We start from the raw sequence: 282,738 nt of genomic DNA on the forward strand, positions 1-282,738 counted from the left end.
GGCTGAAAGATGCAGAGTTCCAGGCCAGCTTGGTCTACCTAAAGACCCTATCTCAAAAACAAACAGAAAGGGAAGGACAGAGAGAGAGAGAGAGAGGTAGAGAGGGAGAGAGAGAGGGAGGGAGGGAGGGAGGGAAGGAAGGAAGCAGAGTTGGGGAGGGGAAGGGTGGAGGGAAACTAGATGTCAAGAGTGACTGATGAGCTGCTACTTTATGTGGCATAAGTTTTACATATTGGTTTATCTGCATGACTTTCTTCAAACTACTGAGATGGTTTACTACATAAACTGTGGTGTCATCAGCTTTGACAGTTTAAAGAGTAGAAAAATGATCAACTCATTAGTCTTAAAAGAAATCACCATTTAATCTATACTTGAGTCTTCTTCCATCCACAAGAGGTGTTCCTTCTACAACCTTAAAAGAAAAACAATTTTAAATTAAAAAAGCAAACCCAACCACTGGACTGTACATTTTAAATAAGTGATTGAATGGCATGTTCGCTATATCTCAACACAGCTATCGAATTCTTTCAAAGCACAATATACAATGTCTTCAACTAGCTCTTCAACTTCATCATACCCCATGAAGAGGAGTTTATAGTAGGAAAATAGAGTAATACGTTGCAAAAATCTTAATATCTATCCAGTTCTTCGATGAAGCAATTCCACCTTCAGGAATGTATCTTAAATACAAATCAATCAGAAACTCTCAGAGCACCCAGACCAGTGTGACAGCCACACCCCAGGCCAGAAATAACCACTGTCTTCCCACTGCTTACAATGCCATTTGCTCACTGCCATGAGGTTCTTTCCAAGTGGGTTCTGCCCCACTTACCCAGTCTACCGTAGCCCATATCATACTACTGACGGCACTGCTCACACGTGCGCACTCACTCGGTGCTCATTTACTGTGCACACATGCACGCCTCCCCCCCCCCCCCCCCCCCGTGCGCCTCGGAGCAAGAGAGCACACACTGTGTGGGAACCAGCCAGCTCTTCCCCTGGCAGGGTGCATGGCAGCTCCCATGAGAAGTGCAAGGACAGCCATATTCTAATGCCAAGGCAGCAACGAGTCAATACTAAAATGGCACCATCTGTCAGCACCCTCTCATGAGCTATACAGAGAAGCATGAAGCTGTCTGAGATCACTCGATAGCACCTGGTCATTTCACATGATCCTTATCAGAGGTATCTATTACAGACTGTGAATAGACAAGCACACACACACACAAATAGACACATACATATGCACATATGCAGAGAATCACTGTATTATATGTTTATTTATTTGTAATTATATATTACATGTATACTGAGAATTACCATCCAAACTGCCTCTCTAAATATTATCTGCTTTAAACCAGCCTCATCCTACATTAATTGGAATTTGACTACAAAGCTTTAACAATGACTAAAGTCCATAATTGCAGAAATCTATGATAGAGCCAACTCAGCCGCTGGTGAGATCAGGTGATCCTAAGTCCCACACACTGTTTGCAGCTATAACCTCCTGTCATCGGCACGAACTCCTCTTAACGGAACTGTAACCTCTGCTTTACATCTAGCAAACTTTGTAATGCCCTATGACTATGATCTTTAAACTATTCACTGCTTCGGAATCATGTTCCTTTAAATATATCTAAGAAAAATATTCTACATTAAGAAAACTACACTTGGGACTGGGAAGGTGGCTCAGTGGTAGAGCACTTGCCTTGCATGCATGAGGCCCTGGGTTCAATTCCTCAGCACCACATAAGCAAAAAGAAAAAAGCCGGAAGTGGCGCTGTGGCTCAAGTGGTAGAGTGCTAGCCTTGAGCTGAAGAGCTGATGGACGGCGCCCAGGCCCAGAGTTCAGGCCCCACAACCGGACCCCCCCCCCAAAAAAAAAAGAAAAAAGAAAACTACACTTAGCAATAGAAACAAATTTAAAAACTACCATGAGATTGAAAAGTACACAGAATGTTCTTGACAATGAATTTCTAAAAGGGACAAAAATTAAAGTCATGAAATTTTTACAAAGCCTAAAAGATATACTCTGATGTCCCCTGAGCTCAGAAGACTCTCAGTTAATGGTCTGTCAATCTCGCTACTCAGGAGGCTGAGGTCTGAGGATTGCGGCTCACAGCCAGCCGGGAAGCTCCTTGAGACTCTTATCTCAAAAAGATCAGAAGTGGCGCTGTGGCTCAGATGGCAAAGCACCAGCCTTGAGCACATAACCTAGCGACAGCACTCAGCCACTGAGCTCAAGTCCCAGAACTACGACCCAAAAAAAAGTCTGAATCAGGTTTTTGGGGGTTTGTCAGTTGTAGGGCTTGAAATCAGGGCCTGGGGCTGTCTCTGAGCCTTTTTGTGCTCAAGGCTAGCACTCTATCACCTGAGCCAGAGCCACTTCCAGTTTTTGAGGGGTTAATTGCAGATAAGAGTCTAATGGGGACTTTACTGACCCAGCCAGCTTCAAACAGGGATCCTCAGATCTCAGCCTCCTGAGTAGCTAGAATTACAGGTACGAGCCACTGGCACCCAGCTAAATCAGGTTTTTAAATTTCTACTTAATAACAAGTGTAATAGAGCACAATAGTAAGTTTTGGTAGTTCTGCCCAACAACGACAGATTCTCACCTCAAAATAACTAGACATGGAAAATAAGCTAAGAAAATCTCACAATACCACACATATCCCACTAACAAAAACTTACCTTCCCAACTGGCAGTAGGTAGAACAGGGCTTGAACGAGAAACCAGAGCAAGTAGACTCCACACACTCTGGTCTCCCATACGTCAGCCCAGGCAGGCAGAGGGGGGGGGAAACTCAGCAGGCTGGGGTCCTGCTGCTCACACATGAGCAGCAGCAGGAAGAGGAAGACAGGCAAGCCGAGCGTGATGAGCAGCGCCCCTGCAGGACACCGGTGAACAGTCAGGCACAGGGGAGTCTCAGCCAGGAGTGTTCAGTTATCTAGTTAGTGAACTGCTTTCAGTGAGTCTAAAAGTCACTGTCCACCCGCAATGTCAAACCTCAGGTCTGGCTCCCAATCCAGTACTCACACCCAATCCTAGCTGCTCAAAAGGCTGAGATAGAAAGATCACAGTTCAAAGCAGCCTGGGCAGGAAAGTCCAACAGATTCCATCTCCAGAATAACCAGCAAAATGCTGGACTGGAGGTGTGGCTCAACTGAGCAAGTGTGAGGCCGAGTTCAAACTGTGATACTCACAAAACAACAACAAAACTGAGGTTCAAGGAAGATACAAGGAAATGGAAAGACTTAGAAAACATTACATTTAGTGAAGTAAGCCAGACCTACAGAAACAAAGGTTGCATAGTGTCCCTGGTAGATAGATTGTACCTATAAATATGCAAGTAAACACACTAGGTTGTATGCAAGGGGTTACCAGTAAACGGAATGAACTGTTAACAGCTCTACAGCGAGTGCAGACAGTATAATGCTTCTGCTCGGACCGGCCCTCAGCACTGTGCAGACAGTATAATGACTCTGCTCGGACCGGCCCTCGGGCGCTGTGCAGACAGTATAATGACTCTGCTTGGACCGTCCCTCGGCACTGTGCAGACAGTATAATGACTCTGCTCGGACGGGCCCTCGGGCGCCCCCTCAGCATCCCTCTCACCCCCCCTTCACCAGGTGCAGGTGTCCCAGAGGCATTTGCAAGGCACCCAGGAGCAACCAGACCCACGGCCAGCCTTGCTAACCTACCAGGGACTCCTCCAAACTCCAGGTCTTTCCTCTGTGGATTGGGTGTCACTTTGAAGGTTTTGAGCAAGTCGGGTTCTTTTGGAACAAGCTTTTCTTCCTTAGAACTTGTTTCTTTTGCTTGCACCTCTTCTCTCCTCAGACGAAGGTTATATTGTGAAGATGTACAGCTACTTTCTTGTGACAAAATCAATCTCTCCTAAATAAAAAATAAAAAGCATTAAATATCTATAGTTAAGAATTGTCAGCCAGGCACCATGGCTCACGCCTGTAATCCTAGCTATTCAGGAGGCTGAGATCTAAGGATCACGGTTCAAAGCCAGCCTGGGCAGGAAAGTCCATGAAACTCTTATCTCCAGTGAACCATCAGAAAACTGGAAGTGGCGCTGTGGCTCAGGTGGTAGAGTGCTAGCCTTGGGCTGAAGAGCTGAGGGACAGCACCCAGGCCCAGAGTTTCAAGTCCCATGACCAAAAAAAAAAAAAAAAAAAAAAAAAAAGGATTGTCAGGATTTATTATTGCTTCTGGAGGAAGAATCACTTTAATAAAGAAAGAAAACAGGGGCTGGGAAGGTGGCTCAGTGGTAAAGCACTTGCCTTGCATGCTCGAGGCCCTGGGTTCGATTCCTCAGCACCACAGAAAAAAGCCAGAAGTGGCGCTGTGGCTCAAGTGGTAGAGCACTCGCCTTGAGCTGAAGAGCTGAGGGACAGCGCCCAGGCCCAGAGTTCAGGCCCCATGACCGGACCCCCAAAAAAAAAAAAAGAAAGAAAACAGTGACTCAAGATGAAAGAGCGCTGCTATTTCCTACCTGGGAGTTTTTATGAAGAATGTCATTGCACTCCCCATGTTCCCGCTCTCCATTGTAGATGGTGACACTGTTTCCAAATGGCTTCTAAATTGAACATAGCATTTTAGTCCAAAGAACTATAACTCATTAAAAAGAAACACAACAGTAACAAATTACAACTATGATATCCAACAATAAAGCAAAGCTCAAGACTTTCACAGCCTTAATTCTAACTAATTCCACTAAAGCAAATTTGCACCAGAAAACCAGGGCACTTGGGCTTACCAAGTTACCTTGCTGGTAAGAGATCAACTCAGAGACAAATGTTAAAAGTCTAAGTAACAAGTAAAATGTAAATAAAAACAATGAGCTTTGAAAACCTCCAAACACACTGGCAAAAAAAAGGAAAATAAAATAAAAATGAACATTTATACACTATTGATAATTGGAATAACCTTTCTTTTTTTGTCTGTTGTGGGGCCTGAACTCTGGTCCTTGGTGTTGTCCCTGAGCTCTTCAGCTCAAGGCTAGCGCTCTACCACTTAAGCCACAGCGCCACTTGCGGCTTTTTTCTTATGTGGTGCTGAGGAATCAAACCCAGGGTCTCATGCATGCATGGCAAGCACTATACCACTGAGTCCCCTTTCCAGCCCTGGTAAAAACTTCTTTAACACAATCTGATAATATATAAAAGGCATCTAGTTTGTGCTATACATCTGACCTTGCAATCTCATTTGTGAGAATTTATCCCAAGGAGATAAACAGATTGTATAAAAATACTTCCTTAGAAATACACATATAATGTTGAGGATTTAGAAGGAAAAACACTACAAGAGCTAACTCAATCACTGTACATCTCTATAATTTAGGACATATAGTATATGATACAACAAAACTGTAGAAAAATATACCATATACACTCCCAGTTTTAAAATTAAGTAGTTTGACTACAAAACAGTATACATGCAGTCCATTATTTTTAAGATTATTAAAAGCTGATGATGGATGCCAGTGGCTCATGCCTGTAATCTAACCCATTTAGGAGGCTGAGTGAGATCTAAGGACCACCATTCAAAGCCAACCTGGGCAGAAAAGTCCGTGAGACTCTCATCTCCAATCAACCACTCAAAAAGCTGAAGTGGAGCTATAGCTCAACTGGTAGAGTGCTAGCTTTGAGCAAGAGCTCAGGGACAGCGCTCAGGCCAAGTTCAAGCCCCAGCACATACACCAAAGAAATTATTAAAAGCCACAGATAGCCAACTGCTAGTGGTTCATCCCTGTAATCCTGGCTACTCAAGAGGCTGAGGATTACAATTCAAAACCTGACCAAGAAGAAAAATCCATGAGACTTTTTCTCCAATTAACCACCAAAATGGTGGAAGTGGGGCTATAGCTCAAGTGGTAGAGTGCTGTCCTTGAGCAAAAAAGCTGAGAGACAGGGCTCAGGCCCTGAGTTTAAGCCCAGGTACCAGTACCACCAAAAAAAAAAAAAAAAAGGCAATGTATATTTGTATGCACATTTTATCCATAGAAGAAGAGATACAATTATGTGACCAGAACACAAGGTAATCCTAATTTTTTTTCTTTGGAAAGCGGTCAGTCTAAGAACTCTTGTGTGCTATAACACACCCCCTCATACTTCCCATCATGCTCTTTTAAAGTAATTCCATTAAACTGCCATTTCTAAACGGAGATTCATTGCAAAAACAGAGTTAGTTACATAAGTCAGGCAAAGAATACATTTCCTTTTGGACAATGTCACCTCTTCCCTTGCTCTCTCCCAGTTTTTCCCTCCCATCCCCCCACAAGTTGTAGAGTTCATTTTCAGCATCTTGTCCAGTGAGGACCACGGCTTCATTTGTTCACCCTTTGTCCCTCCATTTCTATGCCTCCCCTTACACTCCCAAAGACAGATAAATGAAAGAACAAGACAAACAACAAAACGAGCAAAAAAGAAAAAAACCTTGTTTCCATTTCCTGGAGATCATTTTGAGAAGTATTATTTTGTATGATCAGATGCACACAGGCATTGTGCCTTTTTTGTTCCTCTCCAGAGACCAATTTTAAGACCACACTATTTAACAGCACGTCAGTAACTTAAGGACATTCTTTTTTTTTTTTTCTTTCTGTTTTTTGGGTTTTTGTCGGTCGTGGGGCTTGAACTCTGGGCCTGGGCGCTGTCCCTCAGCTCTTCAGCTCAAGGCGAGCGCTCTACCACTTGAGCTACAGCGCCACTTCCGGTTTTCTGGTGGTTTATTGGAGATAGGAGTCTCAAGGTCTCTCCTGCCCGGGCTGGCTTTGAACTGCGATCCTCAGATCTCAGCCTCCTGAGTAGCTAGGATTACAGGCGTGAGCCACCAGCGCCCGGCTGGACATTCTTTTTTCTGATGTTGAAAAGAACTATACTTGCTACTCCACTTTTAATATAATCTCCCAAAGTCATTACATATTTAATGTCTGACACGTTAACATAATTAAGTGTAAATGGTTTGAATGAATGTTTATATATAGCAAAGAATGTCTTACACAGATAAAATACCAGATAAGGATACAGTACCAGTACAAGCGGTGTCAATTTAACCTCCAGAATCTGACCCATCGTTTCCTTAAAGTCAGCTTGGTAGGAAGCAGAAGCCGACCTTCTGGAACCTTTGGACGGTCTGCCAGGGGATCTGGAGCGTGACCTGGACCAGCTGCCACGGCTTCGGCCCCGGCCCCCACGGCGTCTGGAGGGTGAGCTGGAAGTTGAGCCACTTTTCCTTTGCTTAAAGGATGTTAAAGGCTGGAAAGGGAGAAAGCACCAAAGAGCTCACCATAAATCACAACACCTGGAGACAAAGTCAAGCTAAACAAGGACAATCTCTAAAACCATCATGGAAACCACAAGGCCTGAGAATAACACAGGCCAATGAGAAATGCTGCCACCGTGATGATCCTTCCTCTGATCAATGCGGCCTTTTGACCCCCATTGTATGAATCAAACTACGACACTTCTAATGACATGTACAAGAAAAGTTAAAACTAATGTTAGTTAAAACAGATACTATTACTAAGGTCGCTTTGTTGAGATTAGACTCTGAATGGGGCACATGATCAAGCACGACAATGCTGACTATAGAATCATTCAGAGGCACATGCAAAGACGGTGACCCACACTTTGCAAGTCTGAGTTACCTGGCTCTATCTGTGCCAGTCCTGTGGATTCCTACCCCTTCATTTCACTGCCTTTAGGGACCCAGTGCTGGGGAAGGCACTGATAAATTGTACCCCAGCCAAACACCACCCACCCATTCTTTTGTGTGTAGCCTCAAGCTCACCACTTTTTTTTTTAACAAACCTTTAAATGACTGCAAACAAAACCAAAACTATCTATCTATCTATCTATTATCTATCTATCTATATTTTTTTTGTCAGTCGTGGGGCCTGAACTCCGGGTCTGGGCGCTGTCCCTCGGCTCTTCAGCTCAAGGTTAGCACTCTACCACTTGAGCCACAGCACCACTTCCAGCTTTTTCTGCTTATGTGGTGCTGAGGAATCAAACCCAGAGCCTCATGCATGCGAGGAAAGCACTCTACCACTGAGCCACCTTCCCAGCCTCCCAAAACAATATTTCTTGACAAAATTACCTGAAATTCAGGCCAGCACTGATGGCTTGCACCTGTAATCTTAGCTACTCAAAAGGCTGAGTTCTGAGGGGCTGGGAAGGTGGCTCAGTGGTAGAGTGCTTGCCTTGCATGCCTGAGGCCCTGGGTTCGATTCCTCAGCACCACATAAGAGAAAAAAAGCCGGAAGTGGCGCTGTGGCTCAAGTGGTAGAGCACTAGCCTTGAGCTGAAGAGCCGAGGGACAGCGCCCAGGCCCAGAGTTCAGGCCCCACGACTGGATCCAAAAAAAAAAAAAAAGGTTCAGTTCTGAGAAAAAGCTGAGATCTGAGGACTGAAGTTCATAGCCAGCCCGGGAAAAAAGTCCCCATGAGACTCATCTCCAATGAACCACCAGAAAACCAGAAGTGGAGCTATGGCTCAAAGTGGTAGAATGTTAGCAGCTCAGGGACAGCACCCAGGCCCTGGATTCAAGACCCACAACCAACAACTCGCCCCTTCCTCCAAAAAAGTTGCCTGAAATTCAAATCTCACTGTTCATGAAGTTTTATTAGAACCTAGCTAGATCCCTTCCCTTCCTGGGGCTGCCCCAGTACCACAGAAGCCACATGGACCACAGAGCTAAAATGTTTACTAGCGTGTACTACATGTGATCCAGGCCTGGGTCCCCAATTATTTGTTGCAGATAAGCAACAGGTACCAAAACCAAAGAATGCTTTGTGAAAGTTTTAAAAAAGGATTGTACACCTGGATCAGAGGTTCTCAAACCCAGAGGTTTGGAGCTGTGGGCGATACTCAGCTCTGCTGTCAGAGTCTGAGTTGAAGTCCAACCTCCTGAGCACAGAGTATCAGCACCAGTCCCAGCGGGCCACCTGCTGGCCCCTCCATCTACTCTGCTGACACTGGCTGTGTTCCCCTCGCCCCAGCCTTAGAAGCTGCCCCTGCATCACCGCCATTTTCCCATCTGCCTTTACCACTTGGCTCCTACATCACCATCTGTGGAAACACCTTAAAACCTGGGTCCTCAGGTAGGGGAGGTGGCTCAGTGGTGGAGCGCTGGCCCAGCATGCATGAGGCCCTGGGTTCCATTCCTCAGTACCACAGAACAGGCCAGAAGTGGTGCTGTGGCTCAAGTAGTAGTGCTAACCTTGAGCAAAAGAAGCTCAGGGACAGTGCCCAGGCCCTGAGTTCAAGCCCCAGGACTGACAAAAAAAAAAACAGGGCCCCCCTTGCTACCCAGCTATGCCAGTACCACCCCCTCAGACCCTTGCTCTTCCTGTGAGTCGCTGTCAACTATACCTCCTGCCCGATTCACACCTTCCCAGAGCAGAAGACAGCATGTACCCACAATGGGAGTGGACCCACCTACACCTCTTAGGGAGTCCAAGCTTAGAAACTGTATCTACAGACCTAGAGTTGTCCTTTGCACTGCGAACACACCCAGCGAACCAAAGGAGCGCTTACTTACCTTGATATCATTCTCTTTCAATTCAAGTTCGGTTCCATCTTTGTATTTTACCGTGTAGAGATGTGACTTTTGGTCGTAGCTCAGAACCTCTACTTCATAATAAAGTGAACTTCCTGGCCACCGACCTCTCACCACTTCACCATCTGCAAATTTCCTACTTGGCATTTTCTAGAGTTAGCCTGAACAATTTTAAAGAAAAAAAAAAAGTTAATACCTACGCTTATGTGTGTTCCAGAGATCAGTCATCAAGAAGCATCTTCCAGATGTGTTAGATGGTCAAAATTTTAGGCCAGGAGGCCTTCCCCAAAAGTGGCATGCAACTTAAAGATGACAACTCCGAAGCCTAAGGTGAGCACTGCGCCCACCTGTGTGACTCAAAGGCACAACACTGATGCCCGAGTGCCGACAACACAGGCAGCTCTTCCAGCACCCAGGGGTCAGCCACTGTGGGACTGAGAATTAACTACAAGGCAGACCAGGCGCCCATTTGTACCATGCAAAATGCAGCCCACCTAAAATGACCAAAAATCAGAATATAATCTCACAAAATAATTTTTCTTGGGCGGGGGGTAGGTTGTGGGGCTTGAACTCTAGGCCTGGGCACTGTCCCTGAGCTCTTTAGCTCAAGGCCACAGCACCAGTTGCAGCTTTTTCTGCTTAGGTGTTGCTGAGGAATTGAACCCAGGGCCTCATGCATGTGAGGCAAGCACTCTACCACTGAGCCACCTTCCCAGCCCACAAAATACATTTTTGAGTTTTTTTTTTTTTTGGAGGGGGAGTCCAATCGTGGGCCTGAACTCTGGGCCTGGGTGCTGTCCCTCAGCTCTTCAGCTCAAGGCTAGCACTCTACAAAATACATTTTTATTTGTAAACTTTTGTGTTGCTTTCTGAGAGATTTACAAATATATTTAAGGGGGTTGGGAAGGTGGCTCAGTGGTAGGGTGCTTCCCTCACATACATGAGGCCCTGGGTTCGATTCCTTAGCACCACATGAACAGAAAAAGCCAGAAGTGGTGCTGTGGCTCAAGTGGTAGAGCGCTAGCCTTGATCTGAAGAGCTGAGAGACAGCGCCCAGGCCCAGAGTTCAGGTCCCACGACCAGCGAAAAAAACAAAAAAAACAAGAAAAAGATCATGTTTACATCTGAAGTGGACACAGCTTTTAGTTTGTACTCTGTGTTTCTACAGTGCCTAAGTTTCACGTGTAAACTGAGGAAACACACCTGTGTGGAAAACATTCTGGCCCTTGGCATCGTTACACTTCTTTAAAAATGTTATTAACTAGTTGTCCAAAAAGGTTATACCTCCCTAAGTCGGGTCAGGAACTTGACCAGTGTCCTCCCTTCCACCCTCTGCTTCGGCTCAGTCCTGTCTCCACAGTCCAGCTTCTACACACAGCACTGCATGTAACGACTGTGTGCTAAGCAAGCAGAAAGCCCAACACCAAAGGAAGCAACAAGTGAGCAGGGCCTGAAACTAGTCTGACCCACCACTGTGGCCCCGACACCCAGCTCCGGGCCTCATGGGCTCGCAGCACGTCAGTCCCACGGGCTCGCAGTCTGTCAGTCCCACGGGCTCGCAGTCTGTCAGTCTCCCGGGCTCGCAGTCTGTCAGTCCCACGGGCTCAGTCTGTCAGTCTCCCGGGCTCGCAGTCTGTCAGTCCCACGGGCTCGCAGTCTGTCAGTCTCCCGGGCTCGCAGTCTGTCAGTCTCCCGGGCTCGCAGTCTGTCAGTCTCCCGGGCTCAGTCTGTCAGTCCCACGGGCTCGCAGTCTGTCAGTCCCACGGGCTCGCAGTCTGTCAGTCCCACGGGCTCGCAGTCTGTCAGTCTCCCGGGCTCAGTCTGTCAGTCCCACGGGCTCGCAGTCTGTCAGTCCCACGGGCTCGCAGTCTGTCAGTCCCACGGGCTCGCAGTCTGTCAGTCCCACGGGCTCGCAGTCTGTCAGTCCCACGGGCTCGCAGTCTGTCAGTCTCCCGGGCTCAGTCTGTCAGTCCCACGGGCTCGCAGTCTGTCAGTCTCCCGGGCTCGCAGTCTGTCAGTCCCACGGGCTCGCAGTCTGTCAGTCCCACGGGCTCGCAGTCTGTCAGTCCCACGGGCTCGCAGTCTGTCAGTCCCACGGGCTCGCAGTCTGTCAGTCCCACGGGCTCGCAGTCTGTCAGTCCCACGGGCTCGCAGTCTGTCAGTCCCACGGGCTCAGTCTGTCAGTCTCCAGGGCTCGCAGTCTGTCAGTCTCCCGGGCTCAGTCTGTCAGTCCCACGGGCTCGCAGTCTGTCAGTCCCACGGGCTCAGTCTGTCAGTCCCACGGGCTCGCAGTCTGTCAGTCCCACGGGCTCGCAGTCTGTCAGTCCCACGGGCTCAGTCTGTCAGTCCCACGGGCTCGCAGTCTGTCAGTCCCACGGGCTCGCAGTCTGTCAGTCCCACGGGCTCGCAGTCTATCAGTCCCACGGGCTCCCAGTCTGTCAGTCCCACGGGCTCGCAGTCTGTCAGTCCCACGGGCTCGCAGTCTGTCAGTCCCACGGGCTCAGTCTGTCAGTCCCACGGGCTCCCAGTCTGTCAGTCTCCAGGGCTCGCAGTCTGTCAGTCTCCCGGGCTCAGTCTGTCAGTCCCACGGGCTCGCAGTCTGTCAGTCCCACGGGCTCGCAGTCTGTCAGTCCCACGGGCTCGCAGTCTATCAGTCCCACGGGCTCCCAGTCTGTCAGTCCCACGGGCTCGCAGTCTGTCAGTCCCACGGGCTCGCAGTCTGTCAGTCCCACGGGCTCAGTCTGTCAGTCCCACGGGCTCCCAGTCTGTCAGTCTCCAGGGCTCGCAGTCTGTCAGTCTCCCGGGCTCAGTCTGTCAGTCCCACGGGCTCGCAGTCTGTCAGTCCCACGGGCTCGCGGGCCGCGCGGGTCCGGCCCGGGCGTAGTGAGACTCGGCAGCGGCGTCGCCGCCCGGCCGCCCCCCCCCCTCCGCAGCAGCCTCCGGCGGGAGCTCGGCCGGCTTCCGGCTTCCGGGTCCCGGCGCCCCGCCCGCCCCGCCCGCCGGCGCCGGCCCCGCCCGGGCGCGCGCACGCGGCCTGCCCGCCGGCGTCCGTGCGCGGCGGGGCCCCGGGCCGCGGCCGTCGCCTCCCGCCCGGGCCCTCGCCCCGCCGCCCCTCGGGGCCGGGCGCCCGCGGCCGGCACAAAGCGCCGCCGCCGGGTCCCCCCGCGACCCCCGCCGGAGCCCGGGCGCCGCGGCCCGTCAGCGGCGCGCCTCCGCGCCCACCCGAGGCCCCGCCGACCCAGGCCGCGCCCGGCCCCGCCCGCCGCCGCCGCGGGGTCGCCGGGAGGCCCGAGCGGGCGAGGGGCCGGGCGCGGGCCGGCGGCGCCCCCCTCACCTGCCGTCCGGCGGGAACGCACGGCGCGGGACAGCGCGAACAGCTCGCTCGGAGAACGCGCCGCGCCCGGCCCCGCCCCCGGGCCCCGCCGCGCCACCCTATTGGCCGGCCGCTCGTTTGAATGCTCGCCGACGCCGGCGATTGGCGCGCGCGGTGGCGCGTCCGCCCCCCGCCCTGGAGGCGGCCGCCGCTCCCGCCTCAACTGCGCCGCCCGGGCGCCGCGCGCGGCCCCGCCCGCCCCGTCCCGTCCCGTGCCCGCCCCGTCCCGTGCCCGCCCGCCCGCCCCGTCCCCTCCCGCCCGCCCCGTCCCCGCCCGCCCCGTCCCGTGCCCGCCCGCCCGCCCCGTCCCATCCCGCCCGCCCCGTCCCGTGCCCGCCCGCCCCGTCCCCTCCCGCCCGCCCCGTCCCCGCCCGCCCCGTCCCGTGCCCGCCCGCCCGCCCGTCCCGTGCCCGCCCGCCCCGTCCCCTCCCGCCCGCCCCGTCCCCGCCCGCCCCGTCCCCTCCCGCCCGCCCCGTCCCGTGCCCGCCCGCCCGCCCGCCCCGTCCCCTCCCGCCCGCCCCGTCCCGTGCCCGCCCGCCCCGTCCCGTGCCCGCCCGCCCCGTCCCCTCCCGCCCGCCCCGTCCCGTGCCCGCCCGCCCCGTCCCGTGCCCGCCCGCCCCGTCCCCTCCCGCCCGCCCCGTCCCGTGCCCGCCCGCCCGTCCCGTCCCGTCCCCTCCCGCCCGTCCCGTCCCGTCCCCGCCCGCCCCGTCCCGTGCCCGCCCGCCCGCCCCGTCCCCTCCCGCCCGCCCCGTCCCGTGCCCGCCCGCCCGCCCGCCCCGTCCCCTCCCGCCCGCCCCGTCCCCTCCCGCCCGCCCGCCCGCCCCGTCCCCTCCCGCCCGTCCCGTCCCGTCCCCGCCCGCCCTGTCCCGTCCACGCCCGCCCGCTTCGGGCGGCCACAGGGACGGCCAAGAACAGAAAGGCCAGGAGTGAGGGGAAGGGAAGGGGAAATGGGGGGGGGCGGGCGCTACGACCCCACTGCGCCCCCCGCGGTGGACGCTGGGCTTCCTGCCGCCGCCCTAGTCCGCCCTCCCCCTGCCCTCCCCCTGCGCCCTTCCCTCCCCCTGCCCTCCCCTCCTCCCTGCCCTCCCCCTGCGCCCTGCCCTCCCCCTCCCGCCCTCCCCCTGCGCCCTGCCCTCCCCCTGCGCCCTGCCCTCCCCCTGCGCCCTGCCCTCCCCCTCCCGCCCTCCCCCTGCGCCCTGCCCTCCCCTCCTCCCTGCCCTCCCCCTGCGCCCTGCCCTCCCCCTCCCGCCCTGCCCCTGCGCCCTGCCCTCCCCCTGCGCCCTGCCCTCCCCCTCCCGCCCTCCCCCTGCGCCCTGCCCTCCCCTCCTCCCTGCCCTCCCCCTGCACCCTGCCCTCCCCCTGCGCCCTGCCCTCCCCCCCTCCCGCCCTCCCCCTGCGCCCTTCCCTCCCCCTGCCCTCCCCTCCTCCCTGCCCTCCCCCTGCGCCCTGCCCTCCCCCTCCCGCCCTGCCCCTGCGCCCTGCCCTCCCCCTGCGCCCTGCCCTCCCCCTCCCGCCCTCCCCCTGCGCCCTGCCCTCCCCTCCTCCCTGCCCTCCCCCTGCACCCTGCCCTCCCCCTGCGCCCTGCCCTCCCCCCTCCCGCCCTCCCCCTGCGCCCTTCCCTCCCCCTGCCCTCCCCTCCTCCCTGCCCTCCCCCTGCGCCCTGCCCTCCCCCTCCCGCCCTCCCCCTGCGCCCTGCCCTCCCCCTGCGCCCTGCCCTCCCCCTGCGCCCTGCCCTCCCCCTCCCGCCCTCCCCCTGCGCCCTGCCCTCCCCTCCTCCCTGCCCTCCCCCTGCACCCTGCCCTCCCCCTGCGCCCTGCCCTCCCCCCTCCCGCCCTCCCCCTGCGCCCTTCCCTCCCCCTGCCCTCCCCTCCTCCCTGCCCTCCCCCTGCGCCCTGCCCTCCCCCTCCCGCCCTGCCCCTGCGCCCTGCCCTCCCCCTGCGCCCTGCCCTCCCCCTCCCGCCCTCCCCCTGCGCCCTGCCCTCCCCCTGCGCCCTGCCCTCCCCCTGCGCCCTGCCCTCCCCCTCCCGCCCTCCCCCTGCGCCCTGCCCTCCCCTCCTCCCTGCCCTCCCCCTGCGCCCTGCCCTCCCCCTCCCGCCCTGCCCCTGCGCCCTGCCCTCCCCCTGCGCCCTGCCCTCCCCCTCCCGCCCTCCCCCTGCGCCCTGCCCTCCCCTCCTCCCTGCCCTCCTCCTGCACCCTGCCCTCCCCCTGCGCCCTGCCCTCCCCTCCTCCCTGCCCTCCCCCTGCGCCCTGCCCTCCCCCTCCCGCCCTCCCCCTGCGCCCTGCCCTCCCCTCCTCCCTGCCCTCCCCCTGCGCCCTGCCCTCCCCCTCCCGCCCTCCCCCTGCGCCCTGCCCTCCCCCCTCCTCCTGTCCTCCCCCCCTCCCCATGCTCTCCTCTCCCCTGCTCTCTCCTCTCTCCCTCCCCTCCCCAAGCTCTCTCCCCTGGTTTCCAACTCTTGCTCAGCCCTGCTGAACCTCTTCTTGGCCACCCCTTCCAGGGCCAGTGGGGCACTGTGCCTCCCGGGCCATTGCTGGCTGGCCTGCCCTCTGCGGGAGGGAGGTGGGCCAGGCCTGCCCGGCTGCCCTGCCCTTCCTGCCCCCCCTGCCCCCCCGCCCTTCCTGCCCCCCCTGCCCCCCCGCCCTTCCTGCCCCCCCTGCCCCCCCGCCCTTCCTGCCCCCCCTGCCCCCCCCCCCCCCCCCGCCCTTCCTGCCCTGCCCACAGCTCCTTTCCTGGGTTATGCCTGGTCAGGCTGTCATTGCCCGCAGCCCTGGGTTGTGAGGGTTGCAGTCAGAGCAGCCCCAGAAGCCACCACCACCAGTACCTGAAGTGGAGCCAGGCCCAGGGCAGGCCCCAGACTCCCAAGAAGATAAAGGGTAGAAAAACTCACTGTCGGTGTCAAGCTTACACAACCCTCCTGCAGCCTGCAGGTACAGTAACAGGACACAAGGTGAAGCCAAGGATGGCAAACCTCATGCCATAAGTCATCAACTAGAAAGACACTTGTTTTAATAGACCCAATTTTGACATTGGAAACTAAACAATTCCTTTTCACTTCTAGTTAGTGGACAGCCACATGTGAAAAACTAGATAAATCCTCAGGTTATTTTGCTCAATGAAGGGAGCTTGGTGTTTTCTTTACTAGACTGAAGGTGTGACTCAAATGGTAATGCACCTGCCCAGCTGGACCAAACCTTTCAATTCAAACTGGCAGAAAAAAGTACTACAAACTGTGCCTTTTCTTTTTCTGGCCAATCCTGAGTCTTGAACTCAGGGACTGGGCGCTGTCCCTGAGCTTCTTTTGTTCAAGGCTAGCACTCTACCACTTGAGCCACAGCCCCACTTCTGGCTTTTTTTGTTTATGTGGTGCTGAGGAATCGAACCCAGGGCTTCATGTAGGCTGGGTGAGCACTGTACCAAGACACAGTCCCAGTCCAAATTGTGCCAATTTTCAAGTGGAATTTTCAGGCTTAATTTTCAGAAACACGTTTATCAACCACATTAGCAGGTGGTAGGTTTTCAGATATATAAAGTGAGTCATGAGATTCATGTTTTGGCACTGCTGTGTCGGCAACACAGACAGTGGAGACACGGGCCGCGCACCGGCCAGGAATGCTTCAAGCATGGTGTGCAAGTGTGCAGCGGGCCCCAAAGAAACCACCTCAGAATATTGGCTGGGTTCCAGCAGCTGGAAGCCATAATCCTACTCAGGGACCAAGGTCTGAGGATCACGTTCAAAGCCAGCCCAGGGTAAGTCCGTAAGAGTTCCATTAGGACAATGACCAAGATGCCAGATGAGCAGCTGTGGCGCCAGGGGTAAAGCACTACTAGCCTTGAGCACAAAAGCTCAGGGTCGGAGCCCAGGCCCTGCACTCAAGCTCCAGGACCAGCCGGTGCACAAAAATACCTCCAAATTGGCAACTGTCCTCTGCGCTTGAGCTGTGGTGTGCGGGAGACCGGGGCGTGGTGAGCCCGCGTCAGGGGCTCCACCCGGAGGCTGCACGGGCCCCTCGGGGCCAGAGCCGGGCGCGTGCGGGGGGGGGGGGGGTCAGGGCGCGGGACCGCCCGCCCCGCCCAGCCGGCAGGTCCGGCCCGGTGCGCGTGCGGGGGGGGGGGGGTCCCCGGGTCAGGGCGCGGGACCGCCCGCCCCGCCCAGCCGGCAGGTCCGGCCCGGTGCGCGTGCGGGGGGGGGGGGTGGTCCCCGGGTCAGGGCGCGGGACCGCCCGCCCAGCAGGTCCGGCCCGGTGCAGGTGCAGGTGCGGGGGGGGGTCCCCGGGGTCAGGGCGCGGGACCGCCCGCCCAGCAGGTCCGGCCCGGTGCAGGTGCGGGGGGGGGGGGGTCCCCGGGGTCAGGGCGCGGGACCGCCCCGCCCAGCCGGCAGGTCCGGCCCGGTGCAGGTGCAGGTGCGGAGGGGGGGGGTCCCCGGGTCAGGGCGCGGGACCGCCCCGCCCAGCCGGCAGGTCCGGCCCGGTGCGCGTGCGGGGGGGGGGGGATTCCCCGGGGTCAGGGCGCGGGACCGCCCGCCCCGCCCCGGCTCCGCAGCTTCCTGTTGAGAGCAGCCTCGTGGTCGGCGGGGCCGGAAGCTCTGCCCTCCGCGCACCTGCAGGGGTCAGAACAAAACAATGCTGGGCCTTCCTTCAAGTTTCCAAACAGGAAGAAAAAGAACAGAAAAACGAGTTTGGTTTCCTCGGGAAGCAGCGGGGCTGGGCGGGCGGGTCGGAGCCCTGGAGGCCGCGCTGGGCGGCCCGGCGGCCCGCGGCACCCACTCTGTGCCCGCACGCATCCAGGAGCACATGGTCGACGGAAAGCGTGGAGAGGCGGCCGGGAGCCGGGGCCCGAGGCCGCCGCCGGCGCGAGCGCGGCTCAGGACGCCTTTTGGGGCACGGCCGTCCAAAAGGTCACCAAGGTGGGGAGCGGAGTCAGCCTTCTCCCCTCCTCCCCGCCCCTGCCCTGCCCGGCCCGGGCCTCAGCCCCTCCCCTCCCCTCCCCTGCCCTCCCCTCCCCTGCCCGGCCCGAGCCTCAGCCCCTCCCCTCCCCTGCCCGGCCCGGGCCTCAGCCCCTCCCCTCCCCTCCCCTCCCCTGCCCGGCCCGGGCCTCAGCCCCTCCCCTCCCCTCCCCTGCCCGGCCCGGGCCTCAGCCCCTCCCCTCCCCTCCCCTCCCCTGCCCGGCCCGGGCCTCAGCCCCTCCCCTCCCCTCCCCTCCCCTGCCCGGCCCGGGCCTCAGCCCCTCCCCTCCCCTCCCCTGCCCGGCCCGGGCCTCAGCCCCTCCCCTCCCCTCCCCTGCCCGGCCCGGGCCTCAGCCCCTCCCCTCCCCTCCCCTGCCCGGCCCGGGCCTCAGACCCTCCCCTGCCCTCCCCTCCCCTGCCCGGCCCGAGCCTCAGCCCCTCCCCTCCCCTCCCCTGCCCGGCCCGGGCCTCAGCCCCTCCCCTCCCCTCCCCTCCCCTGCCCGGCCCGGGCCTCAGCCCCTCCCCTCCCCTCCCCTCCCCTGCCCGGCCCGGGCCTCAGCCCCTCCCCTCCCCTCCCCTGCCCGGCCCGGGCCTCAGCCCCTCCCCTCCCCTCCCCTCCCCTGCCCGGCCCGGGCCTCAGCCCCTCCCCTCCCCTCCCCTCCCCTGCCCGGCCCGGGCCTCAGCCCCTCCCCTCCCCTCCCCTCCCCTCCCCTGCCCAGCCCGGGCCTCAGCTCCTCCCCGGCCCCAGCCGCGCTTCCCCTCCCTCTGACCTTACACACCTCCGCCAGGTCCCGGAACTGGCCCATTGCTGACAGTGCCCACTGGCCCGCGATGGGCTGGAGCTGTATCCATGCCAAACCCCTTGGCTTGAAAAGGATCATGGTTTCTGCAAGGCCAACACCTGGGAGAGGGTGGAGGCCTCATGTGCGTGGCCTGGTGTGCGCGGAGCCCTCGTGTGCCTGGAGGCCTGGTGTGCCTGGAGCCCTCATGTGCGTGGAGGCCTGGTGTGCGTGGAGGCCTCGTGTGCGTGGAGGCCTGGTGTGCCTGGAGGCCTGGTGTGCCTGGAGGTCTCATGTGCGTGGAGGCCTGGTGTGCGTGGAGGCCTCGTGTGCATGGAGCCCTCGTGTGCCTGGAGGCCTGGTGTGCCTGGAGGTCTCATGTGCGTGGAGGCCTGGTGTGCGTGGAGGCCTGGTGTGCGTGGAGGCCTCGTGTGCGTGGAGGCCTGGTGTGCGTGGAGGCCTGGTGTGCGTGGAGGCCTCGTGTGCGTGGAGGCCTGGTGTGCCTGGAGGCCTGGTGTGCCTGGAGGCCTGGTGTGCGTGGAGCCCTGGTGTGCCTGGAGGCCTGGTGTGCGTGGAGGCCTGGTGTGCGTGGAGCCCTCGTGTGCGTGGAGCCCTCGTGTCCCTGGAGGCCTGGTGTGCCTGGAGGTCTCGTGTCCCTGGAGGCCTGGTGTGCCTGGAGGCCTGGTGTGGGTGGAGGCCTGGTGTGGGTGGAGGGCTGGTGTGGGTGGAGGCCTGGTGTGCGTGGAGCCCTCGTGTGCCTGGAGGCCTGGTGTGCCTGGAGGTCTCGTGTCCCTGGAGGCCTGGTGCGTGTGGAGGGCTGGTGTGGGTGGAGGCCTGGTGTGCGTGGAGCCCTCGTGTGCGTGGAGGCCTCGTGTGCGTGGAGGCCTGGTGTGTGTGGGGGAGATCTCGTGTGCGTGGAGGAGGCCTCGTGTGCGAGAAGGCTTCGTGCGCAGAGGGGGCACTGAGGGGCCTCCGACCGGGGTGTCTGGGACGAGTTCACGCTGCCGGCACGTCGGAAGGGGTGGACTGCGCAGAGGCTCTGCGGTACTGCTGGCCTGGGTACATTCCGGGTGGGGGAGGCAGAGGTGGTGTTCAGGGTTAAATTCCCACGTTTCCAAAGCCTTCCCCTCTCCCCTGTATCCTAGATGGGGCCTGGGGGCCGGGAGGCGGGGCCTGTGAGGTGGGGCGGGGTCTGGGAGGCAGGGCGGGGCCTGGGAGCCGGGAGGCGGGGCCAAGGGGCCGGGAGGTGGGGCGGGGTTTGTGAGGCAGGGCGGGGCCTGGGGGCGGGGCCTGGGAGGCGGGGCGGGGCCGGGAGGCAGAGCCGGGGGCGGGGCGGGGAGGCAGAGCCGGGGGGGCGGGGCCTGGGAGCCGGGGCGGGGCCGGGAGGCAGAGCCTGGGGGCGGGGCGGGGGCGGGGCGGGGCCTGGGAGACGGCGGACGGCGGACAGCAGGGCGGCCCTCAGCGCCTCCTCGGAGCCCTGTGAAGCAAAATCTCAGGCCTGCGCCTGCGCGTGGCGAAGGCCGGTGAGATACTGCTCTCCGTTCCTTCAAAGAAGACGGCCGACAGGCCGGGTGGGTGGCGGCCGTGCGCCGCGCCCGCCCAGCCCGGGAGACCCGCCACGCTCCAGGCTCGGGGCCGGGGCCGCCTCGGCCGCGCCACGCGTCGGGGGCTTGCGCGTGGGCCCCGGTCACCCTGTCCCCGCGGCCGCGCCGCCGCCCCCCGCCGACAGCGGCGCCGAGCGCGCAGCGCGCCGGGACGCACTTCCCCGGCCGAGAGCGAGCCTCGGCCCGCGCGAGTCCGCCGCGCCCGGGTCTCGGGGACGCGGCCCACCGGCTTCCCGCGCGCTCGCGACCCGGCTGCGCACGCGCCGCCCAGGGCCGGCGCCGGGTCTCTCGGTGCGCGCGCCCTGACCGCCGCGAGAGCGCGCTCCGCCATGAGCGCGCCCGTCCCGAGAGCGCGCCCCGCCATGAGCGCGCCCGTCCCGAGAGCGCGCCCCGCCATGAGCGCGCCCGTCGCGAGAGCGCGCCCCGCCATGAGCGCGCCCCGCCATGAGCGCGCCCGTCCCGAGAGCGCGCCCCGCCATGAGCGCGCCCGTCCCGAGAGCGCGCCGCCATGAGCGCGCCCCGCCATGAGCGCGCCCCGCCATGAGCGCGCCCCGCCATGAGCGCGCCCGTCCCACCGCCAGGCCGCGCGGGCGCCTTCGGCTGCGGCCTTGGGGGGACTGAAAACAGGTGGATTTGGGCCACCGAAGTGGGCTGCCCTCGTCTAGACAAGGCCCTGGACAAGGTGGAGCGCGCAGCCTCCTCCTCCTCCTCCCCACAGGCTCAGCTGGGAGCACTCAGCCTCCTCCTCCTCCTCCTCCTCCCCACAGGCTCAGCTGGGAGCGCTCAGCCTCCTCCTCCTCCTCCCCCCCACAGGCTCAGCTGGGAGCGCTCAGCCTCCTCCTCCTCCTCCCCACAGGCTCAGCTGGGAGCACTCAGCCTCCTCCTCCTCCTCCCCACAGGCTCAGCTGGGAGCACTCAGCCTCCTCCCCACAGGCTCAGCTGGGAGCACTCAGCCTCCTCCTCCTCCTCCCCACAGGCTCAGCTGGGAGCACTCAGCCTCCTCCTCCTCCCCACAGGCTCAGCTGGGAGCACTCAGCCTCCTCCTCCTCCTCCCCACAGGCTCAGCTGGGAGCACTCAGCCTCCTCCTCCTCCTCCCCACAGGCTCAGCTGGGAGCACTCAGCCTCCTCCTCCTCCTCCCCACAGGCTCAGCTGGGAGCACTCAGCCTCCTCCTCCTCCTCCCCACAGGCTCAGCTGGGAGCACTCAGCCTCCTCCTCCTCCTCCCCACAGGCTCAGCTGGGAGCACTCAGCCTCCTCCTCCTCCCCACAGGCTCAGCTGGGAGCACTCAGCCTCCTCCTCCTCCTCCCCACAGGCTCAGCTGGGAGCACTCAGCCTCTACCGCCCCTCCTCCCCCCAACCAGGCTCAGTTGCTGTGCAGGCCAGACTTCTAGTGTATTCCATGCAAAGAAAAACAAACGCAAAAACATGGAAATACTCCAATTGCACTGTGTCAGAAGACAGACTTCCTAGCTTGCTGTTAGAATCACCTTATTTCCCAGAAAATGAGAACATACATAATGAAAGTGTATCTTATAGCAAATGACTCCCAAACACGTGGGTACACACACACACACACACACACACACGAAAACAACACTGGCCACACAGGACCCATCTGCTGTAGTCCCAATCTTGCCCATCTCTGATCTGCCATCACAGGAATTCACCTGTGGACATGGATAACTGACAGGAAAAACAAGCCATGTGCCCGTCTACACAACACTGATCAGGGCCTCTTGGACATCTGATGCACACAAATAGGTGCTAATATTTAAAATAATTACAAGCGGCTCTTTGGAAAAGGGACACCTTTTGCCCGTGTCCCTTCTCTTGGATCAAAAGAGAATAAATCTAGCCAGGCACCGGTGGCTCATGCATAATCTCAGGAGCCTGAGATCTGAGGATCACAGTTCAAAGCCAAGCCAGGCAGAAAAGTCTGTGAGACTTATCTCCAATTCGCCACCAAAAAATGGGAAGTGGTGCTGTGGCTCAAAGTGGCAAAAGAGCTCAATGTGTGGGCTCTGAGTTCAAGCCCCAGGACTGACAAAAACAAACCAATGAACAAAAAAACTAAAGCATAAAGCCACCGATAGCTGCAGAGACGCTCAGCACTAAATGTGAGCAGAGGGGACATCACGGACAGACAGGCATGGGCTGCTGGCCAGGCTGGGTCCCACACACAGCGATGGAGCAGAGAAGCAGAGCAGTCAAGTCTGACGGAGTGCCCCGAGTCCGTTAGCCACACCTGCCTCCCCTGTCCAGTGTCAGTGACAAACGTCACAGTGAGGCCCAGTGGCTGTGAGGAAGCCGAGTGACTAAATCTTCATCCCTTCATGAGAGGAGGGAGACCTGGCGGGACCCCAGCACTGGGTGTAGGCCTCCATATTGCCTTTCCCAGAGGCGAACCATCCTCCTAGGACATGCTACGCAACAAGGCAGGCGTGCGCAGAGCGGAGCCCTGCCAGCGGCACCCAACATCCGGGCCTGGCCACCACGCTGCTAGCATGCGCCCGCCCAGGACAAACTGAACTCAAGGCAGGAGAATGAGAATCTGGGGGCCCCGGCCCCCACGCTGGTACGCCTCCCACTTCCCAGTCCAGGTCTGCACCTGCATCGAGGCAGGCAGCAACCTGGATTTCTCACGGAGCGTGAACTGAAACTCACTGGGCAAGGCAAGTGGAGCAGGTCTGGGGAGCAAGGCACCCCAAGGACCGAATTCTGCAACTTCTGCAGCACATTTGGTAACCACAAGTTTCTGTTGCTCAGGGCTGGGAACAAACCCTGGACCCAGCACCCCCAGGCACACACAAGCTGAGCCGCACCCCAGCCCCAGGGCATACTTTAAGTATGAACCAAGAACTTTTCTATGAACTTGGACAGAAGCTTTTGTGCCTCACAATTAAATACCTCACTACAATACACACACAGTTCCTCCGAGGGTATTTCTCATGCAACTCACAGTGCCAACGGCATGGCTTGTGTGGATTTCAGGCCTTGCTCAAGGAGTACCCCGGGCCACACAGAACCAAACCACCTCCGTGATTTCACACACAGACAAGTGCTGTCATCTACAAAGGAAAGCTGGGGCTCAAAGGCGGAGTTAAATCAGATTGGTAACATTATAAACCACGAAGTTGTCACTTGTGTACACTTGTTTTCTTGTGGAGTAAGTGCAGTTTAACATATTTAGCTCTAATGAACTATGTAAAGCTTTTATTTTTTTGTTGGCCAGTCTGGGCCTGGGCACTGTCTCTCAGCTCTTCAGCTCAAGGCTAGCGCCACTTCCGGCTTTTTCTGTGGTACTGAAGAATGGAACCCAGGGCCTCAGGCATGCAAGGCAAGCACTCTACCACTGAGCCACCTTCTCAGCCTCTGTGAGACTCTTAACTTCGAAATAAACCACCAGAAAACTGGAAGTGGTCTTGAGCTGAAGAGCTGAGGCCCAGAGTTCAAGCGCCATGACCAACAAAAAAAAGAAAAAAGAAAAAAAACTTTTTGTTCACTAACCCAGCAAATGCCTGCAACAAACAAAAGCACAATGCAGCCGTGTGCTCTGCTCCTCCCGGCCCTCTTCCCTGGCCGGACCCCAGGGGTATTCACAAGTGCCCGAATCCCAGACATGGCTCAGTGATGGAGCCTTCGCTCGCACATGCAGTATCTGCGTGTGCATCTGTGATAGAGGGGAAAAGCCATTCCTTTCCGCCTCCATCTTCACAACAATCCTCTCCAACTCAACAGAAACCATCAGTAAACAGGGCAAATTCTTACAAGGCCCAAAGTCACCACAACCAAGTCATTTTTTTCACCTTTCCAGAAGGACTTAAGATGCGTAGTTATACTTGTGCAGATTTGCAGTTCACCAATTTTCATCTTCTGACTCGATCACTTTGCTATTCCACTAGTAGTAACCATTCTAAATCAACTGTAAACTTTTTATGGCACACGGCTGGCCGGCAGCTCAGCTCTTGGTGGAACGTGTGTGCTCATTGTGCCTGTCTTTATAAAGACACCAAGAGCCACTGTTCGCTTTATCGCTGCCTTCAAAACTCCTTACAAGCATTAAATGATGGCTTCCAGTGACGTGACCTGGCCCTCCCTTCTCCCCCCGCTCTGGGAGGCTCTAACCTCCGTGTGCAGAGCCGAGGGCCACTCCGGCTGGTGTGCGTGCCACATAGGGGTCCCCACCCCGAGTCCACCTTTCTATTTAGAAAAGTGTTACCCAAAAGGCTGAGTTTGGAAGCAAATGCTAGAATAAAACTTTCCTTTGGGAAAGGTGGATCAAAAGCTTCACATATGTAATTTTCTTTGTATGATTGTCAGATTTTGTGCTCGTAACTCATCGAATTTAAGGGGTAACAGGTTAATACTACAGCAGTAGCTCACCTCTGCAATCCACAGAAAAGTTGATTCTTCACTGTGGCTCTCTAAAGTGTATACAAACCCAGAAGACAAAGCTCCAGTCAGGCAAATCTCAAAGGCTAATGTCAGTGGCTCACACCCGTAATCTTCAACTATTCAGGAGGCTGAACGCTAGCAGAGTGTGGCTCAACACCAGCAAGGAAGAAAAGCATGTAAGACTCAACCTCCAAAATCATCAGCAAAGTCAGACTGGAGGCATGGCTCAAGTTGTAGAACAGCAGCTAAGCAAGCTACTGGAGCACAAGGTCTCAATTCAAATGCCAGTGCCAACAAAAGGTTAGCATCTACAGCTTAACTCGTTTTCAAACTGGAAGGGATTTTAGTCTAGACAACACTGTGATTCACATACAGAGAAGTGGAATCTGAACGTGTTTAAAAGCATGTTGAATGGCTGCAAATGCTCATGGGCAGGGGGGCAGCCTATGGGGGGCGGATCTCAGTAGAGGGGAACAAGAATGATGGAAAAACTCCAACCCCCGCCCCAGAAGAATGTTGTTCTTCTAACAAAGACACTGGGATTCTAACACTGAAAACAAAAGTACTGAGGCTCCTATGTATGAATCAAAACTACTCAGTATCTCCTCTACCTTGCAACTATACTAGGAAAAATTCTATACGGGGTGAAAAAAAGCTGTGGGGGACGGACACTCACTCACCGTCTTGACTGGCACAAGACACCCAGTCAAGCTGGCTGAGGGAAGGGGACAAATGCCACCTCCCACGAGGCCCCACTGCCTCCATGTCCCTCAGTGGGGTTGACCTGTACAAGCCCCACAAAACAAGGATGGAAGCCAGGTGCTCTGCTGGCGCGGGAGAAATGATGGGCGATTTCCCAAGACCGCCTGGGCAGTGTGTATATACCGCAACTTTATTTCAATTGCACAAATGAAGTTAGCGTGTAAGAAATTTAAATCAAACAGTTATGATAAAAATAGCCAGGAAATGAGAAACCTAAAAAGGCATGAGTTCAACATTCATCAGTGTTCCACCTTCGGTTTCGGCCGACGCGAGCTGAGCCGGTGAACAATGGAGGCGGCTTCGGCGCCAGCGCTGGGATTTGCACATTCAGTTTGTTTTCCAGAGTGGATGCAGGTCAGATCACAGTGTTGAGAGCAGTGCCCTCCTGCAGAGGGGCCCTAAGCTGTCCTGGGGAGGACGTCGGACACAAGCCACACTGGAGGGAAAACAACACCGGCTTGTGCTTCCCTCCCTACCGGCTGACATCACCAACAGAGAACCACTTGGGTTCAGAAGAAGCCCGCTTTGCATGGCTCCACACTGCTTCTCCAGCTCTACAGACATCATGTTGGGGTTAGACCAAGGCACGGCACGTTAGTAAGCCAGGTTCTCTCAAGATTCAGCATGTGTTTTAGTCTTTGATCTTACTTTGGACCACAAGGCTACGCGATTTAACTAACCCAACAAAATCAAAAAGTCATTTCTGGTCAGATTCGTAGGGGCAATAAACATTTACACTGTCGAGGTATCTGCATGGCCCAAAGCACACCATTAAAGAGAAAACTGCCTATTTCTTTTAGACAACAGTAATTTAAAAGCATACTGCATCTTCAAAGCCTTCACTACTACTGCATGTGATGAATAATAGAAAAAAAAGCTATGTTTGCATCAGAATAGCTCATCCATCACAGTTTAGTCTAAGAAGTACCTTTCTACAGATTTTAACAGTGGAAAACCTTTCTTCCATTCAACGTCTTTGTGTGGTGCTGGCTGTTAACCAGCGGCAGGCTTTCGGGAAACTGTGCTGAGCCAGCTGAGGACACGTGTGCTATCAGGAGAATAGATCAAAACGGGCCGTTTCTTCAACATTTTAGCTAAAGGTCGGCTAAAGCTTTCGAAGCAAATATGGCACGTAACAACTCAAGCGTGTGTTGATGTGGAGAGCCTGGGGGCTTCCGACTCCCTAAATCTGCCAAAAGCTGTTGTGACAACAGGCAGGCCCTCTCTCTCCCTCCCTCCGCGGCAAAGCCGCCCGGCCGTTTCTGTGACCTTAACCGGTGCTGTCACTGTCCCTGGCTGTGCTCAAGGTAGCAGTGTGGAAGTTCAGAAGCAGTCTGCACCCAGGCACGGGTGCCTGCACACCGCAGGCTGCGGGGCCCGGGAGAGCCCCACACAGCCACCCAACCTCGAGTTCCACAGTAAGGTAGAATCCACGTGAAGCTCACAATCATGCTTCAGACCATTGAAATTACCGTTTAAAATACAAACCGCTGAAGACATGACAAAAAGATTAAGTACTTGGTTGTGTTAACGTATTTACCAATCAAAGTCACAAAATACTTTTCATTATTAGTCATGCAGGCAATTGAGAGAAAAAAAAAACAACAATAGTGCAGAAATTAAATAAAAAATTATTCCTTCCCTTCCTCCCTCTCTACACTCTACAAAATGTCTTCCCCGGGACCAGGTCTAGGAGAGGCCTCTACACGAGCATGACATGCTTCACCCTCTGCAATTAAAAAAGCTAACTGCGGTGACTTATTACATTATAAAAATGTCCACATGCAGAAGTCTAAAAAAGGTTGAAAAGCTACAGTAAATCTACAATATATTGTTGTACATTTGACCACTGGTTTTATATAGAAGTCATAGATTTGGTAAAGCATTGTAACAATTTAGGAAGGCATCTAAATCTGTAAATTCTTGGCGAATTTATGTTGTTTAAACTACAAAATTGCATGAAGGCTAACTTGGACTTCCTATCACTCTACAATCCCTCACGACGGACCCGGTCATCTTCAGACACTTTCTTGTAAATGTCATCCTTTGAAAACATATACAATTCCATTTGTTCCTCATCTTAAGATCTAAACCTACACAACGCTGATCTCAATTAGTCATGGAATACCAAAAAAATGATAGGAAGACAAACCTGAGAGAGACATTTGCAATACAAAAGCAGAGCTTGCTAAATTCCTCAGCACCCGGGGAGGAGAGGGGGGACGGGGAGGGGGGAGAACTTCATGAGCCTTTCTCCTCTTTATTTTAGCAGTGGGTTGTGGGAAGTGTGTGGTTTTATTTCAATGTGAAAATATCTCAGTGCATGGCGATCTTGCCTGATGGGTTTATATTTTCTGCATAAATGTTATGGAAACTCATACATAACTCTCTTTTCATCCTGTAGTAAAGGTCAAAGCAGCAGCAAACCGAGAGGAAAACAGATGATCGCCAGAGTCACAACTCAAGAAGGTTTCCGAGGATGCCCACTGCCCCTCGGCTCTGTTTCCACTTTCTTCTGATAGCTCTTAACTGAAGGGGTGATGTTGACAGTTGTTTGTAGGAATTTTTGTTTTTCTCCAGATTCAAGTCTTATCTCTGCTTAATTTGCTTCTCTATGCAGTATTTGACTTGCTCAGCTCCTGCCTGATTGCTACGAGAGGAAACAAACAGCACTGAAAGTTGATTCTTCTTGTGTGTGTGTCCTGGTTCTGGACTTGAACTCAGGGCCTGGACACTGTCTCTGAGCTAGCCACAGTTTCAGTCCCAGCTTTTTGGTGGCTAACTGATGATAAAGAGTCCCATGGACTTTCCTGCCCGGGCTGGCTTAGAACCCCAACCCTCAGATCTCAGCCTCCCAAGCAGCTAGGACTACAGGTGTGAGCCACCTGAGCCCATCCTTTTTTTTTGGTCTGGTCCTGGGGCCTGAACTCTGGGCCTGGGCGCTGTCCCTCAGCTCTTCAGCTCAAGGCAAGCGCTCTACCACTTGAGCCACAGCGCCACTTCCGGCTTTTTCTGCTTCTGTGGTGCTGAGCAATCAAACCCAGGCCTCATGCATGCAAGGCAAGTGCTCTACCACTGAGCCACCTTCCCAGCCCCTCACCTGAGCCCATTCTTAAGAAACCTTACAAGTCATGTTCAAACTCAGTCCTAAGGAAACAGTCTTTAAATCTTTACTGTAGGAAGTGACGCTGTGGCTCATGAGGTAGCATGCTAGCTTCGCGCTGAAGAGCTGAGGGACAGTGCCCAGGCCCAGAGTTCAAGCCCACGACCAACCAAAAAAAAAGGGGGGGGGGGGTCGCCTGCAGGAGCTGGGGAGGAGGACCGTGGGGGGAGTTTTAAGTGCTAAGGACCACTTACCATCAATGAGCTCCTCTTTCAGCTTGGTTAGTTCTTTTCTCATCTCATCTAAAATATCCTAAAATATTAAAGAAACACGTGAAAAAACAAACATACTAAAACCTCTTACTCGTATGTACATTTAAGGAGCGACACAATACCACTTTGTGTTTCAGTAACATCAACCTTGGTACACTTTGTCTGCGTGTTTTCTAACCCAGGCAGACATGCAAGGGGACGCTTTGAGGGACACTCAGTAGCCAAGGTGGCGGCTGTAAGGCTGTGCGTGGGGCAGCACAGACACGTCCGCATGTCCAAGAAGAGGACCCCACTGGACACCAGCCCTGGCAAACTCTCCACCTGTCTCAAGTAAGGCATTTCCCAGGTACCACCGAAATATCCATACTTCAAACTGCATTCCACACACCTACCCTCCTCTGCAAGGCCTGGGAAAGGCCATTCTGGGCTCATTCTGTCCAACACAGCAGGCCCAGCCCGTGACCTGCTGAGCTCCTAATAGAAGATGGAAAACACACCACACCAGATTCCAAATAGTTACTATGAAGAAAGTAGGCCGAAGCAACACACTGGAATTTCATAATGATGACTACGTATTGAAATGATTGTTTGGAATGCATTAGGTTAAATGAAGCACTTAACAAACAGGTCGTCCAGTGTAACTATTAGAATTTTTTTTTGAACTCAGGGCCTGGGCCCTGTCTCGAAGCGTCTCCACTCAAGGCTGACGCTCCACCACTTGAGCTACAGCTCCACTTCTGGCTTTTTTTTGGTGAATTGGAGAGAAGAGTCTCTCAGACTTTCCTGGGCTGGCTGCAAATCCTGATTCTCGGGATTTGGTGTGCTGGTTTTTATTTTTGAGATAAGGTCTTGCTTGCAACGCTGCTATATGATAGCTGGACCATGACCTGTACAGACATTCAAAATATGGACAATAACTTTTTCTCTTAAGAAAAGAGAAAATGCACGCATTTGCATTGTGACTTGTCTCAGCTAACACAGCTAAGTGTTCACAAGTCACCGTGAACTATCTGGGACCCAACTCCACTACCCCTGTGTACGATTCTTCAGTACGTTGCATCCATTTACTTGCAAATATTCCTTGAAATAAAACTGCTGGGGTAAAAGTTTTTTAATTTGTTTCTGTAAACTGATTCTTAGGAGGAAACATACAAGTCTATTTTCCCCAGTTCTTGCCAAAATCAGGTTTGCTGGTCTATGTTTGTCAATATGATTTTGTTGTTGCTTTTTTTAAGCAACTGCACACGCTGTGCTCACATTAAGCTAATAGCCTCCCACTAAGCCCCGCAGCCCTCCTCCCGCACCCCACTGAATGTGCCTCCAGCCAGAATCAAGGCCCCGGAAGGAGCGGCATGCTGGGGGGCTGCTGTTTACCCTTTCACCATCTGGTTGTCGGGGGTCGGGGTCTGGCGAGCACCTACCTGCTTCAGTCTGTCGCAGTCAAGGCTTTCCGTCTGGACCCCGTTGGCACTGGGCTGGGACAAGGGTGTGGACTTAGGTCTGTACAAATGATATTTCCAGGACAGGTAGGTAGGTAACTAGTACTCAGAAGATTGAGTGAGCTCATAAATAGAACCTGAACAACCCGTCTCAAACAAAACCCATAATGTTAAGAAGTTAAAAATTTAAGACTGTTTAGAACAGAAAACTAATATTATAATTTCAGTTATTTATAAATAAACTAGGCAAGACAACAAATGACCAGTAATCACACAACAGGTGGACTTGGACCTCCATCAAGAGGCCAGCTAAAACTTCCAGGGCTACAACAACAGGGTCTCATCTTCTCCTTCTGAAAGCACCCAGAAATCAACAGAAGGAAAGACGAAGACATACTTTATTCTAACATAAATCTGCTTGTGAGTTGTATGTTTGGTTTGCAGAAAGAAAATGTTTCAGTCAACATCACTTCTTTATATATATTTTACTCCATTGCCAGCGTGAATATAAATAAAAATTTGAAAAAGTGATTATTTAACTAGAAGTATCTATAGTCAGCCAGGCACCAGTGGCTCATGCCTTTAACCCTCCTCACTCTACTAATAACAATTATTCCTAGTTATAAAGCTATCCTTGGCAGAAAAGTCTGCAAGACTCCAGTCCAAAACCACCAGCAAAAGCTGAGTCAGAAGGAAGGCTCAAGTGGTAGAGCACCAGGCAAGGAAGCAAACCGCCCAAGTGTGGAGCTGAGCTCAGACCTCAGGCCTGGCTCCATACAAAGCGGCTCTATTTTGTTTTGTTTTAATATGGAACTATCATTTGTTTTAGATTAATTGCCTTCTATAAACTTACTTTGCTTAAAAAAGAAAATGTTAAAAACAGAGTCTCAAGTATTATTCACTTTCAAAAGTTTAGCTTCAGTTAAAAAATTTTACCAAGCTGGGCGTCAGTGGCTCACACCTGTCATCCTAGCTACTCAGGAGGCTGAGATCTGAGGATTGCGGTTCAAAGCCAGCCCGGCCAGGAAAGGCCGTGAGACTCTTATCTCCAAAAACACCACCAGAAAACTGGAAGTGGCGCTGTGGTTCAAGTGGTAGAGCGCTCGCCCTGAGCAGAAGAGCTGAGGGACAGCGCCTAGGCCCAGAGTTCAGGCCCCACGACCAGACCCAAAAATAAAAAATAAATAAAAAAATTTACTTGACAAAACCACACACACACACACACACACACACACACACACACACACACACACACACACACACTCTCTCTCTCTCTCTCTCTCACTCTTACTTTTCTTTCCTTCTTTATGCTGGTCCTGGGGCTTGAACTCAGGGTCTGGGCATTGTCCCTATAGTGCTCTACCACTTGAGCCACAGCTCCACTTCCAGCTTTATTTTTGGTGATTTACTGGCAAATAAAGAGTTTAACAACTTTCTTGCCCGGTCTGGATTCAAACTGGGACCCTGAGATGTCAGTCTCCCAAGTAGCTAGGATTATAGACATGTGCCACTGGCACCCAGTGAACTAGGCCTATTTTAAATACAAGTTTTAACATAAAGCAAGGCGCTCTAGTTCTGCTAGTTAGGAAAATTCTCAGCAGAAAATCTGGAATTTTAACAGGGATACCTTTACATTCTAGCTAAGCACAGTAGAAGGTGACTACTCTTTAAGGTCTACAAGTCAGGGCTGTTTGAAAACATTAGTCAAAGCTCTTATTTTACCACTATTAGAAATGTGAATCAAAACCCAGTAGGCATACTTTTTTGGGGGGAGGGAGAAGGGCAGTCCTGGGGCTTCAACTCAGGGCCTGGGCACTGTCCCTGAGCTTTTTTTGCTCAAGGCTAGCACTCTACCACTTGAGCCACAGCACCACTCCCAGCCTTTTTCTGTGTATGTGATATTGAGGAATTGAACCCAGGGCTTCATGCATGCTAGGCAAGCACTCTGCCACCAAGCCACATTCCCAGCCCACATATAGCTTTTGTTAAGTTCTATTTTATAAATCATGTAAGACACAGCACCTCAAAAACCTATACACATTATTCATGAAGCCGTGGAATACTGAACTAATCTGCTTTAGTAGTGAAAGACACCACTGGTTAAAAGTTTATCATGAGGGGCTGGGAAGGTAGCTCAGTGGTAGAGCACTTGCCTTGCATGCTCGAGGCCCTGGGTTCGATTCCTCAGCACCACATAAGAAAAAAGCCGGAAGTGGCACTGTGGCTCAAGTGGTAGAGTGCTAGCCTTGAGCTGAAGAGCTGAGGGACAGCGCCCAGCCCAGAGTTCAGGCCCCACGAACGGACCAAAAATACAAAAAAGTTTATCATGAGGGGCTGGGAAATTGGCTCAGTGGTCGATTGCTTGCCTTGCATGCATGAGGCCCTGGGTTCAATTCCTCAGCACCACATAAGCAGAAAAAAGCCGGAAGTGGCGCTGTGGCTCAAGTGGTAGAGCGCTAGCCTTGAGCTGAAGAGCTGAGGGACAGCGCCCAGCCCAGAGTTCAGGACCCACAACCAATGGGAAAAAAAAAAAATCAAAGATTATCACGAAGCAAATCAACTAATTTTACTTCATTGAGTGTCTGCTTATAACGGACAAGGGAATAACCTCCAGAAACGCTGTTCACACAGTGCCGCCCAGGCACGGGTGGCTAAGAGGGTGCCGGTGCTCACGGGACGCCCCTCTTCCTCTGCTGAGACCCCCGGGTCCTGGGGTTGGGGTGCAGACCCATCACTCTTCATCGGCTCTTATCTAACCCTGCGCTCCAGAATGCACAGCTTCAAGGGGCCACATAACTGGGCAGTATACTATAGATGTATTCACATTCACTAAAGAGTGTCATGTAATAAACAGTTGTGGAAACATGCAATTTTAAAAAAATTATTTCATGCTAACATGCAATCCTCCACCACCACCACCACCACCACCACCACCGTGAGAGGTAACTCAAAGGGAACTTTTCATACTGAAGGAAAGATGTAATCACCACTTTATTATTTTTTTAAATGTTTTTTCAGCAACCTCATCCTGGGGTATGATGTGTGAAAACAGTAAGATCTCATGGTCAAATACTTTTTTTCTATGTCCTAACAAATTTTCGTAATCTTTTGTTCAGAACAGTTAATCCACCTCAGAAACGCTTTTGCAATATAAGCATTTTGTGGAGATTTATTTAGCTGATAAAATAAACCTGTCAGGTATTTTGATAATTAATGACATGAAAATAGCTTTAGCATGCAAGAGGTTTTACCAGCCCCACACTGAAGAATCACTTCCGGCCTCGGGCGCACACCCTGTACACTATTTAATTCATATTTTCAGTAGGGTTGAAATGTATTTTATCATCCAGCTACCAAAGTAGCCCAGGAGGGCCTCGAACTCTCCATCTTCCTGCTTCATCCTCCCAGGCTCTGGGATTACAGGTGTCAACAACCACATCTGGCTTTCTCAGTTTTTAATCTATGGGTTTCAACACAACTGGTAACAAAATACCAGTTTATCAGAGGTTTTTGTTACTTTAAGAGTGTTGCCTCTAGACACTTGCTTATAACTGTACTACTACAATGTTTAAGTTCCTATTCTGCCAAGTAATTTCTACAAATAGCTGAGAACTATCTGGAGACTTTTAAAATTGTCAACTTCTTTTAATTAAGCAACAGATGATTCATACCAAGTGTCAGCTACTAGAATGCAAGATACTTGACTATAAAGCACCTAGGACACAGAGATCTTTGGTATCCCCAAGGAATGCCCGCAGCAACGGGGCCCCCACGTCCTGTGGCCTGCAGAACTAGCCTGCGCTCTTCCACTCCACTTTTTACAATCTTGTCTCACGGCACAAAGAAAGCTGAATTTAAAGCTACAAACAGCCTAGACAAGCTACTGACCATTCTGCTTTCCATTTACATGGTTGTAATCAACGATTGGTGATAGCATGTAAGTGTTAAAAATAAAGTGAACACCGAAAACCTCAGTGCTCCTAACGCTCTCTTGTGGTGATTACCAATCCAGGTAGAAAAAGCTCGGCCCTGTCCTGTCTCCAACCACAAGGCCACAGCAGGATGATACCTGTATAATGGCTCATAGGACCTGTTGTCAAAAACAATCTGATTTTTCCTTGGAGAATCCCGTCTACGAAGGGGAAAAACCATTTAAAGGGGTTTACATCAGAATTTAAAATAGTCATTCTCATGTTACTGTGTTACAGACTTTGTAGTTATAGCAAACAAAGTAAGAATGAAAGTGTAAGGTCCGCTCCTGGATGGCTAGCAGACTCCACCCTCCTCGCAGCAAAGTCTCCACCCAGTACCTGCGTTACCTAGGCAACTGGGACACCTGGAAGAGGTCACATCTGCATCCGCTGAGGTCACATCTGAATTTGATGTGGCCACACCTTTCCCCGCCCATCCCCTAGATAAGGGCCAGCCCAGGCCCAGACTCTCTTTCTCTCTGTTCGTTTCTAGCTCTCTGCTCTCTCTGTTCTATTCTAGCTCTCTCTGTTCTATTCTAGCTCTCTCTGCTCTTTTCTAGCTCTTTTCTCTCTCTTTACCAGCTCTCTCTCTTTCCCTGCCACGTGGAGTGCCAACCTTGCTAAACCTACCCCTTACCTGAATACCATGTGCATGCTGGTGCTGTTCTTACTCGGCTACCTCTTTTTAAATACCTAACATAAAGGAGCCCATTATTCTTAAATACTGATTTTACGCCGTAAACGAAGAAGCTACATTGAGACTAAGGTGGAGTTCTAGAGGAGGATCCACTCACAGAGCACACCACGGGGAAACCATTCACGGCCAGGTAGGAAGCAGCTCCTGCTGCAGGTGGGAACAGCAGAACCTGCCTGCCTCTCACAGTCTGCTGCAGTCATCAGAGACTAAAAGCCACTACAGCCTCAAGTGCACAAACTCACCATCCTGAGGCTCATGAACAGCCTTTCCCCAATGGTGAACAGAGTAACCTTCTACCGGAAAAACCCAAATACTTTCCAATACTGCATTCTAGCTGGGTCTTAAATGTCTAGACTTCCACCTTATTATTCTTATTATTTGGTGGGGTTTGTACCTGCGAGTAAGATGTTCTGTCTGTGTGAGGCAGGCCTCCAAACCTCTGTGGTTTTAGTTACTTCTCAGGAAGGGCATCTGTTTTTGCCTGCGCTGGTTTGCTGCAGTTCTCCATCACAGGAGCTACACGCCATTTCCTGACTGAAGATGGGGCCCCACCACCTTTTTACCCAAGTTGGCCTTGAACCATGATCCTCCCAATCTCCGCCTCTCAAGTGCACCACCAAGGCCCTTTTCTGTCTGACAGCACTTCACATGTAACATGGCATCCTGTGCGCAGCAGAGGGCAACCGAACCACCTCCATACAGAGGATTCAAAGCAATGCCACAGCATGATCAAACCACGGAACCACTGATGTACTTGCCTTCAGAAGGAACAGAGGCAGTTACTTAGAATAAGAAACTGTTAAGTCTTATCTGGTTAAATCAATTTCACCTCCAAAGGTCTCTGAGTGGTCAGGAAATGCACTGGTACTTCAGCACTTCCCGGAAGCTCCGCCTACCAGATCTGAAGGTAACTGCTAAGAGTCAGCTCCTGTGTGTGTGGGTCCTTTCAGAACGGCAACCTTCTCAGCACTTCAAATTAAACTTCCTCCTTTTTAGAAGGCTGAACAGAGTATTCTGGAGAATTATTTTTTCCTTTAAGTATGGTCAGGCAAACTAAGGAGCGCCTCCCCCGCGCAGCCCAGTGTGGCTGCAGTCTGGCGCCAGGCAGCTCTCTTTGTAACTACCCTAGAGAAGCAGGGCGCCGGGCGCAACTGTCACAACTCGGCTTCAACAGGCACGTGCACATCAGTGTACGCCCAAGCTCTGTTCCATCGCTTTCCTGTTAGCCACATCAGCCTTGATAGTGCACTACTAAAGAAAACAGGTTCCGGGTCACCTTCACTAGGCATCTGAGAAATAGAAATAAACAATTTTCCTGCCCTATGGAGAAAATGTCCACCCAAAAAAGTTCTCTTTTACAGTCAACTATGACTACCTCTGGGTCGCAAAGAAACTAGTAGTTTTTTTTTTAATTTTTTTAATTTAATTTTTTTTGTGCACATACTGTACAGAGGGGTTACAATTACATGGGCAGGATAATGCGTACATTTCTTATCAAGCATTGCAGCCTCCTCCTTTGTTTACCCTTCACATCCCTTCCCTACCTCCCCCCTACCCCCCCACCACCCAATCCTCCTCCCTCCCCCCCGAAACTAGCAGCTTTTATGTATTAAATAATACAAAGAAAGCTTGAACAACTGTGTCTCCACCAGTCTTTGCCAAAGAGGCCAGATCCAATTTTTTTAGTCTAATGCAGAATAAGTATACTTCTATATTAATTTTCTGTAATACAGTCAAGTGTGCTTTACAGAAGGAAAAACTAAGAAAACTATCTTAATTCTCTAAATATATACCTCAAAATTTCCACTGTGAAAGCGCTTTTTAGGATCTCTCACCGACAAGAGTTGAACAAGTGATGACAATGTAGTCGTGGTGATGATGCGCGCTTAGCACGGGGCCCTGCATCTGCCTGACCCTGCCTACTCTAAGGCCTGCCAGGACCCCTCCCACCTCCTGGCTAAGTCTCCACCCAGAACCCGTTACGTAGGTAACTGGCAGACCTGGAAGCTGTCACCTTCCCCTCCTGCCAGGTCACAGCCTGGGCGGGCTCTGGTCACCCTCCCATCTGACCTTACGAGTGTCTAGGCCCTGAGGTCTCACCCAATCCAGCGTGGCCACAATCCCCCCCCACCCCACATCTCTTCCTGAGGTCACACCCAATCCAGCGTGGCCACAATCCCCCCCCACCCCACATCTCTTCCTGAGGTCACACCCAATCCAGTGTGGCCACAATCCCCCCCCACCCCACATCTCTTCCTGAGGTCACACCCAATCCAGCGTGGCCACAATCCCCCCCCACCCCACATCTCTTCCTGAGGTCACACCCAATCCAGTGTGGCCACAATCCCCCCCCACCCCACATCTCTTCCTGAGGTCACACCCAATCCAGCGTGGCCACAATCCCCCCCCACCCCACATCTCTTCCTGAGGTCTCACCCAATCCAGAGTGGCCACACTCCCCCCGCCACATCTCTTCCTCCCCCTGGCCTAAGCCCGGGGTGGGCCTTCCTTTTTGGCCATCTTTCTCCACCATGCATGGTGGGGGCGGGGGACAGGGGGTGGCAGTTCGGTAAATAAACTTCTTTTCCTGCCTGACTAGCACGTGGCTGCTCTCTTCATCAGCTACCTAATAAAACCTACCTAACAAGTTTTGTTTCTGGCACCATCTTTCCTAACTTGATTATAGTTAGCAAATGTTTTTCTTTCTGTTGGTCATGGAGGTTGAACTCAGGGTCTAGGCACTGTCTCTGAGCTCTTTTGCTTCAAGCTAGTGCTCTACCACTTTGAGCCGTAGCTCCACCCCCATGGTTAGCAATTTCAATTGACATAGAACACATTCCACTTCACAAATTCAAAGTGTTATTCTGACACTGCCCCCCATCTCCACCTGATTTTCAGTTTTAAAGTTTAGAAAATTGTGTGTGTGTGTATTTATTATTTTTTTTGCCAGTCTGGGTCTTGAACTCAGGGCCTGGTCACTGTCCCTCAGCTTCTTTTGCTCAAGGCTGGTACTCTACCCCACTTGAGCCACAGCGCCACTTCCGGCTTTATTCTGTGTATGTGGTGCTGAGGAATCAAACTCAGGGCCTCATGCGTGCTAAGTGAGCTCTCTATCACTGAGCCCCAGGAAACTGTACTCATCACATACTCATAGATGTGTACAGTATGTAATTTTCATTGTGTGTGTATTCCCGTGGAGATACTGCGGTAGGATAAGGGGGAGGGAAAAGAACTATGTATGACGGTGACATAAGGTAGGGTTTGGGGTCAGGAGAAAGCTCATGAGAGGCTTATTCTGATTAAAATATAAACCATAAAATGTCTGCAATGCATGGTGAAACCCTTTGGTATTATTTATATACACCCAAAAAGCACCTCAGAGGACAAAGAAATGACAAGAAAGCAAAACAGGCTCTGTTGGGTTTCTGGGTAATATAGGTAGAAAAAAAGGGAGAGGAAAATAGAGATAGTAAATGATGATAAATACGGTTGTAGTACTTGGTTTTCATATATGAAAATAGAACAATGAAACTTGTTGGAACTGTTTTAGAAGTGAGATGAGGGTAAGGGAGAGTGACATAAAATATGAACTTGTATGTATATATGCAAATGTCACAATAAAGCCCCCCCTCCATACAACTAATATATGGCAATAAAAGAATATTTTAAGTGGGCTTGGGATGTGGCTTAGTGGTAGAGTGCTTGCCTAGCCTGCAGGAAGCCCTGGGTTTGATTGCTCAGTACCACATAAACAGAAAAAGCCAGAAGTGGCCCTGTGGCTCAAGTGGTAGAGCACTAGCCTTGAGCAAAAGAAGCTCAGGGACAGCGCCCAGGCCTAGAGTTTAAGGCCCAGGACTGGCCAAAGAAACCAAAAGTCTTTAAGTAAGTAAAGCTATCTTAATTTTTAGTAAAAATGTAATTGGCATCGAGCACTGGTATCTCACACCTATAATCCTAGCTACTCACGAGGCTGAGGTCTGAGGACCATGGTTCAAAGCCAGCTGGATCAGGAAAATCCATGAGAATCTTATCTCCAATAAACTACCAGAAAACTTGAAGTGGTGCTGTGGCTCAAGTGGTAGAGCACTTGCCTTGAGCTGAAGAGCTGAGGGACAGCGCCCAAGCCCAGAGGTCAAGCCCCATGACCACCATCACCACCACCAACAAAAACAGTAATTGACTCAATAGCTATCAAGGAATAGCAGGATGAGGGTCCTTTTGTTCTCCCTGCATAAACTCCCATTCTACAACTTCATTATTCCTATATGCCAAAATGCATTGGTTTATATGTATGTGCGTGTATCTCCATATATACATATATATTTGATTTAAATCATCTGCATGTATTTTGGTACCTGGAGATGACGGGTGATTTGCTGCCGTTCATTGCATTTGTTCTTTCCCAAGGTTTCCTCGTTGGTTCTTTAAAAATGAGAGACAAATTTATTAAGTATCAGTATGTGTTCTAAAAATCACTGTAAAACAAACAATGAAATACTGAAATAATCATACCCCTTTGTATAGTAATACAGACAAGAACATTCAAATTTAAATCCTAAACACCATTCTAATTTCTATAATTTCAGTTCTTAAAATAAGAATAAGCAAACATATAAATTTCCTTAAAAATGCCCTTACAGGGCTGGGAAGGTGGCTCCGTGGTAGAGCACTTGCCTTGCATGCATGAAGCCCTGGGCTCGATTCCTCAGCACCACATACGCAGAAAAAGCCAGCTTAGGCAAACAAATCCTCAAGAATCTCAGTGAAGCTGTGACTCAAGTGGTAAGAGCACCAGCCTTGCCAGGTGCCGGTGGCTCACACTTGTCATCCTAGCTACTCAGGAGGCTGACATTTGAGGATTGCAGTTCAAAGCCAGCCACAGGCAGGAAAGTCCATGAAACTCTTCTAATCTCCAATTAACCACTAGAAAATCCAAAGTGGCGCTGCGCTGTAGGGCACTAGCCTTGACAAAAAAGCTCAGGGACAGCATTTAGGCCCTGAGTTCAAGCTCGCGACTGACAAAAAACCTACAAGCCAACAACAATAACAACAAAGCAACAAACACTTCGAGCTTCGAGTGAAAAAGCTAAGGGATAGCACCAAGGCCCTGAGTTCAAGCCCCAGGAGCAGCACACACAAGAATCTATTTCTAGGTGCCAATGCAATTGTAATGACTCATGAGGCTGAGATCTGAGGTTCTCAGTTCAAGGCCAGTCTCAGTAGGAAAGTCTGTGAGCCTCTTAACTCCAATTAATCACCAAAAAGCTATAAGTGGAGCTATGGCTCAGGTGATCCAATGCAGCTTTGAGCGAAAAAGCTAAGGGACAGCACTCAGATTTCTGAGTTCAAGCTAGCACAAGAGAAAGGAGGGAGGAGGGGGAAGAACTATTTTAATTAGGCCTATTTTGAGTAGATACTTTTTGTTTACCACTTAGCATTAAATGGTAAGCAAGTAAAAAGTGTAATATATCTGTGTACTTCAACACTTCATCTAAAGCCAAGAAAAAATTTCTTTAAACATCTCAAAACGGATTACAGAATCATGTCATTCTGAATCAATTCTTAGGATCTGGCAGACAATTCCAAGCCCTGTCACAAAGAGGCTGGTGGCTGGCCAGCTGGCCGGGGTGGCCAATTCACCGGTGTGGTTGCTGGCCTTCACAGCAGGACTGCGGGAAACTGTGAGTGGAATCTTGTCTTGATGAAAAGCATTTGGGCCAATGGAAATAAATGTATATATGGGCTGTGATTTTGCTGTTTTTTCTTTCTAGTGCTGAGTCTTAAACTCAGGGCCTGGGTGCTGTCCCTGAGCTTTTTTCTTCAAGGCTAGTAATTCTATCACTTGAGCCATAGCTCCACTCTTAATTACAAGTGTCTCAGGCACTTCTCCACTCTGGTACTTTCAAAGCGGGATCCTCAGATCTGGAGGATTACAGAAGTGAGCCACCAGCACCAGGCTCCACTGAGTCGTTTTCACCAAGAATCTGAGCTCTTGCTTCTGAGATGGCTTCTAAGTGGCTTCTGCACATTGCTACTTACAAGCTTGAGTCTCTTTTAAATGCACAGATTCAAAACTAAGTCTCCTACAAAGCTCTTTTTGGTACAGAATTTCTGTTGCATGCAGGTGTCTACATAAGACAGCTTGTCTTGCTTTATTCTTCATCATTTCAATAGTTCCTTCCATTTTTCACTATTTTTTATTCCCCCAACATATAACACTTTCTCTCACTGACCCTCCCCCCGGGCTGGCAAGTTCCAGAACATCAGATAATCAGAGGGCATTTAGGATGGGCAAGTCAGAAACACATTCAACACAGCAAGCAGCCTAGGCAGGCGTGAAGATGAAAGACCTGCTGCAAGCGGTGGAGAGGGAGAAGCACCATCCATCAGACAACGCATCAGAGAGGGGCAGGCAGAAGGTCCAGAGGGGTTAAGACAAAGCAACCCTGTCCAAGGTTTTTTCTCCACTAGGCAAGCTAGACTGGCCCTCAACCCCACAGGCTGGCTCAGTGCGGGCGCGGAAGACCACGGAGCAGCGTGTACCTCAGAAGTGCTGCTGCGGGGCCGAGCCCGGCCTAGGAACGTCCCCCCACATGTTTCTGCCCCACTGACTACACGTCACCTCAATACCTGAATGTTTCACAGTTCTAACTCACCTGCCCAATACCCCAGCAGGACTGACCATTCCAGGCAGCTGAGTCTGTTGATTACTTTTCTAACCTTCTCATGTTGCCTCACCTTTGTCTCAAGGGCTTATTAACCCACTTGACGTGCAAAGTAAAATGCCGTTTTTTCTACAGAGATGACCCCATATATAAGTGTTTTTAGATTCAACACGGGGTCGTAAAGGTTAACTCCCCCTTGTGCATGCCTCACATCGTCAACTGGACTGTGGGGTCAAGGTCTTCATCATTCATTTGTTTTGCCTATTGAAAAAACTTGAACGAAACAGGTAGGAAAGGGCGTCGCAGCCCTTCTGAATGGCGCCACTTCACATGTGTGACACACACAAGGACATGCTAAACACAAACTCACGCTTTAGCTTTGCACATGCAAAACACGGAGAGCTGTACTAGACTTACGCTTTTTTTTTTTTTTTTTTAAAGACAAGATATTCTTAATGTGGAGATCACGGGTGACCATCCGGGAGTTTAGAAGCAGTAGGAGGTCATGAACAGATCTGTATGACCTGGATAAAAACGACTCTCTTCTGGGGAGAGACTTTATGACTGCGACCATATTCTAAAGATTTTTGCTGTCCTCAAGCACAGGGCAGTTCTAAAGCATCTGTAACAGCTGTTTGGGGTTGTTCTTTGGGGGGGTATTGCTAATACTGGAACCTACTTGGGTCTCACACATTCTCTAGGCATTTCCCACTTGTCACTGGTGCACTACCACTTGAATCACACTTGTGTTTAAAGGGTAAAAGTCCCAAGGATTTGTCTGCCCACACTGGCTCTAAACCTCAACTTTCATACCTCAGCTTTCTGAGTATTTAGAATGATAGACATGAGCCTCCAGTGCCCAGCTTAATATAGATAACAGATTTTGGCTCAAAAGGATAAAGCTAGCAGGGTGTCAGTGGCTCAGGTCTGTACCCTTAGCTTGAGAGGATCAGGTTTGGGGGCCAGGGCTTGAAGCCAGCAGGGCAGGAACGTCTGTGAGACAACCAAAGAAGCCAGAGGCAGATCTGTGGCTCAGTGGTAGAGCGCTAGCCTTGAGCAAAAACGCTCAGCAGCAGTGCCCAGGACCCGAGTTCAAGCTCCATGACCGACAAAAAACCAAAAACCAAAGCAACAACAACAAAAATCCCAGATATAGGTCAAGCACTAGTGGCTCATGCCATTATGTAGAAATTCTAGAGGTGGTTAGTAGCCTTTAAATCAAATATGCAGGTAGCAAGACAGATCACTCCCTATAATGGTTCCTATTAGCTATTCTGGATATTCACTCTTCACATTTATCTATGTCACTTCATTCCAAAATAGATCAGAATGAAAACAGACAGCCCAGCTTCTTAAGTACTATGAAGACAGGCATAAAAATACACTGTGGCTATGTACTCCTAATTTTGGAGCTAACACTTCAAATAAACACATCAAGTAAAACATTTTGTTAAAAATGTATTTTATATCCAAGAGTCCTTATGTCAGAAACTTTATTCAATGTTTTCCCAAGTTTTTAAACTTAATTTCAATTTAAACGTAAGACACACAATTTCCTTAGCTGACCAGCAACATCAGCCAAGATGAATGATTAAAATGGTAATAAAAAATTAAAAAATAAAATTAAATGGTAATATACTTTTTTTCTTCTGGTTCTGGTGCTTGAACTCAGGCCTTAAGCTCTTTTGTCAACTTCTTCACTCATACCTGGTATTCTACCACGTGACCTACAACTTCAATTCTGGCTTTTTACTAGTTAATTGGAGGTAAGTTTTTCAGATTTGTGTCTGGGTGGGCTCAGATCTCAGCCTCCTAAGTAGCCAGGATTACAGGCGTGAGCTGCCAGTGCCCGGCACTGTCAACCTTCTTAATCTGAGAATAACTTGAAAGACTGCAGTGATCATCTACTTTTTACCTTTCAGATGAAAAGTATCTCTCTTACCTAATAATGTAATTTCCCTTCTTTTACTGAGCAATTTTAAATCATCAACCATATACATAGCATATGTAAAAAACATTTTTCCCCCCAAGAGAGCCAGGGCAAAATTGCTGAATTTTACGAGCTCTTAAGAGTGCCAGGAAGAGAGCAATGGCAGCTTTTGGTTACTACAGCAGAGACTATCCATGTCAACCAAGAGCACTCTTATTTTTGTGATCAAACAGTCACTTGGTCCAAACACAGGACCATGTTTTAATTGTACAGTGTTAACATTTCAAGAAAGGTTAGGAAAGGTTGTACAGTATTATACCCTCCTGAACTTACCAGGTGTACTTGTTGATGAGACCTTAGAAGTTACAGGTTCTGACTCTTCCTAAATACACAGAAACGCATGTGTAAGTCTCATAGCCACTGGAAAACAGCCACTGTGCACACACGGTGTTTCTCCGTCCCTCCTCCCTTCACCTGCCCCTCTCCCTTGCGTGCCAACCAGCTGTGACCGCTTCCTTCTCTCACCATCCCACTACCCTCCCCAAGACCCTGTTCCCGACCACGCTGCAAAGCCAGGTAAGAGGCAGGAGGAGGCAGCCAAACGGCAGGGAGAAACACTATGTGATATGTTGACCACCAGTGTATAGAACGGGCAAAGCAGTCTGCCAGGCACCAAGGGGGAAGTTCAAACACTATCATTTACAGGATGGAGGGTGCTCCAAAGACTAAAAGTGGTCCCTGACTTCTCTATAGCCCATCATACTACTACTGGGCACATATCTGAAGGAGGAAAAAAACACTCCAGAAAGGTGTCTGCATATAATTGTGCCTATAGCCATGGATGGAATCAGCCAAAGTGGCCAACCACAGACACACATGCATGCGTGTGCACACCGCACACACAGGAATACTACGCAGCAAAACAAAATCATGTCATTTGCAGGAAAACGTATCCAACTGGAGACATAATATACGTATTTTCACTCATATGTGGAAGCCAGACTTAAAAGATAATACATATTCAGTGACATATACACATAACCCTCTACATCACTGTATATATGGATAAATGCAGAACATGAATCTAACTAGGGAGTTACTTAGGAGGACAGGGGAAGGGAAAAAAAGCTTTCCCCACATTCTCACACATTCAAGTCATTTTATAGGAACACCACTGAAATTTCACCAATATCACTCAAACAAGCAATTTTAAATATCTGAATAGTTAAAAACAAGCAAATGCCAGTTCAAACTGAGTCCAAATGAAATCTTGTCTTTTGTGTGGTTTTCTGAGTAAGGCAGGAGACCATCTTTATTCACTTACATTTTCTGCTTCTATTGTTGATCCCTTTTCAGCAATTCTTCTCCTAGAAAGAAGGCAAATTCTATTTTTAAAAATAATTATCTCAGACTGGGTACTGGTGGCTCACGCCTATAAATCCCAGGCACTCAGGAGTCTGAGATGTGAGGATCATGGCTCAAAGCCAGCTTAGCCAGCAAAATCATGAGATTCTACCTCCAATTAATCACCAAAAGGCCGGAAGTAGAGCTGTGCTCAAGTGGCAGGGCACTAGCCTTGAGCACAAAGAACTCAGGGACAGGGCCTACACCCCGAGTTCAAGCCCCATAACCAAAAACGGAACAACAACAAAACCCCTCTAAAACAAAAGTAACCCCCCAAAACAGCCGGTTATCTTGGTATAACAACTTCTCTCAGAAGTTCATCCAAGCTGAAGTTGTATGCAGGGTGAACGTTAACAAACTCCACTCAGTTCTGGGCATGTCCCTGGGAGCAACCTCACCTCCTGGCCAGCAGCGCGCTCATCTCCTCCATTAAGCCGCTACCTGCCAAGGGAACGGGTCCATTCCCACGACCCAAGTCTGTTTTAGCTGAGGCGGGGTTCACACCAGTGGCCGTCCCTCCGCCCGGCAAAGAGGCATCTTCCACCTGAGTGAGGACACAGACAGCAACTTCCTCAAACATGGTCATTTAGCCACCGAGTGGAGAGTAAAGCTCTCTATCACAAGGTGGTGTCAAATCTAACATTACCAATAATGGGATGGTATACACATTTAGGTCATACATGTTACACTGAGAAAGACACAAATCTATGGTACTCCATAGATACCTAGGTACTCCAAAATACAATTTGAATCTAATCTTGAAGAAAACAAATCAGACAAGCTAAACTAAAGAACAATCTGTCATGACACTCCTCAAAAACATCAAAATCATGAAAGCTGAGAATCTTTCACAGGTTCAAGTAGACTAACAAGACATTACTGCTAAATGTGACCCGTGACCCTGGACTAGAAAAAGAAAGCTGTATTGTTGGACAACAGAGTTGTGAGTCACAGGACTGTGCCCGTGTTAACTCCTCCAACTCTAATAATTATACTGGAGTCAGTCAGGCGAATATCCTTATTCTTAGAAAAGATACATTCTTAGAAAAGATACAGGGTGGAATTAGGGAAGTAGGAGCATGTTATTTTTGGCCAACTCTCAAATCATTCAGACAAAAAGTTGTGTGCGTATTTAAGAAAACATACACATAGAAAAGAAAAAGCAAACACTGGTAAAATATTAAGGTGACTCTAGATGCTGAGTTCATAGAAATTCTTTATACTATTCTTGAAACCTTTCTGCAATTTTAGTTAAAGTTGTAATCAATGAAGCAGAGAACATAGAGTTCATAGAATTCAAGCAGAGTCCCTGCTCAGGCACACACAGGAGGCACACACGTGTCTGCAGAGGTGTTCACACGGCTCAGGCACACACAGGAGGCACACACGTGTCTGCAGAGGTGTTCACACGGCTCAGGCACACACAGGAGGCACACACACGTCTGCAGAGGTGCTCACACGGCTCAGGCACACACAGGAGGCACACACACGTCTGCAGAGGTGCTCACACGGCTCAGGCACACACAGGAGGCACACACACGTCTGCAGAGGTGTTCACACGGCTCAGGCACACACAGGAGGCACACACGTCTGCAGAGGTGTTCACACCGCTCAGGCACACACAGGAGGCACACACGTCTGCAGAGGTGTTCACACGGCTCAGGCACACACAGGAGGCACACACACGTCTGCAGAGGTGCTCACACGGCTCAGGCACACACAGGAGGCACACACACGTCTGCAGGTGTTCACACGGCTCAGGCACACACAGGAGGCACACACACGTCTGCAGGTGTTCACACGGCTCAGGCACACACAGGAGGCACACACGTGTCTGCAGAGGTGTTCACACGGCTCAGGCACACACAGGAGGCACACACGTGTCTGCAGGTGTTCACACGGCTCAGGCACACACAGGAGGCACACACACGTCTGCAGGTGTTCACACGGCTCAGGCACACACACGAGGCACACACACGTCTGCAGAGGTGCTCACACGGCTCAGGCACACACACGAGGCACACACACATCTGCAGGTGTTCACACGGCTCAGGCACACACAGGAGGCACACACACGTCTGCAGAGGTGTTCACACCGCTCAGGCACACACAGGAGGCACACACACGTCTGCAGAGGTGTTCACACGGCTCAGGCACACACAGGAGGCACACACACGTCTGCAGAGGTGCTCACACGGCTCAGGCACACACAGGAGGCACACACGTGTCTGCAGGTGTTCACATGGCTCAGGCCCACACAGGAGGCACACACGTCTGCAGGTGTTCACACGGCTCAGGCACACACAGGAGGCACACACGTGTCTGCAGAGGTATTTACCCGTGACACTTTCCTAAGCTTGGCTCCAGCAATCGCAGCTGCAAGTCCAGTTAAAGGACGATTGTCTTCTGATAAGGATCCCGAAAAAAATCCAGATGCAGGAAGGGGAGGGGCAGGAGGTGGTACAGGAGGGGGAGGGGCTTGATTGGGAAGAGGGGGTGGGGGTGGAGGGGGAGGAGGGCCAGAGGATGGCAGTGGGGGTGGAGGAGGCGGTCCTGGGGGAGGAGGGAGTACAGAGGCCTGGGCTGGACCTGGAGGGAGTGGTGGAGGAGGTGGAGGTGCAGGTGGTCCCACAATAACACCTGAGAAGAAGCAGTGTTAACATAAGCCATCAGAAACAGCTAAATGACTGATACGAGCTTACAAAGGCAGGCAGGCAGACTGCCACGGTAAATTAAGCTGACTCAAATAGTACACAGGAGGGCAATTTGTCGTAATGCTTAAAGTCTACTAGATTCATAAACTGCTTCGCTAAATGGCAACGCTTTGTACAACTATTTAAAGATAATAACAAGGAAAAAAGGATACTAAGATTACATATAACTATTTTAATGTTAGTCCTTTAATAACACAACTATACAAAACAAAGATCATATAATTAAATGTTTTATCACAATAATTTGGAAAATAATCTTTAAAATGCTTATAAAATGTGGGAAGCAAGCACTCCTTAACACACACACACACACACACACACCAACTAGTATACGTGGTGCACAGCTAGTGCTGCATGAAATAGCAGGCCCTAAGCAAGAGGCTGAGACCATATATTCTAGGATGAAGGTATGTTTATTATGTACAGATGACCAAAGTACCTGGGTTAAAAATATGGAGGTGGAGTGGGCCTTAGGCTTCAGTATCTTAAAATTAGTTCACATTTAACCTCTCCATGTAACAGGGCCCTTGTGGCTCATTCTTGTGACCTAGCCACTCAGGAGGCTGGCACTAGAGCATCAGGGCTCAATGCCCAGGCAGAAAAGTCCAAGTAGCCAGCAAGACGCCAGAAGTAGGGCTGTGGCTCAGGCAGGAGAGTGCCAACCTTAAGCAGAAGAGTCAAGTGACGGCACAAGGACCTGTGCTCAAGAACCAGCAACAGCACCAAAACATAAGCATAAAAAGAAACGAGTCTAAATCGTGTAAAGTCACAGAAAGCGAACACCAAATTAGTACTCCTTTCTTTTTATTTTGTTGGTTGTAGGGCTTAGATACTGTCTCTGCCCTTTGTTGCTCAAGACTCTAACATTATGAGCCACAGTGCCACTTCTGGCTGGTTCTCTGGTGGTTAAGTGGAGTCTGAGCGTCTCAAGCACCTTCCTGCCCAGCTTGCGTGGGGACCTGGAGGATGGGTGAGACTGGGTGCTGTGTGCACACAGGGTGCTGACGGCCCTCAGCAGTGTCTTGGGCAGTGCACAAGCAGCACACAGAGCAGAGAGTGTCAGGATGCCCGGCACTGTCACGGGGACACAAACTGCCAAGAACCTGACTGCTTTAAAGCACTGGCATGTCAAAAATACTCATCATGTCATTACTTCACACTTTATATTCATGCATTTGGTCTCAGCCATCCTCCTTTACCCTAACACCAAACAACAACAACAAAACCCCAGCCCAGTGCAGCAGCTCCGGGAAGGCAGTCACTGGAAGGACCGCCTTCTAGGCCAGGCCTCATCTCAACAGGCAATGTAGTGCATACCTGGAGTCAGGGAGGCACGAGCCTGCAGATAGGAGGATTTGGGTCCAGGCAGGCCTAGACAAAAATGCACTTCATTCCAAAGTAGTTAAAAAAAACAAGAGCTGAAAGAAGGTGAGGTGCAGGTGGTACAACACACCTGTCTAGGAGGCATGAGCCGGGAGTTCAAACCCCACTGCTTTCAAGAACAAATGTAAACCGCTGGCCAAACGGTTTCTGAAGGAGCCAGGTCCTTGTCTGCCTGCCTAGGTGGAGGCCGCACCCTCTCTCCCGAGTGCCATACCGCGTACTGTGTGCTGGGGGGGTCTGGGTACACCTGCAGTGCATGCCACTGTGTTTCCCTCCACCTTCTGGGCATAGCCAGGCTGGGGGCTGGCGGGGGACGGGACCAATGGCCCAGCCTGAGAAGGGCCCCAAAGCAGAAGGGCTCCAGGGGAAAGGCTAGGGTGGCAACGATGAGGACCACGGAGCACTCAAAGATAAAGCCTTAAGGAACACAGGCCAGGCCCTCATGATGGGCTCACGCCTGTGTCCTAGCTAATCCAGGAGGTGAGATCTGAGGATTGCAGTTCAAAGCTAGTCCAGGCAGGAAAGCCCATGAGACTCTTACCGTCAATAAACTACTCAGAAAAAGCTGGACTAGAGCTGCTGCTCAAGTGATAGAGCGCTAGCCTTGAGCACAAAAGCTCAGGGACAGCACCCAGGCCATGAGTTCAAGCCCCAGTACTGGGGCACAAAACCAAAAAGGAACACACACACACACACACACACACACACGTACGTCACACAACGGGGCCAAGCAGTTTTCCCAGTGCCTTCAGGAGCTGGAGAGCTGTTTAGAATGCTGCAGTACACTCTCAAACCCACTTCCACAAGACACCCTTCAACTGCAATCAAGCAAACAGGACTCACAATGGCTGCTTTTTACCTTTCATCTTTTAACTTTCAAAACCACATGGCTCTATGGTACACAAACGTCCAACCCTCCTCCCAGTCTCCTCGGCAGCTCAGCTGTGACCACTGTCAGGAGCCATGAAGAAACCTTACCCTGCGGGGCTGGAGCCTCGGCCGGCTGAGAGGCTGCCTGCAAGCCTGGCTCTGCAGCAGAGGGGTCTCCCAGCTCAGAGTTTACAGGGCTCTCCACAGAGGCAGGGGTGGCTGCAGAGGGAGAAGGGAGAACACTGGGCTTGGAGGCGGGAGCGGGGGCGGGGGCAGGGCCCGGAGGAGGAGAGGCCTGCGGGCCGCAGTGTGGGAGAGATGCAAGGGCAGGTGGCGGCACTGCTGGCCCCGCGGCGGGCGGTGGAGACCCAGGGCAGGGCGCCGAGTCCAGCAGCCCCTCCGGTGCTGTGGGCGACGGAGGCATTTGGGGCACAGGAGAAGAGACACAGACAGGGAGGACAGGCCTCGGACCAGTAGCTTTGCCAGGGGGACTGCTAATCATTATTGGAGGAGATGGAGGGAGGGGTGAGAAACTGGAAGGAGACCAGGCACAGGGCTTCGAAGCTGGAGGCTGAGGAGAGGGTGTGTTCACAGGAGAAGAAGGTCGAGAAGTTTTGCTCAGGGGACGAGGTGCTGTGGCGTAATGGGGAAGGACGGGGTGGAAGGCTGAACCTAGAGAAGTGGCGAAGCGTGTTGCTGAGTGCCGCAGTGGAGGTGTGGGGGGTGTGGAAGTAGGAGGCAGAGCAGTCACTACAGCGTAATCAGGAGTGGCCTCCGACACCGGAGCAGAGATGACTTTAGCGTATGATGGAGGAGGTGCTGAAGGAGGCTGGCAACTGGAATACTCAGGAAGTGGAGCACTATACAGGGAGCTGTCTGAAGACGGAGCTGGACAGAGGTGGGAAGCAGCAGCAAAAGACGATAAAAAAGAGAGAAAAAGGGAGCTAGTGAAGCCACAGAACCAGCAATCAGACAAAATGTATAAATGTAGACTAGTTAGTAGCAGAGAATTAGACACATGTGCAAATCACTTTCATGCAGTACTTTTAATCTATATACACATTTTAAGATCTAGAAGAGGATGAAATAAACTTTATCTTAATCTAATAAGCAGATAAATTATTCTTATAAGGATAGTGACAGTCTTAATTTTAATTACTGCATCCATTACAGAGACATTAAAAATATGTGCAAAAGCTCATCAACGGAAAATAACTTAGTTGTTTAAAGAAACAACAACAAATAGCCAAACTGGCAAAATGTTCACTACAAGGGGCAAGTGATTTTCTAATTAAATGTTTATTTGTGAGAAAGTTTTGTCTTCTTCCAGAAGATAATTAGGCAGTTAAAAACAAATGAAGCATAACAGACCAACCAACTAATACTTAGTGAACTCACACTGAGGATTCTGATATAGGCAACAAAGAATACAAGTTCTTTAGAGAATGTTAAATGCCTCAGACTTTTAGCCACATCTCAAATCTTTATGTCCTCTAACAAGTGCAATTATGTATTTTTATTTTCACTGGCTTTTCAGAAGACTATAAAGTATATTTAAGCAACCAGTAAATTTGGGAATGTATTTTTTACCTACTATTTTAATTCCTCCTTTGAACACCTTAGACCTTGTCAAGCTAATTTCTTATTGCACAACACTGAGATGGGATGTGAGATGCGGGAAATACCCTCCAGGCTCACTCATCCACACTCTCCGCCTCCTCCAGGGGGTGTGGGAAGACCTGCAGTGCCGGGATAGCTATTCCCAGGAGGTTCGAGGACATAATCGCTGCACGTGGTTCCTATTGTGGCCTGTGTTGCTGAGCCCCGAGCACCTCGCACGTGGCAACCTAGGACACGGCAGAGCGGAGCTCCCTTACCGGCACTCGACACTCTGCGCTCTCGCTCCCATTCCACCTGCTCCCGCTGCTCCAGCCGCTCCCGTTCCAGCTGCTCCAGCCGCTCCCTCTCCAGCCTGTCTCTCTCCAGCCTCTCTCTCTCCAGTCTTTCCCTCTCCATTCTTTCTCTCTCCAGCCTGTCCCTCTCCAGCTCCTTCTGACGTTGCTGTTCTTGCAGTTGCCTGAAATAAAAATTAAAAAATAAAAACATGCACCTACTAAAAAGGAACCCATACTCACAAAGGCACGTGACACCTGTGCTCTCCTCGGGAAGGAAGGCTGCCTTTGCAACGCCTTTCCATCAGTCCCACCCTGGCCCCATGCGGCAGCACATCACACTGAATGAAGCCTTGTTCTGCATTCCCAAGAATAAAGTGTTAGAAACAAACAAACGTTCCATATAATGGAATAGACCACTTTAATGACTGGAAGTCATTATTATAACCATTTAAACCATTTCATTTTTCTTCCTAAAGGTAACAACCAAATTTTAACAGTACAAGAAATAAATGGTCACTCTATAAAGTATCCTGATGGGACAAAGCTGAACAAGCACTTACTGAATTCAAACAAAACACAACAGGGAAACCCAGAATTTGGAGACATGATGGTGTATGCCTGCAACCTCAGCCAATCCTAGCCAGAAGGTGGTAGTAGGAAGATCACAAGATGGAAGCTAGGCCCAGGAAACAAAGGAACCTTCCAGACTGTCTCAAATAGAAACATAAACACAAAAGGGCTGGGAGTGTGGATGAAATGGTAGAGTACTTGCTTTAACTACAAGGACCTGAGTTCAATTCCCAGCACCATAAAACAAAGTAAGACAAAACCACTCCCAAAACATATTTAAGAAGACAGAAATTCTGAATCAAAAGCAGCTGTAACTTTTTGTTTGTTTGTCGGTCGTGGGGCTTGAACTCTGGCCTGGGCGCTGTCCCTCAGCTCTTCAGCTCAAGGCGAGAGCTCTACTACTTGAGCCACAGAGCCACTTCCGGTTTTCTAGTGGTTTATTGGAGATAAGAGTCTCATGGACTTTCCCGCCCAGGCTGGCTTTGAACCTCAATCCTCAGATCTCAGCCTCCTGAGTAGCTAGGATTACAGGCGTGAGCCACCTGTGCCCGGCAGCTGTAACATTTTGATTCTCTGTTTCTCTCTCTTCCTTTCCAGGACTTGCTTCCTATAAAAATACACACACACACACACACACACACACACACAATTTAAAAAACAAACAAATTACAATAATAATGTCGCTATGCTTGCTTTCTTTTCTTCAATACATTGTGACTATTACCCTAAAGCCTGGATTGTGCTTCGTTGTTTTCCGTGAGAATGTAACAGTGCTCGGCTGTCTCCTGTCCAAGGCCTCTGCCTTCATCCCCAAGGCATAGTATAACTGTTTGTACAAGATCAATACCGACACACATTTACTAGTGAAATGGCATACATCCCCAAAGATTCTTAACATATGAGTCCAAATTCCCTTTACGTAATTGTACCAATTAGCCCTCCTTAAAAAACCAAAGTCTCCCCCCCCCCATCCCCTCCCTCCCAATGGAGGGGGTAACAATGTTCAAGAGGAAGTGTACTCATAACCTCACTCATGTAACTGTAACCCTCTGTATAGTAGCTTTACAATAAAAAAAAAAAAAAAACCAAAGTCTCATCTTGTAGCTCTATTTCACATCACTGTAGGGAAGATTAAATGAGCTGATATTTTTTAAAGCTCTTTAAAAAGTAACGAGCATAATGGTTCACGCTGGGCTAATTAACTATTTGGGTTCTATGCAGAGGCAAACTTATAAAAACAAGTGTGCTACTGTTTCTCCCAGCAGTATGAATAAACCAACAAAATCTTTCCAAAAACCTCCCCCCTTAATAGAAAAGAAAAAGACCATCTGACAAAACAGAAACCAAAGAACCCAGTGGCCACCTATGATGGCCGCCCACCTGCTAAGGGTGGCAGTGACGGAAGAAATCAGACGCACGTGGGAAGAATGTTCTAGTGAAAACCAGACAGGTAAGTCCGGCTGTGAAAAATGAAGTCAGTGAGCAACTCAAGTGGAATCTGCATGAAAGAACCAAGATTGTAAGACTTTTCACATGTGTCTCCTTATTAGAATGTTCTTCATTTATATCAAAATAACAGAAAAATACAGTTTTACAAATCCCATCATTTCCCCAGTCTTTCCAGTATTTTTTGTTATTGGCTTTAGATATCTACGTTCTAACGGTGAGATGCTCGCCATCCCTCCTGTACATAGGCTTTCCCCAATGCATACGTAATCACAGGAAAAACCAGCGCATAAGATTCCAGTCTTAGTCAGGCGCCAGTGGCTCATGCCTGTCATCCTAGCTACTCAGGAGGCTGATTTCTGAGGACCACAGTTCAAAGCCAGCCCAGGCAGGAAAGTCCGTGAGACTCTGATCTCCAATAAACCACTAGAAAACCAGAAGTGGCGCTGTGGCTCAAGCGGTAGGCGCTTGCCTTGAGCTGAAGAGCACAGGGACAGCGCCCAGGCCCAGAGTTCAAGCCCTACGACCGACCAAAAAAAAAGATTCCATTCTTGATCCAATGAAAGTATCATAGGCATGGCCCAGCCATGATACTCCAATTCCACTTCATTTCTGACTCTTATTCCTAGTGTGTGGTGTGTTTTAAATGAAGAGCTGTTTCTAAACAATATGAGGCTTTTTTTTCTTTTTGGTATGGGGCTTGAGTGCTATCCCTGAGCTTTTTTGCTACCAGTTGAGCCACAGAGCCACTTCTTTTTTGATTAATTGGTGGTAAGAGTCTCATGGATTTTCCTGTCTGAGCTGGCTTCAAACCTCCATCCCCTGATCTCAGCCTCCTGAGTAGCTAGGATTACAGGTGTGAGCCACCAGTGCCTGACTCTAAAGACATTTTGAAGCATGTGGAATACAAGTCACAAAATCTCAAAATGCCTAACCTAGGTAAATACAGAGGGATTTCAATCTTACCATAATAAAGTAGGAGAGCTAAGGAAAATGCTTTGAGTAGGTAACATTTTGTCACATTGATATTATCATTCATACTTTTCGGAAAAAACCTACAAAGATATAGTTTGCTTCCCTGTTTGAGAACAAAAGAAGTGGATAAAACCTACCAAGATAGTTGAGTTTCAATATCATAAAGCCTAATTAGGAGCTAGCACTTACAACAGAAGACGGTCCACTTTTGGTCCATCCTGCCTCTGCAGGGTCATGAATGGGCTGCACGCTTCCATGGCCCGGCTCCTCCGGTCTGTGTGGTGTCACACCCCTTTATAACTGCCAGACGCGGTGGTGACCAGAAGGCTATTTATAGGTATGAACTGAATTACACTCTATGCTTTGACTAGATAGGACTGACTCATGTTTCTTAGAATGTATGTTCCCATCACTACCAAGGAAGCCAGGTATTAGTAAGGTGAGTAGAATTTAAAATTAACAAATGATAGACAAATGAGTAGAAAATCTTTTTTTTTTAACTATCACGTTACTATAGTAAAAAGTATTAGACTAGTAAAGTTTAACATGTAAACACTTACCAACTCAACTTTACACTTACTAGCTTAAAAAGTCAAACAAGTCAGGTGCCAGTGGCTCACGTCTGTAGTCCTAGCTACTCAGGGGGTTGAGATCTGAGGATCACAGCCAGCCTGGGCAAGAAAATCGGTGACTCTTTTTTTTTTTTTTGGTTCGGCCATGGGTCCTGAACTCTGGGTCTGGACCCTGTCCTTCAGCTCTTCAGCTCAAGGCTAGTGCTCTACTGCTTGAGCCACAACACCACTTCTGGTTTTCTGGTAGTTAACTGGAGTTTTATAAAAGTCTCATGGACTTTTCTGCTGGCTCTGAACCCTGATCCTCATCTCAGCCTCCTCATTAGCTAGTATTACAGGCGTGAGCCACCAGTGCCGGCTCTGTGAGACTCTTATCTCCAATAAACTACCAAAAAACCAGAAGTGGGGCCTTGAGCAAAAGAAGCTCAGAGACAGTGCCCAGACCCTGAGTTCAGACCCTAGGATCAATGAAAAAAAAAAAAGTCAAACTATTAAAAACTTTATGATGGGGCTGGGAAGGTGGCTCAGTGGTAGAGCGCTTGTCTTGCATGCACGAGGCCCTGGGTTCAATTCCTCAGCACCACATAAGCAGGATAAAAAAAAGCCGGAAGTGGCGCTGTGGCTCAAGTGGTAGAGCGCTAGCCTTGAGCTGAAGAGCTGAGGGACAGCGCCCAGGCCCAGAGTTCAGGCCCCACGACTGGACCCCCCCTCCCCAAAAAAACAACTTTATGATAAAACAGTTATGTTAACAACCCTCAGCACTCTTGGAGTCTTCCCAGCAGCAACTGCATTCAATACTCTGATATTTAATCTTATGTTTCTAAACAGCCACTTCTTTAGAACTATCATTTCTTGATATTTCGGAACTATCATTTCTTGATATTTCAGATTCAGATGATGTACACACACACACACACACACACACACACACCTATCTGTATCTGTCTCTATATTTACATACTGACCTCTTCCTTGCCACGTGATTTTATAATTATAATTCTGACCTCACAACCTTTTTCTTTCCCATTACCTCAATACAATTGTAACAGCCCTTTGATTATTGTTAGCAATATTCATATGTCATATTGTTCACCACTCATCACATCAGTTGTCAGAAAAACACTTTTCTTAGTATTTTTTGTTTGTTTTTTGTTGGTCCTGAAATCTGAGCCTGGGTGCTGTCCCTCAGCTCTTCAACTGTAGACTAGCGCTCTACCACTTGAGCCTCAGCCCCACTTCCAGCTTTTTCTGCTTATGTGGTGCTGAGGAATTGAACCGAGGGCCTCATGCATGCAAGGCAAGTGCTCTACCACTGAGCCACCTCCCCAGCCCCTTCTTAGTATATTTTTAACATGACTCCAACTCCCCATCAAACCAGCACCCTCCTGACTGGGCAGGCATGTTGGGGCCTCACACTTTGCTTGTTTTGCTTTTCCTTCCCTCTGACACCACCCTGGCCTCAATGATCTAGTGGAAGAGCTGCCCTTCTACCACCGAATGGCTCCTCTCCCAAACTGCATCCCAAATGTAAGCATGTTCAAAGCATGAGATTAACATCAAAAATCGTCAAACATACACTTAGCTTATGTCTAAAACACTTTTTGAAGCATATACAATATAAATGACAAAATTCCAAAACTATTTTTAACCCAAGAGCTGAGGTCCAGGCCCCTATCCGTGTGTGTGTGTGTGTGTAGACGGTGAGGGGGGCTGAGTATCGAGGCCCCTGCCCAGGTGAGGGTGTGTGTGTGTGTGTGTGTGTGTGTGTGTGTGTGTGTGTGTGTGTGTGTGTGTGTGTGTGTGTGTGTGTGTGTGTAGACGGTGAGGAGGGCTAAGTATCAAGGCCCCTGTCCAGGTGAGGGTGTGTGTGGGAGGGTGTGTGTGTGTGTGCGTGTGTGAGGAGACGGTGAGGGGGGCTGAGTGTCCAGGCCCCTGTCCAGGTGAGGGTGTGTGTGTGGGAGGGGGTGTGTGCATGTGGGAGGAGACGGTGAGGAGGGCTAAGTGTGCAGGCCCCTGTCCAGGTGAGGGTGTGTGTGTGTGTGTGTGTGTGTGTGTGTGTGTAGACGGTGAGGGGGGCTGAGTGTCCAGGCCCCTGTCCAGGTGAGGGTGTGTGTGTGGGAGGGTGTGTGTGTGTGTGTGTGTGTGTGGGAGGGTGTGTGTGTGTGTGTGTGGAGACGGTGAGGAGGGCTAAGTGTGCAGGCCCCTGTCCAGGTGAGGGTGTGTGTGTGGGAGGGGGTGTGTGCGTGTGGGAGGAGACGGTGAGGAGGGCTAAGTGTGCAGGCCCCTGTCCAGGTGAGGGTGTGTGTGTGGGAGGGGTGTGTGTGTTGTCCAGGTGAGGGTGTGTGTGTGGGAGGGGGTGTGTGCGTGTGGGAGGAGACGGTGAGGGGGGGCTGAGTATCGAGGCCCCTGTCCAGGTGAGGGTGTGTGTGTGGGAGGGGGTGTGTGCGTGTGGGAGGAGACGGTGAGGGGGGGCTGAGTATCGAGGCCCCTGTCCAGGTGGGGGTGTGTGTGCGGGAGGGGGTGTGTGTGTTGTCCAGGTGAGGGTGTGTGTGTGGGAGGGGGTGTGTGCGTGTGGGAGGAGACGGTGAGGGGGGGCTGAGTATCGAGGCCCCTGTCCAGGTGGGGGTGTGTGTGTGGGAGGGGTGTGTGTGTTGTCCAGGTGAGGGTGTGTGTGTGGGAGGGGGTGTGTGCGTGTGGGAGGAGACGGTGAGGACTGGGGGCCCAGTCGGGGATCCAAACGCTCTTCGCAAAGACTCTTGAAGTCACCATCTCATGTTAGGATTACTAACTGGCTTGCTATGGACCAGCACCACAGAGCTTCACCCTAGATGATCTTCATTCTAAGCTTTGCTGATGGAGTACAACTAAGTTAGTTACCTCCTGTATTTGTCAATTTTGTGCAAAGCGAACAAAGTGTGTCACTGAATTCAGAAAAGAAATGCATGGTTGAGGAGTGTGGTGCATCGGAGATAGTCCCAGGAGCTGCCCTGGATATGGGAAAAGGGGCCCTAGAAATGCTGAGCAGAGGGGTGAGGGAGCGTCCATCTGGTTGGTAGACTCTGAAGCCCAATGTCCCTCCTCCATCATACAACTCCAGAATCGTACAAGTGTCTATCACACTCATGATAAAGCAGGCCCACAGCAGGAGGAGTATACATTTACCTTTGATATATTCCAACAAAGGCCGGCCTTGCCCCTCGTAGGCCGTCCTACTAGCTCAGCCAGGTAGATCATGCCCCTCCCCGCACACTCCCGCTCCCCCAAGACTTACGATGAGCAGCTCACCAAAGGAGCTTCTCAGCTGGCTCTCCTGCTGTCAGTCAGATGGCTGCTGTGCTCACAGCAAAGTGCTACACAACCCTTCAACAGCACAGGACAGCCTGGCCAATGTCTTTTTTTATCCTTTTTCTCTTTTTCATCTTTCAGTAGCCGCCAGTCAACAATTTAAGAACACAGCAGACCTTGACCCATGCCACTCCTTTCACCGTTCTTTCCCACCCTTCCCATGGCGAAGGCCTCCCTTATTTTTCTTAATTTTGTAGGATATATGCTGAATTGTATGACTGCAATCTACCCACTTCCTCTCTCCATTCATCTATCCTCCCCCTCTTAATCCTGGCCCCCTTTCAAATGCTGTGTCTTGTACCGTGTTGGACTGTAAGTGAACCTTTCTAAGGAATTACACAATTTGAGTTTTCCTCTGAATAAACAAGCAGACCCTAGGAAAAACTACTTGAAGGAAAGCTGAGATGCGTACGCAATGATTTAGGAGGGACATAATTCAAATTAAGAAAAAGAAAGAGACATTGAAGGTAAGAGCCATAAGACAGCACACAAGCACCAAAAGGAAGAGACCACGTGCCCTCCGTGAGGTCCCACAGGCACTGTGGCTCCGGCACACTCTGCATGCAAGTTGTTGTCAGTCTGAAAAAAAATTAGTTTGTTGGCTATGGGGCTTGAACTCAGAACCTGGGCACTGTCCTTGAGCCTCTGTGCTCAAGACTAGCATTGGGCCACTTGAGCCACAGCGCCACCTCTAGTTTTTTATGGTAATTGCAGATAAGAGTCTCACAGGGACTTTTTTTTGGGGGGGGGGGCGGGGGAGGGGGGGTCTGGTCATGGAGCCTGAACTCTGGAACCTAGGCGCTGTCCCTTGAGCTCTTCAGCTCAAAGCTAGCGCTCTACCACTTGAGCCATAGCGCCACTTCCAGCCTTTTTCTTTTTGCTTATGTGGTGCTGGGGAATTGAACCCAGGGCCTCAGGCATGCAAGGCAAGTGCTCTACCACTGAGCCACCTTCCCAGCCCCTCACAGGGACTTTTCTGCCTGGGCTGGCTTTGAACCTGGATCCTTAGATCTCAACCTCCTGAGTAGGTAGCAGGCATAAGCCACCAGAACCAACAGAAATGTGTTTAAAGCATAATATATGCACTGAACTTGGTATGACAAATGTGTTAGTGCTTTTAGTGTTAAAAACGTAATTTTTGATATGGTAGATTTCATCTATTATCCTATTTCACTCACTAATTAAAAACAGCACTACTCAACAATGCTGGCCTAGAATATAAGGTTACTAAGAAAATTAGCAGAGCACCAGCTGTTACACAGGTAACCCTAGCTACCTAGGAAGTTAAGATCTGAGTATCCTGGTTCAAAGGTAGCCTGGGAAAAAGTTCTTGAGACTCTTCTTTCTAATAACAACCAGTAAAAGGCCATACTAGAGGTGCGCCTTATGGTAGAGTGTCAGCATGAGAGAAAAAGCTGGGAGAAGGCCAAAGAGACTGGGCCCATGCCCCAGTACCCACACCAAAAAGAAAAAACAAAACAAAAAACCTGCCAGAATACAGAACAAAATACATGGGAAACAGGGAGCAGAACAAACAAACAATAGTCAAGAACAGAGAAAAGAAAATGCTCAAAGCAATAAAGTTTAGAGAATTGTAAGATTGTAAATGAGGGTTAGGGAGGTGGCTCAGTAGTAGAGCGCTTGCCTTGCATGCCTGAGGCCCTGGGTTGGATTCCTCAGCACCACATAAGCAGAAAAAAAAAAAAAAGCCGAAGTGGCGCTGTGGCTCAAGTGGTAGAGTGCTAGGCGCTGTGGCTCAAGTGGTAGAGTGCTAGCCTTGAGCTGAAGAGCTGAGGGACAGCACCAAGGCCCAGAGTTCAGGCCCCAGAACCGGACCCCTCCAAAAAAAAAAAAAGATTGTAAATGAGTCTTTAAATGGAAAGGGTCCCAAACATTGAGCTATGTAAATAGAAACATGCCTGGCTACATCTGCCTCGGAGTAGGCCAACAATGGTTAAGTACGACATTGGCATGCATCTACACAGTGTATAAAGGGAGCCACAGGGCTTTAAAAGGACTGCTCAAACACACAAAACCAAAGATTCACTGACAGTCACAGGAGAAAATCAGCTGCAAGATGGAGGCAGAGCAGGGCGTGTGCAGAACAGCTGGGCTTCTCCACCAAGTGAGGCCACAGGTTCTGTGGTTCTGTTTGAAAAAGAAGCCAGTACTAGGACAAAAAAACTCCATCTGTACAATGGTCCAGGCTCACAATGGTGACAATCCTCTCCCTCAAAAACAAACAAGAGCATGGCCACCTCTAAAAACCTTCCCTTTGGGATGTCAGGACACATGTCTCCATAATCGTGTCCCGGGTCCTGTCTCCTGGCATCCCAATTCAGCCGAATTGGTTTGTTGATACTGTTTTTGTTCTTTCTTTCTGGCCTGTTTCCCAACGGTGTTGTACTTGGAGGCTGCAAACCTCTGTTACAATGGGCAGCCTGCAGACTGCTAGTGTTGTAATAAAGACTCCAATACGCCACCCTCAAAAAAAAAACCTTCACTTTGTTTAGAAGCGGGACACCTGGTTTAACTATCTTATTTTCAGTTACGGAAAGTACCTGAATTTGAAAAGCAGTATTGCAAAATACTTCGTAATGCAGACAGATAATTTTTAAAAAGTTACCCCTAAATGCAGCTATCTGTAGACTATTGAAATGATGTAAATGATGTTGCCAACTCAGTTCAAACAGCATCTAGTCATAAGGCAAGATATTTGTCTTTTACCACTACAATTATCTTAAGATGGCCACTTTGTAGAACCAGCCAACACAATGTCAACGTTCTAGTTGGGCTGGTTATGTAAAATAGTTAGATTTTATGATTAACTATTATCAAGTAAGACTTGTTGTTAAGTGTGCTTAACACGTTCAGTCGTAACAAGTTATCGTTTTAACCAAGAAGCAGATGTAAGATTTTATAACACCTCATGTGAAGCATTCACAAGTCACTCGTTGCTCGTGATACACAAACTCACATAAAAGTGGACTTTCAAAGCTCTGAAAAGACATCAACTACTTCCAGTAGTAGGGTGTTCACAGTTTTGTCTTCCGCAGTAGAAAAAGTGAAAACAGTGAGTTACCTTCTTTGGATTTCCAACTCTTCTTGGGATGGGCCATTTTGAACTTGAGCAGGCAGTTGTGAATTTTGTCTAGGCAATGTTGGCCCTATAAAGGAGGAAAACATTACAGGTGAACATACGTCCTATTAATTATCCAGAAGTAAAATCATGAGGGCAACATAAAACCATCACATATTTACAAATGTATCTTCTTTGTCTAGCAAAATAAATTGTAAGCTTTACATAACACACAGCAAATGAAAGACTGCAACGTAATACTGTCATCATCTCCAGAAGGCTTGAGACAGATGAAAACATCAACGACAAAGGAAAATAAACACTTCTATATGAAGAGCTTGAGTAAAACAAGTGTTCAATGAGCATCCAGTAGGCACCCGAGCTGGACATTTGCTAAGACAATGAGACATTCTCTTTGGGCAATTCATGAAGTGGAGAGGGAAAACTTAAATGAAAATTCAGAATTTAAAAACTCACCTAAATAGAACACTGGAAATGAAAAACAGGAGAGAGAGAGCATGAGAACCTTATTACTAGACCACAGAGGTATGCTAATGCATTTATCAAATGTGCCCAACTTAAGCTGCCACTTCTGCTTAATAGCCTGGCATTTCCAATACTGGTGAAAGAAATATTTGCTTAACTTCCATATAATAAATTAACCTACATCTAATTTTAAATATCAAATTCATAAAATGTAACAGAGGTAATCTTAATGACTTTTCATTTGGGAAAGAAAGAAAAAAACCGGCATTCATACCAACATGGTACTGTCACAAGAAACTAACAACCATCCATTCCTGCATACCATATACATAATGCAGACCCATTTCAACAACCTAGACAGAATGCTACTAAATTATGGGGAACCTTAACAGCACTGGATATAGAAACTAAGTGAGATCATTGCTGGACCTAATATATTATGCCTAAGGATATTCTAGAACAATCTTGAAACAGCAAACGAGAGAGTACAGAGACAGTTCTGGCCCACTTGTGGGAATAGGAGAGGAGTGGTATACATGTACTTCTGAATTCTAGTCTCCCTGACCAGTTCTGAAAGATTGTGGTAGAGCACCAGCATAAAAATGTTTAAATGCTTCTATACATAATGCAGACTCTTACAATCTATGAGCCATAATGTACTACTGGAAGTTAGCTCCATCAGGGTAAAATATTGTACTGGTATATTACAGATACAGAGAAACAGAAATAATTTGATCTCAACTTACCTAGTAGCTTTATCCTCACCTCTTTATAAATGTTTTTAGACTAATCACTTAATTTATTCTCTAAGGACAAATTAGACAAGTGCAGTGGTATATTTCATAAACTCTCCTAAAAGCCTGTTATTTTAATAGCCAAATAAAGGAAACATCAAAAAACATCAGCAATCAAAAACCTAAAAAACTTTTTATAATCAAGATTAAAAATACACATAAATACTTGCAAAAATAAACAAATAACTTTTTTCTAGTAAGCAGACTAGAATGCTTTCCTTGGCAACTAACATGATTTAAAAAAAAAACTGTCACATTTTGTGACCTACTAATGCTTAATGTTTTACAGGAATTAAGTCCCCTCTCCTGGAAGAAGGGGGGCTATTACACAAAGTGGGAGCGGAGGTTTGAGAAAAAGTAAAATGGATGGGGACAGGTGTACTTTATCCAAAACTATAAAATGCAAAAGCATTTGGCATGGTCAAATTAGTATGGCTTAATTACCTTTAAAAATAAGGTTTGAGAATTTAAGTGAAAACTTCAGGCTACACAAACATTAGAGCAAGACTTGTTTGACAGATCTAAAACGGGGATTCTATCAACAATAATTGAAATTTTAAGTTTTATTTCAAATATATATATTCAAGAAAAAAGATGTCAAAATTCCAACCCAATACTGTTAAACAGGTTAAAAAAGTAACAAGTCTGATATAACTCATGAACAGAGTTAGGAAAAAAAGGTTTATACCAATCTACAGAACAGTTCTCAACTCTTTCTATTGTTTTCTATGGTTGTAGCACACATGTAATGAAATTTACTACTTTTCCCCCTTGTTTTGGTAGTGCTGGGGAATGAACTCAGCACCACCACACAGACAGGTGCTCTACCGCTTAAGCCTCGCCTCCAGCCCCTCTGCTTAAGCTTTTTAAAAGCTTTCTTGACAAATCCGTTGAAGAACGGTACCTAGGAAAGAGGAACATTTTTGATCCAAGAACTCTCGACATTTATTCATTACCTGCTACACAGTTCTCCATGATAAAGGCCAGATACTCTTCCTGCAGGGAAGAGGGAGGGAACCTGCCTTTGCCCTTTCCCTCATTTATATTTAATCTGGCTGTTTTGTTTGCCTTTTCTTCATCAATATCATCAAATTGTAAAAACTAGAACACTGGCAATTTACATGCATTTAAAAATGCTTATAAACAGCATGACATATTAAATACAAGTTCTGGATAAATGTGAAGCAGAGGCACATAATTACATTTTGCCTTGTGGTCAAACATTCTAATGGGCTTTAAAATCAATGAATAATACCAAGGCAGTACACCTCTAACAGTGAGAAGCCACAGCCAAGGGCAGCCAAGGCTGTGTGAGCTACCACTGTCCTTTCCGGGATGTGACATTTCTTCACAAGGTCTAACGCCTACTTCATCAAATACAGAACAGGTGGTGGCAAGCATCACATGGGGACTAACACAAGGACAAGCAAGCTCACGAGCTACAGCACAGCAGCAGTAGCTCTTTCAGGGTCACTCTCCTCTTCTAGTACCAGGGACAATGTTTGACCTTAATGTGTCCTGGCTACAGAATACATGGCTTCTGACCTGCTCGTTTCTAATGAAAAAATGTGGCAGTGTCACTGACATAATAGCCCACAAATGATAGGAGCTGTGTGCAATTGGCTCACGCCTGAAATCCTGGCTACTCAGAAGGCTGAGATCCAGGGAATCTCGCCAGGACACAAAGTCTGAAAGATTCCATCTCCAAAAATAACGAGCAAAAAGCTGGACTGGAGGTAGGGCTCAAGTGGTAGAACACCAGATAAGCAAGCCAAGAGTGAGGCTCAAGTTTAAATCACTGTCAAAAATAAAAGTAAAAATAAATCCAATAGAAATCTCCCTGTGAAACATGAATAGCACTATCATCTTGTCTTCAATATTCAGTTTTGGTTAAAGTACTTACTGTTCCTATTTTAATTTTCACAAGTCTAGTTTCACACATAGCCACAGACTATTTAAAAGCACAGGACTGAAAGACAAATAGATAGTATTATTCACAATAGGATTCATTTAAACTTAGCAAAGTTGTAATTATGCTGTTTGCTCACAGATAAAGGTAGTAACAGAGGAAATCTGCTTTCTAACCTGAAATCTGCTTTCTAACCTATTATTTTACAAACTTAATATTCACCTGTATTAATAGGCCAAATCCATGTTTTTGCTACAGTTAGGTAAACTATTCTGCATGGGAACCTAAGATTTTAAGACGAAAGTTAAATAGGTGTTCAAAAATGAAATCAACTGATCCTTAGTAATAAAAATATCAATGATCTCTCATGGCTAGGTCAAAGAATGGTCTAGAAGAACCTCCAGGAGGAGGCAGGAAATCAGAAATAAGGTTACTAATTGAACACTTAGTCTGTACTGCTTCTTATGGAATCTGAAAGGGAGAGAAGAGAGCTGTGAAATGTCCACACAATAGGCTCAATACTGAAACAAATCTACAATATAATTATAGTCAGGAAATAGAAGCCAGGCACTGAAGCTCACACCTATAATCCTAGCTGCTCAGGAGGCAGAGATCTGAGGATCAAGGTTTGAAGCCAGCTAGGGCAGACAAATCTAAGAGGTTCTTATCTCCAATTAACCAGCAAAAAGCTGGAAGTAGAGGTGTGGCTTAGGTTGTCAAGTGCCAGCCTGGATCCAAAAAGCGAAGCAAAACCACAAAGCCCTGAGTTCAAGCCCCAGTACTCACACCCACACGCAGCACACACACTTTTGTTTTCAATTTATATACGTTTCTATGCCTAAACCAGTAAATACATAAACTTTAAAATGATTCTCTTTAAGGAAATAATACCAGTAATACTGAGGAACCACATTAAAAGTTTGAGTCCCATGTATAAAGCACAGACACAGACTGTGTTGATACAAAATTCTTGCAGTGTTTCATTATATAGCTTTCTTTCATAAAATAATCTGGATAGTCAAGATATACATGAGTCAAAATACGTTACATAAATTTAAAGAAAGCTCAAATATAATTAATTCACCTTTTGGAACTTGGGCTTTTAAAATGTAAAGTTTCAGAATCAAATGGAAAATAAAGGACTTCAAACAAAGATATGCATCTCTCTCTCTACCTATCCATCCCAATATGCAAGGATAGGGGTGTGAACACACCTGATCAGCTCTCATCTGGGCTAAGTGACAAACCTCACTTGTCCATGCAAACAATACGTGTGTGTGCACACATGTATGTATGAGTGAGCATGACAAAAATATTCTATTAGCCTAAATTTACTCCTAAGCCACAGGCATCTAACATATAAAACATAAAAAGAAAAAAGGAAAAAAAAAGCGTGTTGAGCAGAAGCCTTTTTATTAAAGCAGTATTTACATCTGCCTCTTACAACATGCACACCTAAAATTAATTCAAGTTAAGAAAAGCTCCCTTCAAATAAGACATTTACATTCCTCAAATATTAAAATGCATACAAACATTTCCTTAAATTCTCAGTCAAAAGTCTGCTTTCAAACAAAATAGTTAAAAACAAACATGAACAAAAATCCCTCTCCTTTGTATTGGAAGAGGTAGGTGTTAAGATTAAGAGGTGGAGGTTTAAGATCCCAGTTCTAACTAAATCCCAGCAAGTCAATTCAAGAGCTGGCCCAAATCACCTACACAAACCACAACGAATATCACAACATTAAAACAATAGCTTGCTATATATCCCAAAAACCACAAACCAGACTACGGCCTAAGGAAACAAAAGGTATGGAAATGTGTAAGTAGTATGTACCACAGCTTGAGAAAGTAATGTAAACATAATGTTGCTTACCACAGAAAATACATCGCAAATTAGAGCTGTCCTGGGTAGCAGTAACTTTGCTCTGGGCTGCAACAGACACCTTGGTGTTAGAAGCTTCCAAGGACAACGGGGCCATCTGAAGAACTTCACATAAACTAAAAGGTGCTCTGAAAGTTCAAAATGTTTTTACACACACGTCCTATCTAGATCCTCATTCTGGACGCGCTGTAATTTAATAAACAGTATCCTCTTTAGCATAGCTCTTAAAAATAACTTACATGTAATCTTACTTGTAGAAAACCCTAGAATAAGCCTCACAACACAGGATGCAGTTATAAATAGTTCTAGAGTTATACAATCAAAGAGTGCAACTCGCATTGTAAGATTGTATTTTTAAAACATTAATGAAGATAAAGTACAGAAAGCTGAGATCTAAGGCAATTAGATTTTATAAAGTCTACCTTCCCATTTAGGAAAATTACACCTGAATAAAATTTAGGGGAAATACTCAAGATTCATTTAATGTGAGATTAATGCATTTCTACAAGCTGAAAAACAACAACAAAGGCTGCTATAAACAGCCTGCTGCAGTACATATTCACTGATATAAAATGTTTGCTTTAAACTTTGAAAAAAAACCCAACTATTGTTTACCAAACCACATTTCATTTTTTTTCTCAATATGTCTACATACTTGACAAAATATTTTACTGAACCAATCGCATCAATTAGCCATTTTATTTAGGCTATTTAGACAAAAATTAGCTAGGTGTCAATGAAGTAAATTCTCTTTAGAGAAAAACCCAGAAGTTAGTAATTCATTAAAAAAAAAACCACCTTGTCCCACATGAAGGTGATATTAAAAACTAGGATGGAAAGACAAAAGTAAAATATATTTTCTTATTAGTAACATCTAAAGTTTTCATCAATTTTCTACACAATTCTAAAGAAATTCTATTTAGCATGTCAAAAATTTTGTGTTCATTCATATCAAGATACAGTTCCTGGGTTAAATATACATCAGCTTATGAAATATCACATAAAGGCAAGTAACTATATTTTATATTTCCCTGAACCTACATTTCTTTCAAGAATGTTGTAACTCCTACTAAGTGAAAAAGTTGGAGTAGAATCAAAACCAAATTAATTTATAAAGAATGAATACCTTAAAATGGTAGTAAGTCTTAAATAGTCAAGAAAAACTTGGTAGTTTGAAAAATATATTTCACAATTAAGTTTGTCTGGCTCTAATATATTACAGATATTTGCAAGCACAATATAAATAAGGTTAATAAAAGTTACCTTGCTAAGTTCTTAAAAGCACCACTATATTATTAAAAGTTATATCGTCTTTATATTAATTACAAAGATACAGAAAGACCACAAATCTAATCAGATCATTCCAAAAGATAAGCAATTTAGAAAATTTGAACAATTACATTTTAAGTTTGAACTGATTAAAAAATAAATCTATTGTACTGATAATTCATAAATGGCTATTAACAACACATTTACACTAATAAACATGCCTAGATTTCAGGATTTACCCATTAGTTCCTTTCGTATTTAAGGGAAAAATCAAGAACAAAACAAAACACAAACTTACAGGAAAAAACTGAAAACACGTCTCCTTTCTGACAGCAAAGGAGGTGCTCTATCTCACTGCAGGGAACTTCAGCACAAAGTTTCTGACAGCTGCCACACTGTGGCTAGTGCACATTTACCACACAACACGCCCAGCTTCACGACAGGCTCCGGACGACACCAGCCCCTTACGCGCCGCTGACTTTTACTTCATATCACCAGGTAAAATACTCATCTACCTCCTGACAGACCATTGGAATTCCACTGCAGTTGGCATTTCCTGAAGATACTGCATCTCAAGCACTTGCTGCTTCATACACCATTAACTGTTTCTTCACTCAGTCAAGGGCACAAGATGGGATAGGAAAAGATTCACTGTTGACACTCAATAAATTCAGTAGCAGAACGTGAGCATTTACATATTACATAATACATATATAGGACTGAAAGAAATAAGGATGAGAAGACGCCCCCAAAAAAGGGGAAAATGGGAAATTGAAATGTACCAAGAACCTAAAATTGAATATCTATAATATCTATACTTCAGGAAAAGAAAACTTCTCATGTTCATCCCTCTTCTACCAGGTAGTGGTGTCCGCTCATCCACCACATCTACACGTGACAGTGTCCGCTCATCCACATCTACATGTGACAGTGTCCAATCATCCACATTTACATGTGACAGTGTCCCCTCATCCATCAATCTACATGTGACAGTGTCCCCTCATCCATCACATCTACATGTGACAGTGTCCCCTCATCCATCACATCTACATGTGACAGTGTCCCCTCATCCACATCTACATGTGACAGTGTCCCCTCATCCACATCTACATGTGACAGTGTCCCCTCATCCACATCTACATGTGACAGTGTCCCCTCATCCATCACATCCACATGTGACAGTGTCCCCTCATCCATCACATCTACATGTGACAGTGTCCCCTCATCCATCACATCTACATGTGACAGTGTCCCCTCATCCACATCTACATGTGACAGTGTCCCCTCATCCACATCTACATGTGACAGTGTCCCCTCATCCACATCTACATGTGACAGCGTCCCCTCATCCATCATATCTACATGTGACAGTGTCCCCTCATCCATCACATCCACATGTGACAGTGTCCCCTCATCCATCACATCTACATGTGACAGTGTCCCCTCATCCACATCTACATGTGACAGCGTCCCCCATCCACATCTACATGTGACAGCGTCCCCTCATCCATCACATCTACATGTGACAGTGTCCCCTCATCCATCACATCTACATGTGACAGTGTCCCTTCATCCATCACATCTACATGTGACAGGGTCCCCTCATCCACATCAACATGTGACAGCGTCCCCTCATCCATCACATCTACATGTGACAGTGTCCCCTCATCCATCACATCTACATGTGACAGTGTCCCCTCATCCATCACATCTACATGTGACAGTGTCCCCTCATCCATCACATCTACATGTGACAGCGTCCCCTCATCCATCACATCTACATGTGACAGTGTCCCCTCATCCATCACATCTACATGTGACAGTATCCCCTCATCCATCACATCTACACGTGACAGGGTCCCCTCATCCATCACATCTACATGTGACAGCGTCCCCTCATCCATCACATCTACATGTGACAGTGTCCCATCATCCATCACATCTACATGTGACAGTGTCCCCTCATCCACATCAACATGTGACAGTGTCCCCTCATCCATCACATCTACATGTGACAGCGTCCTCTCATCCATCACATCTACACGTGACAGTGTCCCCTCATCCATCACATCTACACGTGACAGTGTCCCTTCATCCACATCTACATGTGACAGCGTCCCCTCATCCATCACATCTACATGTGACAGTGTCCCCTCATCCATCACATCTACATGTGACAGTGTCCCTTCATCCATCACATCTACATGTGACAGGGTCCCCTCATCCACATCAACATGTGACAGCGTCCCCTCATCCATCACATCTACATGTGACAGTGTCCCCTCATCCATCACATCTACATGTGACAGTGTCCCCTCATCCATCACATCTACATGTGACAGTGTCCCCTCATCCATCACATCTACATGTGACAGCGTCCCCTCATCCATCACATCTACATGTGACAGTGTCCCCTCATCCATCACATCTACATGTGACAGTATCCCCTCATCCATCACATCTACACGTGACAGGGTCCCCTCATCCATCACATCTACATGTGACAGTGTCCCATCATCCATCACATCTACATGTGACAGTGTCCCCTCATCCACATCAACATGTGACAGTGTCCCCTCATCCATCACATCTACATGTGACAGCGTCCTCTCATCCATCACATCTACACGTGACAGTGTCCCCTCATCCATCACATCTACATGTGACAGCGTCCCCTCATCCACATCTACATGTGACAGCGTCCCCTCATCCACATCTACATGTGACAGCGTCCCCTCATCCATCACATCTACATGTGACAGTGTCCCCTCATCCATCACATCCACATGTGACAGCGTCCCCTCATCCACATCTACATGTGACAGCGTCCCCTCATCCATCACATCCACATGTGACAGTATCCCCTCATCCATCACATCTACACGTGACAGGGTCCCCTCATCCATCACATCTACATGTGACAGTGTCCCATCATCCATCACATCTACATGTGACAGTGTCCCCTCATCCACATCAACATGTGACAGTGTCCCCTCATCCATCACATCTACATGTGACAGCGTCCTCTCATCCATCACATCTACACGTGACAGTGTCCCCTCATCCATCACATCTACATGTGACAGCGTCCCCTCATCCACATCTACATGTGACAGCGTCCCCTCATCCACATCTACATGTGACAGCGTCCCCTCATCCATCACATCTACATGTGACAGTGTCCCCTCATCCATCACATCCACATGTGACAGCGTCCCCTCATCCACATCTACATGTGACAGCGTCCCCTCATCCACATCTACATGTGACAGCGTCCCCTCATCCATCACATCTACATGTGACAGCGTCCCCTCATCCACATCTACATGTGACAGTGTCCCCTCATCCATCACATCTACACGTGACAGGGTCCCCTCATCCATCACATCTACATGTGACAGCGTCCCCTCATCCACATCTACATGTGACAGCGTCCCCTCATCCATCACATCTACACGTGACAGTGTCCCCTCATCCACATCTACATGTGACAGTGTCCCCTCATCCATCACATCTACATGTGACGGCGTCCCCTCATCCATCACATCTACATGTGACAGTGTCCCCTCATCCACATCTACATGTGACAGTGTCCCCTCATCCACATCTACATGTGACAGTGTCCCCTCATCCATCACATCTACATGTGACAGTGTCCCCTCATCCACATCTACATGTGACAGTGTCCCCTCATCCATCACATCTACATGTGACAGCGTCCCCTCATCCATCACATCCACATGTGACAGCGTCCCCTCATCCACATCTACATGTGACAGTGTCCCCTCATCCATCACATCTACATGTGACAGTGTCCCTTCATCTATCACATCTACATGTGACAGTGTCCTCTCATCCATCACATCTACACGTGACAGTGTCCCCTCATCCACATCTACATGTGACAGTGTCCCCTCATCCATCACATCTACATGTGACGGCGTCCCCTCATCCACATCTACATGTGACAGTGTCCCCTCATCCATCACATCTACATGTGACAGCGTCCCCTCATCCATCATATCTACATGTGACAGTGTCCCCTCATCCACATCTACATGTGACAGTATCCCCTCATCCATCACATCTACATGTGACAGTGTCCCCTCATCCACATCTACATGTGACAGTGTCCCCTCATCCATCACATCTACATGTGACAGTGTACCCTCATCCACATCTACATGTGACAGCGTCCCCTCATCCACATCTACATGTGACAGTGTCCCCTCATCCATCACATCTACATGTGACAGTGTCCCCTCATCCATCACATCTACACGTGACAGTGTCCCCTCATCCATCACATCTACATGTGACAGCGTCCCCTCATCCATCACATCTACATGTGACAGTGTCCCCTCATCCATCACATCTACATGTGACAGCGTCCCCTCATCCATCACATCTACATGTGACAGTGTCGCCTCATCCATCACATCTACATGTGACAGTGTCCACTCATCCATCACATCTACATGTGACAGCGTCCCCTCATCCACATCTACATGTGACAGTGTCCCCTCATCCATCACATCTACATGTGACAGTGTCCCCTCATCCACCACATCTACATGTGACAGTGTCCTCTCATCCATCACATCTACATGTGACAGTGTCGCCTCATCCATCACATCTACATGTGACAGTGTCCACTCATCCATCACATCTACATGTGACAGCGTCCCCTCATCCACATCTACATGTGACAGTGTCCCCTCATCCATCACATCTACATGTGACAGTGTCCCCTCATCTATCACATCTACATGTGACAGTGTCCACTCATCCATCACATCTACATGTGACAGCGTCCCCTCATCCACATCTACATGTGACAGCGTCCCCTCATCCACATCTACATGTGACAGTGTCCCCTCATCCATCACATCTACATGTGACAGTGTCCCCTCATCCATCACATCTACATGTGACAGTGTCCCCTCATCCACCACATCTACATGTGACAGCGTCCCCTCATCCATCACATCTACATGTGACAGTGTCCACTCATCTACATCTACATGTGACAGTGTCCCCTCATCCATCACATCTACATGTGACAGTGTCCCCTCATCCATCACATCTACATGTGACAGTGTCCCCTCATCCATCACATCTACATGTGACAGCGTCCCGTCATCCACATCTACACGTGACAGCGTCCCCTCATCCACATCTACATGTGACAGTGTCCCCTCATCCATCACATCTACACGTGACAGTGTCCCCTCATCCATCACATCTACACGTGACAGTGTCCCCTCATCCATCACATCTACATGTGACAGCGTCCCCTCATCCATCACATCTACATGTGACAGTGTCCCCTCATCCATCACATCTACATGTGACAGCGTCCCCTCATCCACATCTACATGTGACAGCGTCCCCTCATCCACATCTACATGTGACAGTGTCCCCTCATCCACCACATCTACATGTGACAGTGTCCTCTCATCCATCACATCTACATGTGACAGTGTCGCCTCATCCATCACATCTACATGTGACAGTGTCCCCTCATCCACATCTACATGTGACAGTGTCCCCTCATCCATCACATCTACATGTGACAGCGTCCCCTCATCCATCACATCCACATGTGACAGCGTCCCCTCATCCATCACATCTACATGTGACAGTGTCCCCTCATCCACATCTACATGTGACAGTGTCCCCTCATCCACATCTACATGTGACAGCGTCCCCTCATCCACATCTACATGTGACAGTGTCCTCTCATCCATCACATCCACATGTGACAGCGTCCCCTCATCCACATCTACATGTGACAGCGTCCCCTCATCCATCACATCTACATGTGACAGCGTCCCCTCATCCATCACATCTACATGTGACAGTGTCCCCTCATCCATCACATCTACATGTGACAGCGTCCCCTCATCCATCACATCCACATGTGATAGCGTCCCCTCATCCATCACATCTACATGTGACAGTGTCCCCTCATCCATCACATCTACATGTGACAGTGTCCCCTCATCCATCACATCTACATGTGACAGTGTCCCCTCATCCATCACATCTACATGTGACAGCGTCCCCTCATCCATCACATCCACATGTGACAGCGTCCCCTCATCCATCACATCCACATGTGACAGTATCCCCTCATCCATCACATCTACATGTGACAGTGTCCCCTCATCCATCACATCTACATGTGACAGTGTCCCCTCATCCATCACATCTACATGTGACAGTGTCCCCTCATCCACATCTACATGTGACAGTGTCCCCTCATCCACATCTACATGTGACAGCGTCCCCTCATCCACATCTACATGTGACAGTGTCCTCTCATCCATCACATCCACATGTGACAGCGTCCCCTCATCCATCACATCTACATGTGACAGCGTCCCCTCATCCATCACATCTACATGTGACAGCGTCCCCTCATCCATCACATCTACATGTGACAGCGTCCCCTCATCCATCACATCCACATGTGACAGCGTCCCCTCATCCATCACATCTACATGTGACAGTGTCCCCTCATCCACATCTACATGTGACAGTGTCCCCTCATCCACATCTACATGTGACAGCGTCCCCTCATCCACATCTACATGTGACAGTGTCCTCTCATCCATCACATCCACATGTGACAGCGTCCCCTCATCCATCACATCTACATGTGACAGTGTCCCCTCATCCACATCTACATGTGACAGTGTCCACTCATCCATCACATCTACATGTGACAGTGTCCCCTCATCCATCACATCTACATGTGACAGCGTCCCCTCATCCATCACATCTACATGTGACAGTGTCCCCTCATCCACATCTACATGTGACAGTGTCCCCTCATCCACATCTACATGTGACAGCGTCCCCTCATCCATCACATCTACATGTGACAGTGTCCCCTCATCCACATCTACATGTGACAGTGTCCCCTCATCCACATCTACATGTGACAGTGTCCTCTCATCCATCACATCCACATGTGACAGCGTCCCCTCATCCATCACATCTACATGTGACAGTGTCCCCTCATCCACATCTACATGTGACAGTGTCCCCTCATCCACATCTACATGTGACAGTGTCCTCTCATCCATCACATCCACATGTGACAGCGTCCCCTCATCCATCACATCTACATGTGACAGTGTCCCCTCATCCACATCCACATGTGACCGTGTCCCCTCATCCATCACATCTACATGTGACAGTGTCCACTCATCCATCACATCTACATGTGACAGTGTCGCCTCATCCACATCTACATGTGACAGTGTCCCCTCATCCATCACATCTACATGTGACAGTGTCCCCTCATCCACATCTACATGTGACAGCGTCCCCTCATCCACATCTACATGTGACAGGGTCCCCTCATCCATCACATCTACATGTGACAGCGTCCCGTCATCCACATCTACATGTGACAGCGTCCCCTCATCCACATCTACATGTGACAGGGTCCCCTCATCCATCACATCTACATGTGACAGTGTCCCCTCATCCACCACATCTACATGTGACAGCGTCCCCTCATCTACATCTACATGTGACAGCGTCCCCTCATCCATCACATCTACATGTGACAGCGTCCCCTCATCCATTACATCTACATGTGACAGTGTCCCCTCATCCACATCTACATGTGACAGTGTCCCCTCATCCACCACATCTACATGTGATAGTGTCCCCTCATCCATCACATCTACATGTGACAGTGTCCCCTCATCCATCACATCTACATGTGACAGTGTCCTCTCATCCATCACATCTACATGTGACAGTGTCCCCTCATCCACATCTACATGTGACAGTGTCCCCTCATCCATCACATCTACATGTGACAGTGTCCCCTCATCCATCACATCTACATGTGACAGTGTCCCCTCATCCACATCTACATGTGACAGTGTCCCCTCATCCACATCTACATGTGACAGCGTCCCCTCATCCATCACATCTACATGTGACAGTGTCCTCTCATCCATCACATCTACATGTGACAGTGTCCCCTCATCCACATCTACATGTGACAGTGTCCCCTCATCCATCACATCTACATGTGACAGTGTCCCCTCATCCATCACATCTACATGTGACAGTGTCCCCTCATCCACATCTACATGTGACAGTGTCCCCTCATCCACATCTACATGTGACAGCGTCCCCTCATCCATCACATCTACATGTGACAGCGTCCCCTCATCCATCACATCTACATGTGACAGTGTCCCCTCATCCATCACATCTACATGTGACAGCGTCCCCTCATCCATCACATCTACATGTGACAGTGTCCCCTCATCCATCACATCTACATGTGACAGTGTCCCCTCATCCACATCTACATGTGACAGTGTCCCCTCATCCATCACATCTACATGTGACAGTGTCCACTCATCTATCACATCTACATGTGACAGCGTCCCCTCATCCATCACATCTACATGTGACAGCGTCCCCTCATCCATCACATCTACATGTGACAGTGTCCCCTCATCCATCACATCTACATGTGACAGTGTCCCCTCATCCATCACATCTACATGTGACAGCGTCCCCTCATCCATCACATCTACATGTGACAGTGTCCCCTCATCCATCACATCTACATGTGACAGTGTCCCCTCATCCACATCTACATGTGACAGTGTCCCCTCATCCATCACATCTACATGTGACAGTGTCCCCTCACCCACATCTGCATGTGACAGTGTCCCCTCATCCACATCTACATGTGACAGCGTCCCCTCATCCACATCTACATGTGACAGTGTCCCCTCATCCATCACATCTACATGTGACAGTGTCCCCTCATCCATCACATCTACATGTGACAGCGTCCCCTCATCCATCACATCTACATGTGACAGCGTCCCCTCATCCATCACATCTGCATGTGACAGTGTCCTCTCATCCATCACATCTACATGTGACAGTGTCCCCTCATCCACATCTACATGTGACAGTGTCCCCACATCCACCACATCTACATGTGACAGCGTCCCCTCATCCATCACATCTACACGTGACAGTGTCCCCTCATCCACACATCCACATGTGACAGTGTCCCCTCATCCACATCTACACGTGACAGTGTCCCCTCATCCACACATCCACATGTGACAGCAGCGTGTAGCAGTGATTCCTAACCCATCTCCTACTCTGGTCCTGTAAGAGTGGTCCTGTGGATGCTTGGTGCAGCGCTGTAACCTGGGTGAGACCTATTAGGAACAGAAGAGGACGGCACAGGCTCGTTAGCTCTGCTGGGCATTTTTGTATTGTGAGAGTTACTATGGAAGACTCTCAGTCTAACATTGGAGGTCTCTACTTTTAGCAGTGAGCTCTGAGACCGTGTGTAGTTGGCAACATTAAATGACATAATGTTTTCTTTTAAAGACTGGTTTGGGTTTGGTTTCCAGTTTCTGGAAATCCAGTCTGTTGAATATTAATGAGTCAAAGCAGTTGTGTTCATGCTCTGAACAAGAATGTACTTCCCACATGACAAAGAGAGAGGGGATGCGAAGGTATCTGTCCGCTCTAATGTGAACAAAAGGTGGGAGACAGGCGTTGCAGTGGTATGGTTACATATAGTTAAAAATCAAGCACTTGCTGAACACCATTACACTTGTAATCCTCACTACTTGAGAGGCTGGGATCAGGAGGATCAAGGTTAGAGGCCAGTCAGAACACAAAGATCACCAGACACCTTCCACAAAAACAGCAGGCCACAGTGATGTGTACCTGCCACCAGCCCCACTGAAGCACAGGTGAAAGGATTGGGGTCGAGCGCAGCCCTGGAAGAGAATGAGGTCCCACCTTACATATAGCTGGAACAGAACGGGCTGGGGTACGCCGGAGCGCCAGATCACCAACCAACCTCCCAGGCATAAAATCCTAACCACAAGTTTAAGCATTAAGCAAGGTTTTTACACCTAGTAGGAAACCAGCCAACCAAAATCCAACAGCAGACCAAGCACCAGATTGTAGAGTACTGGATTTTGGAACATGGAAACTACAAACAATAAATTTGATTCAAAGAAATAGACCTTTTTGGGGGGGAGGGGGGGGGGCGTGCGGTAGTGGGGCTTGAACTCTGGGCCTGGGCACTGTCCCTGAGCTCTTTAACTCAAGGCGAGCACTCTACCACTGTGGGGGGTTGCAAAGATGGCCCTGAGAGGAAGTTGAGTGGGCAGAGCTGGATTTGTTCAGGTTCAGTGTGTAAACAACTCATGGAAGCTTAGGTGCATGTTAAGGTGTGGCCTTTCAGTGATTGGTTGATTCCATTTCCTCTCCTCCCACACAGTCTTTTGCTTTAAAAAGGGGATGCTCCCTGTTAATAAACGAGTTCCTGCTTGACTTGACTCCCCGCTCGGATTGTCTCCTGGGCTAAGGGAGGCTGGGGAGCAGGCCGGCACTTCGCACTTACCTCTCCTCGGACCCCGTCCGTCCAAAGACGGAGGAAGACCCAACATCTGGTGCCCAACGTGGGGCACGAGAGGAAAAGATACTGGCCGAGGCTAAGCGGTCTTTCGGGGTAAGTGAAACCCTAAGTATGGGTAATGCTATATCACAAAAGGAGGAGGAAGAGGCAACATTAGGCCTAGAAAGAGTACAGGAAGACTTGGAAAGTGAAAAGGAAAAGGAACAGGTCAAATTCGACCAGGAACGCACTATCTGTGCATGCAGGGGCGGAGGCAGCTACTCAGGTGCCCCGGACGGTCCTAGGCCCCCTCCCTATTCCCCCGATTGGAAGGGAGGTATGGCGGCCAAGGAGACCTGCGAGAGGGACTTGCAAAACCCAGACCCCTACCCCATGGAGGGGCCGAGGGCCGGGGAAGTAACCTACTCGGAGACCTCCTCTGGAAAGGAAGGGCCACCCAAGAGCCCAGACTCTCGGCCACAGGATTCGCTTCCCCAAGCGTATCCTGTCAATGTGGCATCAGGGGCTAACAGGCCCTTGGAATGGTATCCATGGGAAGCTAAGGATCTTAAAGAGCTCCGCCAGGCGGTGGCCGAGGATGGCCCAAACTCTCCCTGGGCCACAGCACATACAGGAGAAAGGACTAAACATTCACAAGCACATTTTCTTCAATGCTTTGCCACCTTGGGTCTACTAGCACAAGTTAAAACCTATAATGGACCCTGTTTTGTCAGTAAAGCAATGTCAGAGTTTTTTGACAAATGGCATATTAATCATACTACAGAAATTCCCTATAATCCCCAAGGCCAAGCAATTATAAAAAGAAATCACCAATGTCTTAAGGAGCAATTAAAACAAAAAGGGGGTGTTAGCCCCCTATATACAGTTAACATTTTCAATTTTTCAAAAGGGGCAACTGACTGGGGACAACTAAACCCTAACCCCCGGGTGAAAGTCAGGTGGAAGGACCCCCTGACACAACAATGGAGAGGACCTGACCCCCTAGTTACCATGGGCAGGGGATTTGGATGCATTTTTCCCATAGGGGAGATAGCCCCCATTTGGATTCCTGCTAGGAACCTTAAGTTTTTACCCATTCCTCTATACAGGAGGATGCCCAAGGATAAACTAACCATCCCCAAGGGCAACCAGCCCTTGAGAAGCTCTTGTGTTCTTTAACAATTGCAGATGGTGATACTCTAGCTGATGGCTGTCCTGACCTTCCCAGTCCCGGCAATGGCTACGGAATTCACATCAACCTCAACGGGTGACCTGGATTGTGATCAGCACTGGCAATGCAGAAATCATCAATAGCATCACAAGAGAAGTTGTCCCTTCGACCTGGTGGCCTGACCTTCATTTTGATCACCACCCTGTGTCATTACGTATGGACTGTTTAAAACATTTTTGTAGGAGCTATTTTAATGTTACCTGCTCTAATTGTTCTTTTACTAATTGCTTGTACAACTACCTTTTGTTATGTGTCCTGTAAATATGTCTAAAACCTGCTCTAGAACAAGCCCCACCTCTGGACTCTAAAGTGGCAAAGACTGCTATCCCATCCCTAAAGTTAAAGGGCTGACATTGCTTGACCTGGGAATGCTTTTGCCGATGCTTTTTCTAGGCCTTCCTTGCACTATACGTGCAATGCAAAACTCTTGTGAGCCAGCCAGCTACCTAAGATCAAGCTCCAAGTGAATAAATTTCCCCGAGAGGAACCGCAGCCAGAGACGGGTAAGAGGGGGTGCCAGTCTGACCAACCTAAGACAGGGCCTTCAGCTTTGCTCTGAAGAAGTTCCCGATGACGGTTAAGAGACAAGGCGATCCACACAACCTAAGACTGGCGGGTTCGCTTCTTTAGACAAAGACTGGGTGTTGGGAGCTGACAGGAAAGCTTAAAGGTCATCTTGACCCCTGGGCTGGCTTAAAGGCACGTACAAGGAACTGGCTTACTTGAAAGACACCAGGTGCCCGGGATTGCTTTGCTATGTCTGCACAGTTTGTTTTAAATTTTACTACTTGGGACGTTTCAAACTCTAACTGTGGTGGGGCTGATGTTCATTATTGTGCTAGGGGGGGATGAGGGCCCTTCTTCCCCCCCAGACTTGCCTCCAACCCCCTGCGTGGCCAAATGTAATCCTGTTAAAATAACCTTTGTGGAGGAGGGGAAAGAGATAACTGGGAGGTGGATCTGCCATTAAAACAAAAAGGGTGAAAATGGGGGGTAGCAAAGATGGCCCTGAGAGGAAGTTAAGTGGGCAGAGCCGGATTTGTTCAGGTTCAGTGTGTAAACAACTCAGGAAGCTTAGGTGCATGTTAAGGTGTGGCCTTTTAGTGATTGGTTGATCCCATTTCCTCTCCTCCCACAGTCTTTTGCTTTAAAAAGGGGATGCTCCCTGTTAATAAACGAGTTCCTGCTTGACTTGACTCCCCGCTGTGCCTGTCTCCTGGGCTAAGGGAGGCTGTCTCCTCGGACCCCATCCCAGACCCAACATACCACTTGAGCCACTTCTGGTTTTCTGGTTAATTGGAGTGGTTGATTCTAAAAGTGGTATTATGAAACACTTTCATGGCCTTATTTCAAATTTTATTTTGAAATGGTACATGTTTTAATGAAAGAAAACCTGTCTCTCTCAGGAATTACAAGTATCATGAAGCTACAGTCACACATGAAAAAAATAGCACTTTCCAGAACTCTCCTTTCTTACACAATCTTAGGGAAATCTACATAGATGTTTGGGCTCTCCCCTTCCTTTGTTTATTGTAATCCACCCTCCACATACAGCTTCAACTGCAGTTTGTCCACTCTAAGGTAAATATGGAAATGACAGCTGGTGGCTGATCTCAAGATGACTTCCTGTGCTGCACTAGTGTATCAGCTCATCATCTGCTTTGTAAATCCTTTGTTTTTGCCTCTAGTAAAGAACTCCAGAAGTTACCAGAAGGTGAGGCTTATCATCCTCAGCCCTACCCTGTCAAATCTGCTGGTGCTAAGGCGAGAGTACACAGTATCCTCACACTCATTTCCTACTTTCTCTTTGGAAGTAGGAATCACCTGTGCCTGCCCAAGAAACCACCACATTCACTGCTCCAGTACGGGCTAACTCTCTAAGCGGCAATCTACCCAGTTCCACACACCACACCACAGGAAGATCAAAAGCCCTTCCTTCTCTTCACCCCAAACCTGTCAACACCGCCTCCTCATCGACCTGGCCTATCTTCACTGCTGTTCTTCTCATGCTCTGACCTCTTATATACTAGTTTAATTGCTGTTCGAAGTTTAGTCACACTACAGAGTTGTATTCTTCATAAGACATTTTCTATATTAAATCATAGCCCTTTATTGCCTACCTTCCAAAAATAAAACACAAAACGGCATCTTTGAATTTAAAAGCGAAATAGGACTTTACATTGTTTACTGAGTAGCAGACAGAAGATGTCTGTAAGATGAAGGGAAAGCTGTCTACTAACAATTGTTCCTGCTGCCTCACCAGCCTCAGAAGGTGTTTAGAGGTACTGTGCCCTGCCAGCAACCAGCATACAGCTTAGCCCATAGAAAGGAATCAACAGGCTTGTTTAAACTGTTTTCTTTCTTTTCTTTCTCTTTTTTAACAGAACCAACTTTTTTTTTCTTTTGGGTCAGTTGTGGAGCTTGAACTCAGAGGCCTGGTGCTGTCTTTGAGGTCTTTTACTCAAGGCTAGAACTCTAGTACAATGCCACTTCTGGTTTTCTGATGGTCAATTGGAGGTAAGTTTCATGGACTTTCCTGCCTGGGTTAGCTTTGAACCTCAATCTTCTTCAGATCTCAGCCTCCTGAATACCTGGGATTATAGGCGTGAGCCACCAGTGCCCAGCTCTGATCAACTTTTTAACAGACTTTAACTCAAGGTATACTCTCTGCTACTTGTATTTTTTTGGGGGGGGTCGGTCATAGGGTTTGAACTCTGAGCCTGGGTGCTGTCCCTTAGCTCTTCAGCACAAGGCTAGCGCTCTACCACTTGAACCACAGCATCACTTCTGGTTTTCTAGTGGTTTATTGGAGATAAGAGTTTCACGAACTTTCCTGCCGGGGCTGGCTTTGAACCGCGATCCTCAGATCTCAGCCTCCTGAGTAGCTAGGATTACAGGCGTGAGCCACCAGTGTCTGGCTCTGCTACTTGTATTCTAAGTTTTGTGTGTGTGTGTGTGTGTGTGTGTGTGAATCTGCTCAAGTAACACAGATGGAAGAAAAAGAATATGAGAACGAATGAATAACTATGTGCACATTTTGCAATAAACAATAAAGGGAGAGGTAGTAATGATTACAAAAGATGTTTTTATATTGCTTGATTATGAAAGTAGGAATGACAACGATAACTCAGAAGGAATGTATCAATGTTATATGGACACTGGCAAACTGGTAGGTCATTTTACAGACTCATTTAGCTGCTGTTGTGGGTTCCAACTCTTCCCTCCAGATTAGAAGTGGTTCCAGCAGTCTGTTCTTACCATCTATGCCTCTCTTTATCCTGGTGGGAAGATGAGCTGCATTAAACAATTCATTTTAAGATGCCTGACTACCAGAGAGACAAAGATGCAAGGCAGGGGCACAGTGCTTACACGACAACAAACTGTAGACTAAATGACTTGCTTTAAGACTATAAAGCCAGGGATGGTTACAAAAATAGTGTCTGGCCTCTTTGAGTCCATTAACCCTTCCTCTGTGGAACAGGACCAATTTCTGACCAACTCCCTAAGACAGAGCTGTGCTTGCTAAGTCAGGCCGACCTGACTATGAGCAGCCTAAAAAAGCAGCATCCCTGAACTGCGGGGAAGCTCACCTACGATAAGTTATGATTTACTATAATTCACCTATATTAGCACATGACACATGTAAATAATGTAACAGAAATCACAAACACCCACATAACTAGCAAGCAGACAACCTAAAAAAAAAAATGTTTTTTTTTTTGGTCCGGTTGTGGGGCCTAAACTCTGGGCCTGGCCGCTGTCCCTCAGCTCTTCAGCTCAAGGCGAGCGCTCTACCACTTGAGCCACAGCGCCACTTCCGGTTTTCTGGTGGTTTATTGGAGGTAAGAGTCTCACGGGACTTTCCTGCCCGGGCTGGCTTTGAACTGAGATCCTCAGATCTCAGCCTCCTGAGTAGCTAGGATGACAGGTGTGAGCCACTGGCGCCTGGCTGCAACTTTTTTTTAAAATCTAGAAAAAATATTTCTTTGTTAGCAAAGCCAGACATGCCCTCCTTCACTAAAGGGAAAGAAAATAATTCCTATCTAAAAGACAGCCCTGAAGGCTTCTTTGCCAGACTGTTTAGAAAAGATGGGAAGACTACAGAAACTGTTCTCCACCATGAGCTTGCCTCTGTAAGTTACAGCAGCAGTTTTCAAAGGTTCTGGTCATGAGATCCACTTGACTTAAACGCCTAAAATTATTATTTTTTTTGTTTTGTTTTTTGTTTTTTTTGGTCCAGTTGTGGGGCCTGAACTCTGGGCCTGGGCGCTGTCCCTCAGCTCTTCAGCTCAAGGCTAGCGCTCTACCACTTGAGCCACAGCGCCACTTCCGGCTTTTTTCTTTTTTTGCTTATGTGGTGCTGAGGAATCGAACCCAGGGCCTCATGCATTACAAGGCAAGCGCTCTACCACTGAGCCATCTTCTCAGCCCCACGCCTAAAATTATTGAAGATCCTGAAAAGACTATGTGTTTTATCAATTATAGTTTGCTAAGTTTCTATTTTAATTTGTACTAATTCATTTAAAATCTGAACCATCTAAAAGTAGTAACATTATGAAAAAATTGTTTCCAACATAAGAATATCTACTGTTGATTGGGAGCATGTAGCTCATGTTGCTGTGAGTCCTGTTCTCTGACTCCGAGGGTCTGCCTGTTGGTGTAGGTTTTCAGTGACGCAGGGCAGAGCCCCACGGTGCGTTACTGGGGACGCCCCGCCTCAGGAAGGCACTGGGGTAGCTCTCCTGGGACCTTCGTGAGCTTCCACAGGACTCTGGCGAGAGGCAATGCTCCTGCAGCTTGGTCTCTGCTTCCTGGATGGCACTGTGATCTCCTGACCCAAAGTGTACAAGCCCCACTGTGATGACATCTGCCTGAGACTGTGGCCCAGCCAGGAACACAAGTTCCCAAGACTCTCATCTCAACAAATAGAAAAGCTGGACACAACTGTGTGCAACTGCCACCCCTGCTCTGTGGATAGCATCAATAGGAAGGCCATGGTCCAGGCAGCGTGTGCAGAGAGACCCTATCTCAACAATAATCAGTGCAAAAAGGACTGGAGACATAGCCAACGCGATAAAATGCTTGTCTAGCAAGCAAAAGACCCTGAGTTTAAATCCCAGTACTGGTATGGGGGAAGGAAGAAGGAGGGAGTGAGGAAGAGGAGAAAGGAAGAGGGGAATGAGGGAGAGAGGGAGGGACGGAGGGCTCAGCTGGTAAGACTGTCAGCAAACACAGAGCCTTGTGTTCAAATCCCAGCAGGACATCCTTAAAAAAAATAAAGGCCAGAAAGATGATAAATGAATGGCCAGGCGCAGGTGGCTCACAAATGTAAATCCTAGCTACTCAGGAAGCTGAGATCTGAGGAATGCGGTTCACAGCCAGCCGGGGCAAGAAGATGTGAGACTCTTATCTCCAATTAATCATCAGAAAACCGGAAGTGGCGCTGTAGCTCAAGTCACAGAGCACTAGCCCTGTGCTGAAGAGCTCAGGGACAGAACCCAGGCCCAGAGTTCAAGACTCACAACTGACAAAAAAAAAAAAAAAGAATGATTGAAACCTTCTACAAAATATTATGCAAATTTACCCCTGCCAACCATAATAATTTATATTAGTTTATATAATCCATAGATATTTCCTGCAAAAACCTGTAAATGATTAATACAGAAATAGTATCAATGTGGATAATATACTTGTTTAAAATAGAGTCAATTTCCACTGGAGAAAGGGAAAAAAATACACTGCAGCATTTGGTATAAAAGGAATAGCACCAATTTACCTCTAAAAAAAAAAAAAGTTAAAGCTTTCTTTTTTCACTGTACTTTAGCACCTTCTTTTCAGTATACCAGATAATTGCACACCATGTTAAAAGCAAAATAAAATTCTCTCCACCTGCTTTTTAAAAATAAAATTATAAAAATATTAAATACATATACACAGATATAACATCATGAAAAGGTCAAAATGAGTAGCCTCAAAGAAAACTAGGATCATTTTTGTTGCTGTTGGTTGTTCTTAATTTTAAAAAATTTGAACCAGACACCTGTGGGTCATGCCTATAATCCTAGCTACTCAGGAGGCTGAGATCTGAAGATCTTAGTTCAAAAGCCAGCTAGCTCAAGGAGGAAAGCCCGTGAAACTTTCCAATTAACCAGCAAAACGAGAAATGGAAGTGTGGTGCAGGTGGTAAAACATCAGCCTTCAACAAAAACAACTAAGATACTGCACCCAGACCCTGAGTTCAAACCCTCATGCCGGCACACACAGCGAAGAAATCTCACACAGTGCTGCATGCCCGTAACTCTAATAGTCCAGACGCTGCCTCAAACCTCACACATTTAGAGAACCTGGGACAGCAGGGCTTGGAGAGGAAGGGAGAACTGTGTGAAGAAGAAATATGCAAACCCTGTTCTGAAAAGAAATGCAGGTGCATTATGTAATGGCCTCAGACCCAAATCAATCACAGAAGCTTTTTTTTTTCCTGGTCCATTTGTATCATGAGCTTTGGTAGAAGATTTCATCTGAACAATGCCCATGATTTTAGTCTGAAAACCGCTAAGAATTTACCAATAATAACACTTATTGACATAAACACCTAATACACAAATGTACGAAGAAACACTGAGAAATATTCTTCCATTTCCTTTTGAATGGTACAATATTCTTTCTGATGAGCAAATTCCATGTGTATATATCAAATTTTCTTGGTCCATTCATCCACTGAGGGGCCTCTGGGTTGATTCCGTATCTTGGCTATGGTAAACAGTGCTGCAATGAACATGGTTGTGCTGGTGGCTTTCGTGGCCCAGTCTGTGGTCTATGAATAAATACCCAGGAGTGGGACTGCTGGGTCACAGGGGAGCTGTATGTATAGTCTTGAGGAACCTCCATACTGATGTCCACAGTGGTTGAACCAGTTTACATTCCCACCAACAATTTGACTACGTCCCTGCCAGCACCTGCTAGTTTTCTTGATCATGGCCATTCTAACTGGGGTGAGCATGTATACCACTCAAAGACTTGAAAAAAATTGTATTAAGTGAAGTAAGCCAGACCCAGAGAAATGTAGGCTTCATGATTTTTTCATTTGTGGTGGCTAGAATAGGCCTATAAATCTACAAGTAAACACAATGGATGGTTCAAAAAAATACAATGGGACATGACAAACTATCCAGCTCTCTAGGCATACACTCACACACAGTGAGACCAAAGGAGGGTGTTCTTAGGAGAGGAACACAAAGGCACAATAGCTATGTGCATCTGATCATATAAAATAATATTTATTGAAACGAGCTCCAGGAAATGGAAACAAGGTTACCTTTTTGGTTTTCCTTCCTTTTTGTCTTGTTTATCTGTCGTTGGGAGAGTAAGGGAGGACACAAATGTGGGACAAAGGGTGAACAAATGCAGCCTGTACTCACTGGACACTGTGGAAAATGAACTATAAAACTTGTGGGTGGGGACGGGAGAGAGCAAGGGGAGGAGTGAAATGTACTTTTTATCTGACTGATGTGCTACCCGAAACCCCTCTGTAGATCACCTTTATAGTAACAATAAAATGCATGAAAGTAACTAGCACACATTCGTTGTACAAATGGGTTTCGCAGTGCCATTCCCATTATGTACAGAAAATACTGTGGTCAAACTCACTCCCTCTACTGCTTTCTCTCCCCTCCTAAAACAATTTCAACAGGTTTTATCACGTTATTCCCTGAGAGTCTCAAGTACGTCAATCGTGCCCACCCTTGTTTACCCTCTCCCATCCTCTTCCTCTCTTATCTCTGTTACTCGCCTGTCATTCTTTTTGGAGAAGTTTTTTAAAGTGGTAAGAATAAAACTAGGGGAGACAATAGAGGTTAAGAGAGGTGGGTATTTTTAGTCTGGTATCAGTATGTATAAAAAGAAATAGGTCACAATGAAACCTATTTCTCTATGCAATAAACACCAATGTTTTTAAATGCTGGATGCTAGCTGCACGTGCATGTAATCCTAGCTACTCAAGAGGCTGAGATCTAGAGGATCATAGTTTGTGGGAGACCACATCTCCAAAATAAGCAAAGAAGGCTGGACTGGGAGCACCACGAGTGGAAGAGTGCCAGTCCAGGAAGCAAGAAGAACTAGGCTACAGGCCCTAATTCAATATGATGTTAGTCAGTACGAATTTGGCAAGATTGTTAGCCAGTTGCTTTCTCTTTATAAGTAAGTTTATGTTATTTTTGCTCCTGGTCAGTTTCATTGAGCTACTGTTTGTTTATGGAAGACATTCAAGTTAGGCTTTTTCAATTGGCTTTGGCAGAAAGACAGCAGATGATTTCATCAGGGAATCAGCTGTGAACCCAAAGCAAACAGATCTGGTGGGGGACATATGGCCATGCTGAAAGAGGCCATGGTTATCACTAGGTGTGTTTGTTTAGGTGGGTGAGAAAAAGCCCATATAATCGCACCAGGACAGGAATCTACCTAGCCTGATGTGAACTGAACTGAACCATCCTTCCTAAGTACACTTTTTGTTTTGTTTTAGTCAGTTGTGGGGGCTGAACTAAGGGCCTGGGTGCTGTCTCTGAGTTTTCTTTTGCTCAAAGCAAGCGCTCCACCACTTGAGCCATAGCAACACTTTAGCTTTTTCTGGGTAGTTTATTGGAGATGATAGCTTCATGGACTTTCCTTCCCAGGTAGGCTTCTACCCGCGATCCTCAGATCTCAGCCTCCTGAACAGCTGGGATGACAGGTGGGAGCTGCCGGAGTCCAGCAAGGACACTTCTTAATATCCACGTCCTCCATGCTGCTAGTTTCAGGCCAAGGCCAATTAACAGCATCAAAAGTCAGAAAGGGCTGTTTTATAAGTGTCAGTTCCTAAATAAACCAGATTGTCCACATTAACTACTTAAATGTCTAGCCCTCTACAGAACTGGAAGCTTCTTTGCGAGTGAGGTGGCTGGTGATGACAGACGGCTAACACGGCCGTCTTAGAAGAGTGCTATTTTCTTTCTACGACAAAACGTTTCCTCATCAAGTGAAAAACAGGGAGCATTTCATACTTGCAAATTCTGTGTAATGTTGAACACTCTTTTTTAATGCTTACTAAACTCTATAACAGAAATGTAATAGAATCTACATTAAAACAATTTCAAAAGATCAAGATGTGATCAGAAGAAAAACATCTTACTAACATTTGATTATGAAAGCAAACTATATGGCTACTATGATAAAAGCAATTTTTATTTGGTTAAAAAATAACACAATAAGCAATAATTTGAACTACGATAGCATTTAGTCTTAAATTTCACTAGCTACTCTTCTGAAGGCTCAGAAATAAAATAACGGTCGTTTCTTCCAAACACATGAAGATAAGTGTCATCACACAAAATAGGTTAACTGTTCTATTAAACAAGATACAGAGAACTGTGATTAATTTCTATCCTCTGGCAAAATTATGACTGGTGAAACTGATTATATAATTTTATCACAGATAAGAGGGCTAATAAAATATACAGTAATTTTCAAGAAAAGTACAGTGATTTAAAAATTATCTACATGAGACCAAACTTCCCCTATGCTGTTTTCTGTACTGAGAGACAAACTAGAACACATTTCAGTAATTTCCTTCCTCAAAGGGAAAAAAGGGTGAACCAATTCAGCAGTGGTACTCACTTCACCCAAAGTTGGAAATGAACTATACACAACTTGGGGGGAAGGGGCAGGGAAAAAACTGGGAGAAAATGAGGGAAAGGGTGACACTGTTCAAAAGAAATGTACGCAATACCTGACTTACATAACTGTGACCCTTCTGTCCCTCACTTTTACAATAAAAAAAGATAACTATCAGAACAAGTTACTATGGACCCCCATTTCCTCAAAAGAAAATCTGATATAACACATATACAGGTACAATAACATAAGAGCTTCTTCAAGATCCCAAAATGCCTTCTTGCTCTAAAATCCGTATTTAAAATAGACATACACAAGCTAGATGCTTCAATCCATTTTGAAATAAGGCAAAATGTAAATATAATTTAATGTTACAGGTTTTTGAAATTCTATACCTTTGATAAAGTATCAAACTTTCATCTCATAACACATTTATATCCTTAAAACCACTAAATATACAGTGTGAACAAAATACTATTTTTATTGCTTTTATATATAACCTTTACTGACTATAAAACCTCTTCAAACAAATACTATACATTAGTGCATTTCTGTTTCTACTTCAGAAACCAATACAAAAGGAAACTTAACCTTGGAACATGTTGAGCTTTAAGCTTTGAGATTCTTAATTATTTCTAAACATCCTGCTAAACACGCAATGTCAAAAGAGGCAATTCATAGCTTCTACCACATGAGGGCAACCCTCGCATCTTCCAACAACTCCTAAAGTCAAGTCAAGTGTGTGTTTTCCTAGGAAGCAGACTATCCCCTGGGAAGTTCCTGGGCTCAGTGAAGCTGATTGAAAAAGGATTTTCAGCAAATGTGTTTCCTCATAAAAAGTAAAGTAATAGGCATGGGACAGGGTGCTTTTAAGTCCCAGTTACTGGGGGGCAGGGAGGGGATTGATGCCAGCCTGTACAACATAGAAATGTCTACAAAAATTAAAGGGAGCATAATAATAAATGTGTGTGATTTCTAGCCACTCTGTCTCTTCTAGGCTTCACATCCCAGCAACAACAGTTGAGTTTCTAGAGCAGAATAGAACAAAACTAATCAACTTCAAATGAGAAGATAAAGAAATCACTGGATTATTTACTACCCACAAATGTTCACATTTTCATATTGTCAACAAAGTTCAAGAATTATACCCAATACATGTGTGATTTAAAACCGGAGAGCACAGTTCTGCCTTAAGGTGTGCATGGCACTTCAGGACCGCACGGACGCCTCACCTGCCTCCTGTGAGTTCAGCACTTCTAAGGCATGCATCATAGCACTTGCGAAGACATTGGCATCCTCCTTGCTGCCAAAGTTAAGGCCGTACACCTGCCTGGCATCCCTCCACTGGTGGAAGGTCTGCGTCGCCTGATTATACTTCAGCCCTTTGGGGATGGCGCAGTTGATCACCACCTACAAGGCAATGGTAACCGTTATGCGTTTTCTTACGACTCTCAGCACCCCATGTTCACCTTTCTGTCTGAAGAAAAGGTGCCCTATCTTCCTTCAAGCAGTCCCCTCCGGAACTCTGGAGTCAGGCTCATCTTGGTGGACTTGCTCTCTGCTGCATTATTTTCTGTCTCACCGTTTCACCTGACCATCACTGACTATTATTCTAATTGTTTCTTTTTTTTTTCAGGTGGTGCTGAGCTTTGAACCAGTCTTGCATTCACTGGGAAGGTGCTCTAGTGCTTGAGCCACATCTCCAGCTCTTTTCTGCCTTGTCTGAATATGAAACTTGAGCCTTCAGACCTCAGCCTCTTCGGTAGCTAGTGTTACAGGCACAGTTACTGGCAAACGGCTATTGTACTTTCTTGGGATGAATGGCTGACTCAAAATCAGTATTACTGATTTTCTTTGCTACACATTTAAGTCTTTACTTCTCATTTAGTGCTACTTTACCTGCATTCCATTGGAACCGATACTAGTGTTCAGCTCAACAGTTTTTTAATTTCAGTCTTGCTTGATTCACAGGTTTTTCTTTTTTTTTTTCTGGTGCAACTTTTTAAAAGCATTTAATTTACTGAAACACTCCTGTTTACATAGTTTTGCTTATACTGTTTTGCTCTGTACTGACACATAAAGTTTTTTACATTATTTTCGGGCAGGGGTTGTGGTAAGATTTTTCTTTTGTGTTTGTAGTCATATTATCATTTAGCGTTTGTCTCCCTACCACGGAAAAGAGATTTTGGTTATTCATTGAAGTATTTAATTTCTACTCCTACATGGTCCTCTATCTTATTTCCAAATTAATTCTGCAGGAACTAGAAACCATGACGTGCTTCTAACCCTTTGAAATGTGTTGACACTCAATTATGAAATATGTGACACCTACGTCTGGAAGTATGACCAGGGATATCAACCCAGTTAAGTTAGACGTGCACCTGATGCCTGTCACAGTCACCAAGACACATGGCTCACAACTGCTATCTTAGCTATTCAGGAGTCTGAGAAATGGAAGATCCAAGTCCAAATGACTTTTTATGTCCAAAAAGCCTGGCTGGAGGTGTGGCTTAAGTGGTAGAATGCCAAACAAGCAAGCAGGAAGCCCTCGGTTCAAATCTAGTTTTCAAGGAGAACCTTCATCATGACTCATGAATTATGCCTGTTGTCACGTGGTGGAGCGGGTCTCACTGAGAAGTCAGGCTGGCCTGGGCTCTGATCCCCACTCCTGAGTGCTGGGATTATGTGACAGGGGAATACAGTCCATCTGGCATTTCCACATTCTCTTTACTGAACATATTTTAGTAACCATCCATTACTTATACCTGCCCCGTGTCCTCTCAATAACGTATTTTTTGCCTTACAAACTACTTTGTATAACAGCAGCTCTTTCTCAGCTAGGAGCTTTCTAGTTTGTCTTTTTTTTATTCATGTGTTTACTTTTTGTGCTCATACTGGAGCTTGAACTCGGGTCTGGGCACTGTCTCTGAGGATTTTTGCTCAAGGCTAGTGCTTTACGACTTGAGCCACAGCTCTACCGCTGGCAGGTGGTTAACTAGAGATTAATGAGTTTCATGGATTTTACTATATGGTCTGGTTCAAACCACGATCCTCAGATCAGAGCAGACTGGAATAGGTAGAGTAGCTGGGATTGCAGGCATAAGCCACCAGCTCTTTTAAATTTAACATTTCCTGTAGTCTTATCTTTCAATATGAATGTTAACAGAATACTTTTTAAATTGTTTATCCAACCTTCTACTTTCTGCTTTGAGTTTTCAATCAAGTTACGTTTAATGTAAACTAAACATAATTTTGGACCTCAATCTGCCATCTACTTGCTTCTATTGACCAGACTATTGCATGTCTGTTTCTCTTCTTTTTCTTTTATTATGACCTCCACTAGCCTATTAGTTATATTTTTCACTGTTGTTTTAGTAGCTGCCCTAGAGATTACAGCAGACATCTTAAACCCATCTCCAAATAAAAATTAATACCTTTATTTTTTTCAACAATACAGGCCTTCACAAGGGCGTCCTCCAATAATACCCCCTCTGGCAAGTCAACCCTTCAGATTCTACACTACGTTTTAGCAGATATTTTAAATCAAGTATATTTTACGCCCTGTGACTGTGAAATGTGAATATTAATTTCATATTGCCAATGACCATTTAAGATTTACCCATAACAATGTTTTTTTTGGGGGGGAGAGAGGTTGATACTGGACTTTGAACTCAGTCTTGTGTGTGCTACTAATCCTCTTTTTATGCACAGCTTTGTCTTTCTCACACATCTTAGCTTCAGTCTGAATTATTTCTTCTGACCTACAACCTAGCTCACCAGTACTCCTTTAATGTGCATTTCTTTGGCAGTACTGCAGTTGAACTTCTCTACTTTTTAGGTCGGCAGACACTCTACCTCTTGTCCTTTTGACGTGAGCTCTGTTTTCAGACTCAGTCTCACCTCGATCTTTCTAACTCCATCTTCTGAGTACTGTGCCACCAAGCCAGCTCACTGGTTCTTTTTAACTATTTCTGAATGTTCACATCCTCCTATCACTGAGCTGTTAAGAGAAGGCACTACTGGTAACTCAGGAGCTGGATTCCTCAGTGAGTCTGCTCTAACGCTGTCCACTTTGCCTCTGTTTATACCGGTTATTTTGTTTGTCAGACATCATGTATGGTCAACTGTATGGAAATTTTGAGGCCTCAAATGATGTTAAAATTTCTACCAGTAAGACATTCACTTCTGGCAAGCAGCTCGGGAAACGAACAAATTCCAATTACCTCAACTCAAACAGTGATTAAAACAATTAGAGCCTGGGATTCTGCTCCTGTGAAGGCCAGTCTAATTCTCAGTCAATTTCCCCTTTGGTATAGAGATTACTAAAACTAATACTCCTGCTTTGTTACCAGGCCAGAAACTGTACCATTTTCTAATATGGATCCTACATCTGAAACCCCCCAGAACTGCTCAGCTTTTCAATGCAACTTAACATGCCTCTCAGGTAAAAGGCAAACAGATTCAGAACTAGAGTTACCTCTCTGGTTCTTCTTTTTGAGGGGGGGATCTGTACAGGGGCTTGAATTCAGGGCCTTATGCTAAGATGGCATGCTACCATTTGCCACACGTCTAGCCTGGTTTTGCTGGTTGTGTTCAAGACCGGGCCTCTAACTTTTCTGTCTGGGCAGACCCCGACTGTGGGCCTTCTGCTCTCATCCTCCAGAACAGCCAGGGTTACAGGCATCAGCCACTGGCACTCCCTTTCCAGTTCTTGAGTCCCTCGGGCGACAGACTGATAATTTAAGCTCTCCAGATATTTCCTCTTCTTTTTATATTCTGTGCAATTATTGTAGTCTCAGATAGAGGCTTTACCAAAATCACCTACCAATACTGAAATATAAACTTGAGAATTACATTATTAAGTAAAAAGGCTGGACATCTGTGTCCATTTTATCACAGCTATCATGTGATTCTTCTTACATACCTAAAATTCAGAGAAACGAGAAAAGTGGTGAATGGGGAAGGGATGAAATGGGGAATTATTCTACTTCCTAAAGGAAGTAGAGACCCATTCTGAGCACCTGAGGGAGGTGAGCTGGTATTGACAATTGCACAGTACTGTGACTGTATTTAGTGTCACTGAACTGTTCACTTAACAATAAGTAAAATGGTGAATTTTAGACTACATATTTCACAATAAAAATATAATGACCACTTAGTTTTTTTCTATAAATATTGAGGTGAGGCCACAAAACTCTAGCTACTAGTTATCACTATTACAAATTCCATTCTGGGACAGATTTATATGCTTACTTGGCAAATAGCCTAAAAGTGGTAACCAAGAAAAGGAGGAGTTACATTGAGTTTATGCTTTTCCACAACATTTTCTCTTGAGAAAACACTAGAATCAAACTTAGCAAAGAGCTCTTTTTTTTTTTCTGCCTCATGCTTACCATCTTACTCAGAAGGTTAAGAGCTGAGGATCACAATTCAAAGTCAGAGGAATCCTCGAGACCCTGCCTCCCATTAGCCAGTAACGGAAGACTGCGATCAAGGCCTAAGCAGCAGAGCACCAGCAGCAAATGAAAAGGCCAAGTTGAGCGGACGCTGAGTTCGTGCCCTGGCAGTAGAATCCGTACTTAGAAGTCAGTATCCTAGTCGCCTCAACTTTAAGAACAGAACACTACAAACAACTTCCAAAAGCAAGGAGGAGTGAGGTGCTAGTGGCTCATGCCTGTAATCCTAACTACTCAGGAGGCTGACACATCAGAGGAACGATTTCAAAACCAGCCCAGCCAGAAAAGACGCTTATGTTTGATTAACCTCAAAAGCCAGAAGAGGAGCTGTGGCTCAAGTGATAGAACACTAACCTTGAGCAAAAAAACTCAGTGGCCAAGCCCTGAGTTCAAGGCCTAGGACCAGCACCCAAAAGAAGTAAGGAGCAAGTGTATGTTTTCATTACTGGATATCCTCTAAAGTGTGCTGTCAAAGTGTAGACCCACAGGCTGTGGCAGCAAATCTGGCGAGCAAGCCCGAGTTCTGGTGTGGTGTGTTCTAACACAGACGCACCCTAATGCAGCAAACATCTACTCTCCTATACCCTTCCTCAGTGCCAGCCTTGTCTGTGAAATCACCCATGACTTCTCCTAGGTTGTGATTCTTGAATGCTCAAGCTTTCATTAAAGCTTCTGTTATAAAAATTAACATATATTATTAACTAAACTGATACAAGTGCTAATTCCTAAATATGTGAAGTCAAAACTATATTTTCTGCTTATTGCTAGTTATATATAAATGTTACTGGTTTTTAACTATTGATTTCTAGCAACCTTACTAGTTTTCATCTTTAAAGATACTGGAATATGTTTTGATGTGGACAAAATTACATCGCTGGTGAATAAGAACAACAATTTCTTCCTTTTCAATCGTTAGAGCTTCTATTTATTTTATTTTATTTGTTGGTTGTGGGGCCTAAGGTCTGGGCCTGGGCGCTGTCCCTCAGCTCTTCAGCTCAAGGCTAGCGCTCTGTCACTTGAGCCACAGTACCACTTCCAGCTTTCTGTTTGTGGTACTGTGGAATCGAACCCAGGGCCTCGTGCATGGGAGGCAAGCACTCTACCACTGAGCCACCTTTGTTAGCTAGAATGTACTCAGCAACACTAATGAATTTGATTAAAGTAGAAATCCTCAACTTTTACAAGATTAATAAAAATCTGACACTATCATTCAGTGAAGTATCTGCTTTAAGTTTGTACTATCCACCTTTAGCAGCTTAAGAAAATTCATTTTTATGCCTGATGTGCTGTAAATGACTATGGAATGGTTTGAATTTTATCAAGCTATTCCTGATTCTCTTGTCTCCTGTTTGTTTGCTGCTGGTCACACTACCAGTTATGTAATGGTAAACACTCCTGAAAAGAGACATGGATTCTATATTGCTGCATTTGGTCTATAAAGGTTACCAAGGGCTTCTGCATCTGTATGTACGTTCATAATCGAGACTGGCATGTAATTCTCCTCTCTCTAACTGCTCTTCTTCTGTTTTAGATATCAAAATTATACTAGCCGTGTGAAACACTACTCTCTACAACAATATGCATCATGTGGCGAGTCTCTTGAAGCCTACAAGTCTCATTTGCAAATGCTTTGCACTCCCAGGCATCCTTTTAAGTTAGGGGGTACATGTTTTTATCTTATGTTGTAGTCTACTTCTCTTTATACTCTTCCATTTCTGGCTGGTCCTGGGGGCTTGCGCTCAGGGCCTGAGCGCTGTCCCTGAGCCTCTCTGTGCTCTACCACTTAAGCCACAGCACCACTTCCTGCTTTACCTGACTCATTTATTGGGGATGAGTCTCACAGACTATGTGAGAGGGGCTGGCTTTGTAGAACTGTGATCCTCAGGTCTCAGCCTCCTGATGGGGTAGGATTATAGGCAGGAGCCACTGGTGCCTTGCTTATATTCTTCTGTGTTAGAAAATTATGGTTTTCTACAAAATGGCCCACTTTCAGCATTTTTTTAATAACATTCCTTTTTATTTTCTTCCTACAATGACAGTCATTTTTGTGTTTTTGTTGTTGGTCATGGGGCTTGAACTCTGGGCCTGGGCACTGTCCCTGAATTCTTCAGCTCAAGGCTAGCGCTCTACAACTTGAGCCACAGCGACACTTCCGGTTTTGTGGTGGTTTATTGGAGATAAGAGTCTCACAGACTTTCCTGCCCGGGCTGGCTTCGAACCATGATCCTCAGATCTCAGCCTCCTGAGTAGCTAGGATGACAGGTGTGAGCCACTGGCACCCAGCAATGACAGTTATTTTTTATTCCTACTATTATTTTTTCACTTTTTAAAAAATCCTGCCAGTCTGTCTAGTGTGTTTTCCATTTCTTTTTGGGTATTTTCTTCTTGGGGTAAGTTCGTTACTCCCCCTTCTATCCCCCAGAACGTGCCAGTAAATCTGTCCTCAGGGCAAGCTCTAAGAACATCTTAGTTGACTTACAGGCTATTTTTCCTTTGTGCTTGTACTGGTGCTCTATCAATTGAGATATACCTCTAGTTTCAGCTTTTGGATGGTTAACTGGAGATAAGTCTGGTGGATTTGTCTGCCTGGGCTAGTTTCAAACTTCAATGTTCACATCTCAGACTGCCGAGCAGCTAGAATTACAGGATGTTCAACAATTTCTATCACCCAGTTTTATTTTGCTCTCTGTAATAATATCTTAAGGGATAACTCATTTGTCTCTTGCCTAACTCCCAACTGGTGCACCCTGCTGGAGATGGATGAAAAGAAAGCTCACAGCATAATCCAACTGTCTGCAGACCAGGGTACAGAGCTGTGGTAGAGAGGCTGAGGAGAGAGCAGAGGCAGGAAGCACAAAGCAGTGGGGAAGGAGGAAGGCTAGCGTCAGAGAGGGGTACCGAGGAGGCAGAGAAAAGGGCCAGGCTGAGACCGTTTCCATTAAATCAATCAACTTGATATTTTCAGCGAATTGTTTTCTGTAGACTGACTTCAAAGCTGTCCATTTCTCTCCAGAGGCGTTGCATTTATTTTTACCAGGTGTCCCCAGAGAGTCACTGGCCTGCCACTAGTGTTGTTGATAATTTCTTGGCTAGTGTTGTAGTTTCCATTTCTTGAGAAAGCTCCTAAACCAGCTCAGACAGAAACTGTTCTTTGCCTCCCTGTCCTGAGAAGGTCTTCTGTAGTTCTCTCTAACTCAGTGCTACTAGGATGCCTAAGTTTCTGCAGTTACCCATTTCCCAGCTCAATCTCTCGCTAAGCTGTAGTTCATACATGTAATCTAAGCCCCTGGCTATTGCAGTCCCATACTCTCCATTCTAAAACGTGGTTAATGCAGCATCGGTTTCACATTATCCACCCATCACATGTCCTAGAAGCCTAGGGATGGCCTTTCTCTAGCTTGAACACTGAGAACAAAACCTGGTAAGATTTCCCTTGAATTTTGTCAGAGGGACTTTAACATTGGCTGATTCTAACATCTTTGGAAATTTTTTCCCCCAAAAGTATGATGTATGGCTTGGAGTACGGCTCACGTAGCAGAACACCACCGTAGCAAGTTCATCAAATGTCAGTAACAAAATAAAAATACGTAACACATAAGCATAGTTCATAAAAGTTTTTGCTCCTATTATCTGATAGTGCTAACAAGACCCTATGTACCTTTTCTTTGCTCTATTGCTTCTGATTTGTTACAAACCAAGAACCAAAATACATCAGGTTACTTTATTGGAAATGTAGAGAATTAGAAAAAGCTTAGTGATCCATCTTAGACATAATCAGCAATTTTAATTCTTATCATGTATGAGCTTAACACTATTTCCTGAAACTACTTACCCTTTTCATTCCTTTTTCTAGCCTCATAACCCACTCTTCTGGCAGAAAACGGACCTCATAAACACAGTCTGCTCCTTAAATACTATTGCATTACTTTTTTATCCTTAGATTGCAACAACTGGCTAACTGCAAGGGCAGATGATCTAGAAGATTCATAGAGAAACACAAATTTTTGCACAGTTAGATTATCACTCTTCATCTAAACTCAAGCTTCCTAAGCAGCAGAATGAGTGGGCAGGCAAACCTATGTTCAATTTTTCCCAGAGAGATTATTTTGAAGCACTACTTTATTTTAATGATATACCAATTACTTCAAACAACAACATCTGTGAGTACTTACCTGATGGTCCTGGATCTTCCTGCCCACCACTCTGAATGTGTTGTTGCCTGTATGGTGATAGATATGAACTCTGCTGAACCCAGTTGAGCCACCAGCTGGCACCCACTTCTTATTGGCATCATCATAAACCATCACAGCAGCTCTTGCCTGACAGATACTCTGTTCACTGTTTAAAAAAAAAAAGAATAAAATAAAATGTTCAAAGTTAAAGTCTTTAAAATATGCTGGATACCCCTCGCAGCCATGTAAACCATGGTTCATTAACCTTGTAGCCCTTGAGTAAGCGTCTAAAGGAAAGACGAACAGTACAGCGTGGTAAGGGTCCAAAATGAGATGAGAATCCACAGAATAGCATGTAGACAAACACAGAATTTTTTTTCCTTTCATGTAGTTAATTTAGTCATTAAATGGAATACAAGTATCAATCATCATTTAAGTGTGCATATGCTTTTTATACTGATGACGGATTACCCTTTATGGACAAATTTCCATTCCTTAAGACATGGGAATTAGTACTTAGTAGGGCTTGATGTCACTACGACTAAAACCTTGAGTCTCTTTGGTCAAAGTAATATACTATGCTTCAACATTTTTTTTTCATTTAAAAGTACAAAAGTAAAAAAGACTTAAGGAGTCTAGATTTCAAAATCTAACCTGAATAAAGAAAAGGCAATTCCATGACAGAATTACTGTCTTAGTTTCACTGTCTCAATGATCAGAGAGAGAGAGAGAGAAACTCTAATCCATATAAAGTAATAGGTTCATCTTTCCAGCATTCTGTAACACCCCTGGATGAAAAACTTGACTCAAATTTTATCTTGTTCTACACCATTAAAAAAAAAAAAAATCATGCCAGGCGCTGGTGGCTCACACCTGTAATCCTAGCTACTGAGGAGGCTGAGATCTGAGAATCTCGGTTCAAAGCCAGCTTGGGCGGGAAACCCTGTGAGACTCTTATCTCCAATAAACCACTAGAAAACCGGAAGTGGAGTTGTGGCTCAAGCTGTAGCTGAGCTCACCTTGAGCTGAAGAAGAGCTGAGGGATAGTGCCCAGGCCCAGAGTTCAAGCCCCATGACCAACTAAAAAAAAAAAAAAATCAAATTCTGATGTGCACCAAAAGTGATCATCAGAAATAGGTCCATCAACTCTGTTGGCTATCAGCCAATTCTCACCCAGAAAAGTCTTGTGGTGCTCGCAAGTGCTGGGCGAGAGGCAAGCAGCTCTGCAACTGCAGGTGTAAGCAATACCTTCTATGTGGTTCTTCCCAAGCAGAGACACAAGGTCACCCTCAGGCCCCGCCGCCACCTCCCCCCAAGTACAACCTAAATGCAATTCTGAGAGGGGGTTTATGGTGAAGTCTCACCCAGATGTGAAGGCAAGATCAAGAGGTCACTGAGCAATGAGGTTATCACTGCACATCATTTTTTTAGGAAAGGTTAACAAAAACAAACATAACAGTATTGATGTAGCAATCCCAATGGGGCATCATTTTTATGCTCACCTGACAGTTTTTACTAAAACATTTCTGGAAATAGAAACAAGACAATGTGACTAAAGCCTGAATTACTTTTAAAGGATCAATTAAAAGGTACTTGTCAGCATAAAAGTTAAAATCTCTTCCTTCACTCACGAGAAATAGCTGCTGAGTGATATATAACTATAAAAAGATTACATTAGACAAGTTAAGGTACTTTATACTGCTTATAATTTAACAAATTTACCAAGCTTTGGAAAAAATTTAATCAGTAAACTTACAGGGCTAGAGACATGCCTCAAGTGTTAGATCTCCTGCTTAGCATGATCATAAAATAAATATAATTTTTAAAACCCTATAAATTAATGCAGAACATTTTCTAGATTCCAAAAATTAGTATTTGGGGGGGCCTACATTTGGCTTCCGAAAACCCAAGCAATATTTTCTTTTCAGTAAGTCATAGGTCAAGCTGTGCATTAAAAAAGTTTCTAGGGGGATGGGAAGGGGAAACAGAGGAGGAGGCTACAAAGCTTGATAAGAAATGTACTCATTATCTTGCCCATGTAATTGTAACCCCTCTGTACAGTTTTTTCACAATAAAAATAAAATAAAATTTAAAAAAAGACATGCTACTCCAAAAAGTCTTCCTTCATCATCCCCATAGCTACATGAAGACAAACTAAATATTAAAATAAAACATGGGTAGTTTAACAGCACTAACTAGTGCCAAATCAAAAGGTTATAAATCTAATAATACAAATAACTGTGGGCCAAAAAATATTCAGAAAGAAAAACCCTGCAGCTATACTCAGCATTTGCTGGACATAGACAGCTTTTCTCCTGTCATTATTCCCTAATAATACATGTTTACATTGTTTTAAGTATTACAAATAACCCAGAGATGCACCACGATTACAGGGTACGCTGTAAAGGGGTCTTGGAACCAATTACCCAAACATAATAAAGAACAAGTATGTAACAGAACTCTTGGTCAATAATCAAATGTCTGGCTACTTCAACTTCCTGAGAAAGCTATAACTACAGTGGTAAGATTATCCCCAAAAGGACACAGCCAGGAAGTGAAAAAGGTAAAATAATAATAATAATAATGGAAATAAAATAAGGGAAAGTGGGAATTACTAGTTTTCTGTTGAAGAAATTTTCTAAGACGTCACCACAGAGCTGTAACTTAAAAGAACGGCCAAGTGAGTTGCTATTAATGCAGGGGTACAAACCCTGGCTTTGGGAATATCCAGAGTTCGGTTCTGATCTACCCATTACTTTTTCTTGCTCTCTTTCAAGCAGAAGGAAATCACCTGCTAACCTGGATTAATGGGAGTTCACATCAAAGCCACAGCCTGACTGGTGGGCAGACTGAGGTGACATACTTAAGAGCCATTAGACTACTCATCAGTGAAAAAGTAAAATCCACGCTAGGGTCCCACCCTGTGGCGAGAGATGAGATATAACATAAAAATGGGGTCCTTAATTTCTAACACACTTAATACATCACCATCTGCCTCCCAATAGACCTGCCTTTACAGGTCGAAGCAACAACACGCAAGGAGCTGGAGCTATTACAGGTACACGGGCCCAAGGACCAACTGTGCGAAGCGGCATCAAGAGGCTGGCGCTTTGGAAGGCCCAGGAGGGGCTCAGAGGACAACAATCTTGTGATCATTGTCAACACAGACTTCCATCATCCAGAATTAGGAGCTTCTGTGGAAGTCAAAAAGTAACAAAATAAACAACAAAAGAAACCTGAAGAAATAGATCAGTAGAGGATACCAACAATGCACCAAGTACGCGACGGGTGGAGTGACATAAATCTATCAGCAATTAAATAACTTTTCTCTTTTGCTATATCATTAAAACAAAAACTCTTCCAGAAACGGGGTGGGAGAGGGTCGGGAAGAGCTCTGCTTGCTGGTAAGTGTGATGTTCTGCCCCCACAGCTCACCCAGGAAGGACTGAAGTCACTGACAAACAGCAGATTCAAACAAACCTGCATTCTGCAAGGCAAATAGGCCACAAATACGTAGAAAAGCAAACTTCCCCTAAAAGAACACAGCTTCATATCCCATTTTCCAGGGAAATTGACAGTTGTTTTTTTCTTAAAGAAGAAATACTGAAATGCCCCTACTATACCTACCTCACAATACTTATCTACAATGCAAAATGCAAATGTGATCTAGTAGAAGAATTAAGAATGTATCTAGGGCTGGGAAGGTGGCTCAGTAGTACAGCGCTTGCCTTTCATGCCTGAGGCCCTGGGTTCAATTCCTCAGCACCACATAAGAAAAAAGAAAAAAGCTGGAAGTGGCGCTGTGGCTCAAGTGGTAGAGAGCTAGCCTTGAGCTGAAGAGCTGAGGGACAGCGCCCAGGCCCAGAGTTCAGGCCCCATGAAAGGGAGGGAGGGAGAGAAGGGGAGGGGGGAGGTAGAAATCACCGCCTTTTCTCCATCTGAAAAGCCCCCAAAGGTTCAGGTGCTTTGGGGATGTGTTTAGCTCACTAAACCACTGATGAGTCAAATACTCTCTCTATACTGCATAAAGTGATAATTTTGGTACAAGATAAAACAGCTGTATTGAACAGATGAGTTTCTAATAAGGTTGGCAGAAATTTTACTGTTAGATTGATTACAGGGTATATTCCTGTCTGATTTTCCTTCAATTAGACACAGTAATAAATATGAATCCCAATCACTGTCTGAACATGAAAAGTGAGCGGATGACGCAGTATACTCCGGCACAGCACTGCTTTCTACATACACAACAGATGCCCCAGAATCTTAATTTACAAGACTGTGCTAGTTAGTTACTTTTTAAATCTGCTAGCAAGACTTTTTTATACAAAGTTCGGACTTTCACAAACAGACCGAAAAACAATTTATAACTTGGTAAACTTTAAAACAATTAACTACTTAAGTATCTTTCAATTGTGCTTTAAAGTTAGTGCTCCTCTTACCATCAAAATTAAGCTACAAGCTGAGCACTGAAGGCTCAAACCTGTAGTTTGAAGCCAGCGAAAGCAGGAAAGTCTTGCTAGAGGCATGGCTGAGTGGTGGCGTGCCAGCTGCTAGTTGCTACCTGCTTGGTTCTGCTTGACATACTGTAATTTCTGGGGGATAGGGTTGAGCTGAGTGTCTTGGTCTATTCTAGAATCCACTCGCTTCTTGCTTCAGCCTTATAAGTGCTATGAGTACAGAAGTACACCACCATTCCCCAATACCTTTTTTTGAAGTTTTTAAACATCTAGATTCATAAAAAGAATAGACAAGGTGGCACCAGCAGCTCAAGTCTATAATCCTAATTACTCAGGAGACTGAAACCTGAGCATCACAGCTCAAACCCAACAGACAGGAAAGTTAGTGGGATTCTTATCTCTAACCACCAAAAAGCCAGAACTGGAGCTGTGGCTTGAGTGGTCAAGTGCTAACTTTGAGCAACAAAGCTCAGGGACAGCATCTAGTCCCCAACTTCAAGCCCCAAGATCTGCAAAAGGGGATGGGGAAGGACATATAGACAAAGACACTTTTAGAATTAATCTTAATCACAGTAACCGCTGACAGTCTCTTCGGTACAATCTCTTTGGGGTTGCATCTTTATGGCAAACTTTGCTTCAAAAACTTCAGAGGGGGGCTGGGAAGGTGGCTCAGTGGTAGAGCACTTGCCTTGCATGCATGAGGCCCTGGGTTCGATTCCCAGCACCACATAAGCAAAAAAAAAAAAAAAAAAAACTTCGGAGGGGGGGAGGAGCTGGGGAGTTGAGAGGGAAGGGATGGTAGGGGAAAAAACAAAGGAGAAGGCAACACTTGATAGGAAATGGACTCATTACCTTGCTTATGTAACTATAATCCCTCTGTACAGTATTGTCAGAAAAAAATTCTGGCCCTGTTGTGCTTCTAGACCCTATTCTAAGTATACACTATAGACAGACAACAAAAAAATGCTTATTAATGATCTGCCCACCTAGTACTCATAGACTTGTCTGTTGAATAGAGTAAGGCAAGGTTAATTTACAAAAAGATGCAGGGTCCTGCATTGCTTGCTACCTTACAGGCAAACCCACATCGTCAGTCACACTGCCAACCAAGAGAGACTCAGCTTCACAGTCCAACTGCCCACATACAAACGAACCCACGACCTTAGAAGCAGACTTTCTCTGGTAACAACTTTAATTGAGATTTCAGTACTGGCCCAACTTGACTACTCTGAGAGAGCCCCGAAGGCTGAGGACAAGCTACCCTGAATAGGACCCAAATCCACAGAAACTGGTCATCGTTGCATGTGATCTGATGCCTGTCCGTGAGTCACCAAGACCCCACCGCTCCGCTCAATTGCTCCCTGTACCTTTAAAGCTCTTAAAAACAAAATAACCTCAGATTTCATGTCTCATAAAACTTGTCATACACATAAGAATGTGAGCTTCTTAGTGTTTAGTCATCCACCTGTTTTTTTAAGTTAATCTGGCTATTTTCAAAAACCAATTCCCAATGCACCCACAGATTTACTCTCTCATTAACAGAACAAGAGCTCACAGAAAGTCTACAGATCTAAAACCGGTCACAGAAGGGACAGTACAGGGACACACTTTCTCGTCCTAATAAACCCTACCTGTTTCCTGCAGTTACTTTGCCTCACATTCTTTCCCGTTAAGTTCTTTTTTTTTTTTTTTTTTTTTTTGGGTCCGGTCGTGGGGCCTGAACTCTGGGCCTGGGCGCTGTCCCTCAGCTCTTCAGTTCAAGGCTAGCGCTCTACCACTTGAGCCACAGCGCCACTTCCGGCTTTTTTCTTTTGCTTATGTGGTGCTGAGGTATCAAACCCAGGGCCTCAGGCATGCAAGGCAAGCGCTCTACCACTGAGCCACCTTCCCAGCCCCTCCCATTAAGTTCTATAGCAAAACACCCCGCAAAGTGCTTCCAAACAACATGGCGTTAAAACCACAAAGTATGGCTAATTTAGCTCAAGATGCCAGGTGAGGCCAGGTTAGGATGGATTTGGAAGTTAAAAACAGAGTTAAGTAAGAAGGAACTCACTTTCCCCTGCCCTCAATGTTGAAGATTACTCACAGCGTGAGCAACAGCGAAGCAAGCGCCAGAGGCTCTCCACAAAGAACACCGCCACAGACCCTCAACCCCCAGAACTATCAGAATGGCACCTTTCCAATGACAGGAAAAAACGTGGGAAGATCTTATATAGCAGCTATGTGAAGGCCCTGGAGAGTGACTAGGAGCACCCGGCTATGAAGAGAGCAAATGACACGGGAAGAGCTGGGATTCTCGCCAGTTTTGAGCTGGTGCTGCACAGCACTGCTAACTGTAACACTAACCACTCCCACTGCTTCTGCACTGCAGAGTTCAGAGCATCAACAGCTGCTGGAAAATGAAACGCTACCTCAAGAGGGGAAAGGAACCAAGATGCCCCCGGATTGTACAGACTTCCTGCCGGAGACTCTGGACGACCCTGAACACAGCGTTAGAATGTGCCAGGTCACCAACAAGCAACGAAAAGAACTACATCATGTCTGATCTGCTGTCCAACTCAGAGGACCTGCTATTCAAGTCCAACTGAACAGCTACTCATAAAAAAATTATAAAAAAATTTAAATCACAGCCTAGATGCTGTCCCTTAGCTTTTCCGCTCAAGGCTAGCACTTTACCATGGGAGCCCAAAGCTCTACTTCTGTCTTTTTGCTGGTTCATTGGAGATAAAGGCTCTTGGACTTTCCTGCCCAGGCTGGCTTCAAACTGCAATCCTCAGCTCTCAGCCTCCAGAGTAGCTAGGAATATAGGCATAAGTCAAGGGAACTTGGCTTTTAGAGAACTTTTAAAATATGAAATAAAAATTCCACTACCCTTGAGCTGAAGAGCTGAGGGACAACTCCCAGGCCCAGAGTTCAAGCCCCACAACCGACCAAAAAAAAATTCTACTACTGAAAAAATATTTTTCTTTATTAAAAATAGAAATTCTTTGGGTGGGGCAAGCAAAACAGAGACAGCAGAAGAAAGAAATAGTAAACTTTCTATTAATTGGGTTTTTTTTTAAGATCCTGCCAGGCACTGGTGGCTCACATGTGTAATCCTAGCTAGGCTGAGATCTGAGGATCATGGTTTGAAACCAGCCCAGGCAGGAAAGTCTGTGAGACTCTTATCTCCAACTAAATCACAAAAAAGATAGATGTGGCTCTGTAGCTCAAAGTGTAGATGCTACCCTTGAGTACAAAAGCTTAGAGAACAGTGCCCAGGCCCACACTTCAAGCCTCAGGACTAGGAAAAATAAAAAGATCTGCAGGGGCGCCCGGTGGCTCACGCCTGTAATCCTAGCTACTCAGGAGGCTGAGATCTGAGGATCATGGTTCAAAGCCAGCCCGGGCAGGAAAGCCCATGAGACTCTTATCTCCAATAAACCATCAGAAAAACTGGAAGTGGCGTTGTAGCTCAAGCGGTAGAGCCTTAAGCTGAAGAGTGCGGGACAGTGCCCAAGCCAAAGTTCGACAACCAAAATAAATAAATAAAAATAAAATAAATAGATCTTGCTTAGAAATAAAGGATTTGGGAAAGGGTTATTAACAGGAAGTTAGCAAGTCTGGGATAAGATCAACAAGTCTAGCCAGGCACCGATGGCTCACACCTGTAATCCTAGCTACTCAGGAGGCTGAGAGCTAAGAATTGCGGTTCAAATCCAGCCCAGGCAGGAAAGCCGTGAGACTCTTATCTCCAATAAACCACTAGAACTCAAGCAGTAGAGTGCTCACCTTGAGCTGAAGAGCACAGGGACAGCACTCAAGCCCAGAGTTCAAGCTCCACAACCAACCAAAAAAGATCAACAAGTCTAGGCGAGCATAATAAATCTAGAAATAGCCATAGGTATGCATATCATCGCCAAAAACAAATTTAGAGAAACACTAGAAACAGCCAGAGGAAAATGAAACATTACACACAGGAGAACAATGGTTCAAATTGCCACAGATTTTTCTTCAGAAACAGGAAAGACAAGAAGACAATAAAATGGTCTCTTTAAAGTTCTGAAACACAAAATTGTCAATCTAGAATTCTACATCCAGGGAACATACTTGAAAACTTTTATGTTTTCAACAAGTTTTCAACTATGACCAAGGTAGAAAGAAGGCAGTAAGCAAAAGATTTTCAGATAAAGGAGACTTGTAAGGAAATAGTACTAGATAGAAATTCAACTATTCCACAAGAAATGAAGAGCACCAGTGCTGGTGGCTCACACCTATAATCCTAGCTACTCAGGGGGCTGAGATCTGGGACTGTAGTTCAAAGCCAGCAGGAAAGTCTAGGTGATACTTATCTCCAATTCACCCTCCATACCCCCTGCAAAAAAGCCAGAATGGAGGTGTGGCTCAAGTGGTAGAGCGCTAGCCTTGAGCACAAAAGCTCAGGGACAGTTCCCAGGCCCAGAGTTCAGCCCCAGGACAGCACCCAAAAGCATGATACTAAAGGAACATGCTGAACGTTTTTATGCCAAGAAATCTGACAAACTAGATGAAATTTAAAAAAAAACTCAAAAAAATAGAAACAAGTATAACAAAATGAAACTATGCTATTACTAAACACACTGTTATAGAAGGCTCTGACAGCGAGCCACAGCACATCTCCACTAGTGAACCACACACATCAGGCATTCAAGGATCAAACAACACTAACGTGACACACATTCTCAGGAAGTAGAGGAAAACATTTCTAGCCTGTTGCATGATGCCAACACAATCTAAACAGAAAGTGATGAGCACATCACAAATAAAGAAAATCACAGGACACTTCCATAAAACAGATAAAAAATTAACAAATTATGCCCAAGCAACGTCAGTAATATGTTAAAGAGAACAGAGCACGACCCAGTAGCGCATATTCCAGAATTACAGGGAGAAACTAAAACTTGAAAAGCAAAGAAATCCACTGTTAACTGGGAGAGAACGGAGAAAAAGAGCACTAAATAAAACACAACGCTTTCATGACAAAAACTCCCACCAAAGAACAGAGGCATTTTTGGGGGGGAGGCAGGCGGGGATCCGTTGTAGGGTTTGAACTCAGGGCCAGGGCACTGTCTCTGAAGTCTTTCCTGCTGAGCTCTTTTGCTCAAGGCTGGCACTCTACCACGTGGAGCCACAGCACTACTTCCAGTTGGTGGTTAACTGGAGACAAGTCGGCTTGGGCTCGATTTGAAACATGGTTCCCAGATCTCAACCTCCTGCGGAGTGAGGGTTACAGGCTTGAGCCACAAGTACCTGGCTAGGAAAAGTGTTTAAATGTGATCAAACACATCGATAAACCCTGCTTTGTGAACTCAATTCCTTCAGGTGCATGGCAAGGAGACCCAACCGTTGGCCTCCTGCAAGCAACAAACTTCCGTAAGGGAGAGTGAAAGGCAGGCCAGGAGGGGAAGGAGGGGAGAACAGAGGTGGAGAGCGTGGGGGGTAGGGGCGCAGGCCTCGCACAAGCACGCACCAGTCAGGGAAAACACACATCTGACATGGCCAAGATGCATTTTCAACATTCCTACAAGTTGTTAAAATACAGGTAACCAATCAAACAGCAGGCAAATTATTTGAACAGATGTTGGAAACATAAATGTTCGGCAAATTCATGTGAAAGTGCTAAGCATCCTCATTAGGGAAACCCAACTACACGCCCACCAGAATGGCCAGAACACGGTGGTAAACTAAGTCCTGCATCTATACTCACACTGGTGACTCAGTATGAAATGATTCAAGAACTTTGAAAGGCCACAGTTGGAAGTGTCTGACAGAAACTCCCAAATATCTCAAACGAGCCAAAAGTTTAGACACCCTTCAAGAGGAAAATGAATAAATCATGTTATATTTAAACAACGACCTAGTACCAAGAAAAAAAAAGTATACAGCTGATACATACAACAATTAGTGAGGGGCTGGGGGGAGGATGGGAAGGGATGGGAAGGGGAAACAAAGGAGGAAGCTACAATGCTTGATAAGAAATGTACTTATTATCTTGCCCATGTAATTACAATTACCCCTCTGTACAGTATTTTCACAATAAAAAAGGGGGGAGCTGGGAAGGTGGCTCAGTAGTAGAGTGCTTGCCTTGCATGCCTAAGGCCCTGGATTCAATTCCTCAGCACCACATAAGAAAAAAGTTGGAAGTGGCGCTGTGGCTCAAGTGGTAGAGCGCTAGCCTTGAGCTGAAAGCTGAGGAACAGTGCCCAGGCCCAGAGTTCAGGCCCCATGACCGGACCCAAAAAAAAAATTTTAAAAAGATGATGCAAGGAAGACTCTCAAAAAAATAACAAAAAAAAAAAAAAAAAACAATTAGTGAAAATGTGCTATTTAGGAAGCCTTTTTAGACATTTCAATGATTTCTATTAAGTTCTGGAACTAAAAATCAATCCATAGTAAAAATTATTCAAAACAGCATTTGTCAAAAGGGAAATCTAAATCCAAGAATGACATGGGAAAGCACTTCAATGACCTCTGCCACCATTCCAGACTGCTACACAACCTTGAAAGGAACTGAGTGACACATGTGTGCATCTGTCAACACGCACCCAGTGGTCTCTGTTCTGCATTACATGCATCCATCAAAGACAAAACACATGTAAACATTATTAAACCTATTTAATGATGCACTTACTGGAATAGTTAGGAAGCTGTGCTAATAACTAATTAATTTTAGAAATGCATATGAATAAAATTAAAAGGAAAGGCAGACAGATACATGATAAAGCAAGCACAATAAAATATTTATGGGGCTGGGAAAGTGGCTCAGTGGTAGAGCGCTTGCCTCGCATGCCTGAGGCCCTGGGTTCAATTCCTCAGCACCACATAAGCAGAAAAAGCCAGGAGTGGCGCTGTGGCTCAAGTGGTAGAGCGCTAGCCTTGAGCTGAAGAGCTGAGGGACAGCGCCCAGGCCCAGAGTTCAGGCCCACGACTGGACCCAAAAAAAAAAAAAGAAAGAAAGAAAGGGGGGGAAGGAAGGAAAGAGGGAATGAAGGGAGAGAAGGGAGGGAGAGAAGGAAGGAAGGAAGAAAGGAAGGAAGGGAGGGAGGGAGGGAGGGAGGGAGGGAGGAACAGTTACCACAGATAGAACCAGGTGGTAGGGCTGGGAATGTGGCTCAGTGGTAGACCGCTTGCCTCGCATGCCTGAGGCCCTGGGTTCAATTCCTCAGCACCACATAAGCAGAAAAAGCCAGGAGTGGCGCTGTGGCTCAAGTGGTAGAGCGCTGGCCTTAGCTGAAGAGCTGAGGGACAGCGTCCAGGCCCAGAGTTCAGGCCCACGACTGACAGAAAAAAAAAAAAAAATTATGGTACTACTCTAGATTGTGGGAACATATATGTTCACTAAATATTCCTTCCAATCATTCTATAATTTTTCATATTAAAAGGAAGCGGGGCAGTGGAATCCTAGCTACTCAGGAGACTGACATCTGAGGGTCACAGTTCAAAGCCAGCCTGGAAGTGGAGCTGTGGCTCAAGTGGTAAAGCACTAACCTTGAACAAAGAAGCTCAGGGGCAGCACACGGGCCCTGAGTTCAAGCCCCTGAAACAGTTAAAAATAAAGGATGGAGGAAATTAATCATGTGCCATGCGCTCTCTTCTATAAGAGCTAATTATGCAAACTTTATAACTATAATAAAGATTATATAACAGGATATTATATCTTCATTGAAAAAAATGGAAAGACAGATGACTGGCATGTTTTATTTTCTCATACCCATTCAAATGAGAGTTTTAAATTGAATAGGTGGAGAAGCAATGCGGAGATGAAAGTGATCAAGGTCTAGTAGGAGTGTGGTGACTAATCCTTCCCTGCACAGCTCCACACACACACAGCACCAAGGTTCCACCAGTCCACATGCAGGGTTCCAACTGCCACCCGCTCAGCAGTGCCAGGTGCTATTTACAGTCTATACTTCTCCTCTGAGCTCCCAAGCCTGCTACGGGCTCTCCCTCATCTTACCACCGTACTCTATCAGCTCCCCCCTTCCTTCCCATACAAAACGCGCCAAGTCCCCGCTGTCCAGCCTGGCTGGGGAACGCACGTCTCTTCTCCTATCTCCTCCTCTCCGAGCCAGGGTCTCTTCCCCAGACAGCTACACAGGCCTCCAAAATCGCTTCCCTGTAGGAGCCACAGAGTCAGACCTTTCAAACCAATACTAGCGAGAAAATACACTATTTCTGCATAGGAGACTTGAGTCAAGCATATTTTTATTAGAACCTCTCACAAAGCAAATTTACAGTTCTGTTGACTTCCTAATCTCCTTTTCAGGCAAACCCTTAAAGAGTTTTCACCTAGTACATTATTCTGTAGCGAAAACCAAATGACAATGACGATCTGACTTAATTATATAACTTACTAGACACAGGCATTATCAAAATCACTGACAAAGACTACAAAGTGGGTTGGTTTATATTTTTCACCAAGGCCTCAGAGTCTTTCTGAAATCTCAGACATAAGATATTCAACTCTACAAGACAGAGAGTGATTATCTTTATAGACCTCTTCATTACAGAACACAAAAAGATCAGGAAATTAAGTGGCTAGAAAAGACTCTATAATTAACTGTCTGCCAGGCGCCGGTGGCTCAGGCCTGTCATCCTATCTACTCAGGAGGCTGATATCTGAGGATCGAGGTTCAAAGCCGGGCAGGGCAGGAAAGTCCATGACACTCTTATCTCCAATAAACCAATAGAAAACCGGAAGTGGTGCTGTGGCTCAAGTGGTAGAGTGCTCGCCTTGAGCTCAAGAGCGCAGGGACAGCGCCCAGGCCCAGAGTTCAAGCCCCACGACTAACCAAAATAAAATAAACTGTCTAAAGGAACGATAGCAAGGGTGAGTCTGATCAGAATACATCGTATGGCAAGGACACAATGAGATTCTTTGTATAAACTAAGCTAATAAAAGTAATTTTCAATTAGAAAAGACTAAGCGGCTGAGGCAAGAACTAGAGTGAGCAGTAGGGGCTGGGAGATGCTGCATGTCGGCGGCTTGGTGCCTGTGGACCAACCACCACACCTGGTACCACTCTGGATCAATAAAGCACGGTCATGTGCAACAAGCTGCTTCTGGGGTTTGTTTTCCATACTTGTAAAATTGAGAGGTAAAGAGGCTCTGAAATTAAATGAAATCAAGAAGCAATTGTTTCCAGCATTCAGTAATGACAGCTTTGTTTTAAGGAGGTCTGCAGTTTTGCCTATCTTTTGACTCTAATTACTTATTTCATAACTTATAAAGGAAATAATATATGTAAATATTTATCCATGATTATCATATAATTACTAATATATAGATATTTAGCTATAGCCTTTATATGTAATATTCGGCCAAGTGCTTGGCTGGATAGAAAAGTCCAAGAGCTTCTATAGCCAACTAACCAGTTAAAAAAAAACAAAACAACAAGCTAGACTGGGGTGTGGCTCAAGTGACAGTACAGCTGTGAGAGGACCAAGAAGAGCAAGGCCCCAACAACAAATGCTGGCGGGGACGTGGGGAAAAGGAACCCCACCGCACTGCTGGTGGGGATGTAAACTAAACCACCACTCTGGACAGCAGTCTGGAGGTTCCGCAAAAAAGCCCAACAGCGACCTTCCCTGCGGCCAGCCATTCCACGCCTGGGCATCTTCCTGAGCACCACAGCCAGGATATGAGGACACCCGCACACCCATGTTCACTGCTGCACTATTCACAACCGCCAAGATACGCAAACAGCCCAGAGGCCCCACAACAGGTGAGTGGATCCAACAACTGTGATACCTACACACAATGGAGTTTCACACAACCACTAGAAAGAATGTCATTTGCAGGGAAGTGGATGGAACTAGAACCAATCATATTACGTGAGGTAAGCCAAGATCAGAGAGACAAACGATGCATATTCTCTCTGACATGTGGAAATTAGGTCTAAAATACACTGAGATATAATCAATTATACAGGACTTTAGATATTCACACAGTGAGACCAAAAGAGGGTATTCTTTGGAGAGAAACACAAAGGTGCAATGCCTAAGTGCCTCTTCGTGTTTATACAAACTAACATACACACTGAAATGAACTCCAAGATATGGAAACAAGAGACCTCTTTTTTCTTTTATTGTTTTTGATGAGTCTGTCTTCTTTTCCTTGTGTATGATATATTCAAATATACATGTTAGGAAGGCTGGGGAAGGGCACAGAACCTGAGGAAAACAGAGTAAAAAAGTACAGCAGGGCGCTCACTGGACACTGACGAATGGGTGAAGATGGGAGGGGGGGGCTGGGAGAGAGGGAGGGGCAGGAGACACCGTGCCAAAGAAGATGTACTCAGTACCTGACGCATGTAATTCTAATTCTTCTGTACGTCACTCTATAATTACAATAAAGTAAATTAATAAAAAAATAGTATAATAAAGCTGGGAGCTGGTGGTCATCCTAGCTACTCAGGAGGCTGAGAGCTGAAGATCGTGATTCAAAGCCAGCCCAGGCAGGAAAGATATGAGACTCTTACCTCCAATAAACCACCAGAAAACTGGAAGAATCCTTGTGTCTCAAGTGGTAGCAAGTTCGCCTTGAGCTGAAGAGCTGAGGGACAGCGCCCAGGCCCAGAGTTCAAGCTCCACGACCCCCCCCCAAAAAAACAAGGCCCCAAATTCAAGCCCCAGTACCAGCAAAACAACAAAAATACGTATTATTCATATATGTATATTATATAATGCTCATTTTGTGTTTAAAATGGCAAAAGATTCAGAAACAAGAATAAAACAAAATTAAACTGCTTAAAGCATTATTGACTATGCTATAATGAAATGGCAGAGATGAGACAACAGAAATTATGCAATAAATAACGAAAGTACCACTGATACTTTGAGAGAAAAAAACAGGTTACAAACCAACATACACTATGGCCCTACTTATGTACAAATACATGTACACAAACACACATATACACATCACATACATACACACCAAAAACACCAAACTGTGTGTAGTGGTAATCTACGTAGGATGGAATAATGATGGACCTTAACTTTCTGTTTCAAGGAAAGGAAATGGGATCCATATCCTCAATACTTCCTACATTAGTAAAAAAAAAAAAAGGAAGTTATTTAAAAGCAAACTGTCTGATAGATGTGGTAGCTCACACCTGTAATCCTTGCCAATGGAAGGACCGTGGCTCCAGGCCAGCTCAGGCAAAAAAAGACCCCACTTAAACCCAAAAACAGGCCTGCCGTCCAGCTCTGTGGACAGCAGAGCAGAGCCCAGGTCCAGACAAACCCCACGGTTAATCATCATGGCTCGTGATAATGATAATCGTCCTAACTACTAACCACCAAAACAAAAATAAATAAAATAAAGCTGTGGCTCAAGTGGTAAGGCATTAGCCTTGAGCTCAGAGGCTCCAAAACAGTGCCCAGACCTTGAGTTCAAGCCCCAAGGCAAGCACAGAAAAGAAAAGAGACAGAAAGACAGAGAGAAAGAAAAAAGGGAAGAAGGAAGGAGAGAGGAAGGAAGGGAGGAAGGGAGGGAGGGAGGAGGCAGGGAGGGAGGAAGGGAGGGAGGGAGGGACACAAACCAGACCTGGAGGTGTACTGTAGCATAAATGGTAGAGTGTTTGACTAGCAAAAAGTAAAGAACCAGCCAGGCTAGGGAGATCATGCCCATAATTCTAGCTATACAGGCAGCCACGATCTGAGGATCAAGGTTTGAAGACAGCCTGGGCAGACAAAACTGAGTCTTATCTCTAACTACCAAACAAGCCAGAAGTGGAGATGTGGTTCACCAACAGAGCATCATCCATGATTGAAAAGGCCTAGCAAAAGTGTAAAGACCTGAGTTTCACATGGGCAGGCATGCTGGACACATGCTCACCCCAGTAAAACACATGAACATACTAGGCACTTGCAGTATACGGTACAGGTTGCAGAGCAGCGTTTTGGCAGGTGGAGACAGTAGAACTAGAAGCCCGCCGGGAGCACCCCTCCTCCAACACAGGAACCTGGAGGGCTGCCAGCCCCACGTGGGGAGCCAGCTGGCCCACACCCTAGCCAGTTAACCAAGCTCAACTTCCTACCAGCTGCATCCCAATTGGGCATTCCTCATTTCTATTCATCCTTGGGTACACATTTGATATAATGGCTACAAACTACAAATGGCTGTTTTGTAACACATCTTCATAACCACTGGAATACAATCCTAATTTCCTGCCACAATTTAACTACCACTGTATTTGATAATCATATAATAAGGACTGTGGGGGACTGGGAAGATGGCTCAGTGGTAGAGCGCTTGCCTTGCATGCATGAGGCCCTGGGTTCGATTTCTCAGCACCACATAAGCAAAAAGAAAAAAGCCGGAAGTGGCGCTGTGGCTTAAATGGTAGAGTGCTAGCCTTGAGCTGAAGAGCTGAGGGACAGCGCCCAGGCCCAGAGTTCAGGCCCCACAACCTTCATAAATAAATAAGGGCTGTGGGCACTGTAAGTCCTAAGGATTGCTTGTCATTTTTTAACCATGCAAGGCACAAATGTAAACAATACTCAGGACATTAAATGTGTCCCCTGCTCAAGTGCAAGCTCTTGAGGGAAGCCTGGCTCTCCCATTATCCCAGGGAAACCTTAATTTTCTAAGACAATTTCTTGGACACTTGTGGTTCCAGAACAATTATTTATAAAGCTTGGCGAACACACTTTACATTTGCCAGCTGCCAGTTCCTGCTCAAAGCTACTTTGTAAGCTGTGAAATTCCGCTACCGCTGGGGACCATACTTCTCACCTCTTTCTCCATATGCAGCTGCGCCACTGAAATCGGGAATCTGCTCCCAATGTGAGCAGATTGCCCTTGGCACAAATAAACTAAACCAAAATGAGGTCAAGGACTAGCTTATGATGACTTCTATATAACAAAAATTCCATCGGACAGTATTGAAGAACACACATTTTTATATGCTGCATAGTAGATCCTGTTCGTACCATTCTTTCAGCCACATTGCCATGGGATGTGGACAGGTCAATGCTCGAGAGAGGGGGCTGCTCTCACACTCAGTGTGAGGACACCTTGTGTGTACACCTCCCGGGCAGGGATAATGCAGGATGCAACGTGCACAGTCACGCAGAAGACGCAGGGGACCGCTAAGATGATTTAGAATCACTAGCATATGATGTTTTGTTCATATACTTCAAGGCTATGTTCAGAAAGTAATGACAGCACTGCGTAACTGAAGACAATTATTAACTAATTAAAAACAAACAAACATGGAAGTGGCACTGTAGCTGAAGTGGTAGAGAGCTAGCCTTGAGCACAGAGACTCAGAGAGTGCCCAGGCGCTGAGTTCAAGTCCTAGGACTTACTAAACACACACACACACACACACACACACACACACACACACACACACACACACACACACAACAGTAGCCTACATCTATGAATCATCTCCAGTCAAATACAAGCTATATGACATTCCGAAGAGTTTGGACTCTCTTAACTTGTGCTTCTGTAAAACAAGGTGTTAGTGGTCACTAGTACATGATTTTTAATTATGAAGTGTTTGTATAAAGGGTTACAAGTACTCTGTAAGTCAAGTTATAAGGACAACGCGTCTTGATCAGTGTCATCCATTCTATCGTTTTCCCCCTCCTACTCTCGTTACAGAATTCCTTTTTCACACACAGTACACTCCACATAATGCCTGCACTTGCTTTCCCTCTTCCCAACGTGCTCCCACTTCTTGTCATTCATTTTGCTGCACAGTTCACCAGTTGTGCAGAGGAGTTACACTCTTGGATTTCTTCCCTAAGCATACCATCCTTCCGTCAGTTTGTGTATATATGGTAAAACGCTGTATCCAGTATCATGTTTGTATTTTAGATCTAGCTTCCATACGTGAGAGAAAGCACTGTCTCTGAGCCTGACATCACTTAACATATATGTTTTTTCTAGGTCCAACCATTTGTTTCTAACAGATGAGTAAATTTCCACTGTGTATATGCACTACATTCTCACGATCCACTCTGGGGTGTTTTTGTAGCATGTCTCTTGTGAGTAATGCAGCAATGAGCATGAGTGTGCACGTGCTTTTAACCACCTCCCGGTCTGTAGTGCCCTGGGTCAATGCCCAAGAGTGGCACGACTTGGGCACAGTCTCCTGAGGAACCTCTACACTACCTCCCAGAGTGGCCAAACTAGTTCACGCTCAACCTCTCTGCATCCCTGCCAGCATGTGCTACTGTGTTCTCAATGATGGCCAATCTTACTGGGGTGAGATGGAATCTCAATGTTGTTTTGATTTGCATTTCCTTTATGGCTAGGGACATTGAGCATTTCCTCATGTGTTTATTAGCCATTCTTACATTTTCTATTTACTTCCTTTGCCTATTTATTAACTGGGTTTACTGATTTTTGTAGGGCTTAGTTTCTTGAGCTCCAATATATTTTGAATTTTAGGCCCTTGTCAGATGTATACAAGGTGAAGATCTGCCACTCCCTAGCTTAGTAACTCTATGTCTTTTGCATTGCAAAAATGTTTCAGTTGGGGGGCGACTATAGTGGTGGAGATGGGAGGGCAGGGATGATAGGAGGAAAAACAAAGGAGGAGGCAACAATGCTTGATAGGAAATGTACTCATTACCTTGCTCATGTAACTGTAACCCCTCTGTACAGTATTTTCACAATTAAAAAAAACTTATTAAAAAAAGTTTCAGAAAGTGGAGCTATGGCTCAAGTGGTAGAGCGCTCACTTTAAGCTGACGCTGAGGGACAGCGCCCAAGCCCAGAGTTCAAGTCCCATGACCGACAAAAACAAAAACAAAAAAAACTTAAACATTAAAAAAAAAAATGTTTCAGTAGTCTGATGCAACCCCATTTGTCAAGCCCTGGGAACTCAACACAGAAAGTTCCTGTCTACACCAATAACCTCTAATGTTCCCACTACTCATTCATGTAGTAGCTTCAAAGTTTCAGGTCTGAGGCGTGAGGCCTTGGAGTCATTTTAAGTTGTGGTTGGTGCATGATGTCAGGGACTCAATTTCATAGATGTCTAGGTTTTCAACACCATTTGTTAAAGAGGCTGTCTTTTTCTTCTACCACGTACTTTTGTCTTCCTTGTAAAAAACCAAGTGACTACGTATATGGGTTTATTTCTGGGTCTTCCAATCAATTCCATTGGTCTTCAGGCCTAGTTTTTTTTCTTTTTTTTTGGGGGGGGGGGGGGGAGGGGAGAGGATGAACTCTGGGCCTGGGCGCTGTCCCTCAGCTCTTCAGCTCAAGGCTAGCATTCTACCACTAGAGCCACAGCGCCACTTCCGGCTTTTTTTTTTTTTTTTTTTGCTTATGTGGTGCTGAGGAATCGAACCCAGGGCCTCATGCATGCAAGGTAAGCGCTCTACCATGAGCCACCTTCCCAGCCCCTTCAGGCCTACTTTTATGCCAGTACCCAAGATGTCCACTTTCTCTACTACTTTTCAATACAAAACTGGAATTTCTAGCCAGAACAGTCAAGAAAGAGACATAAAAGGGATCCAAATAAGGAAAGAAGTCAAATTATCCCTATTTGCAGATTATATGACCCTAAAGGACCACAGACTCCATTCCCAAACTTCTAGAGCCTACTAATAACTTGGGCAAAGTAACAGGACACAAAATTAACCCATAAAAATCAGTAACTTTGCTGTATACCAACAATGTATGGAGAGAGAAATCAGGAAGACCATCCGCTCGCAATGTGTGAATCAGGGAGGACTCAAGCACCACACACTCCAGGCAGACCCTGCTACAGTAGGGCTCTCACCATATTATTCATTTTCATGTGCTCCCCAACATGCAACCCCAAATGGAACTGTGATTACGCAGAGCTTTTAAGAGATGATTAGGGGCGAGGTGTAATGGGACGAGAGCGGTACTGCACAGGTACATTAGGTAATGGCTGGAGGAGGCCCCAGTAAGAATGACCCCCCACCCCTCTCTCCATACAGATGTAGCCACTTGACCCTGGTTCCTGCTACCTCCAGGACTGTAAGAAGTCACCATTCCTTACAAATCACTCAACTCAGGTACTCTGTTAAAGCAACACAAATTGTAGTAGGACAGTAATAAGCAATTTTGGGGCTGGGAAGGTGGCTCAGTGGTAGAGCACTTGCCTCGCATGCCTGAGGCCCTGGGTTCCATTCCTCAGCACCACATAAGCAAAAAGAAAAAAGCCGGAAGTGGCGCTGTGGCTCAAGTGGTAGAGTGCTAGCCTTGAGCTGAAGAGCTGAGGGACAGCGCCCAGGCCCAGAGTTCAGGCCCCAAACCGGACCCCAAAAAAATAAATTAATTAATTAATAATAATAATAAGCAACTTTATATTTGAGGTCAAAAGGAAAATCTCTTTATGGATAATGTTTGCTGTAGGAACAGAATACAAACAGCTTTACTAAAAGCATGATCAATGGAATTTAGAAACTCTGTGTATCTATTAAGAAAAAACATACAGAATTTATACAATTGAGGAAAAATAGTTGAAAGGAAAAAAAATCCATATATAGGGGGTGTTTCAAGTAAGTAAAAAGTACCTGCTAAGCAAGTACAAAACCTGAGTTCAAGCCTCAAAAAGAAGTCAACACGTAACAATGTGAGAGATAGTTATTTGAAGCTTCAGCAAAACTCCTCACCAAATTAGCCAATTATTCATGACACAAAGACTCAAACTACTCTGACTAATCAATACATTTTGACAAATGAAGTATGGAATTTGAAGATAATTTAATGAAATACACTTTGACATTAGTACTGGTCATTCTTAGCTAACTCCTACACAAATGAGGAATAATACTCCAGACAATGAAAGACAGACTTCTAACCATGAAATGAGCTTAGTCACGATGGTCTAGTACTTAAAACCAGGTAGGCCTGCCTAGAACATCTTATGATTCCTATGCCCTTCTAAGGATTTTTATTTTCATCTGGATACTGAACTCTGGTAATCCTAGCTCACATTTGAAATCCTACCTACTCATGAGGCTGAGATCTGAGGATCATAGCTTAAAGCCAGCCTGCGCAGGAAAGCCCATGAAATTCATCCCCCCCAGAGGGGGGAAAGCCAGAAACGGAGCTGTGGCTCAAATGGTAGAGTGCCAACCTTGCTGGGAAAAGTTAAGTGAAAATGTGTGTGATGCCCCGAGTTCAAGCCCTAGTGCTGCCCCTCCTCCAAAGAATAATGTCTTTTTATTCTCATTGTGAGTTTATTTGTAGCACCCATCAGCTGACATAAGATCCAAATCATGACCTGATTGCTCAGCATTATGCACACATTTCTCTACGCAACAGCTGTGTAATCTTTCTAGTATCTAAAAATATATAAGTTCAAAACATTAAATGAATTTCATCTAACATTTAGAAATATGACTCAGCAAAATACAGTCAATTCAATGCATGTTAAAGGAAGCCAACATTCAAAATGATGAGCAACCTAATTCATAAAAGAATGACAGTGTTTATGGGCTGTATTTTAATTTTCCAAGTGTCTGCAATGCCTGACTGTTTCTCAGCTTCCGGCTGAGATCACCTGAAGACAGCAGGACACCCCACCACCGCCCCCAGCCCAAGGCCTCACACAGCCCCGAACTTAAAACATTTCTTCTACTCATTTCTCTTTTTGGCTAAAATATTAGAAATAGAATTTTTTTCAATATCCTGATGTAATTATATGCCTCCCACAACTTCTATCGTTGAAAAACACTCTCTAAAGCAGGTTTGTCTATCCTTGGATGACCTCATAAGCTACTTACCTAAACAGCTCATGAAATTTTCTAATACTCTATCCTAAAGTCTCACTGCTAATGAGTGTTATATCTAACTCAAAGTTCTCTTCACCCAATTTCTAAATCTCTTTCTCCTCTTAGAGACAAAACTAATAGCTACCACATAACTGACTCCTCTACCAGTCATAGCCGGCACTAGATCAGCAAAGAGGTAGAGGACTGTAGCGCAGGCCCCTCCAGTCTTTCAGTAAGTTATGCATAAAGGATTCCTGGAATTTCCCAAACCTTATTATAAGACTAGGAGATCCAAAGCAGATGTAAAGAGACTATAAAGCTTCAGACTAAAGAGAGGAGGGTTTTAAGGTGAGCTCAACAATTAATTAGCTTCAAACACCTTTTTAAAAAGGTCAACCAGGGGGCTGGGAAGGTGGCTCAGTGGTAAAGCGCTTGCCTTGCATGCCTGAGGCCCTGGGTTCGATTCCTCAGTACCACATAAGCAAAAAGAAAAAAGCCAGAAGTGGCGCTGTGGCTCAAGTGGTAGAGTGCTAGCCTTGAGCTGAAGAGCTGAGGGACAGCGCCCAGGCCCAGAGTTCAGGCCCCACAACCGGACCCAAAAAAAAAATAAAAGGTCAACCACTTGATACTCATCAAATAAATTATTCAACTGTGGCTTATGAATACTTTTCCAATTATTAAGCCTAAAAAAATGATTTAGCTCATATATCTTAGCAATTCCTAGGAAAATCTTACAAGTGACAGATTCATTTCAAAAGCCATACAATTTAAGCGTTGTAATGTGGCAATACAACGTGAGCAGCAAAGACTTCACACTTACTGTTCCCTCTGCAGTTAGACTATTCCTCACAGACAAGGTGCTTGCTTCCTTTTTTCTTTTTTGGTCAGTTGTAGGGCTTGAACTCAGGGCTTGAGCACTGTCCCTGAGCTCTTTCCCTCAAAGTTAGCGCTTACCACTTTGAGTCACAGCTCCACTGTCGTTTTTCTTGTGGTTAATTGGAGATGAGTCTCACAGACTTTCCTGTCTTGGCTAGCTTTGAATTGTGATCCTCGGAATGCAGCCTCCTGAGTAGTTAGGATTACAGGCATGAGTCACCACTGCCCGGCACAAGCTGACTGCAACCTTTCTATAAAATTAAAATAAAACATCAACTAGAGGTATGGCTCAAGTGGTAGGGTGGCAGCTGTGAGCAAAACAATCAAAGGAGAGCATCAGGTCCTGAGTTCAAACCCCAGTACCAGCATCAATGACTGACTGAAACAAACATCTGTCCAGCTAAATAAAAATGGTAAGTTAGTCTAGAAGCCACTTTGTCATTCTGTTGACATTTAAGACATTTCTTCCTATCTTTCATCTTTCTACCCATATTGTTTAAAAAAAAGAAGGAACTGCCAGGATTAGTGATCCACCTGTAATCCCAGCACTGAGAGGAAGGAAGACCTTGAATTCAAGGCCTACTTGTGCTACATAAAACAGTTCCAGACCAACTTGACTACAGATAGAGAACCTGTCTCAAAAACAGGCAGATGGACAGAAGACAGACCAAAAAAAAAAGCAACCAAGGTCTCCAGCTCACACTTGTAATCCTAGCTACATGACATAAGAGGCTGAGGAAGATCATGGCTTGAAGCCAGCCTGGGCAGGAAAAGTCCATGGGGCTTGGACCTGGGCGCTGTCCATGTGCTATTCAGCTCAAGGCGAGCGCTCTACCGCTTCAGTCACAGAGCCACTTCCGGTCTTTCTAGTGGTTTATTGGCGATAAGAGTCTCACGGACTTTGCTGCCCAGGCTGGCTTTGAACTGTGATCCTCAGATCTCAGCCTCCTGAGTAGCTAGGATTACAGGCATGAGCCACCGGCGCCTGGCCAAGAGACTCTTATCTCTAGTGAAATGGTGCTATGGCTCAAAGTGGTAGAGTGCTAGCCTTGAGCAGAAAGAGATCAGGACAGAGCCCACGCCTCGGTTCACCACCCATGACCAACCAAAAACAGTCAAGGTTGAAAAAGACTAAAAAGAGAAAGGGGGCGGGGTAACGAAACATTCCTAACCTGTAATCTGAATGAAACCCTACACTAGGACAAACCTACTAACTGCAAGGAAGAGCTGCTGGCCGCACCTGTCCTTGGGTCATATTCTATGAGATCTACATCTCAAATTAACCTGTTTAACTTTTTAACTTCAAATTTTTAATTTTAATCAGCAACATTTTAAGAATCCCTCTCTGCTTAATATTTTTTATCAATTACCAAAATTTTTGTCTAATTCTATGATTCTATATTCTTTCAGTCCTCAAACCTCTTTGCAGGGTTAGTATTCCTCTTTTTTACGGGGAGAGGGGGAAAGTTGAGATTTAAACTCAAAACCTAGATTGCTTCTACACCTTGAGGCATGATTCTGAATGGTTTGTCCCTTTTTTTAGATAGGATCTCAAATTGTGCCTGGGCACAAAAACATCTCAAAAAGGGAAGCTTAGTTATTACTCCTGAACACACCAAACACGTAACAAAATGCAACTTAAAACAGATATACAACAGAAGTATTTTGTACATCCTTTCAGAAAGAGCTGGGCTAGTCCACAAAAAGTCCCAGAGTCATGGGTAACCATCAAAAAAGATGTCATAGTGTAACTTAAGTTGAATGCAAAGATATGGCTTTAAATTTTACTGCAAAAATTTTTTAAAGCCCACAATCTTCTTTTAGTATGCAGCTAACATAGCTAACCACTAAAACTAGCCTTTGATCAAACTAACAATAGTTTTTATTCTCTGCCCAAATCTAGATGCAGTGGGAGAGAAAAGGACAGACACTCACAACCAAGTACAAAGCAAACCTCCACAGTGATCTCAACTGAAAACTAATACTGTAGGCCCACACCAGTGGTTCACGCCTGTAATCCTAGCTACTCAGGAGGCAGAGATCTGGGGATTGCACTTTGAATCTAGCCCAGGCAGGAAAAAAATCTGTGACACTTATCTCCATTTAACTGCCAAAAAGCTGGAAATGGAACTGTGGCTCAAGAAGCAGAGCACCAGCCTTGAACAAAAAAGCTTAGGTAGGGGCTGGGAAGGTGGCTCATTGGTAGAGCGCTTGCCTTGCATGCCTGAGGCCCTGGGTTCGATTCCTCAGCACCACATAAGCAAAAAGAAAAAAAAAAAAGCCAGAAGTGGCGCTGTGGCTCAAGTGGTAGAGCACTAGCCTTGAGCTGAAGAGCTGAGGGACAGCACCCAGACCCTCAGGCCCCACGACCAGACCCAAAAAAAAAAAAAAAAAAAAAAAGCTTAGGTACTGCACCTAGGCCCTGAAATCAAGCCCAGTACCAGCACCAAAAAAAAAAAAAAAAAATCAGTAGACGAATAAATCAAGAAAAAGTGGTACATATACACAATGGAATTCTATGCCTCCATCAGAAAGAATGGCATCTCCCCATTTGTTAGAAAATGGAGACTTGGAAAAAATTATATTAAGTGAAGTAAGCCAGGCCCAAAGAAACATAGGTCCCATGGTTTCCCTTATTTGCAATAACTAGTGTAAGTCTAGGACAAGCAGAAAAGGTCAAAAGCTATGATGTATGACTATATATGATGACGTTAAGTGAAATGAACCCCAAGATAGGGACACAAGTGTTTTTTTTCTTTCTTGTTATTGTTTTTAATGTATTTAAAATGTACTATGTGAATTTTTTGTTTCTTTTGTATGTTCTTCCCCCACAGTATTTAACCCCTGCTTTCACTGTATTCGATGTCCATGCCCTGCAACTTGTATATACATTTTGCTAATTTGGGGAAGGGAAGGGAAATAACAAAATGCTGAAATCAGGATATAGGTTGACCCATTGTAACAATGAGATCTATGTTGAAAACAAACTTTAAAACTTGGGGGGGAGGGGAAGAGGTGGAGAGGGAAGGGATGACAGGAGAAAAACAAAGGAGGTAACAATGCTCAGTAGGAAATGTACTTATTACCTTACTCGTGTAACTGTAACCCCTCTGTACAGTATTTCTACAATAAAAAAGTTTTTTAAAAAAGTTAAAGCAAAGAATACGGTGATTGTGGTGACTATATCCTAAACTAATTTTAAGTTCTTACATAATTAGGAAATGAAAATCAACTAAATAGATGTAGTCAATAAATCCTTATATAGTGACAAATAGCTGGGGACACACTTTTTTTGTCTTGAAATAAAATAATAAATGCTATTTAAATAGATTCTTTGTATTACGATGCTAGTGAAGTTCCCTGGAATGCCAGGAACAAAGGCACTGAACCAAGAGCTCTACTCCCACAGCCTTATTAATCCGAGGACCGCCCTCCCGCCCGCCCGCCTGCCTGCCCGCACCAGTGCATTCAGCACTGGCTAGGAGCTCTACAGGTACAGGGCAGATGGGTGTGGTGATGATGCGTATGATCTAGCACTTGGGAAGCTGAGGCAGGAATACAGACTTCATGGCCAGCCTGAGACACACAGTAGGTCTCTGTCTCAGTAAATAAACAGGTAATTTACACAGTGAAATGACATGTAGCAATACAGATGGATGGCACAAACCAAAGAAGCCAGACAGAGGATAATGAAAGTTGCTTAGTTCTTATTTGTCTGTTCACTAAAGTACAAGCAAAACTACACTACACTGTCAAATCAAGTTCCCTTAGAAAGACAACTTGCCTTCAACTTGACTACTTACACACACATATACAAATTATCAGTTAGAAACATAACTAGCCAAAACCAAGTCAGGGTAACTGCAGTGAGAGGAAAACAAGTTCTTGAGGCAAGAGAACTTAATTCAGGAGCTTGCTACAACTTCCACTTATGAGACTTTTCATGAGAAATTTTGAAATACTTTTATGTGGATCTCAATGGGGAAATGGGGAACCTGAGGAACCCTTCTACTCTTACCTGGTGACTACAGAGTAAATCTGGCTGAACAACATGAAACATATATAAATCCAGAGAAGATCAAGGCCCTACTCTCAAAGCAGAAGATCATGCATAAATATTCAAGGAGAAAGGTGGAGGTCAAGGGGAAAAGTAAGTTCCTTAGGGCGTGGGAATGGACGCATACCTCTAACCTCAGCACTAGGAAGACAGGAGGATTACCATTTTGCGGCCAGTCTGGGCTATAAAGAGACCCAGTTACAAAAAAAAAAAAATTTAAGAATGGGAATAAAAAATAAGAGTATCCATGGGAAGGAGGGTCAGGAGGGAAAAACTAGAAGAAAATGAAGAGAGGTGACACCATTAAAAAGAAATACACGCTGGGCGCTGGTGGCTCACACCAGTCATCCTAGCTACTCAGGAGGCTGAGATCTGAGGATTGTGGTTCAAAGCCAGCCCGGGCAGGAAAGTCCGTTGAGACTCTTATCTCCAATTAATCACCAGAAAACTGGAAGTGGCGCTGTGGCTCAAGTGGTAGAGCACTAGCCTTGAGCTGAAGAGCTGAGGGACATCGTTCAGGCCAAGTTCAAGCGCCATGAACAACAACAACAACAGAAGAAGAGGAAGAAGAGGAGGAGGAGGAGGAGGAAAGAAATACACTCATCATCTGACATGTAACTGTAACCCCTCTGTATACCATCTTTACAATAACAATAAAAATGTATTTTTAAAAAACAGTGTTCAGCAGAAGGCAAACAGTCTCCAAAAAGCCCACCTTACATACTAATTCTTAAGTTTATATGTGCTCTGCTATTCTCTTTTTACATTAGCCCACTGTCCTTTATTCTAGACCACTAATACAATTAAATTCATGATCCATGAGTAAGAGCATGAATTTAGAAAATATTACATAGAAAATCCAATGGCTGTAGACTGCATCACTTAAGAATTGTCTAATAATATACATTATTTATATTAAACTACCAAAAATATATTATCTGTATACTCTTCAGAAAGGAATAGCATATAAAATGGTACAGAAATTTACTGAAAAGGTGAGCCAAAACTTGTTTTACATCATTACCATAGTATGTATAACTTCCCACAATTAGCCACAGGATAAAATAAGCTGCATCCTTTTACAATATCTAGGGAAAAAATGTCTAAAAGGTTGGTGATTTACACCCAAACTAACTCATTAGCAGCCCAAAATAATATATTAACTTCATTTGAAAAAGCTACAAAGTAACTTGTTTTTTTTAAAAAAAAAAAAAAACAAAAACACCATTTTAAACAGAAAAGAAAGGCACTCCAAAAGAGGGCAGCCTCGCACCGCAGCAAAGAGCACAGGAGGGCCGGACGGCCGGTGCTGCAGGCCTGGCTCCACTGGTCACCAGTTTTGTATTCCTGTCTCTACCTCAGTCTTCCCATTTGGAACAAAAGTACTTACCATAGAGGTCTGTTATGATGATTAATTCATCCAAAGCGTTTAGAAGACAGCCTAGGCTAAGTTCTACCCAGTGGGGTACAAAAAGCTCCTACACGGTTTCAGAAATGGACAGCAATGAAGCTGAACCACAATGTACAACTACTTCATGCAGCAGATGGTTAAAGTACTTAGTAATGGTTAAAATGTATCATAAAGCTATTATTCATCACCCCTTTTTCTTTTAAAACATTTTAATTTCTCCTAGTAGAAAAAAACATTCTATATTTACTTGTTTTAAAAATAACTTGGGGGGTGGGAGGGAAATGGGAAGGGATGGGAAGGAGAAACAAAGGAGGAGGCAACAATGCTTGATAGGAAATGTACTCATTACCTTGCTCATGTAATTGTAACCCCTCTGTATAGTATTTTCACAATTAAAAATAAAGAAATTTAAAAAAATAGCTTTATGGGGGCTGGGAAGGTGGCTTAGTGGTAGAGCACTAGCCTTGAGATGAAGAGCTCAGGGACAGCATCTAGGCCTAGGGTTCAAGCCCCACGACAATAATGATAATATTATTAATAATAATAATACAATAAAATAAATTTCAGGATATTGGCTCACACTATGGTAAAGTTCGAATTATTTAACTTGAATTCTCAAGCAAAAACCTACACTAGGGGGGCTGGGAAGGTGGCTCAGTGGTAGAGCACTTGCCTTGCATGCCTGAGGCCCTGGGTTCAATTCCTCAGCACCACATAAGCAAAAGAAAAACCCGGAAGTGGCACTGTGGCTCAAGTGGTAGAGCGCTAGCCTTGAGCTGAAGAGCTGAGGGACAGCGCCCAGGCCCAGAGTTCAGGCCCCACCACCAGACCCCAAAAAAAAAAAAAAAAACCCTATACTAGGAATTAGCAGTAATGCCTTTTTTATAATAAAAATACACTGCTCTAACCTGAGACAACCAAGAAGTATCTATAAAACTGTGAACATAGCATTTTAGCCTATCTTCTGCTTTGGTAAGGAAAAATATAACCAATTACAAATAGCAACAAAAATCTTCTGATGCCTGTTTTAAAATAAAACCATGTGAAGTAACCTCTAACTACTCCTCTCAGATTACAAAATGAGCATGTGGTGGAAAGGGACAGAGAATACCAATTTACTATACCCTATACTGCCTGAGAATGTTTGTTGCATAGCAACAGGACTCTGCAGTCTGAAGCAGCACAGAGTTCCTTTTCTTGATTGCCAAGCCACAATTAACCCTATCAGGGCTGAGAGAGTATTCAAAAATACATTTGCCACAGCCACCAACATCAGAAGTTTGATGTCACCAGCCCAACTTCTCATACTTACAACTACGAAGTATTGGTATATCTGTGCTCTTCACGCCTCTTTATGTTCTCAATGTTTTTCTGTTACGCAAAAGAAAGCTAAAGCCTAATTTCAGATCACATTTCACTTAAAAACATAATCTCAAAGAGAGCTTAAAAAAAAAAACTAGGTAATAGCATTCCCACACATCTTTTGTTTCAAAATCCTGAAAGTTTGATCCTTTCAGCTTATGTTCTAAAAGTCATAATTTACAATAACTCATTTCCTAGTGGTTTAAACTCTTCTTAGAATTTGAACTATGTCTATGAACCGCCAATATATATAAAACTGTTAACTTTTTAAAATAAAATTCTACATCTAAAGAACTAAAAATTAAAATTGCAATTATTCCTGACACAGTTTAAAAATACTTGTTTTGGTGTTTCCCTTTTTATTCTGAGAACGCTTCATAGCCCTAGCCAAGAAATAGATTAAGAAACAGATTCAATACAGAGAAAATCAACTTAAAACAGTAGTTCTGGGGCTGGGAAGGTGGCTCAATGGTAGAGCGCTTGCCTTGCATGCATGACGCCCTGGGTTCAATTCCTCAGCACCACATAAGCAGAAAATAAAAGCCGGAAGTGGCACTGTGGCTCAAGTGGTAGACTGCTAGCCTTGAGCTGAAGAGCTGAGGGACAGCGCCCAGGCCCAGAGTTCAGGCCCCACAACCGGCAAAAACAAAAATAAAACGGGGTGGGGGGGAGGGGAGAAAGTACTTCTCTGAAGTTTCAAAGATGAAATGACACTTTAAATGTATGAACTGTTCTATTTGTAATAGTTCATAACTGAGAAGAATACTTAAAAGCACTTTTCATTTACTAGCTCTTAAATGCATCTATACATAATCACCAAAGCCCCTCTGTAAACTTGAAATACAATACACATGAATGCCGTCATCTTCAGGCTACAGACAAGGCTTAGCAGACATAGGTGTTCAACTATGCTTCAAATAAGGAAGTGGCGCTGTGGCTCAAGCAGTAGAGAGCTAGCTTTGAGCACAAAGAGGCTCAGAGACAGCACCCCAACTCTGAGTTCAAGCCCCAGGACTGGAATAATTAATTCTTACTATCCTAAAACCTCAAGTTAGAAGTCAGTAATTCATCAGAAAGGTTGAAATCATCTTAAAGGAAGGTCAAGTACCATATAGTCTGGAAGTGAGAGGTTTGGGTCCCAGCTCTGCCTCTTTTTGGGCATGCACTCCTGGGGCAGGGGCATTCATAAAACGCTCCTTAGAGTACGGGGCGAGAAGCAGGAGCGAGAAGCAGCAAACAGGAAGTGTATGGCCCGCTGGCCTTGTCCCTTCGCTGCCTGCCACTCAAAGCCCTACACAATCCAGTCCAATCTGCCACATTTCCTACCACTTCCCACACCAACTCCAGCATGAGGATTCCGACAGCACTGGATGTGGCCTTAAGGACAGAAAATGAACTCTGAAAAGTAAACAGCAGTGAAAGATACAATAGTAAGAGGCCATATAAAAAAACTTAAAAGCGGGCTGGGAAGATGGCTCAGTGGTAGAGCGCTTGCCTTGCAAGCATGAGGCCCTGGGTTCGATTCCTCAGCACCACATAAGCAAAAAAAAAAAAAAAAGCCGGAAGTGGCGCTGTGGCTCAAGCGGTAGAGCACTAGCCTTGAGCTGAAGAGCTGAGGGACAGCGCCCAGGCCCAGAGTTCAGGCCCTACGACTGGACTCCGCCCCCCCCCCCCAAAAAAAAAAAAACTTAAAAGCAAGGCCTTAGACGTTGCACAGGCCTCTGATTGACATCTCAGCTGCCACCTACCAACAATATGACTTCAGCAAGTCACTGAGCCTCAGTCCCCACCCCTGGGAAAGGACAATACTGAACCAGTGAGTGAGGTGACCCAGGTCAGGTACCTCATCTTCACATGGCCATCAAACACTGAATGTACATCACCTAAGTAAGGAATATTAAGTTATCTATAATCTGTTATCCTTCTTGATTTTGTATCTGGTGTGAGCAAATATTAACCAAAGGTGAGGTCCAGGGATGCTCTATTCTATGCCAAGGAATCATGGCCTGTACCAGGGTATATGCTATGTTGATGTTCTTCAGCTGTTGGATAACTGGATCACTGAAGAAAACTTAAAACCAGATTTGAGAGATCATAAATTAATCTTTAAAAACAGTAAGTTTAAATACTTGCATTGAATTAACAATGTTACAATGATATCTGTGACAATACTTTCATTCCACTTACATTAAGATTCAAAACCTGAATTTATTTCTTCAGGTACCCACTAACTTTCATCAAATAGGCTTCTATCAGTTGACCTGGTTTGTCGTTTTTAAAACAGTATCACTAGGTGACATAAACCGGCCTGGAATTCTCAACTCTCCTGCCTCAGCCTCCCAAGAGGTGGAATTACAGGCATGAACCACCAAGCTGAAGTGCTTTTCATTTAAACATCAAACACTGAAACATGAGCGAGGCATTGTGATACATACCTGTAATCCCAGCTAGAGGCAGGAGGAGGAAGACCCAGTCCAATGCAAAAGCGGCTCTATCTAGGGCGAAACAAGGGAAAAGGGGTCTGGGAGTGTGGCTCCAAGTGCAAGGCTCCAAGTTCAAATTCCCAGTACCGCCAAAAGAAGTTAAATATATTGAATATATTTATGAAACTAATGAGTTATGCAGTAGTTGCTGGATTCACAGAATTTAGAAGTACAGTCCGCAACTGGAGTTGGGTTTTGTTTTGTTTCAGTCGGTCTCGTGGGGCTTGAACTCTAGGCCTGGGCGCTGTCCCTGCGCTCTTCAGCTCGAAGCAAGCGCTCTACCACTTGAGCCACAGCTCCACTTCCGGTTTTCCAGTGGTTTACTGGAGATAAGAGTCTCACAGACTTTCCTGCCCAGGCTGGCTTTGAACCACATCCTCAGATCTCAGCCTCCTGAATAGCTAGGATGACAGGCGTGAGCCACCCGGCTGGAATGATTTTTTTTGACCTTGTAAAAAACTGGCAGTGAGCCTGGAGCCAGTGGTTCACGCCCATAATCTTAGCTACTCAGGAGGCTGAGATCTGAAGATTGCAGTTCAAAGCCAGCCCGGGCAGGAAAGTCTGTGAGACTTATCTCCAATTAACCACCAGAAAACCAGAAGTGGCGCTGTGGCTCAAGTGGTAGAGCACTCACCTTGAGCTGAAGATCTCAGGGACAGCGCCCAGGCCAAGTTCAAGTCCCAAGACCAACCCAAAAAAACAAACAAAAACAAAAAACCTGGCAATGTCAGGGGACATTTGGCTATCCCAAGAGTAAAGGATACACAGCCAGCACCTAGCGTGTAGTGGACAGCCTCACAGAGACCCACCATGCCAAGATTAAATGACCCCGATTTACATGTGGGAAAGAACACTGAACTGTTTCAAAACTTGGCTTTTTCTTCCATCATTTGTTGAAAAGATTATGATGTCTTTTCCCCATTCAATAGTTTTGTCCTCTTACTGAAAATCACTTAAACTATACATTTGAGTTTTATTTCTGGACTCTCTATTCACTGCCAGTTGTAGTCTATTTTAACTACTGTCGCTTTTTTGCTAAGTTTCAAACTTGAGAAATAAGAGTCCTCCAATTTTTACAGCTGCAGTGGGGTGCTAAAATCCCTTATCAAGTTTAGATGGGTTCTTTTATTTTATTCTTATTTTATTTTTTTTTTGGGGGGGTCAGTCATGGGACTTGAACTCAAGGCCTGGGTGCTGTCCCTGAGCTTTTCTGCTCAAGGCTAGTGCTCTACTACTTAAGCCACAGCGCCACTTCCAGCCTTTCTGGTGCTTCATTGGAGATAAAAGTCTCATGGAGGGCTGGGAAGGTGGCTCAGTGGTAGAGTGCTTGCCTTGCATGCATGAGGCCCTGGATTCGATTCCTCAGCACCACATAAGCAAAAAGAAAAAAGCTGGAAGTGGCGCTGTGGCTCAAGTGGTAGAGCGCTAGCCTTGAGCTGAAGAGCTGAGGGACAGCGCCCAGTCCCCAGAGTTCAGGCCCCACGACCGGACCCAAAAAATAAATAAATAAAATAAAATAAAAATAAAAAGTCTCATGGACTTTCCTGCAAGGTTGGCTTCAAACCACAGTCCTCAAATCTCCTCCTGAGAGGCCAGAATTACAGGTATGAGCCAGCAGTGCCCAGCACATTCTTCTACTTTTAGAAATATCATTCATTTTCATAGGGATTTCACTGTATCTTCATTGTATCACTTTAGGTAGTAAGTACTGTCATCTTAACAATATTAAGTTTTCCAAAATTATAAGCACAGGTCTTTTCATTTATTTAGGTCTTCTTAAAAAATAATCAATGTGCAACTATTTCACCTTTGGCCAAGAAAGTTCAACTGATTCCTAGGTATTTTATCCCTTTAGATGCTATCATAAATGGAACTGCTTTTCTTAGTTTCTTTTTTGGATGGTCCATTGCTGCTATGTAGAAACAAAACATTTGTGTGTGTGTGTGACTCTCAGACCCTACAACTCTGCCAAATGCATTAGCTCTCACAGCTTTATGGATCTTTGCATGTACATATTTTTAACTTGCATATAAACAAGTTTCCTTCTATATGTGACATGAGGTAGCACATCTAACTAAAGATGAATGAAATCAAAATGACATATACCAAAATGGAAACTTGGGCAAAGCACTGCAGCTGAAAACCTAATGGTAGTATATGACTCCATCAAGAAACAGTTATTGCCAGGGTTGCTCACGCCTGCAATCCTGGCTACTCTGGAGGTCGAGATCTGAGGATCGTGGTTCAAAGCCAGCCTGGGCAGGAAAGCTCAAGGAGACTCGTATCTCCAGTTAACCACCTAAAACCAGAAGTAGAGAAGGTGTTACAAAACTAGCCTTGAGCAAGAAAACTTAAGAACGCACCCAAATTCTGAGTTCAAGCGCCACAACCAACAGAAAGAAAGAAAGAAAGAAAGAAAGAAAGAAAGAAAGAAAGAAAGAAAGAAAGAAAGAAAGAAAGAAAGAAAGAAAGAAAGAAAGAAAGAAAGAAAGAAAGAAAGAAAGAAAAAAAAGAAAGGAAGGAAGGAAGGAAGGAAGGAAGGAAGGAAGGAAGGAAGGAAGGAAGGAAGGAAGGAAGGAAGGAAGGAAGGAAGGAAGAAAGAAAGAAAGAAAGAAAGAAAGAGGGGCTGGGAAGGTGGCTCAGTGGTAGAGCGCTTGCCTTGAATGCATGAGGCCCTGGGTTCGATTCCTTAGCACCACATAAGCAGGAAAAAAAAAGCCGGAAGTGGCGCTGTGGCTCAAGTGGTAGAGTGCTAGCCTTGAGCTGAAAAGCTAAGGGACAGCGCCCAGGCCCAGAGTTCAGGCCCCACGACCGGACCCAAAAAAAAAAAAAAGAACCAGGTGGTAGAAGAAACAGTTACTACAGATAGAACCCAGTGGTAGGTCCTTAATCTTTTAAAAGGAAATGTATCACCAAACTCAACTCACATGCCTGTAACCTCAGCACTTGGGAGTCTGAGAAAAAAGGGTCATGAGTTCCAGGCCCGTCTGGGCTCCATAGCAAGATCCTGACTAATAAACAAGGAAACCGTCCTGAAAGCCACGTGACCACAGAGGCAAAAGGCTGGGATGGGGCACCTTCAAGTCAAATCATGTCAGGGACCACAGCAAAGAAGGAATCCTGAATCAAGACTGTAACACAGAGATTCTATCTCAATCACCAGACACTGGCCTGCCCTACAATCTGGACTCAAGATTCATCATCAACTCTTCTGAGTTTCCACACTATGGGTGGGCTGTACTATCCCAACTGCATGAGTCCACTCCAAACCCTCTAACTTTATGGCAAATCTCAAAATAAAGGAATTATAGTCCCATTTTGCAGAGAAGAAATCAAGGCTTGATTAATGAATATCTCAGCCAGCAAGTGGCAGAACAGCTTCGAGGTTAATGCTGATGCCCTAAGCTGAACTACCTGCCCTCAAAATAAAAATCTTTGGAAAGGGGCTGGGAAGGTGCTCAGTGGTAGAGTGCTTGCCTTGCATGCCTCTGAGGCCCTGAGTTCGATTCCTCAGCACCACTTAAGCAAAAAGAAAAAAGCCGGAAGTGGCGCTGTGGCTCAAGTGGTAGAGCATTAGCCTTGAGCTGAAGAGCTGAGGGACAGCGCCCAGGCCAGAGTTCAGGCCCCACCACCGGACCCAAAAAAAACAAAAAAAATCCTTGGAAAACTTCTGGATTATAAAATGAAAAGATGACATTCAAGAGGGCATTTCCTTAAATTAGAACAAAATAACACTTTACTAGAATGGCACACAATAACACTGGCTTCAGATGTACTGAACGAAAAAGGTAACTGTAGTTAGTCATGTAAATTTCAAGTAAAAAATATCAACTGAATCTCCACACACAAAAAAATTAACTGACGACGGGCTGGGAAGGTGGCTCAGTGGTAGAGCGCTTGCCTTGCATGCCTCTGAGGCCCTGAGTTCAATTCCTCAGCACCACATAAGAAAAAAGCCGAAAGTGGCGCTGTGGCTCAAGTGGTAGAGCACTAGCCTTGAGCTGAAGAGCTGAGGGACAGCGCCCAGGCCCAGAGTTCAGGCCCACGACCGGACCCAAAAAAAAAAAATTAACTGACGTGGTGGGTATGTTATTTGGCTTTAACCATTCTACACTGTCTTCTACACATTTGCCAAGCATCCCATCGTATGTCAAAAATGCTATACAACTCCGATCTTCCCATTTAAAACTGTAGAGGCTGGGCTGGGCACTGACTGACACACCTGTAATCCCAGTCACTGAGGAGACAGTGGGAGGAGTGAAGGTAAAGGACAGCCTGAACAAACATTAGTAAGATGCTAGGTAAACCCACGATCTGCACCCAAAGATCTATTCATGCGGCCCCGGCAAAATGAGTGGCCACAGCCCAGGTGGGCCCAGGCAAAAGTGAAACCCTAGCAGAAAAACAACCAGCCACAACCCCAGGACTCGGTAGAGTTTTGTCTTAGCAAGCACAAGCCCTCAGCTTAATCCTTCAACACAACAAAAATGTATTTTTATGAAACAAATCTTTGGCCATCTCTAAAAGCCTAATAAATACTACAAAAAACTTTAAATATTGTGCGAAAATACCATCATTTAGAATGGAATCAACCAAATTACATGTAACGGATGGTCCCTGCCCTCACTGTGCAAGGACGGTTTGCAATACTGGAGAACTGAGGGATGCTGCATTCTCTACTAAGCCAAGTGCTCAATGAGAGCACACCTTAATTCCATGAGCAAAGATGACGTGGTGCTGTAGACATGAGGTTGAGCGAGTCAAAGGAGAATTTCAGAAAGATCTGATATTATCTCTTACAGATATAAGACTGCTGAGAGTAACAGACCAGAAAAAAATGTGAGAATCCAGAATAATGCTATGCTATTGATCTGCAAACCTACTGGACCCACAGCTATGTGAACTAATTTCCAAGCCTACAAACTCTCCAACCTTACTATGGTAAACCTCAAAATAAGGTAATTATTAATTGCAAGGGTCTCAATATAAAAATTCACTGCCCGGCTCTCAGAAGTTATCAGGGAAGTAAAAATAATCCTAACATAAAAATATCCACGCAAGCCGGGCGCTGGTGGCTCACGCCTGTAATCCTAGCTACTCAGGAGGCTGAGATCTGAGGATCGCGGTTCAAAGCCAGCCCGGGCAGGAAAAACAGTGAGACTCCTATCTCCAATAAACCACCAGAAAACCAGAAGCGGCGCTATAGCTCAAGTGGTAGAGCGCTCGCCTTGAGCTGAAGAGCTGAGGGACAGCGCCCAGGCCCAGAGTTCAAGCCCCACGACCGACAAAAAAAAAAAAAAATATCCACGCAAGGATTAATGTTTATAAACTGAACCCATGCTGTGCGCCAGTGGCTCACAGGAGGAGCTATTCAGGAGGGTGAGATCTAAGGATCGCAGTTCAAAGCCAGCCTGGGCAGGAAAGTCCGTGAGACTCTAATCTCCAATAAACCACCAGAAAACCAGAAGTGGCACTTTGGCAAGAGGCAGCCCACTCGCCTTGAACTGAAGAGCTGAGGGACATCGCCCAGGCCCAAAGTTCAAGCCCCATGACAAAAATTTAAAATAATAAATAAATAAATAAACGGAGCCCCTTGGAACATCCCCCATACAGGATTAGCTTCCAGTGGGCTGCTATCTGCCCAGTCAACTTCTCAATGATTGGCAGGCACTTCTGGTTGTAAATCACACAGAGCAAACCATCTATAGGGTAAAAGTGTGAACTATCCTTTATAGAAATGATAAATGATGTCTCCACCTAAAGGCAACAATGAACCAGGTGCTAGTGGCTCATGTCTATAATCCTAGCTACTCAGGAAGTTAAGATCTAAGTATCAAAGCCAGACCGGGAAGCGAAGTCTTTTGAGACTCTTACCTCCAATTAACCACCAAAATGCCTAAAGTAAGGCTGTGGCTCAAGAGGTAGTATGCTAGCTACTCAGGAGATTGAGAGCTGAGGATTGAGGATCAAAGCCAGCCTGGGAAGCAACGTCTTGAGAGGTTCTTCTCAACAATTAACCACCAAAAGGCCAGAAGTGGAGCTGTGGCTCAAGTGGTAGAGTACTAGCCTTGAGCAAAAAATTAAGGGGCAACCCTGTGACCCCGAGTTCAAGCCCCAGTACCAGCACAAAAAAAAAAATAATAAAAATGCAAAGATTAAGAAGACTATAAAGAAACAAAATAAACTTTAAATAACACGTTTCAGAAATCATAAAATGACAGAGCCGAGCGCCACACCTGTAATCCTAGCTATGCAGGAGGCTGAGATCTGAGGATCACAGTTCAAAACCAACCTGGGCAGGAAAGTCTGTGAGACTCTTATCTCCAATTAACCATCAGAAAACTGGAAGTGGTATTTTGGCTCAAGGTAAAATGGTCACCTTGAGCTGAAAAGCTCAGGGACGGCACCCAGGTGGTGCTTGTAATCCTACCTACTCAGGAAGCTGAGATCAGAAGGATCTTCTAAAGCCAACCAGGACATTCCATTTCCAAAAATAATCAGCAAAAAGCCAAGCAGAAGCCTGGCTTAAGTGGTAAAGCATCAGCCAAGCAAGCAGAAAAATCCTTTCACCAAACTGAAAAACAAGCAACTTGGGTTCACACCCTTGAGATTTAACCTAAAGTTATCCCATTGAATCTTTCTTACTTCTCTACTACCAAGCAGACAAATATAACACAGATACCCAAAAGGGCAGAAGACAGAAGAAGCTTGCTAAAGCCAAACAAAGAGCAGTCATTTGAATTTCTATCATCAGATACTACCTAGACCAGATATTCTCCCAAGTCTACCCAAGAAAGACACTAATCTCACTTTAAAATATCATCAGTCTCAAAAGACAAAAATCATGGATATCTGAGAACAAACACTCAAGAACAATACTACCCAAGCCAGACAGCTTCTCAAAAGCCTGGAAGCAGCGTGCCTACCAACCTCAAGGCCCTGAGTTCAGACCCAATGCTGCCCCAGCAAGTTTCCAAAGCAGTCTGATATATCTGCTACCAACCTCAAGGCCCTGAGTTCAGACCCAATGCTGCCCCAGCAAGTTTCCAAAGCAGTCTGATATATCTGCTACCAACCTCAAGGCCCTGAGTTCAGACCCAATGCTGCCGCAGCAAGTTTCCAAAGCAGTCTGATGTATCTGCTTCATCACATTCTGCTGGTGACCTTCATCATCCCTACTCAAAATGAAGCCATCACAGAAATGGCTGACAAGCTTAGAGTGAAGTGTGCCCAGCCTCTCAAACACATCACCGTCACGGCAGGCGCCTCAGCACTCCTGTCTGGTCCCACAGAAAACAAGTCCAGCAGTCATGTCTTCAAGATCTTTCCTTTAGAAAATATGAAAATGTTAGCGTTCACCTAAAGTAATAAAAATGTCAGTATTAACACACATTAAAAAGAAAAGTGGATTCCCTTCTGGCATCATCTATCCTAGTGAGTAAACTGTAACAATGATAATCCAAGGTCGGTAGCTCTTGACATACACATTAAGTCCTTCAACCATCAACACTGTCTAACGCAGAACATGTTCATCACCTCCAAAAGGAAGCCCATACAGAAACAGAAGCCACTCCACATTCCTCCCAACCTGCCACAACCCCCCAGCGTGTCTGTACTCATTTGCCTGTTCTACACGTGTTCTATAAACAGAACCATTCAGGATGTGACCTTTTGGGTCTAGCTTTCTTCTCTGTGGAATACATTATTAGTACTTCTTCCTTTTGATGACAAATATTATATCATTATATGGATAATTCACACATTTTGGTTATCTGTTTGGACTTCTGGGTTGCTTTACAAATGATGATGGTAGCCGGGCGCTGGTGGCTCACGCCTGTAATCCTAGCTACTCAGGAGGCTGAGATCTGAGGATCGCAGTTCAAAGCCAGCCCGGGCAGGAGAGACTGTGAGACTCCTATCTCCAATAAACCACCAGAAAACCAGAAGTGGTGCTGTGGCTCAAGTGGTAGAGCGCTCGCCTTGAGCTGAAGAGCTGAGGGACAGCGCCCATGCCCAGAGTTCAAGCCCCAAGACCAACCAAAAAAAAAAAAAAAAAAAACAAATGATGATGGTATGAACACTTGTGTACAAGCTTTTAGGTGGACATATACTTTCGTTTTTCTGTATTTCTATTAGTGAAATTGATAGGTCATAGAACTCTCAATTTAAATTTTTGAGGACCTGCCAAACTATTTTCTAAAGCATCTGCAACGTTTTCCATGGATTTTTCTTCTACATTCTTAACATAAACGTGAGATGTTAAGACTTCCATAAAAGTACTGATTAGAATTATTCTTTCGGAGCCTGCTTTGGTGCCACATTTTAATTTCCCAACACTCTGTAAGGCAGAAAGAAATCCAAATACGGAGGAAAAAAGTTTGTAAACTACTCAAAAATTAGAGAAATGAGTTCAAAACTAGAATTTGAACCGAGTGACTTCAAAGCCTATACTCTACACCAAGCACTTACACCATTTACTTCTTAAAGATATATTAACACTGCTTCACACCAAAAGGACCCTTTGCAAAAGCTAAGTGTTAAATTTATTAGAATCGGCCGGCGCTGGTGGCTCATGCCTGTAATCCTAGCTACTCAGGGGGCTGAGATCTGAGGATCGCAGTTCAAAGCCAGCCCGGGCAAGAAAAGCCCATGAAACTCTTATCTCTAATAAACCACTATAAAACCGGAAGTGGCACTTTAGCTCAAGTGGTAGAGCGCTAGCCTTGAGCTGAAGAGCTGAGCGACAGTGCCCAGACCCAGAGTTCAAGCCTCATGACAGAAAAAAAAAAAAAAAAATTTATTAGAATCACTGCAATACAGAAATGTCCCAAAAAAGGAAATCCCTATAAAACTGTAAGTCAAGGGTTGGGAAGGTGGCTCAGTGGTAGATTGCATGCATGAGGCCCTGGGTTCGATTCCTCAGCACCACATAAGCAGAAAAAGCCAGAAGTGGCATTATGGCTCACGTGGTAGGGTGCTAGCCTTGAGCTGAAGAGCTAAGGGACAGTGTCCAGGCCCAGAGTTCAGGACCCACGACGGACCAAAAAATAAAGTCTCTAACAATGTCTCTATAGTTACAGGAAAACAAAGCCTACTATGACTCCCTGAGCACTGTAGGTTACCTTCTTCCATCAAAGTTGTGTGCACCAGCCAAAAGCATACAGACATCCTCGGCTATGCTCTGATGAGTGGTGCCTTCCTGGTTTACAGACAGATGATCTGAAGCAATGTGGGTATATTCAGAGGCAGGGCTCTCAGAGGGAACCATGGTTACGTGAGATCTATAGATCTGGCCCCTAACCTAATCTAACAGGGTTGGGGACTTCACAAGGAGAGTGCTAGGTATATGGCTAGAGTGGTAGAAGACTCTAAATTCAACTTTCAGAAGAAAGGAGAGGGGAGGAAAAGAAAACGGGAGAGGGGAAAGAAAGACAGAGACAAGGGGGAAGGAGGCAAGGAAGGAGGAGAGGGAGAGGAAAGGGGGGGAAGAGGAACAAGAGGGGGAAAAGTAAAGAGGGGAGAAGGGAAAGAGAGAGAGAGAGAGAGAGAGAGAGAGAGAGAGACCCTCCAGCCCCACTCATCCCACCAACTGAAGAGAGAAAGGAGCCTTCTCTAAGAAAGGAAGCACCCCCGGGGACCACAACTACATCGCTGGCAGGAACCTGACGAAGAACTTCCACTCTAGCTGTGCAGAGATAGTAAATTCCTGTTGTTGAAGTCTACAGTTCTTTGTTATTATGCAACCCTGAGCTAATATGCATCTCCATGAATATCATAAGCTACCAAATTACTGGAATCTCAAGCACTGGAACGAGTCAGGCAATGCACATAAGGTAAACTAAGAGATTCACAAGCTTGTCGCCCAAATAGATCTGAGTTAGTTCATCAACAGACTAAAACCAGAATGATGATTCTATTCATCAGTACTCAACAATAAAATCAAGGCATCTTCCAAAGGTGTCTGAAGTTCAGAGGATTCTGAGGCTGAGCCTGTGCTCTGCTGAGGAGTAAGAGACATATCCCAGCCGGATGCTGGTGGCTCTCACCGATAATCCTACCTACTCCAGAGACTACAATTAAGAGGATTTACCTTCAAAGTCAGCCCAAGCAGAAAAGTCCTTGAAGCTCTTATCTCCAACTACCAAAAAGCTGGAAGTGGAGCTGTGGTTCAAATGGTAGAGCACCACTCAAGCAAAAAGCTGAGACAGCACACAAACCCTGAGTGCAAGCCACGGCACACGCGTGGGCACGCAAACACACACACACACAGAAGAAGAAAAAAAGCAAATTCTAAACCCACTTCTGTAATCAAGATGTCAGTTTTTTATTTTAATAACAAATTATCTGCCAAAAATTGTGCATCCTACCGTATCTAGTAGTTTCTAAGCTTGTATAAAGTTATTGGCACTCCAAAAAAAAAAATGGCGATTGTTACTGTTAGTAAATAAGGTCATACAAGAGACACCAAAAGGTCAAACTTTATATGGATACCCAGTATTTGCCAAGTATTGTATCATGGCGCTGGTATTATAATTATGCAACTCAGAACCTTAAAACTGGTGACATGACTCAGTAATGGAGTGTTGCCACAAGGTCCTGGGTTCAACACACACACACACACACACACACACACACAAGACCCTATCCTCAAGAAGTTTACAATACAGGTCAAATAGACTCAGGTAATTATAAAATAATATAAAAATGCAATAGCAGCCAGGCGCCAGTGGTTCATGCCCGTAATTCTAGTTACTCAGGAAGCTAGGATCTAAAGGATTATAGTTCAAGGCCAGCATGGCAGAAAAGTCACTAGACTCCTAGTCATCTTCAAAATAATCAGTGAAAAGCAGGACCAAAGGCAATATAGATCACCAGGCTAACAAATTTAAAACTCTGAGTTCAAATCCCAATACTGCACAGGAGGGGAGGAAAGGGGGGAATGACATAGGAGTAGTACAGAAAATAAAGAGTGTAGAGGACATACAGGAATGGGGAAATAGAGGAATCAAGAACTACTTCTCCATTGTCCCAGGGCACCCACTTGTTCCTCACCCAGAAAAGCGGACAAGCCCTAAGCAGAGCGCAGCACCCATGGCAGTGCGAACGTAGTCAGATTCTCACTAGAGTGTCTACGTCCACGCAGTTCTGTTTCAAAGGGGGTTTAGGGGTAACAAGTGACAGTAGCACCGAAGGCTCTGAGTATCTTTTCCCCCACAACTGCATCAAAACTACCCTCATTGTCCCAAATCTTTCTTACATTCATGATGTTTTACACCAGGCGCCAGTGGCTCACTCCTGTCATCTAGCTACTCAGGAGGTTGAGTTCTGAGGATCACGGTTCAAAGCCAGCCCGGGCAGAAAAGTCCATGAGACTCTTATCTCCAATAAACCACTAGAAAACTGGAAGTGGTGCTGTGGCTCAAGAGTTGGAGCACTCACCTTGAGCTGAAGAGCACAGGGACAGCGCCCAGGGTTCAGGCCCCATGACCGACCAAAAAGAAAAAGAAAAAAAAAGACAGTGTTTTACAAGTTACACAATCATCCCTATTCCAACCTACTGAAGGATAAATTATCCAAATCATCAATTCAGTGTCTGGTTTTTTTCTCTACCATTCATATGACCCCTATGAGTTATTTTGCTTATTCCAACTGGACTAAAAAGATAATGAAAACTCTGAATACTGTATTAAGTATTGGTAAAATTTTCGCTACTTATCCACACTCTTATTCAAGATACACTTAATAAATACCTATGATACTGATGTTCAGAAAACTGAAGATATGGCTCCTGAACCTAAAATAAATTTTCATGGGAGAATCACATATCCAACACAGCTACAAGTGTAAACGAAGACCCATGGGAAGAGAGACTACTATTTGCATCCTTTCAGGAATATCTTACCTAACACTATGATCCTGGAAGATAAGAGCATTCCCTCCACTGTTGCCAATTTACTCAGTTAACATAAGTCAGCGCATACAACCTGGATTTCCCAATCCCGACTGGATCACTCTAAAACGTCAATTTATCATTACATACATGAAGGTACAAAATCACAAACAGTACTTCAAAGATTCTAAACACAGGAAGAAACTTAGCAGTTACCTCACCTATAAAACAAAGCTGGAATAGTCACAGGTGGTTAAATAATGGACATTCCAGGAACCAATGTCCAGCGCCAGCCTGTGGAAGCCACTTGCCAACCAAATTACTAGTAATGAATCCTGTGTTCTTTCCCATCAAGCCCCAAAATGCACCTATAGCAAAATGTACTCTCGACATCCTTAAAGTCCAGAGGTAAAACAAACTGTTCAAAAACTTTACTCAACTAGTCTAAAATAGAAGTAGGCAATATACAAGGTAAGTAACATAACTGTATAATGCTTAGAAGCACTCAAAATACCTTCTGTTGTCATTTAGTCTTCACAGCCCAGTAAAGAACTGCCTCTATCTTTACTGAATTTTTTTCTGGGGGGAGGGTCAGCCGTGGGGCTTGAACTCTGGGCTTGGGCGCTGTCCCTGGGATCTTCAGCTCAAGGCCAGCGCTCTACTGCTTGAGCCTCAGCGCCATTTCCAGTTTTCTAGTGGTTTATTGGAGATAAGAGTCTCACGGACTTTCCATGCCCAGGCTGGCTTTGAACCAATCCTCAGACCTCAGCCTCCTGAGTAGCTAGGATGACAGAAGTGAGCCACCGGCACCCATCTTCTTTACTGAAATTTTAAGAATGTAATTATGTGCTTAGTTCAAGGTCAGCCAGCTAGTAAGTAAATTCTCACAAGTGAGTAGCTAGTGGATGCCTGGTCTGTTACTAAAGACACAAGAACAGCAATACAAAATTCCAAACTTTCTTAGCCATTAGACCCCGGGCAATTTTTTTAGATAAGACAAGTTCTTCTTGTAAAAATTAAAAACCTTCTAATTAACCAACTAATATTAAAAGATAGGGATCTAAAGGGCATACAGAACCTTTCCTACACAAAGCCTTCAAAAAAATTCCTTTTGCCAAGTGCTGGTGGCTCATCCTATAATCCTAGCTACTCAGGAGGCTGAGATCTGAGATCTTGGTTCCAAAGCCTGCCAGTGCAGGAAAAGTTCAGGACAGTCTGAGATTTTTTTATCACCAACTAACCACTCAAAAGCTCAAAGTGATGCTGTGCCTCAAAGTGGTAGAGCCCAAGACAGCAGCCAGGCCCGAGCTCAAGCCCCACAACCACCACCACCACCAACAACAAATTCTTTTACTTTTCAAACACTGCATAAATTAAAAATAGAAAGCCAAACACCAAAAAAAATAATTGTAATAACATTTAATGAACTCTTCATATTGGTAACTACTAATTTTTCATTTGAAAAAGTGACCTCAGTGCTAAATCCCTCCAGCAATATGCCATCTAGTAATATGTTACCCTGCTGTTGTGTAGAAACTATTGGCCTACTGGTGGGAATTTCTTCCTTCCTGTGTCAGGTGGGCAGTGAGGTCTGGTGGCTGGGCATGCAGAGACAGGCATTGACCAACAAATGATGGGATTTTATCTGTTTGACTCTTCTCCTTTAGCTATTTGCATTAAACAAACGCCTAGAATCTTAAAAGTATTTTGACTTTCAAAAAAAAAAAATAGAAAGCCAAAAACCTGGTTACTGAAAATACCAGTGTTTGTGGTCTCAACCTTTCCACCATTCTGTGTAAGCAACAGACTTTTTCATTTTTAATGCTTACCTTTAAACAAAACTAACAAATCTATAAACAGTGTTTTACATGTGCAGAACGCCTTATGACTGACTCAGAGACACAAAGCACTATTCAGTTCCCTTCTGTTTAATCTCAGTCAGCAAGCTATTCCTGAAATCAGAGTAATCTGAGATATTTTAAATCATAAATATTTGCACTGTAACATATTTATCATGTCCTATTTTTAGAGCTGTAACAGGCTTCTTCTGGATGGCCTTTGAAAGACCAAAACTACCCTTCATAACTAAAAAAGACTGGACTTTAAAAAAAAACTACCACTTATAGAGTGCTTGAATGCCTGAGGGCCCGGGTTCGATTCCTCAGCACCACATAAGCAGAAAAAACCGGAAATGGCACTGTGGATCAAGTGGTAAAATGCTAGCCTTGAGCTGAGAAGCTGAGGGACAGTGCCCAGGCCCAGAGTTCAAGCCCCACGACGGACAACAACTACCACTTATATCATATTATTTAAAAGCATCATGGAAACTAATGAATACCAATGAGAAATCCTTGCTTACAGACCAAAATATCCCAAAAAGTGCTACCCACACTTTTTACCAGCTCATCCAACCTGTGCAGGTTCTCGGCAAAAGGTATACAACCAAGCTGAACACCTTGCAAATAAACCAATGCCTTTCAAAGGAAAAAGCAAAAGCTGATTCTTTTTCTGTTCTTATTTAAAATTAGTCTACAAGGAATTACCCTAAGCTCCTTCAGAGAACTTTTCAGACCTAAGTCCCACGTTTTTGTATTCACGCTACTGGAAAAACTGCAGAGTGATTCCTTACTTTCTACGCTTACAGGATAAGGCACAAAAAGAGAAGCTACATTTGACTAGAAAAGGAACCTCCGAGATCTTCCCCCTTTCACAATGTTTAAACTGGGTGATCTACGATTGTTTTTATTTTAAAATACTCCTCTTTCCTGAACATTTTCTAGTCCAAGATAAATCTGGTCTGCAAGGCCCTAGCAACCGCTCTCTCGGACATCAACAATATGCAAGGGTCCATGGCAGACGCTTCACAACTGCTCCTCCATTCTCAAGAATACCCGCAGCTCGATTTGAAAAGTAAAATACAACGAACAAACATACAAGTTTTCCAAGCTGCATTTTACAAGAATGACGGTTTCTGGGCTGGGAAGGTGGCAGTGGTAGAGCGCTCGCCTCGCGCGCATGAAGCCCTGGGTTCGAGCCTCAGCACCACCTAAGCAGAAAATAAGCAAAAAAGCCGGAAGTGGCTGTGGCTCAAGCGGTAGAGCTCCCGCCCGGAGCCGCAGAGCCGCGGAGCGGAGGGACGGCGCCCGGGCCCACGACCGACACAAGAGCAAGGAGGACCGTGGCCCCTGGCCCGCGCGCCGTGGCCACGCTCCCCCGGGGCGGCCGCGGCTCAGGGGGGCTGGGTGCAGCGCGCAGGCCGCGGCGGGTCGGGCGGCCCCGGCGCCAAGCCACGAGCGCTCGCGAGAGGCGGACAAAGCCAGCGCCCGCCGCGTGCAACGGCCCGGCCCGCGGGCGGCCGCCGGGGCCCAGCGGCCGGCACGAGGCCCTGCGAGGTCGCGGGCGCCGGCCCGCGTCTCAACACAAAGGGGAGTCCCGCTTCCGAGCCGGGGGGCCGGGGGCCGGGCGGCCGGGGCCCGGGAACCAGAGGGGAAAGGGCCGGGGCCCAGGGGGCCGGGAGTCCGGGGAGGGCCGGGGCCCAGGGGGCCGGGAGTCCGGGGAGGGCCGGGGCCCAGGGGGCCGGGAGTCCGGGGAGGGCCGGGGCCCAGGGGGCCGGGAGTCCGGGGAGGGCCGGGGCCCAGGGGGCCGGGAGTCCGGGGAGGGCCGGGGCCCAGGGGGCCCGGAGCCCCGAGGGGCCGCGGTCGGGAGCGCCGGGTCCCGAGCCCACCGAGCCGAGCAGACGCGGGCACGACGCGGCGGCGCGGGGCGCCCCGCACCACGGGGGACGCGGCAGGGGCCGTCACGCCGCGAGCCCCGCACCGCGGCAGGGCGCCCGGGCGCGGCGGGGACGCGAGGCCGCGGCCGCTGCAGTGCGGGCCGGCCGGCCGCGGGGGAGGCCCCCGACGGAGCGCACCTGGCGGCCCCACCCCCGGAGACGACGCCGACGCGGGAAGTACCTGGCCGGCGGCGGCCCGCGCCCCTCCCCGCCCGCGGCCCTCGGCATGGCCGCCCCGCGAGGCGGCGGACGGCGCCGGACGCGGTTCGCGGGCGCGCGGGGCCCGCGGAGGGGCGGACAAAGGCGGGCCGGGCCGACGCCGGCCGCGGCCCGCGGAGGCCGGCCCGCGGCACAATGGCGGGCGCGCGCCCTCACCTCATGGCGCCGGCGGGCCTGGCGGACGCCGCGCGGGCTCCTCGGGGCCGGCGGGGTCGGCTCGCTCCGCTCGCTCCGCTCCGCGCCGCCGGCGGCCGCGCTACTCCATCGCCGGCCGCGCCGGGGCTGCGGGGGGCGCGGGGCCGCGGCGGCGCTCCCGCCGGTGCGCGGGCTGCCTCGGCCGCCCGCCGCCGCCGCCGCCGCCGCCGCTGCACAGGCCCGCGAGCCCCGCGAGGACCGAGAGGACCGCAGCCGCCGCAGCCGCGGGAGGAGAGTCGGGAGCGCCGCGGGGCGCCGGGGGCGGGGCGCGGGGAGCGCGCAGGCGCCGCCCTCGCCCCCCGCCCTCCCCCGCCGCCGCCGCCGCCGCCCTCCCCCGCTCCTCCCCCCGCCCTCGCGCTCCGGCCTCCCCCTCCCTCGCCATCCCGGCTCCTCGCCCTCCCCCTGCCCCCTCCTCCCCGCGCCCCCCTCCTCCCACTCGCTCCGCGGGCGACGGACGTGTGGGGGCGTGGCCGCCGTGGAGGACGTGTGGGCGGGGCCGGTGGAAAGGGGCTGCGGTGGGCGGGGCCTCGGCGGTGGGGGCGGGGCCGCCGGGGGCGGGGCTTGGGGAGGGGGCGCGCGCCGCCCTTTGTCGCCGCCGCCGCCCGCGCCTCCCCACCCCCCCCCGGCCCCCCCTCCCCCCCGCCGTGTCCCAGGCCGGGAGGCCCGGGCGGCGCGGGGGATCCCGGGCCGCGACCCCCGGGCCCCGCGGCGGCCTGCGGCGCGGAAGGCGTAGCCGCTGGAGGCGCGGAGGGGAGACGAGGCCGGACGGGGCTCCCCGCGCCTGCCGCCCGTGGGTGTCGTCACGGGCACGTCACGGGGTCGGCCCGGGCGCCCCGCTCCGCGTCCCCGGGTGGGGGCGATGGCGGGCGGGGGGCGGGGCCGGGGCTCCGCGTGCGGGCGGCGCGGGCGGCGCCCCGGAGCCCTCGTTGTCGTCACCGCGGAAAGGGAATCCCGGCGCGGGGCGCGGCCCGTCCTCCGGGCGCACCGCCTCGGCGCGCGGGGCCCGCAGCCGGCGCCCGCCCTCGGTGGCCCGCAGCCGGCGCCCGCCCTCGGTGGCCCGCAGCCGGCGCCCGCCCTCGGTGGCCCGCAGCCCTCGGTGGCCCGCAGCCGGCGCCCGCCCTCGGTGGCCCGCAGCCCTCGGTGGCCCGCAGCCCTCGGTGGCCCGCAGCCCTCGGTGGCCCGCAGCCGGCGCCCGCCCTCGGTGGCCCGCAGCCGGCGCCCGCCCTCGGTGGCCCGCAGCCCTCGGTGGCCCGCAGCCCTCGGTGGCCCGCAGCCGGCGCCCGCCCTCGGTGGCCCGCAGCCCTCGGTGGCCCGCAGCCCTCGGTGGCCCGCAGCCGGCGCCCGCGCGGCCCGGGGCGCTCGCTCCCGCCGGCGGTCCGCTCCGCCGGTCCGTCCGTCCGCCCGTCCGTGAGGACGGCCGTCGGGCGCTGGAGGTGGGGCCATCTTGGGAAAGGCCCCTCGGGACCGAGGCAGGACTCGGTGGCCACGGCCTCGCGTCGGGCGGCGTGAGGAGAGGACGCGCCCGCTCACACCGGAACCGCCCGCACACCGGAACCGGCCCCGCACACCGCCCGCTCACACCGGAACCGGCTCCAACAGCGCGCGGCAGGGCGGAGGCCCTGGGGCCGGTCTGGGGGCCGGTAGCCCTCCCTCCCGTCGGTCCCCCGAGCGACGTCGGGCCGGGCCGCTCCTGCCGCTGTGTCTGCTCCCCGTGGACCGGCGAGAAGGCCGTGTCCGCCCGGCCCGAGGGGACGGCCAGCCCCCGGGCGGCCACCGTGTCCACCACCCCGAGGGGACGGCCAGCCCCCGGGCGGCCACCGTGTCCACCACCCCGAGGGGACGGCCAGCCCCCGGGCGGCCACACCGTGTCCACCACCCCGAGGGGACGGCCAGCCACCATGTCCACCACCCCGAGGGGACGGCCAGCCCCCGGGCGGCCACACCGTGTCCACCACCCCGAGGGGACGGCCAGCCCCCGGGCGGCCACACCGTGTCCACCACCCCGAGGGGACGGCCAGCCCCCGGGTGGCCACACTGCGGGTTTTGGATGTGGATACTTGGGTGGCCTGATGGGCCAAGGGCGGATGCTGGGGTGGCAGACCCGGCAGAGCGCATCACCAATGAAGTGCCACCGTTCCCAGGAGCCTGTGTAGACCTGAAACCTGACCCCAGGTTTCCAGTCCTTAGTCCTCCAATCTCTCCCCAATCGTGGGATTTGACTCTGCAGCATAACACTCGTGGTGAGTCTCTTCCCATAAACCTTGCTTCAATTTAAAGCAGACCCTACCTGAACGTAGAGAGCTACGCCGCACACTGGCCACCCTAGCGCTCTGGAGGCTGGGGCCGGCCTGGCCTACAGCACAGGTTTGAGACCAGCTTGGGCTGTATAGTTGCAAGCTGCCTCAGAAAAGGGAATGGAGGGGAGGGAGGGAGAGAGGGAGGAAAGTCACCTCAGCTGCCCTCCAAGGTGTTTACTCAGCCTGAAATCCAGCCTCTGTGTTGAGAAACAAATATTTGAAAGATGAATGAATGTTTTAATATAAAGAGGAAACTAATTATTGAAAGAAGTAAAGGGGGGCTGGGAAGGTGGCTCAGTGGTAGGCGCTTGCCTTGCATGCCTGAGGCCCTGGGTTTGATTCCTCAGCACCACATAAGCAAAAAGAAAAAAGCCAGAAGTGGCGCTGTGGCTCAAGTGGTAGAGCGCTAGCCTTGAGCTGAAGAGCTGAGGGACAGCGCCCAGGCCCAGAGTTCAGGCCCCACAACCGGACCAAAAATAAATAAAGGGGCTGGGAAGGAGGCTTGCCATGCATGAAGCCCTGGGTTCGATTCCTCAGCACCACATACACAGAATGAAGCCAGAAGTGGTGCTGTGGCTCAAGTGGTAAAGTGTTAACCTTGTGCAAAAACAAAACAAAACAAAACAAAAAACAGCTAAGGGACAGCGCCCAGGCCCCAAGTTCAAGCACCAGGACTGCCCCCCAAAAAATACCATCAGGGGTTGGAGGCATGGCTCTATTAACAGAGTATGCACCACTGAGTTTGAGTCCCAGTCTCAGACTAAAAAAGAACATTGGGAGTGGCTTTTCCTCATGTTGAGCCTGTTCTGTACTGTTCTGTGCCACACAGTAAGAGGCTGCTCTGAGCAGGGCGTGCAGCCTGGCACTGAAACAAGACAGAAGGGACACATGCCTGTGGCCACCGTAGGGCTGTGGCTGTGGCTGTGGCTGTGGTAGTGGCTGTGGCCACCGTAGGGGCTGTGGCTGTGGCTGTGGCCACCATAGGGGCTGGGGCTGTGGTAGGGGCTGTGGCTGTGGTAGTGGCTGTGGCCACCGTAGGGGCTGTGGCTGTGGCTGTGGCTGTGGTAGGGGCTGTGGCTGTGGTAGGGGCTGTGGTAGGGGCTGTGGCTGTGGCCACCGTAGGGGCTGTGACTGTGGCTGTGGTAGTGGCTGTGGTAGGGGCTGTGGCTGTGGCTGTGGTAGGGGCTGTGGCTGTGGCTGTGGCCACCGTAGGGGCTGTGGCTGTGGCTGTGGCCACCGTAGGGGCTGTGGCTGTGGCTGTGGTAGTGGCTGTGGTAGGGCTGTGGCTGTGGCTGTGGTAGTGGCTGTGGCCACCGTAGGGGCTGTGGCTGTGGCTGTGGCCACCGTAGGGGCTGTGGCTGTGGCTGTGGTTGTGGCTGTGGTAGGGGCTGTGGCTGTGGTAGTGGCTGTGGCCACCGTAGGGGCTGTGGCTGTGGTAGTGGCTGTGGCTGTGGTAGTGGCTGTGGCCACCGTAGGGGCTGTGGCTGTGGTAGTGGCCGTGGCTGTGGCTGTGGTAGTGGCTGTGGCTGTGGCAGTGGCTGTGGTAGTGGCTGTGGCTGTGGCTTTGGTAGTGGCTGTGGTAGTGGCCGTGGCTGTGGCTGTGGTAGTGGCTGTGGCTGTGGCAGTGGCTGTGGTAGTGGCTGTGGCTGTGGCTGTGGTAGTGGCTGTGGTAGTGGCTGTGGCTGTGGTAGTGGCTGTGGTAGTGGCTGTGGCTGTGGTAGTGGCTGTGGTAGGGCCTGTGGCTTTGGTAGGGGCTGTGGTAGGGGCCTGTGGCTGTGGTAGGGGCCTGTGGCTGTGGCTGTGGTAGTGGCTGTGGTAGTGGCTGTGGCTCTGGTAGTGGCTGTGGCTGTGGCTGTGGTAGTGGCTGTGGTAGGGCCTGTGGCTTTGGTAGTGGCTGTGGTAGTGGCCGTGGCTGTGGTCGTGGCTGTGGTAGGGGCTGTGGTAGGGGCCTGTGGCTGTGGTAGGGGCCTGTGGCTGTGGTAGTGGCTGTGGTAGGGCCTGTGGCTTTGGTAGTGGCTGTGGTAGTGGCCGTGGCTTGCTTTCGGGGCCTATGATAGGTGCTGTAGGACAAGGCCCACCGGCCCGAGGGCTGGTGGAAGGCTAGCCACAGAGGCTCCCCCTCCGTGGACCAGCAGGAGGAAAGTGTGTGGCTCCGAATCCTCAGCAGTCAGGAAGTCAGAGCAGGAATTGTGGGCACAGTGCTTCCACCACCCAAGCAGGGATGGATGAAGAGGAGAAGGGAGCCAAGGGAGCCTGGCTGTGGACTGCCATTCTGTTGTTCAGTGGTCATTGTTTCACAGCCTAAGACTTGTTTAGGACGACATGCCAGTAGCACTGAAGGTATTTTTATGTTTCAGCTCCCAGCTCTGACTGCACACACGTAATCTCAGTTCTTAAATAGTGTGCAAAGACTGTCCAGGAAACCACTGACCTTTCTGCCATTGGTTATATATTTCCTTTCCAAGTTAGGACTTCCTTAGTTCATTTCATTTATTCTTCCCCAGTCTTTTCTTAGTTCAACAATGTGTAGAGTTGTCAGAAGTCTACCAGAAGCAATGGTATTGAAGTTAATCAAGAGACATACTCCATAAAATTCAGGCCATTGTTTCCACGCAGCTCAGCCATAGATGACATTAAAGAATATGGCAGGAGGGGCTGGGAAGGTGGCTCAGTGGTAGAGCGCTTGCCTTGCATGAATGAGGCCCTGGGTTCAACTCCTCAGCACCACATAAGCAGAAAGAGCTGGAAGTGGTGCTGTGGCTCAAGTGGTAGAGCTCCAGCCTTGAGCTGAGGAGCTGAGGGACAGCGCCCTGGCCCATGACCAACAACAACAAAAAAAAAAAAAATTGGAGGAGGGTTCCATTTCTAGATAATAACCAAATAATGGTGCTTTAGAAAATGGCTGAAAAGAAGTACGATTATAATCTATTCTGAACCCTTATCTCTCTTATTTTATAAGTCTGGCAGGTAGCTTTGTAAGAAAAACAGTGGTTTCCCTCTTCCTAGAATTGAATTGACTTGCTTGTCCTATTTATTGTAATCAAACTTTAAGAGTAGCAGGTCATTCTACTGGACATTATTATCAATGAAAACTGACCTTGAAGTATTTCCTTGAAAAAGATCAGAAGGAAAGTCAGGAAAGCAACATTATATATTGTATTATATATATATGTATATATATATTCAACTTTACACAATGGGCATACACAATATGTATGGCTGAGAAAAAGCCACTGCCACGGAGACGCACCTTGAACAAACTTGCCAAAGATCAACGCACACTGCTCCACATCACCCCTTTGGAGTCTTTATGCCACCTTGCAGGTTGCCCAGCCTATTGAAAATCCCAGTCATCTTTCTCTTTGAAACTGTTGCTAAGCATCATAACTTGGCAAAATCCTATTGTGAAAATTATCTTCATTTTCTTGGGTTCAATATCAAAAGTCAATGTGTCTACCTAAAGTTTGAAGAAAGGCAGAAAATAATTTCATGTTATCTTATTAGTCATAATACATTCATTTGGCCTCCAAGTTTTCTATTACCTTTAACTTCGTAGTCCTGCCAGGTGAGGACATCAAACGGTGATACTGTACTCATTCTATAATGAAGATGCGGAGTCCTGTCATCAAAGCAGCCAGTGGCTAAATACTGTGTTTACTGCAAAGTGAAGTCAACTGTGGATCAAAAATGGAAGCCATTGTAGGCTGGGTGTGGTTGGGGTGAGCGGCAGCCTGGCTCGCACAGCCCTCCCAGGGTTGGATTCTCCGGCGCTGCCTTGTTTCTAGCCCTTTGTTCAGTACTTGATGTAAATGGAAGCTGACATACACAAGCTTTACACTTAGGGTGTAGAGTGACCCCGCAGTCCCGGGCTTGCCGGTGCGGCCAGCTCCTGAAGGTGAGGCCCTGGCAGCCTCGCGGCCAGTTAGTGAGAAGGAGAATGGCGGCCGGTTCCATTTCACTCGCGTCCTCCGATTTCAAACAGACAAAAGCTGGGGGGCATGTAACTCGGCAGAACGGAGACACGCGAGGCCCCGGGTCTGATTCCCAGCCCTGGAAAAGCAAAGCAAAAAAGGCCTCAAGACCAAAATCCTCTCCACACCTAACTTTTCTGCCACAGAAAACTAGAATGCGGTCTTTGGTAAAAACCTAATACTGGGCTGGGAAGTTGGCTCAGTGGTAGAGCGCTTGCCTTGCATGCTCAAGGCCCTGGGTTCGATTCCTCAGCACCACATAAGCAAAAAGAAAAAAGCCGGAAGTGGCGCTGTGGCTCAAGTGGTAGAGTGCTAGCCTTGAACTGAAGAGCTGAGGGACAGCGCCCAGGCCCAGAGTTCAGGCCCCACAACCAGATCCAAAAAAAAAAAAACAAAAAAACAAAACCTAATACTCCATCATCCCCAGCCACGGCCAAGCCCGTGTGTCTGTGTGTGTCTGTGTCTGTGTGTCTGTGTGTCTGTGTCTATGTGTGTGTGTCTGTGTCTATGTCTGTGTGTGTCTGTGTGTGTGTGTGTGTCTGTCTGTGTCTGTGAGTCTTTGTCTGTGTGTGTGTCAGACAAACAGAGAGCACATGCTCGTGCGTGCTGTTTTTGCTCTGGAAACTTCTGCCTGTCTCTTTGTTGAGACAGGGTCTAGCTGTATTCCCAGGCTGGCCTCGGAATTGTCATCCTCCAGCCTCAACTTCAGTGTATGCCTGCCTGTCATTGTGCCTGGCTGATAGTGGTGGTGGTTTTGCTTTGTTTTGCTTTTTACAAATTACTGCATACTGCCCAAGTCATTCATGTGATTTGGTGAGTTTGAACACATGCTTGTGGATTTTTAGGTTGTGCGAAAAGTGTGTGCCTTCTCTACTGACACACATGCTCAGGAGGGAAACAACACTGATGTGACCCTGGTGCTTGCTGCCTGCTGCTTTTGCTTTGGTTGTTCACAAAGTAAATATAGAAGTCTTCATCTAGAAGCCAGTTGCTGGTGGCTCACGCCTGTAATCCTAGCTACTCAGGAGGCTGAGATCTGAGGATTGTGGTTCAAAGCCAGCCCAAGCAGGAACGTCCCTGAGACTCTGATCTCCAATTAGCCACCAGAAGATTGGAAGTGGTGCTGTGGCTCAAGTGGTAGAGGGCTCGCCTTGAGCTGAAGAGCTGAGGGACAGCGCCCAGGCCCCGAGTTCAAGCCCCAAAAAACCAAACCAACCAAAAAAAAAAAGTCTTCATCTAGAATGAGGTATGCCAGAATCTTTTAAAAGAATCCATGGGTTTCTTCATTCACATTCTCGTGAAAGACTTTTAGGATCTAAATTACGCATTTAAAACTCAGCTGTAACGCACATGGTTGTAATACTTCAGGAGTCCCTGAGGAGGACCCGGAAGCCACCTCCTCGCTCCCGTTCAGGTGTTCTCTTCCACCTCAGTGCTGGCTTCAGCCTGCCAACTCCGCCATTCCTTTTCCTCTCACCGGCTCTTGGAGCTTTGTGTGGCTCCCTCCCCGAAGCTCCCTCCTCCTCCCCTCATTGTACCTGATTGTATTCCGTGTTGCTCACTTGCAAACATGATTTCCCTTCCAAAGTTCACAGTCTGGTCTTTCTGGTTTTTTGCTGTTTTCTCTCCTACGGCTAATGAGATAGTGATTCTTGGTTTGCTTTGTTTGAAGTGCTTATTTATATCTTTCAGCCTCTGTTTAATATCAAATCTGGCTTGATCCTTTTCTTACTGCATGATGCCCAAATTAAGTTTAGACACAGTTCCTAAGAAAGCTGTCCCGTAACACGTCATGCTTTCCTGGAATCCTGAGCGCTGGCCAGGCTGTTTAATTCTGAAAGCTGGTGTAAGCGGTGAGTGTGCAGCTGTGTCAGGGTGTCTTACAGCGCAGCAGCTCCAGACCACCGCGGGAAGCCGTGCAGGGAGGAGGGTCGGCATGCATCAGGGTTGTGGCCGGGGCTGGGACATCTAGGTTAAGTCCTTCCCATGTGGCATCAACCCAGAGACTACGAGACACATGGCCAGCTCCTAGTGAGAGAGGTCTTCCAGAAAGGAAGTCTCCGGAAGAGGGGTCTCTGATGCTGAGTCCAGTGCCCCTCGAGAAGGAGTGCCTCGGCCTCGGCCTAGCCGGGCTCGCGTTAGACTCCCGGCCGCAGCCACAGAACCCGGATGGCTTAGTGTCTGTGTGCGGGCAAAGCCTGTCCTTCGCTGGGTGGGTTCTGGGGTTCAGGCAGTGCCACTGTCTCCACCTCTCACCTCTGCTTAGCCCTGTCTTTATGTCTCAACAAACCCACCACCACAGCCGGGGGAGGGGGGGGTCTCTAATCATCGCCCGGCCCCGGGAGAGGCCGGAGCCCAGCTCTTCCGGGGAGGGAGGATGGAAGGATGAAAGATTGTACTGTGCCAGCAGCCAAATCCTGATCCACCCAGAGCCCTCCAGTTGGGGAAACTGAGGCTAAAGGATGACAAAGCCTTTCCATGAGACAGGAGGCGTGGGCAGGGAAGGATTTTTCCTCAATGACGGGTCAGTTTGCAAAGAACAGAGAGCAGAGCCCTTGGAAAGCAGGAGTTCTCCAAGTCCAAATATAGCCATGGCCCTCTACAGATGCTGGGCCACGGCCAGAGGCCAAAGCCCGGGGTCGAGGCCGAAGCCCCGCAGAGCCCGGGTCACCTCACAGAGCCTGTCTTAGCCTAGTTTCAGTTGTTAATATACAAAAAACATAGACTGCTTCAACATCTCCTGCTTTGTTGTTTTTTTTGGGGGGAAGTGTCCGGTCGTGGGGCCTGAACTCTTGGGCCTGGGCGCTGCCCCTCAGCTCTCCAGCTCAAGGTTAGCACTCTACAACACCACTTCCGGCTTTCTTCTTATATGGTGCTTATGGATGGAACTCGGGGCCTCATGCATGCGAGGCAAGCGCTCTACCCCTGAGCCGCCGTCCCAGCCCCGTGCTTTGTGTTTGAGACAAGGGTCTCGAGCGCTCTGCCACATTCTCCTGCCCCAGCCTTCCAAGCATTGATGTTGCAAGCCTACGCCACACAGCTGGTCCAGACGCCATACATTTTAAAGGAACGAGTTTGAAGGTCCAGTGCTGAAGGATTGAATCTGGTGTGGACTTTCTTGCTGGGAAATTCCAGAGGCAGTAAAAGTGTATCAGATGGCAAAAAAAAAAAAAAAAAAGTGTGTGTATTCATGTGTGCATATGTGCGCATGTGTACATGATCTCTTTTTTGGTGGTGCTGGGGTCAGAGGGTCTTACACACGCTCTGCCCACTCTGCTGGGGTCAGAGGGTCTTACACACGCTCTGCCCACTCTGCTGGGGTCAGAGGGTCTTACACACGCTCTGCCCACTCTGCTGGGGTCAGAGGGTCTTACACACGCTCTGCCCACTCTGCTGGGGTCAGAGGGTCTTACACACGATCTGCCCACTCTGCTGGGGTCAGAGGGTCTTACACACGCTCTGCCCACTCTGCTGGGGTCAGAGGGTCTTACACACGCTCTGCCCACTCTGCGGTGAGCCGCTGCGCAGCCTCTCACCAATCCCGCAGCCGCAGCCCGATGACCCAGTGCACTCCTCGTCACCCCCAAAGCCAGGCTGCCAGCCTCAGTCAGATTCGTTCCCACGCTCTGACTGGCTCAGTGTGGAGAGTACTGCCGACATGAGGTTCAAGGGGACAAACCATCCTCAGCCAGAGCAATTGGTGTAGAAAAGAAAGCACAGCACAACATACATTTGTCTTGAAAAAAATAAGATTAGAATGACTGAAGCATTTGGTTTAATATTGACCTTAGATAAGAACTTGACTAGCCAGGCACAATGGTGCTGAAGCAGGACTAGGAGTTAAAGGCCAGATTGGACTCCAAAGTGCGGCCCTGTCACAGAAAAAGGTAGGGACAGGTAGAGAGAGTCCAAAAGCATTGTTCTATTTTACATCCCCACAACAGTAAATGAGAGTTTCATTTGCTCCACATCCAACCCTTAAGAGTTTTTAAATTCTGACCATTCTAGTAGGTAGGGAGTAGCATCTCATTATGATTTAAATGAGTATTTCCCTAATGAGCCTCATCTGTGATTATTGGCTACCTCCATTTCTCCTTGTTCTTTTTCATCAGTATTTAACCACGTGCAGGCTCTCAAGAGCTCCTGCCAGACACAAACTTCTAACTCATTCCATGACAAACCCAGGTCTGATGTCTCCTGGCCGCTGGGAAGCCTTCCGACTTCTCAGAACACAGTTCACCCTTGGCGCCAGCCAGCACTAAAGCCACCTGAGAACGTGAAAGACTGATTTTCTACCAGTTTTCCTCACAAACTGTCACGGTTTCCCTAGTGCTTTCCAGCTGCTCCTGGGCCTGGGGGTCGGCTGGTGCCCTTGATGCCACTGGGGTCACCTTTGCCCTTCCCTGGGTGACAAAACACTCATCATTAAGGCCCAGGTCAAGGGGCCCTGCTCTGAAACCTTCCGCCTCAGAGCTGACGGTCCCCCGCCCCTGTGGCCCTCCCCTTGGTACTCCCCCATGGGCTTCCCCCAGTACCCTCCATGACTCTCCCCCCTTGGTGCCCCTCCCCCCCAGCGCGCCACCCTCCCCCCCCCCCCCCCCCCCCGGTGGCACCTGGTCCCCCATGCTGGCTGTGAAGCAGCAGCTTTTCCTTGCTGGAGTTTAACTCCTGTGGAGCAGCTACCTTGTCTCGCTATATCTGGAAGCCCCCATCAACTGTTGCTTAGTGCAACTTGACAATGTCAACTAAGTAAATAAGTGCACAACACACCGGACGCTGGGGCTCACACCTGTAATCCCAGCCTCAGGAGGTGAGATCTGAGGATCACTGTGTAAAGTCAGCCCAGGCCAGAAAAGTCCCATGAGACTCTCACCTCCAATTAACTACCAAAAAGCCAGAAATGGAGCTGTGGTTCAAGTGGTAGAACTCAGAGTCAGCACCCAGGCCCTGAGTTCAAGTCCCAGGACTAGCACCTGTACGTGTATATGTGTGCACAGTGCTCTCCATGATCTCTGGCCCTTGCTGCCCACGGAGGCCCCTTGGTAGCAGCAGCCGGGGGTTTGGGTGCCTGGTATTTTCCCATGTCCTCCCACGTTTCAGCGCCCCTCTACAACTTGCAGCACCTAGTAAGCACGAGGCTGCTCTGCTTGCTGGACGCCTCTGACACGTCTGCAGGGGCCACGGGCGTCTGTGCAAGGGGAGGCCGGGCTGGAGCTGAGGCTGGGGACGCAGCTCGGCGCAGGAGCACTTGTCTGGCACACCGCTCCAGGTCCTGGCTTCCATCTTCAACAGCTGAACAGCAGCATACACCATATTTAACGCCACTGGGCTGTATATGTTGACAAAGGCTTCATAGGTTAAAATGTATGCTATGTGTTTTTTATGATTTTTTAAATCTAACATCTCCGAGGAGACAGGTTTTTGGAATCCCTGATGCTACTCACTCCCCTCCCCTCAAAAAATAGACCTAACTCAGGGCCGATTCAGTTCAGGTTTCCTAGCCGGAGTATGGGAAAGCAGGAGGCGTCACCGGGCCTCTAAAACACCTCTTCCGCCTACTTGTAGGACTGGCCTGCCCAGTGGTTCTGTCTCTCTTTCTCACTTTCAAATCAACAGGGATTGTGAGAATGAGTAGGGATGGCGCCTCATTACGCTGCCACCTCAGCTCGAGCTCATACTCTTAACAATTCAGGAAACGGCGGAGCTACCCCCCCCCCCCCACCACAGAGCTCAGTTTTCAAACAGCTCAGGTTTCCTTCCACCCTTCCAGAAAGATGAAGTAGTAAAGTTGTTGCTTGTCTGCTTAAAGGTGGATGGTATCAGCAGGGCCTGGTCAGTGCTTGGAAATGCCAGGCTGAACAACGAGAAACACGGATGATGCCGGACTTCATGGTACCGTTAGGCGGAGCATTCCTGCTCTGACTGGAAGGGGAGGCGGCTCTATGTGGTGGAAGGAGCTTATTCGGCCTCAGCAATTCACGTGATTGCCACACTGGACGGAGTTACCAGCTCTTGGGATTAAGTTTTTTAAAGCAAGAAATGAGCCCTTCGGAGGTGAGTGCAAGGCCCTGAGTTCGATGCCCAGCGTCCCGTGAGCCCTGAGCTCGACCTGAAGCCCAGCCCCACGACTGCAGCTCCCTCGTGGCCCTGTTTGGCCTCCGTGGCGTCTGCGTTGGGAGGAGCTGTGGGTCCTGCTCCGGTGACCCAGCAGCCTCCAGCAGGCCTGGAGCCCTGCTGCTCCCGGGACAGTCTCGGCCTGCCTCTCAGATGCTGTGACAAGGGTGCGGAGCAGGAACATGGGTGTCCCGGGCTCCAGGCCGGAGCTGACCCGGGGCTTTTATCTTGAAGTATAAATAGAATCCCACAGGAGAGTTCCCCTCTTCGTTTAAAGTATGAGCCTCAGCGGAACAGCTCCCCCCAGCCACCCCCACGCCAGGGTGTAAGGTCCCCTCCTAGATGGCTAGCAGACTCCACCCTTTGTAGCAAAGTCTCCACCCAGTACCTGCGTTACCTAGGCAACTGGGACACCTGGAAGAGGTCACATCTGAATTTGATGTGGCCGCACCTTTCTCCGCCCATACCCTAGATAAGGGCTAGCCCAGGCCCAGACGCTCTCTCTCTGTTCTTTTCTAGCTCTCCCTGCTCTCTCTGTTCTTTTCTAGCTCTCTCTGCTCTCTGCTCTTTTCTAGCGCTTTTCTCTCTCTTTCCCAGGCCTTTCCCAGCCGCGTGGAGTGCCAACCTTGCCTGGTCCCAGCAGGTCTACTGAATAAACCTACCCCTTACCTGAATACCACGTGAGTTCTGCTGTTCTTACTCGGCTACCTCTTTTTAAAAACCTAACACAGGGGCCCTGAAATAGCCGGCCGCATGGAAAAGACAGGCAGCCTGGTACCGGCCGTGGTTCATTTTCCTTCAAGCAGACGCAAGCTCCTGCGGAGAACGTGGCTTTGCCTGTCCCCTGCCCTCCCCGTCCCCGCCCGGCCCGTTTCCTCCGTGGCTCCCGTGGTGGGTGAGGGGCTCCGTGGCTCCCGTGGTGGGTGAGGGGCTCCGTGGCTCCCGTGGTGGGTGAGGGGCTCCGTGGCTCTCGTGGTGGGTGAGGGGCTCCACCATGGCTCCCGTGGTGGGTGAGGGGCTCCACCATGGCTCCCGTGGTGGGTGAGGGGCTCCGTGGCTCCCATGGTGGGTGAGGGGCTCCGTGGCTCCCATGGTGGGTGAGGGGCTCCGTGGCTCTCGTGGTGGTGAGGGACTCTGTGGCTCTCGTGGTGGTGAGGGACTCTGTGGCTCTCGTGGTGGTGAGGGGCTCCGCTGTGGCTCCCGTGGTGGGTGAGGGGCTCCGTGGCTCCCGTGGTGGGTGAGGGACTCCGTGGCTCTCGTGGTGGTGAGGGGCTCCGTGGCTCTCGTGGTGGTGAGGGACTCCATGGCTCTCGTGGTGGGTGAGGGGCTCCGCCGTGGCTCCCGTGGTGGGTGAGGGGCTCCGCTGTGGCTCCCGTGGTGTGTGAGGGGCTCCGTGGCTCTCGTGGTGGGTGAGGGGCTCCGCTGTGGCTCCCGTGGTGGGTGAGGGGCTCCACCATGGCTCCCGTGGTGGGTGAGGGGCTCCGTGGCTCCCGTGGTGGGTGAGGGGCTCCGCCGTGGCTCTCGTGGTGGTGAGGGGCTCCGTGGCTCTCGTGGTGGGTGAGAGGGCTCCGCTGTGGCTCTCGTGGTGGTTGAGGGGCTCCGCCGTGGCTCCCGTGGTGGTGAGGGACTCCGTGGCTCTCGTGGTGGTGAGGGGCTCCATGGCTCCCGTGGTGGGTGAGGGACTCCGTGGCTCTCGTGGTGGGTGAGGGGCTCCACCATGGCTCTCGTGGTGGTTGAGGGGCTCCGCCGTGGCTCTCGTGGTGGTTGAGGGGCTCCGCTGTGGCTCTCGTGGTGGTGAGGGGCTCCATGGCACTCGTGGTGGGTGAGGGACTCCACTGTGGCTCTCGTGGTGGTGAGGGGCTCCGTGGCTCTCGTGGTGGTTGAGGGGCTCCGCCGTGGCTCCCGTGGTGGGTGAGGGGCTCCGCCGTGGCTCTCGTGGTGGTTGAGGGGCTCCGCTGTGGCTCTCGTGGTGGTGAGGGGCTCCGTGGCTCTCGTGGTGGTTGAGGGGCTCCGCTGTGGCTCTCGTGGTGGTTGAGGGACTCCGTGGCTCTCGTGGTGGTTGAGGGGCTCCGCTGTGGCTCTCGTGGTGGTGAAGGGCTCCATGGCTCTCGTGGGTGAGGGGCTCCGCTGTGGCTCTCGTGGTGGTGAAGGGCTCCATGGCTCTCGTGGGTGAGGGGCTCCGTGGCTCTCGTGGTGGGTGAGGGGCTCCGTGGCTCTCGTGGGTGAGGCTCTGCCGTGGCTCTCGTGGTGGGTGAGGGGCTCCGTGGTTCCCGTGGTGGGTGAGGGGCTCCGTGGTTCCCGTGGTGGGTGAGGGGCTCCGTGGCTCTCGTGGTGGGTGAGGGGCTCCACCATGGCTCCCGTGGTGGGTGAGGGGCTCCATGGCTCTCGTTGTGGTGAGGGGCTCCGTGGCTCCCGTGGTGGGTGAGAGGGCTCCGCTGTGGCTCTCGTGGTGGGTGAGGGGCTCCGCTGTGGCTCTCGTGGTGGGTGAGGGGCTCCGGCGTGGCTCTCGTGGTGGTGAGGGGCTCCGTGGCTCTCGTGGTGGGTGAGGGGCTCCGTGGCTCTCGTGGTGGGTGAGGGGCTCCGTGGCTCTCGTGGTGGTTCAGGGGCTCCGCCGTGGTTCTCATGGTGGGTGAGGGGCTCCGTGGCTCTCGTGGTGGGTGAGAGGGCTCCGCCATGGCTCTCGTGGTGGGTGAGAGGCTCCGCCGTGGCTCTCGTGGTGGTGAGGGGCTCCATGGCTCTCGTGGTGATGAGAGGCTCCGTGGCTCTCATGGTGGGTGAGGGGCTCCACCGTGGCTCCCGTGGTGGGTGAGGGGCTCTGTGGCTCTCGTGGTGGTGAGGGGCTCCGTGGCTCCCGTGGTGGGTGAGAGGGCTCCGCTGTGGCTCTCGTGGTAGGTGAGGCTCCGCCGTGGTTCTCGTGGTGGTGAGGGGCTCCGCCGTGGCTCCCGTGGTGGTGAGGGGCTCCGTGGCTCTCGTGGTGGGTGAGAGGGCTCCGCCGTGGCTCTCGTGGTGGGTGAGGGGCTCCGCCGTGGCTCTCGTGGTGGGTGAGGGGCTCCGCCATGGCTCTCGTGGTGGGTGAGGGGCTCCGCCGTGGCTCCCGTGGTGGGTGAGGGGCTCCGCTGTGGCTCTCGTGGTGGTGAGGGGCTCCGTGGCTCTCGTGGTGGTGAGGGGCTCCGTGGCTCTCGTGGTGGGTGAGAGGGCTCCGCCATGGCTCCCGTGGTGGGTGAGAGGGCTCCGCTGTGGCTCTCGTGGTGGGTGAGGGGCTCTGCCGTGGCTCTCGTGGTGGGTGAGGCTCCGCCGTGGTCTTCAGGGACAATGTCAGCCCACTCACCGCTGTCCATCATTGGCTTGAGAAGAAAATGCTTTTCCTGGGCTCTTCCTTGGCGTTCCCTCCTTCCCACAGCCGATGGTTTACATGGAAACAGCCCTGGAGCTCCGTGGAAACAGGACCCACAAGGCGGGGGCCCTGCGGGGCCGTGGGAGCCAGGGGCTGAGCGCCTGCCTCCCAGAGCTGGAAGGGCCCTGCGGCTGGCCGCACACAGCACGTCCTAACAAGACCTGCATGCTCGAGTCCCTGAGACCAGGCCCCGGGGGCCACCTCTGGAATTTGCTTTTCTCACTTATTCATGTTGTTAGTTTAACTAATTTAGGTAGCACTAGAGTTTGAACTCAGAGCCCTGGGATCCTCAGGCAGGGGTTCTACTGCTTGACAGGCCTCAGCCCCAGCTCTAGTTGTGTATCAGATAAGGTCTTCATTTTTGAGTCAAGAAACTTCAAACAATCATCTGCCCAGTGTCTACCTTCCAAGCAGCTGGGATTACAGGTATACACATAGCGCCTGGCTTGGATTTGCCTCTGGTGGCAATAGAAATGCTACGCTGAGTGCCGAGCGTGGGGCTGGCGGGGATCCCCAGCCCGTGGCACTGACCGTGGGAAGGGGTGCAGACCAGGCCAGGCCAGGGTCACCTCCCAGAAGCGCCCCTCAGGTGCTCTGGCAGGCCTTTGAACCTCTTCTTTGGACCCTACGTCCCAGCACACCTCTGGCTAAGGAGGAAATGGAGGCCACATGATTGGGCAAAGCCAAGTAAGGATGTCGCTCTGACGACTTGGTCCTGCGGCAAGCTCCTCCCCAACACACCCTGCCTCTCCCGACCTTCCCGCCAGCGCTCAAGAGCCCGGTGGCCCAGGCGCTGCCTGCCCATGGAGGACCACGGGGTCCAGAGCCACGGGGGAGGGGGTGAGCACGGTGAGGGTGTGTGTGATCCTGGGAGCACAGTGTGTGTGATCCTGGGAGCACGGTGAGTGTGATCCTGGGAGCACGGTGAGGGTGTGTGTGATCCTGGGAGCACGGTGAGGGTGTGTGTGATCCTGGGAGCACTGTGTGTGTGATCCTGGGAGCACAGTGTGTGTGATCCTGGGAGCACGGTGTGTGTGTGATCCTGGGAGCACGGTGTGTGTGATCCTGGGAGCACGGTGTGTGTGATCCTGGGAGCACGGTGTGTGTGATCCTGGGAGCACGGTGAGGGTGTGTGATCCTGGGAGCACAGTGTGTGTGATCCTGGGAGCACGGTGAGTGTGTGTGATCCTGGGAGCACGGTGAGGGTGTGTGTGATCCTGGGAGCACGGTGAGGGTGATCCTGGGAGCACGGTGAGTGTGTGTGATCCTGGGAGCACGGTGAGGGTGTGTGTGATCCTGGGAGCACGGTGTGTGTGTGTGATCCTGGGAGCACTGTGTGTGTGATCCTGGGAGCACGGTGAGGGTGTGTGATCCTGGGAGCACGGTGAGTGTGTGTGACCCTGGGAGCACTGTGTGTGTGATCCTGGGAGCACGGTGAGTGTGTGTGATCCTGGGAGCACGGTGAGTGTGTGTGATCCTGGGAGCACAGTGTGTGTGATCCTGGGAGCACGGTGAGGGTGTGTGTGATCCTGGGAGCACAGTGTGTGTGATCCTGGGAGCACGGTGTGTGTGATCCTGGGAGCACGGTGAGGGTGTGATCCTGGGAGCACGGTGTGTGTGATCCTGGGAGCACGGTGTGTGTGATCCTGGGAGCACGGTGAGGGTGTGTGTGATCCTGGGAGCACAGTGTGTGTGATCCTGGGAGCACGGTGTGTGTGATCCTGGGAGCACGGTGAGGGTGTGTGTGATCCTGGGAGCACGGTGCGTGTGATCCTGGGAGCACGGTGAGGGTGTGTGTGATCCTGGGAGCACAGTGTGTGTGATCCTGGGAGCACGATGTGTGTGATCCTGGGAGCACGGTGAGGGTGTGTGTGATCCTGGGAGCACGGTGTGTGTGATCCTGGGAGCATGGTGAGTGTGTGTGTGATCCTGGGAGCACGGTGAGTGTGTGTGTGATCCTGGGAGCACGGTGTGTGTGTGTGATCCTGGGAGCACGGTGAGGGTGTGTGTGATCCTGGGAGCACTGTGTGTGTGATCCTGGGAGCACGGTGAGTGTGTGTGATCCTGGGAGCATGGTGAGGGTGTGTGTGATCCTGGGAGCACGGTGAGAGTGTGTGATCCTGGGAGCACGGTGAGGGTGTGTGTGATCCTGGGAGCATGGTGAGGGTGTGTGTGATCCTGGGAGCACGGTGCGTGTGATCCTGGGAGCACGGTGAGAGTGTGTGATCCTGGGAGCACGGTGAGGGTGAGTGTGATCCTGGGAGCACGGTGAGGGTGTGTGTGATCCTGGGAGCACGGTGAGGGTGTGTGTCTGTGATCCAGGCTGCGTCCCGCATGCCTGCTCAGACCCCTGCTGCCTTCAGAGCCCCCCCCCCCCGCCCTCCCCTCCCCTCCTCCCACTCCTCCTCACCCAGCGGGCGCTCCTCCTGAGCCCCCCACCCCTCCCTCCCCTCCCCCTCCCCCCCTCCCCTCCCCCTCCCCCCTCCCCTCCCCTCCTCCCACTCCTCCTCACCCAGCGGGCGCTCCTCCTGAGCCCCCCACCCCTCCCTCCCCTCCCCCTCCCCCCTCCCCTCCCCTCCTCCCACTCCTCCTCACCCAGCGGGCGCTCCTCCTGAGCCCCCCACCCCTCCCTCCCCTCCCCCCTCCCCCCTCCCCTCCCCTCCTCCCACTCCTCCTCACCCAGCGGGCGCTCCTCCTGAGCCCCCCACCCCTCCCTCCCCTCCCCCTCCCCCCCTCCCCTCCCCTCCTCCCACTCCTCCTCACCCAGCGGGCGCTCCTTCTGAGCCCCCCACCCCTGCCACTGCTTCCATACTTGTGGCATCTTGCACAGACAGCATGGAAAGGAAGTTGGCAGGCGCCCTGGGTCTCAGCCCATCGAATGCCAAAGTGAATAGGGTGGTGGGCCGGGAAGAACTCCCTGATCAAGCGCAGGTCATGCACAGCCAGCCTCAAGCTAGACATGCACCACGGAGACCACACGCGTCTGCTGAACCACGCGGACGCGCAGCCCCAGCCCATGGACGCGCGCAGGCCCGAGGCCGCGGGGAAGCCTGTCCCCGCGCTCAGCCCTCACGCTCCTACCACGGCTGGTCCCTCGCCTTGCACCTGCCTCTCCCTCCATCTTGCCCTCTACATTTGGGTCACTTAACAGACAAGGATCCTGGCTAAAAATAAATCCTCATTCTCCTCTGAAACACACTTTGTTCTCCGAGCTCCAGCGGACACTGCAGGTGCACGGACGCACACTTGTAAAATAAACCCGCAAGGCTCCTCAAAGCCTGGACTGTTCCAGAGACTTCATTCAGACGCCGCCGGCCTTCTGTCTCTTTGTTTTCGTTCATTTTGTTTTAGTTTGGTTTGGTTGTTTTGAGACACGTTCTCTCCATGTGCAAAGGCTGACTTCACACCGTGAAGCCTCCTGGGCGCTGGGGTGGCAGGTTTGTACCACGGTGCTGGGCGCTGGGCGCTGGGGTGGCAGGTTTGTCCCACGGCACTGGGCACTGGCAGGTTTGTACCACGGCGCTGGACACTGGCAGGTTTGTACCACGGCGCTGGGGCGGCAGGTTTGTACCACGGCGCTGGGTGCTGGCAGGTTTGTACCATGGCACTGGACGCTGGGGCGGCAGGTTTGTACCATGGCGCTGGGCGCTGGGGTGGCAGGTTTGTCCCACGGCACTGGGCGCTGGGGCGGCAGGTTTGTCCCACGGCGCTGGGCGCTGGGCGCTGGGGCGGCAGGTTTGTACCATGGCGCTGGGCGCTGGGGTGGCAGGTTTGTACCACGGCACTGGGCGCTGGGGTGGCAGGTTTGTACCACGGCACTGGACACTGGCAGGTTTGTCCCACGGCGCTGGGCGCTGGGGTGGCAGGTTTGTACCACGGCGCTGGGCGCTGGGGTGGCAGGTTTGTAACACAGCACTGGGCTATTTTATTTTTAATGAAACAGCTCTCACTCGGTAGCGCCTCCTCCCCCTCCCCCCATCTGGAACTTGTGATCCCCCTGCTTCCACTCCCAAGTCACGCCACAGATCATGGAGGGGTCCTCTCCTGGAATTGGCAGCCCCCTTTTCTGGTGTGTGGCGCTGGGGACCAGCCCAAGCTGCCTGCACTCAGGGAGAGCTGCGCCACGGCCCCTCCCCGGCCCCCTGGTGTGTTTTTGGTGTTGCTGTGTTAGCTGTGTTAGCCTTCCCTCCAGGGAAGAGATTCTTGAGATAAATCCACTTAAAAGAGAGGGAAGGTTCCAGTCCTGGGCGGGCAGGCCCACAGCTTTGGGCCTGTGGCAAGGCAGACGTCATGGACGCAGGTGGTGAAGGAAGCACCCAGCTCAGGACACGGAGAAGCAAGAAGGGGGGCCGGGGGGGGGGGGAGAGGGGGGCTGCAGTGTCCCGGCCCCCCAGACGGCCCCCGGCGGCCTAGCTTCCTCCCTTCTAGGGACTTCCATTCCTCCCCACAGTAGCCATCCCAGGAGCACTCATTAATTAATTAGGACCCCCCCCCCCAAAAAAAAATTTCATGGCCTTTCCTGCCCAGGCTGGCTTTGAACCCTGATCCTCAGATCTCAGCTTCCTGAGTCTCTAGGATTACAAGTGTGAGCCACCAGTGCCTGAAAATTTTATTTTTTTGTTTGTTGTGGGGCCTGAACTCTGGGCCTGGGCGCTGTCCCTCAGCTCTTCAGTTCAAGGCGAGCGCTCTACCACTTGAGCCACAGCACCACTTCCAGCTCTTTTTTTTTTTGGCTTATGTGCTGAGGAATCGAACCCAGGGCCTCATGCATGCAAGGCAAGCGCTCTACCACTGAGCCATCTTCCCAGCCCCTGAAAATTTTATTTTTAATACATATCCCAGTACATTTTGTGGGTGTCCTTTACCTACAACAGGGTTGTACCTCAAAACAGCATCCAGCCTACACATCCCAGCTCCGGCTTGCCGCGCCCGGTGTCTTCAGAACCGGAACACAGGCCGACAACAGGACAAGGAGCAAGTCCAGGCCTGCTTCCTTCTCCCTGGATAACTCATGGCTTCTGGAATGCTGGATTGAAAAACAGAATGGTTGCATGGTTATATGTTGCACTGTGATGTTGAACACGGTAAGTCGAGCCCTTGCGGGCTGAAGGTGGGCTGTGGGGGAATGGACTGGCAGTCCGTGGAATCAGGGTGCCCAGCCCCAGCCCCACACTTCTGAAGTTGTTCGGGAAGAGCAGGGGAGTTGCCTTCCTCTGCCCCGGGCGATCACCATCGCAACGTCTCCCAGGTTCTGCTGGCTGTGTGCTCAGACCCTCAAGCCAAGTGCTTCACAGTCAGAACTGGTGTTAACAGAGGAAAACGAAGGTCCAAGAGAATGAGTTCAGGGACCTGGTGGCAGGTGATCTCTGGCCAGGTTAGAAATGCATGTTCTTATGTTTTTATTTTGTTTTCACTTTTTGTATCTGTCCAAAAGTGATCCACATGCAGAGGGTTAAACGGATGAGGAAATAAATTCCGTGGTGTTGGGCTGAGCGTTCCTGAGCCTCAGCCCTCCAGCTTGTTTGTGGCTTTGGGTTAGCCATGGCACAGCAGGGTGCTGTTGGCTGGAGAGGATTAAATGTTCAGCGTCAGCATTTGCTTCCATCTGTGCTGCGCACTGTGGCCGTGCTGCGGGTGGGCTGGTGTGGAGCTGGGGTTCGCCTTGTGTCAGGGGAAGGGGGTGGGGGGGGAGCCGCATCCAGCCCAGTGGCTGTGGCTTCACCCTGGATCTTGCGGACATTTCTCTCTGTTCTAACTCTGACTAAGCAGTGTGGAGAAACGGTGACCCAGAACCCATCCCGGTAAGACACGTCCATACAGCGCGCGTGCCCCTGGCCTTGGCCGGTGGCCTTAAAAGAGCCAGAATCTGGTCCGGAGGTCGCACTTCCACCTTCAAAGGCTCAACCAGGAAACCCCTCACCTCTGCACCTCAGAGCCTCCCCGGGGCGAGAAGCCAGGGCCCAGGCCTCGAGGAGATTCCCGCAGAGGCTGAACAGGCCTAGGAGGCTTTGGCAACTTCCACCCAAAGGCCCCGCGGTCTTTGGACTTTTCCAGGACGTCTAACTTAGAGCCTCCTGGCTAAAGCATGGACAAGAACATCGGAAGCCGTAGCCACCTTTCCCTGTGGTCTTGGTGAGCTGTGAACTTGGGGTAAGTCACGAAGCTGTTTGCTCTGATGTGCGTGGCATGTTCATGACCACCGTCCTGGACAGAAGCTCCTTCCCGCGCCTGGGTGAGCAGCGGGGGGAGCAGCGGGGGCCGCGGGGGGAGCAGCGGGGGGAGCAGCGGGGGCCGCGGGGGGAGCCGCGGGGGGAGCAGCCGGGGGAGCAGCGGGGGGAGCAGCGGGGGCCGCGGGGGAGCAGCGGGGGAGCAGCGGGGGGAGCAGCGGGGGGAGCAGCGGGGGGAGCAGCGGGGGCCGCGGGGGAGCAGCGGGGGAGCAGCGGGGGGAGCAGCGGGGGGAGCAGCGGGGGGAGCAGCGGGGGCCGCAGCGGGGGGGGGGGGGAGCAGCGGGGTGGGAGGGAGCAGGGGTGGGTGGGTAGCAGCAGGGGGGGAGCAGGGGGGGAGCAGCGGGGGGGGGGAGCAGCGGGGGGGGGGGAGCAGCGGGGGAGCAGCAGGGGGGGGAGCAGCGGGGGAGCAGCGGGGGGGGAGGGAGCAGGGGGGGGAGCAGCGGGGGGGGGAGGGAGCAGGGGGGGTGGGTAGCAGCAGGGGGGGAGCAGGGGGGGGAGCAGCGGGGGGGGGAGCAGCGGGGGGGGGGGAGCAGCGGGGGGGAGCAGCGGGGGGGGAGCAGCGGGGGGGGGGGAGCAGCGGGGGGGGGGGGGAGCAGCGGGGGGGGGGGAGCAGCGGGGGACCGCAGGGGGAGCAGTGGGGCCCTCAGGATGCCGTTTGACCCTGGGCGGGGCACTGGCTTCCCACACCACCAAACAGAAGGTGAGTCCAGACGAGGCCAGGCTGCCTCCCCTAGTGCTGCCAGGAGCAGAAGACATACAAAGGCCATGGACCTGGACACGGCCCCAGGACGGGCCAGCCACCTCCACGGCCACCAGGCCCGGCCACGGCCCCACGACGGGCCAGCCACCTCCACGGCTACCAGGCCCGGCCACGGCCCCACGACGGGCCAGCCGCGTCCACGGCCACCAGGCCTAGCCTGGCCACGGCCCCACGACTGGCCAGCCACCTCCACGGCCACCAGGCCCAGCCAGGACCCCACAAGATCAAGGTCAAGTAGAAAAGTGATCCCAACCATTCTGAGAACGCAGGCTTCACGCTCCCGAGGTGGAGGGGAGTTGAGTGGCAGGCAGAGGCTACAGAAGGCTGCAAGGCCGGGCACAGGCCTCAGCAGAGCCTGTGGGCAGCGGGCAGCTCCATTCCAGAACTACCAAAAACAGACAAAGGGCACAAGACCATCTCCCACCGCACCTTCGTCTCCAGGTGCTCCCCCGGAGGGCTTGCACACCCACCTGACTAGTTAATGGCTGGGCCCAGCCCTCTGCAGCTCCCCCTCCTCCTCTAACCAACCCAGAGAGAGCATTTATTTTTGTTTTGTTTTGTTATTTTGTCAGTTGTGGGGCCTGAACTCTGGGCCTGGGTGCTGTCCTTGTGCTCTTCAGCTCAAGGCGAGTGCTCTACCGCTTGAGCCACAGCACCACTTTTGGTTTTATAGTGATTTATTGGAGATAAGAGTCTCACCGAGTTTCCAAAGGCTGGCTTTGAACCATGATCCTCAGGTCTCAGCCTCCTAAGTAGCTGGGATTACAGGCGTGAGCCACCGGTGCCCGGCTGGAGAGAGCATTTGGACACTGCTATCTCTGGCCGCTCCCGCTGCGGAGTGCGCACGCGCTCACAGCCTGGCAGGCGCGTCCACACCGCCGTGTGGGCCTCCAGGCTGTGCCAGGCTGCCTGCGGGCCGACGGCTCGGCTGAACAGCTCCACGGAGCAGGGAGTCAGGGTAAACGTTCTGTGGTCTCGTGGGAGCCTGCCATAACGACAGCAGCGGACCCAGCTTCACGGGGAGGCGGCCGGCCAGGACCTGGGGAGGCGGCGGGCCGGGGGCCTGGGGAGGCGGCGGGCCGGGGCCTGAGGCGGCGGGCCGGGGCCTGGGGAGGCGGCGGGCCGGGGCCTGGGGAGGCGGGCCGGGGCCTGGGGAGGCGGCCGGCCGGGGCCTGGGGAGGTGGGCCGGGGCCTGGGGAGGCGGCGGGCCGGGGCCTGGAGAGGCGGCGGGCCGGGGCCTGGGGAGGCGGCGGGCCGGGGCCTGAGGCGGCAGGCCGGGGCCTGGGGAGGGGCCGGCTGGGGCTGGCCAGGCCCCTCCGAGGGCCTTTGGACCCAGGGTCAGGCTTGCTCTGTTTAGATGGCAACCGAAACTCTGGATACGTATTTAAGCAGTTACAAAGCTTTTAAGAGGCCCTGAACTTGGAAAATGAAGCACGCCGCTCGGGAGCAGCTGCACATCCCCGGGCCTCCCCGCGCGCCTTTGTGCCCCAGGCCATGAAACGACGGCGTCCGTGGGGGCTGACCTGACGCCAACCAGGAAGGAGCCGCAGGGCCGGCCGGGGCTCGGGGGCAGCGCTCGCCTCGCACGCCTGAGGCCCTGGGTTTGATTCCTCAGCACCACATAAGAAAAAAGAAAAAAGTCGGAAGTGGCGCTGTGGCTCAAGTGGTAGAGCGCTAGCCTTGAGCTGAAGAGCTGAGGGACAGCGCCCAGGCCCAGAGTTCAGGCCCCACGACCGGACCCAAAAAAAAAAAAAAATGTTGCCACAGCCCGGGCTCCTTATTAGGAGGAGGGCCCTGCCGTGTCCACCCAGGGCTCCTTGTTAGGAGGAGAGGGCCCTGCCGTGTCCACCCAGGGCTCCTTGCTTGGAGGAGAGGGCCCTGCCGTGTCCACCCAGGGCTCCTTGCTTGGAGGAGAGGGCCCTGCCGTGTCCACCCAGGGCTCCTTGCTTGGAGGAGAGGGCTCTGCCGTGTCCACCCAGGGCTCCTTGTTAGGAGGAGAGGGCCCTGCTGTGTCCATCCAGGGCTCCTTGCTTGGAGGAGAGGGCCCTGCCGTGTCCACCCAGGGCTCCTTGCTTGGAGGAGAGGGCCCTGCCGTGTCCACCCAGGGCTCCTTGTTAGGAGGAGAGGGCCCTGCCGTGTCCACCCAGGGCTCCTTGCTTGGAGGAGAGGGCCCTGCTGTGTTCCCAGCTGGCCCCAAACCCAGGCTTTGAATCGCACGGTGCACTCTGTCCCCACATGCCACAGTGACCCGCACCCCCAACCCCAATCCGAGGTCCATGAACTCCAACCTGACACCGCACGCAGGACGCATCAGGCCGCAGGACCTGGTTTTATGCACAAAACGGCTGGAAATACTGTACAGAGAATGGCCCGCTGCGAAGCGTGTGAGGCGCGTGAGGCGCCTAGCACGACCCCCAGCCTGGCGTCTCATTACGCAGGTGGACATGGCAGGGCGGCTCCTGTCCTCCCAGCACTTGGGAACGTGAGATAGGAGATCACAAGTTCACAGCCAGCCTGGGCATCTGAAGAGCAAAACCAACAACAAAAATTCCAAGCTGGATGCCAGTGGCTCCTCCCCATAACCCCATGACCCCAGCCACTTTGGAGACTGAGATCAGGAGGATTGCATTCAAGATAAAGGTGGGCAAATTCCTGAGTCCCTTCTTGCCAACAGCCGGGGTAGCAGCCTGAGCCTGGTCTGCCTGTGGCAGGATGTCTAAGTGGTAGACACCAGGAAAAGAGACCCTGGCTAGCCTGGGCAAAAAGCAAGACCCAAACTTGTAATGAGGATCTGGTCTCAAATAACCAGGAGGCTGAAATCTGAGAATCATGGTTCAAATCCAGCCCCAGCAGCAAAGTCCCTGAGACTCTTATCTCCAATTAACCATCATGGCTCAAAGTGATAGAGCGCTAGACTCGAGCAAAAGAAGCTCGGGGACAGCGCGCAGGCCCTGAGTTCAAGCCCCCTGACCGACAAAAAAAAAAGAGAGTTGGGGGCATAACTAAAGTGATAGAGCTCCTGCCCAACAAGCATGAGACCCCAAGTCCCCCAAAAAGCAAAAATAAAGAATCCAAATCACACGCAGCCCAAGCAGTGAGGCCAGGAGACCCCCACAAGCTTTTATCCCTCAGCACCCACCGGGCAGAAAGGGCTGACAGACACACAGGTACCAGAAATGACTGCAACAACTGAGCAGAAACATTTTCCCAGAGGGCTGCAGCTCTGTTCCCCAAAGGCCCAGGACATGCCAGCCCCCCCCCCACTGCTCCCCTTCTTCCCCACTGCACCCCGGGCCCAGCAGGGCCCAGCAAGGCACAGGGGGTGCAGGCCCGCCTCCCTGGAATGGAGCCTCCAGGCCTCAAATAGTTCAAAGCATTTCTCAACGCTCTGCGAGCCAGGCCAGGAGCACTCAGAAAGCCGGAAATAGCGCCTGCCCGCTGGCCATGGCAGCTGCAGCAGCCAGTGTCAGTGCCCCTGACCACAGGCTAGGAATCCCTGACAAATGATAGGAGCCTGTCCACCTGTCGGGAAGCCAGCAGGAGGTGCAAAGAGCCCAGACCCACCCTTCCCAGAGAGCCAGGTGCAGTCCTTCTTCCCACCAGAAAAGGGAGTTCCGAGACTCAGCCGTGCTTCCCGTCAGAGACTACCATGGGAGCTGGAACAACCATACTTGCTGACGTTCATTAAGCATTATACAGTTTCTGGTGCCGGTGCTGGGGCTTGAACTCAGGCCTCGCCCGCCTCCTGCTTGGCTTACCACTTGAGCCACACTTCCACATTTGGCTCTGTGTGTGTACACGTGTGTGTGCACACTGGTGCATGTGGGCGCTGTCCCTGAGCTTCTGTGCTCAAAGCCAGCCACTTCACTACTTGAGCCACAGCTCCACTTCCAACTTTTTGCTGGTTAATTGAAGAGTCCCACAAACTTTCCTGCCCGGAGCAGACTTTGAACCACAACCCTCAGATCCCAGCCTCCTGAGTGATTAGAATCACAGTGCTCAGCAAGCATTATATTCATCATTGTGCTCAGTCTTATGAAATCCTATCTCCAAGTCAAAGTTTCAGAGTGTGGAGGAAGAGCAAATGGAACCCAAGCCACAGGAAGTGTGGGTTTGATGAGTCTTCTGCAGCATTTTATTTTAAAAGGATCTGGGCTTCGGCAGAGCACTTGTCTAGTGTGAGGAAGTTTTCAGTTCCTTTCCCAACACTGCACACGTGCACGCGGGTGCGCGTGTGCACACACACACACACACACCCTCATATTTTTTGTTGTTGTTGTTGTTGGTCAAGGGGCTTGAACTCTGGGCCTGGCCGCTGTCCCTCTGCTCTTCAGCTCAAGGCTAGCGCTCTACCACTGGAGCCACAGTGCCACTTCCAGATTTGTAAGTGGTTTATTGGAAATAAGAGGCTCATGGTCTTTTCCTGCCCAGGCTGGCTTTGAACTACAATCCTCAGATCTCAGCCTCCTGAGTAGTGAGGGTGACAGGCGTGAGCCACCTGTGCCCAGCTGCCAATAATCTTTTTTTTTTGGGGGGTCCGGTTGTGAGGCCTGAACTCTGGGCCTGGGCGCTGTCCCTCAGCTCTTCAGCTCAAGGCTAGCGCTCTACCACTTGAACCACAGCGCCACTTCCGGCTTTTTCTCTTTTTGCTTATGTGGTGCTGAGGAATTGAACCCAGGACCTCATGCATGCAAGGCAAGCGCTCTACCACTGAGCCACCTTCCCAGCCCCTGCCAATATTCTTATATAACATTTTCTGAATAAAACAATAATGCATTCATAGTAGAAAATTTGGAAAATATTGTGTGACAAGTCCGTATAAACTGATGTTAACTTTAAATTTTCGAGGGTCTTTTACTGTGCATATGCTTATGATATTCCTTATGCTATTGCACTTTGTGGCTGTCCTGTTTTCCTGGGGCGCTGGGAATGGGGCCAGGCCAGGCCATACGCTCTGCTACTGAGCCCCACACAAGCTCCTGAAGGTTCTCAAACTCCCTCAAGATGCCAGAAGGTGACTGTACCCCAAAAAGCAAATACAACGTCGGAAGCTCACAGACAGTACAAGAAATGGGCCACACCGTCTCCACGGGAGCTAAATCTGGCGAGCATCCTGGCGGCCGCTCTGAGCCGCGCGTGGCCGCCCTGCAGCAGGGCCACCTCCCAGTGACCATTGGTGGCCTTCAGTGTCTGAGAGCGTCTCAAACCCCCCGGGGCATTTGTCATGCCCTGGATTTTGCGCAAGTGAGTGGCTGAAACCAAACAAACATGAAAGTCCTGCCCTGCTGTGGGCGGTGGCGGGTTCAGCTCACGCTCCGAGTGCTGCCCCCCGCCCCCCCCCCCCCCCCGCGGGGACGCGGCCGGAGCCGGCGGGAAACCCTCCTGTCCAGCGGCTTTGTCTCGGTGCCAGCGGGAGCCGTCCTCCCGCGCCGGTCAATCAGATGGAATGACTTTTATTGCAGGCTGCTTTGCCTGAAAGACAGCTGGGAATCTGGAAAAGCCTTTTGTCCTGAAGACACGTGGGCTGGGTGACCATATGTCTGGAACAGCCTGGAAGGTTCCCTGTGACTGTGGCGATCCCCGCGTGCTAACGCAGAGGCCTGGCTCCGGCCAGCCTCGCTCCTCTCCCGCTCCCCGCCTGCGTGGGTGCCGGGCAGCCTCGAGGCCTGACCCTGCCGTGGCGCTGACACACTGCTTCCCACAGCCCTGCGTGCGCCCTGACACACTCACCCGCACACGGACGCACTGCCCTTCCCCAGAGCCTGCGAGACAGACTGACTCAGTGACAGCACGGCCTCCGCGCGCTGTGGCCCTGCTTCCAACAGCCAGGCCCCGGCCAGGCCCACGCAGGGCGGCCTTCCACGCAGCCCCACGGGGGAGGGGGGGCAGGGCGGCCTTCCACGCAGCCCCACGGGGGGGGGGGACAGGGCGGCCTTCTGCGCGGCCCCACGGGGGGGGGGCAGAGCGGGCCGTATGGCAGGCCTGGTGTTGGTAAAACCTGCCAACTGAGCAGGGAGGGCGGGAGGAGCCTTCTTTGCTGCTGCTCCCCTCATGCTCTAACTCCAGGTAAACACCTGAGCTTCCCCCATCAACGCACATCCCTGCCAGGTGTGTGGCTCACACCTTTAATCCTAGCTACCAGGAAGCTGAGGTCTGAGATTGTGGCTCGAAACCAGACAGACAGACAGGAAAGTCTGTGAGACTCTGACCTCCATCCAGCCCAGGGAAAAAAGCCAGAAATGGAGCAGTGGATCAGGTGGTAGAGTACTAACCTCAAGGAAAAGAAGCTCAGGGTCAGCGCCCAGGCCCTGGTTTCAAGCCCCAGCCCCAGGATCGGTGCACATACACGCACACACACATGCACACAAGGCATCCATGTAGAAATAGGCCTGTGGTGACCTTAGACACCCAGAAATGGATGTGGTCCTGAAAGCCTCTCTGGCCAGGTGGATGCAATTGTCGTGGTAAACAGCAAGGATAAATCGTCAGCAGGGCTGAGAGCCGTGTAACAGGACAGCTCTAGAGCAAAGCAACCGTGATGTGCTCAGTCTGGGAGAAACAAAATGTGCGGGGGGGGGGGGGGGGGGGGGAACTAGGGCTGATGACCCCAGGAAGTCCGGTCCCCTGCTGTTTCTACATATTGACTGCTTTTTTGGTTTTTTTTTAAACCAGATAGATAAAGAGTCCCTTCCCCTCCCCTCCCCTTCCCCCCTCCTCTCCCTTCCCCTCCCCTGCCCTCCATCCCCTCCCCTCCCCAGCCCTAGATGGAAGTCTGATCTGGCACCTGTTCACAGACAAGGGATTTCCTAAGTCTTCCCTGGAAGGAAAGCATCCTGTCCAGATCCTGGTTGAGACTCCTGGCCTCATCCTGAGTCCATGAGGCCTGTCGGTGGGCAGAGGCTGGCACGCCGTGCCCATGGGCCCCTGGGGCGGGGTGCCAGAGCTCCTGGAGGGTAGAGACCTCGCAGCTCGGCGCTCCCGCTTCCCGTGATCCCCAGGACACCGGACACCTGGCCAGAGACCCCGGCGGCCTAGCCACACGTGGCCCACACGGGGTAAACCGAGTCAACAACAGCTGCTCTGGGAGGGCTTCTGGTAAGGAGGGGCAGGGCCCTGCCTGGAGCTGAGGCACTCCCGTGGAGATAGAGGCCCCCTAGGACCGGGCGGGGCCCCGGGAGGCCTGCTGAGGTGGGGGAATCTGCTGGGAGGGAGGCCTGCTCTCGGGGAAACCTGCTCTCAGGGGAACCTGCTCTGGGGGGGGGGGGGGAATCTGCTCTGGGGGAACCTGCTCTCAGGAGGAACCTGCTCTGGGGGAACCTGCTCTCAGGAGGAACCTGCTCTGGGGGGAGGCCTGCTCTCAGGGGAATCTGCTCTGGGGGAACCTGCTCTCAGGGGAACCTGCTCTGGGGGGACCTGCTCTGGGGGGACCTGCTCTGGGGGGAGGCCTGCTCTGGGGGGAGGCCTGCTCTGGGGGGAGGCCTGCTCTGGGGGAACCTGCTCTGGGGGAACCTGCTCTGGGGGGAGGCCTGCTCTGGGGGAACCTGCTCTGGGGGAACCTGCTCTGGGGGAACCTACTCTCAGGAGGAACCTGCTCTGGGGGGACCTGCTCTGGGGGGAGGCCTGCTCTGGGGGGACCTGCTCTGGGGGTGACCTGCTCTGGGGGGACCTGCTCTGGGGGGGACCTGCTCTGGGGGGACCTGCTCTGGGGGGGACCTGCTCTGGGGGGGCTGCTCTCCAGGGGCGCCTCACTCTCAGCCTCTTGTCCTCATTTCCTTCTGCACACAGACCTGGTAGGTTCACCGTGTTCTCTGTGAAGCTCTAGACAATCACAAAATGTCCTGTTCCCTGCAAACTGACCCGTGGGCAGCACCTGCCAAGAGCATCTCCTGGAAGCGGAGCTAGCACCACGCTGCCGTGATCAAAGACTGCCCCGGGTGAGGGCCGAGGCCAGCGCGGGGCTTGGTCAGGCCTTGACCCCGGAGGGACGCGTCCCCAGAGCCCGGGTCCGGCCTGGCCTCGGGAGACCGGCGGCTCTGCCTCTCCCCGGACGTGGAGGCCCAGCTGCTGATCCAGGAGGACAGCCCCCACCCATCTCCCACAGCCACGCCCACTATGAGCTGAAGCCTCCAGAGCCAGGGCCAGGCAGAGGGGACTGCCCTGACCTTGGAAGTGGCCTCTAGCCTGCGGCTCGGGCCCTCCCGGCCGTGACTTCTTTCCTGCCTGACAATGGGATGTGGCATGCTGTCCCCAGCTCCACTCCCCATCTCCGGGGCATCGGAACTCAGTGAGGCGCCCGTCCAGCCCTCACCACGGCATGCGGGGCTTGGCTGGCCGCAGACCCACTGGGATTCGGTTGGAGAAGTTTCCCTCCCCTTCTCTCCCAAGGCTGTGTCCTACGCCAGGTCTCCATCTTCCTCCCGGGACTACGGGCAGCGGTCTGAGCGCAGTGTGTGGCCAGGGTCCTGTGGGCAGATGAGGGAGACCATATGCTAGAAACGTGGCGTCATAACTCTGCCTTCTGCTAGTTGGCCACGTGCTCTCCAGCCGGCCCCCGTCCTGCCTCCCACGGAGGGGCGATGGAAACAGTGGCCCAAGGCACTTTGAAGAGCATCCAGCAGGCCAAATGAAGTTCAGCTCTCCTCCTCCCTTTGCAACCTGAACTGCAGAATCCATCCTGTTTTTGCAAGTGTAGTGTCCCCAGGAGAAAAGGTGGACGTTCTGAGCCCAGCCTGCTGGTGGGGGAGCAGCCAGGCCCTCCTGGCGGTGGCCGCGTGGCCCTGTCGCAGGCCGCTGCGGTCAGGGCCACACCTTCCTGGGACCCCGGCCAAGATGCCAGGGTTTCAGATTTCTCTGGAGTCAGAGGACGCTTTGTTCAGAGGTCCCCGTGTTTGCAGTGGCCTGGTGATCTGGCCGGGTCTGTTTGCTCAGATGGTACCCGGCTGTCCTTTATGGAGGCCCCGTTGTGCCCTGGCTCTCTGCTGAGTGCCCACACCCACCCCAGCTATGTTGGCCTCCGGGGACCTTGGAGGAAGGGGCTCCCGCCACAGCTGAGTCTAGAGAGAGACCTGGTCAGCAAGGCGACAGAAAGGAGGGCGCAGGCTGGAGGGGCGCGTGCGCGCGGCTCCTCTCCACGCCTCCCTCACCAGCGCGGCAGACCCACATGCGTCTGGCTGAGCAGAAAGGCCGCCTGCATTCTGAGAAAGCTCTGGGGCTTCTACCACATCCTGAGTAAAATGCTGCCTGACTGGCTGTCCGGGGTCATTGCCCTGAAGGACAGGGAGAGGGGGGGAGGGCAGGGTCGGGAGGGAGGAGCAGGGTCTGTCCCCACTGCCCCGCCCTCCAACCCAGGCCTCCCGCACACCCCCGGGCCTCCGACTGCAGACACCAGAGCAGCTCCCCAGGGTACTGCACCAAATGTGGCCCTCAGGACCAACATCCGCTTCATCCACACCACCAGACAAAGCTAGAAGGTGCCACGTGAGCTTCCTGCCCTGGGAGTGTTTGAACTCATCCTGTCTGCAATGTAGAGGGCCTGTGCCCCACTTCTTGTAGTTCTCCGTGGAGAGGAAGGTGTTGACCACCGGCCCCCACAGATGTCACTCACAAAGGGAGCGGGGAGCGGTTGGCTGAAGGAGCAGAGACTGCAGGTGCCTGAGCAGGACCTGTTCTCTCTCCTTTAACTAGAAAACTCCAAGTTTATATGGATCATTGGCCCAGATAAAATTAATGTCTCCAGGGCTGGGAAGGTGGCTCAGTGGTAGAGCGCTTGCCTTGCATGCATGAGGCCCTGGGTTCGATTCCTCAGCACCACATAAGCAAAAAGAAAAAAGCTGGAAGTGGCGCTGTGGCTCAAGTGGTAGAGCGCTAGCCTTGAGCTGAGGGACAGCGCCCAGGCCCAGAGTTCAGGCCCCATGACCGACCAAAAAAAAAAAAGAGGAAATCAGCAGTATCTGAGGTCGAAGTCAGGGAGGGCGTGAGAGGCCACGTGGGCCACTATCCAGTTAATTCTCTCAGTGAAAAGAAAATGCCAGCAACTGTCAAGAGCCACGCTTCCACTCCTGGGTTTTCACCTCAGTGACCTTGCTCCCTCCTCCGATGAACCTCCGCGGGGAAGGGAAAGCTGCTGAGCCAGCGGGCGGCCCGGCCGGTGGGGGAGGACCTCAGATGAGCGGTCCCAGGGGCCCAGGAGCTCCCGGTGCTCCCCCCAAGTCCTGCTGCACCTGGGCTGTCCAGGTTAGCCGACCCACCATCCCAGTGGGATCCGAGCTCTCTGAGGGCGTGGGGCCTGCTCTGTTTGCTTCTGACCCAGCACCAACAGCCCAGTGCACACTCTGCCAGGGGCCAGGACACAGACAGACACCATGTCTGCCCTGCTGGCTGGCCCTTCCTGACCAGTGTCCACCTCTCAGAATGTGTCTCCTCACTGGTGAATGGACCGTGGGGTCCCTGAGATTGTGTGACAGTCTTCACGGGTAACAAGGCCCCAGCCACCCCTGAAGGCCGTAAGGTTATACGTAAGACGTGATGTTTGCAGGAAGGACGCATTTCTCCAAATTCACCCTGCTGTTAAGCAACGCATGCCAGTCATATGTAAAACACTTCCTTTGTGTGGTTGCATTATGAGTATTTGTCGGTGCTGTGATCATTGTTCTTCGGGCGCCCTTGTCTTGGGTTTCATTAGGTAGCTGATGAAGAGAACACCACGCGCTATTCAGGCAGGAGAAGAAGTTTATTTACCCAACTGCGGCCCCGCCATGCATGGTGGAGAGGGTGGCTGAAAAGAAAAGGGGGGAGGGGGGAACCCAGGACTTATCCAGGCCAGGAACGGGAAGAGGTGTGGCCAGGTGGGGGACAGGTGTGGCCACACTGGATCTGGACAGGACCTCAGGGTCTGGGACCCTCCTAAGGTCAGATGGGAGGCATGTGACCAGAGGTGGCCCAGGATGTGACCTAGCTCACACTGGCTCACACTGCCCCCCCACCTGGCTCACCTTGCTCACACTGCCCCCCCCCGCCTGGCTCACCACTGCCCCCCCAACCTGGCTCACACTGCCCCCCCCCGCCTGGCTCACACTGCCCCCCCCGCCTGGCTCACACTGCCCCCCTCCTCACCTGGCTCACACTGCCCCCCCCAACCTGGCTCACACTGCCCCCCCCCCGCCTGGCTCACACTGCCCCCCCACCTGGCTCACACTGCCCCCCCCGCCTGGCTCACACTGCCCCCCCCACCTGGCTCACACTGCCACCACCCCCGCCTGGCTCACACTGCCCCCCCCGCCTGGCTCACACTGCCCCCCCCCGCCTGGCTCACCTTGCTCACACTGCCCCCCCCCGCCCTGGCTCACACTGCCCCCCCTGCCTGGCTCACACTGCCCCCCCCCGCCTGGCTCACACTGCCCCCCCCACCTGGCTCACACTGCCCCCCCCACCTGGCTCACACTGCCCCCCCCGCCTGGCTCACACTGCCCCCCCCCCCCCCGCCTGGCCCACACTGCCCCCCCTCGCCTGGCTCACACTGCTCCCCCCCGCCTGGCTCACACTGCCCCCCCCCGCCTGGCTCACACTGCCCCCCCCGCCTGGCTCACACTGCCCCCCCCCCCGCCTGGCTCACACTGCCCCCCCCACCTGACTCACACTGCCCCCCCCCGCCTGGCTCACACTGCGCCCCCCACCTGGCTCACACTGCCCCCCACCGCCTGGCTCACACTGCCCCCCCCGCCTGGCTCACACTGCCCCCCCCAACTGGCTCACACTGGCCCCCACGCCTGGCTCACACTGCCTCCCCACCTGGCTCACACTGCCCCCCCACCTGGCTCACACTGCCCCCCCCCACCTGGCTCACACTGCCCCCCCCAACTGGCTCACACTGCCCCCCCCACCTGGCTCACACTGCCCCCCCTGCCTGGCTCACACTGCCCCCCCGCCTGGCTCACACTGCCCCCCCCGCCTGGCTCACACTGCCCCCCCCGCCTGGCTCACACTGCCCCCCCCCGCCTGGCTCACACTGCCCCCCCCCACCTGGCTCACACTGCCCCCCCACCTGGCTCACACTGCCCCCCTCCTCACCTGGCTCACACTGCCCCCCCCCACCTGGCTCACACTGCCCCCCTCACCTGGCTCACACTGCCCCCCTCCTCACCTGGCTCACACTGCCCCCCCCACCTGGCTCACACTGCCCCCCTCCTCACCTGGCTCACACTGCCCCCCTCACCTGGCTCACACTGCCCCCCCACCTGGCTCACACTGCCCCCCTCCTCCACCTGGCTCACACTGCCCCCCCACCTGGCTCACACTGCCCCCCCCACCTGGCTCACACTGCCCCACCACCTGGCTCACACTGCCCCCCCGCCTGGCTCACACTGCCCCCCCCACCTGGCTCACACTGCCCCCCCCACCTGGCTCACACTGCCCCCCTCCTCACCTGGCTCACACTGCCCCCCCACCTGGCTCACACTGCCCCCCTCCTCACCTGGCTCACACTGCCCCCCCCTGCCTGGCTCACACTGCCCCCCCTGCCTGGCTCACACTGCCCCCCCGCCTGGCTCACACTGCCCTCCTCGCCTGGCTCACACTGCCCCCCCGCCTGGCTCATACTGCCCCCCCAACCTGGCTCACACTGCCCCCCCCACCTGGCTCACACTGCCCCCCTCCTCACCTGGCTCACACTGCCCCCCCCGCCTGGCTCACACTGCCCCCCCCGCCTGGCTCACACTGCCCCCGTCCTCACCTGGCTCACACTGCCCCCCCCCGCCTGGCTCACACTGCCCCCCCCACCTGGCTCACACTGCCCCCCCACCTGGCTCACACTGCCCCCCCCGCCTGGCTCACACTGCCCCCCCTGCCTGGCTCACACTGCCCCCCCGCCTGGCTCACACTGCCCTCCTCGCCTGGCTCACACTGCCCCCCCGCCTGGCTCACACTGCCCCCCCCCGCCTGGCTCACACTGCCACCCCGCCTGGCTCACACTGCCCCCCCACCTGGCTCACACTGCCCCCCTCCTCACCTGGTTCACACTGCCCCCCCCACCTGGCTCACACTGACCCCCAACACCTGGCTCACACTGCCCCCCTCCTCACCTGGCTCACACTGCCCCCCCCCGCCTGGCTCACACTGCCCCCCCCACCTGGCTCACACTGCCCCCCTCCTCACCTGGTTCACACTGCCCCCCCCACCTGGCTCACACTGACCCCCAACACCTGGCTCACACTGACCCCCGCCTGGCTCACACTGCCCCCCCGCCTGGCTCACACTGACCCCCAACACCTGGCTCACACTGACCCCCACCTGGCTCACACTGCCCCCCCGCCTGGCTCACACTGCCCCCCCGCCTGGCTCACACTGCCCCCCCCGCCTGGCTCACACTGCCCCCCTCGCCTGGCTCACACTGCCCCCCCCACCTGGCTCACACTGCCCCCCCCACCTGGCTCACACTGCCCCCCCCACCTGGCTCACACTGCCCCCCCACCTGGCTCACACTGCCCCCCCGCCTGGCTCACACTGCCCCCCCCACCTGGCTCACACTGACCCCCCCCGCCTGGCTCACACTGCCCCCCTCCTCACCTGGCTCACACTGCCCCCCCCACCTGGCTCACACTGCCCCCCCCGCCTGGCTCACACTGCCCCCCTCCTCACCTGGCTCACACTGCCCCCCCTGCCTGGCTCACACTGCCCCCCCCGTCTGGCTCACACTGCCCCCCCTGCCTGGCTCACACTGCCCCCCCGCCTGGCTCACACTGCCCCCCCCCGCCTGGCTCACACTGCCCCCCTCCTCACCTGGCTCACACTGCCCCCCCCTGCCTGGCTCACACTGCCCCCCCGCCTGGCTCACACTGCCCCCCCCCGCCTGGCTCACACTGCCCCCCCCGCCTGGCTCACACTGCCCCCCCCGCCTGGCTCACACTGCCCCCCCGCCTGGCTCACACTGCCCTCCTCGCCTGGCTCACACTGCCCCCCCGCCTGGCTCACACTGCCCCCCCAACCTGGCTCACACTGCCCCCCCCGCCTGGCTCACACTGCCCCCCCCACCTGGCTCACACTGCCCCCCCACCTGGCTCACACTGCCCCCCCCGCCTGGCTCACACTGCCCCCCCCCGCCTGGCTCACACTGCCCCCCCCGCCTGGCTCACACTGCCCTCCTCGCCTGGCTCACACTGCCCCCCCGCCTGGCTCACACTGCCCCCCCCGCCTGGCTCACACTGCCACCCCGCCTGGCTCACACTGCCCCCCCCACCTGGCTCACACTGCCCCCCTCCTCACCTGGTTCACACTGCCCCCCCCACCTGGCTCACACTGACCCCCAACACCTGGCTCACACTGCCCCCCTCCTCACCTGGCTCACACTGCCCCCCCCCGCCTGGCTCACACTGCCCCCCCCACCTGGCTCACACTGCCCCCCTCCTCACCTGGTTCACACTGCCCCCCCCACCTGGCTCACACTGACCCCCAACACCTGGCTCACACTGACCCCCGCCTGGCTCACACTGCCCCCCCGCCTGGCTCACACTGACCCCCAACACCTGGCTCACACTGACCCCCACCTGGCTCACACTGCCCCCCCGCCTGGCTCACACTGCCCCCCCCGCCTGGCTCACACTGCCCCCCCGCCTGGCTCACACTGCCCCCCTCGCCTGGCTCACACTGCCCCCCCCACCTGGCTCACACTGCCCCCCCCACCTGGCTCACACTGCCCCCCCACCTGGCTCACACTGCCCCCCCCACCTGGCTCACACTGCCCCCCCGCCTGGCTCACACTGCCCCCCCCACCTGGCTCACACTGACCCCCCCGCCTGGCTCACACTGCCCCCCTCCTCACCTGGCTCACACTGCCCCCCCCACCTGGCTCACACTGCCCCCCCCCGCCTGGCTCACACTGCCCCCCCCCGCCTGGCTCACACTGCCCCCCTCCTCACCTGGCTCACACTGCCCCCCCTGCCTGGCTCACACTGCCCCCCCGCCTGGCTCACACTGCCCCCCCTGCCTGGCTCACACTGCCCCCCCCGCCTGGCTCACACTGCCCCCCCCGCCTGGCTCACACTGCCCCCCCTGCCTGGCTCACACTGCCCCCCCGCCTGGCTCACACTGCCCCCCTCGCCTGGCTCACACTGCCCCCCCCACCTGGCTCACACTGCCCCCCCGCCTGGCTCACACTGCCCCCCCCGCCTGGCTCACACTGCCCCCCTCCTCACCTGGCTCACACTGCCCCCCCTGCCTGGCTCACACTGCCCCCCCGCCTGGCTCACACTGCCCCCCCCGCCTGGCTCACACTGCCCCCCCCCGCCTGGCTCACACTGCCCCCCCCACCTGGCTCACACTGCCCCCCTCCTCACCTGGCTCACACTGCCCCCCCTGCCTGGCTCACACTGCCCCCCCGTCTGGCTCACACTGCCCCCCCTGCCTGGCTCACACTGCCCCCCTCCTCGCCTGGCTCACACTGCCCCCCTCCTCACCTGGCTCACACTGCCCCCCCACCTGGCTCACACTGCCCCCCCCCCGCCTGGCTCACACTGCCCCCCCCGCCTGGCTCACACTGCCCCCCTCCTCACCTGGCTCACACTGCCCCCCCCACCTGGCTCACACTGCCCCCCCACCTGGCTCACACTGCCCCCCCACCTGGCTCACACTGCCCCCCCTGCCTGGCTCACACTGCCCCCCCGCCAGGCTCACACTGCCCTCCTCGCCTGGCTCACACTGCCCCCCAACACCTGGCTCACACTGCCCCCCCCGCCTGGCTCACACTGCCCCCCCCCGCCTGGCTCACACCTGCCCCCCCCACCTGGCTCACACTGCCCCCCTCCTCACCTGGTTCACACTGCCCCCCCCACCTGGCTCACACTGACCCCCAACACCTGGCTCACACTGACCCCCGCCTGGCTCACACTGCCCCCCCGCCTGGCTCACACTGCCCCCCCCACCTGGCTCACACTGCCCCCCTCCTCACCTGGCTCACACTGCCCCGCCCACCTGGCTCACACTGCCCCCCCCCGCCTGGCTCACACTTCCCCCCCACCTGGCTCACACTGCCCCCCCGGCTCACACTGACCCCCGCCTGGCTCACACTGCCCCCCCCGCCTGGCTCAAACTGCCCCCCGCCTGGCTCACACTGCCCCCCCCGCCTGGCTCACACTGCCCCCCAACACCTGGCTCACACTGCCCCCCAACACCTGGCTCACACTGCCCCCCCTGCTGCCTCGCCTTGCTCACACTGCCGCCCCCCGCCTGGCTCACACTGCCCCCCCGCCTGGCTCACACTTCCCCCCAGCTCACACTGCCCCCCCAGCCCCGTCCCCCCCCTCACCTTGCTCACACTGACCCCCCCACCCCCACCCCCGCACAGCTCTCCACTCCCCGCTCCCCCAACCTTCAGACTCCTCCTGGCAGCCCTCCCTCCTCATCTCGCCCCCTCTTCTGCCCACTGGCCTCAGGGCTCCGTCCCACACAGCCAAGCGGCCTCAGACACGGCTCCCGCCCCCCAGGACGATTGTTTGAAGGTCATCCCTTTCCCCATGTCCTATTATCCGCCTCCCACAGGCAGGGACACAGTGACAATCCAAAGCAACAGAGAAGACAGGGGAAATGTTTTAAAGAAAAGAAAAAAGAGCAGATGATTTCCACAGGACATTGAGCTCTATTCAGCAGCACAATCTCCAATCAACAAAACGCAAGGCGAGCGGAGCTGTGCGGCCCACAGGGAGGGGCTGAAAGGCAGCCTGGCGGTGAGAAGGTTCTGGAACCCACTTCTCACACCTGCAGGCCGCTCCCTGGCAGCCAGCCCATCCCCTGGGGGACCCAGTCGGGACCCCACCCCAGGCCTCCGGCCACGGGCCTCCCCGGCCCTCCGAAGGCACCCTTGCTCAGAGTAGCTGCTACAGAACACTTCGCAGAAAAAATGGTGACCGAGAATGATCCACCTCAGGAGGCTTCCTAGAGGAGGAAGAAGGCAGGAACACGAGACAGCCAAACCACGGGAAGGCCACACCCACAGGAGAGCCAGACCCACGGGACAGTCGCACCCACAGGACAGACCCGCAGGACAGCCAGACCCACGGGACAGCCAGACCCACGGGACAGCCAGACCCACGGGACAGCCAGACCCACGGGACAGACTGACAGGACAGCCAGACCCACGGGACAGCCAGACCCACGGGACAGCCAGACCCACGGGACAGACTGACGGGACAGCCAGACCCACGGGACAGCCAGACCCACGGGACAGACTGACAGGACAGCCAGACCCACGGGACAGACTGACGGGACAGCCAGACCCACGGGACAGCCAGACCCACGGGACAGACTGACGGGACAGCCAGACCCACGGGACAGCCAGACCCACGGGACAGCCAGACCCACGGGACAGACTGACCCACGGGACAGCCAGACCCACGGGACAGACTGACGGGACAGCCAGACCCATGGGACAGCCAGACCCACGGGACAGCCAGACCCACAGGACAGACTGACGGGACAGCCAGACCCACGGGACAGCCAGACCCACGGGACAGACTGACAGGACAGCCAGACCCACGGGACAGCCAGACCCACGGGACAGCCAGACCCACGGGACAGACTGACGGGACAGCCACACTGATGGGACAGACTGACCCACGGGACAGCCAGACCCACAGGACAGCCAGACCCACGGGACAGCCAGACCCACGGGACAGACTGACGGGACAGCCAGACCCACGGGACAGCCAGACCCACGGGACAGCCAGACCCATGGGACAGCCAGACCCACGGGACAGACTGACAGGACAGCCAGACCCACGGGACCCACGGGACAGCCAGACCCACGGGACAGACTGACCCACGGGACAGCCAGACCCATGGGACAGCAAGACCCACGGGACAGCCAGACCCACAGGACAGCCAGACCCACGGGACAGCCAGACCCATGGGACAGCCAGACCCACGGGACAGACTGACGGGACAGCCAGACCCACAGGACAGCTAGACCCATGGGACAGCCAGACCCACGGGACAGCCAGACCCATGGGACAGCCAGACGCACGGGACAGACTGACAGGACAGACTGACCCACGGGACAGCCAGACCCACGGGACAGCCAGACCCACGGGACAGACTGACGGGACAGCCAGACCCACGGGACAGCCAGACCCACGGGACAGCCAGACCCACAGGACAGACTGACGGGACAGCCACACTGATGGGACAGACTGACCCACGGGACAGCCAGACCCACGGGACAGCCAGACCCACGGGACAGCCAGACCCACGGGACAGCCAGACCCATGGGACAGCCAGACCCACGGGACAGACTGACAGGACAGCCAGACCCATGGGACAGACTGACGGGATAGCCAGACCCACGGGACAGACTGACCCACAGGACAGCCAGACCCATGGGACAGCCAGACCCATGGGACAGCCAGACCCACAGGACAGCCAGACCCACAGGACAGCCAGACCCATGGGACAGCCAGACCCACGGGACAGACTGACGGGACAGCCAGACCCACGGGACAGCCAGACCCACAGGACAGCCAGACCCACGGGACAGCCAGACCCATGGGACAGCCAGACCCACGGGACAGACTGACCCACGGGACAGACTGACGGGACAGACTGACCCACGGGACAGCCAGACCCATGGGACAGACTGACCCACGGGACAGCCAGACCCACGGGACAGACTGACCCACGGGACAGCCAGACCCACGGGACAGCCAGACCCACGGGACAGACTGACGGGACAGCCAGACCCACGGGACAGCCAGACCCACGGGACAGCCAGACCCACGGGACAGACTGACCCATGGGACAGCCAGACCCACGGGACAGACTGACGGGACAGCCAGACCCATGGGACAGCCAGACCCACGGGACAGCCAGACCCACGGGACAGACTGACGGGACAGCCAGACCCACGGGACAGCCAGACCCACGGGACAGACTGACCCACGGGACTGCCAGACCCACGGGACAGCCAGACCCACGGGACAGACTGACGGGACAGCCACACTGATGGGACAGACTGACCCACGGGACAGCCAGACCCACGGGACAGCCAGACCCACGGGACAGACTGACCCACGGGACAGCCAGACCCACGGGACAGACTGACCCACAGGACAGTCAGACCATGAGAAAGAGTGCGGCCCCCCCAGCCCTGCCCTCCAGGGTCCTCCAGGGTCCCGTCCCCTCCAGAGGCAACTGGGATGTGGGGAGCCATTTGGATCTAAAGACAGCAAGGACAGACGGGATCTCGAGACCGAGTCTCCCCCTCCCCTCCTGCTTCTAGACTCTTCTGGCTGGCTGTGGGCCTGAGCCCCCCAGGGGGAGCGGACGCCCAGCAGGTGCAAGGCCTGGCAGTCCACAATCCCCACCTCTGCCAGGCCTGGAAGACCGTGGCTGCGGCCCACGGCGTCAGCGGCCCCGGGGCCGGGCTCCGAGGGCACCAGGAAGGGCACAGGGGCAGTGCCCTTCCGTGGAGGGGTTCCTGGGCTGGGCGAGGGTGCCGGGCTGCCTGCCGGTAGCGACCTCACGCTTTGGGGGTCAGGCCCTCCTCCCTTTCTCCAGTCCAGTCCCTGGGGCATCACCCCAGCGGGGTCTGAGCCACTGCTCCCCAGCCAGGTGGGGAGCCGGGGTCGGTGGTGGACTCCCGAGCAGAACAGGAAACAAGAAAAGAAGAGAAAATGGCCGGGCTCTGGCGGCTCACACCTGTAATCCTAGCACCACAGCCGCACACTGGACGCACACCCACACGTGCACACATACACGCACATGTGCACACGCACGCACACACTGCACATACACACGTGCACACCGCATCCATGCACGATGTACACCGTGCACGTACACACCGCATCTACACACTGCATGCACACACGCACGCTTGCACACACGCACGCCATGGCCTCACGCAGGCCCCCACACCGGAGCACCGCGGACACTGCTCAACCCCCGGGAGCTCGGCCAGGGGGCCCCGGAATTCCTTGGCACAGGTTAGAACCTAGAGCGCACCTGAGGCATGAATGACCTGACCAAGTCACCGGTGTGGCACCCACCGGTGAGGGACGGAAGCAGCGTGCTCGGAGCCTCTGCTCAGCCAGGTGAGGGTACAGGCTGGGGGGGGGGGGGGAGGGGGAGTCTCACCGACCTCACCTCTCTGGGCCAAGCAGAGAGGAGGGCAGGACGGACGCAGGACAGGCATCCACGCACTCGTGGGCCCTCCTCCCACTGCCCCCTACTGTCCTCCCTGCCCTCCCCCACTACCCCCTACTGTCCCCCCTGCCTCCCCCCACTGCCTACTCCCCCACCACTGCCCCCCACTGCCCCCTCCCCCCGCCCCACTGCCCCCCCCTCCCCGCCCACTGCCCACTGCCCCCCCACTGCCCCCCCAGCTGGCCCCTCCTGCCCTGCTGCCCACTGCCCCCCCCCCACTGCCCCCTCCCCCGCCCACTGCCCCCCCCCACTGCCCCCCTCCCCCGCCCACTGCCCCCCGCCCCCCACTGCCCCCTCCCCCGCCCACTGCCCCCCCCTCCCCCGCCCACTGCCCCCCCACTGCCCCCTCCCCCGCCCACTGCCCCCCTCCCCCGCCCACTGCCCCCCACTGCCCCCCACTGCCCTCTCCCCTGCCCACTGCCCCCCACTGCCCCCTCCCCCGCCCACTGCCCCCCACTGCCCCCTCCCCCACCACTGCCCCCCCACTGCCCCCTCCCCCGCCCACTGCCCCCCACTGCCCCCTCCCCCGCCCACTGCCCCCCTACTGTCCCCCCTGCCTCCCCCCACTGCCTACTCCCCTCACCACTGCCCCCCACTGCCCTCTCCCCCGCCCACTGCCCCCCACTGCCCCCTCCCCCGCCCACTGCCCCCCCTCCCCCGCCCACTGCCCCCCACTACCCCCCACTGCCCTCTCCCCTGCCCACTGCCCCCCACTGCCCCCTCCCCCGCCCACTGCCCCCCACTGCCCCCTCCCCTGCCCACTGCCCCCCTACTGTCCCCCCTGCCTCCCCCCACTGCCTACTCCCCTCACCACTGCCCCCCACTGCCCCCTCCCCCACCCACTGCCCCCCACTGCCCCCTCCCCCACCCACTGCCCCCCACTGCCCTCTCCCACCCACTGCCCCCCACTGCCCCCTCCCCCGCCCACTGCCCCCCACTGCCCCCTCCCCCACCCACTGCCCCCCACTGCCCCCTCCCCCACCCATGCCCCCCACTGCCCCCCACTGCCCTCTCCCCCGCCCACTGCTCCCCACTGCCCCCTCCCCCGCCCACTGCCCCCCACTGCCCCCTCCCCCGCCCACTGCCCCCCACTGCCCCCTCCCCCGCCCACTGCCCCCCACTGCCCCCTCCCCCGCCCACTGCCCCCCACTGCCCCCTCCCCCGCCCACTGCCCCCCCACTGCCCCCTCCCCCGCCCCCGCCCACTGCCCCCCACTGCCTCCTCCCCCTCCCACTGCCTCCCCCCACTGTCCTCCACTGCCTCCTCCCCCCACTTCCCCCCACTGCCTCCCCACTGCCCCCCACCAGGATGTGTGAGACGTGGTGGGACAGGTCCACCGGCAGGACAGGGCTGGTGAGGGCGTGCTGTGAGAATGTTCTGGAGTCGGCTTCTCAAGTTACGGTAGCCTCATCCAGGGTTCTAAAATCTTTTTAATCTCATTTTCAATAGTCACATCAAATCAATAAGCTGCTTGTTTGCATTAAAATAGCTTCCCCTAAAGAGTATTAAATTTCAGACCCATCCACGTTAGGTGTGCCTTTTATTTTTGTAACTGTCAAGAAAGAAGCAAGTTTCATTCTGGTTTTGGAAATAAAGAGTGTCTCGGAGCTGCTGAAATCCGCGCCAGGTCCCGGGGGCAGTGAGCACGTGCTCCCCGCGCGGCTTCGGCCCCTGCGGCCCCACGGCTGCCATCAGGGAAGAAAAATGAGAAGAGAATGGTGGCTCACACCCGTCCTTCCAGCTACTCTGGAGGCTGAGCTCTGAAGATCACGGTTCAAAGCCAGCCCGGGCAGGAGAGTCCCATGAGACTCTTACCTCCAATAAACCATCAGAAAACCAGAAGTGGTGCTGTGGCTCAAGTGGTAGAGCGCTAGCCTTGAGCTGAAGAGCTGAGGGACAGCGCCCAGGCCCAGAGTTCAGGCCTCACAACTGACCCCCCCCCCAAAAAAAAAAAAAAAAAGATGAGATTAGGACACATATGTATGTTTTTCTATTGGTCTGTGAGGCTGGATACTGAACTCAGGGTCTTACACTCATTGGTGTTGTACTACTTGAGCCATGCCTCTACCTCTGCTTTTTACTGGTTTAAACTCAGGGCCTTACACTTGCTAGCAGATAAGCCTATAGTTTGGGCCATGACCCAGTCCTTTGACACAGTGCTGTGTGTGTGTGTGTGTGTGTGTGTGTGTGCATGTGTGCGTGCACCAGTACTGGTGCTAGAACTCTCACTTGGCTTTTTGACTCAAAGCTGGCACTCTACCAATTGAGCCACAGCTCCACTTCTTCTTCTTTTTTTTTTTTTTCTGTCAGTCATGGGGCTTGAACTCTGGGCTTGCGCGCTGTTCCTGCACTCTTCAGCTCAAGGCAAGCGCTCTACTGCTTGAGCCACAGCACCACTTCTGGTTTTCTGATGGTTAATTGGAGATGAGTCTCACGGACTTTTCTGCCAGGGCTGGCTTTGAACTGTGATCCTCAGATCTCGGCCTCCTCAGTAGCTAGGATGACAGGTGTGAGCCACCGGCGGGCGCCCAGCTCTACTTCTTTGTTGTTGTTGTTGTTGTTGGTTGTAGGGCTTGAACTCTGGGCCTGGGTGCTGTTCTTGTGCTCTTCAGCTCAAGGCTAGTGCTCTACCACTTGAGATACACCACCACTTCTGGTTTTCTAGTGGTTTATTCGAGATTAGAGTCTCACAGACTTTCCTGCCCAGGCTGGCTTTGAACTACTATCCTCAGATTTCAGCCTCCCGAGTAGCTAGGATTTCAGGCTTGAGTCACTGGCTCCCAGCTTCCACTTTTGAGTTGTTTTCGCTGGTGGTGGTGGTGATGGTGGTGGTGGTGATGATAGTGGTTGTGGGGCTTGAACTCTGGGCCTGGGCGCTGTCCCTCAGCAATTCAGCTCAGGCTAGCGCTTTACTACTTGAGCCACAGAGTCACGTCTGAACTTTCCTGCTCAGGCTGGCTTTGAACTGTGATCCTCAGATCTCAGCTTCCTGGTTAGCTAGGATGACCAGCATGAGACACTTGTGCCCATCCAAACTCCTCCACTTTTGACATACTGCTGTCTACCTGTATGAATTGAAACTATATCACCACCGATACTTAGCATTGTCATACTTCTGAATTCTTGCTGTTCATGTGCCGAATTTTTTCTTATTTTCTAATTTGCATTCTCCTGATCACGAATATGCACAACGCCTTACAATCGTCTTCTTCTGAGAATGAAATTGTCTCCTGATCTAAGCTTTGCGCTTTCGGTCTGGGGGATTGATTTTTTTGGGGGGGGGTCTGGTCATGGGGCCTGAACTCTGGGCCTGGGCGCTGTCCCTCAGCTCTTCAGCTCAAGGCTAGTGCTCTACCACTTGAGCCACAGCGCCACTTCCGGCTTTTTCTGCTTATGTGGTGCTGAGGAATTGAACCCAGGGCCTCGAGCATGCAAGGCAAGCACTCTACCACTGAGGCACCTTCCCAGCCCCTAAAGCAAGTTGACTTTTTTCCTGTGGCTTTTTTTTTTGGGGGGGGGGGTCTGGTCGTGGGGCCTGAACTCTGGGCCTGGGCACTGTCCCTCAGCTCTTCAGCTCAAGGCTAGCGCTCTACCACTTGAGCCACAGCTCCACTTCCAGCTTTTTTCTTTTTGCTTATGTGGTGCTGAGGAATCGAACCCAGGGCCTCATGCATGCAAGGCAAGCGCTCTACCACTGAGCCACCTTCCCAGCCCGATTTTTTTTTATATAAAGTCTATTTCTAGGAATTGCTTGTTTTGGAGAGGAACCCCTCATCAGTTGCACACCTTCTGCCTGTCTTGTCCTGGACTGAGTGTGGCTCAGTGGAGAAGTGCTTGCTGGCCATGCTCAGCCCAGGCGGAGGTCCCCCGCATCACAAAAAGAAAAGGAGGGAGGAAGAAACGTACCATTTACCTTCTCTCAATCTATGGCTTGTCTTGTGCTATTGATCGGGTGTTGATTGATTTCCTTTTTTGTGTAGTGCTGACGTCAGACCCAGGGTCTCCCATGGACCAGGCCAGGCTTTCCAGCCCAGTTGCTGGTGCCTGTATCCCTTGCCTGGCTGGCCTGTGTGAGTGCTGGAACCTAGGCGCGGCATCCCTCCTCTCCCAGAGGGGCTGGGCCGCGGCGCCGCACAGCTCCCGCTGAGAGCACTCTGTCAGTCACGAGGGCTCTGCCACGTCTGTTGGGAAACGGCCACTCAGTCGGGGAAGGGGTGTGTGACGTGTGCGCACACTGGGCATTTTCCAGCAGCCACGGCTGCACTCCGGAGAGCCAGGGTAGTGCGCACCCACACCACTTCCCTCGGGGAGGGGCTGGAGAAACCTCCTCCTGGTCAGGATGGGGGGGAGGCGGGGAGAAGGGGGCAGGCAGGGGGGGAGGGGGCGTCTCTGTCTTGCTCTCAAATTGCAGGAAGCAGACGCAGGAGACAGAGCCAGCACCGGCAGCACCGGCAGCACCGGCAGCACCGGCAGCACCGGCAGCACCGGCAGCACCGGCACGGTGCTAGAGCAGCCCCCTCAACACGTGTTCAACACGCATGGCCAATCCTCTCCCTCGAGGCCCCGGGCTTTCCTCCCTCGGGCCTCAGGGGCCCAAGACCCCAAACCACTGGGCTGGGCGGCACTGCGGGCTGCAGCTCTGGAAAAGACACCAGTGAGGTCATGTCTGGTTTTTGTTAAATCTGAGTAGCAAGATTACCCAGTCTTGCTAGATGAGGAGGCTCCGCTCAAGCTGCTGGAGACAGAGGCCTCTCGGCGCCCTCAGACTAGAGCTCTGGGTCATAGGTAAACCAGAGTCAGTCGGTGTTGAGACCTTAGCCAAGGACCCATCCTGAGGTGAGTCTGGGGCACCTCCACAGGTCACAAGGTCATAGCCCAGCTCAGGCACCCCCCCCCCGGGCTCCCCCGGCTCCCCCCCCAGCTCCCCCGGCTCCCCCCTCCCCCCCCCCGCTCCCCCCTCAGCTCTCCCCCCACCCCGCTCTCCCGGCTCCCCCCCTGCTCCCCCGGCTCCCCCCTCCCCCCCGGCTCCCCCCCCCCGGCTCCCCCCTCGGCTCTCCCCCCCCCCCCGCTCCCCCGGCTCCCCCCCCCAGCTCCCCTGGCTCCCCCCTCCCCCCCGGCTCCCCTCTCGGCTCTCCCCCTCCCCCCCGCTCTCCCGGCTCCCCCCCCCCCGCTCCCCCGGCTCCCCCCCCCCCCCGGGCTCCCCTGGCTCCCCCCACCCGGCTCCCCCAGCTCCCCCTCCCCGGGCTCCCCCGGCTCCCCCCCCCACTCTCCCCCCCCCCCGGATCTCCCCCCCCCCGGCTCTCCCCCCCCCCCCTCCGGCTCCCCAGGCAACAGAGAGTCCCATGGAGTCAACCTTACCTCCTGAGGTCAGTGAGATTCCCGCCACTCCATAGCTCTCAACCACCCTCAGGTCCCCCATGGGAAGCAGAAAGCTAATCAAGATCATCCTGTGTTGTGCTTTACTGTGTGCAGTGGCTTTTTAGACATTTAAATGCTCAAGTTATTACTGGGCTGGGAAGGTGGCTCAGTGGTAGAGCGCTTGCCTTGCATGCATGAGGCCCTGGGTTCAATTCCTCAGCACCACATACACAGAAAAAGCCAGAAGTGGTGCTATAGCTCAAGTGGTAGAGTGCTGGCCTTGAGCTGAAGAGCTGAGGGACAGCGCTCAGGCCCAGAGTTCAGGCCCCAGGACTGACCAAAAAAACCTACAACAATGCCCTTCATAAACAGTCTTTACTTTGTGTGAGTAATGATATTGTCTACTATGACAACAGAACCAGGAAGGATCATGCAGAGTTAAAAATGAAACTTGTCTTCTAAAAAGCTGGGTGCTGGTGGCTCACGCCTATAATCCTAGCTATTCAGGAGGCTGAGATCTGAAGATCCAGTCCAACAGCATGCCTAGCAGACAAGTCCATGAGACGCTCATCTCCAATTAAAACACCAAAAAATCAGAAGTGTCCCTGTGACTCAAGTGGTAGGGCACTAGCTTTGAGCAAAAGAAGCTCCCAGACAGTGCCCAGGCCCTGAGTTCAAACCCCAGGACTGGCCAAAAAAAGTTATTTCTCTTGATCCTTGGTATAAAATGGCTTGGTACATAGGATCAAATGTTGGTTTATTTTCCTTCCTCCCAATGAGCCTAGAAGAGAAAAACAGTAGTATCTTTCCCTTACAAGGACAAGTCAAGGTCATAGTTACTCAGTGTCGAGTACCCTGGACTTCAGGCCGCCAGAGCCCCAAGGCTTCTCTGCCTTTGCAGCCTCCTCCCATTCTACGCGGTTACTCCTGTGTGGCTTCAGCCTTGCTCACATCTCTGTCTCCCACGAATACCAGCTTCACACTTGGACAGTTCTAACCACTGAACCCAGTAACTCATTCGCGCCTCATGAGCGTGAAGATAAACATTGAGATGGTGCGGTTCCCATTCTGTGGACAGGACCGCCTGTCTGCAGCAGAGCAGGGAGCGGGCTTCCAGGGAGACCCCAGCTCAGCCCAGAACTGCGCGGCTCCACCATACACAGCGTGGTCAGAGCCACCCTCGCCCAGACACGCCCATGGACCTCATGAAAGCCAAAACGGAGCCGGGTGCCAGCGGCTCACGCTGTAATCCTAGCTACTCTACTCAGGAGGCTGAGATCTGAGGAGCCAGGTTCAAAGCCATCCTGACAGGAAGATCTGTGAGGCTTTTTTGTACAATTAACCAGCAAAAAGTGGAGCTGTGGCTCAAGAAGAGCACCAGCCTTGAGTGAAAAAGCTAAGGGACAGCGCCAGGCCTTGAGTTCAAGATAGAGGAAGGTCATAAGCGTTAATCACTCCTGAGCTGGGCTAGGGATTCAACTTAGTGTTAAAGGCGCTGGGTTCCATTCTAGCACTGAAGGAACAAAAATCCCAGAGTTCAAACTGGTCTGGTCTTTCTTCAGCTTTTACCCACTGTATTGGAATGCCACACAGACTCTTCTTTTCTTTTAAACAGTTGTATAAAGCGGTTTAGATTAAAAACAGAGTCTTGATTCCAACCTTAAAGGACATGCACTCAAGGATTCCATGCTGAAGTGGAGTTGTGGCTCAAGTGGTAGAGCGCCAGCCTGGCACGAAGACCTGAGCTCAAGTCCCGGCCCCAGCACACGAGAGAACCGCATGCGGGGCCCAGTGCCCCTGCGCCGCAGGGCAGGCTGCGGTGCCCGTCACAGCCACAGCTCCTCTGCCGGGGAGTCACGCAGCCTGGCTTCCCAGACAGGGCTGCACAGGTGGGGACAACCCAAGCTGTGCCCACGAAGGGCAGCAGCTGCATATGGAGACCTAATACGGCCATCTGTCTGGTGAGCTGACCATGGCGGCCAGGAGCCTGGCACGGCCCAGACAGACTCACCCAGGAAGTGCTGAGTCAGCCCACGCACAGCGTGGCCCTGTGCCACGGGTCCGCAGAGGCATATGGGGTGGTGACTCCAGCCGGAGGTGGCTGGAGCGTGTCCGTGGTGGAGGCCACCTGCGCCGTGGCGTGGGGGACAGGATGTCACCAAGCGCAGCCAGGTGAGGGGCGCTGGGCCGGGTCTCCTCCGAGACGGGAAGCTGCAGCCTCCGCTCTGGAGGGCAGCCTTCCAGAGCCTTCCACGTCTCCTCCCCACACAGTCACCACTGCCTATGGAAAAGGAAAATGCAAGCAATTACCAGGGCTAATTATCTTCCTCAGCCTCTTTGGTGGCAGAGGCTGCCAAGGTTCTTGCCAAAGCTCTGCTTCACCGATATCTTGATCCAGAATGCCCCAAGTCCTTGTGGGAGGCCTTGCTGCCCAGAGCAGCGACAGGATTCCCCACACTGGGCTGGCCACGCCCATCCACACCTGGACAGGAGGCGCCAGGCCCCTGGGACCACACCGGAAAGTGATCTAAAGGCAGTCCACATCCTTGCCCCTACCCAACCCCCTCTCCCTGGGAGTCCGGGAGGCATTTAAAGGCCTGGCCCTGCTTGCAGTGGGAGGCCACGGCCAGGGCCAGCTCCCGGCCCATCCCTGTGGGGGCTTGCTCAGTGCTGACCTCAGCTGAGCACAGCTGAGACCTGGGATCCTGACCCAGTCCTTCCAAAGCAGCCCCACCCCGCCCTCCCCAGCCTCCGCCCCTGGGGCAGGAGGGGGGGCGTGTTTGGGGAGCTCTTCCTGGCTTGCCTAAGAGGGGTCAGCCTCCCAAACCCCAGGCACTCCAGAGGCCTGGACTGGAAGCCCTGGAGGACAGGCTGCGGCCCTGAGCCTCCCAGGACAGCCCCTGGGGAAAGGCCAGGTGCAGTGTGCTGGGCAGTTATGAAACCCGAGGAACCGCGGCTCTGGGCTGTCGCGGGGAACAGATGGGTATTGTGAGGCGGGCACAGAGGGCACAGGACACCGGCAGCTCATGCACACACCCGCAGCCTGTGCGGGGCTCAGACGGGGATGGGAGACGAGGTTTGCCATGAGGCGCGTGCTGTGACCCACACAAAAGCAACAGGTCGCGTTGCCCAGAGCTCGCCCCGGCGAGGAAAGCTCCGCTGATCTGACGCAGATGCCGAGTCAACCAAAGCCCTGGGCACAGAAATTCTACTAGTAATGAGGAAAAGTTTTCCTGAGACCTTGGCTGTGTGCTGGAGGTGGAGGTGGTTTCTCGGCAGACACCAGCACATTCTCACGGAGCAGCACCACGTGCCTGCATGAAGTCACAACCCCTGTAGCAGGTGGAGAAGATGTGGGGGGCGGGGAGACCACATCTCTGCACTGAGGACAAAGTCTTTGCCTATCCTGACATCTTCTTCCCACCGTGGCTGGGAGGCTGGTGTGAAGGAGAGACTGGGGGGAGAGCTGGGGACCAGGCTCCCGGGTTCGGAGGAGCGGGGCACAGCTCGCCCTCCGTACTGTCCATTCTCTGGGCCAAGCCCCATCGGGCCCCCTGGCCCCTGCTTCAACCCTTTCTCTCTGCAGTGGAAACCTGGAGCTCTGTGTACTCCGCCGGTAGCCTGGGTGTCACACACGGAGCAAGCCCGGGCCAGCCTGCCCCCGAGGCTGGGACTCACGCTGTGTCCAGCCCTCCCTGGCCGCTGCAGGCCTTCTCTCCCAACAGTGCTCCCCTCCATATTGCCACATCCCCTCAGAGCGCGTTCTGACTTTGTTCAGACCTTGCCTGTGTCCGAGAACCTGGCCACTGCACCTGGCCTAAGCTGACCTCGGAAGTCCAGCTTGTGGGCAGTGGGGAAGCATGCCTGATGCCCGGGCCCAATTACATTGCCCAGTCCCCAGTAGAGAGCCTCCACAGGGTTCTGGGGCTGGCGGGTAACACTGGTTCTCCACCCTGACCAGCAGGCCTGGGAAGTGCTGTTGGCCAGCTGGACACCACACCTTGGAGATGCCTGGGACCCGGAGATCCATCCCCAGCCCCCCCGAGGCTTCCACAGGAGAGCCACTGCTGAGCAGAGACCTCATCAGAGAACACATACAAAATGGTAAAAATAACATTACCACTGAGAAGGAACTGGTTCCCTCCCATTTTCTTTCCAGCAGCACCCTGCCCCCCCACCCTCCCCGCCTGCCCCCCCACCCTCCCCACTTGCCCTCCCAGACCCTCCCCACCTGCCCCCAGACCCTCCCCACCTGCCCCCAGACCCTCCCCACCTGCCCCCCTACCCTCCCCACTTGCCCTCCCAGACCCTCCCCACCTGCCCCCCAGACCCTCCCCACCTGCCCCCCCATCAGACCCTCCCCACCTGCCCCCACCAGACCCTCCCCACCTGCCCCCACCAGACCCTCCCCACCTGCCCCCCCACCAGACCCTCCCCACCTGCCCCCAGACCCTCCCCACCTGCCCCCCTACCCTCCCCACTTGCCCTCCCAGACCCTCCCCACCTGCCCCCCAGACCCTCCCCACCTGCCCCCCCACCAGACCCTCCCCGCCTGCCCCCACCAGACCCTCCCCACCTGCCCCCCCACCAGACCCTCCCCTCCTGCCCCCACCAGACCGTCCCGGCCGCCCCCCGTCAGGTTGCTAACTGGGTTAAGGAGTGCCAGGCAGGCTCCCTCCACAGCCGCTCCCCACCCTGCTGGCACTGGGGCCTCTCCAAACTCTAGGATCAGTGATTTCCAACAACAGCCTCCTTTGTTGTCCACATCTGGGACTTTGGGGTTTAAAGTGAATCTCCTCAGGTGAAGAAAAAAATGCTATTTTGGTTCGGGTTTGTTGGAGCTACAATGAGTCCATTCTGCAGGGAGCCTGGGCAGTGTGGGGCTGGCTGGCTGGGGGTGGGCATGGAGCTGCGGTGGGCCAGGCCAGACTGCAGAGAGGAGGAAGGAGGGCCAGGAAGTGGGGCGGGGGAGGAGGGGGGCCTGTCCTCCCCGCTGCTGGGGTCTGCACTCATCATTTCCAGACGGCGGCCGGTGCCGGTGCGGGGGAGCCTTGGCCTTGCTTGGGTCTCAGCTCTCCAGAATGGCAGGAGGCTGGGCCGTGGCCTGGCCTGACCCGGCCTCCCCAGGAGGCCCTTCCCACCCCAGGCTCAATCCCAGCCTGTCCTGGAAGTAAAAGAGCACTGCTTTCCCCTCTTGATTGGGTTCTGTTTGAAGCGTTTCACTTGTACAGGGGTCATCCCCAGCCCAAAACACAGGAACGCCCCGTCCTCGGAGGGGGCCCAGGACCTCAGGTGCACTCCGGAGCAGTGAGGTGAGGGGCAGGCCGCAGTCCCAGCTGAGGCCGCCGTTCCCTTCCACCCAGCCCCAGGGCCAGCAGAGGATTCTGAGCAGAATCCACGGTGAGGTGGGCTGGCAGTGTGGCTCAGTGCTTCCATCCTGGCACACAAAAGTATATACATGAAATAAATAAACATGTAAATTCTCCCCCAGGAGTCTGAAAAACCACCTTCAGGCTCTTTCCACCAGGAGCACATACAGTGATCCTGGCCTGGACCATGCAGCCCTGGCTTCTCAAGACCCTGGGGAGGGCGCAACGCCGAGATCTCAGCCCCGGCTGTTGCCAGCCGATTCGGCAGGCACTGTGCGTGCTGAGGATCTGCAGGGGAGCAGGACCGGCCGCAGCTCCCCAGCCGAGGAGACCGGAGGTGGGCACTGAGTAGCAAGAGAACAAATGGGCCGAAGCTGGCGCGGGACAGCCGTGGCTCAGCACACCACCGCCCCCCACTGGACACCCTGCCCAGCTGCTGCCCCACTGGCTCACGCCTCCCTCTCCCCCCAGCTCCGGGGAGGGAGCCTTGGGCAAACCTGTTTCTGTGTTGGCTTTTACCACTGGGTCCGTGTCACCCTGACTCCTGGTGCTGAACCCATGAACCCTGGGAAGGTACCAGAAGGAAGTCTTCTGACTCTTGGCACACAGTGGAGTGATATTTAATGAAAGAAAACAAATATAGAGACACACGTTGCTGACCTGGCAGCCACATCTGAAGAGTTACGATTATTAACAAATGAACCCACCTGAGGACCTTCCCTGTTCTCAGTCTACAGCAGCGATAGCACCAGTGGGAGAACAGGGATCAAAGAGGGACAGAATTCAAAGAGAAAGAAACTAAAAGTACTTCCCCTGCAGTGGATGCAACAGAGTCTCCTGTGCACAAGGGCCTCCCCGCGGCGGCCTCTGGCCGTTAGTAACTGTGGGCATGTTTTACTGAAGGAAAAGCCAACGCCACACAAACGTTGCTCTCCTAGGCTGTGACCTGCGGCTTTCTTGGGTTGTAGGTGTCTGTGAGCTCACCTTGTCTCCGCTCCCAACCCACAGACATGTTTAAAATGCTTTGCTCAGCTTAAGGGCTGGCCAGTAAAATGTCTGCAACTCAGTTCCTGAATTCCTGGCCATGAAATATGGTATATGAATGGATAACTTGTCAGTGGTAATAATACAGTAAGACTTAGGTAAGGAAGGTCTGGTGTGACTGAGGGTAGGAAGGGAGGAAGGGGGACTTGAGGAGAATATTGTGCATTTGTGCTTGACAATCTATTTCCTTTATTTCCTCTGAAGGCAACTGAGAGAGGCCTGGGCTTCAGACCTGTCTACCGCCCGGCCAGGAGGTGCACCCCAGCCAGCGCCCTCAATTTGATGCAGGAAGGAACGTGATTCTATCCAGCGCAGCAGAAGGGCCTCTGGAAACAGAGGCCTTACGATGTGGCACACTTGGGTTTGCTGTTTGGACTCTGAGAGGCCACGGCTGGCGGGAGCCTTCTCCATGGAGAAGCTGGAAAACTGCTTTTGGAATTGTTTCTGCAGCGGCCGGTGATTCTCTTCCAGCCTGCAAGAAAGCTAAGTGAGGGCTGAGGCCGCCCCGTCTGTCTGCACTGCCTCCCCCGCTTCATCCTCGACGGAAAGATCGAGAAAGAAGCAGGGTCGGCTTTGCTCGAGCTTGTTTTTTACCAACCGAAATCCAACCCGGGTTAGCCCAGGGCCTGGCAGCTGCCCCCCCCCCCCCCCCCCCCCCCGCCCGCGTCCGCCCTCCGGCCCCCACCCCGGCCCCGCCCCCCCACCCCCGTCCCCGCCCCCACCCCACCCCCGCCCGCGTCCGCCCTCCGGTCCCCCCCTCCCCCCGCCTCCCCCCCCCCCCCCGCCCGCGTCCGCCCTCCGGTCCCCCCTCCCCCGCCCCCCCCCCCGCCCGCGTCCGCCCTCCGGCCCCCACCCCGGCCCCCGCCCCCCCCACCCCCCGTCCCCCCCCCCCCCCCCGCCCGCGTCCGCCCTCCGGTCCCCCCTCCCCCGCCCCCCCCCCCCGCCCGCGTCCGCCCTCCGGTCCCCCCTCCCCCGCCCCCCCCCCCCGCCCGCGTCCGCCCTCCGGCCCCCACCCCGCCCCCGTCCCCCCCCCCCCGCCCGCGTCCGCCCTCCGGTCCCCCCTCCCCCGCCCCCCCCGCCCCGCGTCCGCCCTCCGGCCCCCACCCCGCCCCCGCCCCCCCCCCCGCCCCCCCCGCCCCCCCCGCCCGCGTCCGCCCCCGGCCCCCACCCTGGCCCCGCCCCCCCCCGCCCGCGTCCGCCCTCCGGTCCCCCCCCCCGCCCCCGCCCCCCCCCCGCCCGCGTCCGCCCTCCGGCCCCCCCCGGCCCCCGCCCCCCCCCGCCCCATCCCCCCCAGCCCCCGGCACCCCCACCCCATCCCGCCCCCCGCCCGACCCCCCCCCCCCCCCCCCCCCCCCGCCCCCCCCCCCGCCCGCGTCCGCCCCTCCGGTCCCCCCTCCCCCGTCCCCCCCCCTCCCCCGTTCCCCCCCTCCCCCGTTCCCCCCCCCTCCCCCGTTCCCCCCCGCCCGCGTCCGTCCTCTGGCCCCCCTCCCCCGTCCCCCCCCGCCCCGTCCCCCCCCGCCCGCGGTCCGCCCTCCGGTCCCCCCTCCCCCGCCCCCCCCGCCCGACCCCGGCCCCGTCCCCCCCCCGCCCGCATCCGCCCTCCGGTCCCCCCTCCCCCGACCCCCCCCCCGCCCCCGTCCGACCCCCGGCCCCGTCCCCCCCCCCGCCCGCGTCCGCCCTCCGGTCCCCCCTCCCCCGACCCCCCCCGCCCCCGTCCGATCCCCGGCCCCCCCCGCCCGCGTCCGCCCCCCCCGCCCGCGTCCGCCCTCCGGTCCCCCCTCCCCCGACCCCCCCCCCGCCCCCGTCCGATCCCCGGCCCCCCCCGCCCGCGTCCGCCCTCCGGTCCCCCCTCCCCCGACCCCCCCCCGCCCGCGTCCGCCCTCCGGTCCCCCCCTCCCCCGCGCCCCCCGCCCCCGTCCGACCCCCGGCCCCTTCCCGGCCCCCGGCCCGCGCCCGCCCTCTGCTCCGCGCCACGCAGCGCCCGCGCCCGGCGGGTCCGGCCCGCGCCGCCTCCGGGCCCCGCCGCCGCTCCTCCAGCCCGGCAGCGGGCGCTGTCGCGGCCGGGCGGTCTCCGTGGAGACGGGCTGGCTGGAGCTCGAGACGCTCCGGCCTCGGCTACCCCCCGCGCCGCGTCCGCCCGCCCCGCCGCTCCCACAACCCCGCGCGCGGCCCCGCCCCCGGCAGCGGGCCCTCCTCCCGCGGGCGAGCGCGGCCCGGACGTCCGGCGCGGGGCGGCGCGGGGCGGGGCGGGGCGGGGCGGGGCGGGCGCCGCCATCTTGGTGCGGGTGGCGTCCCCGCCGGTGCCTGAGGGAGGAGGAGCGGGGCCGCCGCCGCCATGCCGCAGTTCCAGAACTGGGAGGAGTTCAGCCGCGCGGCGGAGAAGCTCTACCTGGCCGACCCGATGAAGGTAGGCGGCCCGACGGCCCGGAGCCCAGTGTGGCTCGTCCCGGCGGCCCGGCCCTCAGCTGGCGGACCGCGGAGGTCGCGGCGCCCTGGGCCAGGGGACGCGGGGCTGCGGGGCCGCGGGGCCGCCGGGGCTGCGGGGACGCGGGGACGCGGGGCTGCGGGGACGCGGGGACGCGGGGCTGCGGGGACGCGGGGCCGCACGGGTCTTAGGGACGCGGGGACGCGGGGCTGCGGGGACGCGGGGCTGCGGGGACGCGGGGCTGCGGGGCCGCGGGGCCGCACGGGTCTTAGGGACGCGGGGCTGCGGGGACGCGGGGCTGCGGGGACGCGGGGCTGCGGGGCCGCGGGGCCGCACGGGTCTTAGGGACGCGGGGCTGCGGGGACGCGGGGCTGCGGGGACGCGGGGCTGCGGGGACGCGGGGCCGCACGGGTCTTAGGGACGCGGGGACGCGGGGACGCGGGGCTGCGGGGACGCGGGGACGCGGGGCTGCGGGGCCGCGGGGCTGCGGGGACGCGGGGCCGCCGGGGCTGCGGGGACGCGGGGCTGCGGGGACGCGGGGCTGCGGGGACGCGGGGACGCGGGGACGCGGGGCTGCGGGGCCGCGGGGCTGCGGGGACGCGGGGCCGCCGGGGCTGCGGGGACGCGGGGCTGCGGGGACGCGGGGCTGCGGGGACGCGGGGCCGCACGGGTCTTGGGGCCGCGGTCCCCTTCCGCCTCCGGCCCAGGGCTGGCGGAGGAGGGATCGCTCCGGCCGAGGCGGCCCTCACCCTCCCTCCCGCTACCCTGGAGGCCGAGACCCGCGGGCGGCCCCGCAGAGCCGGCCCGGCCGCGGGGCGTCCGGGCTCTTACCTCCAATTAGCCTCCGAAAAGCTGCACGTGGAGACGGCGCGAACGGTGGCGCGCCGAACCGGGCCCGCGGGGGAGCCCGGCCGCAGAGCCGGGGCGGCCGGAGGCGCGGGGTGCGGACACGCGGGGCGGCCGGACACGCGGGGCGGCCGGACACGCGGGGCGGCCGGAGGCGCGGGCTGCGGACACGCGGGGCGGCCGGAGGCGCGGGCTGCGGACACGCGGGGCGGCCGGAGGCGCGGGCTGCGGACACGCGGGCTGCGGACACGCGGGGCGGCCGGACACGCGGGCTGCGGACACGCGGGGCGGCCGGAGACGCGGGCTGCGGACACGCAGGCTGCGGACACGCGGGGTGTGGACACGCGGGCTGCGGACACGCGGGGCGGCCGGAGACGCGGGGTGCGGACACGCGGGGCGGCCGGAGACGCGGGGTGCGGACACGCGGGGCGGCCGGAGACGCGGGGTGCGGACACGCGGGGCGGCCGGAGACGCGGGGCGGCCGGAGACGCGGGGTGCGGACACGCGGGGCGGCCGGAGACGCGGGGCGGCCGGAGACGCGGGGTGCGGAGACGCGGGGCGGCCGGAGACGCGGGCTGCGGACACGCGGGGCGGCCGGACACGCGGGCTGCGGACACGCGGGGCGGCCGGAGACGCGGGGTGCGGGGACGCGGGGTGTGGACACGCGGGGTGCCGGGACGCGGGCTGCGGGATGCGGGAACGCGGGCTGCGGGGACGCGGGCTGCGGGATGCGGGGCTGCGGGGTGCGGGCTGCGGGGACGCGGGCTGCGGGGTGCGGAGACGCGGGGTGTGGGGACGCGGGCTGCGGGCTGCGGGGACGCGGGGTGCCGGGACGCGGGCTGCGGGGGGCCGCTCCGCCCTCGGGCCACGGCTCACGTTTTCGCGGTGAAGATGTGCGGTGGGCTCAGCACGGCTTCCTGAGGCGCGGGCTTGCACCGTAACGCTCGCGGTAACTCTTTTCCTTCCGTCTTTCTGTGGCTTCACGCGCGTAAGCCACGCTGCTGGGAGCCGGCGGCTCACCCCACTCCTCTCCACCCAGGAGGCTGAGATCTGAGGATCGCGATCAGAGCCAGGGCAGCAAAGTTCACGAGACTTTGACCTCCACTCACTCAAAAACCGGAAACGGAGCCGTAGCCCAAAGTGGCAGAGCGCTAGCCCTGAGCAGAAAGGCTCAGGGACAGCGCCCAGGCCCTGAGTTCAAGCCCTACAACCAACTAGGAAGAACAATGCCAAACTACCACAGACTCTCGCTGACTAGATGTGTTTTGAGAATTTTCAGTTCATGTCATTTTCAGTTAAAACTGGCTACAAATACAATATCCCCTCCCCTTTTTTGGGGGGGGGGTCTGGTCGTGGGGCCTGAACTCTGGGCCTGGGCGCTCTCCCTGCGCTCTTCAGCTCAAGGCCAACGCTCTACCACTTGAGCCACAGTGCCACTCCCCCTTCCCTTTTAAAAATAAGTTGTTTAAAAAACAAATTGTAAAACTATGAGTGAACTCTAATTGTAAGTTTTTTCCCCTACCAATTTCGGTAGTGATAAAATTGCCATATGCCAGGCACTGGTGGCTCATGCCTGTAATCCTAGCTACTCGGGAGGCTGAGATCTGAGGATTGCAGTTTAAAGACAGCCTGGGCAGAAAAGTCCTTGAGACTATCCCCAGTTAACCACCAGAAAATTGGAAGTAGTATGTGGCTCAAAGTGGTAGAGCTCTATCCTTCAGCAAAAAGAGCTCAGGGAGAGAACCTTAGTTCAAGCCCCACAACTAACAACAGCAACAAAAAGATTGCCATAGTAGTGTCTTTCCATGTCTTATTCCAAAAAGATTCTTTTTCAGCTCAGCTCAAGACTTTCTTATGAAAAATGTGGTTTGTCTTTTTATAAACACGGGTTTCTCTTGCAGGTGCGTGTGGTTCTCAAGTACAGGCATGCTGACGGGACTTTGTGCATGAAAGTGACAGACGATGCCGTTGTGAGTGTGCCTTCTTCTTGGTTCCGTACTCTTGAGTTTCTTTATGTAATCATTTGTGTGAAGTTATTTACATAGAATTTATGCAGATTACCCACTAGGATACTTGTTGTATACTCACACCAAAATGAAAACCTCCTTTTAAAAGTCTGGCAGACACTATGCCACCTGAGCCACACCTTCATTCCTTTGAGGTGAGGGTCTTTAGGCTCTCCAGGCAGGCTTGGACTGTGATCCTCCTGTTTACACTTAGGATGGATGTAATGACAGGTATGCTCTACGATGCCCAGCTTTATTGATGGAAATTCTGTCTTGCAAAGTTTTTGCCTTAGATAGCCTTGAACCTTGAGCTTACCATTCTCGGCCTCCCACGGATGTAGGATTATAGGCGTGAGCCTGTGGCATCCAGTTTAAACAGACTGTTCAAAAATAATGTACGGGGGCTGGGAAGGTGGCTCAGTGGTAGAGCGCTTGCCTTGCATGCCTGAGGTCCTGGGTTCGATTCCCCAGCACCACATAAGCAAAAAGAAAAAAACCGGAAGTGGTGCTGTGGCTCAAGTGGTAGAGCGCTAGCCTTGAGCTGAAGAGCTGAGGGACAGTGCCTAGGCCCAGAGTTTAGGCCCCATGACCAGAAAAAAAAGAAATAAAAAAAAAAATAATGTACATCAAGTGTGGCTTAGCAGTGGTGTCTGCAAATGTAAGTGAAGGGAATGCAGAGGAAGCAGAGCTGTGTGAACGCAGGCTTTGTTACTGCATCTCTTCTTGCCGTTCCATTCATTCATTCCCCTTTTTACCAGGCTTCTGCACTCACCACTCCACTGACAGCTCTTGAGGAGACCTCAGTAGCTGTCTTCATTCTCCCATCCAGTGGTCTCCTCAGTTCAGATTTGGCTTAATCTTTTCACATTATTGTGGTCTTGGGCTCCATTTTATCTTGACTGTTTCCTGTGATTGTGTTTGTTTCTTTGTTAATGATTTCTCCATGTGTCCCATAAGTATTTTTTTTCCCAGCATTCTGTCTTTGATGGTGTGTGCATATCACTTTTTTTTGGGGGGGAGGAGGGGTCCGGTTGTGGGGCCTGAACTCTGGGCCTGGGCGCTGTCCCTCAGCTCTTCAGCTCAAGGCTAGCACTCTACCACTTGAGCCACAGCGCCACTTCCAGCTTTTTTTTCCTGCTTATGTGGTGCTGAGGAATCGAACCCTGGGCCTCATGCATGCAAGGCAAGCGCTCTACCACTGAGCCACCTTCCCAGCCCCTCATACCACTTCTTGTAAAGCAGTCCATTCTGTGGGTCCACTGCTATATTTGTGTATACTTGCAGATTTGTATGTTTGGCTTCTATTTCTCCTCTGACCTCTGACATCTTGATTGTTTCTGAAGTCGAGTACCCTTACCTCAAAGTCAGCCTGTCCAGAGTGACCCTTATGAGCTCTTCTCTGGCTCTTTCTTTTCCTGCCATTAGGTTATTCTGACCCACCTGGGCAGAAACCTGGAGACCATGGTTGGTCCCTTTGCCTAGTTCTTTTCCATTTATTTGAAAAGTACCGATCTTTTGATATACCACACTTCACTAGGTGTTGAGAGTCACAGATTCAAGCCTCTTCCCTCATTCCCTGTCATGAATTGTCCATCTTCATGGCTGCGGTTACTCTTCTGTTCATGATCGAATTGCCGCATGTCCATAAGAAAAGTCTGCTGGTGCCAGGCGCCAGTGTCTCTCGCCTGTCATCCTAGCTACTCGGGAGGCTGAGATCTGAAGATCGCGGTTCAGCCCAAGCAGAAAAAGTCTGTGAGACTCTGATCTCCAATAAACCACAGAAAACTGGCAGTGGCGCTGTGGCTCAAGTGGTAGAGCGCTAGCCTTGAGCTGAAGAGCTGAGGGACAGCGCCCAGGCCCAGAGTTTGAGCCCCACAACTGAAAAAAAAAGTCTGCTAACTACATCCTTGATTTTACTTAATTCTGTGTTGCTGCGTGAGTCCGTCTGTCCTTCCTTCCCTCCCTCCCTCCCTCCCTCCCTCCCTCCCTCCCTCCCTCCCTCCCTCCTTCCCCTTTTATATTCAAGCACATCCTCTATCATTTGATGGTTACTCCCTTGTTTAAAAACCTTTTAAACTCCATTCTCATTTCTCCTTGGATCTCTTTTTTTTTTTTTTTTGTCGGTCATGGGGCTTTGAACTCTGGGCCTGGGCACTGTCCCTCAGCTCTTCAGCTTAAGCGAGCACTCTACCACTTGAGCTACAGCGCCACTTCCGGTTTTCTGGTGGTTTATTGGAGATAAGAGTCTCACAGTCTCTCCTGCCCGGGCTGGCTTTGAACCGTGATCCTCAGATCTCAGCCTCCTGAGTAGCTAGGATTACAGGCGTGAGCCACCAGCGCCCGGCTCTCCTTGGATCTCTTATTTTGGTATCATGTTTTTTTTTGTTTTTTTTTTTGGTCCGGTCATGGGGCCTGAACTCTGGGTCTGGGCGCTGTCCCTCAGCTCTTCAGCTCAAGGCTAGTGCTCTACTACTTGAGCCACAGCGCCACTTCCGGCTTTTTTCATTTTGCTTATGTAGTGCTGAGGAATCGAACCCAGGGCCTCAGGCATGCAAGGCAAGCGCTCTACCACTGAGCCATCTTCCCAATGTTTTTTTTGAAATATTGAATCCTAGCCTGCCTTAATAAGCAAGACTGCTTATTTTTCAAAACCCAACTCAAGAGAATTACTTTATCTCTTGTATTTCTTAGATGCTGGGTGAGTTGATTCACAGTTAATAATATCACATCTAGCTTTTTAATGGACTTCAAATTTCAAGCCAATAGAGATAAATGAGTTAATAGTCTTACCTGAGTTTCCAGTGCTCATAAGAAATTTTGATCAAGCGCACTCAGTAAATATTTATTTATTTATTTTTTCTGCTTATGTGGTGCTGAGGAATTGAACCCGGGGCCTCATGCATGCAAGGCAAGTGCTCTACCACTGAGCCACCTTCCCAGCCCTCAGTAAATATTTTAAAGTTAGAGTAATTTTTTCTAAAAGTCTAACCGTGTATGATGATTAAGATCACTTTATGTTTTTGGTCATATATTGTATTTGCTGAAGAGTTTGCATGCAATCAGACTGCTTCGTGATGGCCATGTCATCTAAGACCCAGTTAAATTTGGTATAAATGGGAAGAGTAAACGGAGACCTAGTGTGCTGTTCATGGATGGGTGGGAATCTGAGTCTGGGCTTAACAGTTCACTGGCATTTTGTCCTTGGAAAAATTTAGGCTGCTTTATAGAATGTTGACAGTAGTAGCCTATTTAACCTAATTGTGCTGTTGTGGAATACAAACAAATATGTAGATTAGTGCTTGCCACTTAATGGATGAAATAAATGTATTGAATCTTGAATAGTCTATTGAGAAAATGTGTAATTGTCCCAGAGTGGCTAAGTGTACCTGCTGGAGAGAAACTTTTACCGTCTTAGAAATGAGAATGGAGAAGATGCAGGCTTGCATCCAGTGATGGCTTTGGCCCCTAGTAATGATGGAGCATCATTAACAGTACTTCTTAAGCAGTATCAGAAATATTAAGTATTACTGACTCCTATGGTAAGATCCAAATATGAAAACGCCTTTCTTAAAACTGTTAGTAATTTTAGTCTATACCTAGATGATATCTAACACCACCCCCTAAGTAGGAGATGTATGACTCCAACACAACAGTAAAAATCTATTAACTCTTCTAAATAAAAGTGTGTGTTCTTCCTTCATTGTCTCTTTATTTTGGGAGAGGTGCTGTCCTGGGAGTTGAACCTAGGAACTTCTTGCTTGCTAAGTAACTAAGCTACATCCCTAGTTTTTGTAATCACATAGGTGCATTATCTCTCTGTGTGTGTGTGTGTGTGTGTGTGTATGCAAGTACTAGGGCTTGAACTGGGCTTCTCGGGCTCAAAGTTTTTTGTGGATTTTTTTTTGGTGGGTGCTCAATTGTTGGGCTTGAACTTCATGGGTGCTGTCCCTGAGCTCTTCAGCTCAAGGCTAGTGTTCTACCACTTTGAGCCACAACTCCATGTCCAGTTTTCTGGTGGTTAAATTGGAGATGAGGCTCACATTTTCCTGCCCAGGCTAGCTTTGAACCGTGATCCTCAGATCTCAGCTTCCAGGGCACCCAGAATAACTCAGCTTTTTCTGTCAAGGCTGAAACTACCATACCCTCACTTCAGAATTTTGTTGGTTAATCAGAAATAAGAATCCCACCAATTCTTTTTCCTGGCTTGATTCAAATCATAACTGTTGGGCTGGGAAGGTGGCTCAGTGGTAGAGTGCTTGCCTAGCATGCCCTAGGTTTGAGTCCTCAGTACCACAGAAGCAGAAAAAGCCAGAAGTGGCGCTGTGGCTCAAGTGGTAGAGCACTACTAGCCTTGAGCTGAAGAGCTGTAGGACAGTGCCCAGGCCAAGAGTTCAGGCTCCACAACCAGCAAAACAAACAAACAAAACTGTCAGTTATCAGCCTCCTAAGTAGCTAGGATTGTAGGTTTGATCTACTGGCACCTGGCTTTATCATAGGTTTTTATAATTCCATAACTGACTTTTTAATTAAAGTCTTTTAAAATGAGAGATACTAATTTTAAGCCTTGAATTCTTCTCACCAGATCACAGCAAAGTGTAATGTGTTACTTGTCATTTTTTTAGACATTTCTGGAAGAGTTTATTTAGGTTGTTTCATTCACAGCAATTGCATTGAAAACCTTGTCTATGAGTCTCTAACTTGGCATTTTCTGCAAGGGCAGATGGATTTCTACTTTAACAACAACAAAACTTTCTAAAAAGAGAACAGGAAAGGAAAGGAAGGAGAGCAGGGAGAGTAAAGGGAAGAGAAGAAAGAAGGAGCGAGTGTGAGACCAGCCCAGAACAACAAAAAGGAAATGCTTGCCTCAAGGAAAGTAGTTATTGAATTTCAAGGCAATTCCCAGAGAGCCTGGAGCAAGACAATGGCTAGAATGCTGGGTGTAGTAGTGCTTACTTACAATCCCAGTTCAACAGGGGAAGGAAGTAGGAGAATCACAGACTAGGCCACCACCACTTCCTGCAAAAGCACACTCGACCCCAGCCTGGGAAGGTGGCTCAGTGGTAGAGCGCTTGCCTAGAACGCATGAAGCCCTGGGTTCGATTCCTCAGCACCATATAAAGCAGAAGTGGCTCTTTGGCTCAAGTAGTAGAGCACTAGCCTTGTGCATGGAGAGGCTCGGGGACAGTGCCCAGACTTGACCCTTCTTGAAAAGTAAGCTAATGCAGAAAGGACTGGTTGGGTAGGAAAAGGAAGAGAATGGGAGGGCTCAAGTTTTTAGCACTGGGGTGTTCTCCAGTGTCTAGTTTTACTGACTGTGTGCTTTTTCCATCCTGACAGTGTTTGGTCTATAGAACAGAGCAAGCTCAAGACGTAAAGAAGATTGAGAAATTCCACAGTCAGCTCATGCGCCTCATGGTGGCCAAGGAGCCCCGCACTGTGGCTGTAGCGGAAGCAGACTGAGGGACGTGCTTGAAGACTGCTGTGTTTAGAAAGTAAATATCTTTTGGATTTGAGTAAGTGCTGGGACAGAGGATACTGATAGGGCTCTTCAGTGTGTAATTTACAGGTCCAGGAATAAAAATGCTTTCAATTAGAAAACCTTTATTTTTGGAAATTGAACAGGATATACTCAGAACAATTTTTATCAGTAATGTGAAAATAAAATACCAAGAAAAGCCTACTCCTTAAACTTAGTTCATTTGTCTTTTAAGAGAAAATTAAATAGATCTCGTTTGGTTGGACTATTCTGTTCCTTTTGTGCTGTTAATAACCAATAAATCCCTCCCTGTGCCCTGTAGTGTGTGATGTGTGTCGAGTGCCTCAGCTGGGAAAAGCAGGCGTGACTCTGAAACTGTCATTGGGTATGTAGGGGTTTTGTGCCATCAGCACACTGAGCAGTGGCTGACTTTCAGTCTGGTTTTCATTGACCAAAATGAGCCGAAGTCTGACCACTGTGTCTGCAACCAACACATGAGAACAGTCACTCCGAGTTTCCTACCTGCAGTGTCTCAGCGTGACCGAGGGCGAGCATGACTGCTGTGTTGTTTCCCAGAAAGCCAGAAGAATGACAGTATTACACATTGACTTTCAGTTGTAATCTGATCTTAACCATCTAAACATAATGTTCATATGTTGGTTCCAGGAAGGCTCTAGACTTACGTTGAACATTTTAGTGTGGAAAAGGTTCCAATTATGGTTACGTTTCAGAGAGATCAGTAAATAAAATACTATACAAAAACAATTTTTTCTTGATTGATTGAACTCTGGGCCTGGGCACTGTCCCTGGGCTTCTTTTGCTCAAGGATAGCACTCTTCCACTTGAGCCACAGCGCCTCTTCCACTTGAGCCACAGCGCCACTTCCACATAAACTTACTGTTTATGTGGTGCTGAGGAATTGAACCCAGGGCTTCATGCATGCTAGACAAGCGCTCTACCACTGAGCCACCTTCCCAGCTTTCAATTTTTTATTTACTTCTCAAGTATTGGCTTCTTCGCTGGCCTACACTATACTCATTAACCTAAGTGAGCCATGAGAGCAGGGTTTTTGCTATTTTTCTCAGTACTTTGCTGGTACATGACTTCTGAGCTGTACGTTGATGGTGTGGTTGTTTTCTTGAGCTTAGAAAATAGTATTTAGAGAAAACAATACATATCCTAGTTCTTTTTGTTGTTGTTGGTTGTGGGGCCTGAACTCTGGGCCTGGGCGCTGTCCCTCAGCTCTTCAGCTCAAAGCTATTGCAATTGCTGTTTTATGAGGTAAGCATGTAAGAAACCAGCTCTTAATATTTTCTGTTTTTTGTTTTTCCAGTTTTGGGGCTTGAACTTGGCATGAGCACTGTCCCTGAGCTCTTTTGCTTGGGCCTAGTGCTCTACCACTTTGAGCCACAGCACTGCGGCTCTTTCCAGACGCTTCTGAGGCTGTGGCCGCGCCTTGGGGCCCGTGCCTGTGTGGGCCCGCGCCCTTCGGCCCTGCTGCGGGGCCCTGCTGTGGGTCACCGGCCGGAGGCGGGGTCGGCAGCACGCTGGCTGCTTCTGGAAAAATCTCCCGTTCGCTGCAGTGGCAGGCGCCCTGGAGAGCTCCACGCTGACGGGGGCAACCGGGGCACCGCCGAAGGCGGTCCTGCAGAGGCGGAGGCGGCGGGCCTCCCCCGGAGGAGCTGGACCCCCCCCCACCGGCGCACCTCCCCCGGAGGAGCTGGACCCCCCCCACCGGCGCACCTCCCCCGGAGGAACTGGGGGACCCCCCCCCACCGGCGCACCTCCCCCGGAGGAGCTGGGGGACCCCCCCCCACCGGCGCACCTCCCCCGGAGGAACTGGACCCCCCCCACCGGCGCACCTCCCCCGGAGGAGCTGGGGGACCCCCCCCCCACCGGCGCACCTCCCCCGGAGGAGCTGGACCCCCCCCACCGGCGCACCTCCCCCGGAGGAGCTGGGGGACCCCCCCCCCCACCGGCGCACCTCCCCCGGAGGAGCTGGACCCCCCCGCAGCCGGCGCACCTCCCCCGGAGGAGCTGGACCCCCCCCCCCGCAGCCGGCGCACCTCCCCCGGAGGAGCTGGACCCCCCCCCCCGCAGCCGGCGCACCTCCCCCGGAGGAGCTGGGGGACCCCCCCCCCCCGCAGCCGGCGCACCTCCCCCGGAGGAGCTGGACCCCCCCCCACCGGCGCACCTCCCCCGGAGGAGCTGGACCCCCCCCACCGGCGCACCTCCCCCGGAGGAGCTGGGGGACCCCCCCCCACCGGCGCACCTCCCCCGGAGGAGCTGGACCCCCCCCCCCGCAGCCGGCGCACCTCCCCCGGAGGAGCTGGCCCCCCCCCCCGCAGCCGGCGCACCTCCCCCGGAGGAGCTGGACCCCCCCGCAGCCGGCGCACCTCCCCCGGAGGAGCTGGACCCCCCCCCCCGCAGCCGGCGCACCTCCCCCGGAGGAGCTGGACCCCCCCCCCCGCAGCCGGCGCACCTCCCCCGGAGGAGCTGGACCCCCCCCCCCGCAGCCGGCGCACCTCCCCCGGAGGAGCTGGACCCCCCCCCGCAGCCGGCGCACCTCCCCCGGAGGAGCTGGGGGACCCCCCCCCCCCGCAGCCGGCGCACCTCCCCCGGAGGAGCTGGGGGACCCCCCCCCCCCGCAGCCGGCGCACCTCCCCCGGAGGAGCTGGACCCCCCCCCCCGCAGCCGGCGCACCTCCCCCGGAGGAGCTGGCCCCCCCCCCCGCAGCCGGCGCACCTCCCCCGGAGGAGCTGGACCCCCCCCGCAGCCGGCGCACCTCCCCCGGAGGAGCTGGACCCCCCCCCCCCGCAGCCGGCGCACCTCCCCCGGAGGAGCTGGACCCCCCCCCCCCGCAGCCGGCGCACCTCCCCCGGAGGAGCTGGGGGACCCCCCCCCCCGCAGCCGGCGCACCTCCCCCGGAGGAGCTGGGGGACCCCCCCCCCCCGCAGCCGGCGCACCTCCCCCGGAGGAGCTGGACCCCCCCCCCCCGCAGCCGGCGCACCTCCCCCGGAGGAGCTGGACCCCCCCCCCCGCAGCCGGCGCACCTCCCCCGGAGGAGCTGGACCCCCCCCCGCAGCCGGCGCACCTCCCCCGGAGGAGCTGGACCCCCCCCCCCGCAGCCGGCGCACCTCCCCCGGAGGAGCTGGACCCCCCCCCCGCAGCCGGCGCACCTCCCCCGGAGGAGCTGGACCCCCCCCCACCGGCGCACCTCCCCCGGAGGAGCTGGGGCCCCCCGGAGGAGCCGCCCGAGCATCTCGGCCCCGCAGTCGCACCGAGGTGACCGCTGGCAACAGGGCCGGCGGCCTCCAGGCGCCACAGGCAAGGCCGAACCTACAGCTGCCATAACGGGGCCACAGTGCCAGCGGCGGCCAGAGACGACCGGCCCTGCAGTGTGCGGGCACGCGGGAGGCGAAAGGCGAGCCGAGGGCGGGCCTGGGGAGGCCCTGGCGCGCTCGCGGTGCCTCCGCGCAGCCGCCGTGGGCTGGGGGGGAGCAGGTAACAGGTGGGCACGGGCCCTGGTCCGCGCAGGCGCCGTGGGCTGGGGGGGGGGCACGTAACAGGTGGGCGCGGGCCCTGGTCCACGCAGGCGCCGTGGGCTGGGGGGGGGGCACGTAACAGGTGGGCGCGGGCCCTGGTCCGCGCAGGCGCCGTGGGCTGGGGGGGGGGCAGGTAACAGGTGGGCGCGGGCCCTGGTCCGCGCAGGCGCCGTGGGCTGGGGGGGGGGGCAGGTAACAGGTGGGCGGGGCCCTGGTCCGCGCAGGCGCCGTGGGCTGGGGGGGGGGCAGGTAACAGGTGGGCGCGGGCCCTGGTCCGCGCAGGCGCCGTGGGCTGGGGGGGGGGGGGCAGGTAACAGGTGGGCGCCCCACCTGCGGGCCTGCACGGCCGCCCTTCTCTCGGGCTCCGCGCTGGTTCTTGGGTTTCCGCCTGGGCTCTGGGCTCCATTCCAGGCTTTGCCCCGGGGGGCGGAGCCTCGGGAGGCGCGGCCTGGGCCGGGTGGGGCGGGTCAGCCTGCCCGGCCCTGCCCTGCCCGGGGACCGGGACGAGGGGCACGCAGAAGGCGCCTGGGAACCCAGACTGTGAGCGCTGGGCGGCTGGAGGGGAGAGGGAGCGCGGCGGCCCGGTCTGAGCGCCCTGAGGGCGCACGCCTGCGTGGGGCGCGCGCGGGCTGTGGGGCGGGGCCGTGGGGCGCGCGCGGGGCCGTGGGGCCGTGGGGCGCGCGCGGGCTGTGGGGCGGGGCCGTGGGGCTGTGGGGCGCGCGCGGGCCGTGGGGCGGGGCCGTGGGGCCGTGGGGCGCGCACGGGGCCGGGGCCGTGGGGCTGTGGGGCGCGCGCGGGCCGTGGGGCGGGGCCGTGGGGCCGTGGGGCGCGCACGGGGCCGGGGCCGTGGGGCCGTGGGGCGCGCACGGGGCCCTGGGGCCGGGGCCGTGGGGCGCGCACGGGGCCCTGGGGCCGGGGCCGGGGACGTGGGGCGCGCACGGGGCCGGGGCCGTGGGGCCGTGGGGCGCGCACGGGGCCGGGACCGTGGGGCTGTGGGGCGGGGCCGTGGGGCGCGCACGGGGCCCTGGGGCCGGGGCCGTGGGGCGCGCACGGGGCCCTGGGGCCGGGGCCGTGGGGCGCGCACGGGGCCCTGGGGCCGGGGCCGTGGGGCGCGCACGGGGCCGGGGCCGTGGGGCTGTGGGGCGCGCATGGGGCCCGGGGCCGTGGGGCGTGCACGGCCCCGCCCCGCCTCCACTCTGCGTTTCCCGGCAGTCCCCTCCCTGCCCCTCCTCCCCGGCCTCTGCTGGAGGGCAGCCTGGAGGGGCGGGGAGGGGCGGGGCGGGGCGGGGCGGGGCCGGGCCTGCGGGGGTCCGGAGGGCGGTAAATTTAGGAGCTTGTGACAGAAATTCCCTGAGAAGACCAGCGCTGTGCCGCAAAGCATTGAAGCCCTGGGGGAGGGCCACTCACTGCCAGGAGACACCGGCTGCCCCTGGAGGCTGGGTAGGGAGAGAGTGCTGTCCAGGTAGCTGTGGGGAGCCGGCCAAGGGCCAGCAAAGGTCCGGGCAGGGCTTCACGTCCAGGTCTGCAGGGGTGGGGGTGGGGGGGGCTGGTGTGGATCTTCATGTCCAGGGCTGCAGGGTGGAGGAGCACTGGTGTAGATCTTCATGTCCAGGTCTGCAGCCCATCCTCAGGCCATGAGAATCGAGTGTGCCTTGATGGTAGTCCTAGTCAGAACCAACTGTTCTTTGCTAGACCAACTTCATTCTGAGTGCTCAGGGCTGTGTGTGTGTGGTGTGTGTCAGCCAACTTCATTCTGAGTGCTCAGGGCTGTGTGTGTGTGGTGTGTGTCAGCCAACTTCATTCTGAGTGCTCAGGGCTGTGTGTGTGTGTGTGTGTGTGAGCCAACTTCATTCTGAGTGCTCAGGGCTGTGTGTGTGTGTGTGTGTGTGTGTGTGTGTGTGTGAGCCAACTTCATTCTGAGTGCTCAGGGCTGTGTGTGTGTGTGTGTGTGTGTGTGTGTGTGTGAGCCAACTTCATTCTGAGTGCTCAGGGCTGTGTGTGTGTGTGTGTGTGTGTGTGTGTGTGTGTGAGCCAACTTCATTCTGAGTGCTCAGGGCTGTGTGTGTGTGTGTGTGTGTGAGCCAACTTCATTCTGAGTGCTCAGGGCTGTGTGTGTGTGTGTGTGTGTGTGTGTGTGTGTGTGTGTGAGCCAACTTCATTCTGAGTGCTCAGGGCTGTGTGTGTGTGTGTGTGTGTGTGTCAGCCAACTTCATTCTGAGTGCTCAGGGCTGTGTGTGTGTGTGTGTGTGTGTGTGTCAGCCAACTTCATTCTGAGTGCTCAGGGCTGTGTATGTGTGTGTGTGTCAGCCAACTTCATTCTGAGTGCTCAGGGCTGTGTGTGTGTGTGAGCCAACTTCATTCTGAGTGCTCAGGGCTGTGTGTGTGTGTGTGTCAGCCAACTTCATTCTGAGTGCTCAGGGCTGTGTGTGTGTGTGTGTGTGTGTGTGTGTGTGTGTCAGCCAACTTCATTCTGAGTGCTCAGGGCTGTGTGTGTGTGTGTGTGTGTGTGTGTGAGCCAACTTCATTCTGAGTGCTCAGGGCTGTGTGTGTGTGTATGTGTGAGACATTTCAGCACAGAGGAAGTAGCTGTCCCCTCTCTCCCCATCCAGGCCCTGCAGTACACACACACACACCCACACCCGTGTCTCTGCACACAGGTGGAGACAGGCCTTTCTGAGGGGAGGCAGTTGTCCTGGGCCACGCTGGCTGTGGCTGTGGTGGGCGTAGGAGGGTCTAGAGCAGCTGGCCCACGTCCTTTCCGCAGCCCCATCCCCTGCTCCACTCCACTCACTTTTTCTCCTCTTTGTTTTTGCAAACTACATTTTCCCTTTTCCTTCCTTTCTGACTGAGCTGTCCTGGGCCTCCTTCCAGGTCCTGAACACAGATAAACAAGGCCTTGGCCTGGGGCAGAGCATGAGCCCCAGCTGGGCTGGCGAGCTCAGGGGCTAAGGGTGGAGATACAAATGGCAGCTGCAGCGTCCAAGGGCGGGTGGCCCAGGCTGCCTGCCCCCCTGGGCTCCTCTGCTCCAGCCAGCAGCCAGAGCTGGGACATTCGCTGCCCCTGCTTGCCTCGGCTGGTGGCTTCCCCTTCTCAGCCCCCCGGAGAGGAGTGGGGCCTCATAGGCCTGGGCCTGCGTCCCTGGAGCGCAGCGGTGCATGGCTCTGCCCACACCGCCCCGCCTAGAGCTTCCCAGCGCCCCCACCGCAGCCTTCCCGGAGCCTCAGAGCCGGGGCCTGGCCTGGCTGCTAGCACCTGCCTTGTTGGCCTTTGTTCTGGAAAAGTCCCTGGGTATCCAGCCAAGGGCCACGGTCTTTTGCTGAGTCATGGTTATCTGGCATTGCCTGTGGTTTGGGGGTGTTTGTGACTCTTGCCCTCCTGTATCAGGTGCAGACCCTGCCTGCTCTCTCCTCGGGTTCGCCCTGGGCCACTCCTGTTCCTGCAGCCGCCCACCTGTCCTCTGCTTCTTTGCTCTTGTTGGTCACGGGGCTTGAACTCAGGGCCTGGGTGCCATGCCTGAGCTTTTTCACTCAAAGGAAGTGTTCTAGAGCTACACCATCATGGACTTTCCTGCCCAGGCTGGCTTCAAATCACAATCTTCCTATCTCAGTCTCCTCGATAGCTAGGATTACAGATGTGAGCCAGCAGTGCGTGGCTGCTTTTTTTTTTTGCCAGTCCTGGGGCTTGAACTCAGGGCCTGGGGTTCTTGAACTTCTTTTTGCTAAAGGCTAGCACTCTCCCACTTGAGCCACAGCGCCATTTCTAGCTTTTTCTGCGTATGTGGTGCTGAGGAATCGAGCCCAGGGCCTCGTGCATGCCAGGCCAGCGCTCTACCACGGAGCCAGCTCCCAGCCCTGCTCCTCCAATACAGTCAAATTTATCCATCTTTTCTTTGTCTGTCACTTTCTCTCTCTTCTTTCCTTTCTTTCATCAAATGCTTTTCATCAGCGTCTGGAAGAATTAACCCTCTTAGCCAAAAGTTTCTTCATTTCCTGCCCTGCACCTGGTGAACGCCGGGCTTGGGGAGCGGAGGGGAGGACCTGAGTGGCGTCCAGCTCGGCGTCCAGTCCAGGGCCTGTGACAGTGCTGGGGCTGGGAGGGTCCGCCCGTGCGGACTAGTCAGGAGAGGGTACTGGGGACACAGCCTGAAGTCTGTGAGGGACGAGACGCGGGGAGGGAGGGAACGGCGCTCTCCCATCTCTGCCGCTCTCCCCTGGCCTGTCCCTCAGGCTCCCCTGCGGTTGGAGGAAGCACTGAGGGCAGAGGCAGCAGGGATGGGCCAGGGGTCTTGCAGGAGCAGGGGGCTGGGTGAGGGCCCACAGGGGGCAGGTCAGGCAACACTGTGGGCTGGCCACGGGTGGGAAAGGGCACGGGGGGGCCCTGGCAGTGTGCTGGCTGGCAGAGCCCTTTGCCCCAGCCCATCATTACAGTCTGGGGTCAGCAGGGGCAGTGTGTGGTTTGAAGTTCAGGGCAATAGGCACTGTGCAAACATGAATGGGCTGAGTCATAGTGGCTCTGCACCGGTGGAAGGCAGGGGCCGCACACACCTGCGGGCTCTCCACAGGCTCTGGCCAGGGAGGGGTTCCAAAGGTGAGAGGGCCGGGCCTGGAGGGAAGGGTCGCCCGGGTGACGGCCTGGAGGGAGGCCACAGCCCAGCGCCGGTCTCCCTGCTGAAGTCAGCTAAGGAGGCGGCTGCCAGCGCCGGCCCTGCTTGGAGCTCCCTGCTGGGCCTCGGCCCCAGGCCCCTTGCGGCTCCCTGCTGGGCTGCCAAGTCTCACCCTGTGCACCTCTGCGCAGGGCGGCGCTGGGCAGTGACGGGCAGAGGCTCCTGACGGGGAAACAGAAGCATCCTGTGCACGCGTTCCTGTCTGAGTTACTTAAAAGGGCTTGTCTCCAGCCACCCCCGGCCTTCTTGGGGGTGTCGGGTTTGGATTCAAGCCTTGTACTTGCTAGGCAGGCACTTTACCACTTGAGCCGTGCCTCTCCCCCCACCTTATTTTAATGTCACCAAGGGGCGGAAGCTGTGTGACTGTTGCTGTGGTGGATGGGGTGTAAGGCTCAGCCAAGCTCCTCTGAACCCTAAGCGGCATGGACGGAGGCGGGGAGGGAGGCCGGGCCCGGCAGCGGCCAGGTGTGGAGGCTCCAGGCCAAGTGTGCACTTCTCCACATCTTGTGAAGTCTCCTGTGGCAGCCCACACGTCAACATGGAATTGTACCATAGCCAGAAGTCTGGCCAGGCGCCGGTGGCTCACGCCTATAATCCTAGCTTCTCAGGAGGCTGAGATCTGAGGATCGAGGTTTGAAGCCAGCAGGGGGAGGAAAGTCCATGAGATTCATCTCCAATAAACCACCAGAAAAAGCTGAAAGTGGCGCTGTGGCTCAAGTGGTAGAGTGCTCGCTGTGAGCATAAGGAGGCTCAGAGACAGCGTCCAAGCCCTGAGTTCAAGCCCCAGAAATGGCATGAGAGAGGTGGGTGGGTGGAGACATCTATTATACTGAGCTGTGAATGCAATTCCACTAAAGCTGTTGAACTTGCACGCATCAAGATGAGTGGCCATGGCTGGGCTTCCTAACCCTGCTTCCCCACCGACCTCCCACTGACCCCCCACTGACCTCCCACCGACCTCCCCACTGACCCCCCTGCTGACCCCCCACTGACCTCCCCACCAACCTCCCCACTGACCCCCCCCCACCTTTCCATGCCAGGAGGTTGGCCCTTCTCCCCGCGACTGAGCCTCAAGCCATACCCCTCCTGCCCATGTCCTCTGGGAGGGAGGCCAGAGGCTAGGAGACAGACCTCAACGGTGCTGGACCCCAGGCCTGGGGAGCAGGCCTCAGAAGTACAGCCCGCTGGGCTGTCTAGGGGCCAGTGCTTCTCTGTGAGGCGCCAGCCTCCATAGCTTGGTGGGATTGTGGGTGATCTTGTCTATAATATAGACATGCGCGTGCACACACGCACACTGTGTGCTCCTTAATCTGTGACCAGGAACAACACAATAACAGAGACCTCACCATGGAGCTGAGGTTTGGGGCACCGGGCACCTGTAGCCTTCTGCCAGTTTCAGATCCCAGGGTTCCATTCACCAAGGTTTTATTGGTTTTGTGCAAGGAAGTAAGGTACACAATTCAACACATGACAATATTTTGTATACAAGTGACAGATGACCTTCTTATTCTGGGGAGAGCTAAACTGTGAACAGCCTACAATTTGCGTACACCTAAGTCTACGTTCAGGCTCCCACACAGTTTAGGTTGGAATCTGAGTTCCTGTTAAGCCAGGACTGATTGACCTTTCCAGAAAACTCTCAGTGATCTGAGAGTGTATTGGGAGAAGGCATTGCAAACTCCCAATCCCTTCCGGGTCTTTTTGGGCTCTCACAACATACACTTCCTACCTAAGAAAGCAAAGCCGGTGGCTACACATGTGTGCGCATGCCTGCAGTTCCTGGGACTAGGGAGACAAGCGGAGGATCTCCTGAGTCCATTCAAAGCCAGTCTGGACCCCCATCCAGACAGCCTCTGACAGAGTGCACCTGGCAGCTTCTCTGAGCGGTGGTGTTGGCAGGGGGGATAGGCCCCCCTGGGGCCGTGGAGGAGGCACACAGAGGCTTTTGGTCTCCTGTTGAGGTTTTATTTGCACTTGTCAGGCAGGCACTCTACCACGTGGGCCACACTCCCAAGTTGCTCTTTGGATGGTGTCTTGGGTTGCCTGGGCCTTGGCCTTCCTGTCATGTTGCCTGCATAGCTGAGAGGTCGGTTATAAATCACCACACCCAGCTTTTTGCCCAGGCAGGCCTCAGATCTCTGTGCCTGGAGAGGCTGAGGCTGCAGGTGTGAGCGGCCCGCTCAGCTGCCAGGGGACCGGTCCACGCACACGGGACCGCAGGTATGAGCGGCCTGCTCACACCGAGGTGTGTGTGGGGCTGGGTAGGAGTACTGGCCTCTCCTCGTGGGAGAGACGTGGCCCAGAGCTGTGCTGCCCACTGGTGGAGCCACTCCCTGTCCTGTGCTAGACCTGGTTTACATCGCGGTGCCCTAGAAACAAGGGAAGGTGACTAGGGTATTTTGAGCTGGAGATCCCTCCGTGCGGCTGGATGGGCGTGGCCTCCGGCTTGTGGTGAGCCCGTCCCAGCACCCCTTGTGTCTTCGTGGGGTAGGGTGGGGGCCTGGGAGCCCCTCAGCCCGGCCTCCCCTCAGCCCGGCCTCCCCTCAGCCCAGCCTCCCCTCAGCCCGGCCTCCCCTCAGCCCGGCCTCCCCTCAGCCCGGCCTCCCCTCAGCCCAGCCTCCCCTCAGCCCGGCCCCAGGCCCCACCATGTCTCTGGCTGACGGCGCTTCTCTTATTCGCTTACTGCAGGCATCATGTGGCTCGGAGTCCTCCTGGCCTTGGTGCTGGGCTTGGCTGTCTACTACTGGTTCACCGCCAGGGACAAGGAGGAGAGGCTGCCTCTCGGGGATGGGTGGTGGGGGCCAGGAGCCCCGCCCTCAGACACAGAGGACCAGAGCATCCGGCCTTTCAAGGTGGAGACTTCGGATGACGAGATCAACGTGAGGCCCCTTCTGCTGGGGGCTGCAGGGCGGGGAGGGGGGCTACAGGGCAGGGGGGGAGTTTGCAAGGGTGGGGGGAGCTGCAGGACGGGGGGCTGCAGGACGGGGGGGCTGCAGGACGGGGGGCTGCAGGACGGGGGGGCTGCAGGACGGGGGGCTGCAGGGTGCAGGGCTGCAGGACAGGAGGGGCTGCAGGACGGGGGGCTGCAGGATGGGGGGCTGCAGGACGGGGGGCTGCAGGACGGGGGCTGCAGGGTGGGGGGCTGCAGGGTGGGGGGCTGCAGGGTGGGGAGCTGCAGGGTGGGGGGCTGCAGGACGGGGGGCTGCAGGGTGCAGGGCTGCAGGACAGGAGGGGCTGCAGGATGGGGGGCTGCAGGATGGGGGGCTGCAGGACGGGGGGCTGCAGGACGGGGGGCTGCAGGGTGGGGGGCTGCAGGACGGGGGGCTGCAGGGTGGGGGCTGCAGGGCTGCAGGGTGGGGGCTGCAGGGTGGGGGGCTGCAGGGCTGCAGGACGGGGGGCTGCAGGGTGGGGGCTGCAGGGTGGGGGGCTGCAGGACAGGGGGCTGCAGGGTGGGGGGCTGCAGGGTGGGGGGGCTGCAGGGCAGAGGGGCAGCAGGGCACTGGGGGCTGAAGGGCGCTGGGGTGCACATGGGGTGTGGTGGGCTGGGCTCAGGAAGTTACCCTCCTGGCCTTTCTTCTGTGTGAGCTCCTCTGAGGAGACCCAGCTTGGCATCAGGCTCCAGGAGGAGAGAGGGCTAGGCCACAGAGTGGCTGTCCCCTCTCCTGAGGCCCACAGGAAGCTGGGTGGCTGGAGAGGCAGGGCCAGCCTGGCCACCTGGTCTCTGAGGCGTGGTGAGGCAGGTCAAGTAGAAACAATGTTTAGCCGCACAGTGATTTGTCCAGGGCCGAGCTAAGAAGCAGGATTTGAACTCAATGAACCCCAGGACTGCTTCCCCTGCCCTGCACAGAGCTGGACCTGTGGTGAGGGGTGGGGGGGCGGGAGGCTGGACGGGGAGCCAGGCTTCCCCAGGCATGGGGCAGGGGCGGGGGGCAGGAGGCTGGACGGGGAGCCAGGCTTCCCCAGGCATGGGGCAGGGGCGGGGGGTGGGGGGCTGGACGGGGAGCCAGGCTTCCCCAGGCATGGGGCAGGGGCGGGGGGTAGGGGGTCTGGATGGGGAGCCAGGCTTCCCCAGGCATGGGGCAGGGGCGGGGGGTGGGGGGCTGGACGGGGAGCCAGGCTTCCCCAGGCATGGGGCAGGGGCGGGGGGTGGGGGGCTGGACGGGGAGCCAGGCTTCCCCAGGCATGGGGCAGGGGCGGGGGGTAGGGGGTCTGGATGGGGAGCCAGGCTTCCCCAGGCATGGGGCAGGGGCGGGGGGTGGGGGGTCTGGACGGGGAGCCAGGCTTCCCCAGGCATGGGGCAGGGGTGGGGGGTGAGGGGCTGGACGGGGAGCCAGGCTTCCCCAGGCATGGGGCAGGGGCGGGGGTAGGGGGTCTGGATGGGGAGCCAGGCTTCCCCAGGCATGGGGCAGGGGCGGGGGGTGGGGGGTCTGGACGGGGAGCCAGGCTTCCCCAGGCATGGGGCAGGGGTGGGGGGTGGGGGGCTGGACGGGGAGCCAGGCTTCCCCAGGCACGGGGCAGGGGCGGGGGGCGGGAGGCTGGACGGGGAGCCAGGCTTCCCCAGGCATGGGGTGGCTGGACTGGGCACAGCCCTGCCCTTTGCCCCTTCACCCTGTGGCACGGCTGGGCACAGGCACCCTGCGGGCCTGGGAGGAGGCAGAGCTCATGGTGGGTGAGTGAGGGGCATGCAGGAAGTTCCGGAAGGACCCGTGGTGAGAAGGCATGGGAGTTCAGAGGAGGAAGTATGAAGAGAAGCTCGGGAGAAAGTAGGCTCCTGCCTGGGGCCTGGGGGGAGCCAAGCCCTGCGGCTTTGTCCTGTAGGATATTGGAGACCCCCCCCCCCCCCCCGTCCCGTCCCCAGAGCAGCGTGCAGATCCGGCCCGGCCTGTGCCCGCCCCTCCACCCCGCGGCACAGAGCAGAGGCTGGCAGAGGCCGCATGCAGCCGCCTGCCTGGTCTGCCTCGCCCATGTCAGGACCATTGTTACCTTTCAACGGGCACAGGACGAAGTCAAAAGAAGAGAAGTACTTGGTGGCATGGGGCCATCTTAGGGCGTTTGGATTTCAGCATGCAAACAGGGTCATGGAGCATGCTGCCCTCCTGGCACTCACTGGCCGGGCTGCCTCTCCATGCCTGTCCTACAGAGAGGCGGCCAGGGCCCCATAGAAGCCTCAGGAGACTCAAACCGAGTATTTTCATGTTTAGCAAGCCAAAGGCAAGGGTGGAGGCGCACACAGGCAAGCCCCAGGGTCCAGCAAGGGAGGCGGGGGAAAGGGGAGGGGAGGAGAGAGAAGGTCCACAGGGCAGAGCCTGGGGCCCTGGGGGGGGGGGCAGTGGGGTGGGAGCTTTGCCAGCCTCTGGGTGGCTCTGTGTTGGGGAATCAGGTCTTCTTGATGCCTTCCTGGGGCTTGAACTCAGGGCCTGCGCCCTGTTCCTGAGCCTTTGTCCTCAAGGCTAGTGTGTACCACCCGAGCCACAGCTCCACATCTAGCTTTTTGGTAGCTAATTGGAGACAAAGAGTCTCTCAGGCTTTTTTTGTCTGGACTGGCTTGGAACCTGATCTGCATATCTCTGCCTCCTGAGTACTGGGATGCCAGGCGTGAGCACCGGTGCCCAGCCCGCCCTTCTGTTTACCCCAGGATTTGCACCAGCGGATTGACAGGTTTCGCTGGACTGCACCTTTAGAGGACAGCCGTTTCCACTATGGCTTCAACTCCAGCTACCTGAAGAAAGTCCTCTCCTACTGGCGGAATGACTTTGACTGGAGGAAGCAGGTGGAGCTCCTCAACCAGTACCCTCACTTCAAGACCACCATCGAAGGTGAGCCTCAGGCACCACGGCCGGCATGGGCACGGGCGGCGTCCTGCGCGGTGCCGGGACGCGGACGCCACAGAGGTGTTGCATGTGTCATCTTGCTGAATGCAGAGACAGGTCCTCACGTCAGCAAACCCCTGGTCAGGGCGCCGCCCAGGAACACGGCCGTCCAGCCTGAGGTTGCCATGCTGCGGAGGCCGGGCTGGGGAGGCTGGGCCGGGCTGGGCTCTGCCGGGGCTGGGAGGGCTGGGGAGGCCGGACTGGGCTGGGCTGGGCTCTGCCGGGGCTGGGCTCTGCCGGGGCTGGGGAGGCTGGCTGGGGAGGCCGGGCTGGTCTGGGCTCTGCCAGGGCTGGGGAGGCCAGGCTGGGCTGGGCTGGGCTCTGCTGGGGCTGCAGAGGCCGGGCAGGGGAGGCCGGGCCGGGCCGGGCTGGGCTGGGCTCTGCTCTGCCGGGGCTGGGGGGGGCTGGGCTCTGCCGGGGCTGGGGGGGTCTGGGGGGGGCTGGGGAGGCTGGGCCGGGCTGGGCTCTGCCGGGGCTGGGGAGGCCAGGCCGGGCTGGGTTCTGCCGGGGCTGGGGGGGGCTGGGGAGGCCGGGCTGGGCTGGGCTCTGCCGGGGCTGGGGAGGCTGGCTGGGGAGGCCAGGCCGGGCTGGGTTCTGCCGGGGCTGGGGAGGCCGGGCTGGGCTGGGCTCTGCCGGGCTCTGCCGGGGCTGGGGAGGCCGGGCTGGGCTGGGCTCTGCCAGGCTCTGCCGGGGCTGGGGAGGCTGGCTGGGGAGGCCAGGCCGGGCTGGGTTCTGCCGGGGCCGGAGGGGGGGGGGGGGGTTGGGGAGGCCGGGCAGGGCCGGGCCAGGCCAGCCCCCGCGGGCTTGGCGTTCTCAGGTGCCTGACTGTGGTGAGGGGCTCAGCACAGGAGCTGCCGGCTCAGGCCGTGTGGCTCAGGCCATCTCCTGAGAGACACACCCAGGAGAGACGTGCGCCGCTTCTTCTTGGGCAGGCCCCAAGAAGAGTATTTTTAACCACAGATCTTGAGTCAGATGTGGACGTTTTAAACCATCTAAGCTTATTAGACCATAACGTACTGTGAGGGCTTAAGTTTTATTGTGGTAACATACACAGAAGAAATCTTCCACCTTAGCCGTTTTGCGTGGCCCCCTGGCGGGACTCGGGCAGGTGAGGCTCAGCTCTTGTCCCAGCTGAAACTCAGCCTCTGGAAACAGTGGCTCCCGCGGCCCCTCCCCGCCCCCGCCCCCCGCCCCCTCAGATCCCCCGTTCTGTGGCTGGACTCCCTGGGAGGCAGCACACAGTTGTCCTGTGCGTCTGGTCTGCCTCCCCCGAGCTGGGCCTGCTCGCTTGCACGCACTGCCGCCGGCCTCAGAATCCCCTTCTGGGGGGGGGGGGGGCTGGAGATCACTTGCCAGGGGAGCTTTGCCACCTGTGGGTGGTTTGCTGCCCCCACAGGTGTGCGCATGACTCTTTTTTTGGGGGGGGTTCGGTCATGGGGCCTGAACTCTGGGCCTGGGCGCTGTCCCTCAGCTCTTCAGCTCAAGGCTAGCGCTCTACCACTTGAGCCACAGCGCCACTTCCGGCTTTTTTCTTTTTGCTTATGTGGTGCTGAGGAATCGAACCCAGGGCCTCAGGCATGCAAGGCAAGCACTCTACCACTGAGCCACCTTCCCAGCCCGCACACGGCTCTTTAAGACGTGATGTCCCGCTCTCCTGGCTGCTGTCCGGAAGCAGAGTTCTGTGATTGGTTTTTGAGGAGCTCAGATGCGTTCTAATGCACCGTTGTCCATTCCAGCCAATGGTGCCCGGGTGCAGTTGTCCAAATCACCGTCAGTACCTTTTTGTCGTCGTCTGTCTGTAGTCTGGGCGGATTAGGATTTGGACTCAGCCCCAAGTGTGCTAGGCAAGTGCTTCCCACCTAAACAGCAGCCCGGTCCTTCTTGCTTTCTCAGTGAGGGGCCAGGCTTTCTGTCCACAGCTGTTCTCAGGCTGTGACTCCTTTGATGCCTCCCAGGCCGCTAGGATTACAGCGTGAATCATCAAGCTCAGTTTGCTACTGAGAGTCTTGCAAACTGCTTGATCAGGCCGACCTTACACGGATTACAGGCATGGGCCCCTGCGTTCAGTGATACTTGATGATACCTCTTTGCTTCCTTTTATTGTTATGATTTGGATTTTTTGAGATGTGATCTTACTACGTAGCCCAGGCTGGCTTTGAACCAGTGATCCTCCTACCTCAGCCTCCTGAGTGTTGGGCCTGTAAGTGTGCACCACCTTATCTGATTCCTTCCTCTCTTTCCTTCCTTCCTTCCTTCCCCTTCCTTCCTTCCTTCCTTCCCTCCTCCCTCCCTCCCTCCCTTCCTTCCTCTCTCTCTTCCATTCCTTCCCCTTCCTCCCTCTCCCTCCCTCCCTCCTCCCTCCCTCCCTCCCTCCCTTCCTTCCTCTCTCTTCCCTTCCTTCCCCTTCCTCCCTCTCCTTCCTTCCCTCCTCCCTCCTCCCTCTCTCCCTCCCTTCCTTCCTCTCTCTTCCCTTCCTTCCCCTTCCTCCCTCTCCTTCCTCTCTCCTCCCTCCCTCCCTCCCTTCCTTCCTCTCTCTCTTCCCTTCCTTCCCCTTCCTCCCTCTCCTTCCTTCCCTCCTCCCTCCCTCCCTTCCTTCCTCTCTCCCCTTCCTTTCCTTTTCTGCTTTCTCGAAGTGGCCTCTGCTCTCCAGCCCACCGCAGCGCCCATGCTGGCCTCGGCCCCCAGGCCCTCAGGCCTTCCACTCTTCAGCCCCCCTGGCCCCCGGCTGGGCATTCAGGAAAGCTCTTCTGCTTTGTGTCCTGCTAGTCTGTTTCCAGGGCCCTTCCTACCCCACTCTGACCCCACATCCCTGGCTCGGACGCTAAGCAGCAGCCTCCTTCTGCCCCTGTCCATCCCTTCCTGGTGTGTTCTGTGAGGAGCCCAGGTTCACCCCACACTGGCCTCTCAGCCATCGTCCCCTGGGTGGGTCTGGGCCCCCATCCAGAGAGGCAGGATGCCCCACCAGGGCGGGGCTCCGGCCTCGGGCCTCCACATCCCCACCGAGCCCGCGGCCTGCACACGCTCAGCTGCCCGAGTCTGAGCTGCCCGAGTCTGAGCTGCAGAGTGTCCTGTAGGCCCGGCCAGCTGTGGAGACAGAGCAGGCCCAGGGGTAGAGCACACGCGTTGTGTATGCTAGCAATGATGACGACAATGACGATAATAATGAGGAGACGACGTGTCTGTCTCCACAGTGCAGTGTGTGGAGAGGCGGAGCTGAGCCTGGCCACAGGTGACGCATGCGGGGACGCACGCTTCTTTCTTCCATGTAAAACTCAAGCGGTGAATTGGTAGAATTCAGATTAAAAATAATCCCACGTGGGCTGGGAAGGTGGCTCAGTGGTAGAGCGCTTGCCTTGCATGCATGAGGCCCTGGGTTCGATTCCTCAGCACCACATAAACAAAAAGAAAAAAGCCGGAAGTGGCGCTGTGGCTCAAGTGGTAGAGTGCTAGCCTTGAGCTGAAGAGCTGAGGGACAGCGCCCAGACTAGAGTTCAGGCCCTACGACCGGGCCCAAAATAAAAAAAAATAATAATAATAATCCCACGTCAGGCAGCACTTCCCAGAAAAGATACAATTACCTACTGAAATAAACCCCGGATAAGAGTAAGCTGAGCAGCGTGGAAGGTACCCCGGACGGATTAAGGGAGAGAAAAACAAAGCTCCAGAGTGGCCTGGATTGCCCTGTTCTCGTTAAGAGGAGCCATGTTCTCTAGCATGTTCTCTAGCTACTTTTTAAAGTTTGAACCGTCACGAGTCTAAGGAGATGTGTACTGGTGCTGTGGACAGGGTCCTGGACAGAGAGAAGACATCCAGTGAAAAGCAAGGCCTTGCAGGACACGCACAGGACATGTGTGCCCGTGTCACCGGCTGCTAAACAGAGCTGAGGACGGAGGCGGAGGCCAGGCTGGGCAAAGCTCAGTCTCGCCAGTCTCGGCTGGCAGCGTGCGGCAGCACACACTCGCAGTGGCTCTGTTTACCGTGTCTTCTCTTTACAATGGTGCAGGGTGAGGTGCGCGTGAAAACCACTCTTGGGACGCGAGCCTCTGTGGCACCAGGCGCGGTGCCTGGGCTGTGGCGCTAGCCCCCGAGCCCGGGCCTCCTGCTAAGCAAGCCCGATGCCGCCACTCCCTGCCATGGTGATGAGGTTACAAAGCTGCTGACTCTAGATGGCCGTGGAGCAATGTGCCATACACAGAGGTACTTCGCAAAAGCAGGATCACACGGTGTGCAGCAGAGCGTCGTGACTTACTGTTATTTTGGTGTCAGTCCTGGGACTCAAACTTGGGGCGTGGGCACTATCCCTGAGCTTTTTGTACTCATAGTGCTCTACCACTTGAGCCACAGTTCCACTGCTGGCTCCTTTTTTGTTTTTTAAACAAAGGTAAGAGTCTCGCAGACTTTCCTGCTCAAGCCAGCTTTGAACCCTGACTCTCAAACCCCATCCTCCTGAGTAGCTAGGATTACAGGCGTGAGCCCCAGTGCCCAACTGTAATTTGCTTTTATCACATGGTGTCACTGTTTTCTGGTTAGATAAGTACACTTGTGTGTGCAAGCTTGCCTCACTCGACTGAATTGCACTCCAGCCAATTAACTGTCGGTGAATCCTCTGTCTGATGACCCCTTCCCCAACTTGTTAGAACAAGCATTTGTGTGGCCGTCTGGGGCTGGACGCTGGACCCTGGGGTCCAGTGCTGCGTGGCCAGACCTGTGCATCCCCGAGCGCAGGCTCTGTGGGGTGGTGATGCTGCTCTCCATGCAGGCCTGGAGCATGGGGCCGGGGCTGGGGCCCAGGCCTCCCCAGACACACATCGGCTGCCTGTGCTCTGTCCGCAGGGCTGGACATCCACTTCATCCATGTGAAGCCTGCCCAGGTGCCCTCGGGCCGGAGCCCGGAGCCCTTGATGATGGTGCATGGCTGGCCCGGCTCCTTCTACGAGTTCTACAAGATCATCCCACTGCTCACAGACCCTGGGAGCCATGGCCTCGGCGACCAGCAGGTCTTCGAAGTCATCTGCCCTTCCATCCCTGGCTACGGCTTCTCCCAGGCCTCCAGCAAGAAAGGTAGGGGCTGAGGCCGCCCCACAGGCCGGCCCAGCCAGCAGAGGGACGGTCGCCACAGGCCTGCCTGTGGCGGCGAGGGCTAGGCAGCAGAGCTCTCCCCCTGAGCATGGCCCAGACCCTCACCCCCGCCTCCTACAGCTGCGGGACCCCACCTTGGGGACAACCCCCCCCCAACATGAACCGTCACCTCTGTGTGGAGGGAGGTGGGTCTGGGGGGCTTCACAGGACCCCCCCTGGGAACCGTCACCTCTGTGTGGAGGGAGGTGGGTCTGGGGGGCTTCACAGGACCCCCCCCGTGAACTGTCACCTCTGTGTGGAGGGAGGTGGGTCTGGGGGGCTTCACAGGTGCCCGGGGACCCCCCTCCGTGAACTGTCACCTCTGTGTGGAGGGAGGTGGGTCTGGGGGGCTTCACAGGTGCCCGGGGACCCCCCTCCGTGAACCGTCACCTCTGTGTGGAGGGAGGTGGGTCTGGGGGGCTTCACAGGACGCCCCCCCCGTGAACTGTCACCTCTGTGTGGAGGGAGGTGGGTCTGGGGGGCTTCACAGGTGCCCGGGGACCGTCACCTCTGTGTGGAGGGAGGTGGGTCTGGGGGGCTTCACAGTACCCCCCCCGTGAACTGTCACCTCTGTGTGGAGGGAGGTGGGTCTGGGGGGCTTCACAGGACCCCCCCCCGTGAACTGTCACCTCTGTGTGGAGGGAGGTGGGTCTGGGGGGCTTCACAGGTGCCCGGGGACCCCCCTCCGTGAACCGTCACCTCTGTGTGGAGGGAGGTGGGTCTGGGGGGCTTCACAGGTGCCCGGGGACCCCCCTCCATGAACCGTCACCTCTGTGTGGAGGGAGGTGGGTCTGGGGGGCTTCACAGGTGCCCGGGGACCCCCCCCGTGACAACTCTGCCCATCCCCTCACACCAGGCCTCGACTCCGTGGCCACCGCCAGGATCTTCTACAAGCTGATGCGGCGCTTGGGCTTCCAGAGCTTCTACATTCAAGGGGGAGACTGGGGGTCCCTGATCTGCACCAACATGGCCCAGATGGCGCCCAGGTGGGTGGTGCCGGCGCCAGCGTGTGCGTGGCTAGGGCTCCTGGGGTGGGGCTGCTGTGCAGGGGAGCGGAGGGGTGGGAGAGGTGCCCTGACACTGCCCAGCGCCTCAGCCTGCGCCCGGCCCGGCCTCTTCTCTGCCCTCAGCCACGTGAAGGGCCTGCACTTGAACATGGCTTTGGTCTTGAGAAACTTCCAAACCCTGTCGCTGCTCCTGGGACGGCGCTTCGGGAGATTCCTGGGCTTCACGGACAGGGACATGGAGCTGCTGTTTCCGGTCAAGGAGAAGGTGTTCTACAGCATCATGAGGGAGAGCGGGTACCTGCACATCCAGGCCACCAAGCCGGACACCGTGGGTGAGTGGGGGCCGGAGGGGGGAAAGAGGACAGGTGGATGACAGGCAGGGACCAGTCTCCTACTGACCCTGCGGGGAGGGGTCACTACTGACCTGTCTGGTGGTGGAGGCCGGGGGTCACTACTGACCTGTCTGGTGGTGGAGGCTGGGGGTCACTAGTGACCTGTCTGGTGGTGGAGGCTGGGGGTCACTACTGACCTGTCTGGTGGTGGAGGCCGCGACCCCTCCCCGGCACCCTCTAGTGGTGGAGGCGAGCCCCTGTCTGGTGATGAATGACATCACCCATCAGCCCCAAAGTGCCACGGAGCAAAGTACACCCCATGTCCCCAGAAGACCACCCAGGGCACGGGGTCCTCTCTGCTGACCCTGCATCCTGGGGGTGACCTCACTGCTGACCCTGGACCCTCGACCCCTGAGGCCCCATGGGAAGGGTCACCGTGTGCTGCTGCATTTCCCCTGTGGGTCCCTGGGATGGCTGTGAGTACCACCCTGGGTGTGCAAGCCGGCTCCTGCCCAGAGGCTGCGCCCCAGCCCTGCCGTGGGGTGGTGTGCCGGACTCCACAGGCGGGATGCGTGGAGGTCTGCAGCGCTTCACACCAGGGTGCAGACCTGTGTGCTTGTTAGCAGCACTGTGGACGGGATGGACGGTGGCTGTCCCAGAGCGCTCACTTAGTGTGCATGAAGCCCTGCTTCTGAGCACCAGAGTGCGTGTGAGGGCACGTGCACATGTGTGCCTATGCATGTGTGTGTGCACATGCGTGTGTGCATGTGCATGTGTGTGCATGCATGCATGTGTGCACGTGCGTGTGTGCATGTGTGTGCGTTCACGTGTGCACGTTCTGTCAGCGTGTCTTGTTTTGTCTCACTCAGACCTCGCTAGCCCCCCGGCTTGGAGGGAGATGCTCACAGACTGGCCCTGAAGATGTGGGAGGGTTGTTTTGCTCCACAGTGAGGCTGTAGGAGCTGAGGGTGGCGAGTGGGGTGCAGGCAGAGGGGTGCCAGACCCTGATCCTGTGCAGCGCCCACACCTCGGTCCTGGGGCCAGCCTGAGTCCCCTGTGCTGTCTTTGCAGGCTCTGCTCTGAATGACTCCCCTGTAGGCCTGGCTGCTTACATCCTGGAGAAGTTCTCCACCTGGACGGACTCGAGCTTCCGAGACCTGGAGGATGGCGGCCTGGAGAGGTGAGCCCCGCAGCCTGACTTCAGGACCGGTCCAGTGCCCCTTGCCCCATCTCTGCCTGTACTCAATGGAGTGAGGTCCCTGCCCCTGCCGCAGGCCCTACCCCGGGTGCCCCAGGCCTGTGGTCCTCGTTGTCTAGGATGTTTGAGGCCAGCCCTGGCCAAAAAAGTGCCCGAGACGCCATCTTAACCCGTGGCTGGGTGTGGGGTGCCCTCCTGTTATCCTAATTGCCCAAAAAAGCACAATGGCTGGGCACCGTGCCCGGAGGCTGGGGAAGCCGGGACAGGATTGCAGCCCAGAGGTAAACCAAGCCTCCCCTTGAAAACGGCCCCCAGGAGAGGGCCAGAGCACCTGCTTAGCAAGCCTGAGGCTCTGAGTTCGAACTCAGGGGCTGCGGAGGGGAGGTACCGGTGGGCGAGGGACCCTAAGCTCCCGGCCAGGAAGGGAGGCAGTGAGGGTTCAGGACTAGGCGGGGCCTGCAGGGGAGGGGGTTCAGGGGAGGGAGGGCGCGGTCACTCGAAGTGGAGCCGTCCCTCATCCCTTCCCTCCGAGGTCCTGACGGTGCAAGAACAGCGGCCAAGTCCAAGTCCTTTTTAATGTCATTCTCCAGACTATGAGAGCCGCTCAGTGCCAACCAAACCATTTAAATACGTCTGTGAACGCCAGGCTCCCACCACCACCCACCACACAACCCGTCCCTGGGGTAGAGCTGGGCCAGGCCCCGTTCTGCCCATCCCCGCTCGGGGCGGTCCTGGGCCACAGGGACCCCGGTTTCCGGATGGGTGCAGGCCTGGAAACGCCACTTTGCCAGCTAGGACAGATGAAGAGGGACACCCCCAGGAGTGAGTGTGAGCTCTTCCGCACTGTGGCACTTGAGTGAGTGTGCACAGGTACGGATGTGGGTGTGCACTGGTCAAATGTGGCCACCCACAGGGTGCTAGTGTGAGCGCAGGTGCAGATGCGGCGGGCGTGGTGGGTGCACACAGGTGTGGTAGGCACACGCCGGGGTGCGAGCATGCCCACGTGAGCCTGCCTGGTGTGAGCGCCGGGCACTGGGAGAATCCACAATTGCCGGCTTCCTGGGTCTCATCAGCAAAATGGCTGAGGCCAGAACCTGGGTGGGGCCGTCTGGCCTCTGCCATGGGCACAAGCCTGAGACCCAGAGACGCGGCCTGGCCCCGCCCCTGGGACCCGGCCCGGCCCCGCCCCTGGGACCCGGCCCGGCCCCGCCCCAGAGTGGTGGTAAGGAGCAAGCGTGCCCTCCCCGTGCCCTCCCCGTGGGCTGCCGCTGAATCCAGGAACGCTGGCTGCACGGGCGCAGCTCAGGGCCCGCGTCTGCTGCCTCCTCTTGTGTGGGCGCCCTGCCAACCAGAGAGCCTTCTCCCTGCTGCCTTCCCAGGAAGTTCACCCTGGACGAGCTGCTGACCAACATCATGCTGTACTGGACCACGGGCTCCATCGTCTCCTCCCAGCGCTTCTACAAGGAGAACATGGGCCAGGGCCTGATGGCCCACAAGCATGAGCGGTGAGCCTGGCCGGGGGGGGGGGGGGGGAGGCGCAGCCCAGCCGGAGGTCGGGCATCCGAGGCCGTGTCATAGCACGATGAGCTGTGGAGGCCAGGCGTGGCCCCAGTGTCCATCAGGGCTGCCCGGGGCCAGGCGTGGCCATGGCCTGACCCTTGCTGTCCCCTCGGGAGGTGGGGGGGGTGCAGTGAGGCTGGGAGCCCCCTGAAGAGGACTCGGGGCGCGGGAGGCCGGAGCCCTGGTGTCTGCCCTGGCTTGGGGAAGGCAGGCACAGCTTCGCCCTGGCAAACCCCGTCCCTTCCAGGATGAAGGTCTTCGTGCCCACCGGCTTTGCTGCCTTCCCTTCTGAGCTGCTGCACCTCCCTGAGAAGTGGGTGAGGGCCAAGTACCCCAGACTCCTCTCCTACTCCTACATGGCGGCCGGGGGCCACTTCGCCGCCTTCGAGGAGCCCAGGCTGCTTGCCCAGGACATCCGCAAGTTCGTGGCAATGGTGGGTCGGCAGTGACAGCCGGTCAGCTTCGGGGGCCCTGCCCGGCCCTGCCCTGCCCGGCCCGGCCCAGCCCAGCCCAGCCCTGCCCGCTCGCCCACAGCTGCTTAGAGAGGAGAAGCCTGAGGAATGAGCTCCCGGCCCCTTCCCCGCCCAGCCTGTGCTCAGCTTTGGTAATAAATCATCTCACTTCTATGAGCAGCTTCCAGCCAAGTGAGGGCTGTGGTGCCCAACAGCCCTGGGGTCTGAGCCTGCAGAGTGCAGGCCAGGCCTGTCCCGGAGGCTGCAGGGCGGGGGCCAGGCCCCAAGGGGCTGCCAGCTCGGGCCCTCCACGACAGCAGCAGTGGGCCAACTGGCTCAAGAAAGCCGAGCACAGCCCAGCAGGCCCAGGCGGAGCCCAGGGGTGGGCAGGGCCAGGCCGGGCCGGGTCAGGTCTGGAGGAAGCTGCAGGGCATGGGATTGGGGCTGGGGTGGAATGGAGGCGGGAGGCTGCACACCAGGCCGGCTCAACGGACGCTTTATTATCCCTGCCCACCCCGGTCCGGCCGTGGCATGGCGGGGGGGGGGGGGGGGGTGACTGCCCCTCTTGGCCCACGGGCCAGGCCTGCCCAGGCTGCGGCCCTGAGCCGTGCATCATGCCACGCCTGTGCATGAGCCCATGTGGCTGTCCACTGTGCAGCGCCGCGCCTCGTGCAAACACACCCATCGTCCACAGTCCTTCCAGGGTCCCAGAGAGCCCCACAGCAGGGGGGGGGGCACCGCGCCTCCCCTGACAAAACAGAGGCTTAGCTGCGGCCCCGCCCCCACCCTGGCCATGGGCCGAGCAGCAGGCAGGCGGCACACAGCATGCGGCACACGGACAGGCCCGGCCCGGCAGCAGCTTCCTCGAGCATGCCCCGGCCTCAGGCCTCCTGGTAGGCACCTGCCGCGCGGCTCTCGGGGCTGTGGGCCGAGCACTGCCCAGGGAGCGGCTCTCCGACGCTGTGGACGGCACCATGCCCAGGCAGCACCCCGTCATCACGGACGGCGCCATAGGTCTGCGGCTGATGCAGGGACAGCGCTGTCTTCTCCGAGGCCAAACCGTTCAGGATGCGGGGCAGGTAGGGCTGCAGCACACACCAGAGTTAGTGCGGGGAACAAGCACCCGGCCCAGCCTGCTCACCGCCTCCCCCACCAATCAGAGAACAGACCCCACCCTCCCATCACACACAGGGACAGGGCCATCCTGTCACACAGGGACAGGGCCATCCCGTCACACAGGGACAGGACGGGGCCATCCCGTCACACACAGGGACAGGATGGGGCCATCCCGTCACACACGGACAGGACGGGGCCATCCCGTCACACACAGGGACAGGACGGGGCCATCCCGTCACACACGGACAGGACGGGGCCATCCCGTCACACACAGGGACAGGACGGGGCCATCCCGTCACACACAGGGACAGGACGGGGCCATCCCGTCACACACAGGGACAGGATGGGGCCATCCCGTCACACACAGGGACAGGATGGGGCCATCCCGTCACACACAGGGACAGGATGGGGCCATCCCGTCACACACAGGGACAGGACGGGGCCATCCCGTCACACAGGGACGGGGACAGCCCACCCCGAGGGAAGGAACGCTCTCAGCAGGATCCCCAGAGAATCCGTTTATGGAGGAGGCGATGGGACCTGCAGGGCGGCCCGGGCCCGGCTGCCACGTGGGCACAAGCCACGCACACCCTTCTGCAGACATGCCCAGCGAGTGTGGGCACAGTGCCCGCCCACGTCCAGGCTTAGCAGGAATCTAGGACAGCCCGCTGCCCTGCGGCTGGCTGCTGCCCTCGAGCTCATCTGAGTGTCAGTGCTGAGGGCCTGGTGGAGGTGGCGGCTGGCTGACGGGACCCCCAGTCAGGGGGTTGGGAAAGCCATTGTCAGGGCCTGCCTCCCTCAGAAGCTGGGGATGAACCCCATCCGGCCGTGGGGCCTCCGCAGTGCCTGTGGCCCACGGAAGCCCCCACCCCACCAGACGTTAGAAAGCTGGAGAGGGCGCTCTGTGCCTGCTGTGGCTCCAGGCACCTGCGTAGATGACGACGGCTGCCCTGACCTACAAACTCCCGCAAGCAAGAGCCGGCCCAAGCACCACCCAAGCACCCTGGCCAGGCCGAGTGGATGTGGACCGGCCCTACAGCCAGGCCCAGGGGCGGGACGCAGGCCCAAGGGCACAGGCACGCAGGCCCAGGGGCGGGACGCAGGCCCAGGGGCACAGGCACGCAGGCCCAAGGGCACAGGCACGCAGGCCCAGGGGCACAGGCACGCAGGCCCAAGGGCACAGGCACGCAGGCCCAAGGACACAGGCACGCAGGCCCAAGGACACAGGCACGCAGGCCCAAGGGCACAGGCACACAGGCCCAGGGGCACAGGGGCACAGGCACGCAGGCCCAGGGGCACAGGCACGCAGGCCCAGGGGCACAGGGGCACAGGCACGCAGGCCCAGGGGCACAGGCACGCAGGCCCAAGGGCACAGGCACACAGGCCCAAGGGCACAGGCACGCAGGCACAGGGGCACAGGGGCACAGGCACGCAGGCCCAGGGACACAGGCACTCAGGCACGCAGGCCCAGGGGCACAGGCACGCAGGCCCAGGGGCACAGGCACTCAGGCACGCAGGCCCAGGGGCACAGGCACTCAGGCACACAGGCCCAGGGGCACAGGCACTCAGGCACGCAGGCCCAGGGGCACAGGCACTCAGGCACGCAGGCCCAGGGGCACAGGCACTCAGGCACGCAGGCCCAGGGGCACAGGCACTCAGGCACACAGGCCTAGGGGCACAGGCATGCAGGCCCAGGGGCACAGGCACGCAGGCCCAGGGGCACAGGCACGCAGGCCCAGGGGCACAGGCACGCAGGCCCAGGGGCACAGGGGCACAGGCACGCAGGCCCAGGGGCACAGGCACTCAGGCACGCAGGCCCAGGGGCACAGGAACTCAGGCACACAGGCCCAGGGGCATAGGCATGCAGGCCCAGGGGCACAGGCACACAGGCCCAGGGGCACAGGCACGCAGGCCCAGGGGCACAGGCATGCAGGCCCAGGGGCCCAGGGGCACAGGCACGCAGGCCCAGGGGCACAGGCACACAGGCCCAGGGGCACAGGCACGCAGGCCCAGGGGCACAGGCACGCAGGCCCAGGGGCACAGGCACGCAGGCCCAGGGGCACAGGCACTCAGGCCCAGGGGCCCAGGGGCACAGGCACGCAGGCCCAGGGGCACAGGCATGCAGGCCCAGGGGCCCAGGGGCACAGGCACTCAGGCACGCAGGCCCAGGGGCACAGGCACGCAGGCCCAAGGGCACAGGCACGCAGGCCCAAGGGCACAGGCACGCAGGCCCAGGGGCACAGGCACGCAGGCCCAGGGGCACAGGGGCACAGGCACGCAGGCCCAGGGGCACAGGCACACAGGCCCAGGGGCACAGGCACGCAGGCCCAGGGGCACAGGCACGCAGGCCCAGGGGCACAGGCACGCAGGCCCAGGGGCACAGGCACTCAGGCCCAGGGGCCCAGGGGCACAGGCACGCAGGCCCAGGGGCACAGGCATGCAGGCCCAGGGGCCCAGGGGCACAGGCACTCAGGCACGCAGGCCCAGGGGCACAGGCACGCAGGCCCAAGGGCACAGGCACGCAGGCCCAAGGGCACAGGCACGCAGGCCCAGGGGCACAGGCACGCAGGCCCAGGGGCACAGGGGCACAGGCACGCAGGCCCAGGGGCACAGGCACTCAGGCACGCAGGCCCAGGGGCACAGGCACTCAGGCACGCAGGCCCAGGGGCACAGGCACTCAGGCACACAGGCCCAGGGGCACAGGCATGCAGGCCCAGGGGCCCAGGGGCACAGGCACTCAGGCACGCAGGCCCAGGGGCACAGGCACTCAGGCACACAGGCCCAGGGGCACAGGCACGCAGGCCCAGGGGCACAGGCACTCAGGCACACAGGCCCAGGGGCACAGGCACTCAGGCATGCAGGCCCAGGGGCCCAGGGGCACAGGCACGCAGGCCCAGGGGCACAGGCACGCAGGCCCAGGGGCCCAGGGGCACAGGCATGCAGGCCCAGGGGCCCAGGGGCACAGGCACGCAGGCCCAGGGGCACAGGCATGCAGGCCCAGGGGCCCAGGGGCACAGGCACGCAGGCCCAGGGGCACAGGCCCAGGGGCACAGGCACACAGGCACGCAGGCCCAGGGGCCCAGGGGCACAGGCACGCAGGCCCAGGGGCACAGGCACTCAGGCACACAGGCCCAGGGGCACAGGCACTCAGGCACGCAGGCCCAGGGGCACAGGCACACAGGCCCAGGGGCACAGGCACTCAGGCACGCAGGCCCAGGGGCACAGGCACTCAGGCACGCAGGCCCAGGGGCACAGGCACGCAGGCCCAGGGGCACAGGCACTCAGGCACGCAGGCCCAGGGGCACAGGCACGCAGGCCCAGGGGCACAGGCACACAGGCCCAGGGGCACAGGCACTCAGGCCCAGGGGCACAGGCACTCAGGCACGCAGGCCCAGGGGCACAGGCACACAGGCCCAGGGGCACAGGCACTCAGGCCCAGGGGCACAGGCACACAGGCACGCAGGCCCAGGGGCCCAGGGGCACAGGCACGCAGGCCCAGGGGCACAGGCACTCAGGCACACAGGCCCAGGGGCACAGGCACTCAGGCACGCAGGCCCAGGGGCACAGGCACTCAGGCACGCAGGCCCAGGGGCACAGGCACTCAGGCACGCAGGCCCAGGGGCACAGGCACTCAGGCACGCAGGCCCAGGGGCACAGGCACTCAGGCACGCAGGCCCAGGGGCACAGGCACTCAGGCCCAGGGGCACAGGCACTCAGGCCCAGGGGCACAGGCACTCAGGCACGCAGGCCCAGGGGCACAGGCACACAGGCCCAGGGGCACAGGCACTCAGGCCCAGGGGCACAGGCACACAGGCACGCAGGCCCAGGGGCCCAGGGGCACAGGCACGCAGGCCCAGGGGCACAGGCACTCAGGCACACAGGCCCAGGGGCACAGGCACTCAGGCACGCAGGCCCAGGGGCACAGGCACTCAGGCACGCAGGCCCAGGGGCACAGGCGCGCAGGCCCAGGGGCACAGGCACGCAGGCCCAGGGGCACAGGCACACAGGCCCAGGGGCACAGGCACACAGGCCCAGGGGCACAGGCACGCAGGCCCAGGGGCACAGGCACTCAGGCACACAGGCCCAGGGGCACAGGCACGCAGGCCCAGGGGCACAGGCACGCAGGCCCAGGGGCACAGGCACTCAGGCACACAGGCCCAGGGGCACAGGCACTCAGGCACGCAGGCCCAGGGGCACAGGCACTCAGGCACGCAGGCCCAGGGGCACAGGCACTCAGGCACGCAGGCCCAGGGGCACAGGCACTCAGGCACGCAGGCCCAGGGGCACAGGCACTCAGGCACGCAGGCCCAGGGGCACAGGCACTCAGGCCCAGGGGCACAGGCACTCAGGCCCAGGGGCACAGGCACTCAGGCACGCAGGCCCAGGGGCACAGGCACACAGGCCCAGGGGCACAGGCACTCAGGCCCAGGGGCACAGGCACACAGGCACGCAGGCCCAGGGGCCCAGGGGCACAGGCACGCAGGCCCAGGGGCACAGGCACTCAGGCACACAGGCCCAGGGGCACAGGCACTCAGGCACGCAGGCCCAGGGGCACAGGCACTCAGGCACGCAGGCCCAGGGGCACAGGCGCGCAGGCCCAGGGGCACAGGCACGCAGGCCCAGGGGCACAGGCACACAGGCCCAGGGGCACAGGCACACAGGCCCAGGGGCACAGGCACGCAGGCCCAGGGGCACAGGCACTCAGGCACACAGGCCCAGGGGCACAGGCACGCAGGCCCAGGGGCACAGGCACGCAGGCCCAGGGGCACAGGCACTCAGGCACACAGGCCCAGGGGCACAGGCACTCAGGCACGCAGGCCCAGGGGCACAGGCACTCAGGCACGCAGGCCCAGGGGCACAGGCACTCAGGCACGCAGGCCCAGGGGCACAGGCACTCAGGCACGCAGGCCCAGGGGCACAGGCACTCAGGCACGCAGGCCCAGGGGCACAGGCACTCAGGCCCAGGGGCACAGGCACTCAGGCACGCAGGCCCAGGGGCACAGGCACGCAGGCCCAGGGGCACAGGCACTCAGGCACGCAGGCCCAGGGGCACAGGCACACAGGCCCAGGGGCACAGGCACTCAGGCCCAGGGGCACAGGCACTCAGGCACGCAGGCCCAGGGGCACAGGCACACAGGCCCAGGGGCACAGGCACTCAGGCCCAGGGGCACAGGCACACAGGCACGCAGGCCCAGGGGCCCAGGGGCACAGGCACGCAGGCCCAGGGGCACAGGCACTCAGGCACACAGGCCCAGGGGCACAGGCACTCAGGCACGCAGGCCCAGGGGCACAGGCACTCAGGCACGCAGGCCCAGGGGCACAGGCACGCAGGCCCAGGGGCACAGGCACTCAGGCACGCAGGCCCAGGGGCACAGGCGCGCAGGCCCAGGGGCACAGGCACGCAGGCCCAGGGGCACAGGCACACAGGCCCAGGGGCACAGGCACACAGGCCCAGGGGCACAGGCACGCAGGCCCAGGGGCACAGGCACTCAGGCACACAGGCCCAGGGGCACAGGCACGCAGGCCCAGGGGCACAGGCACGCAGGCCCAGGGGCACAGGCACTCAGGCACACAGGCCCAGGGGCACAGGCACTCAGGCACGCAGGCCCAGGGGCACAGGCACTCAGGCACGCAGGCCCAGGGGCACAGGCACTCAGGCACGCAGGCCCAGGGGCACAGGCACTCAGGCACGCAGGCCCAGGGGCACAGGCACTCAGGCCCAGGGGCACAGGCACTCAGGCACGCAGGCCCAGGGGCACAGGCACGCAGGCCCAGGGGCACAGGCACTTAGGCACGCAGGCCCAGGGGCACAGGCACACAGGCCCAGGGGCACAGGCACTCAGGCCCAGGGGCACAGGCACTCAGGCACACAGGCCCAGGGGCCCAGGGGCACAGGCACGCAGGCCCAGGGGCACAGGCACACAGGCCCAGGGGCACAGGCACTCAGGCCCAGGGGCACAGGCACACAGGCACGCAGGCCCAGGGGCCCAGGGGCACAGGCACGCAGGCCCAGGGGCACAGGCACTCAGGCACACAGGCCCAGGGGCACAGGCACTCAGGCACGCAGGCCCAGGGGCACAGGCACTCAGGCACGCAGGCCCAGGGGCACAGGCGCGCAGGCCCAGGGGCACAGGCACGCAGGCCCAGGGGCACAGGCACACAGGCCCAGGGGCACAGGCACACAGGCCCAGGGGCACAGGCACACAGGCCCAGGGGCACAGGCACTCAGGCACGCAGGCCCAGGGGCACAGGCACACAGGCCCAGGGGCACAGGCACTCAGGCCCAGGGGCACAGGCACTCAGGCACACAGGCCCAGGGGCCCAGGGGCACAGGCAAGCAGGCCCAGGGGCACAGGCACACAGGCCCAGGGGCACAGGCACTCAGGCCCAGGGGCACAGGCACACAGGCACGCAGGCCCAGGGGCCCAGGGGCACAGGCACGCAGGCCCAGGGGCACAGGCACTCAGGCACACAGGCCCAGGGGCACAGGCACTCAGGCACGCAGGCCCAGGGGCACAGGCACTCAGGCACGCAGGCCCAGGGGCACAGGCGCGCAGGCCCAGGGGCACAGGCGCGCAGGCCCAGGGGCACAGGCACGCAGGCCCAGGGGCACAGGCACACAGGCCCAGGGGCACAGGCACACAGGCCCAGGGGCACAGGCACTCAGGCACGCAGGCCCAGGGGCACAGGCACTCAGGCACACAGGCCCAGGGGCACAGGCACGCAGGCCCAGGGGCACAGGCACGCAGGCCCAGGGGCACAGGCACTCAGGCACACAGGCCCAGGGGCACAGGCACTCAGGCACGCAGGCCCAGGGGCACAGGCACTCAGGCACGCAGGCCCAGGGGCACAGGCACTCAGGCACGCAGGCCCAGGGGCACAGGCACTCAGGCACGCAGGCCCAGGGGCACAGGCACTCAGGCACGCAGGCCCAGGGGCACAGGCACTCAGGCCCAGGGGCACAGGCACTCAGGCCCAGGGGCACAGGCACTCAGGCACGCAGGCCCAGGGGCACAGGCACACAGGCCCAGGGGCACAGGCACTCAGGCCCAGGGGCACAGGCACACAGGCACGCAGGCCCAGGGGCCCAGGGGCACAGGCACGCAGGCCCAGGGGCACAGGCACTCAGGCACACAGGCCCAGGGGCACAGGCACTCAGGCACGCAGGCCCAGGGGCACAGGCACTCAGGCACGCAGGCCCAGGGGCACAGGCGCGCAGGCCCAGGGGCACAGGCACGCAGGCCCAGGGGCACAGGCACACAGGCCCAGGGGCACAGGCACACAGGCCCAGGGGCACAGGCACGCAGGCCCAGGGGCACAGGCACTCAGGCACACAGGCCCAGGGGCACAGGCACGCAGGCCCAGGGGCACAGGCACGCAGGCCCAGGGGCACAGGCACTCAGGCACACAGGCCCAGGGGCACAGGCACTCAGGCACGCAGGCCCAGGGGCACAGGCACTCAGGCACGCAGGCCCAGGGGCACAGGCACTCAGGCACGCAGGCCCAGGGGCACAGGCACTCAGGCACGCAGGCCCAGGGGCACAGGCACTCAGGCCCAGGGGCACAGGCACTCAGGCACGCAGGCCCAGGGGCACAGGCACGCAGGCCCAGGGGCACAGGCACTCAGGCACGCAGGCCCAGGGGCACAGGCACACAGGCCCAGGGGCACAGGCACTCAGGCCCAGGGGCACAGGCACTCAGGCACGCAGGCCCAGGGGCACAGGCACACAGGCCCAGGGGCACAGGCACTCAGGCCCAGGGGCACAGGCACACAGGCACGCAGGCCCAGGGGCCCAGGGGCACAGGCACGCAGGCCCAGGGGCACAGGCACTCAGGCACACAGGCCCAGGGGCACAGGCACTCAGGCACGCAGGCCCAGGGGCACAGGCACTCAGGCACGCAGGCCCAGGGGCACAGGCACGCAGGCCCAGGGGCACAGGCACTCAGGCACGCAGGCCCAGGGGCACAGGCGCGCAGGCCCAGGGGCACAGGCACGCAGGCCCAGGGGCACAGGCACACAGGCCCATGGGCACAGGCACACAGGCCCAGGGGCACAGGCACGCAGGCCCAGGGGCACAGGCACTCAGGCACACAGGCCCAGGGGCACAGGCACGCAGGCCCAGGGGCACAGGCACGCAGGCCCAGGGGCACAGGCACTCAGGCACACAGGCCCAGGGGCACAGGCACTCAGGCACGCAGGCCCAGGGGCACAGGCACTCAGGCACGCAGGCCCAGGGGCACAGGCACTCAGGCACGCAGGCCCAGGGGCACAGGCACTCAGGCACGCAGGCCCAGGGGCACAGGCACTCAGGCCCAGGGGCACAGGCACTCAGGCCCAGGGGCACAGGCACTCAGGCACGCAGGCCCAGGGGCACAGGCACACAGGCCCAGGGGCACAGGCACTCAGGCCCAGGGGCACAGGCACACAGGCACGCAGGCCCAGGGGCCCAGGGGCACAGGCACGCAGGCCCAGGGGCACAGGCACTCAGGCACACAGGCCCAGGGGCACAGGCACTCAGGCACGCAGGCCCAGGGGCACAGGCACTCAGGCACGCAGGCCCAGGGGCACAGGCAGCTCACCGTGAACGGGGGCGGTTCCCGGCCTTCTACCTCGCTTCCTCTCTCACTCACCGATTCCTCTGTCTGCAGATGAGAGGAGACACAATGACAGACTGACTGAGCTCACCCCAAAACCAACAGAGCAAACATCTCCCTGAGCTCACCCCAAAACCAACAGACCAAACTGCTCTCCCCCAGCTCACCCCGAAACCAACAGACCAAACATCTCTCTGAGCTCACCCCAAAACCAACAGACTAAACTGCTCTCCCAGAGCGCATCCCAAAACCAACAGACCCAACATCTCCCTGAGCTCACCCCAAAATCAACAGACCAAACATCTCCCTGAGCTCACCCCAAAACCAACACTCATCTCCAAGCTCACCCCAAAACCAAGAGACCAAACTGATCTCCCTGAGCTCACCCTAAAACCAACAGACCAAGCTGATCTCCATGAGCTCACCCCAAAACCAACAGACCCAAGGGGCTGGGAAGGTGGCTCAGTGGTAGAGCGCTTGCCTTGCATGCCTGAGGCCCTGGGTTCGATTCCTCAGCACCACATAAGCAAAAAGAAAAAAGCCGGAAGTGGCGCTGTGGCTCAAGTGGTAGAGCGCTAGCCTTGAGCTGAAGAGCTGAGGGACAGCGCTCAGGCCCAGAGTTCAGGCCCCACGACCGGACCCAAAAAAAAAAAAAAAAAAAAAAAAAAAAAACCAACAGACCCAACTGATCTCCATGAGCTCACCCCAAAACCAACAGACCCAACTGATCTCCCTGAGCTCACCCGTAAACCAACAGACCAAACTGATCTCCATGAGCTCACCCCAAAACCAACAGACCGAGCTGATCTCCATGAGCTCACCCCAAAACCAACAGACCTAACTGATCTCCCCGAGCTCACCCCAAAACCAACAGACCAAACATCTCCCTGAGCTCACCCCAAAACCAACAGGCAAAACTAATCTGAGCTCACCCCAAAACCAACAGACCAAACTGATCTCTATGAGCTCACCCCAAAACCAACAGACCTAACTGATCTGAGCTCACCCCAAGGCCAACAGACCTAACTGATCTCCCCGAGCTCACCCCAAAACCGACAGACCAAACATCTCCCTGAGCTCACCCCAAAACCAACAGACCAAACATCTCCCTGAGCTCATCCACCCAAATCAGACTGTTAACAGCAACACAATGAAAGTGGTTGGTCCACCCACTCCCATGTGGCCCAAGAAGGAAGGGGGGAGGGCGGGACAGGGAGCAAGGGACATGCAGTCACCCCAGCCCCCCCCTTCCCCATAAACCAACTCTGGCAGTGGGGGGAGGTAGTGGGGGCTTGTCTGCCCCGGGGCCCTGGCCTGTAGGGGAGTTGTCTGCCCCCGGCCGGGCCTGTGGGAGGAGTTGTCTGCCCCGGGCCCTGGCTGGCTGGTGTGGGTGGCTTGTCTGCCCCGGTGTGCTGGCCTGTGGTGGTGGGGGGGTATCTTCCCAGGACCCTGGCCTGTGGGGGCGTTGTCTACCCTGGGCCCTGGCCTGTGGGGGGGTATCTTCCCCGGGCCCTGGCCTGTGGGGGGGTTGTCTGCCCCAGGCCCTGGCCTGTTGGGAGGGGGGATCTTCCCAGGGCCCTGGCCTGTGGGGGGGTTGTCTGCCCCAGGCCCTGGCCTGTTGGGAGGGGGTATCTTCCCCGGGCCCTGGCCTGTGGGGGGGTTGTCTGCCCCAGGCCCTGGCCTGTTGGGAGGGGGGATCTTCCCAGGGCCCTGGCCTGTGGGAGGGTTGTCTGCCCCAGGCCCTGGCCTGTTGGGAGGGGGGATCTTCCCAGGGCCCTGGCCTGTGGGGGGGTTGTCTGCCCCAGGCCCTGGCCTGTTGGGAGGGGGGATCTTCCCAGGGCCCTGGCCTGTGGGGGGGTTGTCTGCCCCGGGCCCTGGCCTGTGGGGGGCTGTACCTTGTAGGTCCCGGCACTGAGGTGTCTGAAGCACCCAAAGCAGGTGTAGACGGTGCAGGCCAGGATGGTGAGCAGCACCACCAGGAAGGTGAACAGCGTGGCGGGAGCCTTCAGACCTGGGGACAGAGCCAGCCGCAGGGCGGGCTGCTGCTCATTCGCTGCCGAGCAAGCGGCGGTGCGGGGCACAGAGCAGAGCCGTGCTCTGCTTCTCCCCAGCCCCAGCCCAGAACGGGGTCCGCTCTGCCCAAGCCGACTCGTCAGTGGGGTGTAGCCAGGGCACACGGGGCCCGAGGAACAGCCACCTCGTCCCTGGCCGGGTTTCAGGCCCAGGCCCGCTGTCCCAAGCCGCATCCCCTGCCCTTCCCTCCTCCCAACGGCAGACTCCTCTCCCCTATCCCACCTCTGCCACGTTGTGAGGATGACCCCCAGAAAACCACATCCGCTTCCCGGTCCTCTGGGTGAGCCAGGGGCGCGGGGGGGGGGGGTGGCAGCACCAGGGGCGCGGGGCGGGGGAGGGAGCGCCAGGGGCGCGGGGGGGGGGCAGCACCAGGGGCGCGGGGTGGGGTGGGGGGCAGCGCCAGGGGCGCGGGGTGGGGTGGGGGGCAGCGCCAGGGGCGCGGGGGGGTCAGCGCCAGGGGCGCGGGGTGGGGTGGGGGGGCAGCGCCAGGGGCGCGGGGTGGGGGAGGGAGCGCCAGGGGCGCAGGGTGGGGTGGGTGGGCAGCGTCGGGGCTCAGGGTGGGGGGCAGCCCCAGGGGCGTGGGGGGGGGCAGCACTAGGAGCGTGGGGGGGGGCAGCGCCAGGGGCGCAGGACGGAGGGGGGCAGCGCCAGGGGTGTGGGGTGGGTGGGCAGCGTCGGGGCTCAGGGTGGGGGGTAGCCCCAGGGGCGCAGGGTGGGGGTGGGGGGGCAGCCCCAGGGGCGTGGGGGGGGCAGCGCCAGGAGCGTGGGGGGGGCAGCGCCAGGGGTGCGGGGTGGGTGGGCAGCGTCAGGGGCTCAGGGTGGGGGGGCAGCCCCAGGAGCGTGGGGGGGGCAGCGCCAGGGGCCTCTGGCACGGTCACCCCTTAGTGAGACTAAGGCAGGGCTTGGCGTCCGGCCTGGAAGGGGTTGGGTATCTGTCTGGACAGGAACGGGAGCGTAAGGCCCAGGGGTCACTCACCCAGACGCAGGAAGGAGAAGAAAAAGAGCCAGAAGAGGCAGAGGATGGGGGCGGCCAGGGCCTGGTTCACGGCAGCCACGTGGATCCCCGTCTCCAGCTTGGCGGGGAGGTAGGCAAAGTAGAGGTTGTGGCGGTCCACCATGTGCTTCAGCAGCATGTAGATGAGGCCTGCGGGGGGGTGGGGGGGGCTGTGAGCAGGACGGGCCAGGGGAGCCCAGGATCTCGGGGAGCTGGGGGTGGAGTGAGCTGCAGCATGGGCCGAAGTCGGGCGAGATGCGCACGCGGCGGCTCCCGTGCCCTCCGTGCCCGCCTCCCCTCCACCCGGGACGCCGGTGTCTGACACGTCTCCCGGAGCTGGAGGCCTGGGCTCATCTTGGGAAAGACGCTTATCCTGAGTCTTTTGGTCCCCCCCCCCCCTCCCCCGCCTGGGACCCAGCCAGAGCACCAGCAGCAGGGCGCCGCCTTTCTGTTCCTTGGGGTTGGGGTGGGGCTGGGACCAGACGCGGGCCCTCACGCAGGCCGGGGACGCTCCGCACCCCGGCCGGCCCCTGCGTGCCCAGCGAGCGCGCCCACCCGCCCCTCCCACGCCCCCCACGAGCCCCCACATCCCTGGGACACACACAGCAGCCGTCAAACCCCGCGCTGGCCCAGCCACGCACCGCCTGCTCCGTGGAAGGCATGGGCTCGCTCCCCCGGCCCCCTCTGCTGGAGATGTGAGGCCAGGAGGACCGGCAGTGAGTGCGGCCCACGGCAGCACCCATCTCAACCTGCGTGCGCAGCGGCTGCACACGCCGCATTGAGCCATGGTGTGCTAGCGGTGCCGCCTGCTCCTGCTCCTGCTCCTCCCACGCGCGGACCGGCCACCCACGGCACTCACCAAAGGGCGCAATGATGGGGCAGGTGATGCTGTAGGCCATGATGACACTGACAACACACAGCATCCACGCGTACATGGCGCCGAACTCGAACTCGAAGGCCTGGTTCTGGGAGGGGTGAGGAACTCACGGTCAAGTCCCCCCTCCCGCCCCCCCCCCCGTGTGCCATGGGGGGTGGTGAGGAGGCTCTGCCTCTGGTCCCGCCCGCCCCTCCCCGGCCAGACCCGGCCTCCACGACCCAGGCCGGCCTCTGCGGATAGACCCCGGGGGCCAGCTGGCCTTTGCGGATAGACCCCGGGGGCTGGGCAGGCTGCGGCTGGCCCGCCCGTCACCTGGACGCTGCCGGGTCCAGGGGTGCGGGATGAGCACGGGCCTGGGCATCTGAGCTCCCGGGCAGCCCGGACACCAGGGAGGTGCTGCGGGATGGCTCACAGGAGGCAGGGGGCCCAGCCAGGGCCTTGACCTCGCTTGAGCCACACGTGAGCTCGGGAGGCGCAGGGTTTTGTCGTGTGTTTGGTACCTCAACCTGTGAGCACCATGGACGAGCCGGCTGGGGTTCCCCACACAGCCAGCCCTGCACCCGGCTGCAGGAGCTCCTGGCACAGGGCCTGGCGTTACCAGGAGGCTGGGCAGTGCCTGGGCTGGGGGGGTGTCCTGAGCCCTGGGGGCGTGTCCTGGGGTGGCGTCCTGGGGGTGGTGCCCTGGGGAGGCGTCCTGGGGGCGTGCCTTGGGGTGGCGTCCTGGGGGTGGTGCCCTGCGGGGGTGGTGTCCTGGGGTGTGTCCTGGGGGGTGGTGTCCTGGGGGTGGTGTCCTGGGGTGTGTCCTGGGGGATGGCATCCTGGGGGATGGTGTCCTGGGGGTGGTGTCCTGGGGTGTGTCCTGGGGGTGTGTCCTGGGGGGTGGCATCCTGGGGGATGGCATCCTGGGGGTGGTGTCCTGGTGGGTGGTGTCCTGGGGTGTGTCCTGGGGGGTGGCATCCTGGGGGTGGTGTCCTGGTTGGAGCTGTTGTCCTGGTGGGAGCTGGTGCCCTGGGAGGTGCCCTGGGGAGCCCGCACCTGCTTGACGTTCCTGCGGTCTGCGGCTGTCTTGGCCATGAGCATGCGGACGGTGTAGAGGACGAGGCCCGGCAGGCGCAGCAGTTCCATGCCGTTGCCGATGAAGGCCGAGGCGATGACGTAGTTCACGAAGAAGGCGCCCTGGTCCGGCAGGAAGACGCACCTGGAGGGGCGGGCCGTGAGCCAGAGCCATGGGGCCCAGCCCCAGCCCCAGCCCCAGCCCCAGCCCCAGCCCCAGCCCAGCCCCAGCCCAGCCCAGCCCAGCCCAGCCCCAGCCTCCAGCCCCAGCCCAGCCCCAGCCCCAGCCCCAGCCCAGCCCAGCCCCAGCCCCAGCCCCAGCCCCAGCCCCAGCCCAGCCCAGCCCCAGCCCAGCCCAGCCCAGCCCAGCCCCAGCCTCCAGCCCCAGCCCAGCCCCAGCACAGCCCAGCCCAGCCCAGCCCCAGCCCAGCACAGCCCAGCCCAGCCCCAGCCTCCAGCCCCAGCCCAGCACAGCCCAGCCCAGCCCCAGCCCCAGCCCCAGCCCCAGCCCCAGCCCCAGCCCAGCCCAGCCCAGCCCAGCCCCAGCCTCCAGCCCCAGCCCAGCCCCAGCACAGCACAGCCCAGCCCCAGCCCCAGCCCCAGCCCCAGCCCCAGCCCCAGCCCAGCCCCAGCACAGCACAGCCCAGCCCCAGCCCCAGCCCCAGCCCAGCCCCAGCCCCAGCCCAGCCCAGCCCAGCCCCAGCCCCAGCCCAGCCCCAGCCCAGCCCCAGCCCCAGCCCCAGCCCCAGCCCCAGCCCCAGCCCCAGCCCGGCCCAGCCCCAGCCCTCCACAGCCCTGCACACCACGCACAGGACCATCTGCCGACACTTACTCCAGCCGGATGGACGCTTCTGAGGAACTTTTGTCAAATAGCCACCGGAAGAAGAAATCCAGACTGGAAAAGGAGAGAATCCCCAGTGAGAGCCGTCTCCTCCTCCCTCCCCTCCTCCCTGCCCCCTTCCCTCCCCCTTTCCTCCCCCCTTCCCTCCCCTCCCCCTCCCTTCCTCCCCGCCCCCTTCCCGTGATCAGACCCGGGGCCTCACCCACCTCACCCAGGCTGGGCCAGCGTTCTAGCTTCCACCCTAAGCTCCATCCCGGCCCCCAGCCCTCTGTGGGACCGCCCCCCCCCCACTCCACTCCACTCCAGAGCCTGAGGCTGGCCCTTGCTGTCTACTCCTTGAAACACTGCTAAGACTCGACCCCTCCTGCGAGGACCACGGGCAGGAGCCGCTGAGCTCCGCCTCGCACCGGCGGCCAGCGCTGTGCCACGTCCCCTCCCTGGGCTTCAGTGTGAGAGGCTGTACAAGACCTTGGGTTTTGCCAGTGGCCGCCATGAGACCGATCCTCTACCTATGCCTCACAGATGGAATAATCACAGGCGTGCACCCACACCAGACCTGCTGGTTGAGATGGTGTCTCAAAAATCTCTTTGCAGCCGGCGCGGTGGCTCACGCCTGTAATCCTAGCTACTCAGGAGGCTGAGATCTGAGGATCTCGGTTCAAAGCCAGCCCGGGCAGGAAAGACCGTGAGACTCCTATCTCCAATAAACCACTAGAAAACTGGAAGTGGCGCTGTGGCTCAAGTGGTAGAGCGCTCATCTTGAGCTGAAGAGCTGAGGGACAGGCGCCCAGGCCCAGAGTTCAAGCCCCACAACCGACAAAAACAAAAAAAACAAAAAAACATCCATTGTTCAAAAAAAAAAAAAAAATCTCTTTGTCTGGCTGCCCTTGAACTGTGATCCTCCCGATTCCTGCCTCCTGAGTGGCTGGGGTTACAGGTGTGAGCCACACACTGCTTCCATCTTTTTTTCTCTTTCTTTTTGAGGAAGATCTCATTTCCAGAATGTGCAGGCTGAGTGATACAAAGGGTGAGAATGTGCTAAAGTCTTGGGGCCCCTTCTGTTCTGCTGGGGGTCACCATGCTCTCCAGTACCTGGTGAGGCCCAGAGAGGGCAGGATCAGCACCATGAAGATCAGGAATATGTAGACCTTTGTCATCATGATCCGGTTTTCTCCTGACCTGCAGGAGTCAGAGGTGAGCACTTGGGTCTGTGAGTGCACCTGGTACCCCCAGAGCCTGTATGTGCTCCCAGTGTCCCAGCAACTGGGGGCCTGCTGTGCCCAGCGGACCCACTGTGTGACCTGTGTGCCCACTGTGTGCCTGCTTTGTGCCCCATGGGCCCTCTGTGTGCCCACTGTGTGCCCTGTGTGCCCCATGTGCCTGCTGTGTGCCCACTGTGTGCCCTGTGTGCCCGCTGTGTGCCCACTGTGTGCCCTGTGTGCCCGCTGTGTGCCCCATGTGCCCGCTGTGTGCCCCATGTGCCCGCTGTGTGCCCACTGTGTGCCCCGTGTGCCCGCTGTGTGCCCACTGTGTGCCCTGTGTGCCCACTGTGTGCCCTGTGTGCCCGCTGTGTGCCCTGTGTGCCCGCTGTGTGCCCTGTGTGCCTGCTGTGTGCCCCGTGTGCCCACTGTGTGCCCCATGTGCCCACTGTGTGCCCCGTGTGCCCGCTGTGTGCCCCATGTGCCCGCTGTGTGCCCGCTGTGTGCCCACTGTGTGCCCACTGTGTGCCCTGTGTGCCCGCTGTGTGCCCTGTGTGCCTGCTGTGTGCCCCATGTGCCCGCTGTGTGCCCCATGTGCCCACTGTGTGCCCCGTGTGCCCCATGTGCCCACTGTGTGCCCACTGTGTGCCCGCTGTGTGCCCTGTGTGCCCTGTGTGCCCGCTGTGTGCCCTGTGTGCCCGCTGTGTGCCCTGTGTGCCCTGTGTGCCCACTGTGTGCCCACTGTGTGCCCACTGTGTGCCCACTGTGTGCCCTGTGTGCCCGCTGTGTGCCCTGTGTGCCCGCTGTGTGCCCACTGTGTGCCCTGTGTGCCCGCTGTGTGCCCTGTGTGCCCGCTGTGTGCCCACTGTGTGCCCGCTGTGTGCCCACTGTGTGCCCTGTGTGCCCGCTGTGTGCCCTGTGTGCCTTGTGTGCCCGCTGTGTGCCCGCTGTGTGCCCTGTGTGCCCTGTGTGCCCGCTGTGTGCCCACTGTGTGCCCGCTGTGTGCCCTGTGTGCCCGCTGTGTGCCCTGTGTGCCCGCTGTGTGCCCACTGTGTGCCCGCTGTGTGCCCACTGTGTGCCCTGTGTGCCCGCTGTGTGCCCTGTGTGCCCGCTGTGTGCCCGCTGTGTGCCCGCTGTGTGCCCTGTGTGCCTTGTGTGCCCGCTGTGTGCCCACTGTGTGCCCGCTGTGTGCCCTGTGTGCCCTGTGTGCCCGCTGTGTGCCCTGTGTGCCCGCTGTGTGCCCTGTGTGCCCTGTGTGCCCGCTGTGTGCCCACTGTGTGCCCGCTGTGTGCCCTGTGTGCCCTGTGTGCCCGCTGTGTGCCCACTGTGTGCCCGCTGTGTGCCCTGTGTGCCCGCTGTGTGCCCTGTGTGCCCGCTGTGTGCCCACTGTGTGCCCGCTGTGTGCCCACTGTGTGCCCTGTGTGCCCTGTGTGCCCGCTGTGTGCCCTGTGTGCCTTGTGTGCCCGCTGTGTGCCCTGTGTGCCCTGTGTGCCCGCTGTGTGCCCACTGTGTGCCCGCTGTGTGCCCTGTGTGCCCTGTGTGCCCGCTGTGTGCCCACTGTGTGCCCGCTGTGTGCCCTGTGTGCCTTGTGTGCCCGCTGTGTGCCCACTGTGTGCCCGCTGTGTGCCCTGTGTGCCCTGTGTGCCCGCTGTGTGCCCTCTGTGCCCGCTGTGTGCCCTGTGTGCCCTGTGTGCCCGCTGTGTGCCCACTGTGTGCCCGCTGTGTGCCCTGTGTGCCCTGTGTGCCCGCTGTGTGCCCACTGTGTGCCCGCTGTGTGCCCTGTGTGCCTTGTGTGCCCGCTGTGTGCCCGCTGTGTGCCTGCTGTGTGCCCACTGTGCCCGCTGTGTGCCCTGTGTGCCCTGTGTGCCCTCTGTGTGCCCACTGTGTGCCCGCTGTGTGCCTGCTTTGTGCCCCATGGGCCCTCTGTGTGCCCACTGTGTGCCCTGTGTGCCCGCTGTGTGCCCACTGTGTGCCCGCTGTGTGCCCACTGTGTGCCCCATGTGCCCGCTGTGTGCCCACTGTGTGCCCTGTGTGCCCGCTGTGTGCCCTGTGTGCCCGCTGTGTGCCCCATGGGCCCACTGTGTGCCCTGTGTGCCCGCTGTGTGCCCCATGGGCCCACTGTGTGCCCACTGTGTGCCCCGTGTGCCCGCCGTGTGCCCCGTGGGCCCGCCCTGTGCCCCGTGGGCCCGCCCTGTGCCCCGTGGGCCCGCCCTGTGCCCCGTGTGCCCGCTGTGTGCCCGCCCTGTGCCCCGTGGGCCCGCCCTGTGCCCCGTGGGCCCGCCCTGTGCCCCGTGGGCCCGCCCTGTGCCCTGTGTGCCCGCTGTGTGCTCCAGGGGCCCGCCCTGTGCCCCGTGGGCCCGCCCTGTGCCCGCTGTGTGCCCGCCCTGTGCCCCGTGGGCCCGCCCTGTGCCCGCCCTGTGCCCGCTGTGTGCCCGCCCTGTGCCCCGTGGGCCCGCCCTGTGCCCCGTGGGCCCGCCCTGTGCCCCGTGGGCCCGCCGTGTGCCCCCTGCCCTGGCTTGGGCCTGGGCTGGGCGGTACTCACTTGGTCCAGTGGCACTCCAGCAGCGTGGAGTAATAGACAATGGACGGAAGTAAGGCAGAGAAGGACCAGAGGAGGAGGGTTGGGAAGAACTGGCTGATGACTGGGTTCTGAAAGACAAGATCCACACCGAGGAGTCAGAGGCCCCGGGGGTCTACTGGGCTGGCAGCTCCACTGTGGGGGCCAAGCGGCGGCCCCAGGGCTGGGAAATAACCCCGTTCTCAGCTGATCGGATTCTGCAGCTATAGAGCTGCACACGCCGAGACCCCACTATACAGTCCAGATGATCTGGCCTCAGCACTGCCCATGGAAAACCACGACTTCCCACCAGGAGTGGGGGAGCCACGCACTGCTGCCGCCACGCGGGCCACCCACACGCCAACTGGCCTGCACGGCTCGCCGACGCCGGGCTCTGTCCCGCTGTTCGCCAACATGCGTGCACACCGGCCCTGTGCGTGCCGACACTGCCTGCCAACCGTGCCGATGCCAACCCCCATGCCAACCCTGCGTGCACCAACTCTGAGCACGCCGGCTGGCTGTTAGCCAGAGGTGGACCGGAATGTAAGGACAGAACAAACTCTCTGACAAATGAAGGCCAGCGGGGTGGAGGCCAGCAGGGCCGCTGGGCAGGGCCCCCGGGTCCCGAGGACACAACCCACCCATCAATCAGTGTGACAGGCTAAGTGGAAAGATTTCTAACGGCCAGTTCCTAAAGCTGCTTTTTGAATTACATGAAAGCAAATTAACCGCAGAAGACCCAGGAGAATGAATCTAAGAAAGTTTGGGATGGCTTTGTGAGTGTCTGTAAGTTGTTGCTGTGTGTGCTTGTGAGCATGCGTGTGCACGCGTGTGTGCGCACAGTACCTGGGCTTGAACTCTGGGCCTCTTGTTCTCACTCAGCTTTTTGCTCAAGGCTGGTTCTCTATTACGTGGGCCATACCCCAGTTCTGGCCTTTTGAGGGTTAACTGGAAATAGCCTCACAGACTTTTCTGTTTAAGCTGGCTTCAAACGATCCTCAGGTCACAGCCGGGCAGGAGCCGCCTCACCCGGCCTACGTCACACAAATGACTTCCTAACAAGACTACCAAAACTAAATGTGAAAGAAGTCAGGGTCTACAGAGGCGTCCCGGCTTCCTGACCAGCGTCTGGAGACGCCGTGGAACGCCGCTCTCTCACAAACCCTCCTCTCCACGAGGACTGCGTAGTTTATCAGAGAGGCCCACGGTTGTTCTAGACTGACTACACCTCCTGCAGCTCGAAGGCTCCTCAGGCTGCGCACATGGATTGATTCCACCGGGCCAGCTTGCCTACGCTGCCATCGACACGGCCAGCCCACGGACGCTGCCATCCACGCGGCCAGCCCGCGGACGCTGCCATCCACGCGGCCAGCCCGCGGACGCTGCCATCCACGCGGCCAGCCCGCGGACGCTGCCATCCACGCGGCCAGCCCGCGGACGCTGCCATCCACGCGGCCAGCCCGCGGACGTGAGCCGTGCGTCATGATGTGGGCCTTCCAGCTGGGCGCGTCACTCACATTCAGCGCGTGGATGGGTCTGGTGACATTGAACTTGTCCATGGTAGACAGGATGATGGAGGGTGTGGTCAGGAAGAAGAGCACCAGGAAGAGGGTGAAGTTGATGCCCAGCCACTGCAGCCACCAGCGGGGGCCCTGGACGGACAGGTTCTTCCTGCAGAAGGGGAAAAGGACTGGGGCTCAGCTCCGCAGAGGCCGCCTGGCCGGCCCGCGCCGCTGCCCAGGGCTCACGTGGTCACAAGCACCCTGGGGCGGGCAGGATGCTCACTGCATGGGCCTCAGGAGTAAGGGCAGGTTCTCTGCCCCGGCCTTCAGCTACGAGAGGTGAGTTTCTGGCCCCTTGAGTCAGAGAGACGCCCCTAGCCGTGCTTGGGTGGTTTTTTGGCCAGGGCCTGGGGCCAGAACCCACGCAGAGACCCCACGAGCACCAGGGCAGGCTGGGCAGGCTCCAGCGCGGCACCCCGGGCAGACATCCTGATGCTTCGTGGCTGGGGTCTGCGTGTGGCAGGCACAGACAGGGCACACCGGGAGCCTGAACTGGCCTCATCCACCAACAAGAGCCATGCTCGAGCCCAGGTTGCAACACAGAGAAACTCTGAGGCTGAACTTCAGCTCACCAGAGACCAGCAGCCCACACTTGGTGTGCGCACACCTGAGGCGGTGTGTGCACTGTCAGCCGCCATGCCTGGCCCCGTGGACACAGCTCAGCCTGCCACCGCCCGTCCAGCTATCCTGGGAACTATGACGCTGTCAGCCACGAGCATTTACTGCGCATTCAGAACACGGATCGTCTGGGCCGAGAATGCTGGGAATGTAAAATGTGCAACGGGGTTCAAAGACCAAGGAGAAAAACAAAAGTAAGCCAGGCTGGCAGCTCACATCTGTAATCCTGGCTGTGGGAGATGAGGCTCACGGCCAACCCAGGTCAGGCCCCAGAGCTCAGGCTTGTAATTCTAGCAGCTCAGGATGCCACCTTGGGCAGAAGACCCTCGTCTCCAATTAAGTACCAAAAAACACTGGGAATAGAGCAGTGGCTCAAGGGGTAGACCACTAGCCTGAATACAAAAGCCTTGAGTTCAAGACCCAGGACTGGCACCAAGAAAGAAAAGAGAAGACAGCTGGGTGTGGTGGCCCTTGCCAGCTACTCAGCGAGGAGGACTGCAGCCCAGAGAGACACAGGTAGCGCCGTCTGCAGAGCAAACAGAGCTAGGAGTGCCACCCAAGCGCCCTCGGATACATTTCATACTGCTTTAAAAATGTGGATTTCTGGGCTGGGAAGGTGGCTCGGTGGTAGAGCGCTTGCCTCACATGCACGAGGCCCTGGGTTTGATTCCTCAGCACCACATAAGCAGAAAAAGCCAGAAGTGGTGCTGTGGCTCAAGTGGTAGAGTGCTCGCCTTGAGCTGAAGAGCTGAGGTACAGTGCCCAGGCTCAGAGTTCAAGCTCCACGACTGGACCCCCCCCCCAAAAAAAAGTGGACTTTTAGCCAGGGTCTGGGACCAAGAGATAAAATCAGAATTTAAGATATTACACGTTCATGTGTAGTATTTTAGATATTCTGACAGAACTACATTATTGAAGTGAGCACGTTTTATCTCACAGAGCTACTAGAAAACCTGCAGTCACACAGCAGCTCAATCATCTCAGGACACTGCTCCTGTCAGGAGCTACCGTGGGGCGCAGGGGTGGACGCCAGGGCTGGGCCTCTCCCAGCCAGCACGCCAGGTCAGGCAATGTGCCAGCGGCCCTGAGCGGCTCCCCCTCCCCTGGCTGGCCCTGGGCGGCTCCCCCTCCCCCGCCGGCCCTGGCCCTGGGCGGCCCCGCCGGCCCTGGCCCTGAGCGGCTCCCCCTCCCCTGGCTGGCCCTGGGCGGCTCCCCCTCCCCCGCCGGCCCTGGCCCTGGGCGGCTCCCCCTTCCCCGCCGGCCCTGGCCCTGGGCGGCTCCCCATCCCCCTCTGGCCCTGGCCCTGGGCGGCTCCCCTCCCCCACTGGCCCTGGCCCTGGGCGGCTCCCCCTCCCCCGCCGGCCCCGCCCCCGCCCAAGGCTCACCAGCAGACGTCCTCGGGGTAGCTGGCCAGGGCCACGGTCCACTTGGAGGTGCCCAGCTCCCGGCTGTGCGGTGAGGGCTGCGGCTCCGCCCGGCAGTGCAGGCCCTGGCACTTGCAGGTGTTGAAGTCCTTCAGGATGCTGTGGGGGGAGGGGGGAGGTCGTGCCAGGAGGCGATGCCTCACTGCAATCAGCCGTCAGAGAGGCCGCGCAACCCCACAGGCAGGGCCGCCTCACCCAAGCTCCCAGAGACAGGGAAACAGGCTCACAAATGAGGTTTGACCCCTGTGCTGCTGCCATGCCCCGCACAGCACTCACTAGGTGGCCATGGCCTGCTCCCGGAAGGTGACGAAGGCCATCCCCAGGGGCCGGTCCTGCACCAGCCGCTGCTCCTCTCTGATCCGCGCCAGCAGCCGCGCCTGCACGCGCGTGTAGTAGGAAATGGCATCCTCCTGCAGAAGGTCCCCACGGTGAGCACGATGCACCCTGCCCCCACCGCACCCCTGCCCCCCCCCTGCCCCCACCGCACCCCTGCCCCCACCGCCCCTGCCCCCCCCCGCACCCCTGCCCCCACCGCCCCTGCCCCCACCGCCCCTGCCCCCCGCACCCCTGCCCCCCGCACCCCTGCCCCCACCGCCCCTGCCCCCCCGCACCCCTGCCCCCACCGCCCCTGCCCCCACCGCCCCTGCCCCCCGCACCCCTGCCCCCCGCACCCCTGCCCCCACCGCCCCTGCCCCCCCGCACCCCTGCCCCCACCGCCCCTGCCCCCCGCACCCCTGCCCCCCGCACCCCTGCCCCCACCGCCCCTGCCCCCCCGCACCCCTGCCCCCACCGCCCCTGCCCCCACCGCCCCTGCCCCCCGCACCCCTGCCCCCACCGCCCCTGCCCCCACCGCCCCTGCCCCCACCGCCCCTGCCCCCCCGCACCCCTGCCCCCACCGCCCCTGCCCCCACCGCCCCTGCCCCCCCGCACCCCTGCCCCCACCGCACCCCTGCCCCCACCGCCCCTGCCCCCCCGCACCCCTGCCCCACCGCCCCTGCCCCCACCGCCCCTGCCCCCCGCACCCCTGCCCCCACCGCCCCTGCCCCCACCGCCCCTGCCCCCACCGCCCCTGCCCCCACCGCCCCTGCCCCCCCGCACCCCTGCCCCCACCGCACCCCTGCCCCCACCGCACCCCTGCCCCCACCGCCCCTGCCCCCCCGCACCCCTGCCCCCACCGCCCCTGCCCCCACCGCCCCTGCCCCCCCGCACCCCTGCCCCCACCGCCCCTGCCCCCACCGCCCCTGCCCCCACCGCCCCTGCCCCCCCGCACCCCTGCCCCCACTGCCCCTGCCCCCACCGCCCCTGCCCCCACCGCCCCTGCCCCCCCGCACCCACCGCCCCTGCCCCCACCGCCCCTGCCCCCCCCGCACCCCTGCCCCCACCGCCCCTGCCCCCACCGCCCCTGCCCCCACCGCACCCCTGCCCCCACAGCCCCTGCCCCCCCCGCACCCCTGCCCCCCCGCACCCCTGCCCCCCCGCACCCCTGCCCCCACTGCCCCTGCCCCCCGCACCCCTGCCCCCACCGCACCCCTGCCCCCACCGCACCCCTGCCCCCACCGCCCCTGCCCCCACCGCCCCTGCCCCCCGTGCCCCTGCCCCCACCACCCCTGCCCCCCGCACCCCTGCCCCTGCCCCCCACGCCCCTGCCCCCACCACCTCTGCCTTCCACCGCCCCTGCCCCCCGCACCCCTGCCCCCACTGCCCCTGCCCCCACCACCCCTGCCTTCCACCGCCCCTGCCCCCACCGCCCCTGCCCCCACCACCCCTGCCTTCCACCGCCCCTGCCCCCACCGCCCCTGCCCCCACCACCCCTGCCTTCCACCACCCCTGCCCCTCGCGCCCCTGCCCCTCGCGCCCCTGCCCCCACCACCCCTGCCCCCACCACCCCTGCCTTCCACCACCCCTGCCCCTCGCGCCCCTGCCCCCACCACCCCTGCCCCCACCACCCCTGCCTTCCACCGCCCCTGCCCCCCGCACCCCTGCCCACACACATCACACATACATGCCCTCCACCCAGACTCACATCACAGGACTCACCTCACACACTCATCCACACACTTGCTCATGCCCATTCACCCCTCAAACTGCCCCTGCTCTCACCCATTCACACCCCGGCACTTCACAGCAGCAGAACTGGCCGCAGGTCTTGGGGTTGATGAGTGCTGGCCGGCCAGTCTGCGCCTGGAGGTTTGTGTAATAGGTCAAGCTTTTCTCTGTCTTCCTCCTGGGGGGGACAGCACATAGACTGGTGGTCCCATGTCCTGGGGTCATGCCGTAACCAGCCACTGACCACCACAAACAACTGGAGATCAGCTCTGTGGGCCGGCCAGGGCAGGGGTGCCGCCCTTCCCAGCGGGGGGTGCCAGCCAGCAAGAAGTGGGGGGTCTGGGGGGGGGTGAGTTGGGAAGTTCCAGCCCTCCGTACAAGGTCTGGCCTCCACCCTTACCTCTCTCTGCACAGATAGATCAGCTTGGCCACGTTGTAGCACAGCTGTACATCAACCACCTCGCAGGTGATGTATGCGTTCCTGGGAAGGGAGGAGCCCTTGAGAGACCACAGACTTAGACCATAACCTGAGAGCCCACAGACCGAGACCACAACTCGAGACTACAGCCTGAGACCACAGACCTGGACCACAGACCTGGAGACCACAGACCAGGAGACCACAGACCTAGATTAGAGCCCGAGACCACAGCCCAAGACCACAGACCTAGATCACAGCCCGAGATACAGACCTGGAGACCACAGACCTAGACCACAGCCCAAGACCACAGACCTAGATCACAGCCTGAGACCACAGACCTGGACCACAGACCTGGAGACCACAGCTCAAGACCACAGACCTAGATCACAGCCCGAGACCACAGACCTGGAGACCACAGACCTGGAGACCACAGACCTGGAGACCACAGACCTAGATTAGAGCCCGAGACCCCAGCCCAAGACCACAGACCTAGATCACAGCCCAAGACCACAGACCTAGATCACAGCCTGAGACCACAGACCTGGAGACCACAGCCCAAGACCACAGACCTAGATCACAGCCCAAGACCACAGACTTAGAGACCACAGCCCGAGACCACAGACCCGATCACAGCCAAGACCACAGACCTGGAGACCACAGACCTAGACCACAGCCCAAGACCACAGACCTAGATCACAGCCCAAGACCACAGACCTGGACCACAGACCTAGAGACCACAGCCCGAGATCACAGACCTAGGTCACAGCCCAAGACCACAGACTTAGAGATCACAGCCCAAGACCACAGACCTAGATCACAGCCTGAGACCACAGACCTGGACCACAGACCTGGAGACCACAGCCCAAGACCACAGACCTAGATCACAGCCCAAGACCACAGACTTAGAGACCACAGCCCAAGACCACAGACCTGGACCACAGACCTGGAGACCACAGCCCAAGACCACAGACCTAGATCACAGCCCAAGACCACAGACCCGATCACAGCCAAGACCACAGACCTGGAGACCACAGACCCGATCACAGCCAAGACCACAGACCTGGAGACCACAGACCTGGATCACAGCCCGAGATCACAGACCTGGAGACCACAGACCTGGAGACCACAGACCTGGATCACAGCCCGAGACCACAGACCTGGAGACCACAGACCTGGATCACAGCCTGAGACCACAGACCTAGATCACAGCCTGAGACCACAGACCTGGATCACAGCCCGAGACCACAGACCTGGAGACCACAGACCTGGAGACCACAGACCTAGATCACAGCCTGAGACCACAGACCTGGATCACAGCCCGAGACCACAGACCTGGAGACCACAGACCTGGAAACCACAGCCCGAGACCACAGACCTGAAGACCACAGACCTGGATCACAGCCCGAGACCACAGACCTGGAGACCACAGACCTGGATCACAGCCCGAGACCACAGACCTGAAGACCACAGACCTGGAGACCACAGACCTGGAGACCACAGACCTGGAGACCACAGCCCGAGGACGGTACTCCATCTACTCTCAGCTTTGAGCCAGCTCAAACTATGTTCCTCTTGATCCTTAGTGCCCCAAGGGGGAGATTTGGAATAAATACAGACTTTTCTCTTCAGTGCTGCAGCGAGAAGCCAGGGCCGGTGCGTGCTGGACAGGTGCTCTGCACTGACCACAGCCCCAGCCCCAGAGGAAGTGCCTGAAACCAGCACATGCAGGTGCAGTCAGCCGGTCAGCTGTGCGGCCGAACAAGGGGCCTGGTGCTGTCCCTGAGCTCTTGCACTGGAAGCTATCACTCTACCACTTGAGCCCCCCAAGAGACACCTGCCCGCAAGAGACGCGTGAGCCGGCAGACCAGGATGCCCAGCTCAGCTCTGCCCTAGCCTGGCACAGCGGGATCAGCCCCGTGAGCGACGCTCCTGCCTGTGTGCTCACTGCTCACCTGCACCCACGCGGGGACCGCACGGCAGACACGAGACCCCGAGAAGCAGCCGAGCCCCACGTGGCAGCGCCATGCACAGCACCACACGGCGTAGCACCACGTGGCACAGCCCCCACCCTCGTGCCCGCAGAGGCCTGCTTACCGGAAGTGGCTCTCCACAGCCTCTCTCGAGGCTTCTCGGGGCAGTCCTGTGATGAACAGTGTCTGTCTCACCTGCCACAGAACACATCGGGAAGAGAAGTCACCCGGCTAGCCGTGGCTGGTGAGACCAGGTTTCCGCTGCTCAAACCCCAGGAGAGAAAGCCGCAGCAGCCAGCAAGGCCGGGTGCGCTTGTGGGTCTGCAGAGCCCAGAGCCTGATCCACACGCAGCATCTTCTCCCGGCATTTGCAAGGCAGCTCTACCAGCAACAGAGAGGAGAGACAGCTCTACCAGCAACAGAGAGGAGAGAGAACTCTACCAGCAACAGAGAGGAGAGACAGCTCTACCAGCAACAGAGAGGAGAGACAGCTCTACCAGCAACACCAGAGGAGAGACAGCTCTACCAGCAACAGAGAGGAGAGACAGCTCTACCAGCAACAGCAGAGGAGAGAGAACTCTACCAGCAACAGAGAGAAGAGACAGCTCTACCAGCAACACCAGAGGAGAGACAGCTCTACCAGCAACACCAGAGGAGAGAGAACTCTACCAGCAACAGAGAGGAGAAAGAACTCTACCAGCAACACCAGAGGAGAGACAGCTCTACCAGCAACAGAGAGGAGAGAGAACTCTACCAGCAACAGCAGAGGAGACCCGGAGGTGGACGAGTCCTGGGACCCAGCTGCCTGGCCCCCGTGAGGCCAACGCGGAGCCACGCGCCCAGCTCCTCAGCTCTGTCTTCCTGAGCAGGCCTGTGCAGTCCACGGAGGTATGGAACACACCACCTCTACCTCCAGCCCGAGGGCTGGGATTACAGGTGTACAACACCAAGCCCGACGTAGTGGGACTTTTTTTTTTTTTTTTGCCTAGTCCTGGGGCTGGACTTGGCCTGGGTGCCGTGCCTTGGCCTCTCTGTGCTCAAGGCTAATGCTCTATCACTTGAGCCACAGCACCACTTTGGCTTTTTCCGAGTAGTAGAGATGAGAGTCTCATAGACTTTCCTGCCTGGGCTGGGCTTTGAACCGCAATCCTCAGATCGCAGGCTCCTGAGTAGCTAGGGTTACAGCTGTGAGCCACCGGCACCCAGCACAACTTAGTTCTTCACTTAGCATCGGCATCTGCAAGCCAAACACCACAGACCAACCCACAAGGTGGCAGAGTGAGGGAGCAGGTACTGCAAGATTTAAAACCATCCACCTGCATTTTTTAAAAGCTAATGTGAGGTGGGAATACAAGCGTCAGCCGGCCATGCCCAGGGCCCACGCGCCCAGGGCCCCTCGGCCCGGCCCGGCCCACCCCAGCCTCCTAGCCCGGCCAACCCGGCCTCACTCACCAGGCTTTCCTCTTTGTACCTGATGGACTGGATGTGGTGCCACATGAAGCCCACGGTGAGGAGCAGGTAGAGGACGGAGAAGATGGTGTGCAGCCACAGGAGGTTGGTGCTGGGGGAGACATGCCACGCCATGGGGAGGCCTCTCCACCCCTCAGACCCACTGGGATGCCCGCCCCACGCACGCTGGCAGCCACAGCTCAAAGCCTGCCGCCCGCCGCCTGCGCCAGCTCCTGCTGGCCCAGCCTGGGCCCCGGCTCTGCCTCCCGCACCGTCCAGCCTCAGTACCCTTCTCTCCCCAGGCTCCTACTCACTCGGTCTGCAGGTTTGCTATGGTGGTCCTCCCGAAGCTGTAGGGGTCTTTGTCTGCAGGGAGGCACAGATATCGTTGTGGTAAGTGTGGGAAGCAGCCCTGGCCGGCAGGCTCTGCCGAGGTGAGGCCGGGGGCTGGACATGAGTTTTTCCAGAGCTGCCCCAATAGGGGCCTCAGCTCCACTCTGGAACATTCCCTGTAACTCACTATCACTGGCCACGTGGGGTGTCTTTTAAAATGTGTGAAGGAAAGCTAGAAACAATCTAACAATCATCCCACAAAAGGAGGCTCACTGGCACCCATCTGTGGCTGATGGCACTCCGGAAGCGGGGGGGATACAACTCAACACGGGCTGACATCTCACACACCCCAGTGTGACCTCCTGCCTGGGCCAGGGCAGGAAGCCAGCGAGCACTTTCTGAAGATGACTGGGATGCCTACTAAAGCCAGCACTCGGGAGGAGAGGCGGAGGCTCGGCGTCCGGGGCCGTCTGGCTATGTGGAGTAGGACCTTGCCTCAAACACACATTTCTAAGTACCCCGTTCTACCAGTCTCTTCTGTGAAGTTCTTTGTTTTCGGACTTTCTCGTTTAATAGAACCAGAGATAGATATTCAGTCTCCAGCTCTTGGCCCAGATTTGGGACGGATTCTCTTCCACATCTTTACTCAGGTGGGAAATTCCAAAGAAATCACCCTGTGATGATCTCACGCCATAGCACAGGCTGACACGCAGGGAGGATGCGCACAGGGGAGGGGCCTGAGCCCGGGGCTCTGGTTGGAGGAGCTCCGTGAGCGCGGGGCTCTGGTTGGAGGAGCTCCGTGAGCGCAGGGCTCTGGTTGGAGGAGCTCGGCGAGCCCGGGGCTCTGGTTGGAGGAGCTCCGTGAGCCCGGGGCTCTGGTTGGAGGAGCTCGGCGAGCCCGGGGCTCTGGTTGGAGGAGCTCGGCGAGCCCGGGGCTCTGGTTGGAGGAGCTCCGTGAGCGCGGGGCTCTGGTTGGAGGAGCTCCGTGAGCGCGGGGCTCTGGTTGGAGGAGCTCGGCGAGCCCGGGACTCTGGTTGGAGGAGCTCCGTGAGCCCGGGGCTCTGGTTGGAGGAGCTCGGCGAGCCCGGGGCTCTGGTTGGAGGAGCTCCGTGAGCGCGGGGCTCTGGTTGGAGGAGCTCGGTGAGCCCGGGGCTCTGGTTGGAGGAGCTCCGTGAGCGCGGGGCTCTGGTTGGAGGAGCTCGGCGAGCCCGGGGCTCTGGTTGGAGGAGCTCGGTGAGCCCGGGGCTCTGGTTGGAGGAGCTCCGTGAGCGCGGGGCTCTGGTTGGAGGAGCTCGGCGAGCGCGGGGCTCTGGTTGGAGGAGCTCGGTGAGCCCGGGGCTCTGGTTGGAGGAGCTCCGTGAGCGCGGGGCTCTGGTTGGAGGAGCTCCGTGAGCGCAGGGCTCTGGTTGGAGGAGCTCGGCGAGCCCGGGGCTCTGGTTGGAGGAGCTCCGTGAGCGCAGGGCTCTGGTTGGAGGAGCTCGGCGAGCCCGGGGCTCTGGTTGGAGGAGCTCCGTGAGCGCGGGGCTCTGGTTGGAGGAGCTCCGTGAGCGCGGGGCTCTGGTTGGAGGAGCTCGGCGAGCGCGGGGCTCTGGTTGGAGGAGCTCGGTGAGCCCGGGGCTCTGGTTGGAGGAGCTCCGTGAGCGCGGGGCTCTGGTTGGAGGAGCTCCGTGAGCGCAGGGCTCTGGTTGGAGGAGCTCGGCGAGCCCGGGGCTCTGGTTGGAGGAGCTCCGTGAGCGCGGGGCTCTGGTTGGAGGAGCTCGGCGAGCGCGGGGCTCTGGTTGGAGGAGCTCGGTGAGCGCGGGGCTCTGGTTGGAGGAGCTCGGTGAGCGCGGGGCTCTGGTTGGAGGAGCTCGGTGAGCCCGGGGCTCTGGTTGGAGGAGCTCGGCGAGCCCGGGGCTCTGGTTGGAGGAGCTCCGTGAGCGCGGGGCTCTGGTTGGAGGAGCTCCGTGAGCGCGGGGCTCTGGTTGGAGGAGCTCCGTGAGCGCGGGGCTCTGGTTGGAGGAGCTCGGCGAGCCCGGGGCTCTGGTTGGAGGAGCTCCGTGAGCGCGGGGCTCTGGTTGGAGGAGCTCCGTGAGCGCGGGGCTCTGGTTGGAGGAGCTCGGCGAGCGCGGGGCTCTGGTTGGAGGAGCTCGGTGAGCCCGTCCCGGGACCGCCGCCCTCCCCAGCTCTGAGGTGCGGGCCTCACCCAGCAGGTCTCCAGAGAGGTTGACGGGCAGGATGACGCAGAGGGACAGGATGCTGACGGCCCCCAGCAGGCAGATGACGTGTCTCTGGAAGGACAGGTAGTGGATGGCGTCCTCGCCGCACCACTCCAGGATCTGGTCATCGCTGGTGGAGACAGACGGGTGGTGACCGGCCGAGCCCGAGCCTGGCGCCGCTGCGCGCCGTGTGACCTGACACAGAGGTACCGAGCACCTGGCTCGTTTTCAGGGCTCAGGATACGGCTCGCGGCAGCAGAGCCCTGACCACAGCAGAGGCTCAGGGCACTCCGGGAGGGCACACCGGGGATACATCCTGAGGCTGAGGCCTCCCCCTCCCAAGTGCCCCGGAGAGCGTCAGGCCAATGGTGACTGGAAAACTCCGGGCTGGGGAGAGCCGGACTCAGAGGGAGGGGGCCAGGCGCGTAACCTCGCTTCCTGCTCTCCTAGAGATGGGTCCGCAGGCCCAGCCCCAGGAAGGCAGGAGGCAGCCGGGCCACAGGACGGGCACCAGCACGGACCAGCGTGGGCTGCACCACCGCAGAGCGGCTCAGCCGTGGTTCTGAGGGGACGCCGCGGCCCTCCACTGTCCACCTCCTCCACCGACATCCAGCACCAGGTGCCAGTCTAGGACTCAGGAGATGCTCAGAGGTGCTGAGCACGTTAGACAGCAGTGCCGGAAGGGGCATGGGGCAACCTGGCCACAAATGCACGGGAACAACGCCTGGCCCGTCCACGTGAGCAACAGGACAGGGAGGACCTAGACTGGCCCGCCGGGGCTGGCGGGCGGCGGGAGCCCAGCTGTGCGGGGAAACCGTGAGCTCCAGACCCAGAGCAGGAAGAAGCTGGGGCAGGGGGAATGCTTAGCATCTAAAATCTCCACGGAAGGTTTTGAAAGGAAGTTGTTGCTAGCTTCAAGAAACCTTGGGTTAGTGGGTAGCTCACATCTGAAATCCCAGCTGCTCGGGGGCCGAGAGCGGAAGAATCTGGGCAGCCCCGGGCTGGATTTGGAGCTTCATTGGTAGAGTGCCAGCCTAGCAATGTGAGGCCCTGAGTTCAGACCCCAGTGTGGGGGGGGTGGGGGGTCTGGATCTAGCTTCAGCTGGGGAGCCTGGGGCCCAGCAGACCCGAGACCCCTCTGCTGTGGAGGCTCCAGTCCCAGAAGCCTCCTTCCAGCCTGGGCCCAACTCTGAGGTGACAGGAATGCCCGTATTCTCACCCCGACACACTGCTTGCCTTAAACTGAACCACATCCCTGGGTCTCTCCTCCCGATTGGCCAAAGACCCCACAGAGCCCCGCCCCTGGCAGCCCCCCACAGTGCACTCACTGCAGCTGGAAGATGGCGGTCAGCCAGGGGCAGCAACCCTGGAAACAGGGAGACAAGAGGAGGATTAGCACCGGGCCCCTACCTCCCAAACCAAATGTCTCTCTAAACCTAATTAAAGCCAGGTCCAGCTCTGTGTCCAGCTAACTGCACCCCAGACCGGAGCGGAGTCACAGACGTGGAATGGAGAGCGGCCAGGTACTGGGGCAGCCGGAGAAAGAAAAACAGGCTTTGAAACCCCCCCGGGAAGAAACCGGGCAGAAGACCGGGCACGCACATGGCAGGAGTTGGAAAACAAGGTTTTATTATCTCTTATTAATGCTCCCTAAAGCTGGCTGTTACCCGGCTGGAAAATGCAAACGTGGCTTCGTCATTCACTTAGCAATGGCTAGCACTGACCAGGTCCCGGTGCTGGAAACCGAGCGGCACAGGCAGGGTTCCTGCCCACATTTGGCTCAAAACCTCACAGACAAGTTAATAATTAACCGTCACGCAAGGCGGGGTGTGTGAGGCTCAGGCTGGCGGAGCAGGCTCCACCGCCCTCTCTGCCTGGGGTCCAGCAGCGCCGGCCCCTCGCGGGGCTCTCTACTACAACTGTCTCTGCTCACCAGCACAGGGGGCACAGTGCTCAGCTGGCAGCGGCCCTGACCCCCCCCCCCGCCAGTCCTCTCCTCTCACCCCCCCATCCACCCCGCCCCCCCCCCGCCCGAAGACACCAACCAGCTCGTTTTCAAAGTCGTGCTGCCCTGAGGAAGAGGTGGACGACAGCCTCCGGAATCTGGACCCACTGGAGACACGGAAGGTGAAGTGAGAGGCAGGCCCAGGAAGCGTGAAAGATGAGGCCCGGCACCTGGCTCGCCTTGGGAGAGAGGGTCGCAGTCCCCAGCCCTCCATGCGGAGACACACAGGAATCACTGTGCAAGGCCCAGTGGACACTGCCCATTCCCGGGAAGGGAATGAGACTGTGCTGTACGGACAGAGACCATGGGGCCGGCCGAGGGCCCAGCCCCGAGAGCCTCCCCTCCCCCGCCCGCCCCTCCGCCCCGCCCCCCCCCTCGGGCCCAGCCCCCGTCTCTCCTGAGGTGGCTTCACAGTGCTGCCCGGTGCCCCGACGTGGGGCAGGGGGCCCTACAAAGAGGGTGCACAGATGAATATGGACAAAGAGTCTGCTCACACGTATGGAAACAGAACAGAGAAATCGCCCACAGCAGGGGGCGTGGGTGGGAAGAGCGTGAGGGGTGAGGCTGGCGGGAATACACGGTGTCACGTGCAGAAATGGCACAGGACCTCGTCAGCAGGAACGGTGGCGCCGCTCACAGCGGCTCTCCAAACGCAGCAGGTAAATCTAGAGTAAAACTGCGCCTTCTGCCACCAAGGCGTGTCACTGGAGTGAGTCCACTTAAACATGACACCGACAGCCGCACTGTACCAAACCTACGGCCGCCCTGGTTACCTGTACCAAACCTACGGCCGCCCTGGTTACCTGTACCAAACCTACGGCCGCCCTGGTTACCGGGCGCAGGGTGAGTGGATGAACATGGAAGACGCCACGCTGCTGCTATGACTGGGTGCCGCAGCAGCGTCTCAGAGCGGAGGGCTGAGGACCGCTACAGCCCAGCTCCCCAGCCAGGTCCCTTCCTCCACTACCCCCAAAACACCCAGCATGCCATGGACGGGATGCCGGCCTCCACACTGACCCCGCCCCCGGCATGCCGTGGACAGAGGCTGCAGGGTGCCGACCTCCACGCTGACCCTGGCCTCAGCATGCCGTGGACGGAGGCTGCAGGGTGCCGACCTCCACGCTGACCCCGGCCCCTGGCATGCCGTGGACAGAGGCCTGCAGGGTGCCGACCTCCACGCTGACCCCGGCCCCTGGCATGCCGTGGACGGAGGCCTGCAGGATGCCGACCTCCACACTGACCCCGCCCCAGGCATGCCGTGGACAGAGGCCTGCAGGGTGCTGACCTCCACGCTGACTCTGGCCTCAGCATGCCGTGGACAGAGGCTGCAGGATGCCGGCCTCCACGCTGACCCTGGCCTCAGCATGCCGTGGACAGAGGCTGCAGGGTGCCGGCCTCCACGCTGACCCTGGCCTCAGCATGCCGTGGACGGAGGCCTGCAGGGTGCCGACCTCCACGCTGACCCTGGCCTCAGCATGCTGTGGACGGAGGCCTGCAGGGTGCCGACCTCCACGCTGACCCCGGCCCCCGGCATGCCGTGGGCAGAGGCCTGCAGGGTGCCGACCTCCACGCTGACCCCGGCCCCCGGCATGCCGTGGACGGAGGCCTGCAGGGTGCCGACCTCCACGCTGACCCTGGCCTCAGCATGCCGTGGACGGAGGTCTGCAGGGTGCCGGCCTCCACGCTGACCCTGGCCTCAGCATGCCGTGGACAGAGGCCTGCAGGATGCCGGCCTCCACGCTGACCCTGGCCTCAGCATGCCGTGGACGGAGGCCTGCAGGGTGCCGGCCTCCACGCTGACCCCGGCCCCCGGCATGCCGTGGTCGGAGGCCTGCAGGGTGCCGGCCTCCACGCTGACCCTGGCCTCAGCATGCCGTGGACGGAGGCCTGCAGGGTGCCGGCCTCCACGCTGACCCTGGCCTCGGCATGCCGTGGACGGAGGCCTGCAGGGTGCCGGCCTCCACGCTGACCCCAGCCCCTGCCCACAAAAGCACATGGTAAGGAACCGTGTGGCTGACGGCTCAGTGCCGGGGAGTGAGGACGGGAGGCAGGCCGCTGGCGGGGGGCGGGCCCAGCTGTCCACACGGCCACCCACCTCGGCTGATGGCACCATGAGCGCACATGGAGCACACCGGTCCCCGCAGCAGGTCCGGGCATCGCCACGCCCTTGCAGATGCCAGGCAAGGAAGGGAAGCGGCTGGCTGAGCGGGAGGGGTGGCCTCCTGCCAGGCCCAGTGGCTGCCAAGCACCCGGCCAGGGCACCAACTCCATCATGGGAGGCTCCAGCCTGAACTTCCTGTGTCTGTCTGTACCTGCCATGGAGCCAGGGCAGGCTGCAGCACCCACCGGGGCTGGACAGTCCAGTTCTAGACCAATCTCCACCCTTCGGGAGAGGGCAGAGCTGGAGCTGGGACTGGCTGTGAATCCCGAGGTCCAGCCCGGCCCGTGTCTCGGAACAGGCTCGTGCACAGCCGGCACTGGCCTGGAAAGAGGGAAGGCGGCTTCCCCAAGTCCCCGCCGCCCCCCTGCCGGAGCCCACCGAGGACCGAGCCGGCGTGCGGGCCGAGTTCCCGCATCTGCTGAGGAGCAGGGACACAACTGCCGGCAGACCTGACACAGACTCGGAGCTAAAGCCCCGCCCACGCCAGTGACCTCGCATGCGTGCACGTGAACACACGTACACACATGCGCACTGTCGTGGCCACACATGCGTTCCTGCACACTCACCCCCACATATTTTCAGTCTAGCTTTTGTTACCTATCTGCTTCAGACACCAGGGCAATGCGGCCATAATCCCAGAATCTTCTTCGTATGATGGAAAACACCAAGATGAGAAACTAAAAGTAGAAGAGAAACCAAGTAAAAGCCCCAGATGGCTTTGTGGCTCCCGGGCCAGGCAGGGTTAGAAGGAAATGGCCCAGTGGCTGGCCCAGGCCACACAGAGCCCACCTGCCCACCTGCCCCAGCTCCCTGCACCTGTGCCCGGAGCCGGGCTGACACAAGCCCCAGCCACTACCGCCACCAGCACCACGCCAGGCCGGGCTGCAGCCTCCTAGCTCAGCACCCGACCCTGTCCCTCGCTCTCAGGCAGCAATGAAGACGCCAGGCCCTGACCTCGGCACGAACCGGCTCCCGTGGCCCCAGCAGGAAGCGAGAGCCTGGAACTTCCTCCTTCCTGTGGAGAGCCTCACGCTGGTCTAGCGGCCAGGTCTCAGTAAGTTGCTCATCTGGTCAGGAACTCCTGGGCTCAAGCAATCCCCCTCCCTCAGCCTCCTAGGTAGCCGAGACCGCTGCCGTAGAATTGCACGCAGGTGCGCCCAGGCCTGAGCCACCTCAGGCCTTCTTACTTATTTGCGTGAAGGAAGTCTTTTATGCCCAGGCCAGCCTGAGCCAAGAGCCTCTCCCGTACACAGCCTGGGTAGCTGAGGTCACGGGCATGTGCCACACACCAGCTTTTTACTGGGTAGATGTGTCTGGGCTGGCCTTGAACTGCCATGCTCTGGATCACACCCAGGGCGAGACACCACGCCCGACCGAGCCAAGGCCCAGGCTGGGGCAGAGATGCCTAGATCCCGCGCCAAGTGCGCTCTCCTGAAGGCAGGCCTGCAGACCCCAGCACGAAACACGTGCGGAGCAAAGCCGGGTGGTCTGGCACTCCAGGCTGACTCGGCCTCTGCTGGGACAGACAGACAGATGGGTAGATGGGCAGGGGCTCAGGAGTCCCAGGCTTTGCCAGCATCAGATTCCTGTGCATTCTGGCTCCAACCTGGCAGGTTCTGACCCCCGCCTCCCCCTCCTAGACAGACCCTCTGTGAGAACAGGAGCTGGGGACATGGCTCGGCGGCAAACCCACCACTCCGGGCAGAAGCTGGGCTCTCACTGGGTTGATTTCTGTGGTGCTGAGGATGAGCCCAGAGCCTTGAACGTCCTGAGCCACACCCAGACACAAAGCAGGGACTTAAAGGTCCCAGGTGATCCCCAGAGAATGCAGGCCAGGAGGCGGGAAGTAAGTCGCACAGGGCAGGCTGCCCTGCGCGAATGCAGGCCAGGAGGCGGGAAGTGAGTCACACAGGGCAGGCTGCCCTGCACAGCTGCTGCCCCTCTGCCTGGTCTGGGCGTGTTCAGGGTGCACACATCCCCCGTGCCCATGTCTGCCCAGGCCCCGGCCTAGCCTGTGCCTGACACACACAGTCCTCTGCAATAAAGTCCACACCCAGAAAACTGAGGCGGAGCTCAGGAATAGCGCACATGCTTGGGACCTGTGAGACCATGGGTTCCATTCCCCGTACACATACGCGTGCGCGCGCGCACATACACACACACACACTCCATGGGGCCCAGCATGGTGGCATACACCAATAGTCCCAGCTACTAGAGTACCTAAAGAATGTAACTTGAAGCCAGGCACTGGTGGCTCACGCCTGTCATCCTAGCTACTCAGGAGGCTGAGATCTGAGGATCACAGTTCAAAACAAACCTGGGCAGAACAGTCTGTGAGACTCATCTCCAATGAACCACCAGAAAACTGCAAGTGGTGCCGTGGCTCAAAGTGGTAGAGCACTAACCTTGTGCAAAAAGGGCTCAGAGATAGTGCCTGGGCCCTGAGTTCAAGCTCCAGGACTGACAGAACAAGAAAAGAATAAGCTCAGGAGTAACACAGACCACACAGACGCTGCTCTTCTTCATGGGAAAAATCTACCTCAAGGCTAGGTTACGGTAGCTCACGCCTACACCTAGCTACTCAGAAGCGGAGACCTGAGGCTCACAGTGTGAAGCCAGTGCCAGCAAACAGCCAGCAAAATGCCTGAAACAGAGCTGTGACTCAAGTGATGGAATGCCAGCATGGGGCAAAAAGCTAAGGGAGAGGGATTAGTTCAAGCCTTGGTACTGGCAGAAAATAATAACAATAACCACAATAATAATGTAGTGAGTCTCAAAAACAATGTAGAAAGGAGAACTCCCTCTAGATTCCTGTGGACAAGTCTGGGGTGGAAAACGTGGGCTGGGACCCTCCCTGCAGCTCCAACAGGGCCCAGTCGGCAGGTGTCTGCAGAGGAGGTGCAGATACCCCACTGAGTGCCGAGGACTGGGCTGACCCGTCGCTCAGTGAGAGAGCGCTTGCCTTGCACGTGGAAGAGCTCTGAGTTCAAGACCCACACCATTAAAAAAAAAAAAAGCACCTCCCTGTAGCACCCGCAAGGCCAAACAACGCAGCTCACACTGAACCAGGGAGCAGATGCCAGACCAGGCTGTGGCGCCACAGAGCCCTGCGCCCGGAGGCCGGGCCTCCGCCCTCCTCGTCCCGGGGCATGCCCTCCCCAAGGACACACGGACACGCGGGCCGGGCTCTGCGGCCAGCCGTGGTCAGCGCGGTCCTCACAGGGATGGCCCATCCAGGCCCGTCCCACAGTGCAGCGTCTCCCGACTGGGGCCAGCGTGGGGCCCGGGGACGCAGGGCTGGGAGGGCCGGCCCGGAGTCTCACCAGGAAGCAGCTGACGTCGATGAGCAGGACGGTGGGGACGCCCCCGAAGGTGACGCCCTGGAGCACGGTGCTGTTCTTGGCGGAGTTGTAGCAGTAGGAGTCGTTGGGACGGTGCCCGAGGCCCAGCTGCTCATGGACCGACGCCGCCCTGGATGACCACCACTCGGGGAACCGGGAGCCGCTCATCGCGGGCAGGCCCTGTGGACCGGACGGGGAGGAGGGGGGCGGGGCGTGAGCTCTCCCCAGCTGGCCTGCAGTGAGGGCGGCCTGAGGCGGCACGCGTGCCAGGCGGCGCCTGGAGAGGAGCTGCAGTGTGGGGCCAGCCCCGGGGTCGGCTGGCGGAAGGCACGCCCTGGGGTCGGCCGGCCGAGGGCACGGCTCATCGGGAGGGGCGGGGTGGGGGGCAGAGCCCCGCGGCCTGTGCTCGAGGGGACCCGGGTGCCGGCAGGGGAGAGGGGGGCAGGGGACAGGGAAGAAAACAGCACAGGGCCCACGGAGCACAGCAATGGCTGGTCCGTTTGAGCTGCAGGGACCCTCCCTCCTCCTTTGCACAGACGGAATCCGAGGCTCAGAGGCTGAGTCATCTGTCTAGACCAGGACACAGGGTGGGGCCTCCAGCATCCGGCCTCCGGCCCCCAGATGCCTCCGAGTCCTGACTCCCAGACACACACTCTTCTGAAGCCCACTCCCTCTGGGACCCGCTGCCTGCGGCTCACTGAGGGATGAAGGCAGAAGGGACAGCAGGGGAGGGGGGAGCAGGTGGCAGCACGGAGGGACATGGCCTCTCTCTGCAGGTCCTCCAGCTCCACCCTCTCAGCCCCGCTCCCTCTGCAGCCTGGCAGGCCCAAAGCAGACAGCTCGGACTCAAGGCTCCTGCCCCGCCCCCAGACCCCAGACACCAGTGGAAACCTCCAGTCGCCCCTGGCTCCGAAGCCAGAGGCTTCCAGTGCCCAGGCCTCCCTGCCCTTCCCACTGCTGTGCCTGGAGAGTCGGAACAAACAAATCCCTCCCCTGAGCTCCCACGCCCAAGCTGGTTAGACAAGAACTCCAGCCAGGCCAGGGGCTGCTCAGGAGGCCGTGCGCAATCCAAGAAGCACATGGTGAAGCCAGCCCAGGAAGACCAATCTGTGAGACTCTGTGTCCAACTAACCAGGAAAAACAGAAAGCGGAAGGGGCACTGTGGCTCAAGCAGTAAAGGGCCAGCCTAGAGTAAAAAACTAATACCCTGAGCTCAAGCCCCAACACCACGCCAAGAATCAAATCAAATCAGACCTTTAAGAAAGAGGAGCAAACCCGAGGGGACGTTTGGACCCCCGACCCCCGAGGAGCTGGTGAGTGCTCGTGTTTGGGGTGTGACCCCAGTCCTAAGTCCCAGGATGGCCTGCTTGGGACCACACAGTCACGTGCATGTGGACACGGGCACACACGTGTGACATACCCATGTGACAGGATGTGCAGAAAACACGGGTGGCCGACAGGCCTGCCTGTGTGAGGGCCAGCCGCAGCGGAGGCAGTGGGGTGCAGACCAGGTCAGGACGCTGCCCCCAGGGACACCCCAGCCGGCACGCCAGGGTCGGTCCCATCCACACTGCAGACACCAGGGAAGGCTGTGGGCAGATGCTGGCGAGATCCTCTTCTGGAGCTGCGTGGGCAGAGAGCCCTGGGCTGGTCCCTCACTTCCTGCTGACTACCTGGGCTGCCCTGAGGCGAATCACACACCTGTGCCCCACGGGGGTCCCGCCTTCCAGTGTCAGGACCCAGGACAGAAACCATTCTGCACACACACACACTGTCAGGACCCAGGACAGAAACCATTCTGCGCGCACACACACACACACACACATGCACACACACACATGCTGACATTTATCCAGGTGTCTGTTGTCCTACACACAGCTCCTGGTTCACACACGCACGCACGCACGCACACACACACACACACACACACACACCTGTCCAGGTGTCTGTTGCCCTACATAGGGCTCCTGGTTCAGTCCAATGGGCTCCTCCCCAGCACTCCCCCGTCCCTCCATCTCCACACTGACCAGTCCTCCTGCCCCCCCATCCCTCCATCTCCACACTGGCCAGTCCTCCTGCCCCCCATCCCTCCATCTCCACACCGACCAGTCCTCCTGCCCCCATCCCTCCATCTCCACACTGACCAGTCCTCCTGCGCCCCCATCCCTCCATCTCCACACTGACCAGTCCTCCTCCTGCCCCCCATCCCTCCATCTCCACACTGACCAGTCCTCCTCCTGCCTCCATCCCTCCATCTCCACACTGACCAGTCCTCCTCCTGCCCCCCATCCCTCCATCTCCACACTGACCAGTCCTCCTCCTGCCTCCATCCCTCCATCTCCACACTGACCAGTCCTCCTCCTGCCCCCCATCCCTCCATCTCCACACTGACCAGTCCTCCTCCTGCCCCCCATCCCTCCATCTCCACACTGACCAGTCCTCCTGCCCCCCCATCCCTCCATCTCCACACTGACCAGTCCTCCTCCTGCCCCCCATCCCTCCATCTCCACACTGACCAGTCCTCCTCCTGCCTCCATCCCTCCATCTCCACACTGACCAGTCCTCCTCCTGCCCCCCATCCCTCCATCTCCACACTGACCAGTCCTCCTCCTGCCTCCATCCCTCCATCTCCACACTGACCAGTCCTCCTCCTGCCCCCCATCCCTCCATCTCCACACTGACCAGTCCTCCTGCCCCCATCCCTCCATCTCCACACTGACCAGTCCTCCTGCCCCCCATCCCTCCATCTCCACACCGACCAGTCCTCCTCCTGCCCCCCATCCCTCCATCTCCACACTGACCAGTCCTCCTCCTGCCCCCATCCCTCCATCTCCACACTGACCAGTCCTCCTGCCCCCCATCCCTCCATCTCCACACTGACCAGTCCTCCTCCTGCCCCCCATCCCTCCATCTCCACACTGACCAGTCCTCCTCCTGCCCCCCATCCCTCCATCTCCACACTGACCAGTCCTCCTCCTGCCCCCCATCCCTCCATCTCCACACTGACCAGTCCTCCTCCTGCCTCCATCCCTCCATCTCCACACTGACCAGTCTTCCTCCTGCCCCCCATCCCTCCATCTCCACACTGACCAGTCCTCCTCCTGCCTCCATCCCTCCATCTCCACACTGACCAGTCCTCCTCCTGCCTCCATCCCTCCATCTCCACACTGACCAGTCCTCCTGCGCCCCCGTCCCTCCATCTCCACACTGACCAGTCCTCCTGCCCCCCATCCCTCCATCTCCACACCGACCAGTCCTCCTCCTGCCCCCCATCCCTCCATCTCCACACTGACCAGTCCTCCTCCTGCCCCCATCCCTCCATCTCCACACTGACCAGTCCTCCTGCCCCCCATCCCTCCATCTCCACACTGACCAGTCCTCCTCCTGCCCCCATCCCTCCATCTCCACACTGACCAGTCCTCCTCCTGCCCCCCATCCCTCCATCTCCACACTGACCAGTCCTCCTCCTGCCCCCCATCCCTCCATCTCCACACTGACCAGTCCTCCTCCTGCCTCCATCCCTCCATCTCCACACTGACCAGTCCTCCTCCTGCCCCCCATCCCTCCATCTCCACACTGACCAGTCCTCCTCCTGCCTCCATCCCTCCATCTCCACACTGACCAGTCCTCCTCCTGCCCCCCATCCCTCCATCTCCACACTGACCAGTCCTCCTGCGCCCCCGTCCCTCCATCTCCACACTGACCAGTCCTCCTGCCCCCCATCCCTCCATCTCCACACTGACCAGTCCTCCTCTGGCTTCCCTGCCCCTCTCTCCTCCTCTACCTAGCAGCACCTGAGGCTCCTGACCCCCCCCCCATGGTCCAGTCTGGAAGCACCTGGCCCCCACAGGGTCTGGGAGCTGCTGCTGCAGCCCAAGCCAGACTCGGGGCACGAGGCCATGCAGAACACCTAAGAAGACTTGGCCCGGAGGCGGGAAGGAAAAACATCCCAGGCTGTGCATAGAGGAAGACGGGAGTGGGGACAGGGGACTGGGGCACTGCTGCCCGGAGTTCTAGAGAGTTCTGCAGCCCTTGGTGGGCACCTGGGGCTTCACGTTGCCCTGCAGCCCAGACTGGCATCCACGTCATTTTCCTCTTGCCAAACAGGCTTGTGGGTGGATTTACATTTGATATGAACCATGCCAGATCAGTCAGCAAATTCCCCAGCTGGGCTTGGGGGTCCGACCCAGGGTGGGGTCTCTAGAGGCATGCGATCTGTCCTGCCTGACCCTCAGGATGGGGTGCCAGTGAGAGCACCGCTGTGGGGGTCCTGTCGTCTGTCAGGGCCTTCCCCTGAAGTCTGTCAGAGCCCTAAACTCAACCCTGCCGGCACAGCCCTCCTGCTGCCCGAGGGCCGGGCTCTGGGCCAGTCCTGCCCGCTGGCTGTCCGTGGAAGGAGAGAGAGCAGCTGGGACATGTCCATCCTGGGCACCCCGTCAGCCAAGAACGCTGAGGGGAGAGAGGGCACTGACGGAGATAAGGCCAAAGGAGCAGCGAGGGCTAGGGTTTGTCCCAGCCACGGAGCACCTTCCAGCGGACAAGGCCCAGGCTCCATCCTCAGCCCCACCAAAACTAAGTCAGAGGAACACATCGTTTTAAGAAACAAGGAAACGTGTGAGGCCACCAGCCTGCGTGAGAACCACCCCACACCCAATGGTATGTGCAAGGCCCAGCGCGCCTCATTCCGAGCCTATGTCCTGTGGTAGGAAAGTCGGAGCCATGCTGAGCCAGGGCAATAGGGTCCCAGGACCCCAGGCAGCCGTGAGCTGCAGCCTGTGAGCTCCCCAGAGTTTGACTGTGGCTGGTATAATGCAACAGTGGGAGAGCGGAATACAACCGTGTGTCACAACCATGCAACAGTGTGATGCAACCATGCAACAGCGCAGCAGCACAATGCAACCGTGCGACACAGTAGTGCAGTACAGTACAACAGTACAACGCAACGGCACAACCCAATAACATAATGCAACGATGCAACCGTGCAACTCAACAGTACCACGCAACCGTGCAATGCAACCTGCAACACAACCGTGCCACGCAACCGTACAATGCAACCTGCAACGCAACCGTGCCACGCAACCGTACAATGCAACCTGCAACACAACCGTGCAACGCAACCGTACAATGCAACCTGCAACGCAACCGTGCAACGCAACGGTGCAAAGTTCCGGAGACATCTCCAGGACAGGAAGGGGCGGGCAGCCCCGCGGAGGTCCCTCCCTCCCGACCGAAGAAAAGGGGGGGGCCGGCCCGCAAGGCTGTGGACAAGCGCAGCGGCGGGCGGCAGGGCCCGGACGTCCGCACACCGCGGTCGCCGCCCCGGGCCCCGCGCGCCAAGCGCTCGGTGGCCGGTCCTCTCGGGTGCCGGGCTCGGTTTCCCCGTGCGCGGGGCGGGGGTTGAGGGGAGCCCCGCCGGCCGCCCGCACCCCCGCCCCGCTCTCCACCCCGCCCCGCCCGTCCGGGTCCCGGCCGCGCGGCCCCGCCCGCCCCCGGTTCCGGGCGGACCGAGGGGAGGAAGCGCGGGCGGCCGGCGCGGGAGGCGTCGGCAGGACCGGCGCGCGGCCCGGGAGGAGAGCGGGGCGGCCGCCGGGCCCGGCGCTGCCCTCCCCGCCCTCCCCCCGCCCTCCCCACCGACCTGCGGCGGCGGCGGCGGCGGCGGCGCGGTGACCACGAAAACTTCCCAAGTGAAACTCCTGCGCGCACGCGCAGAGCGGCGCCCGCCCGCCCAATTCGGAATCTTCGCCGGCGGGACGGGGCGGGGCTGCGGGGCGGGGCGGACGGGGCGGACGGGGCGGACGGGCCTGCGCCTGGGGCGGGGCGGACGGGGGCGGGGCTGCGGGGCCGGGCTGCGGGACGGGGCGGACGGGCCTGCGCCTGGGGCGGGGCGGACGGGGGCGGGGCTGCGGAGCCGGGCTGCGGGGCGGGGCTGCGGGGCGGGGCGGACGGGGGCGGGGCTGCGGGGCCGGGCTGCGGGGCGGGGCGGACGGGGGCGGGGCTGCGGGGCCGGGCTGCGGGGGCGGGGCGGCGGGACGGGGCGGACGGGGGCGGGGCTGCGGGGCGGGGCTGCGGGGCGGGGCGGACGGGGCGGGACGGGGCGGACGTGGCTGCGCCTGGGGCGGAGCGGACGGGGGCGGGGCTGCGCCTGGGGCGGGGCGGGGAGGGGCGGGGCTGTGCCTGGGGCGGGGCGGGGCGGGGGCGGGGCTGCGCCTGGGGCGGAGCGGACGGGGGCGGGGCTGCGCCTGGGGCGGGGCTGCGCCTGGGGAGGGGCGGGGCTGCGCCTGGGGCGGGGAGGGGGCGTGGCGGGGAGGGGCGGGGCTGCGCCTGGGGCGGAGCGGACGGGGGCGGGGCTGCGCCTGGGGCGGGGCGGGGAGGGGGCGGGGCTGCGCCTGGGGCGGGGCGGGGCCGGGCCGGGCCGGGCGGATCCGGGGCGCGGCGGCCCCATTCGTCGGGGCTGCGCAGGTCCGGCCCTCGGGGCGCCGGGAGCGGGCGGTGCCGCGGAACAGCGCCGCGGTCTCCGGAGCCTGTTCCGCGGCGGGCCCGGGCGGGTGCGGTGGGGCTCCGCGGGCCTCCGAGCGGGCGGGGCCGTGCGAGGGTCTCCTCTACGCCAGAGAAGGCCGCAGCGCCCCCCGCCCGTCCTCTCCCTCCCTCTTTCTCCCCCCCCTGCCCGTCCTCTCCCCCCGCCCGTCCTCTCCCCCCTCGTCCTCCCCCCCTCCCTCCCGACCTCTTCCCCCCTTTCTCCCCCCCCCGCCCGTTCTCTCCCCCCGCCCGTTCTCTCCCCCCGCCCGTCCTCTCCCCCCCTCGTCCTCCCCCCGCCCATCCTCTCCCCCCTCGTCCTCCCCCCCCTCCCGTCCTCTCCCCCTCGTCCTCCCCCCCGCCCGTCCTCTCTCCCCCCTCGTCCTCCCCCCCCCCCTGCGGCCTCGGCCCCTGGTCGTCTCCCTGACGGATCCTCCAGGCCCGGCCCTTCTAGGCTGTGGCACTCCAGGCCGCCCCGGCCCCGTGCTTGTCCGGACCCTGTGTCCGCCCCAGCGTCCATCCCAGCATCCATCCCAGCGTCCATCCCAGCGTCCGCCCCAGCGTCCATCCCAGCCTCCACTCCAGCGTCCGTCCCAGCGTCCGTCCCAGCGTCCATCCCCACGTCCATCCCAGCGTCCGCCCCAGAGTCCATCCCAGCGTCCATCCCAGCGTCCATCCCAGCGTCCATCCCAGCGTC

At 54.9% G+C, this 282,738-nt stretch overlaps 7 protein-coding genes and 1 non-coding gene across 14 annotated transcripts in view; 4 read left to right on the top strand and 4 right to left on the bottom strand.

Moving 5' to 3' along the window:
* Lbr (lamin B receptor) overlaps window positions 1–12,987 on the bottom strand; it is a 25,877-nt gene extending 12,890 nt beyond the window's left edge. Inside the window, exons 1-7 of one of the 2 annotated variants that reach the window (XM_042673453.1) lie at window positions 12,906–12,987; window positions 9,554–9,732; window positions 7,042–7,266; window positions 4,506–4,589; window positions 3,703–3,898; window positions 2,692–2,888; window positions 358–412 (exon numbers count right to left, since the gene is read on the bottom strand). In XM_042673453.1, coding sequence (XP_042529387.1) covers window positions 358–412; window positions 2,692–2,888; window positions 3,703–3,898; window positions 4,506–4,589; window positions 7,042–7,266; window positions 9,554–9,718 — 922 coding nt within the window. In that variant the 5' untranslated portion in view covers window positions 9,719–9,732; window positions 12,906–12,987. Of the gene's footprint in view, window positions 1–357; window positions 413–2,691; window positions 2,889–3,702; window positions 3,899–4,505; window positions 4,590–7,041; window positions 7,267–9,553; window positions 9,733–10,855; window positions 10,953–12,905 lie in introns of those variants that run through there. The other variant, XM_042673452.1, reaches the window with a different exon arrangement.
* Window positions 12,988–25,535: 12,548 nt separating this feature from the next.
* On the bottom strand, window positions 25,536–147,504 carry Enah (ENAH actin regulator). 3 transcript variants are annotated; one of them, XM_042673455.1, is made up of 16 exons: window positions 147,446–147,504; window positions 99,021–99,186; window positions 90,625–90,802; window positions 66,819–66,875; window positions 61,760–61,844; window positions 51,907–51,951; window positions 51,752–51,861; window positions 49,983–50,093; window positions 47,246–47,547; window positions 45,306–45,451; window positions 44,828–44,870; window positions 43,837–43,885; window positions 39,264–39,330; window positions 30,223–30,301; window positions 28,784–28,841; window positions 25,536–28,076 (listed from the first exon to the last, which is right to left on the bottom strand). In XM_042673455.1, exons 1-16 carry the CDS (start codon window positions 147,448–147,450, stop codon window positions 28,039–28,041), a joined length of 1,539 nt encoding a protein of 512 aa, XP_042529389.1. In that variant the 5' UTR covers window positions 147,451–147,504; the 3' UTR covers window positions 25,536–28,038. The 3 variants fall into 3 exon arrangements, with proteins under 3 accessions (XP_042529389.1, XP_042529388.1, XP_042529390.1); XM_042673454.1 differs by having other exon boundaries at window positions 51,752–51,951; XM_042673456.1 differs by lacking the exon at window positions 66,819–66,875 and having other exon boundaries at window positions 51,752–51,951.
* On the top strand, window positions 104,144–104,207 carry Trnaa-ugc. The gene has a single exon. It is a non-coding gene; the product is annotated as a tRNA-Ala (tRNA).
* A 13,160-nt stretch (window positions 147,505–160,664) lies between the features above and the next one.
* On the bottom strand, window positions 160,665–162,635 carry LOC122102748 (vegetative cell wall protein gp1-like). The gene has a single exon (XM_042673464.1). It carries the CDS (start codon window positions 162,633–162,635, stop codon window positions 160,665–160,667), a length of 1,971 nt encoding a protein of 656 aa, XP_042529398.1.
* A 41,822-nt stretch (window positions 162,636–204,457) lies between these two features.
* Srp9 (signal recognition particle 9) lies at window positions 204,458–213,217 on the top strand. The gene is made up of 3 exons (XM_042673462.1): window positions 204,458–204,606; window positions 207,372–207,440; window positions 212,814–213,217. The coding sequence occupies exons 1-3, from the start codon at window positions 204,535–204,537 to the stop codon at window positions 212,934–212,936; spliced, it is 264 nt and encodes an 87-aa protein (XP_042529396.1). The 5' UTR covers window positions 204,458–204,534; the 3' UTR covers window positions 212,937–213,217.
* An 834-nt stretch (window positions 213,218–214,051) lies between these two features.
* Window positions 214,052–216,241, top strand: LOC122102749 (extensin-like). Its single transcript, XM_042673465.1, has 2 exons — window positions 214,052–214,076; window positions 214,395–216,241. The coding sequence occupies exons 1-2, from the start codon at window positions 214,052–214,054 to the stop codon at window positions 216,239–216,241; spliced, it is 1,872 nt and encodes a 623-aa protein (XP_042529399.1).
* A 720-nt stretch (window positions 216,242–216,961) lies between these two features.
* Window positions 216,962–238,450, top strand: Ephx1 (epoxide hydrolase 1). 4 transcript variants are annotated; one of them, XM_042673460.1, is made up of 10 exons: window positions 217,845–217,937; window positions 223,850–224,040; window positions 226,797–226,977; window positions 231,865–232,092; window positions 233,006–233,135; window positions 233,280–233,488; window positions 234,560–234,668; window positions 236,066–236,191; window positions 236,494–236,699; window positions 238,435–238,450. In XM_042673460.1, exons 2-9 carry the CDS (start codon window positions 223,855–223,857, stop codon window positions 236,693–236,695), a joined length of 1,371 nt encoding a protein of 456 aa, XP_042529394.1. In that variant the 5' UTR covers window positions 217,845–217,937; window positions 223,850–223,854; the 3' UTR covers window positions 236,696–236,699; window positions 238,435–238,450. The 4 variants fall into 4 exon arrangements, with proteins under 4 accessions (XP_042529393.1, XP_042529394.1, XP_042529392.1 ...); XM_042673459.1 differs by lacking the exons at window positions 217,845–217,937; window positions 238,435–238,450 and adding an exon at window positions 216,962–217,037 and having other exon boundaries at window positions 236,494–236,872; XM_042673458.1 differs by lacking the exon at window positions 238,435–238,450 and having other exon boundaries at window positions 236,494–236,872.
* On the bottom strand, window positions 237,179–281,243 carry Tmem63a (transmembrane protein 63A). The gene is made up of 23 exons (XM_042673457.1): window positions 281,164–281,243; window positions 275,511–275,708; window positions 272,785–272,864; window positions 270,067–270,133; window positions 269,350–269,387; window positions 268,009–268,151; window positions 265,805–265,856; window positions 265,494–265,602; window positions 264,166–264,236; window positions 262,054–262,134; window positions 261,708–261,831; window positions 259,884–260,017; window positions 259,569–259,706; window positions 257,521–257,674; window positions 255,989–256,095; window positions 253,340–253,426; window positions 252,239–252,301; window positions 251,389–251,551; window positions 250,336–250,441; window positions 249,459–249,626; window positions 248,305–248,420; window positions 246,395–246,457; window positions 237,179–237,783 (listed from the first exon to the last, which is right to left on the bottom strand). The coding sequence occupies exons 2-23, from the start codon at window positions 275,694–275,696 to the stop codon at window positions 237,580–237,582; spliced, it is 2,454 nt and encodes an 817-aa protein (XP_042529391.1). The 5' UTR covers window positions 275,697–275,708; window positions 281,164–281,243; the 3' UTR covers window positions 237,179–237,579.
* Between the last annotated feature and the right edge of the window lie 1,495 nt (window positions 281,244–282,738).

The sequence above is a fragment of the Dipodomys spectabilis genome, unplaced genomic scaffold, assembly GCF_019054845.1.
Source record: "Dipodomys spectabilis isolate Male_0828 unplaced genomic scaffold, ASM1905484v1 ptg000854l, whole genome shotgun sequence".
In the NCBI taxonomy this organism is placed as follows: domain Eukaryota; kingdom Metazoa; phylum Chordata; class Mammalia; order Rodentia; family Heteromyidae; genus Dipodomys; species Dipodomys spectabilis.

What these genes read in the sequence shown, in the direction of transcription:
- Enah (XM_042673454.1), bottom strand. An exon ending in GAGTTGGAAATCCAAAGAAG is followed by an intron (nt 51,952 to 61,759) that starts GTAACTCACTGT and finishes TTTTTATTTCAG; the next exon opens with GCAACTGCAAGAACAGCAAC. An exon ending in GCGCAGAGTGTCGAGTGCCG is followed by an intron (nt 50,094 to 51,751) that starts GTAAGGGAGCTC and finishes CTCCCTCTGCAG; the next exon opens with CCACCCCTGCCTCTGTGGAG.
- LOC122102748 (XM_042673464.1), bottom strand. Translation starts at nt 162,635, where the DNA reads ATGAGAGCCACGGAGCCTCTCATCACCACGAGAGCCATGGAGCCCCTC.
- Srp9 (XM_042673462.1), top strand. Translation starts at nt 204,535, where the DNA reads ATGCCGCAGTTCCAGAACTGGGAGGAGTTCAGCCGCGCGGCGGAGAAG. An exon ending in ACCTGGCCGACCCGATGAAG is followed by an intron (nt 204,607 to 207,371) that starts GTAGGCGGCCCG and finishes TTTCTCTTGCAG; the next exon opens with GTGCGTGTGGTTCTCAAGTA. An exon ending in AAGTGACAGACGATGCCGTT is followed by an intron (nt 207,441 to 212,813) that starts GTGAGTGTGCCT and finishes CCATCCTGACAG; the next exon opens with TGTTTGGTCTATAGAACAGA.
- LOC122102749 (XM_042673465.1), top strand. Translation starts at nt 214,052, where the DNA reads ATGACTTCTGAGCTGTACGTTGATG. An exon ending in TTCTGAGCTGTACGTTGATG is followed by an intron (nt 214,077 to 214,394) that starts GTGTGGTTGTTT and finishes GACGCTTCTGAG; the next exon opens with GCTGTGGCCGCGCCTTGGGG.
- Ephx1 (XM_042673459.1), top strand. Translation starts at nt 223,855, where the DNA reads ATGTGGCTCGGAGTCCTCCTGGCCTTGGTGCTGGGCTTGGCTGTCTAC. An exon ending in ATGGCCCAGATGGCGCCCAG is followed by an intron (nt 233,136 to 233,279) that starts GTGGGTGGTGCC and finishes CTCTGCCCTCAG; the next exon opens with CCACGTGAAGGGCCTGCACT. An exon ending in GAGGATGGCGGCCTGGAGAG is followed by an intron (nt 234,669 to 236,065) that starts GTGAGCCCCGCA and finishes CTGCCTTCCCAG; the next exon opens with GAAGTTCACCCTGGACGAGC.
- Tmem63a (XM_042673457.1), bottom strand. Translation starts at nt 275,696, where the DNA reads ATGAGCGGCTCCCGGTTCCCCGAGTGGTGGTCATCCAGGGCGGCGTCG. An exon ending in AAGTGCCGGGGTGTGAATGG is followed by an intron (nt 260,018 to 261,707) that starts GTGAGAGCAGGG and finishes GACCTTCTGCAG; the next exon opens with GAGGATGCCATTTCCTACTA. An exon ending in GAAGCGTCCATCCGGCTGGA is followed by an intron (nt 251,552 to 252,238) that starts GTAAGTGTCGGC and finishes CCGCCCCTCCAG; the next exon opens with GTGCGTCTTCCTGCCGGACC.